Source organism: Neovison vison, chromosome 12 (genome assembly GCF_020171115.1).
Source record: "Neovison vison isolate M4711 chromosome 12, ASM_NN_V1, whole genome shotgun sequence".
Classification (NCBI taxonomy): Eukaryota; Metazoa; Chordata; class Mammalia; order Carnivora; family Mustelidae; genus Neogale; species Neogale vison.
The window spans coordinates 84,224,705-84,513,062 of record NC_058102.1 but is presented as its reverse complement, the minus strand read 5'-3'; the positions used below and the strand labels follow the sequence as shown (position 1 = coordinate 84,513,062).

Here is a 288,358-nt window from a genome sequence, read left to right as displayed (position 1 = left end):
CTTGGCTTTGGGGACGAGCAAAAGATCCTGCGCCCCCAGGGTCTTTAACTTGGAACCTGCACTGCCAGCATCCAAGGGGGAATTTATTCAGCTTCTGCACCCAGACTGAGGCTTCTGAGACGGAGATCAGGAAGTGTTCCAGGGTGCACCTTGACTGCACCAGAGTTGATACATCCAGCTACATCTGTTCAGTCTTCTCCCACCAAAATGACTAGGAGGAGGAATGCCCAACAGAAGAAAAATACAGAGGATGGACCTTCCGCAACAGAGCTAACGGCTATCAACATAGACAATATGTCGGAAAGAGAATTCAGGCTAACAATTATCCAGGCAATAGCTAGGTTGGAGAAAGCCATGGATGACCAAACAGAATTGATTAGAGCCGAACTGAAAGCGACCAGACAGGATGTTCACAATGTTAGGGCGGAGCTTAAAGCTACCAGGGAGGAGGTCCACAATGCTCTCAATGAGTTCCAATCCAATCTAAACTCTCTCAAAGCTAGGGTAACTGAGACAGAAGATAGAATTAGTGATCTGGAAGACAAACAGATAGAGAGAAAGGATCAGGAGGAAGCCTGGAACAAACAGCTTAGATCCCACGAAAGCAGAATTAGGGAAATAAGTGATGCCATGAAGCGTTCCAACGTCAGAATTATTGGAATTCCTGAAGGGGAGGAGAAAGAAAGAAGTCTAGAAGATGTCGTGGAACAAGTCCTTCATGAAAACTTTCCGAATCTCGCGAATGAAACCAGCGTTCATGTACTAGAGGCTGAACGGTCTCCACCCAAGATTATACACTCCAAAAAAACATCACGACACCTGATAGTCAAATTGAGAAATTATAATTGTAGGTATAATCTCTTGAAAGCTGCCAGGGCAAAGAGGCTCCTTACTTACAGAGGGAAGCCCATCAGAATAACGTCAGACCTGTCCACAGAGACCTGGCAAGCCAGAAGAGGCTGGCAAGATATATTCAGGGCACTAAATGAGAAGAACATGCAGCCAAGAATACTTTATCCAGCAAGACTGACATTCAAAATGGATGGAGAGATAAAGAGTTTCCAAGACCGGCAAGACTTAAAAGACTATGCAACCACCAAGCCGATACTGCAGGAAATATTAAGGGGGGTTCTATAAAAGAGGAAAAATCCCAAGAATAGCATTGAACAGAAATATAGAGACAGTCTACAGAAAGAAAGACTTCAAAGGTAACTCGATGTCAATAAAAACGTATCTATCAATAATCACTCTCAATGTGAATGGCCTCAATGCACCCATAAAACGGCACAGGGTTGCAGATTGGATAAAACGACAGGACCCATCCATATGCTGTCTACAAGAGACCCATTTTGAACCTAAAGATACACGCAGACTGAAAGTGAAGGGATGGAGAAGCATCTTTCATGCCAATGGGACTCAAAAGAAGGCTGGGGTAGCGATTCTCATATCAGATAAATTAGACTTCAAACTAAAGACTGTAGTCAGAGATACAGAAGGACACTACATAATCCTTAAAGGGACTATCCACCAAGATGATCTAACAATTGTAAATATCTATGCTCCCAATATGGGAGCAGCCAATTACTTAAGAAAACTGTTAATCAAGATAAAGAGTCATATTGATATGAATACACTAATCGTAGGTGATCTTAACACGCCTCTTTCAGAATTAGACAGATCATCGAAGCAGAAAATCAATAAAGAAACAAGAGCATTGAACGACACATTGGACCAGATGGACCTCATAGATATATACAGAACATTCCACCCTAAAACAGCAGAATACTCATTCTTCTCAAGTGCACACGGAACCTTCTCCAGAATAGACCACATACTGGGTCACAAATCAGGACTCAGCCGATACCAAAAGTCTGAGATTATTCCCTGCATATTCTCAGATCACAATGCTTTGAAACTGGAGCTCAATCACAAGGAAAAGTTCCGAAGGAACTCAAACACCTGGAAGCTAAAGACCACCTTGCTTAAGAATGCTTGGATCAACCAGGAGATCAAAGAAGAACTGAAACAATTCATGGAAACCAATGAGAATGAAGACACTTCGGTCCAAAACCTATGGGATACAGCAAAGGCGGTCCTAAGGGGAAAATATATAGCCATCCAAGCCTTGCTCAAAAAAATTGAAAAATCCAGAACACACCAGCTGTCTCTACACCTTAAAGAACTGGAGGATCAACAACAAATCAAACCAACTCCACACATAAGAAGGGAAATCATCAAGATTAGAGCTGAGATCAATGACGGAGAAACCAGAGATACAGTAGAACGTATCAATGAAACTAGAAGCTGGTTTTTTGAAAGAATCAATAAGATCGATAAGCCACTGGCTACACTAATCCAAAAGAAAAGAGAGAAATCCCAAATTCATAAAATTATGAATGAAAGGGGAGAGATCACAACTAACACCAAGGAAGTAGAAACAATCATCAGAAGTTACTACGAACAGTTATATGCCAATAAGCTTAGCAACCTAGATGAAATGGATGCATTCCTGGAAAAATATAAACTACCAAAATTGAACCAGGAAGAAATCGACAACCTGAATAGACCGATATCTAATAACGAGATTGAAGCAGTGATCAAAAATCTCCCAAAAAACAAGAGCCCAGGACCTGACGGATTCCCTGGGGAATTCTACCAAACCTTCCAAGAAGAAATAACACCTATTCTCCTGAAGCTGTTTCAAAAAATTGAAGCAGAAGGAAAACTTCCAGACTCTTTCTATGAAGCCAGCATTACCCTGATCCCCAAACCAGGCAAGGACCATACCAAAAAGGAGAATTTCAGACCAATATCACTGATGAATATGGATGCTAAGATTCTCAACAAGATCCTAGCCAACAGGATCCAACAACACATTAAAAAGATTATCCACCATGATCAGGTGGGATTCATCCCTGGGCTACAAGGATGGTTCAACATTCGTAAATCAATCAATGTGATACAACAAATTAATATGAGAAGAGAGAAGAACCACATGGTCCTCTCAATTGATGCAGAAAAAGCATTTGACAAAATCCAACATCCGTTCCTGATTAAAACGCTTCAAAGTATAGGGATAGAGGGAACATTCCTGAACCTCATCAAATCTATCTATGAAAGACCCACAGCAAATATCATCCTCAATGGGAAAAAGCTTGCAGCCTTCCCGTTGAGATCAGGAACAAGACAAGGATGCCCACTTTCACCACTCTTGTTCAACATAGTATTAGAAGTCCTAGCAACAGCAATCAGACAACAGAGAGAAATAAAAGGTATCCAAATTGGTAATGAAGAAGTCAAACTCTCTCTCTTCGCAGATGACATGATTCTTTATATGGAAAACCCAAAAGACTCCACCCCCAAACTACTAGAACTCATACAGCAATTCAGCAGCGTGGCAGGATACAAAGTCAATGTGCAGAAATCAGTGGCTTTCTTATACACTAACAAGGAAAATACAGAAAGGGAAATTAGAGAATCGATTCCATTTACTATAGCACCAAGAACCATAAGATACCTGGGAATAAACCTAACTAAAGAGGTAAAGGATCTATACTTGAGGAACTATAGAACACTCATGAAAGAAATTGAAGAAGACACAAAAAGATGGAAGACCATTCCATGCTCTTGGATCGGAAGAATAAACATCGTTAAAATGTCTATACTGCCTAGAGCAATCTATACTTTTAATGCCATTCCGATCAAAATTCCACCGGCATTCTTCAAAGAGCTGGAGCAAATAATCCAAAAATTTGTATGGAATCAGAAGAGACCCCGAATCGCTAAGGAAACGTTGAAAAACAAAAATAAAGCTGGCGGCATCACCTTACCTGATTTCAAGCTTTATTACAAAGCTGTGATCACCAAGACAGCATGGTACTGGCATAAAAACAGACACATAGACCAGTGGAACAGAGTAGAGAGCCCTGATATGGACCCTCAACTCTATGGTCAATTAATCTTCGACAAAACAGGAAAAAATATACAGTGGAAAAAAGACAGTCTCTTCAATAAATGGTGCTGGGAAAGCTGGACAGCTATATGTAGAAGAATGAAACTCGACCATTCTCTTACACCGTACACAAAGATCAACTCAAAATGGATAAAAGACCTCAACGTGAGACAGGAATCTATCAGAATCTTAGAGGAGAACATAGGCAGTAATCTCTTCGATATCAGCCACAGCAACTTCTTTCAAGATACGTCTCCAAAGGCAAAGGAAACAAAAGCGAAAATAGACTTCTGGGACTTCATCAAAATCAAAAGCTTCTGCACAGCAAAGGAAACAGTCAAAAAAACAAAGAGGCAACCCACGGAATGGGAGAAGATATTTGCAAGTGACAGTACAGACAAAAGGTTGATATCCAGGATCTATAATGAACTCCTCAAACTCAACCCACACGAAACAGACAAACACATCAAAAAATGGGCAGAAGATATGAACAGACACTTCTCCAATCAAGAAATACAAATGGCTATCAGACACATGAAAAAATGCTCATCATCATTAGCCCTCAGGGAGATTCAAATTAAAACCACATTGAGATATCACCTTACACCAGTTAGAATGGCCAAAATTAACAAAACAGGAAACAACATGTGTTGGAGAGGATGTGGAGAAAGGGGAACCCTCTTACACTGTTGGTGGGAATGCAAGTTGGTGCAGCCTCTTTGGAGAACAGTGTGGAGATTCCTCAAGAAATTAAAAATAGAGCTTCCCTACGACCCTGCAATTGCACTCCTGGGTATTTACCCCAAAGATACAGATGTCGTGAAAAGAAGGGCCATCTGTACCCCAATGTTTATAGCAGCAATGGCCACAGTCGCCAAACTATGGAAAGAACCAAGATGCCCTTCAACGGATGAATGGATAAGGAAGATGTGGTCCATATACACTATGGAGTATTATGCCTCCATCAGAAAGGACGAATATCCAACTTTTGTAGCAACATGGACGGGACTGGAAGAGATTATGCTGAGTGAAATCAGTCAAGCAGAGAGAGTCAATTATCATATGGTTTCACTCATTTGTGGAGCATAACCAATAGCATGGAGGACAAGGGGCGTTAGAGAGTAGTAGGGAATTTGGGTAAATTGGAAGGGGAGGTGAACCATGAGAGACTATGGACTCTGAAAAACAGTCTGAGGGGTTTGAAGTGGCGGGGGGGTGGGAGGTTGGGGTACCAGGTGGTGGGTATTATAGAGGGCACAGCTTGCATGGAGCACTGGGTGTGGTGAAAAAATAATGAATACTGTTTTTCTGAAAATAAATAAATGGGGAAAAAAAAATAAAGAGTCATATTGATATGAATACACTAATCGTAGGTGATCTTAACACGCCTCTTTCAGAATTAGACAGATCATCGAAGCAGAAAATCAAGAAAGAAACAAGAGCATTGAACGACACATTGGACCAGATGGACCTCATAGATATATACAGAACATTCCACCCTAAAACAGCAGAATACTCATTCTTCTCAAGTGCACACGGAACCTTCTCCAGAATAGACCACATACTGGGTCACAAATCAGGACTCAGCCGATACCAAAAGACTGAGATTATTCCCTGCATATTCTCAGATCACAATGCTTTGAAACTGGAGCTCAATCACAAGGAAAAGTTCCGAAGGAACTCAAACACCTGGAAGCTAAAGACCACCTTGCTTAAGAATGCTTGGATCAACCAGGAGATCAAAGAAGAACTGAAACAATTCATGGAAACCAATGAGAATGAAGACACTTCGGTCCAAAACCTATGGGATACAGCAAAGGCGGTCCTAAGGGGAAAATATATAGCCATCCAAGCCTTGCTCAAAAAAATTGAAAAATCCAGAACACACCAGCTGTCTCTACACCTTAAAGAACTGGAGGATCAACAACAAATCAAACCAACTCCACACATAAGAAGGGAAATCATCAAGATTAGAGCTGAGATCAATGATGGAGAAACCAGAGATACAGTAGAACGTATCAATGAAACTAGAAGCTGGTTTTTTGAAAGGATCAATAAGATCGATAAGCCACTGGCTACACTAATCCAAAGAAAAGAGAGAAATCCCAAATTCATAAAATTATGAATGAAAGGGGAGAGATCACAACTAACACCAAGGAAGTAGAAACAATCATCAGAAGTTACTACGAACAGTTATATGCCAATAAGCTTAGCAACCTAGATGAAATGGATGCATTCCTGGAAAAATATAAACTACCAAAATTGAACCAGGAAGAAATCGACAACCTGAATAGACCGATATCTAATAACGAGATTGAAGCAGTGATCAAAAATCTCCCAAAAAACAAGAGCCCAGGACCTGACGGATTCCCTGGGGAATTCTACCAAACCTTCCAAGAAGAAATAACACCTATTCTCCTGAAGCTGTTTCAAAAAATTGAAGCAGAAGGAAAACTTCCAGACTCTTTCTATGAAGCCAGCATTACCCTGATCCCCAAACCAGGCAAGGACCATACCAAAAAGGAGAATTTCAGACCAATATCACTGATGAATATGGATGCTAAGATTCTCAACAAGATCCTAGCCAACAGGATCCAACAACACATTAAAAAGATTATCCACCATGATCAGGTGGGATTCATCCCTGGGCTACAAGGATGGTTCAACATTCGTAAATCAATCAATGTGATACAACAAATTAATATGAGAAGAGAGAAGAACCACATGGTCCTCTCAATTGATGCAGAAAAAGCATTTGACAAAATCCAACATCCGTTCCTGATTAAAACGCTTCAAAGTATAGGGATAGAGGGAACATTCCTGAACCTCATCAAATCTATCTATGAAAGACCCACAGCAAATATCATCCTCAATGGGAAAAAGCTTGCAGCCTTCCCGTTGAGATCAGGAACAAGACAAGGATGCCCACTTTCACCACTCTTGTTCAACATAGTATTAGAAGTCCTAGCAACAGCAATCAGACAACAGAGAGAAATAAAAGGCATCCAAATTGGTAATGAAGAAGTCAAACTCTCTCTCTTCGCAGATGACATGATTCTTTATATGGAAAACCCAAAAGACTCCACCCCCAAACTACTAGAACTCATACAGCAATTCAGCAGCGTGGCAGGATACAAAGTCAATGTGCAGAAATCAGTGGCTTTCTTATACACTAACAAGGAAAATACAGAAAGGGAAATTAGAGAATCGATTCCATTTACTATAGCACCAAGAACCATAAGATACCTGGGAATAAACCTAACTAAAGAGGTAAAGGATCTATACTTGAGGAACTATAGAACACTCATGAAAGAAATTGAAGAAGACACAAAAAGATGGAAGACCATTCCATGCTCTTGGATCGGAAGAATAAACATCGTTAAAATGTCTATACTGCCTAGAGCAATCTATACTTTTAATGCCATTCCGATCAAAATTCCACCGGCATTCTTCAAAGAGCTGGAGCAAATAATCCAAAAATTTGTATGGAATCAGAAGAGACCCCGAATCGCTAAGGAAACGTTGAAAAACAAAAATAAAGCTGGCGGCATCACCTTACCTGATTTCAAGCTTTATTACAAAGCTGTGATCACCAAGACAGCATGGTACTGGCATAAAAACAGACACATAGACCAGTGGAACAGAGTAGAGAGCCCTGATATGGACCCTCAACTCTATGGTCAATTAATCTTCGACAAAACAGGAAAAAATATACAGTGGAAAAAAGACAGTCTCTTCAATAAATGGTGCTGGGAAAACTGGACAGCTATATGTAGAAGAATGAAACTCGACCATTCTCTTACACCGTACACAAAGATCAACTCAAAATGGATAAAAGACCTCAACGTGAGACAGGAATCTATCAGAATCTTAGAGGAGAACATAGGCAGTAATCTCTTCGATATCAGCCACAGCAACTTCTTTCAAGATACGTCTCCAAAGGCAAAGGAAACAAAAGCGAAAATAGACTTCTGGGACTTCATCAAAATCAAAAGCTTCTGCACAGCAAAGGAAACAGTCAAAAAAACAAAGAGGCAACCCACGGAATGGGAGAAGATATTTGCAAGTGACAGTACAGACAAAAGGTTGATATCCAGGATCTATAATGAACTCCTCAAACTCAACCCACACGAAACAGACAAACACATCAAAAAATGGGCAGAAGATATGAACAGACACTTCTCCAATCAAGAAATACAAATGGCTATCAGACACATGAAAAAATGCTCATCATCATTAGCCCTCAGGGAGATTCAAATTAAAACCACATTGAGATATCACCTTACACCAGTTAGAATGGCCAAAATTAACAAAACAGGAAACAACATGTGTTGGAGAGGATGTGGAGAAAGGGGAACCCTCTTACACTGTTGGTGGGAATGCAAGTTGGTGCAGCCTCTTTGGAGAACAGTGTGGAGATTCCTCAAGAAATTAAAAATAGAGCTTCCCTACGACCCTGCAATTGCACTCCTGGGTATTTACCCCAAAGATACAGATGTCGTGAAAAGAAGGGCCATCTGTACCCCAATGTTTATAGCAGCAATGGCCACAGTCGCCAAACTATGGAAAGAACCAAGATGCCCTTCAACGGATGAATGGATAAGGAAGATGTGGTCCATATACACTATGGAGTATTATGCCTCCATCAGAAAGGACGAATATCCAACTTTTGTAGCAACATGGACGGGACTGGAAGAGATTATGCTGAGTGAAATCAGTCAAGCAGAGAGAGTCAATTATCATATGGTTTCACTCATTTGTGGAGCATAACCAATAGCATGGAGGACAAGGGGCGTTAGAGAGTAGTAGGGAATTTGGGTAAATTGGAAGGGGAGGTGAACCATGAGAGACTATGGACTCTGAAAAACAGTCTGAGGGGTTTGAAGTGGCGGGGGGGTGGGAGGTTGGGGTACCAGGTGGTGGGTATTATAGAGGGCACAGCTTGCATGGAGCACTGGGTGTGGTGAAAAAATAATGAATACTGTTTTTCTGAAAATAAATAAATTGGGGAAAAAAAAAAAAAACACATTGAGCTACCCCCTGACACCAGTTACAATGGCCGGAATTAACAAGGCAAGAAACAACAAATGTTCGAGAGGGTGTGGAGAAAGGGGAACCGTCCCATAGTGTTGGTGGGAATGCAAGTTGGTGTAACCACTTTGGAAAACAGTGTGGAGGTTCCTCAAAAATTAAAAATAGAGCTACTCTATGACCCAGCAATTGCACTACTGGGTTTTTACTCCAAAGATACAGATGTAGTGAAAGGAAGGGCCATGTGTAACCTAATGTTCATAGCAACAATGTCCACAATAGCTAAACTGGAAAGGGCTGAGATGCCTTCAGCAGATGCATGGATAAAGGTGTGGTCCATATATACAACAGAATATTACTCAGCCATCAGAAAGGATGAATACCCAACTTTTACATCAACATGGACTGGAGGAGATTATGCTGAGTTGCTGAGTGATATAAGTCAAGCAGAGAAAGTCAATTATCATATGGTTTCACTTACTTGTGGAACATAAAGAATAGCATGGGGGACATTAGGAGAAGGAAGGGAAAATAAAGGGGGAAAGAATGGAGGGGGAGATGAACCGTGAGAGACTGTGGACCCTGAGAAACAAACTGAGGGTTTTAGAGGAGTTGGGATGGATTGGCCCAATGATGGGTATTAAGGAGGGCATGTATTGCATGGAACACTGGTTGTTATATGTAAACAATAAATCTTGGAACACTACATCAAAAACTAATGACATACCATATAGTGACTAACATAACGTTAAAAAAAAAGAGCCATGTGAACTAAATTATGACATTGGTCTGCAGAGTTGATATATCTCTGAGTTAAGACAGTGAAGGTGTATTGCTAGCCTTGTCAGTTGAAATCAAACTGCTTCTGATGATATTTACTAGAAGGTATCAAGGGAAAAACATTTGATAGATCAGTAGGTGCATACCAGGTACCAAGGGTTGTGTCAGTTTGGTCAAGCAGTGAAACCATATCTGGTACAGCAGCTGCAGTTGGAATCACCACCTGGTTAAGTTTATGATAATCCATTTTATTCTCTGGATCCGTCTCACAGGCCAGAGTTGAATGGGGATGTGGTTGGAATCACTACCCCTTCATCTTTCAGGTTTGTTTGTTTGTTTGTTTGTTTTCTCACTGTAGCACATACCCTTCCCAAAGTCCATCACCCAGCCACCCTTTCTTTCAGGTTCTTGATGGTGGTACTAATCTTTTCATTCCTTCCAGGAGTGTGGTACTGCCTTTGATTTACTATTTTCCTAGATAGAGACAGTTCTATCTTGTATTTCCTAGCATAGTAGCCCTCACTCCACAGTTCAGGGAACCAATGTGAGGATTCTGCCTGCTGCTTAGTACATATTCTAGAAATGGAAAAATAACCACAGGATAGGTTTGTTGACCCACTATGCCCTCTGTGAGGTGAATCTGAGCTAAAATTCCATTGATCACCTAACCTCAGTAAGTCCCTATTCAGACTAGCAGACCACAGTGACATTTTGAGCCTTCTGTAATGTGTGTCAATTCAGAGTCCATTCACAGTGTCCAGTGGTCTCTGAAAGGCCTAATAATTTCCTTTTCCTCAGTGCACAGTAACTCTGGTAAAAGGCCACAGCTACCTTTGGGGAAGGCTGGGATAAGGATTAGTAGTTTAGTATATAACTCAAGAGATTTATGAGGAATTGGCTCATAGGATTATGGAGGCTGAGAAGTCCCACAATCTGCCCTCTGTAAACTGGAGACCCAAGAAAACTGGTGTGTAGTTGCAGTCTGAGTCTGAAGGCCTGAGAACTAGAACACCAACGAAAAAGGCCACAGTCCAAGGACAGGAGAAAACTGTTCCCACAACTCAAGCAGACAGAGAGTGAATTCCTTCCTCTGCCTTTTTAATCTTTGTTAGCCCCTCAATAGATTAATTAAAGCCCACCCACACTGGGAAGAGTAGTCTGCTTTACTCAGTCAACCTATTCCAAGGCTAATACCTTCTAGAAACACTCTCACAGATACACCTATAACTAATGCTTAACCATAATTCTGGGCATCTTGTGACCCATGCAAACTGACATGTAAAATCAACCAATGCACTTCCATTGCCCCTTACTGCCCCACTGGCTCAGGCTACTCCAGCAAGCCTCATGTCCAGATATTTCAAGTCAAATTGTAGGCACAGCTCTTTAGGAACATATAAACATGACAGACACCCCAAAGCAGCTGTGATTGTAGTAGCATCACCAATTTCACCATTCTTTGAGCATCCAGCTGGGGATTTACATCTTGCCTCCTGTTTCTAAATACACTCCCCAAAACCTACTGGGGATTTTCTTATAAAGTCCCTCCTTTCTTTTCTTGGTGTGGTAGTAGAGGAAACTTCCCTGTCTTCTGTGAGAAAGGAGGAAAAAGCCATAAAGCTTTTCTAAGCTGTCACAACTCTAAGAATTTCTTACTCTCTTCTCCCCAGTCTTTTGAATTCATGAACTGGGAAATGTGGAGTACGTAGTTGAGCATGGCAGAACTGGTCAATCTGAATCTTATTAAACCTGGAGAGAGTATCGGACTTCCAAGTGTGGTCGGTGGTGGTGTCTCTTTGGAACATGAGGATTTCAGTACCCCTCTGCCTCACTACAGGCCCTAGACAACGACTCTGGAGCAACAGAGATAATTCCACTCAACACAAGTTGCATATACAGTGATTTTTTTTTCCCCCTGAAATAATAAATAAGTGGAAACAGTGGTTTCCAAAGTGGCAGTGGCAAAGGAAACCTGGAAGCTGGAGACATAATTACATGTCCATATTACCTATTTATAAAGTAAAGTAACTATTTATAAAGAAAGTAACCTTAAGAAGGGAACATGGGGGACTTGCTTATGAATTTGCTGTGCCTAGATAGTTTCTGGACAATGGTAGGGCTAACAGCCTGTTGGAAGTGGATTGAGCTATGCATTTTCCTTGGGCAGGACATGACTCAGGTGAAGAAGTTAAACTTGGAGTAGTGGATCTAAGGAAGGAATTGTTTACCTGGAGAGGAAAATATTTTGGACATTTCTGGGGGCTCAGGTAAGGCTACAGAGAATTTCAGGAATGAGGTAGAAGAGAATTTCTGATGGCTAGTGATGATGAACATTTTTTCATGTGTCTGATAGCCATTTTTATTTCTTTATTGGAGAAGTGTCTGTCCAGATCTCCTGCCCATTTTTTGATATGATTGTCTGTTTTGTGTGTGTTGAGTTTGAGGAGTTCATTATAGATCCTGGATATCAACCTTTTATCTGTACTGTCATTTGCAAATATTTTCTCCCATTCCGTGGGTTGCCTCTTTGTTTTCTTGACTGTTTCCTTTGCTGTGCAGAAGCTTTTGATCTTGATGAAGTCCCAAAAGTTCATCTTCGCTTTTGTTTCCTTTGCCTTTGGAGACATATCTTGAAAGAAGTTGCTGTGGCTGATATCGAAGAGATTACTGCCTATGTTCTCCTCTAGGATTCTGATGGATTCCTGTCTCACATTGAGGTCTTTTATCCATTTTGAGTTTATCTTTGTGTACGGTGTAAGAGAATGGTCGAGTTTCATTCTTCTACATATAGCTGCCCAGTTTTCTGAGCACCATTTATTGAAGAGACTGTCTTTTTTCCACTGTATATTTTTTCCTGTTTCGTTGAAGATTATTTGACCATAGAGTTGAGGGTCCATATCTGGGCTCTCTACTCTGTTCCACTGGTTTGTGTGTCTGTTTTTATACCAGTACCATGCTGTCTTGGTGATCACAGCTTTGTAGTAAAGCTTGAAATCAGGTAACGTGATGCCCCCAGTTTTATTTTTGTTTTTCAACATTTCCTTAGCGATTCGGGGTCTCTTCTGATTCCATACAAATTTTAGGATTATTTGCTCCAGCTCTTTGAAGAATGCCGGTGGAATTTTGATCGGAATGGCATTAAAAGTATAGATTGCTCTAGGCAGTATAGACATTTTAACAATGTTTATTTTTCTGATCCAAGAGCATGGAATGGTCTTCCATATTTTTGTGTCTTCTTCAATTTCTTTCATGAGTGTTCTGTAGTTCCTTAAGTACAGACCCTTTACCTCTTTGGTTAGGTTTATTCCCAGGTATCTTATGGTTCTTGGTGCTATAGTAAATGGAATCGATTCTCTAATTTCCCTTTCTGTATTTTCATTGTTTGTGTATAAGAAAGCCACTGATTTCTGTACATTAACTTTGTATCCTGCCACGTTGCTGAATTGCTGTATGAGTTCTAGTAGTTTGGGGGTGGAGTCTTTTGGTTTTTCCATATAAAGAATCATGTCATCTGCGAAGAGAGAGAGTTTGACTTCTTCATTACCAATTTGGATACCTTTTATTTCTCTTTGTTGTCTGATTGCTGTTGCTAAGATTCAAATTAAAACTACATTGAGATATCACCTTACACCAGTTAGAATGGCCAAAATTACCAAGACAGGAAACAACATGTGTTGGAGAGGATGTGGAGAAAGGGGAACCCTCTTACACTGTTGGTGGGAGTGCAAGTTGGTGCAGCCTCTTTGGAGAACAGTGTGGAGATTCCTCAAGAAATTAAAAATAGAACTTCCCTATGACCCTGCCATTGCACTCCTGGGTATTTACCCCAAAGATACAGATGTCGTGAAAAGAAGGGCCATCTGTACCCCAATGTTTATAGCAGCAATGGCCATGGTCGCCAAACTGTGGAAAGAACCAAGATGCCCTTCAATGGACGAATGGATAAGGAAGATGTGGTCCATATACACTACGGAGTATTATGCCTCCATCAGAAAGGATGAATACCCAACTTTTGTAGCAACATGGACCGGACTGGAAGAGATTATGCTGAGTGAAATAAGTCAAGCAGAGAGGGTCAATTATCATATGGTTTCACTTATTTGTGGAGCATAACAAAATGGGGAGTTAGAGAGAAGGGGGTTGGGGTAAATTGGAAGGGGAGGTGAATCATGAGAGACTATGGACTCTGAAGAACAATCTGAGGGTTTTGAAGTGGCGGGCGGGTGGGAGGTCGCGGTACCAGGTGGTGGGTATTATAGAGGGCACAGATTGCATGGAGAACTGGGTGTGGTGAAAAAAATAATAATACTGTTATGCTGAAAATAAATAAATGAAAAAAAAACAAACAAAAAAGGAGAATTTCTGAATGTATTAATATTCATGGATGGCATAATGAACCTGTATATTGGCATGTCCTCTATTCAACACCTTGTCAGAGAATACAGTTCTACAGGACAGGGAATTTTGGCTCCTGTTCACTGATGTATCCCTGGTTCTTAGAACATTGACCAGCAAATGATAGACATTCTGTTAATGTTTGTGGATTGAATAAATGAATAGGGATGCATGGAGCACTGGGTGTGGTGAAAAAATAATGAATACTGTTTTTCTGAAAATAAATAAATTGGAAAAAAAAATGAATAGGGATGACACAGATAACACCAACATCCAAAATCACGATGTCATCCATGAATGTTAATTCTAGATAATGCCATGTGGTTCCTGTCATTGGAACAGCTCCCTTCAGTCATTTTACATCACTGCCTTCCAATAAGGTAGAAGAAGATCTGGAGGAAGAAAAGGGGAAAGAAGCTGCTTAAAATGAGAGTAGCTGGAGAAAGGACTAGAGCAAGCAGCCCCAGGTCTGCGATGCGCTGTCATGTGTTCCCCTCTGATTTTTTTGTTTCACACTCTTGCTTTAATCTCAAAGTAGTATTAAAAAAAAAAGTCCTAAATTTTTAAGGATAGGGGTAGGTGCTGGGAGCACATATCTGTTCCTAATTTGCATGTCCAAGTCCAGTTTAGAAAATACACAAAGATCTCTCTCTTCCCCAACTCAGATGCCTTGCTCTAGGGCATGTTAAAAAGTTTCTATTAGGGCACCGGGGTGGCTCAGTGGGTTAAGCTGCTGCCTTCGGTTCAGGTCATGATCTCAGGGTCCTGGGATCAAGTCCCGCATCGGGCTCTCTGCTCAGCAGGGAGCCTGCTTCCCTCTCTCTCTCTGCCTGCCTCTCTGTCTACTGTGATCTCTGTCAAATAAATAAATAAAATCTTTTTTCAAAAAAAGTTTCTATTAATTTCTGATTTTGCTCCTCTGATTATGTAAGGCACAGCTGGATATTAAAAAAAGGCCTTCTTCCACTTTTAGCAATTAATCATACAGAAATCATTGTTCAGCTGTGTGGAAGATATTTGTACAAGATGTTCATTTCATTTACTTGTAACAATTAAAGCTTAGAATCCCAATTATCCAACAACAGGGGAATGGTTCAATAAATTATAACTCATCTGTGGAAATAGTACATAGAATAGTGGTTAAAAACATTGCCTCTGTAGCTCAAATGTCTGGCTTCAAATCCTGGCTCTCCATAGAACTTCCCTATGACCCTGCAATTGCACTCCTGGGTATTTACCCCAAAGATACAGATGTAGTGAAAAGAAGGACCATCTGTACCCCAATGTTTATAGCAGCAATGGCCATGGTCGCCAAACTGTGGAAAGAACCAAGATGCCCTTCAATGGACGAATGGATAAGGAAGATGTGGTCCATATACACTATGGAGTATTATGCCTCCATCAGAAAGGATGAATACCCAACTTTTGTAGCAACATGGACGGGACTGGAAGAGATTATGCTGAGTGAAATCAGTCAAGCAGAGAGAGTCAATTATCATATGGTTTCACTTATTTGTGGAGCATAACAAATAGCATGGAGGACATGGGGAGTTAGAGAGGAGAAGGGAGTTGGGGGAAATTGGAAGGGGAGGTGAACCATGAGAGACTATGGACTCTGAAAAACAATCTGAGGGCTTTGAAGTGGCGGGGGGGGTGGGAGCTTGGGGTACCAGGTGGTAGGTATTATAGAGGGCACGGATTGCATAGAGCACTGGGTGTGGTGCAAAAATAATGAATACTGTTAGGCTGAAAATAAATAAATAAATGTTTTAAATGGGGGGGAAAAAAGATTAGTTGACCTAGAGTTGAGGGTCAATTTTTGGAATCTCTATTCTGTTCCATTGGTCTATGGGTCTGTTTTTGTGTCAAATATTTACTAGTTATATGACCAAACCTAAATTTCCATTCCTATAAAATGGAGATATATCAGTCTCTATTTAATATCGTCATTCTGTGACTTTGAATAAATTATTTCATCCACTTGACCTCATATTTTCACCAGTAAAATAAAAATGATAATGTTTGCCTCCCTGGAAAGAAAATAATCACTGTGTAAGTTGCCTAGTTTAATGTCTGACATAAATAATAATAATACTGCATATTTATTACACCATTGTAATGTGTCAGGCATTGTTTACTTTATGTACATTAGTGTATTTAATCTTCACAAGAGATATATGATGTAGGTACTGAACTGAAGTAAAGAGAGATTAAATAACTTGCTGAAGGTCCCAGACTTTAATAAGAGTTACTGTGTGTGTGAGAGATGCTATTTAAGAAATAAGGCACGCTGTTATCTGTTGCAATACTTTCAGTGGCATGTAATATAAATCCAACCAAAAGTGACAAAGCAATGACTACATTATTAAATCACATGAGGACTACAGAGTTGGATGATCCAGAGCTGAGTAATTCAGCAACTCAGTAACTTCTTCAGAAGCCCAAGTGTTTTCTGAATCTTTCTGCTCTGCTGTCCTCACTTGGTGTTGGTTTACCTTCTTAATCTGGATGCTCCTTACTTCTGAGATGGCTGACAAAGTTCTGGACCTCCCACATTCAGAGGAGCAGGAAGTGTCCCTGTGTTTATGTCCTTTTAGAGAGTGATGGCAGTCTTCCTAGAAGCCTACCAGGAGATTAGCCTCACATATTTTTACTGGAATTTTATCATACTCTTATACTTAAAATTCTTGGCAAGGAAAATAAGATCACCGTGATTGGTAGAGGCTAATTAAGATTGACCCCCTAGAGCTGGGAAGAGACCCAACTACCCCTGGGGCATTTGATCATTAGGAAGAGAGGGAACAAAATTAGGAATCTATTGGAAAAAGGGGGGCACTATTCACATTTGTGTTTAATTCCTTCCCTTTGAGTATGGATGGGACCTACCGACTTGCTCCTACTGAAAATAATACAGGAGAAATGATGGGATGTCACTTGCATGATTAGGTTATAAGAGACTTTTATAAGTCTCCTTCCACCTCGCTGGCATTTTCTCCCTTTGTCTTATGTGCTTCAGTGAAGCAAAGTTAGAAGGTTCATGTGGCAAGGAACTGAGGATGGCCTCTTGAACTACTAGGGAGGAACCAAGGTCTCAGTCCAACCAGACAAACACCCATGACACTAAATAAATATCCAGTGTGCTGAATGGCTTCCTTTTTCCTTTATAAATCCATTCTCCACCCTGGTCACTGTTCCTATCAAATAATCTGTATGGTCTCCATCATGGACTTCCTTGCCATCTGGCACCATAACTCTATACTAAATGGCTCCATTACCTTTTGTCTGTACTGTCATTTGCAAATATCTTCTCCCATTCCGTGGGTTGCCTCTTTGTTTTTTTGACTATTTCCTTTGCTGTGCAGAAGCTTTTGATTTTGATGAAGTCCCAGAAGTCTATTTTCGCTTTTGTTTCCTTTGCCTTTGGAGACGTATCTTGAAAGAAGTTGCTGTGGCTGATATCGAAGAGATTACTGCCTATGTTCTCCTCTAAGATTCTGATAGATTTCTGTCTCACGTTGAGGTCTTTTATCCATTTTGAGTTGATCTTTGTGTACGGTGTAAGAGAATGGTCGAGTTTCATTCTTCTACATATAGCTGCCCAGCTTTCCCAGCACCATTTATTGAAGAGACTGTCTTTTTTCCACTGTATATTTTTTCCTGTTTTGTCGAAGGTTGATATCCAGGATCTATAATGAACTCCTCAAACTCAACCCACACGAAACAGACAAACACATCAAAAAATGGGCAGAAGATATGAACAGACACTTCTCCAATCAAGAAATACAAATGGCTATCAGACACATGAAAAAATGCTCATCATCATTAGCCCTCAGGGAGATTCAAATTAAAACCACATTGAGATATCACCTTACACCAGTTAGAATGGCCAAAATTAACAAAACAGGAAACAACATGTGTTGGAGAGGATGTGGAGAAAGGGGAACCCTCTTCCACTGTTGGTGGGAATGCAAGTTGGTGCAGCCTCTTTGGAGAACAGTGTGGAGATTCCTCAAGAAATTAAAAATAGAGCTTCCCTACGACCCTGCAATTGCACTCCTGGGTATTTACCCCAAAGATACAGATGTCGTGAAAAGAAGGGCCATCTGTACCCCAATGTTTATAGCAGCAATGGCCACAGTCGCCAAACTATGGAAAGAACCAAGATGCCCTTCAACGGATGAATGGATAAGGAAGATGTGGTCCATATACACTATGGAGTATTATGCCTCCATCAGAAAGGACGAATATCCAACTTTTGTAGCAACATGGACGGGACTGGAAGAGATTATGCTGAGTGAAATCAGTCAAGCAGAGAGAGTCAATTATCATATGGTTTCACTCATTTGTGGAGCATAACCAATAGCATGGAGGACAAGGGGCGTTAGAGAGTAGTAGGGAATTTGGGTAAATTGGAAGGGGAGGTGAACCATGAGAGACTATGGACTCTGAAAAACAGTCTGAGGGGTTTGAAGTGGCGGGGGGGTGGGAGGTTGGGGTACCAGGTGGTGGGTATTATAGAGGGCACAGCTTGCATGGAGCACTGGGTGTGGTGAAAAAATAATGAATACTGTTTTTCTGAAAATAAATAAATTGGGAAAAAAAAAATGGCTCCATTACCATTGTAATGTGTTTTTTTTCTGATTATGATAGTAATACATGCTGTTAAAACAATAGAAAAAATTAAAAATAACAATTAGGAAATAGTATCCATAATACTTTCATGATTATCATTTTGGTATTTTCCATTTATCCCTTGCCTAAATGTGGTTTTACAGAGCTTTTTATATGATATATAGAATTCTTGATCCTGATTTTTCACTTAAAATTATAGGTAAGTAGCTATTCTTGGAGTAAGGAACTCATCATAAATATTTTAATGACTGCATGAAATGCCATTATATAAATGTTTCCATATTTCACAGTTTGTCTTTTTTTTCAGTGTTTTAAAATTTATTAATTTTTATAATTTCATATATTAAAATTAATTTTGCTTTATTACACTTTGATCAAATAATTTGATCTATTCTATACCAACTCTTATTTTCTTTTTTTAAATTAAATTAATTTATTTATTTTCAGAAAAACAGTATTCATTATTTTTTCACCACACCCAGTGCTCCATGCAATCCGTGCCCTCTATAATACCCACCACCTGGTACCCCAACCTCCCACCCCCCCCCCCCGCCACTTCAAACCCCTCATATTTGTCTTTTGAATAACTGTTTTGTTTGGGTTCTTTTTGTTTTGTTATTGGAAACAATCTGTGACGCAGGTATGATGAGATGAAAGTTTTGTTTCCAGAAGGGGTTTTAATCTGGCTATTGGTGATTTGTGTAGATTAGAGAAGTGCTTGTAAACAAAGATGTCCCAAAGTCAGAGATTAGACTCTCCTGACTAATCCAGAAATGACTGCAAGGTGAAGATTTAGGATAGGAATAGAGAGGGTCTTCCAGGGACATTCCTTAACTTACACAGCAGAGACAACTGGCCCTGGAGTTGCCAGGTTACTCAAGATGTTTGAAATAAGTTCTGTAGGGACACCTCCTGGACATGTGCCCTTTGCTTACTCTTTTAATAAATCCCTGCTGCTTCTGATTCTCTTTGGGCTGTCACTTGGGGAGTTCCTGTAGGCATCTTTCTAACTAACCTCTTGAGACTTATTTAGAATAAAAGCAAATCTGAGGCTGACCTTAATTGTTCTAAAGTAAAGCTGCCTGTGGGGATTTCCACATTGAACTTTGTGAAATCCCTAAGTAGCAAATGCTAATGAGGCCCTAACTGAGACTTCAGTTCAACTCTACCTTCTTCCCTAAGGTCTATTCCCACAGACACCAGAGAAGGAAGGAGGATGAGGGGCTCAGCCTGGGCAGAGACTGGCTGGGATCCAAGTACCTCCTTAGAGTATGCTGAACACTATTACCAGGCTTCACCAGGTAGCAAAGTTTGGAAGTTCAAAGTCATTTCTATTGGCCTAACTGGGATGTGCTGAGAAATGCTCAAATGCTGTGTATTACAATTCACTGGGGGAAGAGTAGGCTTTTTACTTGAGATTATTAAATCTAGAAGATCAGTCCATTATTTATATCTTCCTTTGGTTTACTTCAGAAAGTGAGATTTGGCAAGTTCATGCCCTGGACAAAGAACCTTTGTAATGAGTTTGGAAAACTTCCAAGCAGGATGGGCTTCTCCCCAAGAGGCTGAATCACAGGGAAGCTACTCACGTACCCAATCTGTAGAAACCTCTTCTCCTTACCCTAGAACGGGTAAATTTTCAGATCATTCCCTCATTCTTATATTCAACACATATATTCAGTCTACTATATGCCAATGCTACACATTGTGGGAGACAGATAAATAAAATGTAGTCTTTGTATTCAGATAGTTAAAAATCTGGCAGGAAAGAGAAGTCATTAAAAACAATCACTGTAAGAGTTAGGGCATGTTAAGTGACACAAGTAAGGCACAAACAGAAATTAGAGTATGTTCAGCGATGGGACATTATACTCGATTTCTGACTAGAGAGATAAGGAGAGGCCTCAGAGAGGACTGGACATTTAACCTGTGTCTTAAATTTTTCAAATATTCTTTCCCCTTTTACCCATGGCCACTGTCCTGTATCAGACCTTCATTATCTTATTTATCCATTCACTCACTCATTCAGCATTTTGTTTAAAACCTACAGAGGACCAGGGTCAAGGCCAGGTATGGGGATACAACAGTGAACAACAGAAATGGCCCTTGAGGAGGTAAGTAAACAGACAAAAAAGAGTTATGACAGAAACCAACAAAGAGCTAGGTAGAGAATAGCAAGGGGACCAGCTTTAAAGAGATCAGGGAAGGCTGATTTGAGAAAGTGACATATTAACAAAGATTTAAGAGGTGAGAATGAGCTAGGCATGGCAGAAATTAAGGAAAGAACATTCTAGAATGATATAACAACATAAAAAAAAAAAGATGTAACATATCTAAAAGCAGTAAAATAGGAAAGCTTAGAAAATTCAAGTTTCTGAAATAAGACTCATGCATCCCAAATATAGTAAATGAAGAAGAAACCAGAATTAGATGAGATTAGAGATAAGCAGAGGGAGGATGATGCATAGCCTTTAATGCTATTATTAGGAATTCAAATTTTATTCTAAATGCAATATAATTTTTTTTTAAAGAAAGAGCCCACATGAATTGGGGGGAGGAGCAGAGAGAGAGAGAGAAAATCTTCAGCAGGCTCCATCACATGACCCTCAGATCATGACTTGAGCTAAAATCAAGAGTGGGACACTTAACCGACTAAGCCATCAGGGTACCCCATAAAGTCATTTTTCAAGTGAATGAACAAAAAAGACTGATTGGTATTTTAAGATCACTTTTTTTAAAATTAATTAATTTATTTATTTTCAGAAAAACAGTATTCATTATTTTTGCACCACATCCAGTGCTCCATGCAATCCGTGCCCTCTATAATACCCACCACCTGGTACCCCAACCTCCCACCCCACCACCACTTCAAACCCCTCAGATTGTTTTTCAGAGTCCATAGTCTCTCATGATTCACCTCCCCTTCCAATTTCGAAACAGTGAGGGAAAGTAGTGGTAGTATCTTGGATTAGGGTGGCAGAGAGAAAAATGTATGAATTCTGTATGTACTTTAACAACAGATTCAACAGGACTTCCTGATGGATTAGATGTGGAGAGTGAGGAAAGTGGAGGGATCAAAGATGACTCCTAGGTTTATGGAATGAGCAATTGTATAGACTGGTTTTATAGACTAGCTTCTCTCTCCTTGAAATATGATAATAATTCCTACCCATTGTCACATGAATCTGGACTTGATCATGTCTTTGACCAATACAATGTGAGCAGAAGTAATAGTGTGCTCACATCCTCAGGGTCTTCTCACAGTTGCAAAAGAGCTTCTGAATCCCAGTGACCATATCTTCATTCAACACCAAGAAAAGGGGAGACCGGAGAAGGGAAGAATAAGCAAGGGGCAAAAACCATCAGAGTCAGCTCCTACCTCTCTTAAAGGCAGTCCCACCCAGAAACTTCTGCTTGTATCTCACTGGTAAGGACTTAGTCTTATGACCATCTCTATATGCAAGGAATCCTTAAAAAAATGTTTTTTCATCTGAGCACATTGCTACACTAAGCAAGACCATGAATTTGCCAAAAAATAAGGGTGAGAATGAATATGGGCTAGGTGTCTGGCTCTGTCATAAAAAGTTGTTTCAAAGAAATGGAGAAGACTAAACAAATGTAAAAATATTCCATGCTAATGGATTAGAAGAATAAATATTGTTAAAATGTTTATGCTGCCCAGAGCCATCTACACATTCAGTGTAATCCTTATCCAAATACCATTGACATTTCTCAAAGAGCTGGAACAAATAATCCAAAAATCTGTATGGAACCACAAAAGACCCTGAATAGCCAAAGGAATGTTGAAAAAGAAAACCAAGTCCGGTGGCATCATAATGCCAGGCTTCAAGCTATATTACAAAGCTGTAATCATGAAGACAGTATGGTATTGGCACAAAAAACACACACATACATCAATGGCACAGAATAGAGACCCCAGAAATGGACCTTTGACTCTATGGTTAATTAATCTTTGACAAAGCAGGAAAGAACATCCAATGGAAAAAGGAGAGCTCTTCAACAAAAGGTGCTGGGAGATTGGACAACCACCTGTAGAAGAATGAAACTGGACCATTTTCTTACACCAAACACAAAGATAAACTCAAAATGGATTAAAGACCTCAATGTGTGACAGGAACCCATCCAAATCCTAGAGGAGAACACAGCAGCAACCTCTTCAACCTCAGCTATAGCAACTTCTTGCTAGATACATCTGCAAAGACAATGGAAACAAAACAAAACTGAACTATTGGGACTTCATCAAGATCAAAACTTCTGCATAGCCAAGGAAACAGTCAACAAAACTAGAAAACAATCTACAGAATGGGAGAAGATATTTGCAAATGACATTATGGATAAAAGGTTAGTATTCAAGATCTATAAAGAACTTATCAAACTCTTGGGTTTTCCATATAAAGAATCATGTCATCTGCGAAGAGAGAGAGAGTTTGACTTCTTCATTACCAATTTGGATACCTTTTATTTCTCTCTGTTGTCTGATTGCTGTTGCTAGGACTTCTAATACTATGTTGAACAAGAGTGGTGAAAGTGGGCATCCTTGTCTTGTTCCTGATCTCAATGGGAAGGCTGCAAGCTTTTTCCCATTGAGGATGATATTTGCTGTGGGTCTTTCATAGATAGATTTGATGAGGTTCAGGAATGTTCCCTCTATCCCTATACTTTGAAGCGTTTTAATCAGGAACGGATGTTGGATTTTGTCAAATGCTTTTTCTGCATCAATTGAGAGGACCATGTGGTTCTTCTCTCTTCTCCTATTAATTTGTTGTATCACATTGATTGATTTACGAATGTTGAACCATCCTTGTAGCCCAGGGATGAATCGCACCTGATCATGGTGGATAATCTTTTTAATGTGCTGTTAGATCCTGTTGGCTAGGATCTTGTTGAGAATCTTAGCATCCATATTCATCAGTGATATTGGTCTGAAATTCTCCTTTTTGGTAGGGTCCTTGCCTGGTTTGGGGATCAGGGTAATGCTGGCTTCATAGAAAGAGTCTGGAAGTTTTCCTTCTGCTTCAATTTTTTGAAACAGCTTCAGGAGAATAGGTGTTATTTCTTCTTGGAAGGTTTGGTAGAATTCCCCAGGGAATCCGTCAGGTCCTGGGCTCTTGTTTTTTGGGAGGTTTTTGATCACTGATTCAATCTCGTTATTAGATATCGGTCTATTCAGGTTGTTGATTTCTTCCTGGTTCAATTTTGGTAGTTTATATTTTTCCAGGAATGCATCCATTTCATCTAGGTTGCTAAGCTTATTGGCATATAACTGTTCGTAATAACTTCTGATGATTGTTTCTACTTCCTTGGCGTTAGTTGTGATCTCTCCCTTTTCATTCATAATTTTATGAATTTGGGATTTCTCTCTTTTCTTTCGGATTAGTGTAACCAGTGGCTTATCGATCTTATTGATTCTTTCAAAAAACCAGCTTCTAGTTTCATTGATACGTTCTACTGTATCTCTGGTTTCTCCCTCATTGATCTCAGCTCTAATCTTGATGATTTCCCATCTTATGTGTGGAGTTGGTTTGATTTGTTGTTGATCCTCCAGTTCTTTAAGGTGTAGAGACAGCTGGTGTGTTCTGGATTTTTCAATTTTTTTGAGCAAGGCTTGGATGGCTATATATTTTCACCTTAGGACCGCCTTTGCTGTATCCCATAGGTTTGGGACCGAAATGTCTTCATTCTCATTGGTTTCCATGCATTGTTTCAGTTCTTCCTTGATCTCCTGGTTGATCCAAGCATTCTTAAGCAAGGTGGTCTTTAGCTTCCAGGTGTTTGAGTTCCTTCGGAACTTTTCCTTGTGATTGAGCTCCAGTTTCAAAGCATTGTGATCTGAGAATATGCAGGGAATAATCTCAGTCTTTTGGTATCGGCTGAGTCCTTATTTGTGACCCAGTATGTGGTCTATTCTGGAGAAGGTTCCATGTGCACTTGAGAAGAATGAGTATTCTGCTGTTTTAGGGTGGAATGTTCTGTATATATCTATGAGGTCCATCTGGTCCAATGTGTCATTCAATGCTCTTGTTTCTTTATTGATTTTCTGCTTCGATGATCTGTCTAATTCTGAAAGAGGCGTGTTAAGATCTCCTACGATTAGTGTATTCATATCAATATGACTCTTTATCTTGATTAACAGTTTTCTTAAGTAATTGGCTGCTCCCATATTGGGAGCATAGATATTTACAATTGTTAGATCATCTTGGTGGATAGTCCCTTTAAGGATTATGTAGTGTCCTTCTGTACCTCTGACTACAGTCTTTAGTTTGAAGTCTAATTTATCTGATATGAGAATCGCTACCCCAGCCTTCTTTTGAGTCCCATTGGCATGAAAGATGCTTCTCCACCCCTTCACTTTCAAACTCAACACCCAAAAAAAACCAAATAATCCAGTCGAGAAATGGGCAGAAGACATGAACAGACATTTCTCCAAAGAAGACATCCAAATGGCCAACAGATACATGAAAAAATGCTCCACATCACTTGGCATCAGGGAAATACAAAGCAAAATCTCAATGAGATACCACCTCTCACCAGTAATATTGGTTACAATTAACAAGACAGGAAACAACAAATGTTGGCAAGGATGCAGAGAAAGGGGAATCCTCTTACACTGTTGGTGGGAATGCAAGCTGGTACAGCCATTCTGGAAATAGTATGGACATTCCTCAAGAAGTTTAAAACAGAACTATTCCATGACCCAGCAATTGCACTACTAGGTAATTACCCCAAAGATACAAATATATTGCTTCCAAGGGGCACCTGCACCTGCATTGCTGTTTGTAACAGCAATGTCCACAATAGCCAAACTGGAAAGAGCCAGATGTATATTGACAGATGAACGGATAAAGAAGATGTGGTGTATATATATATATATTATAATATTACTCAGTCATCAGAAAGGATGAATAGTGGGTGGGACTGGCGGTTATTATGCTGAACAAAATAAGTCAGAGAAAGACAATTATTTGGTTTCACTCATGTGTGAAATATAAGAAACAGTGCAGTGGATCATAGGGGAAGGGAGGGAAAACTGAATGGGAAGTCATCAGACAGGGAGAAAACCCATGAGAGACTAACTATAGGAAACAAACTGAGGGATGCTGAGTAGGGGGATGTGATAATTGGGTGATGGGCATTAAGGAGGGCACATGATGTAATGAGCACTGGGTGTTATATGCAACTGATAAATGATTAAACTACATCTGAAACTAATGATGTAATGTATGTTGGCTAATTTAAATTAAAAATGTTTTTAAAAGTTGGTCTTCTAAATTTCTTTTAAAAACTTTATTAAATAACTGACCCATTATAAAAAAGAATAATGAAATTCAAAACAAAAACAATAAAATCAATGAAACAAAAACGTGGTTCTTTCAAAATTCAACAAAATTAATAAATGTCTAGTCAGACAAAGAAAACTGAAGACACACATTTTTAATATCAGAAATGAAATAGGAAATTTCATTACAGATGCTACAATACTTTCTACAAAATATGTCACAAATATTAAGATAATAGAGGGTTGGTTTCTAGGGTATTTAAGATGATTTAATAGTTATCTAGTTGTGCTCCTGGGACCAGGTGAGCCCAGGCTCCTCCTACTCTGCCATCATCATTTTCCTCTCTCACAATACCTACAGCAGTCTACACATTTAATATAATCCCGATCAAAATGCCAACAGCATTTTTCATCGAGCTACAAGAAATAATCCTTAAATTTGTATGGAACCACAAAAGAGCCCAAATAGCTGAAGCAACCTTGAAAAAGAAAAGCAAAGCTGGAGACATCACAATTACAGACTTCAAGTTACATTACAAAGCTGTAGTAATCAAGAGTGTGGTACTTGGGGCACCTGGGTGGCTCAGTGGGTTAAAGCCTCTGCCTTCGGCTCAGTTCATGATCCCAGGATCCTGGGATCGAGCCCCGCATTGGGCTCTCTGCTCACCAGGGAGGCTGCTTCTCTCTCTCTCTCTCTCTCTCTCTCTGCCTGCCTCACTGCCTACTTGTGATCTGTCTCTCTGTCAAATAAATAAATAAAATCTTTAAAAAAAAAAAAAGAGTGTGGTACTAGCACAAATATAGACACATAGATCAAAGGAATGGAATAGAAGACCCAGAAATGTCAATTAATCTTTGACCAAATAAGAAAGAATAATGAATGAAAGAAAAACAATCTCTTTAAAAAATCGGTGTTAGGAAAACTGGACAGCACATGCGAAAGAATTAAGCTATTCCACTTTCTTACATCATACCAAAAAAAAAAATTAAAAATGGATGAAAGACCTAAATGTGAGACCTAAAAACATAAAAATCCTAGAAGAGATCATAAGCAGTTACTTCTTTGACATTGGCCATAGGAACTCTTTCTAGATATGTCTCCTGAAGCAAGGGAAACAAAAACAAAAATAAACTATTGGGAATGCATCAGGATAAAAAGCTTCTGCACAACAAAGGAAGCAATCAACAAAAGTAAAAGGCAGCCTTTGGAATGGGAGAAAATGTTTCAAATGACGTATCTGATAAAAGGTTAGTATCCAAAAAAAATGTAAAGAACTTACCAACTTAATACCCAAATAACAAATAAGCTAATTAAAAAATGGCCAGAAGACCTGAATAGATATTTTTCTAAAGAAGACTTACAGATGGCCAATGGACACATGAAAAGATGCTCAACATTACTGATCATCAGAGAAATGCAAATCAAAACCACAATGAAATATCATCTCACACTTGTCAGAATGCCTAAAATATAAAAAACACAAGAAACCACAGACGTTGATGAGAATGTAGAGAAAAGGGAACACTTTTGCACTGTTGATGGGAATGTAAGCTGGTACAGACACTCTGGAAAACAGTATGGACTTTCCTCACAAAATTAAAGATAGGATCCACCAATTGAGTAATAGGTATTTACCCAAAGAAAATAAATACTAATCCAAAGGGATACAAGCACCCCAATATTTATAGCAGCATTATCTACAATAGCCAAAATATGGAAAGAGCCAAATGTTCATTGACTGATGAATGGAAAGAAGAGGTGGTAGTGGTGGTGTGTGTTCATGTGTATGTAATAGACTGTTACTCAGCCATAAAAAATAATGAAATTTTAGCCTTTGCAATCACATGCACAGAGCTAGAGGGTATAATGCTAAGTGAAATAAGTGTGTCAAAGAAAGACACATACCGTATGATTTCACTTATGTGTAGAATTTAAGAAACAAAACAAATGAGAAAGGGCAAAAGAGAGAGAAGCAAAACAAGAAACAGACTCTTAGCTATAGAGAACAAACTGATGGTTACCAGAACAGAGGCTGGTTGGAGGGGATGGGTTAAATAGGTGATGGGGATTAAGGAGTATACATGTGATGAACACTGGGTGTTGTATGGAAGTGTTGAATCACTATATTTACACCTGAAACTAATATTACATTGTATGTTAACTAACTGTACTTTAAATAAAAACTAATCAAAATTTTAAAAGAGGATAATAAGAAAGCCACTGATTTCTGCACATTGACTTTGTATCCTGCCACGTTGCTGAATTGCTGTATGAGGTCTAGTAGTTTGGGGGTGGAGTCTTTTGGGTTTTCCATATAAAGAATCATGTCATCTGCGAAGAGAGAGAGTTTGACTTCATCATTACCAATTTGGATACCTTTTATTTCCCTTTGTTGTCTGATTGCTGTTGCTAGGACTTCTAATACTATGTTGAACAAGAGTGGTGAGAGTGGGCATCCTTGTCGTGTTCCTGATCTCAATGGGAAGGATGCAAGCTTTTTCCCATTGAGGATGATACTTGCTGTGGCTCTTTCATAGATAGATTTGATGAAGTTCAGGAATGTTCCCTCTATCCCTATACTTTGAAGCGTTTTAATCAGGAATGGATGCTGGATTTTGTCAAATGCTTTTTCTGCATCAATTGAGAGGACCATGTGGTTCTTCTCTCTTCTCTTATTAATTTGTTCTATCACATTGATTGATTTCCGAATGCTGAACCATCCTTGTAACCCAGGGATGAATCCCACCTGGTCATGGTGGATCATCTTTTTAATGTGCTGTTGAATCCTATTTGCTAGTATCTTGTTGAGAATCTTAGCATCCATATTCATCAGTGATATTGGTCAGAAATTCTCCTTTTTGGTAGGGTCTTTGCCTGGTTTGGGGATCAGGGTAATGCTGACTTCATAGAAAGAGTCTGGAAGTTTTCCTTCTGCTTCAGTTTTTTGAAACAGCTTCAGTAGAGTAGGTGTTATTTCTTCTTTGAAAGTTTGGTAGAATTCCCCAGGGAATCTGTCAGGACCACGGCTCTTGTTTTTTGGGAGGTTTTTGACCACTGCTTTCAATCTCGTTACTAGGTATCAGTCTATTCAGGTTGTCAATTTCTTCCTGGTTCACTTTTGGGAGTTTATAGTTTTCCAGGAATGCATCCATTTCATCTAGGTTGCTTAGCTTATTGGCATATAACTGTTGATAATAATTCTGATGATTATTTCTACTTCCTTGGTGTTAGTTGTGATCTCTCCCTTTTCATTCTAATTTTATGTATTTGGGCTTTCTCTCTTTTCTTATGGATTAGTGTCGCCAGTGGTTTATCAATCTTATTGATTCTTTCAAAAAACAAGCTTCTAGTTTCATTGATACGTTCTACTGTATCTCTGGTTTCTACCTCATTGATCTCTGCTCTAATCTTGATTATTTCCCTTCTTATGTGTGGAGTTGGTTTGATTTGTTGTTGATTCTCCAGTTCTTTAAGGTGTAGAGACAGCTGGTGTGTTCTGGATTTTTCAATTTTTTTGAGGGAGGCTTGGATGGCTATGTATTTCCCCCTTAGGACCGCCTTTGCTGTATCTCATAGGTTTTGGACTGAAGTGTCTTCATTCTCATTGGTTTCCATGAATTGTTTAAGTTTTTCTTTAATCTCCTGGTTGATCCAAGCATTCTTAAGCAAGGTGGTCTTTAGCTTCCAGGTGTTTGAGTTCCCTCTGAACTTTTCCTTGTGATTGAGCTCCAGTTTCAAAACATTGTGATCTGAGAATATGCAGGTAATAATCTCGGTCTTTTTGGTATCGGCTGAGTCCTGTACTGATTTGTGACCCAGTATGTGGTCTACTCTTGATAATGGAATTACAGAAAAAGAAATTAGAGAATCAATTCCATTTACTATAGCACCAAGAACCATAAGATACCTGGGAATAAACCTAACCAAAGAGGTAAAGGATCTGTACCTGAGGAACTACAGAACACTCATGAAAGAAATTGAGGAAGACACAAAAAGATGGAAGACCATTCCATGCTCTTGGATCGGAAGAATAAACATTGTTAAAATGTCTATACTGCCAAAAGCAATCTATGATTTTTTTTCATTTATTTATTTTCAGCATAACAGTATCATTATTTTTTCACCACACCAGTGCCCTCTATAATACCCACCACCTGGTACCGCGACCTCCCACCGCCCCCCGCCACTTCAAACCCCTCAGATTGTTTTTCAGAGTCCATAGTCTCTCATGGTTCACCTCCCCTTCCAATTTCCCCCAACTCCCTTCTCCTCTCTAACTCCCCATGTCCTCCATGCTATTTGTTATGCTCCACAAATAAGTGAAACCATATGATAAGTGACTCTCTCTGCTTGACTTATTTCACTCAGCATAATCTCTTCCAGTCCCGTCCATGTGGCTACAAAAGTTGGATATTCGTCCTTTCTGATGGAGGCATAATACTCCATAGTGTATATGGACCACATCTTCCTTATCCATTTGTCCATTGAAGGACATCTTGGTTCTTTCCACAGTTTGGCGACCGTGGCTATTGCTGCTATAAACATTGGGGTACAGATGGCCCTTCTTTTCACTACATCTTTATCTTTGGGGTAAATACCCAAGAGTGCAATGGCAGGGTCATAGGAAAGTTCTATTTTTAATTTCTTGAGGAATCTCCACACTGTTCTCCAAAGAGGCTGCACCAACTTGCATTCCCACCAACAGTGGAAGAGGGTTCCCCTTTCTCCACATCCCCTCCAACACATGTTGTTTCCTGTCTTGGTAATTTTGGCCATTCTAACTGGTGTAAGGTGATATCTCAATGTAGTTTTAATTTGAATCTCCCTGATGGCTAGTGATGATGAACATTTTTTCATGCAATCTATACTTTTAATGCCATTCTGATCAAAATTCCACCGGTATTCTTCAAAGAGCTGGAGCAAATAATCCTAAAATTTGTATGGAATTGAAGAGACCCCAAATCGTTAAGGAAATGTTGAAAAACAAAACAAAACTGGGGGCATCACGTTACCTGATTTCAAGCTTTACTACAATGCTTTGATCACCAAAACAGCATGGTACTGGCATAAAAACAGACACATAGACCAGTGGAACAGAGTAGAGAGCCCTGATATGGACCCTCAACTCTATCGTCAATTAATCTTCAACAAAACAGGAAAAAATATACAGTGGAAAAAAGACAGTCTCTTCAATAAATGGTGCTCAGAAAACTGAACAGCTATGTCTAGAAGAATGAAACTCGACCATTCTCTTACACCGTACACAAAGATAAACTCGAAATGGATAAAACACCTCAATGTGAGATAGGAATCTATCAGAATCCTAGAGGAAAACTTAGACAGTAACCTCTTTGATATCAACCACAGCAACTTCTTTCAAGATATGTCTCCAAAGGCAAAGGAAACAAAAGCAAAAATGAACTTTTGGGACTTCATCAAGATCAAAAGTTTCTGCACAGCAAAGGAAACAGTCAAGAAAACAAAGAGGCAACCCACGGAATGGGAGAAGATATTTGTAAATGACAGTACAAACAAAAGGTTGATATCCAGGATCTATAAAGAACTTCTCAAACTCAACACACACAAAACAATCATATCAAAAAATGGTCAGAAGACATGGACAGACACTTCTCCAATAAAGACAGACACATGAAAAATGTTCATCATCACTAGCCATCAGGGAGATTCAAATTAAAACCACATTGAGATACCACCTTACAGTTAGACTGGCCAAAATTAGCAAGACAGGAAACAATATGTGTTGGAGAGGATGTGGAGCAAGGGGAACCCTCTTCCACTGTTGGTGGGAATGCAAGTAGGTGCAGCCACTTTGGAGAACAGCGTGGAGATTCCTCAAGAAATTAAAAATAGATACCAACCCAAAGATGGCGGGGAAGTAGGAGGTGGCACCCGCTCAACCTGTACCCTAAAATGAGCTGATTACCTTCCAAAGATCTCCAATCACCCACTAAATCAGCCTGAGATCAGAATTATACACGTCTTGATCTCTACTGGAGAAGAAGTCGCCAGTGGGCAGGTAAAGCATAGTGGGAAAGTCGGACTGATATCGGAAAATAAACAAAAGGGGGAGGGAGCCACCAGAGGCGACCCCTTGGAAAGTAATATCCCAATACGAGAGTGCCCTGTGCCTGGGGACCAGCATTAACTCGGGAGTCTGGTAGAAAGCACTCAGAAAGAGCAAAGGATCACGGCGGGGGGGGGGGGGATTGCGGGAATCGGGGTGTTAGGGTCGGAGCTTAAGTCCCCAGACCCAGGACAGCCACCCCTGGTGCAGAGTCAGAGAGAGTGCGGCAGAGAAACCAGGTCTTGGTCCCTGAACCACCAGCGCGCCTGAGAGTGCGTGGTGCCCTTGAGGGGCTGGGAGCCTCGCCAGCCAACAGAAGCACAGCCTTTTTGCAGTCCCCACACAAGTGCCCTGCTGTGCCATCAGAGTCCGAGTCGTGCCCCGTGCCCTCCCCTGAGAAAGGTGCACACAAACGCGAGCCGGGTGCTCTCAGACCAGAAAGACCAGGCACTACCAGCCCGGTCCAGCGGGAAAATCTCAGTGCATGATCGCTGCTTGGAACTTCTCTGTCAGTCTGGAGCTGCCCAGACAGCCGCTGCTCCAATGGTTTTGGGTACAAGCAAAAAATCCTGAGTCCCCAGGGACCGTGACTGGGAACCTGCTCTGCCAGCGGCCAAGGGGGGATTTATTTGGGCTCTGCAGCCAGACTGAGGCTTCTCTCAGAGAGGGAGGTCAGGGTGCAGTTTGCTTTCCTCTAAACCTACAAAAACCATCAAAAGCGGTCAAGGCAAGAGAGAAAAACAAAAGTGAACAAATATAAAAACCTCCAGAGAACAAAAGCCTGAAAAAACCAGTTTCCTCAGAGCCCACCCCCTTGAGGGGGGCGGGAGGACTTAGCTGAGAGAACTTCAGGGACTGAAAACCCACTTGGCAGGCCCCTCCCCCAGAAAACCAACCGGGAAAGGAAAAAAAAAAAAAAAAAGAAAGACGACAAGAGAATAACCACCACTACTTCATAGGACAAATTTTATTATTAATTCGATCCCACTATTCTGGCTCATTTTTTTATATAGTTAATTTTTTATTATTATATAGATAATTTTTTAACCTATTACCGTCAGTGAGATGTCCAGTACATCAAATTCCATAATAACCTTCTAACCTGAACCTTTTGATACATACACCTGTGTTTTCCTTTTGCATTTCTATTTTTTAAATTTCTTTTTTTTTTAATTTTAGTTTAGTTTAGTTTATTCCTTTTTTTAATTTTTATTTTCTAATATTCATATAGAGTTAAACTTCAAGGTAAACCCCTTTCCCAATCAATGCCACCCCTATAGGTAAGCCAATTCCTAATCCCCCTTTATCTTGGGAAAGTTGAGTCCTTAAACAAAGATATCAAGAAACATCCAGGAAGAATCAAAACAACCTTCATCACCCACACTGAGAATTTACAACCACTCTCCCATCTTATTCTTCCACCAGTATTTCTGTGTTTTTGTGTTTGTCCTGATATTTTATCAGTCTTTTTGTTTGTCTGTGTCTGTTTGTATACTTCATAAATCTTACCTTGGGGCCCATTTGGGCTAAACCTTCTCTTTTATCTCACCTTTCTTTCCTGTCTCTCTCCCTCTCTCTTTTTTTTCTTTTCCTTTTCTTTTTCCTCTCATTTGGGTGGGGAACCCTGATTGCTCAGAAGCATTCCAGGGTGCACCTTGTCTGCACCACAGTTGATACACCCAGCTACACCTGTTCAGCCATCTCTCACCAAAATGACTAGGAGGAGGAATGCACAACAGAAGAAAAATACAGAGGATGGACCTTCTGCAACAGAGCTAATGGCTATCAACATAGACAATATGTCGGAAAGAGAATTCAGGCTAATAATTATCCAAGCAATAGCTAGGTTGGAGAAAGCCATGGGTGACCAAATGGAATTGATTAGGGCCAAACTGAAAACGACCAGAGATCATGTTTTCAATATTAGGGAAGAGCTGAAAGCTACCAGGGATGAGCTTCACAATGCTTTCAATGAGTTCCAATCTAATCTAAATTCTCTCAACGCTAGAGTAACTGAGACAGAAGATAGAATTAGTGATCTGGAGGACAAACAGTTAGAGAGAAAGGATCAGGAGGAAGCCTGGAACAAACAGCTTAGAAGCCACGAAAACAGAATCAGGGAAATAAATGATACCATGAAACGTTCAAACATCAGAATTGTTGGAATCCCTGAAGGGGAGGAGAAAGAAAGAAGTCTAGAAGATATAGTGGAACAAGTTCTTCATGAAAATTTACCAAATCTCATGAATGGAACCAGTGCTTATGTATTAGAGGCCGAAAGGTTTCCCCCCAAGATTACAGATTCTCGAAAGCCCTCGAGACACCTAATAGTAAGAATGAAGAATTATAATTGTAGGCAGAACGTCTTGAAAGCAGCTAGGACAAAGAAGATCCTTACATACAGAGGAAAGCCCATCAGAATAACGTCAGATCTGTCCACAGAGACCTGGCAAGCCAGAAAGGGCTGGCAAGATATATTCAGGACACTGAATGAGAAGAGCATGCAGCCAAGAATACTTTATCCAGCAAGACTGACATTCAAAATGGATGGAGAGATAAAGAGTTTCCAGGACTGGCAAGGCTTAAAAGACTAAGCAACCACCAAGCCGATACTGCAGGAAGTATTAAAGGGGCTTCTTTAAAGGACGAAAAAGCCCAAGAATAGCATTGAACAGAAATATAGAGACAATCTACAGAAAGAAAGACTTCAAAGGTAACACAATGTCAATAAAAACGTATCTATCAATAATCACCCTCAATGTGAATGGCCTAAATACGCCCATAAAACGGCACAGGGTTGCAGACTGGATAAAATGACAGGACCCATCCATATGCTGTCTACAAGAGACCCATTTTGAACCTAAAGATACACGCAGACTGAAAGTGAAGGGGTGGAGAAGCATCTTTCATGTCAATGGGCCTCAAAAAAAGACTGGGGTAGCGATTCTCTTAACAGACAAACTAAAGACTGTAGTCAGAGATCCAGAAGGACACTATGTCATTCTTAAAGGGACTATCCACCAAGATGATCTAATAATTGTAAATATCTATGCCCCCAATATGGGAGCAGCCAATTACATAAGAAAACTGTTAATCAAGATAGTCATATTGATATGAATACACTAATCGTTGCAGATCTTAACACGCCTCTGTCAGAAATAGATCATCGAAGCAGAAAATCAATAAAGAAACAAGAGCATTGAATGACACATTGGACCAGATGGATCTCATAGATATATACAGAACATTCCACCCTAAAACAACAGAATACTCATTCTTCTCAAGTGCACATGGAACCTTCTCCAGAATAGACCATATACTGGGTCACAAATCAGGACTCAACTGATACCAAAAGACTGAGATGATTCCCTGCACATTCTCAGATCACAATGCTTTGAAACTGGAGCTCAATCACAAGGAAAAGTTCAGAGGGAACTCAAACACCTGGAAGCTAAAGACCACCTTGCTTAAGAATGCTTGGATCAACCAGGAGATCAAGGAAGAACTGAAACAATGCATGGAAACCAATGAGAATGAAGACACTTCGGTCCCAAACCTATGGGATACAGCAAAGGAGGTCCTAAGGGGGAAATACATATCCATCCAAGCCTCCCTCAAAAAAAAAAAAAAAAAAGGAAAAATCCAGAACACATCAGCTGTCTCTACACCTTAAAGAACTGGAGAATCAACGATAAATCAAACCAACTCCACACATAAGAAGGGAAATAATCAAGATTAGAGCTGAGATCGATGAGGTAGAAACCAGAGACACAGTAGAACATATCAATGAAACTAGAAGCTGGTTTTTTGAAAGAATCAATAAGATCGATAAACCATTGGCGACACTAATCCAAAATAAAAGAGAGAAAGCTCAAATACATAAAATTATGAATGAAAAGGGAGAGATCACAACGAAAACAAAGGAAGTAGAAATAATCATCAGAAGTTATTACGAACAGTTATATGCCAATAAGCTAAGCAAACTAGATGAAATGGATACATTCCTGGAAAACTATAAACTCCCAAAATTGAATCAGGAAGAAATTGACAACCTGAATAAACCAATATCTAGTAAAGAGATTGAAGCGGTGATCAAAAAACTCCCAAAAAACAAGAGCCCAGGACCTGACGGATTCCCTGGGGAATTCTACCAAACTTTCAAAGAAGAAATAACACCTATTCTCCTGAAGCTGTTTCAAAAAATTGAAGCAGAAGGAAAACTTCCAGACTCTTTCTATGAAGCCAGCATTACCCTGATCCCCAAACCAGGCAAGGACCCTACCAAAAAGGAGAATTTCAGACCAATATCACTGATGAATATGGATGCTAAGATTCTCAACAAGATCCTAGCCAACAGGATCCAACAGCACATTAAAAAGATGATCCACCATGACCAGGTGGGATTCATCCCTGGGTTACAAGGATGGTTCAGCATTCGGAAATCAATCAATGTGATAGAACAAATTAATAAGAGAAGAGAGAAGAACCACATGGTCCTCTCAATTGATGCAGAAAAAGCATTTGGAAAATCCAGCATCCGTTCCTGATTAAAACGCTTCAAAATATAGGGATAGAGGGAACATTCCTGAACTTCATCAAATCTATCTATGAAAGACCTACAGCAAATATCATCCTCAATGGGAAAAAGCTTGCATCCTTCCCATTGACATCAGGAACACAAGGATGCCCACTCTCACCACTCTTGTTCAACATAGTATTAGAAGTCCTAGCAACAGCAATCAGACAACAAAGGGAAATAAAAGGTATCCAAATTGGTAATGATGAAGTCAAACTCTCTCTCTTCGCAGATGACATGATTCTTTATATGGAAAACCCCAAAGACTCCACCCCCAAACTACTAGACCTCATACAGCAATTCAGCAACGTGGCAGGATACAAAGTCAATGTGTAGAAATCAGTGGCTTTCTTATACACTAACAATGAAAATACAGAAAGGGAAATTAGTGAATTGATTCCATTTACTATAGCACCAAGAACCATAAGATACCTGGGAATAAACCTAACCAAAGAGGTAAAGGGTCTGTACTCAAGGAACTACAGAACACTCATGAAAGAAATTGAAGAAAGCACAAAAAGACGGAAGACCATTCCATGCTCTTGGATCGGAAGAATAAACATTGTTAAAATGTCTATACTGCCTAGAGCAATCTATACTTTTAATGCCATTCCAATCAAAATTCCACCGGTATTCTTCAAAGAGCTGGAGCAAATAATCCTCAACTTTATATGGAATCAGAAGAGACCCCGAATCGCTAAGAAAATGTTGAAAAACAAAAACAAACCGGGGGCATCACGTTACCTGATTTCAAGCTTTACTACAATGCTGTGATCACCAAGACAGCATGGTACTGGCATAAAAACAGACACATAGACCAGTGGAACAGAGTAGAGAGCCCAGATATGGACCCTCAACTCTATGGTCAATTAATCTTCGACAAAACAGGAAAAAATATGCAGTGGAAAAAAGACAGTCTCTTCAATAAATGGTGCTCAGAAAACTGGGCAGCTATATGTAGAAGAATGAAACTCGACCATTCTCTTACACCGTACACAAAGATAAACTCAAAATGGATAAAAGACCTCAATGTGAGACAGGAATCCATCAGAATCCTAGAGGAGAACATAGGCAGTAATCTCTTTGATATCAGCCACAGCAACTTCTTTCAAGATACGTCTCCAAAGGCAAAGGAAACAAAACCGAAGATGAACTTTTGGGACTTCATCAAAATCAAAATCTTCTGCACAGCCAAGGAAACAGTCAAGAAAACAAAGAGGCAACCCACGGAATGGGAGAAGATATTTACAAATGACAGTACAGACAAAAGGTTGATATCCAGGATCTATAATGAACTCCTCAAACTCAACACACACAAAACAGACAATCATATCAAAAAATGGGCAGAAGACATGGACAGACACTTCTCCAATAAAGACATATGAAAATGTCTTTATAAATGGCTATCAGACACATGAAAAAATGTTCATCATCACTAGGCATCAGGGAGATTCAAATTAAAATTACATTGAGATATCACCTTACACCAGTTAGAATGGCCAAAATTACCAAGACAGGAAACAACATGTGTTGGAGAGGATGTGGAGAAAGGGGAACCCTCTTACACTGTTGGTGGGAATGCAAGTTGGTGCAGCCTCTTTGGAGAACAGTGTGGAGATTCCTCAAGAAATGAAAAGTGGAACTTCCCTATGACCCTACCATTGCACCCCTGGGTATTTACCCCAAAGATACAGATGTAGTGAAAAGAAGGGCCATCTGTACCCCAGTGTTTATAGCAGCAATGGCCACGGTCGCCAAACTGTGGAAAGAACCAAGATGCCCTTCAATGGACAAATGGATAAGGAATATGTGGTCCATATACATTATGGAGTATTATGCCTCCATCAGAAAGGACAAATACCTAACTTTTGTAGCAACATGGACGGGACTGGAAGAGATTATGCTGAGTGAAATAAGTCAAGCAGAGAGAGTCAATTATCATATGGTTTCACTTATTTGTGGAGCATAACAAATAGCATGGAGGACATGGGGAGTTAGATAGAAGGGGGTTGGGGTAAATTGGAAGGGGAGGTGAATCATGAGAGACTATGGAGTCTGAAAAACAATCTGAGGGGTTTGAAGTAGCGGGGTGGTGGGAGGTTGGGGTACCAGGTGGTGGGTATTATAGAGGGCACGGATTGCATGGAGCACTGGGTGTGGTGATAAAATAATGATATTGTTATGCTGAAAAAAAATAAATGAAAAAAAAGAAATTAAAAATAGAGCTTCCCTATGACCCTGCAATTGTACTACTGGGTATTTACCCCAAAGATCCCGATGTAGTGAAAAGAAGGGCCATCTGTACCCCAATGTTTATAGCAGCAATGGCCATGGTCGCCAAACTGTGGAAAGAACCAGTCTGTTGCCCTTCAACAGACAAATGGATAAGGAAGATGTGGTCCATATACACAATGGAGTATTATGCCGCCATCAGAAAGAATGAATACCCAACTTTTGTAGCAACATGGACGGGACTGGAAGAGATTATGCTGAGTGAAATCGGTCAAGCAGAGAGAGTCAATATCATATGGTTTCACTTATTTGTGGAGCATAACAAATAACATGGAGGATAAGGGGAGATGGAGAGGAGAAGGGAGTTGAGGGAAATTGGAAGGGGAGGTGAACCATGAGAGACTATGGACTCTGAAAAAGAATCTGAGGGTTTTGATGGCATGGGGGGTGGGAGGTTGGGGGAACAGGTGGTGGGTATTAGAGACGGGATGGATTGCATGGAACACTGGGTGTGGTGCAAAAACAATGAATACAGTTATGCTGAAAAGAAATAAAACATTTTTTAAAAAGATGATAATAAATAATACAGTTTTGTGCTTACAAAATTCAACTTAGGGCGCCTGGGTGGCTCAGTGGGTTAAGCCACTTCCTTCGGCTCAGGTCATGATCTCAGGGTCCTGGGATCAAGTCCCGCATTGGGCTCTCTGCTCAGCAGGGAGCCTGCTTCCTCCTCTCTCTCTGCCTGCCTCTCTGACTACTTGTGATCTCTCTCTGTCAAATAAATAAAATCTTTAAAAAAAATTTCAACTTAAATGAAATAGGAAAATCCCTTGGGAAACACAAACTACCAAATATTACTGAAAAAAATCAATAACAGGAAAAGTTATATATATTACATAAATTCATAGTTGAAAACATTCCACCAAAGAAAACAGGCCATAGGTGTTTACTGATGAACTCTACCAAATATTTAAGGAAAAAATAATGCCAATTCTTTATAAACTCTTCCAGAAATTTGGAAAATGAAGGAATACTTTTCAACTCTTTTAAGGCCAGGATATAAAAAATGAGACAAGGACTACAAAAAAGAAAACTACAGACCAATACCCCTTGTGAACATAGATAGAAAAATCTTGAAGAAAAAGTAGTAGCAATTAGAATACAGCATTATATAAAAAAGATAGTACATCACAAACCAAGTGAGATTTATTCCAGGAATACAAGATAAGTTCAACACTAAAAATTTTATGAAATTCACTATATAATGGATTTTAGAAGTAAATCATATTGTTATCTCAATAAACGAAGAAAGGCATTAGACAAAATTCAATAGTCATTATAAAATATCTCAGCAACTTTGGGTAGAAGGGAATTTCTCTAAACTGATAAAGAGCATCTGAAAGCAAATTATTTTTTAAAAAATCTATTTATTTATTTGACAGAAATCACAAGGAGGCAGAGAGAGTGGGGGAAGCAGGATCCCCACTTAGCAGAGAGCTGGATGCAGGGCTTGATCGAAGGACCCTGAGATCATGACCTGAGCTGAAGGCAGGTGCTTAACCAACTGATCCACCCAGGATCCCCTGAAAACTAATTTTTAACCCATGGCTAATCTCATAATGGTGAAAGACTAAATCTTTTCAAACTAAGATTGAGAAAAGGCCAAAATATCTGCCATTACTGCTCTAACTCACCATACAGGAAGTCTCAGAAAGTGAATAATACTTTAAAAAAAAAAAAGGCATTAAAAAAAAAAGAAAACAAAATAGAAGGAGGGAGAGTACAGATATTGGTACCTCTGAAAAAGTACAGATTGGAATGCAATAAATGTAAACTGTCTCTATTCACAAATGACAGGGTTGTTGACAGAAAAATCTCAAAGAATCTACAAAATAAGTGGGTTCAGCAATGTCAATATACAAAACCAGTTGTATCTCTATATACTAGCTATGAATAACTAAGCTTGAAACTTAAATAGTGCCAATTACAATAGCACCAAAAGACATGAAATACCAGGGATGCCTGGGTGGCTCAGCAGTTAAGCTTCTGCATTCCGCTCAGGTCATGATCCCAGGGTCCCTGGGATTGAGTCCTGCATTGGGCTCCTTGCTTAATGGGAAGCCTGCTTCTCCCTCTGTCTGCTGCTCCCCTGCTTGTGTGCTCACGCTCACTCTCTCTTATCACAAATAATTACATAAAATCTTCAAAAAAAAAAAAAGATGAAATACTGAATTATGATTCTAATAGAATGTATGTAGGATCTTTACGATAAAAACTATAAAATCCTGAGGAAAGAAGTAAAAACAAAAATGGAAATCTACATTGTATTCAGGAATTAGAAACTAAACATTGTTAAAATGTCAGTTCTCCCAAGACTGATCTAAATGATGAAGTTTTGGAATATAGGTGAGGTTCAGTGGGGTGGAGCCCAGAGCTGATGACCAAGAAAGAATTCTTGAGACATCTTTGGGGGAAAATGGTGGTTTACTAAAGTATGGGGACAGGACCCATAGGCAGAAAGAATTGCTGCCCTGGGGTTGTGAGGGGTGGTAATAATTATGTTTGATGGTGTTGGGGGAGGTAAGGAAAAGCGAGGTTTCAATAGAACTTTCATATGCTAAAGAGGACTTACAAGATACTGGATGCCTTGAGGCCTTGTCATTATCAAGATTTTTTCCCCTAGCAAGGTATTAACATTAAGATAGTTGGAAGATTCCTAAAGAATGCCACATATGTCCCACCCAGGAGTGGTGGTGGGGGAAGATTGCAGGGTGTCAGCTTTTGCTTTGTCCTCAGCCAGCCTTCTGTTCCCTCATCATTTCCCCTCTGGACAATTTTGACCCTTAAATCTTTAAGGTTATTGAAGGTGAAAGGTCTCATCTTCTATAAATTCTTCCTGCTAAATAGGGGCATAGATTTGTTCCTACCTACTCAGGTCAACACTGGACAGTTGGGGAATGTGTAGGGGAGTTATGAAAGACAGAGGCAGCTGAATCCAGGGGAGACTGCTCAGGTGATCTTCCCAAGTGGAAAGGACCATCTGTCGAAGTTATGGCAGCGAAGGAGTCGACACCAGGTGAGGAGACATGGAAGAAAACAGCAAAACATGATTAGTGTAACAAAAAGAAAATGAAGCTCAAATACGTTTTTTGACAAAAAACCCTTTTCCAGCCCAAGAGTTTAATCTATCATTAAAGGAGAGAGGGACTGTTTCAAGTGCTAACTTGAGTATGTCAAAACCAAAGAAATATTTCGTGATAATCTGGAACACAAATATAGTATTTTGTTTTTCTGGTAACACAACTCCCACCTTGTGGAGCAATTAAAACATCCAATGCCATTCTATTTTGTAAAGCTGCTTCACATTTGTATTACCGTAACATTTTAACAAGAGAGATGCCACTTTGAGGGTCATTTAGGCTGACCATGTACTTAGTAAGAGCTACCATGTGCCAAACATCCTCAATTTCTGAAGGGGGAATAAAAATGGATGTTAGTTGGTCATACCAATGAAACACAGAACAAGTTGACCATTGTTTTAAGTTTTGGAAGGTTGGCCAGGTTGGTAATGGTTTTAATAGTGCATCTGTGATTCCAGGCAAAACCTGGAGTACAGTGGCCTATCCAGTCTGGAGGAAGCCATGAGCACAAGATAAAGCCATATACATTGGGTCCCGTTAGGAGACAGTCCTCCAGTTCTGAGTTTCTGTAACTGCAGTCACGATATGAAGAGCTATTCAGTTTTGGAGGGCCATCTTTTTAATGCATAACAAAGGCAGTCCACTATTACTTTGTAGGGACCAAGGGAGTACAAACCTAGGGACAATTTTCCTTCAAGAAGTTTTTGTCACCTCTGTGGCCTTTTTGCCCAAATCAGTGGCCTGGTGTAAACCCTATATTGCTTTCATTGGTTCCTAAGGTCATATCCTTTGACATCCTTTGAAGTGAATTACACCTATCTCCTTTGGTAAGTGTACAGCCTTAAGAAGAGTAATAATTTTAGGACTGTATTTGATTGTGGAGTTATGGCTTGATAATAATCCCCTTTTCTTCCAAATTGCTCCATGGACATGTAGGACTAGGAAAGCATATTTGGAGTCTGTATTAGTATTAATTCTTAAGGCTTTGGCAATTGCAAAGTCCTAGTGAGCACTATGGCATACCCAGCTTTTTAAATTTTTTTTTGGTGGCGTCTTGCTGAAAATTTCTTCTTTTTTTTTTTAATTTTTTCAATTTATTTATTTTCAGAAAAACAGTATTCACTATTTTCTCACCACACCCAGTGTTCCATGCAATCCATGCCCTCTCTAATACCCACCACCTGGTTCCCCCCAACTTCCCATCCCCCACCACTTCAAACCCCTCAGATTGTTTTTCAGAGTCCATAGTCTCTCATGGTTCACCTCCCCTTCCAATTTACCCCAACTCCCTTCTTCTCTCTAACTCCCATGTCCTCCATGCTATTTGTTATGCTCCACAAATAAGTGAAACCATATGATAATTGACTCTCTCTGCTTGACTTATTTCACTCAGCATAATCTCTTCCAGTCCCGTCCATGTTGCTACAAAAGTTGGGTATTCATCCTTTCTGATGGAGACATGGATGGGACTGGAAGAGATTATGCTGAGTGAAATAAAAAAAATTTTTATGGAAACTATTGTCATCAGTAAACCAACTGTCACTTGAATTTTTAAAAGGGGAATCTTAAGTCTGGTCAACTACAGTAAGCAAGATCAATAACCTCTGAACAGTTATGCTCTATAGAGAAGTACAATGAATGGTCAGGTCCAGGTGTAAAGGTAGATTGGTTTAAAGTCTGACAGGTTAAGTATTATTTCAGGCATATCCATAAGTGTAACCTGGTATTTAGTAAGCTGGCCTCCATCACCCATTGGTGGCCTTTGGTTTCTAAGATACTCTGGGCCTGATGAGAAGATCTTACATTCAGGGACTGTCCCATAGTGGGCTTTGAGGCTCTTTATTTGAGGAGAGCTGTTCTCTGCTTAGCTAAAGCCTTTGTTTGCAATTGTACCTCAATAGAGGTGGCTTCTAGGATAATTATGACTAAGGGTGAAACCATTAAGAAGCTCTTTTTGAGTGGTCCAGCCTTAAAAATATCCTAATTACAAAAGATCACTGGCAAGTTGGAGAAAACTTTTCAAGGGATAAGGGGAGTCCCACATGCATCAGCCAATCCAATCATAAAGAAAATGAGGTCATCTATTATCTCCACAAGTTGATAGTTAATCCTATGGGGTGGGGTATGCTTCTGGCTTTTAGACAATTTCATTCCTGCCACACAGAATTGGTCAAGGTGATTATTAAGTTATACAATTGTTGAGGAATCAATCCCATTTTCCAGTTGTTTAATCATGTGCCATGGGGTCCTGTTATTATCCCCACAGAATAAAAAGCAAGAAGATTGTCTAAACGAGCTATTGTACAACTTCTCTGAAGTTTACCTCAAGTTGTCTAGCTTAGGTAAACAATAAACATTTAAAGACAATCAAATCTAGAACTTAACATCCACAAAGGTGTGTTATTGAAACAACCTTTCTCTCTAAAATAACCCTCATCTCCAGAGATAGCCAAATTAGGACTAATTTATTTGAAAAACAAGTCCAGTTCAAACAGATTTGACCTAATTATTTACATAAGATCAGCAAGAAAAGTGAATGATCATATAGATCTTTTACAATCTGCTTTGCTGGAACTTCTTATAAGGAATCTGTAGGTTGAATTTTTAGCATCCTTTCCAGGCCAGAAGCCAAGCCAAGTACTTGCCATCAGACATGCCTGCAATACCTATAGATTTGGGCAGATTCCTCTTAATGAGGTCCCCAAAGTATCCTGAGGTTCCTGCACCTGCCAGGAAGTGACACTCTTTACTCACCTGGTGAGGCTGCTGGGAACTCTGTAAGCAAGGTATTAGGCCAACAGTTCCAAGGGGCTTTATGGCACTAGGTTTCATAAAGTCAACCTTAGTTCCTTAAAGCTATCTGGTCATATCTGAGTCTATGCATGTCTTTCTCAAATATGACAATCCAGTCAAAGCCTTGGTAAAATGTTTCCCAAAGTGTCCTGTTACAGGGAGAACAGATTCTGATTGAACTTATGCAAATGACTGATTGCCATGGAAGAAGGAATACTTACTGAGACCTTTTGAGTTTCAGAGGGTTTAGATAGAAACGTTGAATGCTTTGATTTGTTTACAAATGAATATTTTTACATTTCTGTAAGTCACAGATACTAAGTAAAATTTTCCTTCATGTAGAAGGGTAAACATTAGAGAACCAGCAATGTTTAAAATAAGACACAACACTAAGAGATACAACACTACAATCTTTTAGTTCATTTAGTCCCATGTTACTAATTCTGGTTTAGTTTGAATGTAGCTTTAGTTAGTTCTGGAAATTCTTACTCATTTCAGTTCTGATCTTAAAGATATTGAATACCTGTGTTGTCCTGAAAGTCCTTTTTATGAATCTCCTTGAAGATAAAACTTATTTTACAAGAGAATTAGAACAAAGAAAACTCAAAAATGGACATTGTTAATGATCTGATTCGAGAGTTCACTATGATACTGTAGACAAGGAAACTCAGTTATCCTGCGACCCACTGACACATAACAATTCAATAATTAAAATATCAAGTGATGACCTTATCAAAACATTAAGACTTTAGGAAATGCATAGAACCTCTAGAATAGTTATAACATTTACCCAAAAATAACCCAAGATTTATCATTTGTTTAGCAGTACTTCCTGAGTAACTTAGCATACCAAGGAAAAACCTAATGAGTTAAAGAGATTTCATTTATAGTTTAAATCTTGTCAACATTTGCCAAAATCTTATAAAATTTTAAAGCACATGACTAAATATAATTAGGGATATTAAAAACCTGATATAGGCAAAATGTGGGAAATGGTTTTTCTGGACAGGAAAAGAGGAAGTAACTGTTAACATTTTCTTCTTAATAGCAGATCAATTAATTTAAGAAAACTTTGTCTTTTTGAACAGAGAGAATTTCAGTCTTATACCAGTGTACTCTAAAACCTGTTTGTTTTAATCTTAGTTTATCCTGACCATGCCTAAAATTCCTTTCCCAAGTTTTTCCATCATAAACCTTCTACAACTTCTTTGCATTTAGGTTTTGTCCCAAGCTATTTCTTTGTAAACAACCATCTCATTTAGAACAAAATTATCTCTCATCTTCAACAATATGCATTCCCATTCCTTATCTTTCTTACATGTCTCCTACTTTTCCACATATAGAGTTGTTTCCCTTATTTCCATCAGTCTTAGTTATAGTTAGCAGAATTTTGTACTTTTAGAAACACCTTAGTCTCTAGTCAGCTATTAACCAATTGTGAATGTTACAACAGGATTTTTTTTTTAATTTTCAGCATAACAGTATTCATTGTTTTTGTACTACACCCAGTGCTCCATGCAATCCGTGCCCTCTCTAATACCCACCACCTGGTTCCCCCAATCTCCCACCCGCCCCCACCACTTCAAACCCCTCAGATTGTTTTTCAGAGTCCACAGTCTCTCATGGTTCACCTCCCCCTTCCAATTTCCCCCCACTCCCTTCTCCTAACTCCCCATGTCCTCCATGCTATTTGTTATGCTCCACAAATAAGTGAAACCATATGATAATTGACTCTCTCTGCTTATTTATTTCACTCAGCATAATCTCTTCCAGTCCCGTCCATGTTGCTACAAAAGTTGGGTATTCGTCCTTTCTGATGGAGGCATAATACTCCATAATGTATATGGACCAAATCTTCCTTATCCATTTGTCCGTTGAAGGACATCTTGGTTCTTTCCACAGTTTGGCGACCGGGGCCATTGCTGCTATAAACATTGGGGTACAGATGGCCCTTCTTTTCACTATATCTGTATCTTTGGGGTAAATACCCAGGAGTACAATTGCAGGGTCATAGGGAAGTTCTATTTTTAATTTCTTGAGGAATTTCCACACTGTAACAGGATTCTTTAGATGACAAATTTATGAACCAGTTAAGCACAAAACATGTTTACCCACAGATTTAAATATTCTTAGCTTCTTTGCAGTAAGTCAAAAGCACAAACCTATATCCAGTAATTAATGACTTAGCATTTTATCCTATTTGAAAGACCTAGATGGCCAATGAATTTAATTTCATTCATCCAAGAAAAACTTTAAACTATCAGGTTACCAAAGACTTTGAAAGCTATCTCAACAATTACCCATGAAAACTTTGAGACAGGCAATGAGCCATAAGTTTAGTCATCATTTTGCTAACAAGTTTCAGCAGAGAGAACATGAGCTTATTTGGCCTTCAGTAAACCTAGATGGAAAAAAAGTTTCACATTTACTGATGTAACTTCAAAGACATGTCTATCTTAATTAAAGCAACAAACTTAACTTAGTTTAAAGACTGATTTATGTTCCACCTGCGCCCACCCCATTTTCAGTGTTTACCTGACACAGGTGGGGAAATCTGGAGTGGGGCGTGTTAGGTCCAGGGGGTGCTCTTCTTGCTCCTTGACAATGAAGAGAGAAGGAGCCATGGTGCAGGAGGTACCAAGGATGGTCTAGAGGCCAGTTACACAGGACAAACCCAAATTGGTGCAGAAACAGGAGAAGGGGGAGACAGAAGAAACAAAGTGCTGCCAGAAGGCAGAGAAAGGATTCCCAGTTTTAGAGCTCTTCAGACCCAACAGGAGAAGATGCCATGTTTTCCTGCCAAAAAGTGGGGAGGGGCTAGGCAGTCCATGTTGGGACAGAGAAGACAGGGAATTTCCCTGAAACAAAGGGAGTTTTGGCAGCTACTTGGGAATATTCCTTAAAGTCTCTGTCTTGAGTTAGACTAACCCCTATTGGCTCCAGTTATAGCCATTAACCTGGGAAATGAGTAAGGGAGAACCCCCCCACATCTGTTAGGAGGACAGAGAGAGATAAAGTCAGAGTCCCCTTTGCTAGGGATGGCTTGCGTATCCTCCAGCAACTTGGGTTTAGTAGGAGGGGGCTTACTTTGATAATTATCATCTAATATGTCAGGAGGGAGTTTACTAGCCAGACATACTTGGGCAAACACATTCTGCAAAAGGCCCTTAGGTCAGGGTCCTCGTGTACAGCAATGAAGGCCTAGGTATGATCGGTAAGTGTCTTGGTCCATTTGCCTGTTTCCTGCAGAGGAGATCTGATAGATCCCACTGAGTCCATGCAGTGTTACAGGAGCTCTGTCATTCCTAAGTTTTGCAATCCAAATTATTTCCAGTGGGTTAAAAGGCACTCTGAGATAGAGTCCTTGGGAACCAAAGAAGGCTACTAAGGCCATGCTCCCAGAAAAGTAAAGAAGGTCCATTACCAAATCCATCCTGACTCCTGGGCATCGTCCCATGCAGGATACATCAGAGGCTCCCGTGTGCAAAAGCAACCAGAGGCATCCCCCAAACAAGACATCTCTATTGATTATGATCCTGCCTTCCCTGGGAAGGTATTCCTGCCATAAAAGGCCCTGGAAGGGTGCTGGTGCCCCTCCCTTATCTCATCGCATCCTAGGCTACTGATGGGTGCCTGATGAATGGATTAAAATACCATGCCACACCATGCCATCATCTGTCCTGAAGGTTGTGTACTGCTTTGCCACTTTAACCCATGGAAAATACTAGAAAAGGTTGGCAAGGGGAAATTACCCAATTTTGTAGCTCTAAGTAGTTAGTAGAGGACACTGACAGGAAACAGTAAAGACTGAAATCCGTCATGGTCTAAGCTACATTCCCACACACATGGTCCTTACAGCCAACTTCCCTAGAAAACCATCCCCAGTTGGGTTTTAATTCAATCAGGTATTGGTTTCTGCCGGCTCCCAGTGGAGGTACCATGGCCAGAAGCAGCTAGACAAGGGATGTGGAGGGAATCACATTAGATCAAACAGGAGTCAAGATTGGCAGCCATTCTGGTGACTTAGGTGGCTGTTCCATGCCCAAGACAGGCAACTTTATATAAGAACAAGAATAGAGAGAGGGCATGATGTTTCTGGGTCTTATTACCATTCTGGCCAGGGTACTACCTTCCAGCCAAAATGTAGACTTTCTCCTTCCTGTAGAGGAGCCATGGGCTAGAGGATTGCAGCCTGAGCAATCAAGGTGAAAGTGTTCCAATAAAACCATTCTCCTTGAAAAGCCCCTGAAATGAGACTAAAGGAAGAGGAGAGAAAGTACTCACCAATTTTGCACTGAAGCTCAGAGTCTAAATGTAAAGATTCAAAGCCCCACGTTGGGCACCAAATGATGAAGTTTTAGAATATAGGCGAGGTTTTGTGGGGTGGAGTCCAGAGCCAATGACCAAGAAAGAGTTCTTGAGATATCTTTGGTGCAAAATGGTGGCTTATTAAAGCGTGGGGACAGGACCCATGAGCAGAAAGAACTGCTGCCCTGGGGTTGTGAGGGGTGGTAATTTATGCATGATGGTGTTGGGGGAGGTAAAATAAAGGATGGTTTCAATAGAACTTTCATATCCTGGGTGGCTCAGTGGGTTAAAGCCTCCGCCTTCAGCTCAAGTCAAGATCTCAGGGTCCTGGGATCAAGCCCTGCATTGGGGGGGTCTGCTCAGTGGGGAGCCTGCTTCCTCCTCTCTCTCTCTCTGCTTGCCTCTCTGCCTACTTCTGATCTCTGCCTTTCAAATAAATAAATAAATAATCTTAAAAAAAAAAAACTTTCATATGCTAAAGAGGACTTATAAGATACCGGATGCCTTGAGGCCTTGTCATTGTCAAGGCTTCCGGATGCCTTGAGGCCTTGTCATTGTCAAGGCTTTTTCCCCTAGCAAGGTATTAACATTAAGATAGTTGGAAGATTCCTAAAGAATGTCACATATGTCCCACCCAGGAGTGGGGGTGGGGGAAGGTTGTAGGGTGTCAGCTTTTGCTTTGTCCTCAGCTAGCCTTCTGTTCCCTTATCATATAGATTCAATAGAATCTCAAGAAATTGAAAGGATTTTTGTAGAAATCATAAATCTGATTCTAAAATATACATGGGAATGCAAAGGAACTAAAGTATCTAAAACAAATTTGAAAAGAACCCAGCAAGTTATTTAAATTGCATGAAAAAGCAAAAGGCACAGAACAGCCAACACAATGTTGGAGGAGAAAAACAAAGTTGGAGGACTGACAATACTCAACTTTAAGACTTAAAATAAATCTGCATTAATCCAGACAGTATAACATTGGCCAAAAGAAAAAAAACAAAAAACAAAAACAAAAACAAAATGAAACGAAAAAACTCAGACAAATTGGTCAATGGAACATAAGACAGAACCCAGCTATAGACCCAGAGAAATATAGTCAAGTAATAGTCAAAGGGGCAAAAACAACTCAATGGAGAAAGTATTGTCTTTTCAACAAGTGGTGTTTTAAAAACTGGACATACACATGCTAAAAAAAATAATAAACATATCTTACATCTTTCACAAAAAAAATTTTTTTAAGAATTTATTTGACAGAGCACAGCAGGGGGAACAGAAGGAGAGGGAGAAGCAGGCTTGCTCTGAGCAGGGAGCCTGATGCAGTCTCCATCCAGGTTCCTAGGGTCATGACTTGAGCCAAAGGCAGATGCTTAACAACTGAGTCCGCCAGATGCCCCATCTTTCACAAAAATTAATTCAAAAATAGATCATAGGAGGGGGGACAAGATGGCAGGGTACTAGGAAGAGGCGTCTTTTCAGCTGGTACCCCAAAGTGAGCTGATTACCTACCAAAGAACTCCGATCACCCATGAAATCAGCCTGAGATCAGAATTATACATGTCTGGATCTCTACAGGGGCAGAAGACGCCAGTGAGCAAGTAAAGCGGAATGGGAACGGCGGACTGATATCAGAAGATAAACAAAAGGGGGAGGGAGCCACCAGAGGCGACCAGTGGGAAAGTAATACCCCAATCCGAGCGAGAGTGCCCTGAGTCTGGGGACCAGCAATAACTTGAAGACTGGTTTAAAGCACTCCAAAAGAGCAAAGGATCGCGGGGGGGAAATTGTGGGAATCGGGGCGGCTAGGGACAGGGGCTTAAGTCCCCGGTCCCAGACGGCCTCCCCGGCGCGGAGGCAGAGAGAGTGCGGCGGTGAAACCAGCTCCTGGTCCCTAAGCCGCCAGCGCACCCCAGAGCGTGGGGGTTCCGGCTCCTGTGAGGGGATGGGAGCCGCGAAGGTCTGCAGAACGCGCACTAGTCCTACCACAAAGCTTGAGATGCGTGCGCACGTCCATCGAGCTCTCCTGGGTTACTAAGGCCCGGGGGCGCTTCTTGACCTGCGCCATTGTTTCAAAGTCTAAGCCGCGCACGCGCGAAACTCTTCCCCGGACAGAGGCGCACAAAAGCCCAGCCTGCGGCTTACGGACCAGCGCCCCCTTCTCAGTGCCCCAGACGCGTACCCGAACCACAGCCGCCTCTGAAAAGAGATGCGCGCAAGCCGGGCACTCCCAGCCCGGGCTGGCGGCAAAATCTCAGTGTGCGATCGCTGCTTGGAACCTCTCTGGCGGTCAGGAGCTCCCAGACAGCCGCCACGGCCTTGGCTTTGGGGACGAGCAAAAGATCCTGTGCCCCCAGGGTCTGCAACTTGGAACCTGCACTGCCAGCGTCCAAGGGGGAATTTATTCAGCTTCTGCACCCAGACTGAGGCTTCTCTCTGAGATGGAGATCAGGAAGTGTTCCAGGGTGCACCTTGACTGCACCAGAGTTGATACATCCAGCTACATCTGTTCAGTCTTCTCCCACCAAAATGACTAGGAGGAGGAATGCCCAACAGAAGAAAAATACAGAGGATGGACCTTCTGCAACAGAGCTAACGGCTATCAACATAGACAATATGTCGGAAAGAGAATTCAGGCTAACAATTATCCAGGCAATAGCTAGGTTGGAGAAAGCCATGGATGACCAAACAGAATTGATTAGGGCCGAACTGAAAGCGACCAGACAGGATGTTCACAATGTTAAGGCGGAGCTTAAAGCTACCAGGGAGGAGGTCCACAATGCTCTCAATGAGTTCCAATCTAATCTAAACTCTCTCAAAGCTAGGGTAACTGAGACAGAAGATAGAATTAGTGATCTGGAAGACAAACAGATAGAGAGAAGGATCAGGAGGAAGCCTGGAACAAACAGCTTAGATCACACGAAAGCAGAATCAGGGAAATAAATGATGCCATGAAGTGTTCCAACGTCAGAATTATTGGAATTCCTGAAGGGGACGAGAAAGAAAGAAATCTAGAAGATATCGTGGAACAAGTCCTTCATGAAAATTTTCCGAATCTCGCGAATGAAACCAGCGTTCATGTACTAGAGGCTGAATGGTCTCCACCCAAGATTGTACACTCCAAAAAAACATCACGACACCTGATAGTCAAATTGAGAAATTATAATTGTAGGTATAATCTCTTGAAAGCTGCCAGGGCAAAGAGGCTCCTTACTTACAGAGGGAAGCCCATTAGAATAACGTCAGACCTGTCCACAGAGACCTGGCAAGCCAGAAGAGGCTGGCAAGATATATTCAGGGCACTAAATGAGAAGAACATGTAGCCAAGAATACTTTATCCAGCAAGACTGACATTCAAAATGGATGGAGAGATAAAGAGTTTCCAAGACCGGCAAGGCTTAAAAGACTATGCAACCACCAAGCCGATACTGCAGGAAATATTAAGGGGGGTTCTATAAAAGAGGAAAAATCCCAAGAATAGCATTGAACAGAAATATAGAGACAGTCTACAGAAAGAAAGACTTCAAAGGTAACTCAATGTCAATAAAAACGTATCTATCAATAATCACTCTCAATGTGAATGGCCTAAATGCACCCATAAAACGGCACAGGGTTGCAGATTGGATAAAACGACAGGACCCATCCATATGCTGTCTACAAGAGACCCATTTTGAACCTAAAGATACACGCAGACTGAAAGTGAAGGGATGGAGAAGCATCTTTCATGCCAATGGGCCTCAAAAAAAAGACTGGGGTAGCGATTCTCATATCAGACAAACTAAAGACTGTAGTCAGAGATCCAGAAGGACACTATGTCATTCTTAAAGGGACTATCCACCAAGATGATCTAATAATTGTAAATATCTATGCCCCCAATATGGGAGCAGCCAATTATTTAAGAAAACTGTTAATCAAGATAAAGAGTCATATTGATATGAATACACTAATCGTAGGAGATCTTAACACGCCTCTTTCAGAATTAGACAGATCATCGAAGCAGAAAATCAATAAAGAAACAAGAGCATTGAATGACACATTGGACCAGATGGACCTCATAGATATATACAGAACATTCCACCCTAAAACAGCAGAATACTCATTCTTCTCAAGTGCACACGGAACCTTCTCCAGAATAGACCACATACTGGGTCACAAATCAGGACTCAAACGATACCAAAAGACTGAGATTATTCCCTGCATATTCTCAGATCACAATGCTTTGAAACTGGAGCTCAATCACAAGGAAAAGTTCAGAGGGAACTCAAACACCTGGAAGCTAAAGACCACCTTGCTTAAGAATGCTTGGATCAACCAGGAGATCAAGGAAGAACTGAAACAATGCATGGAAACCAATGAGAATGAAGACATTTCGGTCCCAAACCTATGGGATACAGCAAAGGCGGTCCTAAGGTGAAAATATATAGCCATCCAAGCCTTGCTCAAAAAAATTGAAAAATCCAGAACACACCAGCTGTCTCTACACCTTAAAGAACTGGAGAATCAACAACAAATCAAACCAACTCCACACATAAGAAGGGAATCATCAAGATTAGAGCTGAGATCAATGACGGAGAAACCAGAGATACAGTAGAACGTATCAATGAAACTAGAAGCTGGTTTTTTGAAAGAATCAATAAGATCGATAAGCCACTGGTTACACTAATCCGAAAGAAAAGAGAGAAATCCCAAATTCATAAAATTATGAATGAAAAGGGAGAGATCACAACTAACGCCAAGGAAGTAGAAACAATCATCAGAAGTTATTACGAACAGTTATATGCCAATAAGCTTAGCAACCTAGATGAAATGGATGCATTCCTGGAAAAATATAAACTACCAAAATTGAACCAGGAAGAAATCGACAACCTGAATAGACCGATATCTAATAACGAGATTGAATCAGTGATCAAAAACCTCCCAAAAAACAAGAGCCCAGGACCTGACGGATTCCCTCGGGAATTCTACCAAACCTTCAAAGAAGAAATAACACCTATTCTCCTGAAGCTGTTTCAAAAAATTGAAGCAGAAGGAAAACTTCCAGACTCTATGAAGCCAGCATTACCCTGATCCCCAAACCAGGCAAGGACCCTACCAAAAAGGAGAATTTCAGACCAATATCACTGATGAATATGGATGCTAAGATTCTCAACAAGATCCTAGCCAACAGGACCCAACAGCACATTAAAAAGATTATCCACCATGATCAGGTGGGATTCATCCCTGGGCTACAAGGATGGTTCAACATTCGCAAATCAATCAATGTGATACAACAAATTCATATGAGAAGAGAGAAGAACCACATGGTCCTCTCAATTGATGCAGAAAAAGCATTTGACAAAATCCAACATCCGTTCCTGATTAAAACGCTTCAAAGTATAGGGATGGAGGGAACATTCCTGAACCTCATCAAATCTATCTATGAAAGACCCACAGCAAATATCATCCTCAATGGGAAAAAGCTTGCAGCCTTCCCATTGAGATCAGGAACAAGACAAGGATGCCCACTTTCACCACTCTTGTTCAACATAGTATTAGAAGTCCTAGCAACAGCAATCAGACAACAGAGAGAAATAAAAGGTATCCAAATTGGTAATGATGAAGTCAAACTCTCTCTCTTCGCAGATGACATGATTGGAAAACCCAAAAGACTCCACCCCCAAACTACTAGAACTCATACAGCAATTCAGCAACGTGGCAGGATACAAAGTCAATGTGCAGAAAACAGTGGCTTTCTTGTACACTAACAATGAAAATACAGAAAGGGAAATTAGAGAATCGATTCCATTTACTATAGCACCAAGAACCATAAGATACCTGGGAATAAACCTAACTAAAGAGGTAAAGGATCTGTACTTGAGGAACTATAGAACACTCATGAAAGAAATTGAAGAAGACACAAAAAGATGGAAGACCATTCCATGCTCTTGGATCGGAAGAATAAACATTGTTAAAATGTCTATACTGCCTAGAGCAATCTATACTTTTAATGCCATTCCGATCAAAATTCCACCGGCATTCTTCAAAGAGCTGGAGCAAATAATCCTAAAATTTGTATGGAATCAGAAGAGACCCCGAATCGCTAAGGAAATGTTGAAAAACAAAAATAAAGCTGGCGGCATCACCTTACCTGATTTCAAGCTTTATTACAAAGCTGTGATCACCAAGACAGCATGGTACTGGCATAAAAACAGACACATAGACCAGTGGAACAGAGTTGAGAGCCCTGATATGGACCCTCAACTCTATGGTCAATTAATCTTTGACAAAACAGGAAAAAATATACAGAGGAAAAAAGACAGTCTCTTCAATAAATGGTGCTGGGAAAACTGGACAGCTATATGTAGAAGAATGAAACTCGACCATTCTCTTACACCGTACACAAAGATCAACTCAAAATGGATAAAAGACTTCAACGTGAGACAGGAATCCATCAGAATCCTAGAGAACATAGGCAGTAATCTCTTTGATATCAGCCACAGCAACTTCTTTCAAGATACGTCTCCAAAGGCAAAGGAAACAAAAGCGAAAATAAACTTCTGGGACTTCATCAAAATCAAAAGCTTCTGCACAGCAAAGGAAACAGTCAAAAAAACAAAGAGGCAACCCACGGAATGGGAGAAGATATTTGCAAATGAAAGTACAGGCAAAAGGTTGATATCCAGGATCTATAATGAACTCCTCAAACTCAACCCACACGAAATGACAAACACATCAAAAAATGGGCAGAAGATATGAACAGACACTTCTCCAATCAAGACATACAAATGGCTATCAGACACATGAAAAATGCTCATCATCATTAGCCCTCAGGGAGATTCAAATTAAAACCACATTGAGATATCACCTTACACCAGTTAGAATGGCCAAAATTAACAAAACAGGAAACAGCATGTGTTGGAGAGAATGTGGAGAAAGGGGAACCCTCTTCCACTGTTGGTCGGAATGCAAGTTGGTGCAGCCTCTTTGGAGAACAGTGTGGAGATTCCTCAAGAAATTAAAAATAGAGCTTCCCTACGACCCTGCAATTGCACTCCTGGGTATTTACCCCAAAGATACAGATGTCGTGAAAAGAAGGGCCATCTATACCCCAATGTTTATAGCAGCAATGGCCACAGTCACCAAACTATGGAAAGAACCAAGATGCCCTTCAACGGATGAATGGATAAGGAAGATGTGGTCCATATACACTACGGAGTATTATGCCTCCATCAGAAAGGACGAATATCCAACTTTTGTAGCAACATGGACGGGACTGGAAGAGATTATGCTGAGTGAAATCAGTCAAGCAGAGAGAGTCAATTATCATATGGTTTCACTCATTTGTGGAGCATAACCAATAGCATGGAGGACAAGGGGCGTTAGAGAGGAGTAGGGAATTTGGGTAAATTGGAAGGGGAGGTGAACCATGAGAGACTATGGACTCTGAAAAACAGTCTGAGGGGTTTGAAGTGGTGGGGGGGTGGGAGGTTGGGGTACCAGGTGGTGGGTATTATAGAGGGCACGGCTTGCATGGAGCACTGGGTGTGGTGAAAAAATAATGAATACTGTTTTTCTGAAAATAAATAAATTGGAAAAAAAATAAAATGAGACTATGGATTAGGTTTCATTTAAAAAAAAAAAAAACTCCTAGAAAATGATACTGGAGAAAATCTATGCAAATTTGGGCTTGGCAATGACTTTTTAGATACAACATCAAAATCATCATGCATTGTCACGTTCACGAGGTGGGGATCCTGGTGACTGGAGCCAAAATGATGGGGGGACTACCGACTGATGATCAGTAGATGTCTTTATTACAGTCACTTCTTTTATACCTTCCACAAGATCCAATTACAAACAGGATATAGATTTCTGGGCAGGCCGTGGGCTCCGCGTAAGATGTGATTTACCTGCAGGTAATCAAGTGAGACAAGTGAACGATTATGTCTTAGCGTTAAATGACAATATCTCCTAGCTTTAAATGACAAGAGTGAGTTAAGGATTCTCCACACTTACCAGATCTATCTAAAGGAGGACAGGAAAACACTCCAGGGATCCTCCCATGTTTATTCCCGGCCTTGGCTCAGGAAGTCTCTTGCCCTCCAACTGCTGGAGTTTTCTCACCAGATTCAACAGGACCCCAATCACATTGGCGAGGATCTGGGGTGTGTTCCAACAGTGCATAAAATTAAAAATTGATAAATTGATTTCATTAAAATTAAAAATTTCTGCTATGCAAAATGCAATGGCCAGAGAATGAAACAAGCCAAAAACTAGGAGAAAATGTTTGCAAAACATATGTCTGATAAAGGACTGGTATCTAAATTAGACAAAGAACCCTAAAACTCAACAATATTAAAACAAACAGCCTGATTTTTAAAATAGGCAAAAGATCTGAACAGAGGGCACCTGGGTGGCTCAGTGGGTTAAGCCGCTGCCTTCAGCTCAGGTCATGATCTCAGGGTCCTGGGATCGAGTCCCGCATCAGGCTCTCTGCTCAGCTGGGGGCCTGCTTCCCTTCCTCTCTCTCTGCCTGCCTCTCTGTCTACTGTGATCTCTCTCTGTCAAATAAATAAAATCTTTAAAAAAAAAAATCTGAACAGAAACCTTATCAAAGAAGATATACAGATGGCAAGTAAGCATATGAAAGATGCTCAATACCACATGTCATTAGGGCACTCTAAATTAAAACAACAGTGAGATACTACTACACATCCATTAAAATGGCTAAAATCCAAAACACTGACAACATCAAATATTAGCAAGCATATGGAACAAAAGGAATTCTAATTCACTACTGGTGGGAATGCAAAATGATACAGCCAGTATGAAAGACAGTTTAGCAATTTCTCACAAAACTAAACATACTCTTTCCTTATGATCTGGCAATTATACTCCTTGGTATTTACCCAAATGAGATATGAACTGTAGACAAATGTTTATAGCAGCTTTATTCATAATTGCTGAGTCCTTCAGTGGGTGAATGGATAAAAAAAAACTGTGGTATATCCATACGGTAATATTACTCAGTGATAAAAAGAAATGAGCTACCAAGCCACAAAAAGTCATGGCGGTTCTTACATGCATGTGAAATAAGCCAATCTAGAAAGGGTACATATTATATGATTCCAACTATATGGTACATATGTATTAATTGTGGAGACAATTTTTTAAAAAATCAGTTGTCAGGAGTTCAGGGGAGAGAGGGAGGCAAGAACAGGTGGGACACAGGTGTTTTACAGGACAGGGAAGCTATGCTGTATGATGCTTGAAGGTAGGTATATGCCATTATGCATTTTTCAAAACCTATAGGATGTGCACAAACAGAGCAAATCCTAATGTAAACAATAGATTTTAGTTAATATAATGATATTGGCTTATCAGTTAGAACAAATGCACCACACCAATGCAAAATGTTCATAATAGAGGAAGCTGGGTAGGTGAGGTTAAGAGTTAGAGGATATGTGGGAATTATTTGTATTTTATGTTCATTTTTCTGTAAACCTAAAACTGCTCTTAAATATAGAGTCAGTTAATTAAAAAGAACAACAACAAAATTGGAGGACTCACATTACCTGATTTCAAGATTCACTATAGAACTACAGTAACAAAGATTATGTGGTATTGACAAAAAGACCTATAAATATGTGGAATGGAATAGATTTTTGAAATAGATCCTCATATATATGCCCAGTTTATTTTCAACAAGGTGCAAAGTTAATTCAGTAAGTAAAAGATCTTCTCAAGAAATGATACAGAAAATTGAACATATATATGCAAAACAAACTTGAACCCTCATCATGTGCCCTATAAAAAATTTAACTCAAAATGAGTCATAGACCTAAATGTATCATGTTAAATGATCAAACTCAGAAGAAAACATGGGCAAAAATTCTTTTGATCTTGGTTTTGGCAAAGTTTTCCTAACTGTGACACTAAAAGCATAATCCATAAAAGGAAAAAATTAATAAAGTGAACTTCATCAAAATTTAAAATTTTGCTCTTTGAATGTCACTATTAAGAGAATGAAAAAATACCACACAGACTGGGAGAAAACATTTGCAAAGCACATATGTGAGAAATTACTGGTATCCAAAATATATCAATAATGCTCGAAACTAAATAAGAAGAAAACAAATGAATTTCAGTCAAGCAGAGAGAGTCAATTATCATATGGTTTCACTCATTTGTGGAGCATAACCAATAGCATGGAGGACAAGGGGCGTTAGAGAGGAGTAGGGAATTTGGGTAAATTGGAAGGGGAGGTGAACCATGAGAGACTATGGACTCTGAAAAACAGTCTGAGGGGTTTGAAGTGGCGGTGGGGTGGGAGGTTGGGGTACCAGGTGGTGGGTATTATAGAGGGCACAGCTTGCATGGAGAACTGGGTGTGGTGAAAAAATAATGAATACTGTTTTTCTGAAAATAAATAAATTGGGGAAAAAATGTGCAAAATAGTTGATAGATGTTTTTCCAAAGAAAATATATAGGTGGCAAATAAGTACAAAAAAAAGTTTGTCATCATTAGTCATTACAGAAATGCAAATAAAATCACAATTTGAACATACCATTTATTTATTAGAATTATAAAAAAAGTTAAAATCTAAAATACCTAGTGCTGAGAAAGAAATAATACAAGTGGAACTCTCATGTTTCTTATATACTGCTAGTGAGAATATAAAAGGTACAACTTCTTGTAAAATAATTTTTCAGTGTCTCATAAATTTCAGCACTTAACATACCACCTAGAAATCTTTCTCCTAGGTTTCCACTCAGGGGCATTGAAAACTTAATACTCACACAAAAATTTGTATGCAGATATTTATGGCAGCTTTATTCATAATCACCCAAAACTGACATTTTGAATAGTAGTGAATACCTCCAAATGATGAATGGATAAACAAACTGTGGTACATCCATACAGTGAAATACTACTCAGAAACAAAAAGGAAAAAAGTATTGATACACACAACATGGGTGAATCTCAAATACATTATGCTGAATAAAAGAAGGCAGACTCAAAAGGCTATGTGTTATATAATTCTATTTACATGACATTCTCGAGATGGCAAAAGTATTGGTACAGAAAATAGTTCACTGACTGTCATGGTTTGGGGTAGATGGAAGAGTTGACTAAATAAACTACATAGAGCCATGAGAGAGTTTTTTGAGATGACAGATGATGGAATTTGGGGATATGTGTCTTGAGTGCAGTGATGATTGCATGACTATATATATTTGTCAAATAGAACTGCACTAGAAAGAATAAATTCCACTGAATATAAACTATATCCCAATATATTAAAAGATTTGGGGAAGGATTTCCATTTCTGTACCACCTTTCCATCACTCCCCACATCCACAACTATAAAGCCTAACAATGCTATATAAAATGTGTTTTAAATTCTATCAAATGCTTACAGAGCTTTCAAGAAAATAAAGAAAACACTCAGTGGAGAAAAAAAAAAAACCTGAAAAACAAGATGACAATCCATTACTAACACTGTGTTTTTTAGGGAGTGTTTGCAGATCTCAGTAAATTAGAGACTTCAGAAGACTATACAAGAACAGGAAGCAAACCCTTGATGTATACAATGTACGAAGCTGAAAATGAAATCCTGACCGAAGCTTGTATCCTCAAAGGCCTACACACTCAGTAAAATAAAGGACAGGAAAATAATCTTCCCACTGGCAGCGGAAAACAACATGGATATCTCTTTATGTTAGTTGAGTTATGGGGAAAATATCTCCCTTGAAAATTTATGACCACAAGCCTTCACTCATGAATTTATACTTTATACATGGTTTCACAATAATAATTCTAAACCAAATAATTATAAGATGGTTCTAGGTTGGTACCTTTCTGGAGCACTTGATAGAATCAAAGATAAATAAAGCCTCTCATAAAATAGACTGCACAGGATTTCCATATGTGAAGTCCAGCTGAACATGATATAATAATCCAAAATTACAAAGCAACCACTTTGAGCAACAGTTACCAGAAACAAGAAATATCACATTAGACACCTCAGTATTTTCAGATAATAGAATTTTTGGCTTAATAATGCAATGCAAATATGTTTAAGAAGTTCAAAGAAATAAAATCTAGAGTTGAAAACATGAGAAAGGAACAAGATACTATCAGTGAAGGCAGATAAAGTGGCAGAAACAAATAAGATATATAACTATAAAATATTTTTTCCTAGCAACAGCAATCAGACAACAGAGAGAAATAAAAGGTATCCAAATTGGTAATGAAGAAGTCAAACTCTCTCTCTTCGCAGATGACATGATTCTTTATATGGAAAACCCAAAAGACTCCACCCCCAAACTACTAGAACTCATACAGCAATTCAGCAGCGTGGCAGGATACAAAGTCAATGTGCAGAAATCAGTGGCTTTCTTATACACTAACAATGAAAATACAGAAAGGGAAATTAGAGAATCGATTCCATTTACTATAGCACCAAGAACCATAAGATACCTGGGAATAAACCTAACTAAAGAGGTAAAGGATCTATACTTGAGGAACTATAGAACACTCATGAAAGAAATTGAAGAAGACACAAAAAGATGGAAGACCATTCCATGCTCTTGGATCGGAAGAATAAACATTGTTAAAATGTCTATACTGCCTAGAGCAATCTATACTTTTAATGCCATTCCGATCAAAATTCCACCGGCATTCTTCAAAGAGCTGGAGCAAATAATCCTAAAATTTGTATGGAATCAGAAGAGACCCCGAATCGCTAAGGAAATGTTGAAAAACAAAAATAAAGCTGGCGGCATCACCTTACCTGATTTCAAGCTTTATTACAAAGCTGTGATCACCAAGACAGCATGGTACTGGCATAAAAACAGACACATAGACCAGTGGAACAGAGTAGAGAGCCCTGATATGGACCCTCAACTCTATGGTCAATTAATCTTCGACAAAACAGGAAAAAATATACAGTGGAAAAAAGACAGTCTCTTCAATAAATGGTGCTGGGAAAACTGGACAGCTATATGTAGAAGAATGAAACTCGACCATTCTCTTACACCGTACACAAAGATCAACTCAAAATGGATAAAAGACCTCAACGTGAGACAGGAATCTATCAGAATCTTAGAGGAGAACATAGGCAGTAATCTCTTCGATATCAGCCACAGCAACTTCTTTCAAGATACGTCTCCAAAGGCAAAGGAAACAAAAGCGAAAATAAACTTCTGGGACTTCATCAAAATTAAAAGCTTCTGCACAGCAAAGGAAACAGTCAAAAAAACAAAGAGGAAACCCACGGAATGGGAGAAGATATTTGCAAATGACAGTACAGACAAAAGGTTGATATCCAGGATCTATAATGAACTCCTCAAACTCAACCCACACGAAACAGACAAACACATCAAAAAATGGGCAGAAGATATGAACAGACACTTCTCCAATCAAGAAATACAAATGGCTATCAGACACATGAAAAAATGCTCATCATCATTAGCCCTCAGGGAGATTCAAATTAAAACCACATTGAGATATCACCTTACACCAGTTAGAATGGCCAAAATTAACAAAACAGGAAACAACATGTGTTGGAGAGGATGTGGAGAAAGGGGAACCCTCTTACACTGTTGGTGGGAATGCAAGTTGGTGCAGCCTCTTTGGAGAACAGTGTGGAGATTCCTCAAGAAATTAAAAATAGAGCTTCCCTACGACCCTGCAATTGCACTCCTGGGTATTTACCCCAAAGATACAGATGTCGTGAAAAGAAGGGCCATCTATACCCCAATGTTTATAGCAGCAATGGCCACAGTCGCCAAACTATGGAAAGAACCAAGATGCCCTTCAACGGATGAATGGATAAGGAAGATGTGGTCCATATACACTATGGAGTATTATGCCTCCATCAGAAAGGACGAATATCTAACTTTTGTAGCAACATGGACGGGACTGGAAGAGATTATGCTGAGTGAAATCAGTCAAGCAGAGAGAGTCAATTATCATATGGTTTCACTCATTTGTGGAGCATAACCAATAGCATGGAAGACAAGGGGCGTTAGAGAGTAGTAGGGAATTTGGGTAAATTGGAAGGGGAGGTGAACCATGAGAGACTATGGACTCTGAAAAACAGTCTGAGGGGTTTGAAGTGGCAGGGGGGTGGGAGGTTGGGGTACCAGGTGGTGGGTGTTATAGAGGGCACGGCTTGCATGGAGCACTGGGTGTGGTGAAAAAATAATGAATACTGTTTTTCTGAAAATAAATAAATTGGGGGAAAAAAAAGAAATTAAAAAATAAATAAATAAATAAATAAATAAAATATTTTTTTAAAACAAAAAACTTAGATGATCCAACAGTACCTTACATATCACAGAAGTAACAATTAGAAAACTAATGAGATGTGGAGCTAAAGAATTACCCAGAACACAGCTCAAAGAGACAGTGAGATAAACCAAAATAAAAAGGTTAAGAGATGTGGCAGAACATTTTTTCATGTGTCTGTTAGCCATTTGTATGTCTTCATTGGAGAAGTGTCTGTTCATGTCTTCTGCCCATTTTTTGACATGATTATCTGTTTTGTGTGTGTTGAGTTTGAGGAGTTCTTTATAGAGCCTATATATCAGTCCTTTGTCTGTAGTGTCAGTTGTGAATATCTTCTCCCATTCTGTGGGTTGTCTCTTTGTTTTGTTGACTGTTTCCTTTGCTGTGCAGAAGCATCATCACTAGCCATCAGGGAGATTCAAATCCAAGCCACATTGAGATACCACCTTACACCAGTTAAAATGGCCAAAATTAACAAGACAGTAAACAACAGGTGTTGGAGAGGATGTGGAGAAAGGGGAACCCTCTTACACTGTTGGTGGGAATACAAGTTGGTGTAGTCACTTTAGAAAACAGTGGGGAGATTCCTTAAGAAATTAAAAATAGAGCTTCCCTATGTCCCTGCAATGGCACTACTGGGTATTTACCTCAAAGATAAAGATGTAGTGAAAAGAAGAGCCATCTGTACCCCAGTTTTCCTAGCAGCAATGGTCACAGTTGCCAAACTGTGGAAAGAACCAAGATGCCCTTAAATGGACAAAGGGAGGGGAGGAGTCAAGATGGTGGAGAAGTAGCAGGCTGAGACTACTTCAGCTAGCAGGAGATCAGTTGGATAGTTTATCTAAAGATTGCAAACACCTACAAATCCAATGGCAGATCGAAGAGAAGAACAGCAAGTATAGAACAGAAAATCAACCACTTTCTGAAAGGTAGGACTGGCGGAGAAGTGAATCCAAAGTGACAGGAAGATAGACCCTGGGGGGAGGGGCCGGCTCCCGGCAAGCGGCGGAGCAATGGAGCACAAAATCAGGACTTTTAAAAGTCTGTTCCACTGAGGGACATCACTCCAGAGGCTAAACCGGGGTGAAGCCCATGCGGGGTCAGCATGGCCTCAGATCGCGCAGGGTCACAGAAGGATTGGGGGTGTCTGAGTGTCACAGAGCTTACAGGTATTAGAACAGGGAAGCCGGCTACAGAGACAGAGCTGAGGAGTGAGCTCCCAGCTCGGGGTTACCTTGAACCGGTCACAGGCTCAGTGAGCTTGGAGCGCGGCCGGAAGCCACGGAAACGGGAGTAATTGGGCGTGGTTCTCTGAGGGCACATTGAGGAGTGGGGCCCCGGGCTCTCAGCTCCTCCAGGCCAGAGACCAGGAGGCTGCCATTTTCATTACCGTCCTCCGGAACTCTACAGAAAGTGCTCAGGGTACAAAAGCTCCTGAAAGCAAACCCTAGTGGATTACTCAGCCCAGCCCCTGGTAAGGGCAGAGCAATTCCACCTGGGGCAAAGACACTTGAGAATCACTACAACAGGCGCCTCCCCCAGAAGATCAACAAGAAATCCAGCCAGGACCAAGTTCACCTACAAAGGAGTTCAGGTTCAATACCAAGGAGAGCTGGGGAATTCCAGAGGAGGAGAAAGCAAAGCACAGAACGCATGGCTTTCTCCCCATGATTCTTTAGTCTTGCAGTTAATTTATTATTTTTTTCTTTTTCAATTTTTTTCTCTTCTTCTGCTAATTTTTTTAACTTACATTTTTCTTTTTTAATGTTTTTTAAACTAGTTTTTCTACTATATATATTTTTTTCTTTTTCTTTTTTATACTTTTTCTTTATTTGTTTTCTTTTTTTTTCCCAATTTATTTATTTTCAGAAAAACAGTATTCATTATTTTTTCACCACACCCAGTGCTCCATGCAAGCCGTGCCCTCTATAACACCCACCACCTGGTACCCCAACCTCCCACCCCCCGCCACTTCAAACCCCTCAGACTGATTTTCAGAGTCCATAGTCTCTCATGGTTCACCTCCCCTTCCAATTTACCCAAATTCCCTACTCCTCTCTAACGCCCCTTGTCCTCCATGCTATTGGTTATGCTCCACAAATGAGTGAAACCATATGATAATTGACTCCTCTGCTTGACTTATTTCACTCAGCATAATCTCTTCCAGTCCCGTCCATGTTGCTACAAAAGTTGGATATTCATCCTTTCTGATGGAGGCATAATACTCCATAGTGTATATGGACCACATCTTCTTTATCCATTCATCCATTGAAGGACATCTTGGTTCTTTCCATAGTTTGGCGACTGTGGCCATTGCTGCTATAAACATTGGGGTATAGATGGCCCTTCTTTTCACGACATCTGTATCTTTGGGGTAAATACCCAGGAGTGCAATTGCAGGGTCGTAGGAAAGCTCTATTTTTAATTTCTTGAGGAATCTCCACACTGTTCTCCAAAGAGGCTGCACCAACTTGCATTCCCACCAACAGTGTAAGAGGGTTCCCCTTTCTCCACATCCTCTCCAACACATGTCGTTTTCTTTTTTTAATTGTTTCTTTTCTTTGCTTTTTTTTTTCCTTCTGAACCTCTTTTTATCCCCTTTCTCCCCCCTCATTATTTGGGATCTCTTCTGATTTGGTTAAAGCATATTTTCCTGGGGTTGTTGCCACCCATTGAGTATTTTACTTTACTTGCTCCTTCATATACTCTTATCTGGACAAAATGACAAGGCGGAAAAATTCACCACAAAAAAAAAAAAAAAAAAAAAAAAAAAAGAACAAGAGGCAGTACCGAAGACTAGGGACCTAATCAATACAGACATCGGTAATATGTCAGATCTAGAGTTCAGAATGACAATTCTCAAGGTTCTAACCAGGCTCGAAAAAGGCATGGAAGATAGAGAAACCCTCTCAGGAGATATAAAAGCCCTTTCGGGAGAAATAAAAGAACTAAAATCTAACAAAGTTGAAATATTAAAAAAGCTATTAATGAGGTGCAATCAAAAATGGAGGCTCTCACTGCTAGGATAAATGAGGCAGAAGAAAGAATTAGTGATATAGAAGACCAAATGACAGAGAATAAAAAAGCTGAGCCAAAGAGGGACAAACAGCTACTGGATCACGAGGGGAGAATTCGGGAGATAAGTGACACCATAAGACGAAACAACATTAGAATAATTGGGATTCCAGAAGAAGAAGAAAGAGAGAGGAGAGCAGAATATATACTGGAGAGAATTATTGGAGAGAATTTCCCCAATATGGCAAAGGGGAAAAGCATCAAAAGCCAGGAGGTGCAGAGAACCCCCCTCAAAATCAATAAGAATAGGTCCACACCCCATCACCTAATAGTAAAATTTACAAGTCTTAGTGACAAAGAGAAAATCCTGAAAGCAGCCCGGGAAAAGAAGTCTGTAACATACAATGGTAAAAATATTAGATTGGCAGCAGACTTATCCACAGAGACCTGGCAGGCCAGAAAGAGCTGGCATGATATATTCAGAGCACTAAAGGAGAAGAACATGCAGCCAAGAATACTATATCCAGCTAGGCTATCATTGAAAATAGAAGGAGAGATAAAAAGCTTCCAGGACAAACAAAAACTGAAAGAATTTGCAAACACCAAACCAACTCTACAGGAAATATTGAAAGGGGTCCTCTAAGCAAAGAGAGAGCCTACAAGTGGTAGATCAGAAAGGAACAGAGACAATATACAGTAACAGTCACCTTAGAGGCAATACAATGGCACTAAATTCAAATCTCTCAATAGTTACCCTGAATGTTAATGGGCTAAATGCCCCAATCAAAAGACACAGGGTATCAGAATGAATAAAAAAACAAAACCCATCTATATGTTGCCTACAAGAAACTCATTTTAAACCCGAAGACACCACCAGATTTAAAGTGAGGGGGTGGAAAACAATTTACCATGCTAATGGACATCTGAAGAAAGCAGGAGTGGCAATCCCTATATCAGATCAATTAGATTTTAAGCCAAAGACTATAATAAGAGATGAGGAAGGACACTATATCATACTCAAAGAGACTGTCCAACAAGAAGATCTAACAATTTTAAATATCTATGCCCCAACGTGGGAGCAGCCAACTACATAAACCAATTAACAAAATCAAAGAAACACGTCAACAATAATACAATAATAGTAGGGGACTTTAACACTCCCCTCACTGAAATGGACAGATCATCCAAGCAAAAGATCAACAAGGAAATAAAGGCCTTAAATGACACACTGGACCAGATGGACATCACAGATATATTCAGAACATTTCATCCCAAAGCAATAGAATACACATTCTTCTCTAGTGCACATGGAACATTCTCCAGAATAGATCACATCCTGGGTCCTAAATCAGGTCTCAAGTGGTATCAAAAGATTGGGATCATTCCCTGCATATTTTTGGACCACACTGCTCTGAAGCTAGAACTTAATCACAAGAGGAAATTTGGAAAGAACCCAAATACATGTTGACTAAACAGCATCCTTCTAAAGAATGAATGGGTCAACCAGGAAATTAAAGAAGAATTGAAAAAATTCATGGAAACAAATAATGAAAACAAAGTAATGAAAACACAATGGTTCAAAAATCTGTGGGACACAACAAAGGCAGCCTGAGAGGAAAATATATAGCAGTACAAGCCTTTTTAAAGAAACAAAAAAGGTCTCAGGTACACAACCTAAACCTACACTTAAAGGAGCTGGAGAAAGAACAAGAAAGAAACCCTAAACCCAGCAGAAGAGAAATCATAAAGATCAGAGCAGAAATCAATGAAATAGAAACCAAAAAAACAATAGAACAAATCAACGAAACTAGGAGCTGGTTCTTTAAAAGAATTAATGAGGTTGATAAACCCCTGGCCAGACTTATTAAAAAGAAAAGAGAAAGGACCCAAATAAATAAAATCATGAATGGAAGAGGAGAGATCACAACTAACACCAAAGAAATACAGACCATTATAAGAACATTCTATGAGCAACTCTACGGCAACAAATTTGACAATCTGGAAGAAATGGATGCATTCCTAGAGACATATAAACTACCACAACTGAACCAGGAAGAAATAGAAAGCCTGAACAGGCCCATAACCAGTAAGGAGATTGAAAAAGTCATCAAAAATCTCCAAACAAACATAAGCCCAGGGCCAGACGGTTTCCCGGGGGAATTCTACCAAACATTTAAAGAACTAATTCCTAGTCTCCTGAAACTGATCCAAAAAATAGACATGGAAGGAAAACTTACAAATTCATTTTACGAGGCCAGCATCACCTTGATCCCAAAACCAGACAAGGATCCCAACAAAAAAGAGAACTACAGACCAATATCCTTGATGAACGCAGATGCAAAAATTCTCTCCAAAATACTAGCCAATAGGATTCAACAGTACATTAAAAGGATTATTCACCACGACCAAGTGGGATTTATTCCAGGGCTGCAAGGTTGGTTCAACATCCACAAATCAATGTGATACAACACATCAGTAAAAGAAAGAACAAGAACCATATGATACTCTCAATAGATGCTGAAAAAGCATTTGACAAAGTACAGCATCCCTTCCTGATCAAAACTCTTCAAAGTGTAGGGATAGAGGGCACATACCTCAATATTCTCAAAGCCATCTATGAAAAACCCACCACAAATATAATTCTCAATAGAGAAAAACAAAAACTTTTCTGCTAAGGTCAGGAACACGGCAGGGATGTCCATTATCACCACTGCTATTCAACATAGTACTAGAAGTCCTAGCCTCAGCAATCAGACAACAAAAGGAAATTAAAGGCATCCAAATCGGCAAAGAAGAAGTCAAACTATCACTCTTTGCAGATGATATGATACTCTATGTGGAAAACCCAAAAGACTCCACTCCAAAACTACTAGAACTTGTACAGGAATTCAGTAAAGTGTCAGGATATAAGATCAATGCACAGAAATCAGTTGCATTTCTCTACACCAACAACAAGACAGAAGAAAGAGAAATTAAGGAGTCAATCCCATTTACAATTGCACCCAAAACCATAAGATACCTAGGAATAAACCTAACCAACAAGGCAAAGAATCTATACTCAGAAAACTATAAAGTACTCATGAAAGAAATTGAGGAAGACACAGAGAAATGGAAAAATATTCCATGCTCCTGGATTGGAAGAATAAATATTGTGAAAATGTCTATGCTACCTAAAGCAATCTACACATTAAATGCAATTCCTATCAAAGTACCATCCATCTTTTTCAAAGAAATAGAACAAATAATCCTAAAATTTATATGTAACCAGAAAAGACCTCGAATAGCCAAAGGAATATTGAAAAAGAAAGCTAAAGTTGGTGGCATCACAATTCCAGACTTCAAGCTCTATTACAAAGCTGTCATCATTAAAACAGCATGGTACTGGCACAAAAACAGACACATAGACCAATGGAACAGAATAGAGAGCCCAGAAATAGACCCTCAACTCTATGGTCAACTAATCTTTGACAAAGCAGGAAGGAATGTCCAAAGGAAAAAAGACAGTCTCTTCAATAAATGGTGTTGGGAAAACTGGACAGTCACATGCAGAAAAATGAAATTGGACTATTTCCTTATACCACACATGAAAATAGACTCAAAATGGATGAAGGACCTCAATGTGAGAAAGGACTCCATCAAAATCCTTGAGGAGAACACAGGCAGCAACCTCTTCTACCTCAGCCGCAGCAACATCTTCCTAGGAACATCACCAAAGGCAAGGGAAGCAAGGGCAAAAATGAACTATTGGGATTTTATCAAGATCAAAAGCTTTTGCACAGCAAAGGCAACAGTTAACAAAACCAAAAGACAACTGACAGAATGGAAGAAGATATTTGCAAATGACATATCAGATAAAGGGCTAGTGTCCAAAATTTATGAAGAGCTTAGCAAACTCAACACCCAAAGAACAAATAATCCAATCAAGAAATGGGCAGAGGACATGAACAGACATTTCTGCAAAGAAGACATCCAGATGGCCAACAGACACATGAAAAAGTGCTCCATATCACTCAGCATAAGGGAAATACAAATTAAGACCACAACGAGATATCACCTCACACCAGTCAGAATGGCTAAAATTAACAAGTCAAGAAATGACAGATGCTGGCGAGGAGAAAGGGGAACCTTCCTACACTGTTGGTGGGAATGCAAGCTGGTCCAACCACTCTGGAAAACAGCATGGAGGTTCCTCAAAATGTTGAAAATAGAACTACCCTATGACCCAGCAATTGCACTACTGGGTATTTACCCTAAGGATACAAACGTAGTGATCCGAAGGGGCACATGCACCCGAATATTTATAGCAGCAATGTCCACAATAGCCAAACTATGGAAAGAACCTAGATGTCCATCAACAGATGAATGGATCAAGAAGATGTGGTATATATACACAATGGAATACTATGCAGCCATCAAAAGAAATGAAATCTTGCCATTTGCGACAATGTGGATGGAACGAGAGGGTATCATGCTTAGTGAAATAAGTCAAGCGGAGAAAGACAACTATCATATGATCTCCCTGATATGAGGAAGTGGAGATGCAACAGGGGGGTTAAGGGGGTAGGAGAAGAATAAATGAAACAAGATGGAATTGGGAGGGAGACAAACCATAAGTGACTTTTAATCTCACAAAACAAACTGAGGGCTGCTGGGGGGAGGGGGGTTGGGGGAAGGGGGGTGGTTTTATGGACATTGGGGAGGGTATGAGCCATGGTGAGTGCTGTGAAGTGTGTAAACCTGCTGATTCACATACCTGTACTCCAGGGATAAAAAATATATTATATGTTTATAAAAATTTTTAAAAAATAAAATAAAATAAAAATTTTAAAAATGGACAAATGGATAAGGAAGATGTGGTCCATATATACTATGGAGTATTAAGCCTCCATCAGAAAAGATGAATACCCAACTTTTGTATCAACCTGGATGGGACTGGAAGAGATTATGCTGAGTGAAATAAGTCAAGCAAAGAGAATCAATTATCATATGGTTTCACTTATTTGTGGAGCATAAGGAATAACAGGGAGAACATGGGAAGATGGAGAGGAGAAGGGAGTTGGGGTAAATTGGAGGTGGAGACGAACCATGAGAGACTGTGGACTCTGAAAAACAATCTGAGGGTTTTGGAGGGGTTGGGGGGTGGGAGGTTGGGTGAACCTTGTGGTGGGTATTAAGAAGGCCATGTACTGCATGGAGCACTGGGTGTGGTGCATAAACAATGAATTCTGGAACATTGAAAAGAAATTCAAAAAATAAATAAATAATTTTTAAAAGGGAGATGTGGCAGATAGAATGAAAAAAACTAATAGGGGGCCTGGGTGGCTCAGTCAGTTAAGGACCTGCTCTTGGCTTCGGTTCAGGTTGTGGTCTTAGGTCATGGTATCAAGTCCCAGGTCAGACTTTGCCCTCAGTGTGGAGTCTTCTTGGAACTCTCCCTCTCTCTGTGTCCCTCCCCAAATAAACAAATCTTTTTAGAAAAGAAATTTTTTTTTTTTAATTTTTTTTTCCCCCAATTTATTTATTTTCAGAAAAACAGTATTCAAGAAATAAAAACTAATATACCAGAAAGAATAAAGAAGTCATATTCAAAAAGATAATGGCTGAGTGATTTTTCCCAATTAAATGAAAAGGTTTTATTCTTAAATTTAAGAGGGACATCAAGTCTCCAACAGGAGAAATAAAAATTAAAAAGGTAGTAAAATTTCAAAATACTTAATGCAAAAAGAAGGTCTTAAGAATAGCCAGGGAGAAAAGACATTGACAAAGAAGAGATAGCAGACCAAAATAAGGATTTTTAGTAGCAAAAATAGAAACCAAAATGGCTGGATTCTGGCTCGTCAAGGATAAGGATACTATCTAAAACCAAATCTCTCCACAAATACTTTAGAAGCAGTTATGCCAAAAAGGAGAAATAAAACTCACAAAACACATTCCTCAGCATAATTAGGAGACAAAGAGTGCTACAAACTTCAAACCCCTTTAAGTATTAAAAAAACCCCAAATCCAAACTGATCATTCTCCCTTGGCAAGCTTTGGAGGGTAAGGGCCATTCAGGAAAAAAGTATGGAAGAAAGAAGAGGGGAATGAGTAAAGTTCCTAAGATTTATCTAAAATCACTTCCACAAAAAGAGTCTACCCAACGTTAGAAAAGACTAAAAAGGAGTTCTGGAATTCTAGGAAATGTAGTTGGGAGTCGACTCCACCTTCCTTGCAATTCCTGTAATGGCTGCTTCCTGGAAGGTGGTGTCATGCTGAACCTCTTAGCTTCAGTATCTGGAACTCCAGGAAGGGAGTATTTCAAGCCCAAAAGAATTACGCACTTAATCATTCATTATTAGCCCTGTAGTCTCTGGTCAAGCTCACAGCAGAGCATTAAAAGCTCTTCTTACAGCCTGTGCAATTGCTAAGCCCATCTGAACAAGGCAGGGGAGGAAATTATAACCTCTCCTCTGCCAGCAGAGATTTGCAGAATTAGTCTTGTTGACATGGGCCCACTCTTCCTATGCTGCTTTTAAGTTCTGGATCTTGTTTGAATTCTCGTTCTAAGAAACCAGCTATAAGAAAAAGAAAAGCTGATGAGGCAAGGAGGAAATTTTGAACATGATTGGATAGCTAATTCAGTTCAGGAATTGTTCTGAATAAACATTTTTCCAAAGAAAACTTACTATCCATCGCATTTCCTGGGGTCCCATATTGGATTAGTTCTCCCTGAACCCCCTTGCACTGAGGGTCAGGATGGCCAGTTCTAGAAAGGTTCTACCTTGGGGGATGAGGGTTTTTTGTCTGACATAAGGGAGCAGGAAACATGAAAACACCTTGACCCTTAGTTTTTCCAAATAGCAATCTTGGGTTGGGGTAAAGATTCTACTTAGAAAATCAGAAACTAATTCAGAAATTCCAGGGCGCTTTGCCAATGGACAGGTCTCCCTGAGGACTCTAGGACTGGTCTGATCTGCTTAAGCTCCTGAGACCTGGTCAGACTAAAGCAGACTGAAAGAATAGATTGTTCATCTGTTATAGTTAGTCTCCTATTAGTGACCAGTGAGAAGTAGTCTCTACTTCCCTAATGTTGAGAGTCTCCTGGATATCCTATTATATCCGTGTGTGTGTGTGTGTGTGTGTGTGTGTGTGTGTGGTGTGTGGTGTGTGTGGTGTATGGTGTGGTGCAGTGAGAGAGATAGCATGGAGAATACAATAGACTCAGAGGGAGCCAAGAATCAGCAGGTCACACTATAAATGAGCAGCTGCTTTACAGCAGAACTTACTGCATCCTCACTGTGGGCCTGATATCAACATAGCCAGTGTCCTCACCTGCCGATGCTGAAGCCCATGGAGAAGGTCAGTGAATAGGTTCACTTCTCCAGTGCTGAAATTTGGCATCTCTCAGAGATGAACGCTCACTGCCTCCCTCAGCAATCATCTGTGTTCCAATTGCACCAGGGATCTGCACACAGTGGCCATTGATAAGACGTCACAGATATTGACTCACTTTACTACTCTGCATTACAGTCTTTCTTTTCTCTAGATGTCAAGCTGTGTCTCTGCTTGCCTAACTAACTCTCTTCAGTTTGTTGCTTCTTTCTTTGTGTCTCCCCTCTGTATGTCCATCAGGCTCTGAGTCTGCCTACCAGCCCTTTTGGCTCTGGCTGAGGGGTAGGTTGACTTGGATGAGAAGGCTGGTCTGATTTTGAGGTGACCTGTCTACAAGGCAGAAAGAACCCAGAAACCAGACCAGTTATTCTCAGAGTCACCTGGTTGAAGGGAGAAGGTTCTAAACCCCTAGACTGGGGAATTGGTCCCATTTCATTCAAAGACATGTGCCATTATGCTTATGTGATCCTCTCAGTCTATTTCCTATTTGGCTTTTCATCTTTCTGGGGACTTTTTCTGTCTTTTTTTCTAGCTTACTTTCTGCCTTCACCGTGTCCTTCAGCTCCCTCTCTCCCCCCTTTCATCATTTTTCCATCCTCTTTTAGCATGAGTAGGAGAAAGAGAACTGTGCCAGGAGCTAGAAAACTCCTTTTCATTTTAATACTTTATGTTTAAGTGGCCTTGATCCACAGAGGTTTAAGGACACCAAAAGACCATAATTAGAGCCTTGCTTCTATTCCTGTCTAGCTAGATACTTGACAATCAGCTTGCTTATTCTTTCCTGAGAATCCATTTCCCCATCTGTTTCTTTTTTAAGATTTTATTTATTTATTTGAGAGAGAGAGAGAGCGCGGCAGAGGGAGAGGGAGAAGCAGGCTCTCTGCTGGGAGCCTCATGCAGGCTCGATGCTGGGCTTGATGCCGGGCTCCATCCCAGGACCCCAGGATCATGACCTGAGCAAAAGCAGATGCTTAACCAGCTGAGCCACCCAAATGCCCCTCCATTTCCCCATCTCAAAGTCCTGTTAGTGACACCTTTTTAGAGCACAAAGTTCCTCTCCAATTGTTGTAGCATATGAGAGTCACAGAAATGGAAGGGATTGTTATAATTATGTCTCTCTCAATTTATTCTTGTCTCCTCTTATTTCTAACTTTCCCTTTCCCTATTTGACTTTATCCTCTGTTTTCTTCTCATCTGCTTTTTCTTTTATCTGTCTCGCAATTTATTTTTCTTTCTCCTTCACCATTTCTGTTTTTCTCTCAATACATTTGCCTGCATAGTTTTCCTGTGTATCTGCATTTTTCTTTCCTGCTCCTTTGAGAAAAGATTGGTTAGTGTTCTCAAAGAGGTTTATAAATGTATTACAAAATAAGGTAAATAACATGAAGATTCAGTTTTTCTCATTTCCTCTAAGATCTGAAGAATAAATAAAATTAAAAGGAAGTAGGTCAAGGAGTCAGAGATAGGACTGGAGTTTAATCAGCTATACAAAAGAATTTCCTGATCTAGAAAAGTTATTTTTTTTAAAACCATAGTTTCTACCTAAGAATTTTCTGTGGCAATGGAATATTGGTTCAAGACCTTAAAAGAGCTCTTCCAACATATGAAGTGCAAAGAAGAAAAGATGGGAGAAAAGAAGTAAAAGAGAAGGTAATAAACATGTACTAAGCAATTACTGTCTTTCAGTCACTTTAAGTGTACTACTTCCATTATCGTTTTATCTTTATACCATTCAACAAGTCAGAGAGGATATCCCAAATACTATTAGTAAGTGGTAAAACTGAGATGTAAGTATTGCTTTATCTTAATTCCAAACCCTAAGCTTTTTCTATACATCTACCATATATATGCGAGTTTCAGATGTGGATGTTGGATCTCAAAAAATGACTATTTTGCTTCTTTTTTTTCCCTAAATATTTATTTATTTTTGAGAGAGAGAGAGAGAGAGAGAAAGAGAGCAGGGGATAGGGGAGAGGGAGAGAGAGAATCTCAAACGGACTCTCCACTGAATGTGAAGCCCAACACAGGGCTATATCAAGATCCTGAGATCATGACCAGAGAGGAAATCAAGAGTTCAGCTTAACCAACTGAACCATCCAAACACCCCTCTTTCACTTCTTAATACTATCTATATCATTCACCAACTAACTCTCTAGTTCAGGACTTTCATATGTGACTATCTCATGTCCCTATCTTTGTGTTTCTGATTATTTTTACAATCAGTGGAATTTTTCAAGACAACATAAATAACATGTGGTTTACATTAACCATGGCTGCTACTACTTCTTGAAAAGAGCCAGTTTAATGCTCAATTTTGCCCTCATGATTCACAAAGTCTGTATAATTTCCTACAAATAGTCAAACCCTTAATATTTAAGGATTAATCATTCTATGTGTGGCTCAATTGGTCACCATTTCATCTTGTTTTCCTTCTACATTTTGGGAATTTGGGGTCATGAAGCAGTTTTGAGGGTTTATTTAGGAACTTTTTTCAGAAATTGCTTAAATCCCCTTCTAAGAGTAGCCATTGTCAGGAGGAGGAATGTATTCTTGGCTTTATTTGATTTTTGCTTTATATATAGCTTTAATTGTTACTCTGGAGGGGAAACTGTGAACAACTAAGTATTTTAGCAGAATGGATAAGTGGATATGACATCCATCTAGAATTAAGAAAATAGATTGAAATAAAGATCTAAAATAAGATTATCTGTACTGTCTCTCACTCCTGTGGATGCCAAAGAAACTTCTTTGTAAATAGAGCTTGTGCTTTTGTCTTGTCCATAGTAGTAAAGATCTTACATGCCAAGCAAGGGCCCCCACACTGTCAGTCAGACCATCATTAGATAAGAAGTGTAGTTCAGGATCTTTCACTTATAGAAATATGGAGACATTGCAGTGGATCCATCTATAAGAGGGCAGCATCTATAATAGAGAAAAGGGACAGAAACCATATTTACCTTGAAAAATGTCTAGATAACATAGTAGAAAATATTATTATAATTTAACAAATTTGTTAAGTTTTTCTTTCACATAGTGAAGAAAAGATTAAACATAAATTTCAATTTTTGCTAAGGCAAGAACAATGTATATTGTTCCAAAATAGATGTAGGTCAGATCTAGCCAGGCATTTAATATTAGTATTTCTTTTAATTCCCATAAAAAGTTCCAAAAGCTATTTAGTTATTAATTCTGCCATGGCCCAAAGACAGCAAACTAAGTATCCTAAGACCTATTCTCCTATGAGCCTAATGGTTAATTTCCACGAAGACAAGTTGACATTTATTAAATTTGTAACATCATATATGTAATTAAATGACTAGACATTTTCTATTTTTGCATTTGTTTATGGGTCTGTCTTTATTTTTTTTTAATATTAACATCTAAGAAAATCATCTCAGAATATGGTTGTCTGAAGTTGGTATGTCTAAGAATTTTTAAATTTGTTAAATTTTGGTCAATTACACCATAAGTCTCACCCTTCTAAATTCTTCTTAATTATTTGAAAGATATTTTTAGACATCTCGAGATTCTTTTAGCCCAAGCTATTTCCAATTTCTTTTCTCAATTCCAGTAGAATGGAAGCATCATAAGGACAAAAGTCTTGATCTCTTGCTATTTCCCAAGTGTCTAAAACAGGGCCTGGCCTATAACAGGGTCTTAATAAGTATTTGTTGAGTGAATGAATAAGTTAGATATTTATTAAGTTGGTTTATCCCTTTTTAATATTATCAATATATTTTAATTACATACATATGTTACTATATATTAATTAAACAAACTAGTACTACACAGTGTTCAGTTTAAGAGGAGTATCTATACTCTAAGAGTAAGAAGGTATAATAGGTAAATGAGAAGTGTGTTTTCTTTGGTGCACTTTATGACAGCTTAAATCATAGAATAATAATATTACACATAATATCACTTTCTACCTTGAAAACGTATATAAAGAAATATGTAAAAGTAAAGTATGCTGAGTTTTAAATAAATGGAAAGTAGAAAAAAGCATTAAAAATAAATATTTTATATTGCTATCATCTATAAGCAGACATTCAACATTTTCATGAACTTCCTTCTAATGTTTTCCCAATGCAAAGGACATTCCTTTTTTATTAATGTAGTGAGAGTACCAAATATACTGGCTTGTATTTTGCTTTTTGTTTCACTTAAAATTATAAGTATTTCAACGTTATTACACAGAGATCATAAATATAATTTTAATGACTACATATTATTTCATTAAATTTTCAATAATATAACCATTCCCATACTATAGCTTATTTTTTGCTATTATAATTTATAATTTTGTTTACAAAGCTTTTTCTCTATTGGTAGTTAATTTCTTGGAGTAAAATTTTTCAAATAGTTTAATCTATTCACATTTAGCAAACTTATATAGCACTATGTGCCAGGCACTATTCCAAAAACTTCACAAGTATTGATTCATTTAATCCTCATAATCCAATAAAGTACTATCACTATTATTCTCATCTTAGAAAAGAAGAAACTGAGGCATGTTAATTTAAGCCAACTCAGTTTACACAGTTGCTAAGTGGCAAAGCCAGGATTTAAATCCTGATCATTGGACTCCAAGGTTTGTATTTTTTTTTAATTTTTTTTAATTTTTTATTTCTTTTCAGCATAACAGTATTCATTGTTTTTTGCACCACACCCGATGCTCCATGTAATCCGTGCCCTCTCTCATACCCACCACCTGGTTCCCCCAACCTCCCACCCCCCCACCACTTCAAACCCCTCAGATTGTTTTTCAGAGTCCATAGTCTCTCATGATTCACCTCCCTTTCCAATTTACCCCAACCCCCTTCTCTCTAACTCCCCATGTCCTTCATGCTTTTTGTCATGGTTTGTATTTTTAAAGGGACTTTACATTAAAGGGAATTAGCATTCTTAAACTGCCAAACTTCTTTCCAACCAAGAATGGAATACCATTTCACCAGCACTGATATTATAATTTCAGTTTTTTTGATTTAATGGATCAGAATGGTATCTGATTGTTTTGAAACCATTGTTTGATTACTAATGAGTTTCCATTTCTGTGAGCTAAGAGTTCATATCCTTTTATTTCTCTCTCTTTTTCCTCTTTCTTTAGATGCATCATGGTGTTTTAATCCTTTTATCTCTTAACATTCTGGTGTTTTTGATGAGCTTTTTACATAATAAGTTTAATATGTTGTTGCCTCTTGTAATTTCATGTTTTTTGAAGCAGTTATATGTTAAAAATAAATACGGTAGCTTTTTTTGTTGTACCAAAGGTTCCCATTTGATGTAAAAATCTAAGATCTATCTTCCTCTTCATGATTTCTTTTATGACTTAGACAATCTTCAAGTTCAAATTCCTTTAGTGGTCAGAGAGTGCAATGGCATGGCAGTGGGGAGTCTTGGGACTGGAGGGACTTGAGGCTTGTGCAAACAGAGACCTGCACTAAACTCCAATTAGTTGTTGATAAGATTAGGCACAGTGCAGCAACACCTTCTGATTGTTTTTCCTGAAGAAGCTAAAATCTAGATTTCTATGTGAGATATCTTTCAGAGAAGAATGTAGGCTTAATAAAAAAAATATCTGCGTGGGCCAAAGGGCTGATGGTTTATCACATTTGGTTCAGAAGTTCCTCTTCATTCAAAATTCAATTCTATTTTCTTCCAGTTTTTCTGTGAGTTTTTGAAATATATTCAAAATTTGTATGGAACTATAATAAGGTTGTGGTGTGAAGCATCTAGTTGCTTTCTTAAACTAAAGGAAAGAGATTAATTTATATTTCTTTTCTCTTTTCCTCAAGTTCCTCTTTCATTTTTGGAAAGCAGAAGGACCAATGAAATATTAAATGTTATGATGGTGTTATCTCTAATTATAAAAGAATAATTGTCACTTTTTTCCTATATGATGGACTTATATCAAATGTTCCTGATTAATACAATATAATATGTTTCCTGATTAATACAATATAATATGCTTGTTGGAAATTAAGGCAGAAGGGTCTGTATATAAATTAGAATTTAAAACTCCTTGAAATGCTCCAAAGAAAACTAATTTGAAGGGGACAAGCACACAAAGTAATGCAAAATTTTCAGAGGATTAAAATAATCTAACTGTATATTAAATATTGCAAATTGGGAAAAAATATGAATTTCAAGCAGATTTCAGTTTGTGGATTACATAATTAGAAAATGATCACAAAAATTATAGCTTAAATATTCATTTCCTTGTTCAAAAATCATTAATCAAAAGTTTACTCTGTGTTGGAGAACCAGTAGATATTTTTGTCCCACATTTGAAGTCTCTATAGTTATTTTTCCCTCACTATTTTGATCCTGAGATTGATTCTTTGTTAATGAATACAAAAATTAAAATCAGAATTATACCAGCACCAAATTCATATAAACTATTGATATGAAATAACACTTAATAATTAATTCCATTAATCCCTTAATCAGTTTTCTAATATAGTACTTAAGATATCTCCAATTTTGTTATGAGGGAAGGTTGGGGGATGAGGTAAATGGGTGATGGGCATTAAGGAGGGCACTTGATATAATGTGCACTGGGTGTTGTATGCAACTGATGAATCACTGAATTCTACCTCTGAAACTAATAATATGCTATATGTTAATAACTGATTTTAAATAAAATAAAAATAATAAATAAAAATTAAAACTATAAAAAATACTAAATTATTTTTATCCAGACTAATTCGTTTATGTTTAATTTATCAAACAGTTCTGTTATCAGCTTTTGCCTAAATCAAATTTTATATAATAGCTTCTGCTACTAGGCATTTCCTTTTGTGGGAATTATTTTTATCCAGTCCCATTTTCCCAGGTCAAAATTTATAGATCTACATCTTACCACATCCAGTTTTGCCTATTTTCAGTTTTATTTTTATATTGATTATTTCTGTCAGTTTTATTTGGTACTTATTTCTTAGCTAGTCCGTTATAAAATTGTTAAATATCTCAGTATTGGTCTATTCCCAAGAACTGTTATAAAGCCAATTTAATTCTTCTAATTATTTTGAGGGCCTTGTATAAATTGTACACAGCACTTGTGGCTCAAAGAGAAGATAGTGTTGGATGGTGACAGATGGGAGATATACCTGTGGTGAACATAGCATGACATGAAGAAGTGTTTAATCATTATGTTGTATACCTGAAACTAACATAACAATCATGTGTCAAAAAAAAGAAAAAGAAAGCAAAAGGAAAAAGAGAGCAAATAATAGAATAAAAGAGGTTACTTCTAAAAAAAATAAGCTATTTTCACGGCAGCTGGATGGCTCAGTATGTTACATCTGCCTTTGGCTCAGGTCATGATCCCAGAGTCTTGGGATAGAGCCCCACATTGTCAGGTTCTCTGCTCAGGGGGGAGCCTGCTTGTGCTTGCTTGCTCGACCTCTAAAATAAATAAATAAAATCTTTTTTTAAAAAATTAAGCTACTTTCAGTAAAAGAAATTGGGGAAGGAGTGATAGGTTATTGGGGAAAGCTTTGTTGAGGAGGTGGCATATGATCAGCATCACAGAAAATAAGAAATAATTTACCAGATGCCAATAAGGGTGAAGGGCATTACATAGAAAACAACCAGGGTGTATGAAAGCATGAAGGTCAGAAGGAGTGGAGTGTGTGTATAGGAGGCACCAACTAACAGCAATGAACAGATGGATGGGTTTGTGTACAGTAAATAGTAACTGCAGAATAGGGTGCATACAGGTGGTGGAGGAGGTTGAAATGAGAGAATTAAAGGCTAATTGGATATGGAGGTGAGTGAGTAAAAAGCAGAAGAGGTCACCCAGTCTCCTACTTAAGTGAGTGGATGTGTCTTGATGCTATTGATCAAGAAAGCAAACAACATATCTCTTCCAGTCTGTCCATGTTGCTACAAAAGTTGGGTATTTGTCCTTTCTGATGGAAGAGATTATGCTGAATGAAGTAAGTCAAGCAGAGAGAGTCAATTATCATATGGTTTCACTTATTTGTGGAGCATAACAAAAAGCATGGAGGACATGGGGAGTTAGAGAGAAGGGGGTTGGGGTAAATTGGAAGGGGAGGTGAATCATGAGAGACTATGGACTCTGAAAAACAATCTGAGGGGTATGAAGTGGTGGGGGGGGTGGGAGGTCGGGGTACCAGGTGGTGGGTATTATAGAGGGCACAGATTGCATGGAGCACTGGGTGTGGTGAAAAAATAATGATACTGTTATGCTGAAAATAAATAAATGAAAAAAAAAAAGAAAGAAAGCAAACAGAAGGACATGTAGACTCCAGTCCACTTTTTGCTTTTGGACCATTTTGAGCTGAAACAAGACCTGATATTCTGGTATCTGTCCTAATTCCAAAGATCACAGAAAAGGTTTTTCATTACTCCTTGGTCACTTTGATGCTTGCAAATCTCTCATTAAAAAATCAATAAAGTCAATCAGAGAAAGGAACTTGAGAGGCAGAGTGCAGGAGTAGGGGTGTAGGGAAGGAAAAAATGAAACAAGATGGGATTGGGAGACTTTTTTTTTTAAGATTGTTTAAATTTGCTTGAGAAAGAGAGAGAGAGCACAAGAGGGGAGAGGGTCAGAGGGAGAAGCAGACTCCCTGCTGAGCAGGGAGCGGGATGCAGGACTTGATCCTGGGACTCTAGGATCATGACCTGAGCTGAAAGCAGTTGCTTAACCAATTGAGCCACCCAGGCACCCACCATAAGAGGCTCTTAATCTTACAAAACAAACTGAGGGTTGCTGGAGGGAGGGTATGGAGAGGGTGGTTGGGTTATAGACATTGGGGAGGGTATGTGCTATGGTGAGTGCTGTGAAGTGTGTAAGCCTGACGATTCACAGACCTGTACCCCTGGGGCAAATAATACATTATATATTAATAAAAATAATTTAAAAATCAATAAGGTATGCCTTGTCTTAATTTTACTACTCTGGCTGCACTTACCTCCATTCCTATCAGTCAGCTTGCAGGAGTTGGAGAATAGCTGGTTGCTGTGTTTGAATAAGGATATTTTCAGGTTGTTCTTAACCTTTTAAATCGCTCTTTTCAGTGTTATGATTCAACTGCTTCCTTAGTATATAACTCTTTTGTTTCAGGAAGGATCTGATGAGCCTGTCAGCCAAGGGTATATACACATTCAATTTTTTAAAAATGCAAAATGTGCTTATTTAGTTCTTATCACACTTTCCTTCATGTCTCCAATCAATTTCTTTTTTAGTTTTTACTTTTCTTATTTCTGGAAACTTTAAAGGTAATGAAGAAATAAGGATAGCAAGGCATGGTAAAAGGTCTCATGAATATTCAGCTTGAAGGAAAAGACTAAAATGGCTAATAAATGTATTCAAATTGCAAAGAGCTTTCCTCCTCTACATGTACAATAATTGTTCTCTACCATGATTAAATTCAAGGAATGAAAAATATAACCATAAGGAAATGTGGGTTGTAATATATGTGTGTGTGCATGTGTATTCCTGACTAAATGGGATGTTAATTAATGGTATAACCTGCAAGAGGTAGTAACATCTCTGCCCTAGGCACCTTGGTATTGTGGAAAAGGTATTCTAAGAACTTTAAAGGCCTGGTCTGAGTTTCATTGCTTTCCTTTAATAGCTACAGGATCTTAAGCAAGTTACTTTAGCTCTCTGAGCCTCAATTTCCAGATCTGTAAAATGGAGGTTGTATCTACCTCACGGGATTTTTAAAAAGAGTTAAATGGGATAGTATATGTGAATATGCTTTGTATACTATAAATTGCTATAAATTTACCCATATCTGAGTAGATATTCATTTGGAATGATTTAAGAGGTTGTATGTGAGGGATTATGTAAACTTACAAGGGCACCCTCTTTTCCAGAGAGGACCCCACCATCAGATGCTCTCCCTGAGCTGGCCCATCCTCAGGCTCCATGAGACTGTCTTTCTTACCTGTTGCAGTGATTTGGTGACGGAAAGTCCATTTAGAGCCATAGCAACAGAATGAGGTAAGACAGTTTCCAAAGATTGTCCCATTTCGTGTATGTACAATAATATATGTAACCAGGATATTTCTTTCTAGAATGAAGATGAAGAGTAGGGTCAGAGTGCTTCTGGTAACATTACTCCCTCCTAAAGGGAGAAATTTATGTAGAAATTCTGGCCTCCCTATGGGTTGAGGCAGAAACATAAAAAGAGGAGAAATTCACCCTATTCCCAGAAATATCTTCTGCAAATAATGATAATTCTGCCCTTTCCATTTCATTTCAGTGATATATTAGAGCCAGTTGGTACCCGCTCTCGAGAGCCAATTGTTAAATTTTCAGGAGTTTTAAGAACAAATTATATAAACTTACTACTAAATAAATTATATTCAAAACAAAGGTAATGCTAAAAATTCATCATTTCCTAAGGTTTTCTTTTTTACTACATTTTACTATTATCTATGCTTTCAAAGCTATTTACATCTATTATATCTGTATGGTTGTAAAAATTATATAATAGGAATCTAATGAGCATCCATTGCTAAAACATATTTAGTAGTGTCACATTTCTAGCTTGACATAGATCATGGTGGAAGCATTTACTCTATGGAAACTGGCAAATGCTACATATTAGAGCCCCTCCCAGAGCCATCTGTTAAACACTTACCAATACACCACTCCTTTAATTCATTTGTCATATGCTTTGGCTAGTACTTGTAAGGCATTCAAAACTCTGAAGGTGTGTGTGTAGTTGACAATGAAGCTTCTGGAATCAAACTCCTTAGACCAGGATTCAGGCTTCACTGTTTATTTACTGTGTGATATTGGGCAAATTACTAACTCTTTCTGTGAGAGTAAAAGAAAGATTATCTACCCTATGTATTATTTTGAAGTTTAGAACACTTTAAATACTTAAAGCACATGTAAAACAAACAATACCTAATACATAGTATGCATTATAATCATTATAATTTAGATAAATTTTGAAATCATAACGTGAAAGCTTCTTTTTAGTCCTATTTTCATAAAGATTTTTAAAAATCAGGTATCACTGTTGAATTTTATCAAATGTCTTAACATCTCTTGATTAGAAGTTTTTCATCTCTGACATATTAATACCATGAGTTGTATTAGTAGAATTCCTTATATAAGGAAAATCTTAAATCCCTGGAATAAATTTCACTTGGTCATAGTGTACTATTCTTTGAATGCACTGATTTGCTAATAATTTGTTTTGCCTATTTCATTATTAATAAATTATCTTGGTCACAATTTTCTTTTGTGTACTTTTTTTAGGTTTGTTACTGGTGGTTTAATGACTTTGTAAAAATAATCAGGAAGCTTTTATTTTTGGTAACCTTCAAAAATGTCTCATCCCTATAAGATTAGAAAGAATTTACCTAAGGAACTATCACAACCTGGCACTATTTGGTCATAACTCTTTGTCAATTTTCTCTATTTTAATAATTATCAAATTTGGCTTCACATTGGACTTACCTGGGTAACTTTAAAAAATATCGATGACTAAGCCCTTTCAATACATTCTGCTTTAATTCGTCTGATGTGCAGCCTGGGCATGGGGATTAATTTTAATTCCATCATCATTAATGCACAGTGTTATATTAGTTTCAGGTGTACAATATTGTGATTCAACAATTCTATACATTAGTCAGTGCTCATCATGTTAATTGTACTCTTTTTTTAAAGATATTTATTTATTTATTTAATAGACAGAGAGAGATCACAAGTAGGCAGAAGGCAGGCAGAGAGAGAGGGGGAAGCAGGCTCCCCGCTGAGCAGTGAGCAGAGAGCCGGATGTGGGGCTCGATCCCAGGACCCTGAGATCATGACCTGAGCTGAAGGCAGAGGCTTAAACCACTGAGCCACCCGCACGTTTTTCACCCATTCACCCATCTACCTCCCCTCTGATACCCAGCAGTTTTTCTATAGATAAGAGTCTGTTTTTTGGTTTACCTCTTTTTTCTTTGTTTTGTTTCTTCAGTTCCACTTATAAGTGAAATTATATAGTATTTGTCTTTCTCTGACTTAACTTAGCATTATACCTTCTAGTTCCATCCATGTTGTTACAAATGACAAAATTTCATTCCTTTTTATGGCAGAATAATATTCCATTGTGTATATAGACCACATGTTCTTTATCCATTCATCTATTGATGGCCATTTGGTATGCTTCTATAGTTTAGCTATTGTAAATAATGCTTCAATAAACATAGGGTATCTATAACTTTTCAAACTAGTGTTTTTGTATTCTTTGTGTAAATCCCCAGTAAGTGGAATTACTATGTTCCAGTAAATAATGGATAATATAGTAATACTATTTTTAATTTTTGAGAAACCAGTTTGCATTCCCACCTATGGTGCAAGGGAGTTTCTTTTTCTCCATGTCCTTGCCAACACTTGTTGTTTCTTGTGTTTTTTTATTTTAGCCATTCTGAAACATGTGAGGTGATACCTCAGTGTGATTTTCATTTGTATTTCCCTGATGGTGAGTGATGTTGAGCATCTTTTCATGTGTCTGTTGCCCATCTGGATATGTTCTTTGGAGAAATGTCTGTTCATGTCTTCTGCCAAGGGGACATTTAAACACTCTTCAAATGACTATAATGTGAAGCCGAGGTTTAGAACAACCATTTAATTCCTTTCACTCAGAATAGTAACTTATCTTGATTTCTCTTGTTCCTATAATGAATTTCTTTAATGAATTTAAAGAACACTATTTAGTGATTTATATTTACCTAGAAACTTCTCTCTTCCTCCAGTACATATTTTCCCTCTCTGGTCTTCCTTAGGTTCACTTTGTTTATCTGCTTCTGACCCCTTTAGCAATTTTATTTTATTTTATTTTATTTATCATTAATCCTTTTTGTTAAGTGATAAAATTATTTCAGGCTATTAATTTTTATTCTAACAAATATATATGTATGGTATTTATTGATATATGCTACTTTTTATTATCAGTAGTTTTTTAGATAGTCTGTAATTACTGTTTTGACTGCCTGTTTTATCTAAGTATTGTTTTCAGAGGGCCATTTTCTCCCAATTTTCAAGTAAGTGGGGTTATTTTCATAATCCTGTCTAGTTTTATTGTTGTCACAGAACTTCTTATGAGTTACCTGGACAATGCTTCTAAAATAGCCGCTTGATCTTTTCAAAAAATTGTATTATCGAAGTACATCTGCTTTATCATAATTGAAATGTGTAGCACCAGGCACTTAAAAAAGGGAAAGCAACTGATATCAGTGAGTTTAATAAACAAAAAAGAAGTGGCACCAGCTGCCCTTCCATCCAGGCAAATTGGCTTCCTAGTTTTATTCTTCCTCTTGAGAAGGAAGTACTTGAGACTGGATGCACCAGAATCCCAGGTGTGTACTCAGAATTAAGGTTTTTTCATTGCTTCCCTTACACACCCTTGTTTATCAGAAGTAAGTCCACTCTAAAGTCAGTACATTAAGCAGGAGTTAGCAAATGTCTTCCATAAAGGGGCAGATAGTAAGTATTTTAGGCTTTGTGTGTTGGGTTACTAATATTACATGGAATGTATTTAGAATTTTAAAAATCCATTATTTATCCGAAAAACACAATTAATGAAGCATTCTATATTTTTAGTTGCTAAATATGACAACCTAATTTATAGGCTCTCTGGTGTCTGCCATTCTAGTGGGGAAACAATTACAGAATTACATAAGTAAATGGGTGAGGCTGTGTGCCAATTAAACTTTATAAAAATAGGCAGTGGACTGTATTTGGCTCAGGGACCATAATTTGTCTACCCCTGTATTAAACCAGTATTTTTCAATGTTTAATGTGCATCAGAATCACATGGAGAGCTTGTTAAAACACTGGTTTCTGAGCTCCATCCCCAAAGTTTATGATTCAGTAGTTGGGATGAAGCCCAACAATTTGCATTTTTATCAAGTTCTCTGGTAATGCTGCTGGTGGTGGTGGCCTGCGGGCCACGCTTTGAGTACCACTGCATTATAAGAAATGCCTGTTGTGTTTTTATTCCTAAAATCCACTCAGAGGAACACATTTTATTCATTCAAAAATCTTATAAGACAGACAAAAAATGTAAGTGCTGAAATTTAAATATTCTCATGGCCAGATCTTCTACATCAGCCCTGCCTCCCTAGCACTTATGGTACTTTTGGTTAATTATAAAGAGTCACTCTCTCTAAGGGAAGAATTAGAAAAAAAGGCATTGCACTTCCTTTGAACTCACACCTCACCAGGGTACACAGCTTGATAAATTGAGCACCGGCGAGATTCCACAACCTGATTTTTAGCATTCACTCTTCCCTTCAGGGGCCTTTGTGCCTTACACAAATGGCACAGCACTCCGGTGACCCCGCCGATCAGAAGAATGTCATCTACAATTTATTTATAAATTAAAAAAAAGATAATTTCTACAGAAAACAAACAAACAACACATTCTAAATTTAAAATATTCAGTAAGAATTTACTTCTTTCCTTGAAGTAAAACAAAAACAAAAAGAAAACCAACAAACAATATTCTCTTTTATTCATTTGGATTTGACAGACTTTTTTCAGTTTTAATGAGGTATAACTGACAAAATCATAAGATATTTAAAGTGCACAATGATGATAGACAGTATTGCTAAGCAGAATCCTATATATAAGCTGACCAGCACCTGTGCTCTTTTTCTCCCTCAAGGGAAGAAAATAAACACAATTTTTCTCCTTTATACAAAAATTTTTCATTGCTGAACATGATTTATCATCTTCATCACATGGACAGACCTCAGACTTAACAGCTCCAGTGTGTTATCATAGTGAATATAGTCTGAACTGTTCTGGCTCTTTGGAATTCATTTAAGGTTTCTTTATACCCTAATAGATCAACAGTATTTTACAAGTGTTCCATGACCCTTCAAAAGAGTACATTCCCTATATGGAAGCATAGAGTTGAAATATATTTGCTTATAAATGTATGTTTTTTCATTAATATTACCCATCTATTATATGGATTATCTATATTCCTACTTAGTGCCTTGATCTAATGACTTGATATATAGTATAATTCCCATGAAGTCAGAGAGAATTTCTCATGCATGATTCTATATCCCTGGCACCTTGCACAACATATGGAACACAGTAGGCACTCACTTATTAAATGAATAAAATTTTTGGCTATAAAATGGAATGAAATGCAATTGTTCCCAGTTGCCCATTCAAACAAAAAGTGAATTTTTATCTTTTATATACTTTTTCCCTATTGGACTTTTAGTAGATCTTCCAATCAGGATTCAATGCTGTGTTTCATCCTGAAGATACACTTCTCCCCAGCACTTCAGGTTTGAAGGTTCTAATCAGGCCTTATGTTGATCTTAAAAGCTTTTAAAATATAAACATAGAAAACAAAATAATAGAAAAGACATGAACTAAAATATTGACGTTGCACTCTGAATGATTCTTTTTTATTAGTATTATTATTTTAAATTCAATAAATTAACATCTAATGTATCATTAGTGTCAACTGTAGAGTTCATTTATTCATCCCTTACACATTACACCCAGTGCTCATTACATCATGTGCCCTCCTTAATGCTCATCACCTACCCATTACTCCATTCTCCCACCCACCTCCCCTCCAACAACCTTCAGTTTGTTTCCTATAATTAAGAATCTACTTGGGTTTGTCTCCCTCTCTGACTTCATCTTATTTTATTTTTCCCTCCATTCCCCTGTGATCTTTTGTTTTGTTTCTTAAATTCCACATATGAGTGAAACCAGGATAATTGTCTTTCTCTGACTGACTTATTTCACTTAGCATAATACCCTTCAGTTCCATCCACATTGTTGCAAATGGTAAGATTTCATCCTTTTTGATGGCTGAGCAATATTTCACTGTATACATATGTATAATATCTTTATCCATTCATCTGTCAGTGGACATCTGGGCTCTTTCCAGTTTGGCTAATGTGGTCTTTGCTGCTATAAACATTGGGATGCAGGTGTTCCTTTTGATCACAGTGTTTCTAACCTTTGGATAAATACATAGAAGTACAGTTGCTGGATTATAGGGTACTATTACTTTTAACTTTTTGAGGAATCTCCATACTGTTTTCCAGAGTGGCTGTGCAAGACTGCATTCTCACCAACAGTGTAAGAGGGTTTCCCTTTCCCTGTATCCTCACCAACACTTGTTGTTTCCTGACTGGTTAGTTTTAGTCATTCCGACTGGTGTGAGGTGGTATCTCATTATGGTTTTGATTTGTGTTTCCCTGATGCTAAGTGATATTGAGCATTTGTTCATGTGTCTTTTGGACATTTGGATGTCTTCTTTGGAGGAATGTCTGTTCATGTCTTCTGCCCATTTCTTTCTTTTTTTAATTAATTTATTTATTTTCAGCATTACAGTATTCATTATTTTTGCACCACACCCAGTGCTCCATGCCCTCTATAATACCCACCACCTGGTACCCCAACCTCCCACCCCCCCGCCACTTCATACCCCTCAGATTGTTCTTCTGCCCATTTCTTGATTGGATTATTCTTTGGGTGTTGAGTTGGGTAAGTTCTTATAGATCTTGGATACCAGCCCTTTATTTGATATGTCATTTGCAGATATTTTCTCCCATTCTGTCAGTTGCTTTTTGGTTTTGTCGACTGTTTCCTTTGCTGTGCAAAAGCTTTTTATGTTGATGAAGTTCCAAAAGTTCTTCTTTTGCCTTTATTTCCCTTGCCTTTGTAGACGTGTCTAGAAAGAAGTTACTGCAGCAGATATTGAAGAGGGTGATGCCTGTGTTCTCCTCTGATACTCACATGGAATGTGTTCTCCTCTAGGATTTTGATGAATTCCTGTCTCACATTAGGGCTTTCATCCATTTTTGAGTCTACTTTTGTGTATGGTGTAAGGGAATGGTCCAGTCTTATTCTTCTGCATGTAGCTATCCAATTTTCCCAACACCATTTACTGAAGAGGCTGTCCTTTTTCCACTGGATGTTCTTTCCTGCCTTTTTGAAGATTAGTTGACTATAGAGTTGAGGGTCCATTTCTGGATTTTCTGTCCTGTTTCATTGATCTGTGTGTCAGTTTTTTGTGCCAGTACCATATTGTCTTGATTATTCTTTTAGTTTACTTAATTTTGCTTTTGTTTTTTAGTATTTTCTAGATGTTCTATAATGAACAGGCATTACTTTTATAGTAAAGAGAGGGAGAAATGTACGGTTAGAAATATCAGTCATTTTTTTCTCAGACATATCTGCTCTCTAGTTTAAGTTCTATTCATTGAGATTACATAGAAAAAGAAAATTCACTCTTCTAGATGCAGAACCCATTAAGATTTATTTATAAACTTACTTTTTATTTATTTGTGTTTCAAGTTTTTAATTTAAATTCTAGTTAGTTAACATAAAGGGTTATATTGGTATCAGAAGAAGAATTTAATGATTCAACACTTACATATAACATGTAGTGCTCATCACAAGTGCTTTCTTGATATTTAAATGGACCTCTCAGATTCTCCTTGAGTCTTTTTTTTTATTACATTATGTTAGTCACCATATAGTACATCATTTGTTTTCGATGTAGTGTTCCATGGTTCATTGTTTGTGTTTAACACCCAGTGCTTCATATGTGCTGTCCTTAATACCCATCACCGAGTCTTCTTTAAAGTTTCCCTCTAAATGTTGTCACCTGGTTCCCAGATCTTTCACCACTGGCATTTTCAGTGCCCATGACTCTTCTGAGACTCACATGGAATGTACTAAAATTCCTTTCTTTTTCATTCATTTGTCCTAAACTGTTTTTATACAACTAGGTAGTGTCTATACACAATGATCTCTTACGTACTTTTCCTGTCCTCCCTCTTCAAGCAAATCACAGATGGTGGACCTAAGGAACGGAACCACAGTGGCAGAGTTTATCCTTGTGGGCTTTGAACAGAGCTCCTCTTCCACTCGGGCATTGCTCTTTGCACTCTTCCTAGCCCTCTACAGCCTTGCCATGGCCATGAATGGCCTCATCATCTTCATCACCTGGACAGACCCCAGGCTCAACAGCCCCATGTACTTCTTCCTTGGCCACCTGTCCTTCCTGGATGTCTGCTTCATCACCACCACCATCCCACAGATGCTGATCCACCTGGTGGTCAAGAACCATATTGTCTCCTTTGCCTCCTGTTTGACCCAGATGTATCTGGTTTTTGGAGTAGGTGTGGCTGAGTGCATCCTTTTAGCTTTTATGGCCTATGACCGTTATGTTGCCATCTGCCACCCACTCAGCTATGCCCAGATCATGAGTCGGCAGGTTTGTGTGAAGCTGGTGAGTACTGCCTGGTTCTTCGGGCTGATCAATGGCATTCTGCTTGATTATATGACATTTCGTGGTCCATTCTGTAGAGACAACCACATAGAAAACTTCTTCTGTGAGGCCCCCATAGTGATTGCTCTCTCTTGTGGAGACCCTCAGTTTAGTCTGAAGACAATCTTTGCTGATGCTGTCGTGGTGCTGCTCAGCCCCATGGTGCTCATTGTCATCTCCTATGCACGTATCCTGGCCTCCATCCTTGGCAGAGCCTCCTCCTCAGGTCGTGGAAAGACCTTCTCTACTTGTGCCTCCCACCTGACTGTGGTCATCTTTTTCTACACCTCAGCCATGTTCTCTTATATGAACCCTCGCAGCACACATGGCCCTGACAAAGACAAGCCTTTCTCCCTCCTCTACACCATCATCACCCCGATGTGCAACCCCATCATCTATAGTTTTCGAAACAAGGAAATGAAGGGGGCCATGGTGAGGGCCCTTGGGAGGACAAGCCTGGCCTAAGCAGAGTCTGTCCAGTGGGAAGCCTCCTGGAAGAGAAGCTCCCTCCCTGAGTCCTGACAACTGGGTAACATTCAGGCTCTAAGAAAGAACATTCATAGATTTCTTCCTACAGGCATCTGACCCAGAAGATCCTGATGATGTCTAATGTTCATCTGTCTGATTTACACCCAGTGTAGATTGATCCTTCCAAATTCCTCTTACTGAAACATGTTCATAACTGGAGGGACAAGCATAATGAAAAGGAAAAGTTTATTCCAAAACTGGGGGATAGGTAGTAGACTCCTCAAGAGAAGAAAGTAATACAATGACCAGTCCATTCTTTGGAGCATTTCTTTCCAGGGTAAAGGCAAATAGCAGGAGATCCATCTTAAGGAAAAGATCGTATTGAAAGCTATAAGGAAAACAAAGGGATGTATAGAAGTTAGGGGAAAGGCAGTAGGTGGGAGAAATATGCTAAGAGGTGTGTGATATTATCCCTATATGATGCCATCAAAATTATCCAAGAAGTTCCCAGAAAAAAATAAGAATGGCTGAAGAGGACTGTATTACTCCTCAAAGGAAACAAGAGGAGGAGGTATATGCCAAATGCATGTGAATTATTAATGGAGAAGTGGGAAGGCAGAAGCAAGATCAGGAAATCTGAGGAGAGCACCCACTTCCTCAGACTGTGAACTGGGAGTGGTAGCTATAGAACAAAATCTCCTGGAGTCAGGGAAGCTTCCCATGACATCTGCATTTTATAAGAATATTAAAAAGAGCACTTTAACTTATTTGTGTATTTGTCTGCTTCCACTAGAAGATTTTGTCACTGGCCTGGATGCAGGTTTTACAATTTAAATGTTTCCCTTTCTTCATGAAGATTCCTCCCTATGTCTTGTTTTATTTATAATACACTACATTTCCTGAGACGCTGTTCCCATACTTCTTTCTCCCCTACCCCAGTCAGTTACTTAACGTCTTAGCTCAGGGATTCTCAGCAGAGATGATTCTCTCCCCCAGGAGATATTTGGCAATATCTGAAGACATTTTCTAATTGTCACGAAAGAAGGAGGGTATGTGCTACTGACACCTAATAGGTAGAGGCTAGGGGTGCCGCAAACATCCTACAATTCACAGAATAGCACACACAGTAAAGAATTATGCAGCTGAAGGAATCATTAGTGCTGAGCATAAATAACCCTGGTCAGGAGATAAAGTATTAAAAGAGCAGAATGAGGCAGATGATGAGAGGTATTGATATGGGAAAAGAAGAGGCAGTAGGGAAACCAAGAATTTATGATTCAGAATTCTATCTACAAAGACATTTCTGGTTTACTGTGAGCAAGCTTTCTGCTGGCACTGCCATGGCAACAATCTATGTAAGTACTTGTGATAAAACCTGCTCTAAAACCTGGGTGTTTGTCTCTATCTAAGCCTACTTCTACTCCAGGTTTCCCAAGCTATACCCAAACATGCCTTCCTGACTGCCCACAAGCATGGACACCTACTTAAGTTCTGCCCCTTTCCTCTCTTACTTCAACCCAAACTTCACTCACCCAGCAGTCATCTTTCCCTTGTTCCCATCAGTCTCAAATTCCTTCTCAGCTCATTTGCAGTAGGACTCTTGCACATGCCATTTAGTGCAACCTATGAAAACCATATGGGAATAATTCTGGGAATACTTCCTACAATGTCAACATTTTTCTCATTGACTTTATCCATCTCCTCCTTTCTCCAGTGCTTATATTTCCCCACCCATGTGTTCCATTTGTTTGAAAGTCCCACTCTACCTTCTATATGTGCTAGATACTTTTTTTGCCTCTTTAGAATAAAATAACACATTTTCCCTCTGGTCTCTGTCCTCATAGACAGACCTTTGTTGGCTGCCTCAGTGGGTTTTGTTGCCTCTACATACTGGTCAGGTTTAGCTAGTAAGAGTTACTTAGTAAGATAGAGGAAGGCAGGAGAAGAAGGAATAGGGATATTTATTCTCCTGCTCCATCTCTGATATCCCAGAGTTACTGTCAGGTGGCCTTCTACAGCTCCCTTTCCTGTCCCCATAAGATGGTACTTGCTCCCTGCTCTTGAGATCCCAGAATGATTCACCATCCCTTTTTGATTTCCCTTAATCCTTCCACATCCTGGTAAGCACCCTCATTAGTCCTATTTGGTGTGCCAACCATTTCCTTCCAGCACACTGACTGACCTAGTAACAGGTACCAGGTATGTATTATTTTCAACACAAATTGAAAATGTCTCAAAATAGACCATATACTAGTTCATAAAGTAAATCTCAAAACATTTCAAAGATATGAAGTCACACAGACCAAGTTCTCTGACCATAATGAGGTTAAATGAGAAAGCAGTAACAAAACAATAACTAGAAGGAAACTCTTATGGTTAATTTATGGAAATTAAGAAACATAATTGTAATTAATATACCTCCAAGGAATGAATATAAGACTACTCCAACATGGAAAGAGTAAAGAGCTTGGAAGTAAAAGGCTCGCACTCCCATCCTCACCAAGGAATAAGGGTAAACAAAGGGAAAATCAGCAACACTTCTTAGATTTATCAGAGAACTGAAGTCGCAGGGGAAACCACCAACCCCAAAACTGGGAGACAGGTGAACACAGAAAATCATAGCTCTCTGGGAGTAGAATATGCAACTGGAGCCTGGTCAGATTACTTAAAGGGAAATTGACCAGTTATTAGAAACTGAGAATGGACTAACTTCAGAGATAAAAACTCAGGGCTTACCCTCAGAGGAGCTCTCATAGTTTCATGAGTTTTACTTCCAGCAGCCCAACTCTGGTCATGATAACAATGAGGGAAAAAAAATCCCTCTGTGCTTTAGCAGGGGGAAGGGACAAGCTAGCATTTGGAAATAAGCCCAGAGAACACTGTTTACCATCAAGGAAAATTATTTTGATGAGAATCTAACAAATCAGGGGAAGGGTCCATGAAAGAACAACAACAACAAAAGACAAAAACAAAACAAACAGAAGTGCTGAGAGGGACCAGTGAAGGTTGTTACAGCCCAAGGACACAGGCTCACTGTAAGACTGAGACCTTATCATAGAACTGTGGAATGCTTCCACTCGCCTCTACCTTACCACCACATCGATAAGGCTGTAGAATTTCAGGATCGCAGCTGAAAGAGCTGTAACACTCAGACCGTATTTAAGAAGGAGTTTATAGAGAAACAAAAAAGACAAGAAAGGAGACAAAAGCAAGGACAGGTGAGGAAATTTTAGCCTCTGACACCACAACTATAGAAAACATTAAACACAGCCTAAAGCCTAACATAAAACCCCCACTGAAGGCCTATTTACCTCAGTTCCTTCTACCTGATACTTCACGTCAGGCCTTCAACACAAAAATTGATTATGGTAATAATTACAAAAATTTGCAAGCCCCAAATTAGTAATGAAACTACTTACAATTTTGTGGGATGTACCTGGAGCAATACTTTCTTTTATTAGGAAAAAAAAAGAAGTGTTAAAAAGTAATAAACTAAGCTACCAACTCAATTCCAGAATAATAGATTATGCAAGGAACATAGAAGGAATAAAAATGCATATAATAGATTGATTCAAACAAATCCAGAGACTGATGAAATTGATAGAAGAAATTAATAATTTCACAGGTCTGTGGCATGACTGATCAAAAATAAATGGACTTAAACAATACTAAGACTGAAAGGGGCCCATAACTACAGATGTTACAGAATGAATTATAAGAGGCTTCTTGTTTCTGATATTGATGGACCGTGTAATTTGGATCAGCTATGTCACTCAGAACAACAAAAGCTGGACAAAATATTTTAAACCATCCACTTGAAAGAACTAAAGCATTAAAAAGGCAGTGAAGAATTTGGGAGCTAAGACACAGGAACAGTCAGTCAACATTTAAGTAGATCTAGGGAGGGCTGATAAGAGGATTAGTAAAGTGGGAGATACGTCACAAAGAAGATGAAACAAAGAATAGATAGAGCAAATATACTATCTGAAGAGAAAATAGCCAAGATTTTTCCAAAACTTAAGAAGACATCAGCGCACAGATTATAGAGGCCCTAAGTATACCATAATATGTTACTTGTAAAAAGAAATATACATATAGGCACACCATTAGGACATCTGAAAATGAGGGACTCAGAGAAAAAAAAACAGCTGCCTGAAGAAAAGGACCGATTCCGTTCCAAAGAAGCACAATTAGATTGACAGCTGTCTTCTCAACAATAGAAGTCAAAATATAAAATTTATCTTGTGTAAAATTCCAGTGTAGCAGACTAGAGAGGAGCTGCAAATCAAAGAAAGATAATGCTCCAGCTGGCCTGGAAGAGATCATACATCCATATTTTAAACTGCCTGGGCATCCATGTGGCAAGCAATTACAGGCAGCCTCCAGGAGCTGACAGCAATGGCTGACTGACAGGCACCAAGAACATGAGTACCTCATTGGTACAACTGCAAAGAATATAGATCTTGCCAATAACCAGTGAGCTTGGGAGAGGACCCTGAGCCTCAGAAGAAAATCACACCCTGGTTGACACCTTGCTTTCAGCCTGGTGAGACCCTGAGCAGAATACCCAGCTAACCATACCCAGACTCCTGACCCAAGGAAATTGTAAGATAGTAAATTTGTATTACTTTGAGTCCCTGAATTTGTGGTAATTTGTTATATAGCAATAGACTACTAATATAAGCTTTTTAATTTCTAACATAATACCATGGAAAATTTATGACATCTGCTTAGATAAATAGGAAAAAAGTACTAGAATAATATTATTTTCCACAACGACAAAAGAAGGGAAAAATGAACACACTTGTAATCATAAAGATAAATCATTAGCTTAAGAATATTTCCATAAAATTGAAGATGACACAAAGAAATTGAAAGATGTTCCATGTTCCTGGGTTGGAAGAAAACACGTTAAAATGTCCATACTACCCAAAGCAATCTATACATTTAGTGCAATTCCTATCAAAATACCAACAGCATTTTTCACAGAATTAGAACAAAAAATCCTAAAAATTATATGTAACCACCAAGACCCCAAATAGCTAAAGCAATCTTGAAAAAGAAAAGTAAATCTGAAGGTATCACAATTTCAGATTTAAAGTTATATTACAAAGCTCTAGTAATCAAAACATGCTGGTACCAGCCACAAAAATAGACACACAGATCAATGGCACAGAATAGAAAACCTAGAAATGCTTTTCTCATAATCATATGGAAAACTAATCTTAGACTAAAGCATGAAAGAATATCCAGTAGGAAAAAGACAGTATCTTCAACAGATGGTGTTGGGAAAACTGGAGAACTACATGCAAAAGAATGATCCTGGACCATTTTTTACACCATATGCAAAACTCAAAGTAGAATGAAGAGAGCACAGACAGCAATTTCTCTGACATCAGCTATAGCAACATTTTTTCCAGATATATCTCCTGAGGCCAGGAAATAAAAGCAAAAATAAAATATCCATCAAAATAAAATTTCTGCACAGTGAAGGAAACAACTGACAAAACAAAATAAGAGGTGACCAACTGAACAAGAGATGAGATTTGCAAATGACATATCTGATAACAGGTTTACAAACTGGTGCAGCAACTGTGGAAAACAGTATAGAGTTTCCTCAAAAAGTTAAAAGTAGAACTACCCTACAATCCAGTAATACCACCACTGGGTATTTACCCCAGAAATACAAAAACACTAATTCATACAGATAATGCATTATAGGGAGGATATAGGCAGGGATAATACATGTTTCTATCAGCATTATTTACAATAGCCAAATTATGGAAACATCCCAAGTGTCTATGGAGAGATGAATGGACAAAGAAGTTGTGGTATATATGCATATATGCAATGGAATATTATTCTGCCATAGAAAAGAATGAAATCCTCTCACTTGCAACAACATGATTGGAGCTAGAGAGTATAGTGCTTAGTGAAATACATCAGACAGAGAAAGACAAATGTCATGCTTTCATTAAGGGTAGAATATAAGAAACACAAAAAGAGCAAAGATAAAAGAAATAAAAAAGGAGGCAGGCAAACCAAAAAACAGACTCTTAGCTATAGAAAACAAACTGATGCTTAACAGAGGGGAGGTGGATGGAGTGATGGGTAAAATGGGTGATGGGGATTAAGGAGTGCACTTGTCATGATGAGCACTGTGTGATGTGTCACCATGTGGTACTAAATGGTGACTCACTATATGGTACACCTGAAACTAAAATAAAACTGTACATTAGCTATACTGAAATTTTAATTATTTTATTTTATTTTATTTTTCCAATGTTCCAAGATTTATTGTTTATGCACCACACCCACTGCTCCATTCAATACGTGCCCTCCTTAATACCCACCACCAGGCTCATCCATGCCCCCCACCTCCTCTCCAAAACTCTCAGTTTGTTTTAAAGTCCACAGTCTCTCCATGGTTCCTCTTCCCCTCCGATTTCCCCAATTCACTTTTCCTTTCCTTTTCCTAATGTCCTCCCTGTTACTCCTTATGCTCCACAAGTAAGTGAAACCATATGATAATTGCCTCTCTCTGCTTGACTTATTTCACTCAGCATAATCTCCTCCAGTCCCGTCCATGTTGATACAAAAGTTGAATTTAAATTTTAAAAAAAAATTCTAGATTTTGGATACTAATCCTTTATCAGATACATCATTTGCAAATATCTTCTCCCATTACATAAGTTGTCTTTTAGTTTTGTTGATTGTTTCCTTCACTGTGCTGAGCTTTGTATCTTGATGAGGTCCCAATAGTTGATTTTTGCTGTTATAGTATAGAGGTTCCTCAAAAAGGTAAAAATAGAACTAACCTAAGACCCACCAATTTCACTACTAGGTATTTACCCAAAGATAGAAAAATACTGATTTGAAGGAGCACATGCACCTCGATGTTTAAAGCAGCATTATCAACAGTAGCTGAACTATGAAAAGAGTCCAAAGGTCCAATGAATGATGAATAGATAAAGAAGATGTGGTATATATATACATGTATGTATACATCTATGATGGAATAGTACTCAGCCATCAAAAAGAATGAAATCTTGCCATTTGCAATGACATGGATGGAGGTAAAGAGTATTATGCTATGTGAAACAGTCATATAAAGACAAATATTATATGATTTCAATTATATGTGGAATTTAAGAAAGAAAGCAGATGAACATAGGGAAAGAGGGAAAAAAGAGAGAGGGAAGTGGACCAAAATGACTTAGCTAGCGAGAACAGAGGGTTGATGGAGGGAGATGGGTGGGGCATGGGTTAAAAAAGTGATGAATATGAAGGAGGGCACTTGTGATGAGCACTGGGTGTTATATGTAGGTGAGGAATTACTAAATTCCACACCTGAAACCAAATTTACCATTTATGTTAACTAGAATTGAAATAAAAACTTGAAAAAAAATTCTATAATATTTCTATAAAGAACCAGACATAGGACACCTCAACTTTTTAAATGATAACTTCAATACCAAAACTTGATAAAGACAAAATCAACTAATCTCACTCACTCTCAAACATAGTTGCAAAATTCTTAAAGAAAACTGTGCCCACAATGTATTAAAAATGTAATATCTTATGTCCTGAACAAAACTGAGTTTATTCCAGTAATTCAGAGTTGATAGCACATCAGAAAATGAGGGGCGCCTTGGTGGCTCAGCAGGTTAAGCTTCTGCCTTCAGCTCAGGTCATGATCTCAGGGTCCTGGGATAGAGCCCTGCTTTGGGCTCTCTGCTCAGCAGGGAGCCTGCTTCCCCTCCCTTCTGCCTGCCTCTCTGCCTACTTGAGATCTCTCTCTTTCTCTCTGTGAAATAAATAAATAAAATCTTTTTTAAAAAATGAATTACGTCATTGGCGACCCTAACAGACAAATGAAGAAAAACCATATGATCATCTCAGTAGATCAGGAAAGGCATCTGTTTTATTCAACATTTATACCTGTTTGTAATTTTTTAAAAAGCAACACTTCTCAGCAGACCAGGAATAAAAGTGAACTTCCTTAAGCTATTAAAGTGATTATACTCCAAAACTCAATAGCAAATACCCTCCAAAACTGAAACATTAAAATTGCCTTCAGATCATAATTAAACCTAAGAACCATTATGCCTACTTTTATTCAAGGAAGTATTTTATTTCATTTAAATTTTAGTTGGTTAATGTACAGTGCAATATTGGTTACTGATTTCTGGAGCAGAATTCAGTGATTTGTCAATTACATACAACCCCAGTGCTCATCACAAGTGCCCCCCTTAATACCCATCACCCATCTAGCCCATCCCCACCCCCCTCCTCCCTCCATCAACACTTAGCTTGTTCTCTATCATTAAGAGTCCCTTATGGTTTGTTACCCTCTCTCCTTTTTTCTTTCCCCCTTTCCATATGTTTATCTGTTTTCTTTCCTAAATTCCACATATGACTGAGATCACATGATATTGTCTTTCTCTGACTTATTTCATGTAGCATGATACCACATCATTACTGATGGCAAGATTTCATTTTTGATGGCTGAGTAATATTCCATTGTGTATACATACTTAAGATTGTACTGAAGATCCTAGAAAATACAATAAACCGAGGGAAGTAGGTAATTGTTATAAGAACTGGAAATGAAAAAGCAAAACTGTCTTCATTTACAGATGACATGTGGTGGTCTTCATAGAAAAACTGAAAGAATGTACAGATAATTTATTAAAATTCATAGGTTTTAAGAAGGTTACTGGACAAAACCGACATGCAAAAGTGAATTGCAATCTATATACCTGCAAACATATTAGAAAATTGAAATTTTAAGATACCACTTTAAATAGTATCCAAGATATAAAGTACATAGGGATAACCCTACTGAAAACAGTTAATCCTTCATGGAAAGATGCATATAAATTTATGGAATGTCACTAGAGAAAATAAATAAAAGGAAATATATAGAGACTTGCCTCATGTAGCATCAATAGAGCCAACAACTCTGCCCTAATGGCTCTAGAAATTATATGACTTTGGACATCACTTGTTTTGATTTAGAAGTGACCCTTGAACAACACAGGTCTGAACTGTGCAACGCCACTTACATGTGGACTTTTTACAGTACAGTACTCTAAATGTATTTCCTCTTCCTAATGATTTTTTTAAATTTTATTTGTTTATTTGACAGATAGTGATCACAAGTAGGCAGAGAGGCAGGCAGAGAGAGAGGAGGAAGCAGGCTCCCTGCTGAGCAGAGAGCCCAATTCGAGGCTTGATCCCAGAACCCTGGGATCATGACCCGAGCTGAAGGCAGAGGCTTTAACCCACTGGGCCACCCAGGCGTCCCCCTAATGATTTTCTTAATAACATTTTCTTTCCTCTAACTTGCTTTATTGTGCAAATACAATATATAACACATATAAAATACAAAATATGTATTAATTGATTGTTTATGTGATCAGTAAGGCTTCTAGTCAACACTAGGCTATTAGTTTTGGGGGAGCTAAAGTTTTATGCAGATTTCTGACTGCACATGGGAGTGGTGACTCTAACCCCTCATTTGTCCCAGGGTCAACTATAATTACTTTTTCACCCAGATTTGGGGCTTGGATGAAAAACCCCATATTTGGATTGGAATTCTGCCATAAAATGTGGACGAGAGGTTATAGGGAAGTGAGGAGAGCAAGAACATTCCTTTTTAGCATATCAATTGAAGGTACTGAAATAGCTGTTTTTAAAGAACTGGACAAGTTGGTCCTTTTTTTTTTTAAGGAGGTTTTGGATGGATATCTGAAGGAATGTCAGACACCTTGTACTGCAAAGGTCAGTATCCTGAAGCTTAGTTTTTGTGCCTTAGGTTTTAAAATTGTGTCTTCCTCCAAACTGAGTTATGATCAAAAAAATGCCCCAATTAGGGGCACCTGGGTGGCTTAGTGGGTGGGGCCTCTGCCTTCGGCTTGGGTCGTGATCTCAGGGTCCTGGGATCGAGCCCTGCATCGGCCTCTCTGCACGGTGGAGAACCTGCTTCCCCTTCTCTCTGCTTGCCTCTCTGCCTGCTTGTGATCTCTCTCTCTCTCTGTGTCAAATAAATAAATAAAATATTTTCAAATGCCCCAATTAAATTAGATTTTGTAAGACCCAGTGTATGGTAGCATGCAGAGAAAAAGCCATCCTGAACATATAGAATGAGTCAGGACACAAGCATCATAAATTTCAATTTTATGGGAGTCCAGGCTCTCCAGGAGTAGAAAGAAGAGCTTTAGAGGATATATGAGGACAACTGTGGTTCTTTGGGTTATGCAGAATCAAATTCAGTATGAGGCAGGGAGGATTTTGGAAGAACAGTGGGTGCATCAGAGAAGGAAGATTCTTCCAGATTTCAAGAAATGAAGTGTAAAGAGGAAAAGGTAGAGGATGGCGGTTAGGAGGGGAGCATGTTACCAAGGAGAGCTTGTGACACTGTGTTTATCACCCTATTGACAGCATTTAATAAGACGACTGGAGTAAAGTGGTACTTAGCCAATGTTAATTATTGTGTTGAATGTACCATAATGGTATGAAATTGTATTTAACTGGGCACACAAGGAATGTTACCTATGACATAGAACCCGTAACTAGAAAATCAATTCAAAATAAAATTAGTAGATCATAGTTAAAGGGCTCCCAGTTTTGAAGTTGGGGACACAGGGATAATGATATTTGCCAGGCCACCTTGTCTATCAGGTTATCTGGTAAATGGAGTAGAACTTTCCTGGGAAAACCTGAGACTATTCTAGACCTTCCAGGATGCCTGCCATGGACAGAGCCTCACAAGGGAGCCTTGGAATGAACTGGTATAAGACTCTCCCCAGGGATCCAGTTAGAATGGTAACACTTCACAAGAGATTGTGAGTGTTGTCTTCCAACAGAAACCAGTTAGAAGCTCACACCTGCCTGTGTGCATGTCCTCCTTGCCCTATAAACAAGCTGCTGGTTTGCAGCAGAATTCACTACACCCTCACTCTATGACTGTGGATCCCTCCTCTGGGCCTGAGATCAGCACAGCCAATGTCATCACCTTCATGTACCAAAGCCCATGGAGAAGGTTAGTGAATGTGCTCACTTCTGCATGAAAGCTGACCCTGAATCAGTTGAATCCATCAAAGATGAATAGCTCCTGGCTCTCTCAATGACCACCTGTGTTCAGATCACATCAAGCTCTGCACACAGAGGTCATGAAGGAGACTCCATTAACCCCCACCTTGTCCACTTCTCCCTCTCTAGATGCCTAGCTCTGTCTCTACTTTTCCAGTTCTCTCCCAGCTACTCCATTCTCTTGATCACCCCTCTGAGGTTCCATCAGGTTCTCAGAGTCTGCCCACCAGCCCTCATGGCTCTGGCTTGCATGCATCTGGTGGGGCCTGTCTGATTTATGAAGACCTGTCTCTAATTGTTGCAAAGAGGGAGACAATCCAGAAGGTCGATCTTTCATTTCTAGAACTTGAGGGAGCAGAACTGTAGTACCTGGCTATTTAGTTCTGATTCCTCATGACCAGGGAGCCATGCCAATCCTGCCTGGCCAGCAGTCTTTCCACATTTGGCTTTTCTTCTCATTTTTTTCTATGCCAAAATTTGGGTCCTTAATTCTCTGTCTCTTGATGTGCTTCTCTCTGTTCCCTCCCGCAAAGATCCACCTGGTCATCACTTTTCTACATATACTCCATCTTGTCACATAATGCACCCTCTTTTCCTATTTCCTTCTCTTTGTTTCAGTCTAATTCTCTCTTTGGCTTTAACATTTTTCCTTCTTTTTTGTTTTGTGTGGTTGGGATCTTTCCACTATCTCTAGGATTACTTTATCTCATTTCTTTTTCTTTTCAACCCTTCCTCCTCTTTATGTTTGTGCATGGCAGTATTTTCTATTTATCTGGCATTTTTCTTTCTTGTTCCCTGGAGAAAGAGAGACTGAGAAGTGACTCAAGGATGATCCTCTCTTAGAGATTGTGCTACAGATCTTGAGGCTGCTGTGGGTTTTTTTTTTTTTTTTGCAATGTTTCTGGAAGTCAAATTAAGAGAAAATGGTATTCACATACATTGGGGGGGTGCGAGTACTGAGTTAGATAGAAAGACTCTCCTGATAGAGAGAGGCAGGAACCATTAGGATGGAGGTGATCCTCCTCTTTCTTTGGATATCTGCATGTGAGAAGCTGGCCAGATCTTTACAATGTTCCTTCCACTTGTGAAGTGAAACCACAGGGAGACAGAGAGGAAACAGAGATCAAAACTAATGTTTATTTATTGTCTAATCTGTGGCAACCTCTAATTACATGTTATTTTAGTTCATCCTTGTTTTATATGAGAAAAAAACTTGTGTCTCAGCTAGCCAACTCCACATTATAGTAAGTGACAATGCCAAGGTTGAATTTCAGGTATGCTTGCCTCCAAAGTCCCTGTACTTCACGCTGTTAGCCTTGTTGCTTCCCTATAAGGTAATAGATCGGGTTCCAGATGGTTTTTGAGTCTCTAAATACATAAGGATGTGCCTTAAAAATCATTGGTAGTTCAATGTGGTTTTGATTTGAATCTCCCTGATGGCTAGTGATGATGAACATTTTTTCATGTGTCTGTTAGCCATTTGTATGTCTTCTTTGGAGAAGTGTCTGTCCATGTCTTCTTTCCATTTTTTAACGTGATCATCTGTTTTGTATGTGTTGAGTTTGAGTTCTTTAAAGATCTTGGATATCAGCCCTTTGTCTGTACTGTGATTTGCAAATATCTTCTCCCATTCTGTGGGTTGCCTCTTTGTTTTGTTGACTGTTTCTTTTGCTGTGCAGAACCACATGGTCCTCTCAATTGATGCAGAAAATGCATTAGACAAAATACAGGATCTCTTCCTGATTAAAAGTTTTCAAAGTATAGGGATAGAAGGAAAATTCCTCAATTTCATAAAATCTATGAAAAACCCACAATAAATATCATTCTCAATGGGGAAAATCTGACAGCCTTCCCTTTGATATCAGGAACACAACAAGGATGCCCACTTTCACCAGTCTTGTTCAACATAGTATTAGAAGTCCTAGCAACAGTAATCAGACAACAAAGAGAAATAAAAGTTATTCAAATTGGCAATGAAGAAGTCAAACTCTCTCTCTTCACAGATGACATGATACTTTATATGGAAAACTCAAAAGATTCCACCCCCAAACTACTAGAACTCATACAGCAGTTCAGTAATGTGTCAGGATACAAAATCAATGCACAGAAATATATATAAAAAATATAAATTCCATTTACTATAGTACCAAGAACCATAAGATACCTGGGAATAAAACGAATCAAAGAGGTAAAGGATCTGTACTTGGGTAACTGCAGAACACTCATGAAAGAAATTGAAGAAGACACAAAAAGATGGAAGACCATTCCATGTTCATGGATTGGAAGAATAAGCATTGTTAAAATGTCTATACTGCCTAGAGCAATGTATACTTTCAATGCCATTCCAATCAAAATTCCACCAGCATTTTTCAAAGAGCTGGAACAAACAATCCTAGAACTTGTATGAAACCAGAAGAGACCCCAAATTGCTAAGGAAATGTTGAAAAAGGAAAACAAAACTGGGGGCATCACATTGCCTGATTTCAAGCTTTACTACAAAGCTGTGATCACCAAGACAGCATGGTACTGGCACAAAAACAGACAGATAGACCAGTGGAACAGAGTAGAGACTCCAGATATGGACCCACAACTCTATGTCAAATAATCTTTGACAAAGCCCAAAAAAAATCCAGTGGAAAAAAGACAGTCTCTTCAATAAATGGTGCTGGGAAAATTGGACAGCTATGTATAGAAAAATGAAACTTGACCATTCTCTTACACCATACACAAAGATTAACTCGAAATAGATAAAAGACCTCAACATGAGGCAGGAATCTATCAAAATCCTAGAGGAGAACATAGGCAGTAACCTCTTCAACATCAGCCACAGCAACTTCTTTCAAGATATGGCTCCAAAGGCAAAGGAAACAAAAGCAAAAAATGAACTTTTAGGACTTCATCAAGATCAAAACCTTCTGCACAGCAAAGGAAATAGAGAAACACAGCTAAAGTGAGTTCCTAAGACGTTGAGAAATGTTGCTAAGTTGTAACAGAGTTGCCAGCAGAACTCTCCAGGGGTTCACACTGATGATTAGCTGTCCTTCCTTAAAAGTCATTTACATGAGTCTTCCAAATATCTTCTCAGCCATGGATCCATATGCTTTTGTCTATACAACTTTGTTAGGTTCTACATGGCAAAATTTCTTTTCCATTGCCTTCCAATTTTATTCCTAAATTCCTCAAATTTCATACAGCTCTGTTCGTGAAAATCATGGGATTCCAAAGTTACTTCTCAAATTGTAAATCTTTAGGGGCATCTGGGTGGCTCAGTCGCTTAAGTATCTGTCTTTGACCAGGATCCCAGGGTCCTGGCGTCAAGCCCCAAGTTGGGCTCCCCGCTGACAGGGATCCTGCTTCTCCCTCTCCCTCTGCCACCCCCCACACACACCCACTTGTGCTCTTGCTCTCACACTGTCTCAAATAAATAAACAAAATGTTTTTTTAAAAAAATCTTTAGAAATGCCACAATTGGGGCGCCTGGGTGGCTCAGTGGGTTAAGCCACTGCCTTCGGCTCAGGTCATGATCTCAGGATCCTGGGATCGAGCCCCGCATCGGGCTCTCTGCTCAGCAGGGAGCCTGCTTCCCTCTCTCTCTCTCTCTGTCTGCCTCTCCGTCTACTTGTGATTTCTCTCTGTCAAATTAATAAATAAAATCTTAAAAAAAAAAAAAGAAATGCCACAATTACAGGGCATTCTGAATAATGTACAAAATCAGAAGGAAAAACAATTATATTTTTCTGGCAAGGAGCCCAATGCCCGACTCCATCCTGGGACTCCAAGGTCATGACCTGAGCCGAAGGCATTTGCTTAACCAACTAGCCATCCAAGTGCCCAAAAATGCACTTTTCTGAGAACAACCTCTGAATCTGTCAGTCATTAGCAGCTATTTTTTCTCGAGCTGATGTTTTTTCTTCTTACACACTTTTTCCTTGAGTATGTCATTATTTTATTACTCTGCAATACTGTAGCATTTTACTGAAGCCCTACAGGAGCTCTTAACCATATCACCGTGCAGTTAAATCACATATCGTAACATATCCCTACCCCCAGCTGTACTGCATGCTCCCCCAGAATGTAACAATGCTTGGAAATACATTTTTTTTTTTAGATTTTTTATTTTATTTATTTGAGAGAGAGAGACAGTGAGAGAGAGAATGAGCGAGGAGAAGGTCAGAGAGCGAAGCAGACTCCCCATGGAGCTGGGAGCCCGATGTGGGACTCGATCCCGGGACTCCAGGATCACGCCCTGAGCCGGAGGCAGTCGTCCAACCAACTGCGCCACCCAAGCGTCCCTGGAAATACATTTTTAATTTGCAGATTCAGTTTTCAAAAGGCTTCAGGCATTTTGAAGATTACTGACATTTAAAAATGTAAATGTCTTAAGTAATGTTTTTTATTTATCCAGTGACCTAGAAAAGGAAACTTTAGATTTGTTGAGCATTTTCCCTACTACAAATATGTTTCTGTGTAATTCACACACACACACACACATTTTTGATTGAATGAATAAATTTCTTCTTAATCTTCACAACTACCATACCCACAAATATGTTTTTCTTCATTTTACTCTCAAGAAAAGTGCTCTCACACACACATTTTCATACAACATTTCAGAGAAGCATGGACACACTGAATCTTCTGATTCCCTAGAGCTCAATGAACCCCAGGATAAATATAACCACCTTAAAGTTTTTCTGTTCAGGAAAATAGTGCTTTTGGCTTTCAGGTCATGAAATTATGTGTTTAATCCAAAAAAAGGGAAGGGATTAGAGCATGCAGAAGAGAAACTAGATTTCAAGCTGTGTTAGATGTGAAATTACTAGAGGCACATTTTATTTACACCAGACCTGCAAGAAGATGGCCAACCCTTACAGAAGCTGAAGCTTTCTAAGAACACGCATGATTTTAAACAAGGCTGATAAGTTAATTTACAAATTAAGTGAACCATTTTCATTCCTAAAACAAACATACTCTCCAGAATAAATGATACTGTGCTGTGTGATATTTTCTTTCCTGTGGTCATAGCATGCTAGGAAAGCTACAGAAACGTTGTGGCTAACTGTTGAATGTATTTCAACAGTATCCTGCTTCTCTTTGGTGAGTAGGACAGGAATCAAAACCTTAACATTACAATGAGACATTTTCCCACCCATGTAGGCTACAATAGCACACTTTGTTCATTGTCCTCCTGGGTTCAAGGAATGTAGACTTCTCTCCCTGAACTCACCAGCACTATACCTTGAGCATTCAGCATGCATGTATCAGAGAAATCCTCCCTCTCAGGATCTTCCCAGACATCTCTGTAACTCATGGTTTCTTGTTGTTGTAATCAAAGCTCTAACACATTTTTGTTTAAATTTTATTTCCATATATGTGATTATATCACTAACAATTGTTAGGGATTTTAAGGGGTGCAGTAAGTAACACTGCTCTTTATTCCACGGGGTATTTTTTCCTGACTTGTCAAAGATTATTTGACCATAAAGTTGAGGGTCCATATCTGGACTCTCTACTCTGTTCCACTGGTCTATCTGTCTGTTTTTGTGCCAGTACCATGCTGTCTTGGTGATCACAGCTTTGTAGTAAAGCTTGAAATCAGGCAATGTGATGCCCCCAGTTTTGTTTTCCTTTTTCAACATTTCCTTAGCAATTTGGGGTCTCTTCTGGTTTCATACAAGTTCTAGGATTGTTTGTTCCAGCTCTTTGAAAAATGCTGGTGGAATTTTGATTGGAATGGCATTGAAAGTATACATTGCTCTAGGCAGTATAGACATTTTAACAATGCTTATTCTTCCAATCCATGAACATGGAATGGTCTTCCATCTTTTTGTGTCTTCTTCAATTTCTTTCATGAGTGTTCTGTAGTTCCTTGAATGCAGGAACTTTACCTGTTCCTGTACTCTGTATGCTTTACCTCTTTGATTCGTTTTATTCCCAGGTATCTTATGGTTCTTGGTGCTATAGTAAATGAAATCAATTCTCTAATTTCCCTTTTAGTATTTTCATTTTTATTGTATAAGAAAGCAACTTATTTCTGTGCATTGATTTTGTATCCTGCTACATTACTGAACTGCTGTATGAGTTCTAGTAGTTTGGGGGTGGAATCTTTTGGGTTTTCCATATAAAGTATCATGTCATCTGTGAAGAGAGAGAGTTTGACTTCTTCATTGCCAATTCGAATACCTTTTATTTCTCTTTGTTGTCTGATTGCTGTTGCTAGGACTTCTAATACTATGTTGAAGGGAAAATTGGACAGCTATGTGTAGAAGAATGAAATTCGACCATTCTCTTACACCATACACAAAGATAAACTCGAAATGGATAAAAGACCTCAACATGAGGCAGGAACCCATCAGAATCCTACAGCAGAACATAGGCAGTAACCTCGGTCATCAGCCGAGCATCAACATTGGCCACAGCAACTTCTTTCAAGACATGTCTCCAAAAGCAAAGGAAACAAAAGTGAAAATGAACTTTGGGGACTTCAACAAGATCAAAAGCTTCTGTACAGCAAAGGAAACAGTCAACAAAACAAAGAGGCAACCCACAGAATGGGAGAAGGTATTTGCAAATGACAGTACAGACAAAGGGCTGATATCCAAGATCTATAAAGAACTCCTCAAATTCAACACACACAAAACAGTTAATCACTTCAAAAAATGGACAGAAGACATGGACAGACACTTCTCCAAAGAAGACATACAAATGGCTATCAGACATATGAAAAAATGTTCATCATCACTAGCCATCAGGGAGATTCAAATCAAAACCACACTGAGCTACCACTTTACATCAGTTAGAATGGCCAAAATTAACAAGACAGTAAACAACATGTGTTGGAGAGGATGTGGAGAAAGGGGAACCCTCTTAATGCAAGTTGGTGCAGCCAGTTTGGAACAGTGTGGAGATTCCTTAAGAAATTAAAAATAGAGCTTCCCTATGACCCTGCAATTGCACTATTGGGTATTTACCCTAAAGATAAAGGTGTAGTGAAAAGAAGGGCTATCTGTACCCCAATGTTCCTAGCAGCAATGGTCACAGTCGCCAAACTGTGGAAAGAACCAAGATGCCCTTCAACAGATGGATGAAGAAGATACGGTCCATATATACAATGGAGTATTATGCCTCCATCAGAAAGGATGAATACCCAACTTTTGTATCAACGTGGACAGGACTGGGGGAGATTACGCTGAGTGAAATAAGTCAAGCAGAGAGAGTCAATTATCATATGGTTTTGCTTATTTGTGGAGCATAAGGAATAACATGGAGGACATGGGGAGGAGAGGAGAAGTGAATTTGGGAAAATTAGAGGGAGAGATGAACCATGAGAGACTGTGGACTCTGCGAAATGAACTGAGGGTTTTGGGGGGGGTGAGGGGTTGGTTGAGCCTGGTGGTGAGTATTATGGAGGGTAGGTATTGCGGGAAGCACTAGGTGTGGTGCATAAACAATGAATTCTGGAACACTGAAAAGAAATTTTAAAAAAAATATTTTTTTTAAAAAAAATGGCTCTTCCCACCTGGTTCTGAATCTGAGAAATAAGACAGAGTCTGCAGGTGGAGGTTAAAACATTACCTTTACTAATAACAAAGCAGACATTGAAGTCATTGGACTTCCTAATTCAGAAGCAGAGAATTGGACAGAAAACCTATTCCCTGGTAACTAGCAGGAACATACAGCCACAAAGCCTCCTCAAACAGGAGTAGAGCCTGCCCTGAAGAAAGCAACTCACTCCCAAGAGGAAGGTGAAAGGAAAGGGATAGAAAACACATGCTTGGTTTCTCCTTCTAAAATCACCAATCTGGTAAGCCACTCCATTCCCCACCGATCAGTGTGAATAAGGAAGAGAAAGGTCAAGAGTGCTATCACAATTTCATCCAGGTGAAAGGAAACACCAGGAATATGGAAGAACTTCTTCCCTATCTACCCTACCCCAATAGTATCTAGCGTTCTGTTCTCTAATCCCATTAAGTCTACAGTTAACCATACGGTATAAGATATTAAAACAGTCCTACTTCCACTTTCGTGTTGGCTGGTCCTCTAACACAAATCCCTGCTCTGTTGTGAGGCTCTTGGAACTTTGGAACAGTTCTATTTTGCTTATAAGTGGTTCTAGAAGGAATCAGCATAATCTCTTCCAGTCCGGTCCATGTTGCTACAAAAGTTGGGTATTCATCCTTTCTGATGGAGGCATAATACTCCATAGTGTATATGGACCACATCTTCCTTATCCATTCGTCCGTTGAAGGGCATCTTGGTTCTTTCCATAGTTTGGCGACTGTGGCCATTGCTGCTATAAACATTGGGGTACAGATGGCCCTTCTTTTCACGACATCTGTATCTTTGGGGTAAATACCCAGGAGTGCAATGGCAGGGTCACAGGGAAGTTCTATTTTTAATTTCTTGAGGAATCTCCACACTGTTCTCCAAAGAGGCTGCACCAACTTGCATTCCCACCAACAGTGGAAGAGGGTTCCCCTTTCTCCACATCCTCTCCAATACATGTTGTTTCCTGTTTTGTTAATTTTGGCCATTCTAACTGGTGTAAGGTGATATCTCAATGTGGTTTTAATTTGAATCTCCCTGAGGGCTAGTGATGATGAACATTTTTTCATGTGTCTGATAGCCATTTGTATGTCTTGATTAGAAAAGTGTCTGTTCATATCTTCTGCCCATTTTTTGATATGTTTGCCTGTTTCGTGTGTGTTGAGTTTGAATAACCAACTTTTGTAGCAACATGGACCGGACTGGAAGAGGTTATGCTGAGTGAAGTAAGTCAAGCAGAGAGAGTCAATTATCATATGGTTTCACTTATTTGTGGAGCATAACAAATATCATGGAGGACAAGGGGTCTTAGAGAGGAGAAGGGAGTTGGGGTAAATTGGAAGGCGAGGTGAATCATGAGAGACTATGGACTCTGAAAAACAATCTGAGGGGTTTGAAGTGGCGGGGGGTGTGGGAGGTTGGGGTACCAGGTGGCGGGTATTATAGAGGGCACAGATTGCATGGAGCACTGGGTGTGGTGAAAAAATAATGAATAATGTTTTTCTGAAAATAAATAAATTGGAATAAATAAATAAAATAAAAAATAAAAGGAATCAAAACAGTAAATTAGTCAGCTCTGAAGCCAGTCTAGACCCACAGCTGAAAACCTATACCTTAGAACGCTATTGCCAAACTGTGCTCAACTACATTGTCCAACATAACAAAGGTTCTTCAATGAGATTAAATTATATACTTAAATTACAATAAAAAGTCATGGCATGTGTGAACTACTTTATAAACTATTATTAATTTAAATGAGATTACAGACCCTTGACTCTTTAAACAAGAAGTTCAAGGGGTCATGGGTGGTTATTTATTTTCTATCTATACCCTTGGCATGAGAAAATCCTATAATCCTCTGCTGGTTTAACAGAGAAATCTCATAATCTACACCTTTCTGGAAACAGATCAATTTAAATATTACAATGGCCATCATTAAGGCCACCAATAAAAATGATATTTTAGAGGTTCACAATTAGGTTTAAAGCACATAGCAACAATTTCTGATGTCCAGTCTCAGAAAATTCTTTGTCAGAAACAACCACAAGGACATGTTTTGTGTTACAGAGTAATATGAGATTGTCTACAGCTAAAGGAGAATGAATGCTTTATTTTCTTGCTTGTGTTTCTTCAAATAACGGTTAAGAGAGCATGTGATTTTCGAGTCAAGGTGCTAAAATTCAGTTAGCACTGGGACAAAATTAAAAGTCCTGAGAAGGTCAAAACATATACTATGAAAAAGTAAGAGCAAGTAAGCTTATTAACAAGTGGAATATGTGACAGTTAACGTGCAATACATATGTAACTTAGTATTATTATTTAAGTAAACATTCATCATCTATGGTATGGATGTTGAAGAACTAATGAGGTCATCACCACAATTCTCTTCCAGAGTGGCCCACCTGGTCAGACCATCCTCCCTGGACCAGTTCTTCTTCAAACACCATGGGATTTTCTCTATTATTTGCTGCAGTGATTCAGTGATAAACATCATCACTAGCCAAGAAACAGAATGAGGTAGGATGTGATTTTCAAGTCATTATCCTATTTATTTATACAAATGCTTGACTGGTTAACCCTAGTAGTTAACAGGGCACTAGATGCTGGTTATCATGGAATATTTTTCTGGGACAGTGAACCACAATAAGCATTTATATACTGCTATAGACCCTAGTGTTTTCTTCAGTTGAACTTCAGTTTTTTCTTGGGCAAGTCCCAGGTTTATCTGGAGCATAGCTCACTGCCTTCCCTTGCCCAGGTTCTGACCTCAAACCCAGCATGTCCATTGGGCCCATGATTCCAGGCCGCTTCTTGGGTTAAACATTGGTCTCTGACCCTCCCTGCCCTTTCTGGGCCCCAAAGAGGAGAAGTTCTAGGTACAGTTCAAGGGGAATGTTCCAAAGTACAGACGATGGGAATGGCCTACTGCCTTAACCTATCAGGAAATCATCTATTAGGAATCCAATATGGAAAAGAGTAGCAGTTAATGGGGTAGGTCTCTTCTAAAATTAAGATAGGCAACATGAGATGTTTAAATCATGGAGAAGAGAGGGCAGTCCAATCAGAGGTAGCTGAGTGGCAGATAGCCACACCAAATATGAGAAAGGGAGAGGGAGAAGAAAAGAGTGAGAAGTGGAAGTGGAGAAAGGAGGGGGAAAGACTATCAGAGGGGGTAGAGTAAGAATGTGTAGAAAAAGGAGCGAGAGAAAAGGAAATGAAGAAGAGTGGTTGGCAGAACTGAAGGTTAAGAAGGAATATGCTAACCATCTATAAGCATCTGAAAGTAGAAGGGATCTATCTGACATCCTAACTCCAAGACAAGATGAAGAGTACAAGAGAGATTTAACATGAACATAATGACTTCCTAAAAGTCACAATAATGAGAAAAGAACATAAGAATTCTGAATGTTCATTCTCCAATGACGGGAAAAGAATAAGACTAATCCTGGAAGCAAAGGGACAGATCAAAGTTTTCATTCCAGAAAGGCTAAATTTATGCCCTGTTCACAGCTTCCCTGGTCTCACAGCAATGGATGCATCCTTTCCACCCAAAAGTGCTTATCCCTAAGTTCCAACCCCTGTAGGAAAATTGTATCCTATTGGGAAAGCATGTGAGAGCTTAGAGCCAGGCCCCATCTCCAGCATGCACTGCATGGGTGGTGGACACAGCAGCACAAACTACTGGGAGAGGGAGTCTGGGAAGAGGGTAAGCGTGGCGGTTCCCAGAGTTTTGCAAATTATTCTCCCTTAAGGGGCAATGCTGAAGGCTAGAATGTGACTGTTTCCTCTGAAACTTCAAACCATTCATCATTTTAAATATATACACTAGACTGAGCATTTTTTCTTCTAGAAAAATATGTCTTTAAACATCTCCCAAGTACTTCCTAAATATGATCTTCTATCAGCTAACAACCGTCATGCCCTCCCCTCAAATACTTCATTCCTTAAATTCTTCATTTCTTAAACCTGTCCTCATTTGGCATGGGTTCCTGGCCCAACCACCCTAGTTTTGCATCTCTGAACACATTTTGGTTACTGGCCAACCCTTCAATATTTATGGCCCTGGAGCAGATGCAGTACTTCATTTGAGGCCTGGCCAAACCAGAAGAAAGTATATCCTTTGTGTCCTCAATTTTTGATATTACAATTCTATGTATGCAGCCTATAGTGACACTGGCATTTTCACTGCTCCACATTGCCAATTACATAGTTTACTAAAGTTCCAACATGTCTGCCACTACTCATTTTTCTTCTATAGCTGCATCTCTTGGCCCAGGTGAGTACCTTATATTCCCCTACAACTGTCTCACCTTTGCCTTTCCTGTTCTACCTCATCAAGCAGGTCCAAGACAGTGGACCTAAGGAATAGCAGCACAGTGACAGAGTTTATCCTCGTGGGCTTTGAACAGAGCTCCTCTTCCACTCGGGCATTGCTCTTTGCACTCTTCCTAGCCCTCTACAGCCTTGCCATGGCCATGAATGGCCTCATCATCTTCATCACCTGGACAGACCCCAGGCTCAACAGCCCCATGTACTTCTTCCTTGGCCACCTGTCCTTCCTGGATGTCTGCTTCATCACCACCACCATCCCACAGATGCTGATCCACCTGGTGGTCAAGAACCATATTGTCTCCTTTGTCTCTTGCTCGACCCAGATGTACTTGGTCTTCTGTGCAGGTGTGGCCGAGTGCATCCTCTTGGCTTTTATGGCCTATGACCGTTATGTTGCCATCTGCCACCCACTCAGCTATGCCCAGATCATGAGCCGGCAGGTTTGTGTGAAGCTGGTGAGTACTGCCTGGTTCTTCGGGCTGATCAATGGCATCTTTCTTGAGTATCTGTCATTCCGGAATCCCTTCTGTAGAGACAACCACATAGAAAACTTCTTCTGTGAGGCCCCCATAGTAATCGCTCTCTCTTGTGGAGACCCTCAGTTTAGTCTGAAGATGATCTTTGCCGATGCCATCGTGGTGCTGCTCAGCCCCATGGTGCTCATTGTCATCTCCTATGCACGCATCCTGGCCTCCATCCTTGGCAGAGCCTCCTCCTCAGGTCGTGGAAAGACCTTCTCTACTTGTGCCTCCCACCTGACTGTGGTCATCCTTCTCTACACCTCAGCCATGTTCTCTTATATGAACCCTCGCAGCACACATGGCCCTGACAAAGACAAGCCTTTCTCCCTCCTCTACACCATCATCACCCCGATGTGCAACCCCATCATCTATAGTTTTCGAAACAAGGAAATGAAGGGAGCCATGATGAGGGCTCTTAGGAGGACCAGCCTGCTTTAAGCAGAGTCTGTCTAGTGGGAAGCCTCCTGGAAGAGAAGCTCCCTCCCTGAGCCCTGACAACTGGGTAACTTTCCCATGCTGAAAAGCTCTAGGGAAGAGCATTCATAGTTTTCTTCCCACTGGCATCAGACCTGGAAGATTATGTTGATGTCTAATGCTCATCTATCTGATTTACTTCCAGTATTGTTTTCTCTTGGTCCTTTCTCAGGATAATTTGAGATTTTCCTGTTTTTCTTCTTCGTCTTTATAACCAGATCTTATAAGGACATAAATGTACTTAACTCCATTTCATTTTATTTGTACAGTACTTTCACATGCTATTCCCAGCCTGAGTTTTGCATTTATATCTGGAAGTAAAGTTTTCCTCTCTTTCAACTTGTCATTTTAGTCTTTTCTTTCTCATGTTCCACTCTCGTGTCCTGAATCCACCTTCAGCCACCCCATCTCTACATAAGAAAAAGTAGAGGGGAAAATTAAGGAAAAGGAGATTAGGGAGCAGTGTTGACATTAAGAAAAGTCAGAGAAAAACAGAAAATTAAAAAGATCATCAGCCTCAACTCCATATCTTAGGCTCCACTAGCCCGTCAGGGAGAACTTAGAGTGGCATTAAATTGCCACCATAATAATGCATTCAACTTAAGTTTATCCTTGTGTGTAGAGGAAAGGAAGGTGAGAGAGGCTAGTGTGTCAAACCCCTTCTCCTACCTTTCCTAGTTTCCTTGGTAATATGATTGCTTGATATTTCTCTTTTGATCGAAGTGGTCAAAGTCTCTGCAAGCTTCTCAGACTACTAATCAGTCTCCTTCCCTGGTATAGATTCCCAGTTAACTCCCTTCTCCCTACTATTTGCCTTTTTCCCCAACCATCTTTCATTTCATTCCAACTCAATCCTACTGCACCTTAACTTCCCATCTCAAATGGATACATTTCATTTCCTGTGCTTTAAGGAGTACCTCTCCACATTACCTCTACCACTGCAAAAGCCTTTCCAATACCAACCCTGACCTCACTTCCTCTAGCTTCTCTCCTTAACCACATTTAGCATTTCTTGAGAGGTGATTATATTTTTAGCCATTCCCTTTCTTTTAAAATTGCATTTTTTTTCTCTTTCATAATAATAGAAAAGGGGGGGTGGCGCCTGGGTGGCTCAGTGGGTTAAGCCGCTGCCTTCGGCTCAGGTCATGATCCCAGGGTCCTGGGATCGAGTCCCGCATTGGGCTCTCTGCTCAGCAGGGAGCCTGCTTCCCTCTCTCTCTCTGCCTGCCTCTGTCTACTTGTGATCTCTCTCTGTCAAATAAATAAATAAAATCTTTAAAAAATAATAATAATAATAATAGAAAAGGGGACAGGGCAGGGACACTGGGTAGCTCAGTTGGTTAAGCGTCTGCCTTTGGCTCAGGTCATGATCAGAGTCTTGGGATCAAGTCCGTGTTAGGCTCCCTGCTAAGGGAGCCTGCTTCTCCCTCTCCTGCCCACTCATGCTTTCTCACTATCTCTGTCTCTCTCAAATAAATAATTTTTTTAAATCTTAGAGAAAAAAAAATAAAGACAAGGGGACAGGTCTGTTCTTTATTTCCTGGTGCCACTTCCTTAAGATAAATGCACCTCAGTTAGGATTCCCTCAAATAGATATACTACCCTTTCCACATCATACTTCTCACACTACTTTCTGCAATGACTTTAAAGTGGTAGCTTCACTCCACAAGTTTCTAATCTTTTGAATCCAAATTGATTAATCTCTAGATATCCAAGGACATGTGAGAAGGCCTTCTCAGTCAGCAGGGAGGAAGAAATGAAACACCTGTGTAATTGAGAAGAAACAATAAACATAGAACATAAAATTTTCATTATCAAAGAGAAGTTACACTAGGCAAATTAAATAGACAAAATTAAGCATGAAAGAAAGACTTTTTATTTAAGACTACTGCAGGATGCCTGAGTGGCTCAGTTGTTTAGGCGCCTGCCTTGGGCTCAGGTCATGATCCCAAGGTCCTGCATCAGGCTCCCTGCTCAGTGAAGAGCCTGCCTTTCCCTCTCCCTCTGCCTGCTGCTCCCTCTACTTGTGCGCGCGCTCTCTCTGTGTGTGTGTGTTAAATAAATAAAATCTTAATGGCTAAAATCAACAAGTCAGGAAATGACAGATGCTGGCGAGGATGCGGAGAAAGGGGAACCCTCCTACACTGTTGGTGGGAATGCAAGCTGGTGCAACCACTCTGGAAAACAGCATGGAGGTTCCTCAAAATGTTGAAAATAGAACTGCCCTATGACCCAGCAATTGCACTACTGGGAATTTACCCTAAAGATACAAACGTAGTGATCCAAAGGGGCACGTGCACCCGAATGTTTATAGCAGCAATGTCCACAATAGCCAAACTATGGAAAGAACCTAGATGTCCATCAACAGATGAATGGATCAAGAAGATGTGGTATATATACACAATGGAATACTATGCAGCCATCAAAAGAAACGAAATCTTGCCATTTGCGACAACATGGATGGAACTAGAGCGTATCATGCTTAGCGAAATAAGTCAAGCGGAGAAAGACAAATATCATATGATCTCCCTGATATGAGGGAGTGGTAATGCAACATGGGGGCTTAAGGGGGTAGGAGAAGAATCCATGAAACAAGATGGGATAGGGAGGGAGACAAACCATAAGTGACTCTTAATCTCACGAAACAAACTGTGGGTTGCTGGGGGTAGGGGGTTGGGAGAAGGGGGTAGGGTTATGGACATTGGGGAGGGTATGTGCTTTTGGGTGAATTGGAAGGGGAGATGAACCATGAGAGACTATGGACTCTGAAAAACAATCTGAGGGGTTTGAAGTGGCGGGGGGGTGGGAGGTTGGGGTACCAGGTGGTGGGTATTATAGAGGGCACAGCTTGCATGGAGCACTGGGTGTGGTGAAAAAATAATGAATACTGTTTTTCTGAAAATAAATAAATTGAAGAAAAAAAAATAAATAAATAAAATCTTAAAAAAGAGAGAGAGATTATTGCAATAGGAAGTTGAACTCAACTCTACTGAAACAAGTAGCTGGAGTTACTAAGAGCTGCAGTAGGGCCACCTTTGTGTGGTGGCTGGTCTTACTCAAAGGAAAAGTAAGCTTACAGGTTGTAATTTTGCAATTGGAGCAAGATGCCCTTTGATTTGGGGCCCCTACCGGTCAATAGAGACTAGGAAATAGGAATGCTACCTAGGAGCTACCTGGTTCACCGTTGAAATGCTTTCAACAGTTATGGCGGATGGTGAGCGTGACCAGGAATGTTGTAAAATCAAGCTGAGCGATCTAAAACCGTTTTCTCAAGGGCAAGCACTTTCTCATCCAATGCCCTGGGGCCGGGAGGACGGGGCATCTGGCACAAACCGACCCTGGACGAGCGGGGTCGGGAACAGGAATAGGAACAGGGGTTGGCGGGCGGGCGGAGCTCTAAGGCGCGGGATGCGCTCTCGCGCGAGAAGCCTCCGCCCTGCGGATCTCCCCTGCCGCAGCCTCAGCCATGGACCCTGGATCCCGGAGGCACATAAAAAGTCCCCTGGGACCGCGAAAACGTATGTGAATGCAACAACCAGATACAACGATCTCCCTGAAATGCGCGTTCTGTCCCAGCCCTCTCGTATATCCAGATGCAAATCCACTTGTGGGAGGCCGCACGTCCTCGACCTGAAAATGTGGGCAAGCAACCCAGGAATTCTAGCTGTGGTCCCACCTCAACCCGCCCTCAGGCTGTGACCTCACCTGGCGCTCCCTCCCAGCTAAAGCCCACACCAAGGCTCCCGAAACAGTTCCCTGCTACACGCCCAAACTACCCATGAGGCCTCGGGCCCTCAGCCGATTGGAGGAGGGGAGGAGATGGGCGTGGCCCGCGCTAGGAAAAAAAAAAAAACTTGCCAATCAGCCTTCCCCAGCCTCTCGGATCACCGTTACGGCAACCAATGAGCGCTTTCTCCTTGGCCGCTCGGGGGAGGGACAGCGCTAGGGCCAACACCTCCGGGAAACACAAGCTATTTTGGGGGTCTGGGCAGCAACCTGTCATGCTGGAGACGCGGGTTTTAGGCCTAGGATTTCCTCGCAGCTGAGTGGAATTGTTGATAGGTAGAGCCCCTTTTGTTGAGGTTGGGCTGGGATGACGGCGGAACCAGGCTGGAGGCAGGGCTGAGCGGAGACCTTTGCCAATCACAGCGAGTCCTCGTACCTCCTAGACTTGTGCACGGGTCCGTAGCCTAGTTCTTTCCTGGTGGTAACTCCTCTTTTAGCGAACTGAACACTTGTTGAGCTGCTTTTCCTTCCGGGACAGCGCCATTGTCTTCGGAACATCCTTACCTACCCTTTGCAGTTACGCCAGGAAGTCTTCCTTGACCGCTTCCCCTTTCTGGGTTCACTGGACTTAATATTTGTAGTTCCTGCATAACCTGTGCATTTTCCTAATCCTGTACTCTCATTTACTTTTCTGTCGTCGCCACTAGTTTGTGATTCATTTGTGAGGTTTTATTTTAGCACAGTATCTGGAGGTGTTGTAGCGCTATTTTCTCAATGAAATCTTAAGCAGAATGCTGATGTATTAACCAAATGACAAAGCTCTTCTAGTAGGTGTAGAGTATGAGTGTCCAGAGCCTTGAACACCCCCCCAACCCTTGAAGCACTCATTTTTAGTGACCTAAGCTAAATATCCACCTTAATACATAGAAACATGGTTTACCCAGGACGTGAAAATTAAACAAGTCCAGATCCTCTAGGAGCACTCTTAAAATCTCATCTTTTTGAACTTCCAATCTGATTGCACATTTGTTTTTATTTTCCAGTCTACAGACTACAGTCTACAGACCAAGATATTTCTTTGCCTCCTCAGATCAGTTTATCCTGGCCCTCTTTATCCACGCAGCTCTGGGCCTTGGAAGCTGACCTACATGGAAACATGTCATTAGATCCCCTTACCACTAGCTTTCTATTGGGATCAGCCAATGAGTAGTCTGGGCCAAAGACTGGAGGGAAGTAGGAATGTGAGATTAGGCTGATTAATCCTCTAGCTCCCTGTGAGGTGGTGACAAGCTCACCTGAGTCCCTTTCTAAGATCTCAGCCCCTGTAATGTAGCCCTTTCTACCTAGTTCTCTGTTTCTCAGTTTTAGAACTGCTACCTCCATTACCTCTTCAGGCTTAGCCCTTCTAATATCATATTTGGGGTACTGTGGCCCCTTAGCAATTTCCCTGCACCCTGCTCACATTGTTGTAAATAATTCTTTATGAAACTTCCAAAATGTCTTGATTTGAGAATGCCATTATTTCCTAATACAAGACTGTTCTCTTACTGAGGCAATGAAAACAGTTATTTCAAACATTTGGAAGGCTGTATGATGTAGTAGAGAAAACATGGGCTTTGAAGTTAGAGAAAACAGAGTTTTCATGTCACTTATTATTCATATTCATTTGGCACCTGTTCTGCAGTCCTATTAGTTGTGGTAGATATTTTAGAGTGCGCTAGAGCACACAGCCCATTCTCCAAGAACCCTTTTTTTCTCCCACTGTGGTGAGCCCTGGCAACCAAGTTAGTATCATGGAACACCCCCCACCACCACCACTACCACCAATATCACCACAAGCAATGCAGTAAAGCTAGATTAAGTCCTCCTTCCTGGGAATTTAGAATTGGTATGCTGTGGGTTTAGTCATTTCTGGGCTGGAACAGGCAAACACTTGAGCTATGGAGCAGTTGTCTTCTTCCATGTATGTGAAGAAGCAAAGAAAGTTGGCAGGCAGGGAGAATAGGTTGAAGTCAGAGGACAGAGAGAAGCAAAGATAGAAGACCATATTTTCAGAAAAAGAACCTGAGATAATTGCTGCCCTGGTTTCAGTCAGCTTTGGAGGACCATCTGCATTCTTGCTCTTGGGTTTTGCGAGATAAACTTGCATCCTTACAATAAAGTTTTCTTCCTCAAAATTACTACAGATGGATTTATATTTCTTGCAACCAAAAAAGTTATTACAAAAAAAGATATTACTAAGGTAACACCTACCTCAATGTAGTTATGGGGATTAAAAGAAATATTTCAAATGTGTAAGTCAGTGTCTCCAAAAATGTTACTTTCTTTAAATGTAAATAGCAAAAAAATATTTAAAAAAAATAAATGTAAATAGCATCCCATGTGTTCAGAGCATCAGAGATATCTCTTCTTTGTTATTTCTTTTTTCAAATAATGAGCCCATTTTGCTGTCAGTATTTTTACAAGTTTTTCTTCATTTCAACTTTTCTAAGTGTTGTTCTGTTCATGGTCTAGGTGCTGATAAATTTGTGTTTTTCTATGTTTTATTTTGAAGTTTTTGTCCCTTGAAGGATCAAATTAATCATACTCTTCAGTTCATGATACACCATCATTGTTGCTGCAAGGAAAAGCCCTTTTGTTTAAATCCTTATTTCTTTATTCCGTCATTACACTCTATCTCCACTCCCATCCACAGCCCCAACAATAGGCAATTTTCTAATGTGTTTAAATGTGTTCATAGAAAATAGTTATTTGGTAGGCATGTATTTTTAAATGTACTACAAAACTAGTGAGTTAAATGTCTATTTCTGTGTTTTATGTTTTTTGCTAAGCACTGTTTTTTATCTCTATCCATCTTGCCAGATGCTGACATTTAATGTTACTTCACCTGATGCCTAGTGTTTCATGGTGTGCATTCGCCACATTGTACTCATCGACTCCTCCAGTGATGAGCACACTCATTGCCCATGTCACTACAAATAACCCTGCAATGAACATCCTCATTGTAGTCCCTTTCTGAACTTGTAAAGAATTCGTTTTATGTTACTTAAGAAAAGGACTGCTGGGCTGTAGGGTATGAGTCTATTTAATATGTCAAGTAATGCCAGCTTGCTTTTAGAAGTGGTAGAAAGTAGTCTTGCAGCAGATTTCCACATTGCTGACATCTGTAATCTAGATTTCTAGTTTTTGTTGGTTTGATAGGTATAAACTAATTTCTTATTGTTGGTTCAATTCATATTTGATTACTAATGGTTTTGATTAAATTTCCATATGCATATTAGCTTTTATCTATTCTTTAAATTGCCTGTTGATATTTTTTGCATCTTTTTTTTTTAATTGGGTTGCTGTCTTTCTCCTGTTTTTGCAGGAGTTCAAAATGTAGTCCTAGGATATTACATCCTTGTCAGTTTTAGACAAAGCAAATTATTTTCTTCATTCTGCCATCTACCTCTTAGCTTTGTCCAAGGTGCCCTTTGTAGAACATAAATCTTTGTTTTGTTATTAAATCCCCCAGTTTTTGCCTTATGTTTGTACTTTTGAAGGTACCGAAATATATGGACTACTCTCTTAGTTATGCCTATTCTCTGCCTCGCATCTCTAAATCTGAGTTTAATTGCAAGGTCCCTGTGGTCATTCCATCCAGTCCTCATCACTGGACTCTAGAGTAATTACACTGACTAAATTTCATTCTTAGGCGAACACCATCTTCCTTGAGCCTTTTACCCCTTTAGAGCTGCAGGCTATGAAAATCTTATCTTTTAGTTAGGTGAAGTCAGACTTCAGTAGCTCTGGACTGCATCTCACCTGACCTCCCTGACTATCAGGAAGAACCAAAATGGCATAGTTAACTTTCTTGCAAGATCTTCTTCACCCTCATTTCGCTAATCAGTTCCATCCTTGTGGATCAGAATTAGATCTAGAATCATCTTAGCTCTGCCGTCTTCTTCCTTCTGAAGGATTATGTTACATTAAATCAACTTCTGGAACTTCGTTGTGCCAATTTCATGATTTATTCCGGGGGTCTGTAATCCAGTTTATCTGTTTGGGCAGACTAGCACATTTTTACTATGATGTCACTTCTTTTCCTCTCCTTTTATCTTCACCTAAATAATTCCTTTCCTGTGTCCATTCTCAAAGATATAAAATCCCATCTAAGAGTATCTTCATGATGTAAAGTGCTACTCTGACTTTCCTTTTATCATTTTCGTTCATTTTTATTTTATTCTTCCTGCTTACTGTCTTTTGTCTCCTTCCTTCTTTCCTTTGGTCTTTACACTTTTTCTTCCTCCTTTCCTTTCTGAATTTTAGAAATGCTGAGAGTAGGGACTTATACATACTGACTTTCCATAGATCACAGCAAAGAAGCCATTTTTGTCCCCACAAACATGCAGTTTGTATCATATGACTGCCATTTCCTCTCCAAGAGCTCATCAGAACCCAGTTCTTTTTATCTGGAACAATGTTACTCACCTTTTCTCACTGCCATGTTCTAGTCATGAGTCCCATCCTAACAAGTTTCTTTATATCTGTGAGAAATTATTTTCCCCATTGTATAAAATCTTGTGTTCTATTTGTATATTACCTGTACTTTTTGCATTGGTGTAGAGGCCATAAATATTTTTTTCCCAACCCCTTTCAACTTACTTTTTCCAGAGAATTATGAGATGCCAGCTCAGCTACTGCTTTTCTTCCAATGTCATACTTGATGTCCTCTGTAGTATAAAATTTTGTGGGTCTTCTGAGCATTTCTTTTCTTTTACCTTGTCTTTCCCACCACTTGGCCCCCAGCACACACACGCACACACACACGGACATACACACACCCCATTCCCATTTTAAAATTAAACTGCTCTTCATTCAGTTGACGATGCTTACATAAAACAGATTTTCCTTTCAATCTTCAGAGAAGCACTCTGTCCCAATTCAAGAACACATCATTCCCTTATCATTAAACTGTGAGCAACTTAAGGGCAGAGGCCATGACTTCTTCAAGTCTGCCCCAGTGCCTACCACCTTCAATGATACACAGTAGGCAGATGGGAAATACTTGCTGGCAGATTGACTCAGCCGTGGTTCCCTTCTTGGATGTCTTCTTTCCATCATGCTTATAAGAATTATTCGCCTGCTATAAAAGGAATGTTGACTTGTCCTTTTTACTCTTGAAGCTGAGCCACCATAAGCTTCCCTTAGTATATTATAACCACTTACAACAAAGCAAGGCACAGTATCATTTAAAGGGAGGATTTATATAATTTAGACAAACGGGATTCTTCTTCTAATACTGTCATTAATTGTACAACTTTGGGCATGTCATCTCTTCTATTTCTTAATTATATGCAATGAGATCACATATATTCACTATAGAAGACTATACCTTTTAATAAGGTACTTAGGGTAGATATGAGGTAAATTTCTCCCCACTGAGGGGACTAAATGGAGAGAAACTATTCTCAGAATAAAAGAAAGAATTTGCTTGTTACTCGGGAGCAGGCCAGAGGAGGATGAGAGTAAAGGTGGGATAGGGTGGAGGAGCCTGTAAAGGCAGAAATTCCTCAGTGGGACTTTTCCTTGTGATCACTCCTCCCTCTATTTTTTTTTAATTCAAATTATAGTAAATTTTTTAAATGCCTAGTAATGTTATATTTGTTATTGAAACCAGTGAATGGGCTGGTCTGTTTTATGTGTCCCAGAGCTGATAAAAAAAATCAAACTAAGGTGGCTTGCATGGACTCAGGTGTGTGGATGCAGAAAAAAGCAGAAGCACAATAAATCATAAGATATAACAGAAATTTTATGGAATGCTGTGGAGTTCTCAGAATTTAGCATTGGAATTTGAGCCAAATTTAATCAGATACCTTGAGATAAAACTGTCTCTTCAGATATCTGAGTTATATATAAAAAGCCTATATGATCATCACTAAGATTTCTTTCAGCAGTAACATTTTTCTTCAAAAATATGTTTTTGAAGAAAACACATTTTTTTATTCCCAGCTCTAAAAATCCTATAATTTTTCATTTATGTATTTAAGGTTCAAACATTCATTTCCTGCCTATTATGAGAAAGTTTCCACTCTACCAATTTCATCATTTGCAAACATTCTCCCTCTCCCCCGTCCCCATTTTAGCATTTCTGAAATAGGATGTGTCTTATAATCAGTAATCAATGTCATCTTACAATTACTGTTGGCCAAACAGCAGTTATGACATAGTTGCCACTGCCTACACATGCCTGAGCCTAGTTGTTATTCTAGGTAGTATGACTGGAAATCCACAATCCCTTGATGTTTCCGTTAATTAACAATTCGAGGACCATTCAAAGGAATATTAGTCCTGGTTGTTGTCTGAACATATTCCTTGAACACTTCTGGCAAGATCAAAAAAGTCCCAGCTTTAAAAACTTGCTGAATAGGTTTGTGGCCTGGAAGAAATTGCCAAAGACAATAGTGAAGCTCTTTTTTTTTTTTTTTAAGAAATGCTGCTTCAATAATACTCAAAATGACCCAGAAAATATAAATGTTTGGAAAAATACAGACATCAGCAACCCTGAGTCAAAAGTGATTCATAAGTGTTAGACTCAATATGAAGAAATTATAAGAATTCCATAATGACTTTGAATTTGTGTGCATCGTAGTGATACAAAAAAGTTCTATTTCTAAATAAGTCTAAATGAGCTCTTTAAACAGATTGAAAATTTAAAATAAAAGTGATAAAGTTTAGTTGACAGTATTTTTTTATAATACCTAAAATGATGTGCTACACAATTGGTGGTGCTTTAAAGTCAATAAAATACGGTAAATACTTGAGACTATAAAAATGAGAAAGAAGTTCCAGCCTTCAAGATATTCATAACCTAGAAGAGAGAATAACAAGCACATTAAATAACATAAGTAAGAAAAAATATAATAATTGTCCCCAAAAGAAGTAAGATCTGGATATTTTTTTAAAGTTTTTATTTATTTATTTAACACAGAGAGAGAGATCATAAGTAGGCAGAGAGGCAGGCAGATTTTTTTTTAATATTTTATTTATTTATTTATTTAACAGATCATGAGTAGGCAGAGAGGCAGGCAGGGGGAAGCAATCTCCCCACTGAGCAGAGAGCCAGATGCAGACTCGATCTCAGGACCCTGAAATGATGACCTGAGCCAAAGGAAGAGGCTTAACCACTCAGGTGCCCCCAAGATTTGGGTACTTAAAGGAGGAAGAGATATTAGGAAAGGCTCCATGAAAGTAGTAGCATTGAGAAGGGCCACAAAGAATTGGTAGGATTCCAACAGGCAGAAACAGAATAGAGTGGGAAAAGAATCAAGGACCAGGAGGGACTCATCCTGTCTACTGGTCCTACAACCACTGGATTTTTTTAATGATTTTTTATTTATTTATTTGATAGAGAGAGATCACAAGTAGGCAGAGAGGCAGGCAGAGAGAGAGAAGGGGGAAGCAGGCTCCCTGCTGAGCAGAGAGCCTGACGTGGGGCTCGATCCCAAGACCCTGAGATCATGACCTGAGCCGAAGGCAGAGGCTTTAACCCACTGAGCCACCCAGGCGCCCCTACAACCACTGGATTTTATGCTTAATTCGGGAAGTAATGGGGACATGATGCAGATTTCTGAGGAGAATGAGTGCTCAGAGCTGTGGTTTAGGAAGACTAATCTTCAGGATTACAGGTGTGTGAGAGGCCAGGGGAGACCAGTCAAGCGTTTATTGCAGTTGGTTTTTATATTGTTCGAATACATTCTATTTATTCTGTTTCCTCGGCCACCCACTATTTGGCAAAGAGCCAGGCCTTTAGTAAGCTGTTGGTAGCGCTTGTGGAGTTGAAAGCAATGAATTCACTGAGTGTCCCCTTGTAATGTCCCTATCTTTCACTAGGTGGCGCCAAGACAGCACCATTTACAGAGCAGACTGCCTTTTAGAAGCTCGGTGCTTCCAAGGAGAAAGGCTGTGTTTCTGTGAGGGAATCCACCTTCTGGGGACAATGTGGAAGTTAGGGGAAATGGTAGTTGGGATAACAGACTGGTGATTATTCCTTTAATACTTCTATTTCCTTTCTTACTGTCGAGAGTATATGGCTGAATTTCTATCCCTAGTCATGTACATGTGGAAAGATGCCTAGAAAACCTGCCTTTTCAAAGATGCGAGCTGTTGTCCCTCTTGCCAGAAGTATAGAACTACATGTATTGTACTGTTCCTTAGTTCTGGGAAAACTTCTCCGGGAGCCATTTCATTACACATAATCAAGCAGAGACCATAAGTTGACTCTGAGGCCACATAAAAGTGCATAGTTATGTTAGAGGCCATTTTGCATCTCTTCTAAAAATAATTATTTCTCTAGAACAGATTTTACTTGTACCAGGTGATAGTTGTAGCTTATCTCTATGAAGCTGTATGTCTTTTCATTTTGAGATTAAGAGCTAACCCTGAGAGATTTCCCTTAGACTGGTGAGAGATAGAAGTGCCAGAAATGGAAAGAGTTATGACGAGTTACACACAGCGTGGTGTTAGGTGCAGACATAAAGTGCAGTGCTGAACTTTTGGAGGGGTGAGGTGCACCTCTTCTCCCATATTCATCAGCAGTGCTCGGGCAAATTCCCAAGTACAAAAAGACTTGGAAATAATGGGAGACAGGATTCTTAGCACAGGTGTTGATATAATTTGAATTTGTTGAATAGGTGGTGAATAGTCAGATTTATACGAAGATTTCAATTCACTGTGGCAAATGCTCTGGAAGCCCCAGGAGGCAGGGGTGCCATACAGTACTGGCTCAGCAGGGTCATCTCTGGCTTGGTATTCTTTAAGCTAAAAAGTTTCATTCCTCTTCAGCTCTGCGATCCTTTTTTCTTAATTCTCACCTTTAAGAATTAAGTTGAAACAAAAGAAGTCTCTAGAGAATGTTCATACTTACACACTTTTGCATTCGATTTCAAGAGGCTGTGGCCTCTGGAAGTTCAATAATGCCCCCGTCCATGAGTCCCAGGATAGGTGTCTCATCTGAGACTCACTCATCAGGAGCATCCCAAAGGGGAAATGCAAGGGAAGGATAGGGAGGAGGGAGAAATAAGGTGGTGGGAGGCCAATCTGTGCTGGACCCCAAGGAGATCCTGGGGGAGGTAACTTTAAAGAGCTGAAGAATTGTTTTTTCTGCAGAGATTTGTATCTGGGCTTGGGAGGAGTAGCTAGAGAACTTCTGGGAGGTCTTGGGCTAAGGGACTTATGACACATTTAGGACAGTGGGCATAGGAAGGGGAACTGAAATGGAGCCAAAGGGTAAAGAACTCAATCCAGACCTTTCTATAGAGGCTAAAGAGCTCAGCTGCCTTGGGATTCCTGTCAGACTCTGCAGAAACTGAACTGTAGGGAACAGGAAAGAGGCACAAGAATGGAGCAGTGTCAGAGAATATCCAGGAGCACTGGCTTCTTCCTTTCAAGGAGCAGGTCCAAAAGGCCATCTTCTCAGTGCCATTATTATATTATCATCCACTAGACTCTGATGAGGGCCACAAACCAAAATTTGAACTGCAATTTCTTATTCTCATCAAGAAGATGAAAAAAGACTAAAACTAATGTTATTTCCTTTTCAGGACTCTTAGATTGACTGAGGAAATAAGTGACCTGAATATCTAAATAATAGAGCAATTAGCACAGTAGTTCCAATTTAGGGTTCTTTAAGTCAGAAAACCTGGGTTTAAGTCCTGGTTCTGCCAAGTACTAGCTGTGTGACCTTGAGAAAGTCTTGGCGTCTGTTTCTAGAACTGTTAAGTGAAAATAGAAATAGTGTTTACTTCTCACTGGAGATGAAATTGGGCAGTGTCCAGCACATGATACGTGCTCAGTAAATAATAGCTATCATTGTTATTGGTGCTGAATGCTGGAACAATAATAGGAAACTATCTCCCAGCCTTTGGGGATACTTCAACACAAATATACTTTAATTGCCCTCTCTAGGACCCCACTACCCATTCCCCAACAACGGCAACCAAAGCTTCCTTTGGTCATTCTATACAGGGCTGGCCCCCAAGACCTTTTTGGCCCATAACTGCATGGCATTTATGATGAAAAGGCCCATGTCACCTTGGGAATTTCATCATCCCTCTTTATTTGACTATCCTAAAAGTTAAGAGTTCTTTAGATGGGGAAGGATTAATATAAAAAGAGAGCTTCTAGGACCTTCTCTAGGTTGTTTTGTTTTCCCAGAGGACCCAGTCACTACCATCACCACCCCCATCCCAAGAGAACTATTAAAAAAAACAAGTGTTCCTACAGGTCTTAGATATTTTTATCCCCAGCAACTTCTTGTCCCCATTTTACACAGGCAGAAATTAAGTATCAAGCAGCAAACCAAGTTTCAAACAGTCATTCAGTGTTGGAACTGAGATTCAAACCCAGATCGGTGGTTCCAGAGCTCTTTCAACCTCTCCACAGCAACCAGCAGCAAAAACACAGGTACATATAAATACACATATACTCATATGCACAGCACACACACACACACGTGGACACACACACACACACGCATGCGCACACACACACAGCCCTCCAACTCATTTATCTTCCCTAGGGCAGTCCTGGGAAATTCCATTGCCCAAGGGAGCAGACTAGAGCTGATGTCAGTCTAAGTCCACAGGGAATACCTTACCGGCATTCTCCACTAGAGGCCCAAGGCAGTTACTGTGGTTTCTTTTGTGATGTGTCACTCTATTCCAGAGATCCCAGGCAATCCCTCCAGAACAATACCCACAATACCCAATCCCTAACCCTCCCATGGAACAGGTGTCATGCCTGCCCTTCCACAGTTCAGATTTGGAAGTCATCTCTCAGGGAGCAGGCTTCACTGAAGCCACTTGCACATCTGGAGTTCTGCTACTAAAAACCGGAAGATTCAACACAGACGCTCTCCTTCCCCCCCCCCCCCCATCCAGCTTGAGTTCAAGATCTGGGATGCAAGGGAAAGTAGATAGAGCTGGCAATGCACGTCCGGACCAGGGCAGGGTCAGTCAACTCCTTGGAACAGAAGGCAAGGAGAGAGGAGGGAAGGCAGGGTCCCTGCAGTTCCCCCCTAAGCCCTGGTCCATATAGAGGGCCCAGAAGCCCCACCCTGACATCCCCCTAGTACCAGTCAGCAAGGAGGGGAGATGACGCCTCTTTATTAAGGTTAACACCAAGGAAAGCATTGAGAAGGAATACACAGCGGAGGAGAAAGGGCACACAAAGTCACTACTTAAGGAGGTGGGAGGGAGGCACATCAGTTAAGAACCTCAGGACAGCCACATGCTCCATGCCCTGGTTGTGGGGGAAAAGAGGAAAAAAGAGGGGAAAGCGCCATGATAGCCGGGGACTCACAGAAGGGTTTGAAGCCCCCTGAACCTAACACCAGAGCCACAAGCCCTGCCCCTCAGGGCTCACACACTACTACACAAGTCAACACACATAACACACACAGGACATTATGGAGGCAACACCGAGAGGCAGCGGGCAGGGACAAATTGACAGGAAAAGGAACTGAAGTTAAGCGGGTATAGCCAGGAGAGAGACAGTTTTTGGCTGCGGCCCCCAAGAGTCCCTCAAATGTCCCCTAAATCTGGGCTGCTGCTGAGCACCCCCAAGTCTCTGCCTGTGTACTGGGCTCTTTGTTCTCTAAGCCCCAGTGGGTGGATAAAGCAATCCCAGATGAAGTCAGTGACAAGGCAGGATCCGCTCTGCATGCAAGAATCCTAGAGGTTGAGCTATTATGTCTTCATGCACATTCATAGCCAGCTCCTCCCAGCCCAGGGGCCCTTGGAACCCCATTCACCCAGATTCCTAGGGCTGCAGTTCCCTCCTTAAGCTTCCTTTACCAATCAGCAGCCGCAGAGATCTGTGAGGGGGAGAGGCTTCTGCCGAGCGCTGAATATCTTGGATTTCAGCAGAAGGGTAAATTTTCTGTTGCCAGAACAGAATACCCCCAATTCCTTAATTTTTAGGTAAATCGTTAGAGATTATTTGCCATAGTCCTAGATAAGTCCTTTTTCAGAATAGAAAAAGCAGAATTTTATTTACACAATTCAGGGGTTCTCCTGTTGGCTGGGGAGGGGGAATGGGCGGGGTAGGGGATGGATGGGAGTCCAGAGATGGGCGCTTCCTCTCCCGGAACCTCACCTTTCCGCAGTTTGCTATTGTCTCCCTTGGTTAGGCAGAAAGAATTCTTGATGCTCCCAAAGTCCTTCACCCTATAAATCCTTCCTCGAGGGAGTCACTCTGCCTGACCCACAAGAACAGCAGTCGGAGTGAAGCATGCTGCACCGCACCGTTCAGTCCCCTCGCGTCATGCACTCGGAAACCCAAAGCCAGCCCAGGAAAGTAGTGCCCCTCGGAGTCCCCTCACAGAGAGGCCTCGCCCTCCAGCTGCAGCAGGGTAATGTCGGGCAGATCGAGGGGCTCCACAAGTGGCCCGTCCCCCCCAAGGAGACCAGCACAGGGGCTCTCGGGGCGCTCACAGTGACTAGTGGGTGTGGCGGAGCTGGGCATCTCCTTCTCTTCATCGTCGTCCTCGTCCTCAGGATCGCGACCCAGCATACCGCTGTCCCCGATCCCAGGCGAAGGGGTCTCCGGCTCTTGGGGGGCACCCCGGAAGCTCCCCTTGCCGCCGACCACGCCCAGACCGCCTTGGCGGGGCGCCGTGGTCATAATCTGGCACATGGAGACGATGGCCCGCTGGTTGGCGCACACGTCGTCCGAGAGCACCTGGATGTGCGAGGCCTGCTCGTCCAGGGCCCCCCGCATGGCCCTCACGTCCTCAAACAGGGCCTGCAGCTGGGCCTTCAGGTGCTCCATCAGTTCCTTCATGCCGCCGTTGTACTCTCCGGAGATCACGTCCCCCACGGCCGGCACGGTGGACACCTCCAAAGGTGCCGGCATGTCGCCGCCGTCCTTGGTCATGATCTCCAGCGGACCGTCCTCCATTGAATGGCAGAAGCGGGCGGTGGCGGCTCTGGGTCCGGTCCAGCCCGGCCTCCGGGGTGGGGGGAGGGACAGGGATGGGGGAGAGGTCCCCGGAGGGGCGGGGAGGAGCCGAGGGAAAAGGAGGCTCCCGAGAGGGGCGGAGAGCCGACGTGAGAAGATGAGTCCCGGGCGGAGGGCGCGGGCAGGATCGGGGGAGGCCGGGAAGAGCCGGCGGGACGAGGACCCGGCGAAGAGTCCCAAGTCGGCGACTCTCCGGCTTGCCCCGGGGCGAAAGCGCCCAGACCTGCCTCGCCTCCTGAATTGAGCCCGTGTCAGCGCCTCCCTCCGGGCGCTACGAGCTGCAAGTGCCCGCGGGTTCTCTGGGTCACAGAAGCTCTCGCGGAGGGGTCCGGGTGAAGGCCAGCAGTGGGTACCGCTCGGGACTACCCCCGGCCATTAACGGGCAGCGCCCGCGAGTGTGGTTGGAGTGGCAGGGGCGGGTCTCGCAGCGGCGCCGCGGATGCTCCTCTGTTTCCAAGGCGACGCACGGCACGTAAATGACGTGTATCTCCATGGCAACCAGGAAGTGGAGAAGAAAAGGAAGGATGGTTGCGAAGCTGCAGTGGGGCTCTAGAGTCTGAACTAGCGGGTGGGGCAGGAGGGGAGGAGACGCTGCAGTGGCCTCAGCTGAGTGGAAAGAGCGTGCACCTGCGATGCTTAATAGGGAAGCATGAGAGAGCAGTTTGCTGCATAAACCTCCAGGTCAGGGAGAACTCGTCCCTCCCCCAGTCTGGGTACTAGACCCTGAGCGCAACCGCCTTGCAAGGATTTTTCACCCACCCGCAGTCCTTTCTCGGAGGATGGCTCTAGAGCCGGGTCTTGTTACTCTGTCCTCCAGCCGTCCGCAGGAAAGCGGAGGGTAGAGAGGCCAGCGCTAACAATCCCAGACCTGAGCTGGGCGCGGTTGCGCGCTGGGGCCCAGTAGGCCCCGCCCGGCCTGCGCGGTGCAGAGGGCGGGGAGGGCACTGAGGAGGTGCCCGCCTTTCTCTTTGGCTACTGCAGTAAATCAGCCCTCTCCCTGCAGATAGCACAGAAGCTAAGGAAAGATGGGATTCCCTTACATATGAGATGAGACACAACCGTTCCTACCCTGGGCACAGGGAATTTTTCCATGATGATGAAGCAAAGTACTTAAGTTTTGATAACGAAAGCCTCTTAAGGGCAGAGGTTTGTCTCTACGCGCTCAATCACGGAATTCCCAACGGCTAAAATAGTGCCTGGCACGTAGTAAATAAATGCTCTATATATTTATTGAATGAATACTTTAACAGGAACCACTATGCTCCTATTCCCTCATCCAGAACTCTCCAGCCCATCACAGAGCTGATGCTTGGGGACCTGAATTCAATTTTGTTTCTGCCTTTTAATTCAGAGAACTTGGATAAATAATTTTCCTGATCTGATAGGGGATTGGACTGGATAATCTATAACATTATTTCTAACTGAATAGCACTCTGCATTAGCTCACAGGTGAAAGGGTAAACTGTTGGCCGTGTGTGGAAGGGATGGGTAGGGACAGTGTGCAGTACTGCAGTTCCCCCTCCACAGGCCCAATGTCCATGTACAGACACACTTGAGTGCCTCAGCCTTTGTGACAACTCCTTTCCCTGCTGGAGAAGTGGAGTGGGAAAGGAGAAGAGGAAGAAAACTTTAGTATGTTTACAGATGACTTGAGACTGAGAAGCAAAAGCACCTGGGCAGCAGCATACTAATTAGTAATGACCCTAGTAAACTGGGAGAAGCCAATACAATACAATAGTATTACTAAGTATTACTCAGAAACTAAAAATGAATTTCATACGAAGAAATGAATCTTGTGGAGAAACAAACTGTATCACTTCAAGCTGGGGGAAAGCTAGGTATGGGTGAATGTTTTGTACATCCTGAGCATGTTACCTTGAGATTTCTCTGGTGGCCTGCTCTTGTAAGAGTGGGGCTAGCCCAAAGAAACCTTTGTAGCACTAAAGAACTGTTTGGTTTATGTCTATTTTACTATTATTAAAATAGAACTAAATGGGAGAAATAACCTAAACAGCAGGAAGTTTAACCTAAGGCACTGCTGATATATTACACAGCCATTAGAAATTTGATTTCCCAAAATAAATACGTGAACAAATTAAAAACCCTACAGTATGATATTTTCTAAAAACAAATGATTTGGTCCTATTTGCTTGCTCATTCCTTCTTCTTTATTACACCAGCTTGTGGTGCTCTCACCTTGGTTGTCATTTCTACCTTCACCCTGTTCTCCAAGGGTTATTCCCAAAGCTTAGGAGAAGACAGAAATGCTTTTCCTTGGTTTTCCTAAGCACAGCTGAAGTGGGCTGGTATTTACAAAAAGTCTTTACCAGAAAACCATAGGAAAACTAGAAACAAAGACACACACACACACACACACACACACACACACGGCTGAGCTTACACAGCACAAGTTTCTGATCTCATATTATAGCAAGCATGTTCTCAGGGCATGTGGATTCAACCATGCTGTTCATCCTTCTCTGGAGAGCTCTGCCATAGCCAGAAAAGACAGGACTTCCGGGGTTTTTTGCCTAGGTCTGTTACTTCACACTCTTGACCAGCACTTCACATGAACGATTTCAGCTTGTCAGTGTTCTCAACCTTCAGGTGGGTCCCTGCCTTCTACCTGTAAAGATGACCCTGCCCCTTGTATAGGAACTCCCATCTTAGTATTACTCTTACATTAAACATAGTCCCCATACAGTAGGAGCTGACTTATGTCCTCATAAAGGGCTTTTTGCCACTATTGTTGAGGATACCATGTATGTCAAGTCTTTCAGCATAAGATTACATCATGCTGCCCAGAGATGCTGGCATGAAGTCTGCTGAGAGTACAGGGGGTCTGAGCCTAGAGGGAAGGGAAATTATTGGAGAAGCACGAAAGAACATGGGAAACAGGTGCAGAGATCAAGGGGTGTGGCTGATCCAGTCAAGTTCCAGGTCAGACATTGAGAGCCAAGGGTAGGTGGGAACTGGGGGAGTCGACTAGTAACAGGACTTGAAAATGTGAGAAGGAGACAATTGGTGCATCAGATTCAGATCCAGATCATTTTAGGAATTCTGTGTGAAATGGAACTAGGAAAAATAAAAGTGTCTAGCTACTGAAAAATAAGGGGGACAGATACAGAGAGCACAGAAGCCTCAGTTTCCTGGTGGGGTTTCAGGCCTGGGACCTCTGGATGCCAGTGCCCCAGGGTTTGTTGAATGGATCCAATCCCAAGCAGAAGGAGGCTCAGTGGGTACTCTGACCATGTCATTAGAGTATTCACACATAGCATGTATGCCCTATAGCAAGAAAAAAGAATAACCCCTTCTGCTTCATGCTTTTCTTTTATCCTCAGGGAACCACCCTAGCTGTTCTATTCCTTCATCATGAGCCAATGGGGGGAAGAGATTCCATGGTACATAGATACAGGTCAGGTACACTTAGTTCCGCATATCACATTCTAACTAGAATTGTGATTCTTAGTAGTTTCTGACATTTTCCTCTATCCAGCATCCAGTTTATCTCCAATCTATCTTTTATATAGCTGGTGTACTTTTTGAACTATAGATTCAACAGCTGTGATGAAGATGCTGTCTTGACCCAGATCAAGAGTGATGATCAAAATCAAGGCAGAGCTGACTGCTACACTTAAGGTCCATGATCCCAGATGGTGCTCTCCAGATGTAACTTTTATGGCATTGAGTTGCGTTAGGGCCCATATCAGCATGATATCACATTCAAAAGAAACACCTCCAACAGCCAAAAAACTAAAAAGCACTTTATTTTTATTATAGTCTCTGGGAAAACTCTAAAGAAATTTGCATTCTCAGCACAAAGCAAAACGCCTTAAACTTTTCTTCCCTCCTTCTCTACTCATCTCACACATCCTAACATAGCTGTAGCTCCCATTCCCTCTCCTTTCTCTGCAGACACCTCCAAACTTTCAAGTCTGTCCCTTGCTTTCTCACTTGCCTGACTACTTCACCTCTTAGATATATTCTTTTTCTCTTCCATGAGAAGGAATTCCTTGTCCTTGTTTCATCTCCTTTGATTTTGCCCTCCATTCTGAGCAGGTACTCGGAGCACCAGCTGTCAATGACAGAGTCTCTTCCTAGAGGGCAAGAAAGACTGAAAATACTTATGCTTGTAGGGTTTGGTCTGTCGCATAGACTAAATATTCTCATTATGGAAGAGTGGTTTGTCTGATATTACAAACTGTTTTGCTCATTTCCTCTACTCTTTTTTTTTAAGGTTTTATATATTTGAGAGAGAGTGAGTGAGTGAAAGTGCAGGGGCAGAGGGAAAGGGAGACACAGATTCCTCTGCTGAGCAGAGGGAGCCCCATGTGCTAGATCCTAGGACCCCAGGACCCTGGGATCATGATCTGACCTGAAGGCAGACACTTAACCAACTGAGCCACCCAGGCCACCCCTCATTTCCTCTACTCTTATACAGAGAAATGGACATGGGAGTTTGCAAGGATCCAGAATTGTTATGAGCCCCTGGCTGGAAAGGGGGTCCAAATGTCCACAGTCTAAAAGCTCTATTGTCATAGACATGGCCATGAGGGGAGCCCCAAACACACATCCTCACCAGAGGATGACAACCAGAGCAAGACTTTCAGTTGCTTGCTCTGTGCCCCCAAACTGTTTTTAGGAATCTTAAAAAGGCCATCTCCTGCCCACACATTCCTTTATCTTCCATAAAAACTTTATTCAAAGCAAGAATTCCTTCTTGTGGAGTCTGAAATTCCACTGAAAATCACCTGTCATTCCAATTAAACCTGTTGTGCTGGTGTTTGCCCTGTCTCCCCTTCCTGCATTTCCCGCTGCAACCGCTGCTTTTGTGTTAACACTTGCAGAGGCCTTTTCCCCCTCACTGGATAGTCATTTATCCTGTGCCCTCTGACAGGTCTAGTTCCAGTCCAAGTGTTGTGGGGTAGTTGGCCACAAACTGCCATTTGGAGTTCTGGAGCCAACCGTGATGTCTGGTACAGGGTCTCATGTACCTTCCATCCTTACTATATATTTTCTGCCCCCAGAAAGTTGCCAACAGCCCAGGGACTTACAATCTTCATCAGGCACTGACATGCTTTACCACCGGAGAACACTCTCAATTTTTGGTGCCATGGGACAATTTTGCTTGACAAATTGCCTCTCCGGGAGTATCCTTCCAACTCAGAGGAAATTATGTCCCGGCATCTGGACAGGGTATGGACTCTGGTATGTCTGCCCTTCCATTTAGAGGAATTTTCAGAAATTCAGTGTTCCTTTATGCTGACCTATGCAAACTTCCAGGCCTCTTCTCACCTGTCACATCTTGAGGAAGTCTGAGGTATTCTATCATAGACAATTCACACACAATTTTGTAGGTCTTACTAATACATCTAGTTATGCTATCTCTATACCTCTTAGACATCCTAAAAATACTATCAAAAGTAGTTTTTACTTCCCTTTTACCATGAGGTGGTATCCCAAGGATAAGCAAGGCACTGCCAGCTACAGTTGAGCAGCAACTGTGCAGGCGCGTTATGCTTCTAGTCAACACACATAGACAGAGACTATGTATTCATAGTCTAGTTCATGACGTTATTCATGACGGTGAATACTATGAAATGTGGATCAACTTTTGGGGTCACACTTGGTCCCCAAAAGTTGATCCACATTTCAAAGTACTGAAGCAGTGCTGGATCTTATGCAGAAGTGAGGAGAAGGATTTTCGCCCCAACTTTTCCACACAGACCCTGAAGCCCCTGTTTTAAGAAGTCTTACATGAAAACAGTCCCATCTTCTATAGTCAACCATAAGTCCACAATTTACAGGCACAATACCTGCTTTGTTTTTAAGGCACAGGATCCCCTTCACTCCAGAACTCTCTAGTCCCTTTATTTTGCTTTACTCTACTCCACAGCAGTTAACATCTGTTATTCTATATTTTATTTGTTTGTTGTCTTTCACTTTCAAATAGGGTATAAGATCCATTAGGGAAGAGGTTTGGTTTTGTCCACTGTGACATCTCCAGCACCTAGATTAATGCCTGGCACATGGGAGTTGCTCAATAAATAATTGTTTAACAGATGAATGAATGACGCCTGAATCCATAACTAGGAAAAGAAACATCACCCTTAAGGATATGTAGCCTGCAGAGCTCCAACTCCTCCTTATCCTAGAGAGAAGCATAGCTTCTTTGGTTTCACCCATCTACTTTAGTGATTTCTAGCTTATGTTCATATAAATAATCCTTTGAGTGGCCTTTAAAAAAAGGAATACTTACTATAAGACACACAGAGGTATCTACCTCTTGCAAAAGAGAAAAGTGCTTATGGCTTTGAAATGATTTCACATGCTTAGAATATTGAAATTCCTGGTGTTTAATTGTCCTGAGATCTGTGAGACCTAAGTCCCCTCTGCTTCACACTTGTGGATTTTTATTAGTGTTTGAGGGGAAATTCTCTTTACTGGAAACAGTGGTTATGGAGAAAGGTTCTTTAGAGATGGAGCATGGAGGTGATGTTGGGATATCATTATAATCTAAGGTCTAATGGAAGAAAGGAAATAATCTACAGAGATGTGAGAGAGAAAGAAAGCCTAGAGAGAAGGATAGCACAGAGGATAGACAACAGTATCATTCCCTGAGCCACTGTGAGGGCAAAAGGCAGGATGATGCATTTATGTCAGATTTTTAAGGGGCTTCTTTTTTTTCATATTTCAAGGTTTTTTTCAAGATTTTATTTATTTATTTGACAGACAGAGATCACAAGTAGGCAGAGAGGCAGACAGAGAGAGAGGAGGAAGCAGGCTTCGCTTGATCCCAGGACCCCTGGGATCATGACTGAGGCGAAGGCAGAGGCTTTAACCCACTGAGCCACCCAGGTGACCCTCATATTTCAAGTTTTTACTTAAATTTTAGTTAGTAAAAATATAGGGTATTATTGGTTTTAGGAGTATAATTTAGTGATTCATCACTTAATGTAACACCCAGTGCTCATCACAAGTGTCCTCCTTAAACGCCATCACTTATTTAGCCCACCCCCAACCACCCCTCCAGCAACCCTCAGTTTGTTCTCTATAGTTAAGAGTCTCTTATGGCTTGCCTCCCTCTCTTTTTTTTCCTTCCTCTATATTCATCTTGTTTTGTTTCTTAAATTCCACAAAGGAGTGAAATCATGTTGTATTTGTCTTTCCCTGACTTATTTTTCTTAACATAATACACTCTAGCTCCATTCCTTTTGTCGAAAATGGCAAGATTACATCTTTTCGATGGCTAACATTCCGTTGTGTACATAGACCATATCATCTTTATCCTTCCGTCCGTTGACGAATGTTTGGGTTCTTTCCACAAGTTGGATATTGTTGATAGTGCTGCTCTAAACATCAGGGTGCATGTGCCCCTTCAAATTAGTATTTTGTATCCTTTGAGTAAATACCTAGTACTGCAATTGCTGAGTCCTAGGATAGTTCTATTTTTAACTTTTTGAGAAACCCCCATACTGTTTTCCAGAGTGGTTGCACCAGCTTGCATTCCAGCGATAGTGTAGAAGGTTTCCCCCTTCTCCGCATCCTCACCAACATCTGTTGTTTCCTGTGTTGTTAATTTCAGCCATTTTGATAGGTGTGGTATAGTATCTCATTGTGGTTTTGATCTGTATTTCCCTGATGAGTGATGTTGAGGATTTTTCATGTGTCTGGTAGTTATCTATATGTCTTCTTTGGAAAAATGTCTTTTTGTGTCTTTTGCCCATTTCTTAACTGGATTACTTATTTTTGGGGTCTTGAGTTGGAAAAGTTCTTTATAGATTTTGGATAATAACACTATCAGATATGTCATTTTCAGATATCTTCTCCCATTCTGTAGGTTGCCTTTTAGTTTTGTAGATTGTTTTCTTTGATGTGCAGAAGGTTTTTATCTTGAGGAGCCCCAATAGTTCATTTTCGCTTTTGTTTCCTTTGTCTCCTGTCTAGTGGGAAGTTGTTACAGCCAAGATCAAAGAGGTTGCTACCTGTGTTTTCCTCTAGGATTTTGATGGTGTCCTGTCTCACATTTAGGTCTTTCTCCATTTTTAATTATTTTTTGTGAATGGTGTAAAAAAAAGTGGCCCAGTTTCATTCTTCTGCATGTTGCTGCCCAGTTTTCTCAACACCATTTGTTCAAGAGACTGTCTTTCCCCCCAGATATTCTTTCCTGCTTTGTTGAAGATTAGTTGGCCATATAGCTGTGGGCCCATTTCTGGGTTTTTTATTCTGTTCCATTATCTATGTGTCTGTTTTTGTGCCAGTACCATACTGTCTTAATGACTACAACTTTGTAATATACCTTGAAGTCCAGAATTGTGATGTCTTCCGCTTTGCTTTTCTTTTTCAAGAATGCTCTAGCTATTCAGGGTCTTTTGTGGTTCCATACAAATTTTAGGATTGTTTGTTCTAGGTCTATGAAAAATGATGGTGATATTTTAATAAGTATTGTAGATTCTATGAGGCTAGCATTACCTTGATTCCAAAACCAGAAAAAGATCCTACTAAAAGGGGAATTATAGGCTAATATCCCTCTTGAACATGGATGCAAAAATTCTCAACAAGATTCTAGTAAATTGAAACCAACAGTAGTACATTAAAAGAATTATTCACCATGAACAAGTCTGATTTATTCCTGGGCTACAAGGGTTTTTCAGTATTTGAAAATCAATTAACATAATACAGTGCATTAATAAAAGGATAAGAACCATATGATCCTCTCAATAGATGCAAGAAAAAGTCTTTGACAAAGTACAGCATCCATTTTTTATAAAAACCCTCAACAAAGTAGGGATAGAGGGAACATGCCTCAACATCACAAAGGCCATGTATGAAAGACCCACAGCTAATATCATCCTCATTGGAGAAAAACTGGGAGCTTTTCCTCCATGGTCAGGAACAAAACGGGAATGTCCACTGTCATGATTATTATTTAACATACTAATGGAAGTCCTAGCTTCAGCAATCAGACAACAAAAAGAAATAAAAGGCATCCAAATTGGCAAGGCAGAAGTCAAACTTCCACTATTTATAGACAACATGATACTCTGCGTAGAAAACCCAAAAGACTCCACCAAAAATTTACTAGAACTGACACACAAATTCAGTAAAGTTACAGGATACAAAATCAATGTACAGAAATCAGTTGCATTTCTATACACCAAGAATGAAGCAGCAGAAAGAGAAATTAAGGAATCAATCCCATTTACAATTGCACCAGAAACTGGGAATAAAGATATCTGGGAATAAACCCAACAAAATAGGTGAAAGAGCCGTACTCTGAAAACTATGAAACACTGATGAAAGGAATTGAAGATGACACAAAGAAACAGAAAAACATTCCGTGCTCATGGATTGGAAGAATGAACATTAAAGGGCTTCTTGAAAGTGATGGATATCTGAGATGAAGGAGCCTTGATTGCTTGGAGGACTTGAAAACTAGCAGAGTCTTGCTTGTCTGAGCTTAGCTTGCAAAGAAATAGATTTATATATGCTTGAGACTAGCTCTGTGGTATTTCGGCACCATACTACCCATGTTTTAATCACAAACCCAAAGTTGAAAGAGCCCTGGAGTGACTGTGTTTTTCAAAATAGGAAGATTACTGAAATGCACACAGACACTTCTCTAATTCATTTCCTCCTCCCCATTTCTATAAACAACACCATACCTTGGGCTCTTGCAATCTAGTGCCCAGAGGACTGTAATAGCTCCTTTCTCTCAGTCTTTCCTCTGCCCCTTCCTTTCTCTCTCCTCCCTGTGCCTCATTCTCCCCTGCAGCAGGAGAGGAGTCTACCTGAAATTCAGAGTTGAGCCTTTTCACAGCCCAGCTGAAATGTTCCAAAGGCTTCCATAGCTTCCAACTTCATTTTTTTCCCACCACTTTCTGCTCCACTGCTTACCTTCCAGATGCAAAATCTGCTTGTAGTTCTCATGCACCCAGCACACTTTCATGTCACCCTGCCTTTAGTCACACGTCTTCTAGGTTTAATGCCTTTCCTGCTTTTGTTTCCCTTTATGTTTAGACCTTTATCAGTTGTGGAAATATAACACAAATACATACACGTAAATAGACATACATTACAATTTAATGAACAAAGGCAATAGATTACTGTCTAGGTAAGAGAGACAGCAGTCATCTTCCCACCCCTCCCCAAAGACCCCCACTGCCGTACTGGAGTCAAACTCTCTCTTTCCTGTGCGTACCTATTATCTTGATTGTCATGCTAATAATTTTTCACTTTTCTATATAGTTTATCACATATTTACACATTCCTAAACAATATAGTCTGATTTTGCCTGTTTTTAACGTTATATGGATGGAATCACAAGGACTTTATTCTCTTGAACTTTGTGTGAATGGAATCACACTTCATATGAATGGAATCACACAATTTATCTTTAGTGTTTCATGTGCTGCTGCTTTTTTGCAACATTAAATTTGTAAATATCAATGTTTTTGGGGTAGCTGTGCTTCATTCATTTTCATGGTTCTACTGTGTTCCATTTTATGAACATACTGCAATGCATAAATATCTGCATTTACAGTTGCATTCTACTGTTGATGGACACTTCAGTTGTTTTCAAATTTGGGGCTCTTACTAGTAATACTGCTATGAATATTCTAGTACATGGCTCATGGTACGCATAACAAATTTTTCTAAAGTAGAATTTTTCTGAAGTTTATACGTATGGATGGATTTGTTTATCGTAGGGTATCCTTATCTCCAGCTCTACTAGAAAATATCAAATTGCTTTCAAAAGTGAATGTAATAATTTATACTCTACCAGCAAGGCAAAAGTTCTCATCATTCCATATTCTCACCAACACTTGGTATGCCAGACTTCTAATTATTACCTTCTCTCTAATATAATCCAAACTGTCTAGAACAGTGCCTGGCTCATAGTAAGCATGCATTAAATATTGTTGAATAAATTCATATTTCTTAATTTCCAAACATGAGAATTTTCTGATTGTCTTTTTGTTATTGATTAATAGCTTAAATTCATTGTAGTTGAAAAATACCTTCTGTTGAATATCAGCTTTTCAAACGTTATTGAAATTTGCCTAATAGACAAGTATATATATATATATATATATATATATATAATGAAAGAATATGTGTTTTGCATTTGTTGGATGAAAGTTTTAGATATATCCATTAGTACAAATTTTAAAACAAATGTATAAGCTCTTTATAAAACTTTTTTATATCAGTGATTTTTGTATTTATATTACAAATTACAACAAGGGATTATTATAATCAACTATATTTGTGAATTTATCTTTCTGATAATTTTTTTCTTTATATATTCTGGTGCTAGAAGTGTAATCTAAATTTTTTAATAGTCATAACTTCTAGTGAGTTGATTCATCTTCATCATTAAGTGGTTTTCTTCTTTACTAATTATGCTTTTGTCTTAAATTTTGACTGACATTAATATAGCTGCACCTGCTTTCTTTTGAATGGGGTGCACGATGTTTCCCTTTCCATTCATCTGCTTTCAGCCTGTTTCCTTAAGTTTTAATATATTTCTGGTAGACAGCATATAGGCAGATTTTTGTATTGTTTTGTTTTGTTTTTTATCCATTTTGGCAGCCTTTGTATTTTATCTGGAGCATTTAGTCTAATTATGTTTAATATTGATAAAATTAATATTTGGATTTAAACAATTTTGTAGATTTTTCTATTTCTCATTCTATTGTATTTTGCTTCCTATATTTTGAAACTCTTTATTAGGTGTTTGACAATTTAAGATTATTATATCCTGAATTGACCACTTTATCATTATGAAATATCTTTTCTTTATTCCTGGTATTATTCATTGTTCTAATATTTATTTAGTCTGATGTTAAAGAAAGCATTTCAGCTTTTTTTTATTAGTGTTGGCCTGGCATATCTTTTCCATTTTTTTCATTTTGTTGTATTTATGCCTTTATATTTAGAATATGCTTGGGTCTTATTTTTTATCTAACTTGACCATCTCTATTGTTTAAATGTGATATTTAGACCACTTATATTTATTATAATTATTGATAAGATTGGTATCAATCTATCATCTTGCTATTTGTTTTCTGTTTGTCCCATCTGTTCTGTTTCCTTTTCCTTATTTCCATTCCAGTGTTTACATTAATTGAATTTTTAAATGATTCCTTTTTACCTCCAGTATTGATTTATTAGCTCTTCCTCTTTTCTTTTTCTTTTCTTTCTTTTGCCCTGTTGTTGTTATTATTACTTTAGAAAAGTTCTTTCGAAAGAATTTTCTGTGATGATGGAATTGTTCTAATGTGTACTGCTCAGTACGGTAACCACTATCCACATATGGATACTGAATACTTTAAGTGTGACTAGTATGATTAAGGAACTAAATTTTTAATTTTCTCAAATTTTAATTTTAATTTAAACAGCTATGGGTAACAAGTATCTACTACATTGGACAGTGGAGCTAGAGAGTTTGTAATATATGCTTCAGTTTATCACAGCTCATCTTTAAATAGTGTAACATTTTTCATTTCCTCCCTTACATTCTTTGTGTTTTTGTTGTCATATATATGCTATGTTATATATATGCTTCTACATACGCTAAAATCTCAAGAGCATTTTTATTATTTTTACTTTAGTCATTTATCTTTTCAAGAGATAAATATGTAGGTAAAATATTTTTATATTTTACCTACACTTTATCACTTCTCACACTCTCTATTCCTTTGTGTTGATCCAAATTTTCACATTTTTTTTCTTCTGCCTGAAGAGCTTCCTTTTAACATTTCATTTTTTGTTTGTTTGAAATAGTCTTTATTTTCCCTTTCGTTTTTGAAAGACATTTTTGCTAAGCAAAAACTTCTGGGTAACCTTGTCTTCTGCCTCACATAGCTTTTATAAGAAATCTGCTGGCGTTATTTGTTCCTCATTTCTTTGTTCATCTAGAGCAGAATGGCAAAGTTTTCTGGAAAGGGCCAGATAATAAATCTTCTAGCCTTTGCAAACCATAAAAGGCTTTTAGGCTGTTGCAACTACTCAACTCTGCCAATGGAGCACAAAGCAGCCCTAGCAAATACATAAATGAGTGTGTGGGGCTGTGTTCCAACTAAACTTTATTTACAGAGACAAGTGGTGGGCCAGATTTGTCCCATGGGCCATAGTTTGCCAATCCTTGCTCTATGTGTAATACATCTTTTTTATCTAACTACTTTTAGAAATTTTTGCTTTACCCTTGGTTTTTAGCAGTTTGATTAGAACATACCTTGGCATGTTTCCTCTAAGTTTATTCTGCCTAGATTTTGTGAGTTTCAAATTTGGAAATTTTTAGCAATTATTTCTTTTTTGTTTGTTTGTTTTTAAGACTTCATTTATTTATTTATTCATCAGAGAGAGAGAGAGTGCGCTCAAGCAGGCAGAGACAGAGAGGGAAGCAGGTTCCCTGCCAAGCAAGGAGCTTGATGTGGGATTCAATCCTAGGACCCTGGGATCAAGACCTGAGCAGAAGGCATCAGCTTAACCAATTGAGCCACCCAGGCGTCCCTAGCCATTGCTTCTTATTTGAATATATTTTTGGTCCCCAACTCCTGAAACTTTGGTTGCATATGTGTTAAGCTGCTTGATATATTTCACAGACCTCTTTTGTCCCGATCCTTTCTTTTTCAGTCTTTTTTCTCTCGGTACTTCATTTTAAATAGTTCTTATTTCCAGATCTTCAGGGTCTCTACTCTTTTCTCCTATAGTCTATAATTTGCTATATTTCCTCCTGTGAAAATTAAAAATGTTTTAAATTTGATAATCATGATTTTGTTTAATATTAAACTTTAAGATTTGTGCCTTTGACTCACAATAGTATTTTACATATTTAAATTCAGTAAGTCACAGAATAAAATTCTTCACTTAAACAATATAATTCTCCTTTAATAGCAGTGACTTTATATAAGAGGTTTGACTTCAAACTGTCTTACTATTCCTTTCTTTAGACTCTATTGTCCAGAGACAGGCACATTTCAACTCATGTCTTTTTTTTTTTTTAAGATTTTGTTTATTTATTTGAGAGAAAGAGAGAGAGAGAAAAGGACAGAGTACAAGGGGTGGGGAGGGGCGAGGGAGAGAGAAAAGCAGAATTCCCACTGAGCAGGAAGACTGATGCAGGCTCAGGCTGGATCCCAGGTCGTGGAGATCATGACCTGAGCTGAGGGCAGATGCTTAAGGCACTGAGCCACCCAGGCTCCCCTCAACTTTTTTCCTTAATGAATATTTTGCATCAAGTTCCTGAAATTTTCCATTTCTTTCACACTAGTAGAAACTCTTCCAGTTGCAATAAACAATGATACTATTTCTTGTCTGGTTAGATGGAATTCATAAGTGGGCCCGCTTTCTGCTATGTTTGCTAGCAATGTCCCTTGGGTGGGGGGAGGCCTTCAAAGCAGTGCCAAACCCTTTATTGTGGGAAAACCAGTATTTTTCCACAGTTGACATTTAAACCAACAAATACAACCCATAATATTTGAAACATTTCTATAATGCAGTCTAAAGTCTGCCTTTAGTTAGCTTGCTCCTTTTTCTATACCAAGCAAAAAGTAATAATAATTCTTACAAAAATGCAAGAGAAATTATTTAACTTTATGAGGTATTTCCAAGAGTAACTTTGTCTTTTGAATCTTAAACTTCATTTCCACAAAACACTTGAAAGTTTGGGTGCTCAAAGAATGATAGCAATTTAGATAAAGGGCTTCATTCTTTTAAGTAGAGAAAATACAAGTTCTTTTTTAAAATATTTTATTGATTTATTTGACAGACAGAGATCACAGGTGGGCAGAGAGGCAGGCAGAGAGAGACGGGGAAGCAGGTTCCCTGCTGAGCAGAGAGCCCAATGCCATGCGGTACTCCATCCCAGGATCCCAGGATCATGACCTGAGACTAAGGCAGAGGCTTTAACCCACTGAGCCACCCAGGTGCCCTGAGAAAATGCAAGTTCTTGAAAATCCCATCAAACACACTAGTGAAATTCTGTAACGAGCGTCCTCATTTCTTTTCCCAACAGGTATATTGTGAAGGCGGTCTTGCTCTCAGAGGCACATAATGCCTGCAGGCAGTCCAGAGGTGGTTTGTTAAGTGCCCCCCTCCCCTTTTTGGTACATGGAGGCCATCTGTGAAAAACGCTCTCTTCACATTTCCCTTGAACAGAAGCTAAAATACTGAAAGGTTTTTAATTGTGACTTTAAAAAGTTTTTTTCATAATCCCCTATCTTCCAAGCATCTGGTCCCTTGTAACTGTGTAAAAACAATTTACATATTCAGTATCAGGGTATTATATATCATCAGCTTCACAGACGTTTTCTGGGGATCATCAGCCTCAGGCACTGAAGAACAGTCTTCTGTGATTCCTCATTCAAAGATTCATGCACAGCTCCGCGTCATTCAACTTGCTCACATTCTGCAGTGAGATTAGTGCCTTCTCCAGAATACTTAGAGCTTGCAGATTTTATTTACACACTTGATTCTTAACTTACTTGATTTTACATTTTTATCACTTCTTACACTGAACTTAATTGCTTTATCCAATAATAAACATAAAATGTTTCATGATACCAGTATTGATATTAACAACAAAACTACAGAATGAAGTTTAAGATTCTTTGCAGATTGTTTTGTTATTAGGGCATATCCCACAAAGAAAAGACAAAGTCCTGCATTCAAAAGTCATGTAAAATAAATCTTTTTTGTTGAGGGGGTTTTGTGTTACCACTCACATGCTTAGGCTTATTTACTTTGTTTTTAATTTTAGGGATTGCTCTTTTTTCTCTTTTTGATTTAATTTACTTTTTGACTATGTAAAATAATTACATTATTCTAAAGTCAAAACTACAAAAGAAAAGGTATACTCAGAGGAGTCTCTTCCAATCCTACCCACTAATCCTTATTCCCCATCCCCACCTCCTATAAATAGCCATTTTAATTAGTTTCTAAATTATTCTTTAATGTCTAATTTTGTACAAGAACTAGGTACCCATATACTGCTCTGCACCTTACCTCACATAATATTATGACAATCATTCTATAGCAATGCAAAGAAATACTCCTATGTGTGTATGACTATGTCCACTATGTACTATAATTAATTTAACTATTCTGGTCCTCTCTCTTAATGGCATTCAGGATATTTATAGTCTTTTGTCATTAAAAATAATGCCACAGGAATAACCCTGTGCATATATCATTCTGAATTTGTGCAGATGTACTTCTAAGATAGTTTCCTAGAAAATGGGCTGGCTGGGTTAAAGGCTGACTGCCTCTATTTGTAATTTTGCTAGATAGTTACAAATTCCCCTCCTTGAGGGCTGTATCATTCTACACTTCCACTGGTCCATATCGTATGTCTCTTTCACCAGAACTGTGGTAAGAGTGTGCTCTCAAACTTTTGGGTTTTTGCCAGCACAGTAAGAAATGCTATCTCAATGTAATGCAATTTGCTTCTTTTTTGTTGTTGTTGTTTTTAATGAGTATATTTTACTACTTTAAGGGCCACTTGCATGAATTTTTAACTATGTTTATGTCTTGTGCTATTTTTCCACTGCATTTATCTTTTTATTTCTAGGCTCTCTTTTTATATTAAGGAGATTAACCTTTTCCTGTGGTTTAAGTTGCAGATATTTTGTCCAGTGAATCATTTGTCTTTGGTCTTACTTGTGGTATCTGGGTCATGCCATTTTTAAACATTTTCATGTAATGGAAGTTGTCTTCTATTGATTCTAGATTTCAAGTCATAGAGATGTGTTCCTCACTACCCCCATGGGTAATGATTATACAGAAACTGACCCATGTTTTCTTCTGTTGTTTTTAGGGTTTCCATTTTTGTTATGTTTAGTTAACTAATCCATGCAGAGTTTATCTTGGTGTACAGTCTAAACAAAGAATTCAGTTTTACAGGTGTCCAAATGTTACCCAGTTCTCTCAGCAACATTTATTACAAAGTCCATTTCTTCCTTGTTTTGCAATTTCTTTATCATATATGAAAATTACTTTATATACTGGATTTATATGATGTTCCATTGTGTAACTGTCTATTCATGTGCCAGTTCTACACTTTAGACTGTGAAGGCTTTCTAGTATTTTAAATGTCTGGTAAGACTGGCCCCTCCCCATTGCTCTTCTTTTCAGCGTTTTTCCTAGAAAGTCTTATTTAGTTTTTTCCATATGAACTTAAGAATCGATTTATCTAGGGGTGCCTGGGTGGTTCAGTCAGTTAATCATATGCGTTTGGCTCAGGTCGTCATCCCCGGGTCCTGGGTCCTAGGTCCTAGGTCCTGGGTCCTCGGGTTGAGCCCAGTGGAGTTTGCTTTGGGCTCCTTGCTCAGTGGGGAGTCTGCCTCAGCCCCTCCCCCCAGCTGGTGCACACTGTCTCTCTCTCAAATAAAACAATAAAATCTTTTTTAAAAAAAAGAATCCATTTATCTAACTAAAAAAACAAACAAAATCTTGTTAGACTTTTTACTGAAATTATATTAAATTTACAAATTAACTGAAGGTATGTCTTTTATTCATTCAAGTTTTTTACTTTTGTGTTTTGGGGAGTATCATAAAGTTTCCCTGTATGTATGAATCCTACTGACTTCTGCAAATTGCTTTTATATCCTGCACCTTGCTGAGTTATCTTTTTATTTTCAGCAGTTTTCCTATTGCCTTGCTTTCATTTTCTAGACACGTGACTATATTTTCTACAATTCTCATATATCTAATTGCTTTCTCTATATCAGTGCTGTGGCAAATACCTCAAACTCCGTGTTAGATGTTATAGTAATAGTGTAGACATCCTTGTTGTGCCTCAGACATTAGTAAGGATGCCTCCAGTGTTTTCCCATAAAAAGAGTAAGCTACTGGTAAGCAAGATGCTTTATAATGTTAGGAAAATACTCTTCTATTCCTCTTTTAACAATTATTTTTATTAGGAATACATCTTGAATCTTCTTAGATATTTTTTTCACAATCTATGGAAATATTCACAAGTCTTTTCTTCTGATATATAATATTAATAAATATATTAATGTATTTTCTAACATTGAACCATCTTTTCTTTCCTAAAGCAATATCAACTTGGTCATGACATATCGTGTTGTTTGATTCTATTTGCTAATATTTTATTTGGTATTTTTGCATTGATACTCATGAATGAGATTCATCTGTACCTTTCTCTTTGTACAATCTATCAGATTTTTGTCCCAATGTTACATTTATTTCATTAAAGACTTTTCAAAGTCATCCTTTTTCTGTTCTTTAGAGTGGAGTTGAGATTATCAGTCTTTAAAGGTTTCTTTTGAAACATCTTGAATAATTTTAAGGGAAATTTAAAAATATATACAGTGGTAAAAAGATAGTCTCTTCAATAAATGGTGCTGGGCAAATTGGACAGCTATGTATAGAAAAATGAAACTCCACCATTCTCTTATACCATACACAAAGAAAAACTTGATATGGTTAAAAGGCCTCAATGTGAGACAGGAATCTATCAAAATCCCAAAGAAGAACATAGGCAGTAACCTCTTCAACATCAGCCACAGCAACTTCTTTCAAGACATGTCCCCAAAGGCAAAGGAAACAAAAGCAAAAATGAACTTTTGGCACTTCATTAAGATTAAAAGTTTCTGCACAGCAAAGGAAACAGTCAATAAAACAAAGAGGCAATCCACAGAATGGGAGAAGATATTCACAAATGACACGACAGACAAAGGGCTGATATCCAAGATCTATAAAGAACTCCTCAAACTCAACACACACAAAACAGATAATCACATCCAAAAATGGGCAGAAGACATGAACAGACACTTCTCCAAAGAAGACATACAAATGGTTAACAGACACATGAAAAAATGTTCATCATCATTAGACATCAGGGAGATCAAATCAAAACCACATTGAGATGCCACCTTGCACCAGTTAGAATAGCCAAAATCAACAAGACAGTAAACAAGTGTTGGAGAGGATGTGGAGAAAGGGGAACCCTCTTCACTGTCGGTGGGAATGCAAGTTGGTGCAGCCACTTTGGAAAACAGTGTGGAGATTCCTTAAGAAATTAAAAATAGAGCTTCCCTATGACCCTGCAATTGCACTACTGGGTATTTACCCCAAAGATACAGATGTCATGAAAAGAAGGGCCATCTGTACCCCAATATTCCTAGCAACAATGGTCACAGTCACCAAACTGTGGAAAGAACTAAGATGCCCTTCAACAGATGAATGGATAAAGAAGATATGGTCCATATATACAGTGGAGTATTATGCCTTCATCAGAAAGGATGAATACCCAACTTTTTTTTTCAATTTATTTATTTTCAGAAAAACATTATTCACTATTTTTTCACCACACCCAGTGCTCCATACAAGCCGTGCCCTCTATAATACCCACCACCTGGTACCCCAACCTCCCAACCCCCCGCCACTTCAAACCCCTCAGATGGTTTTTCAGAGTCCTTAGTCTCTCATGGTTCACTTCCCCTTCCAATTTACCCAAATTCCCTACTCCTCTCTAACGCCCCTTGTCCTCCATGCTATTTGTTATGCTCCACAAATAAGTGAAACCATATGATAATTGACTCTCTCTGCTTGACTTATTTCACTCAGCATAATCTCCTCCAGTCCCGTCCATGTTGATACAAAAGTTGGGTATTCATCTGTACCTTTCCACACACACACACACACACACACACACACACTACCTGTTTGCTCTCAAGTTCTTACCTTTGTGAATGCCTATTCAATTCATCTAGGAGAATACAGTAAAAATCTAAAAGTCATTGTTGGCAGACTATACCCCCTCATCTTCAATTTGTAGTCAATCACCAAGCTCTATCTATTCTGACCTAAAATATTTCAAATTCACTCACTTCTCTCCCTTTATATGGCCACCACCTTAGTCCAAGTCCCTACCACTTCTTGCCTAGATCACTTACTTGCTATTCTTCCTATTTTAATCATTGTTCCTTCTATAATACATTCATCAGAAAGTCAAAGTAACCCTTTAAAAAGACAGATGTGATTATGTCACTTGTATAAAACCTATCAATAGTTCCTTCTTCTTTTGGGATAAAGTTTAGAATTTTTAGTATGTCCACAAAGACCCTGGCTAATCTGGAGCATCTATCCTTTCCAGCTTTAACTTGTGCCCTTTGCTTCCTTATCATTCTGGCCTCATACTCTTCTTCCAACTTCATAAACTTTTTCCCACTCATAATCTTTGAATACTCTTGACCATTTTCTAGAGGGCCCACTCCCTGCAGCTTTGATCTGGTTATATCCATTTATTTTCCAAATCCATGATCAAAGCAGTTTTCTTTTACCTCCCAGATTTACTGAGACTCTACTGAATGGTTATATTATCCTTCATACTTTTCCCTTATAGAACTTACCACTACTGTGATTATTTTTTTGGTTTTTTTTAAGATTTTTTTTTATTTGACAGACAGAGATCACAAATAGGCAGAGAGGCAGGCAGGGGCAGAGGGGTGGTACACAGGCTCCCTGCTGAGCAGGGACCCTGGCATCATGACCTGAGCTAAAGGCAGAGGCTTTAACCCCCCAGGCACCCAGGTGCCCCTATTTTTGTGTTTCTGTGCCTAATGTTTATTTCTGACACTAACTATAATTTTCCTGGAGGCAGGGACCATGTTGATATTATTTTCAGCCATATCTTCAGCATCTGTCATAAGGAATAGCACAGTAATAGAATTTAATAAGTATTTATTGAATGAATGGTTGATGAGTGAATGAACAAAACTAGTTAACTCAATTCTGAGCAAAAGTCTGAGAAATAAATTCTCTATTTCCCCCTCTAGGGGGAGACCTACTCCTACTAGAAATAGCAAGGGGCTCAAAAGAGCACAAAATTCTCAAATTAACAGTTTCTAAAGCTTCTTAAGTCCCTGAAATTGTTTCAGAGAATCCAATCATTCCTTGCTAGTAGAACTCTCCAGGTCAGTCTAGACCACCCAGTGGTACCAGACAAGAGAGCATTTCCTCTGTTAATTTCCCTTCCTTGAACAATCTTGAAATCCCTCCTGCTTGTGTTTCTCTATTCCAGTCTTGGTTTGCTAGGTGATCTAGCTATAACTGCCCACATTCTTGGAAAAAATAATATCTATGTATATGTAATTTAAATATTATCATTAACATTGTTATTTCTATTTTTATTGCACCCCCCCAATCCTTTAGGCATTCTTTCTCTACAAAGTCTCAAAATGTTTTAAAATTATTCTAATTGTGGAAAATATTGGTAACCTATGAGGCCAAAGATATAATAAATATTGATGAAAAGCTAATTTTCAAAAAGTAGCAATTCATAGATTTCCTTAAGCCTTGGGGAAGGTTAAAAGGAAAAAGAAAAAGAATAGAGTTTGAATATTGGGAGCATGTCTGCCTCTAAGCAGTTTCTGAAAGAAGTCCTTGTTTAATCCTGATGACACGTCTTGGGAGACTACCCCTGCTGCACACTAATACTGTTCTTTTCTCTGATGAACTACTTTCTCTAGGACAAAGTTTAAATGTAAAAAAAAAGTTTCACAAGGCTTATATTTATCTGTACTTTTTTTTCCTTTTCCTTTGTTTCTATTTCCAAAGCTCCTTTTCAAATGTCCTTTTAATTGTTAACTTCTGACTTCTTTCTTAGGGTCAAGGACCAGTACATAGAGGCATTCCACTATTCCTGTCTTTGGGAGGTCAGTTAGTTCACTTTAGTTCAATGCATGTATCCAATACCTACTGTGTGTCTGGGACTGTGCTATGGGGGAGGGAGGAGTGAGTGCAGGAAATCCGAATCTCTGCCTTCGAGGTGCTTACAGTGTAACTGGGAACACCAGACAAATACAAAATATATAAGAACCACCATCTGCACATCAGGTAGTACAGATCAGTAAATTGATACTTAGATAATATAACTTGCATAGACTGTCAAAGTAACTAGAACTAATATCAGAACTGGAAACTTGGTCCCTGTGGTATTTACATATTATTTTGTTTCTCAAATAAGGGATAAGCAATAAACAGTAACCCTAAAAACTGAAGAAATTCAAAGTAGAGAGAAAATAGACCATTGTATTAATGAACCAAAGCTAATTTTCCCAACTAGTCTGACACTTAGATCTTATTTTTTTTTCACCCTACTTTGCTAATTTTGACTGATCCCCTCTCTCTCCTTCACTCTTAGAGTATCACAAACTTCCTTTTCATTCTTTCCCCCCGCTCTTTGGGGACAAGAGAATAGCTCATTTGGAAGGAAACACATCTTAAGTCACCTTTCTCTAGGACAGGTGTCAGGAAAACATTGTACCAACATTACCTAAGTGGCCCCCAAAGAAAGATGAGTCCTTTTTTAGACAGAAGAATAATTGATAAGTTCTGCCAGAATCCAGGAAACTGTAGGGAAAGGCTGCATGTTACCACTTACAGAGGTTGTAAGACAGAATTCCTCTCCTCTAGTACATGGTCACTCTAGAGGGTTGCATGCAAAATCGGGAAAGGGTTTGGAGCCAGCTGGTGAAAAAAGGAGTATTTCACTCCAAAAAGGGAGTTACACAAAAGCCTGCCACTGTGAGGTAGCCACAAAGCTCAAAAAGCAAGACACCCAGGTCTACAACCTGGGACAGCTTAATGGCATCTGCCCAGATCTCGGACACTAATACATGTTGAACAGTGATGGCAGCAATCATTACAAGCAAAACAGCATTATCAAATTTCTAGTTCTGGTCTGTGCCAAGGTCTGAAAATAGAAACACTAGTTGTGCTGTTAGCCAGCACCATCTAATGAACACTTCTTAAGAGCAGAACTGGAATTAGCAGAGGAGAGAAGAAAAAATAATGACCTAAAAGTTTTATGAGAGACGCAACGTATCTAAAACAAGCAAAAAACAACTCACTTATATCAAAGCATGAAGATCACAAATAACAAACTAAAATGTATAGACATGGAACTGGAATGTTAAATGCAAAATTCATAGGATGTGATAAAAAACCATTTTGTTTTTTGGCTTTTATCATCTTTTAAAATTTGGGGGAGAGGGGGAACCTGGTGGCCATTGATTAAGTGTCCTACTCTTGATTACAGCTCAGGTCCCCTGCTCAGGGTCACGAGTTAAGCTCTGCATTAGGCTCCATGTTGGGTATGGCGCCTACTTTAAAAAAAAATACACACACACACATACATACATACATACACATATATGCAAACATACACACATTTATGTTTGTATATGTATAATACACACACACACACACATATATGTGTGTGTGTGTGTATTATACATATACAAACATAAATGTGTGTATGTTTGCATATATGTGTATGTATATATATATATATATATATAATGGAGAGAGAGAGAGAAAGGATGATCTTCCCCTGCAATTTTCCCTGAGTGGAAAATTGGGCAGATTCCCTGACTTTGGTTCATTCTTTGATAACTGACAATCCTTTAAGTACATCACTTTAAGCGAAGAAAGAGAGTCTTGATTTGGAAATTAGAATGTTTCCAGTCCAAGATGGTAATCATATACTTCAGTCTTCATTCTAAGGCACCAGTCTAAGACTTCTCCTCCCCGTTCCCATGTAAGGCCTCTTGTGGCTGGTGGCTGCCTGCCTTCAACTTTCCCCTTAACTTACCTCCTCCCCCCACTACCTAACTGCTGTTTGACCTGCTGTGTGAAAGCGGAAAGCAGAGCACCTAGGAGATATGATATATGTGTACTATCTAGGTCTGGCAGATGATTTAAGTTGACCTTTTCTTGTAGGGTGCTTTTAAATGTTCTTTAGAAATCCTATCATCAGAGACCTCTCACCTCAGTCCTTTTGGCCTAAACAGATACAGGTGGTTGCCTATGACAACCTCTGTGTATGCTAAGATTCCTATGTTTGTCCATGAATCTCTAGCTTATGGTCACTGGGTTCCTCCACACCTCTAGACAGCCCTTTTGAATAAACCAAAGGCAACACTATGCTGACTGTCTTCTATATGGCCCATATCTGGTCCTAAGAAACATTTTTCCATTTATCATCCCTATCAAATATGAGAGTGCTGGCAGATCCCAAAGCATCCACCTCTGCTTTGTGGCTCCTGCCTTTAAATTATAGGCAAGTGCTGGTGCAGTTCTCTGTGTTTTACAACTATGGGAAAAAACTGCCAACTGTTCTGGTCCCATAGAATCCCCTCTCTGGGCTCAAGGATAAGGAATTAGCATGAGCACTAACTCTCCCTCTGGGTGGGAAGGGAGTGGGAACTGAAAAGCATAAGCAAATTGTTCCTCAAGAAACCTCCACACAGACCCTTTCTCTCTATATTCTGTGTTCTCTAACTGTGAAGTAGAACTGTTCTTCAACATTGACTTTGTACATCAAAGCTTTGTTGAAATAATTATCCTGAATGGCAATTGACTGTTTGCAAATCCACCTCTAACCTTGATAATAAGAGAATGTGTTTCACCATCACTGTCTTCCCTGCACCATGAGCACAGAACCTGAAACAAAGAAGGTGCCACTAAATGTTTGATAAATGTATGAATGAATGGATCTGAAACTTCATTTGGTTGTGCAGTATATTTCTCAGACACTATGAAATAATCTGTATAGTTGGCCTATGGGAGTCTCACTGGGAGAATCATCATTCTATATTTATAAGATGTTGGGAGTCTCCCAGAATTTATACACCCCAACATTTACCAATCAAGAACTTTTGAGAAAGTAGACAACCCAGGGAAAAAGTCATAGTTTCTCAAGGAAGAAATGGATAAACATGAGATAACTCAAGTTTTTATATGACCATGTAGGGTGTTAAATCAAAACTTCTCAGAAAAAAATTCCACTCAAACCGTGGATGTTGTCTGAATAGTTCATTTGAAAAGACTAAAGCTGTACAAAACAACAAATAAAAAAATAGATTTAAGACATTTGGCAAAATGTTAATATGTTAAATACGGATGACGGATAAAGGAGTTCGTGGTACTATTCTCTCTAGTTTTTTTCAGTATGTTTGAACATTTATGTAACACAAATAACATGTAAAAACTGAAGCTTGGAATTGGCACTCTCTTTACGCTGCTTTAGAAAGGAGGCACCAGAAGAAGCAAAAATGGAAGGGACGCTATGTAGACTTTGGCATCTTATAATTAAGCCATAAATACTACTATTAATATGTAGTATTTTTATAGCCATAAAGCTATTCTTATCTTATGAGGAGTCAAAATTTTGGAAGCAGGAATTTTTGCTTAAAATTAAAAAGATTCAGAATCGTAGAAATAGAAGGATGTTCAGAGATTATTTCAGCCAATTCTCTCACTTTACAAATGAGAAAACTGATGCCCCAAAATTTGGGATGAAGTAACTATCAATCTCAGAGTCAGGACAAAAGCTAGGTCTGTACTTCTGTACTCTGGTTTCTCTTTCCACCTAGGTGGCATATGACATTGAACTAAAACCGTTAAGGAAAGGAAACTCAAGTGTTCTATTTTCATTTGCTGCATCCTTTGACTCTATCATTTCTGGTGTGTACATGTGGAGGACCTCCTTCTTTTGTGTAGTGGATTTTCCAAGATTTTCCAAGACACAGTGGTTGACTCACTAGAACTAGACTTAGTAAAATGAAGCCCAGAAAGGCAGTCACCAACCCTTCCATAGATCAGTTGTCTGAAGCTTGTGCTCCACTTAGAGAAAGCTATGGGTGGTGTCAAGTATAGCACCATCTTACTGGGTCCAGAGAGAGGGAGACCTAGCACACCTTGGCCCACTGCATCATGCAGTGGACTTTTTACACATCTGCCTCTTGCCTCATTAATTCCCCAGCCAAGTAGAATTCAAGCGGATTCCAGGGAGAATATATACTGGGGTATTAATTGTAGACAGTACTAGGCACAGAGGTGAGAGTTTGAGAGGTACTGACTGAAACAAGGTTAGGTCTGACAATACATGTAGTGGTTTGATTTATCTATGATCTTCCCTTTCGATGGCCAGGAAGGACTAACGTTCACAGGATGAACTTCCCATTTTGGATCAGCACAAACACAGGTATCTCTTGCCCTTGTATCTGAAGGTTTAACATTCTCTAGGGCCCTAGAGAATAATATAGATTTCTGGTTTAGAAGAAAGGGGCACAGAATCAAACTGCTTCCATTCACTGTTTTGATCAAATGCCTTATGGTAGTTGGGGCATGGGGATAGTGTTCTGGCCTCCACATATCATTCAAATTCCTTCCTCCTTTCCTAAGTAAATCTATGAATTAAAAGCAATGTAATTAATATGTAGCTACAGCTTCAAGTCAACTCCCCAGACTCCATCCCAATCAGCAGGCTGTCTCTAAGCCCTTCTTCCATAGAGCTGCCAATGACCAGAGCAGCCTTTAAACCAGAATATGGAATTGGTGGCTTACAGGCTGACTGTTGCCTGCTTGCAAAATGATTCTTCTTTAAAAATGTTGCCAATATTTGCAACTGGATAGGATTCACTTTTATAAAGATCTGGATTTTAGCTTCTTTTGAAAAATTGGACAACCTCACCATAGCAGAGTGGCGGGAGGTGGGGGACACATTTCTGCATGGCAAAAATCTTTTCAGTTTGGAACTCAGAAGAGGCTCACTCTTCAGACAAGACATGAGCTTTTCCAGTTCATCATCCTCTTGGTGATGTTCACGAACTCTCTGGGCTGTGCTTTACTCTAAAACTCATTCGATTATGTAGCTTAAAACGCGCTTCGGGAAGTAGGTGTCGGGGCGTTTTTGGTTAAACAGGCTGCTGGGTAGATTTCAGTCAACACTGACAGTCGTCCTGGGTAGACTGCTTCAGTCTTTACCTGCACCACTGCGTGCTGCTGGCTTCAAATGTTTGCGCTTTGCACGGAAAGTACATCACTGAGAGATGTCAGCATCTCTCAAGGTGGGAACGGTTCTGTCAGCATGTACGTCTTTTTCAGTCTTCAACATTTGGGCTACTACACCTCTTGGGTGGTCATCTTCTGTATGGTTCCCTTTGAGGGTGCGTGGACAGTATCCAGGAGGGTTCAGAAGAGCATACATGCGTTCCGATATTATGAATGATGGAAATCGCTTCCCAAAACGCTTCTTAATAACAGTTTAGTCTCCTGAGCAACTGAACCAGTGCAGCGAGTTTAGAAATTTCGAAATGCGGTGCTCAAGCCACCTCAGTTGGAGACAGAGGGAGGCAGCGGAGGGCACAGAAGGACCCACTGCAGGCCTGGTCCACGCAGGCGCTGCCGCAAAGCGTCGGGAAGAGCCGGGGCGGGAGCGCTTTTTGCCTACCGCTGCGGACCCGAGTTCCCGGACTGCGACCGAGAGCGCTACACTGCGCCTGCGCGCAAGCCTTCGGCTGGCAAAGAACGTAACCTGTTAACTATACCTGGGTAGGAAGGAGGCTGCCTCACGAGTCTGCGCAGGCGCACACCGCCTCCAACCATTGGCCGGTGCGCAGGCACCCATCCCAGTCACCCTTCACATCCTGTAAACAGAGGGGGCCAGCTGGAGACGACAACTTCTGCTTCCGGGTCACGCCTTGACAGCGGCTTTCACCACCCAGCTCAGCCCCGCGGTTTGGTGAGTGCGTACCTCGCTGCGGGAATGCCTGCAGCCAGGTTCCTTAACCCGTGGCACTACGCGCGGTAGCTCTTTCTCCATTCCCAACTCGGGTTTCGTTAGCCCTGGAGACAGAGACATGGTTCCTGGCCTTGGGAGAATCAGGGCGGGGGTTGGTTAGCCTCCGGAGCTCCACAGGCGTAGATCGCTCGACCTTCTTAAACCCATCGCCCCCGCCCCCCGCCGCAGGGAGACCTGCCGGCATTGCTGCGATCTTTGCGGATCCCGTGAGGAAAATGACACCACACGTCCTCGCATTTAGTGCCCTTGCCCTTCAGCTCTGCCTCCGCAGGACGCAGCTGCCGCGAGCCGCCCCCCACCCCCGCCACTTCACCCCAGCAGGTGTGGTGGGGTTGGGGGCGCCTCTGGCTGGGCTGGGGGTCTCCCGGCCTGGGCGGAAGCTGAGGCCTCACTGGCACAAGGGGGTTGAATGTCGCCTCTCTCCCCCTTTGCTTCTACCATCGCAAGAGAAAACCCCTTGGTGTTTTTTCTGGGTCCGCAGTGAAAGAAAATCGGGGGAAAGACGCTTTTCAGTTCCAGCAGAGGAAAGGGGCTGCTGTCTGGAAATGGGTCAAGCTTACATTTCCTTGACCCTTCCCCACAGTGCATGTTGTTAATACGCCCCGAAGTTTCACTCTTCCTCAGGAGCTTCCATGCAACCGCTGAGAACTACTGGTTATGTCCTGAGTTAGGAGTCTTAGCCTGGAGTCCCAGGAGTGCCCCGAAAATGATTGCAGGGTTTACTTTCTTCAGATTATCATGGCCCAGAAACGGATAACAGAACCAGTTCAGTCTAAGCTTTTCACTTTAGATGTTCTGTCTTCTGCCCCCACCCACCCACCCCCGCTTCTTGGAATCTCTGGTTCAAATGCACCTCTGGTTTTTTCTCCCTTTCCCTTGCAACAAAAAAGTATAAGATACAGACCATTGTCTCTGCATGTAGTGGCTGTTAGGTTAAAACATATGCCAACTCTATTCTATCTGGAAAGTTTCGTAGAGACATATAAACAAGTGTGTGAGTTTATTCATTCATAATAACGTAGAGGAGAAGAATGCCCAATATGAATCATTGATACCTATGAATTGAACATCGTTAACCTGCATTCTGTTAATTAATACTGTATTAGTTTAAATAGATAAATGGCTACTGATTAGCAAAATAGAAACTATTCAAATTTATATTACATAATGCATAAGGGAATACTCCATTATGAAAAGCAAAAATTATGTAGTGTGAATGAAAATAATTTAGGTTTTTTACCTTAGTAGTGATCATTTGCATAACATTTAATTATGCAAGGTGTGAATTTTTTAGGATTTAAAGTAATAATCTTTACATTAATTCAACAAATATTTATTGAGAACCTGCCATGTGCCAGGAACTTTTGAAAAATAACACTATCTTTACTCTCAAAGAACTTAGAGTTTAATGAGAACACATATTTCTAGAGAGCTGATATTGCATACTATATATTCTCTACAGTTTTTTGATATATACTTTTTCATAGAAATGCTCCACCTTGTTTGCTATAATTTTAAATGTTCCCCAACTAGTATATGGGTCTTATACAGCCAGAACTCTTATCAGTTAAATTTAAGTATATTGCATTTTTTTCTTCCATGCTAAAACTCTTTGTCATATTGTGGTTTGAACATATATTATCCCAAATCTATTTCTTAGGCCAATTATTAAAATTTTTAATTCGTTTTGCCTCGTAAGTCTGCTTGTTTTCCTACAACCATAAGCATATGTCATTGGTATGAACTTCACAGTTTTTTTCTGATTTTTTTATACATGACTAATTGTCCTTTTGAGATTTTTATTTTAGAATGTCACCCAAATATTTCCCGTGTTTTCTTTGGTGAAGACATTTTAACCTGTTTCACAGATGTCTCGTCATTGTTAACATAGATGTATTTCTTCCATAGCCTTTTCCCTCTCTTCACACAGGTATTGATCACTTCTATAACCTTTAGTCAACCAGTATTTATTAAATACCTACTTTTTGTGAGATTCTGTGGCTGGTCTTACATGAACAAAAAATAGAAGACAGGGACCTTGCCTTCTAATTGATTACAATTTAGAGGAGAAACAATATGAACATAACTATACTTGCAGGGCCAAATATAACAAGTAAGATAAAGGTGATGGTGATAGTAAAGACCACAGAATCCAGAGGAGGGAAAGTTAGTTTTGGGCATCTTCAGCCTTTAAAAAAAATCCCCTTGCTTACCTAGTGTTGTTTGTAAACTCCACAGAGCTCCATGAGGGTCTTGGGGCCTCTTGGGGAAATCTTGTTCCAGACTAGTTCAGAGAGTAGAATTGAGGTGCTGAAGGCCAGAGAATTTTCATCCAGGTATACCCAGCTCCCAAGCAACTATTACATTCTATTTCTTTATGATTCCAAAAAATTATTACTTAGTCATTGATCGCTTTGAAATCTACTTGTACTGTTGGGAAGGCCTCAGAGAATTCCTAATCCTAGGGACAGGTATGCTCAGTGATGTTGTGTATGCCTAAAACTTCTTTGTTTCAGGCAGTTTGGAGCATGTGAACATACTCTGAGCCTTGATGAGTTCCAGTATGTGGTATATTATGCAGAGCATTCAGAGCAAATACTCTCTCTCAGAGCGCTTAATCCGAACAATCGCTGCCATTCGTTCCTTCCCACATGATAATGTAGAGGACCTCATCAGAGGGGTGAGTGTGCTGGACTGACGGAGAGGCCTGTGGGAGGTGAAGGGGGAAAGTTCCTGGGGAATCGTAATAGATTACAGATTGGAAGCATTGACTCAGCACAATATCACAAGGATTTTTTAAAGATTTTATTTATTTATTTGTCAGAGAGAGGGAGAGGGAGACCAGAAGCAGGCAGAGCGGCAGGCAGAGGCAGAGAGAGAAGCAGGCTCCCCGCTGAACAAGGAGCTGGATGTGGGACTGGATCCCAGGACCCTGGGATCATGACCTGAGCCCAAGGCAGCGGCTTAACCAACTGAGCCACCCAGGCGTCCCAAGGAGTTTTTACAGTCCTCTTAGATGTATTAACTTGACCATGAAAATACATTTTCCTTGTGTTTTGCTTCTCTTTTCTTCTCCCTCTCATTTTGTGCATCTGACATTTTCTTCAGGAAGTATGTTCTAGGTAACCCTAGTCTCACATTCTTTGTGAAATCTCTGTCTGGATATGGTACATGTGGGATCCAGTAAGCTCAAAGTCTTCTATATATGTTTTACTAAGGGAGGAAGGAGATGAGCAAAGCAGAAGCGGTTTTTAAATCCTTGTGGTTTATAATAATTACACAGAGAGATATCACTTGCCATCTATCTTGACAACAGCTACCACTTGTAGTTCTGTAAGGAATGTCAATCCCTAAAGTGCATGGTAATTTTTGACTTAAGAAAACATCTTAACATGTCTAACCACTGCTATCCAGCAATTGTTATTTGACTAGTGTCCTTGACGGTCTTTGGTCTTTGGTATCTTTTTCTGAATATTATTCCTGTTGAAGAGAAGTTACAGGGTCATTTTTTGATCACTAGAAAATGCATCAAGATGCTTACTTTTGTAAGTTCTTTTCAACAACTGTGGAATCCTTATTTACTGCCTGGAGCTCTCTAGCTGCTTCAAAGTTGGGTGGTGCAGCTTTGAGAAGAAAGTCATACAAACTTGTTCTCAGCAGGAGCGGTACCAGAGGATTCAGCAGTAGGAAGTTTGTCACATTCTAATTCTAGCTCTGCTGCTGAGTCATTCAGCGACTTTGGTCTGTCTTTAGGATCCCCATCCCCTTTCATCAGATGTGAAACAGAAGTACCAGCAGGGACTAGGCAGCAGAGAATGCCGATGCTAAGAGACTACTTTGAAGATGTTTATAAACAGAAAGAGAACATTAATGTGACCTTATTGTTAATGATGGTCATCTGTTGAATGCAGAAAGAGCATGCCAGTTCTCTTGGTTTCAGTCTGACAGACTCAGTTTCCTGACTTTTTCAGAGCATTATGGCCATAGAAAGTGGATTGCTTTTCCAGCTCTCCTGTTTGATTGATCCCCAGTTTTCCACCGCTTTTGCACATGAGGTTATGTCCTCAGTGAGGTCTAGATGACTGTCTGGCAAGTTACCTTATGGAAAACCTTAATAATTTGATCTAAGGAATCAATTGTTCCTTTCCTTCATCTTCAGTGTATTCTCTTGGTGTGAATATTACTTAGTAAATAGGACTGGAAACTGGGACCAATGATGTGTTTATAATGCAGTCAGAGCTAGAGGCCTTTTCTGCCCTGGACTCAGTTGAGTCTCATCCTGCTCAGTGAGCCAGAGCTGAGCACACTGACCGGAGTTTCCTTCTGCCCATAGGGAGCAGATGTGAACTGTACCCATGGCACACTGAAACCCCTGCACTGTGCCTGCATGGTGTCAGATGCTGACTGTGTGGAGTTACTCCTGGAAAAAGGAGCGGAGGTAAAGTCTTTAACACTGTCACATTAATGATCCACTAAAGCTTGGGCTTCACATTTCCTTAACATTTCTGTCTCTTTTCCCATCTCTTCCCACCTTCTAGCCCATCATAACATTGGCATAGAGAATATTAAAGCAAAATGTAATGGTAACTATATACAATGATCCAAAGGATTTCATTCCTTTGCCTTTCTTTCTTGTCTGTGGCTCCAGGAAGAGGGAGTTTTATTTCCCCTTTGTCCCAGCCTTCCTTCTGGGGTCGTTTACCTTTCCATTCAGTCCTCTCCTTGCCTGTTGACTGTCCAGGATCTCTAAGTACAGAGGACCCTCCAGTGATGAGTGGAAACCATTGACACCCCCTGCCAGACACGTACTTTTAATATCACCATTACTGGGAAATAGATCTCATTAGGTAGTCCATTGCTCAGGTCACTGGTGCTATTTCTGCCCACTCATTATTTTACATTTGTTATGTCTTGTTCATATCTTCTTTTTAATGTGTCTTACGGTAAGAAACATAGATTAATTTATATTGACATTAGCAGGAAGTGGCATAGGGTAGTGAATGGTTAAAAGAATGGACTCTGGAACCAGACTTCATGGATTTGAATCCCAACTCTGTAACTTCCAGGTCTGTGACTTTGAACAAGTTACTTAGTTTTTCTTTGCCTTGGTTTCCCTATCTATAAAATGGAGATGATAGTGGTGTCTTCTTCATAAGGTTGTCGAGTGTTTAGTACACTGTCATGTAGTAATTGCTAAGTAAGTGCTTGTTAAATAAATAAATAAGTAGTTTTGACTGTTTGTAAGCAGTTTGGAAGTCGCATAGGCTGAGGCGCTGTTTGGAATCAGACGTGCCAGGAAGCTTACGCGGGCCCCAAACACATTGGTCAGTAAGTCTAAGGGGCCAGTCCAGAGCACCATCATCTTCATACAGCCATGCTGTTCTGTACTTACCATTATGTAGTCATTCTTGTGAGATACCCTGAAATGAAGGTCAGTGATCAATGTCAATGGTGAAAATACCCTGGGGGGAAGTTTTTAGCTAAATAGAAGGTTGAACTCAGTTAAATATTACAGCATATTTTTATTGTATTTTGAGGGGAAGATAATATTGAAGTCTTTGTAGCCTTCAGAAATTATTGGTAATATTGATTTTTAGCAAGTCAGCTGCTATTCCAGTATTGAAAGTTCTGTGCTCTTCCTTTTACGTGCTTTTATCCAGGTTCTCTTGTGACTGCACAGTGTATATTTGCAAGGGGGCTGATTGGATTCACAATTTGAGCTTCTCTGTATGGCTAAAGAACACAGCAAAACTACATGGGCAGAGTCCGGCCTCATATCTCAGTCTAGTTGCCATTAGCCACCGAATAGAGTGAGCTGGGATAAGCAAAATAATCCAGAAACTTTGCTCTGGCTTATATATTCAAGCTCCTTTCCAATAAATATCTTCCAGAGTAGTTACAAGGATTTAGACTTCATCATCTCTTTCTTTACCCCTCCCCCCATGGTAGAGACCCTAGTGAATAATAAACAAGAACGTAGCAAAAATCTAAATGAAGCAGGCCAGCTAATCAGTGCACGGAAGAGAGTGCTGGTTGTTCTGAGACCATTCTCTTCCTATTTGCTCCTGAGATCCTGTCATATCTCCTCTTGATCACCAGGACTCGTTGGGAATTGCTTGTTGACTCTCATATTCAAAACATGACATAGCAAATGTGGATAAACACATGCAGACTGCTTTTGCCCGCCCATCTTCCTCTTGGTGGTCTAGCTACTGTAATGTAGTTCCTCCCTCTTTACAGGTAAATGCCCTGGATGGTTACAACCGAACAGCCCTCCACTATGCAGCTGAGAAAGATGAGGCTTGTGTGGAGGTCCTTTTGGAGTATGGTGCAAACCCCAATGCACTGGATGGCAACCGAGACACCCCACTTCACTGGGCAGCCTTTAAGAACAATGCCGAGTGTGTGCGGGCCCTCCTAGAGAGTGGGGCCTCTGTCAATGCCCTGGATTATAACAATGATACCCCACTCAGCTGGGCCGCCATGAAGGGAAATCTTGAGAGCGTCAGCATCCTTCTTGATTATGGTGCAGAGGTCAGAGTCATCAACCTGAAAGGCCAGACACCCATCTCCCGCCTGGTGGCTCTGCTAGTCAGAGGACTTGGAACAGAGAAAGAAGACTCTTGCTTTGAGCTCCTGCACAGAGCCGTGGGACACTTTGAGTTAAGGAAGAATGGCACCATGCCACGAGAAGTGGCCAGAGACCAGCAACTGTGTGAAAAACTGACTGTCCTGTGCTCAGCCCCAGGAACTCTAAAAACACTCTCTCGCTATGCTGTGCGCAGGAGTTTGGGACTCCAGTATCTGCCAGATGCAGTGAAGGGCCTTCCACTGCCAGCTTCTCTGAAGGAATACCTGTTACTCATGGAATAGGCTGGAGGAGACATTTGCCCCGTCACACAGGCTACTCTGGGGGAGGCTTTTCCCTGCAGTGCTCTCTTTGTCTTGGAAAACAGGAAAAGCAGTTCCTGTCGTGTGGTTTGTATTTAGAGGCAACGTGTCACAACGGTAACCTCCACATCATCTCCCCTCCCCAAACCGAGCAACCAAACAAAAAAAGATCCCTCACTTTTGTTTTCTGTTTATTGCTTACGTGGCTTTTTATATTGCACCCTGCAAAAGAAGAGCTCTCCCCCTACCCTCCCCTTTAGGGAAAAAGTCAACAGCGCAACCAAATTCTCTAGAAGATGAAGAGTATTTAAAGAATATGTTTAGTTTTCCTTTGGGAACGCAATTAAAATTTCAGAAGAATCCCTCTAGAAGCACTGTAACTGGTCAGTGAAGTTTAAGAAAATCCCCGCTAACAGATGTGGCCCAAAGATGAAGAAACGATGACCTCAGATGGTGTGCAGAAACACAGTTGGGCTGGATGATAAGGATGATACCCGAGAGTGCCACGTCGTGGAGTGTGTGGAAGGGACTAGCCCCCTCTCCCAACAGCAAAGGAAACAGCAGTCTTTGCTTCTTTTCCATGGGTGTACCTGAGGGTTATAGTAGTGCAGCAGTGTTACTTCAGAAAGAACACTGTCTTGCTGCTTTCCACATAGTAGAGGAGATAGCAGGTTCTGAGCAGTCCTAAGAACTCAGTGTCCTAAGGACTTTTCTACTAATGCAATTCATTCTCTTTGTGAAAGCCAATTTGCTCCAGCGGGCTTAGCAGGTGTTTGTACACCTTGGCTGAAGGTGTTTACTCCATCAGGGGACGAGAAGGGCTGGGCTTTTCCCACTGGTCTTCATTTCCCTATAGATAGCTCACTCTGCTAAGAGTTGGGAGTTATTTTCCTTTCAGCTGTTTTGGAAACTTTGCTTTTTACTGATCTGTACAAGACATCGGGGGAGCCGAGGGTGTGGGGGAAGAGCAGTATAAGAGCTTCTTTTGAGATGGCCCACCTACTCAAAAAAGAACTGCTTTAGTGAACCATCCTTGGTCAACAATACTCTTTCTTTTCATGTTCTTAAACTAGAGCAAGTTGTTATTGATCTTGGATGACCCAGATGCAAATTTGAAAAACATTTTTTTTTCTTTTCACTGATTGGGAACCACAAATAAAGATAACTGGAATCTGCTGACGTAGCTAATTTGAAAAACAATGTCTGCTTTTGCCCTTTCGCTGTTGGTGGGGTTTTTTTGCTCACTTGAAAAAAAAAAAAAAGAAAGAAATAAACACTTCTAAAAGCAAGTTTGGCAATTTCTACTATTCCTACTTTTCTCCACATTATTTAATCACTGGGAGTCCTGTTGGCTGGAACTCTGAAGCGGGGCTGTCACTACCCTCCTTATAAGCTAGTTTGAGGATACAGTGGTAATAGTGCTTGATATTTATTGTTAATTTCTCTTCCCCTTAAAGAACTGCGTCACAAGCATTTGGCTTCTTTAATTCTGGACTCCCGACAAGACTTCTCAGTTACTGTTTAGAACTGTTTTCAGGGTATAGAGGTAATATTTTGGACAGCCAGCAAAAGCCATGTCGTAGAGCTAATCCGTCCTCCACTCCTGGTAAAACCTGGAACCTCTTCCTGCTTCATCAAGCAAGTGAAAAACTGGGTTGGGAGGAATATGTAGGCTTGTGCCAAGAGCAACAACAGGACGCCATCCTGTCAATTTGGAGGCTCCTGAAGACCCAACTGTATGACACGGTCACTTGGCTGATGAGGAGGAAGAAGCTGTTGTTATGACACAGAACACAAATTGAACCAAATAAGAACTGACAACTTTGCAAAGCCATATTTCAGCCAGCCCACCAAACCAGGCCCCGGTCTAGGTGTCTCTTTCCCAGGCTTTCAAAATGTGCATGTGACCCCACAGATGGATTCTACCTTTCATCTAGGAAGGAGTACAGGGGAAGGGTTGAGAAGCAAGAACGCTGAGTTGTCAAAAGAAGAGTAAAGATTGTGGGGTGGCTGGAAAAAAAGCACCCCTGGGTAATAGGTATAGGATCAAAAGGTGAAACACAACGTCATACTTAGGAGAGATTGGTGCACCCGACGGCTGCAAAGGATGCAGGAGGGACTGGTGTGAAACAAGGGTAAGGACCAGCATAGGATGTTCTAGGATCTTTTGTACAGAGCCAAGAGATGCTGCGGGAAATGTACCAGGAGGTGGAGAGAAGTATGCGGGGTGATCGCATGGGCTGCATTTTCCCAGGTGTCTGAGCAGTGTCTGGTCCTTAGGGTTGGCAGTATGACATCTACTTGTGCAAGAAGAACCAAAAGGACAGTGACCAGTTGGCATTTATTAGTGTAGCTATTGTCTGTCACTGCAGTAAAAGTAGTAGAGGAACCAAGACTTTGTTATCACAAAGAAATAAATAAAGCTTATTTTTAGGAAAATTCTAACCGAGTGGCTGAAATCTAGCAGTAGCACGAGAGGAGCCCAGTCTTGTGTGACAGGTGAAGCTAGGGTAGAAGTCATGATAAATTCTACCTAAAAGGAGTTTCTACTCACTGTCTACCACCCCAGCTCCCTGGCCAGAGCTGGTCATGGCTACAGTTGCAGAATAAAAGGAAACCTAAAAAAAATGCGCTAAAACACTTGGGAATACATGGACTTGGATCTATCAGGGTGAGCTGACCATGATCAGACAATCCATGACCCTCACTCCAAAGAGGGTTAGATAGAAGTTTCTCCAGATCGCTTCCGACTGATGTGCTCCAGGTGGGCGTGCTCTGAGGTGTCCAAGTCAATCTCGTACTTGGCTAGGATTTTGAGGATGGGCCTCAGCTTCAGCCACCACTGTTCCTTGGGGATGCGGTGCCTACAGAGAAATGAGATAGATGATGATTTCACCTTTTAGCACCCCAAGTGACTCTATCAAACGCTGATGGGAAGAAGGTGAATAGAAGAGGCTGGACTTTAGGGCAAGGGCTAAGATCTGAAAGAGGTATGACTACCCGTGTTAGTCCTAAGATAAAAGGCAAACAGGCTGGGAAGAGGAGATCCTGAAACTACTAGGGAAGTAGATGTACTCACTCAAAATCCGTCTGGTCCTTCAGCTCAGTCACTGGTTGAAAGACCAGAGCCCTCTTACGCATCCCCAGAACACAGCCCGAGTCTGGCGTGTTGGCAAAGATCCTCCCTGCAATAAAGGATGGCTTCAGTAATGGGGAGCCAACCTCTGTGGAGGGGGCTTACCCTCTTACCCCACCTACCATTACGGTAACTCTCTTTGATTTTCCCAGACATCCAGTTCATAGCCTTGGCGCCCATCTTAGTGGCAAAATTCCTGTCAAACGGAGTTGGGCTCCCACCCTGAAAAAAGAGTCTTAAAGTTAGAGAGGGAAAGACTCTAATGAAGTGGCAGAGACACCCAAACATACAGAGAAAAAGGAAAGAAAAGTTCCCAGGTTTATAGCCAGAAACGGGAATCCGGAAGTCTTAACTCTGAAAGGAAATCCTGGGACAGTGCTGAGAACCAGGGTGAGTTGGCGTGGCAGATTTGGCCGTTTATCAGGTGTAAGAGCTAACTAATTAGATAAAGGAGTAATTGATCTCACAACTGCCTCTTCTCGCTCCACAGCTGCCAGATCCCATTGTTTACTTCTAGTCTGACTGGCCACTCAGTCACTTCTCTGCCCGTCTTCAGCCTAGCAGCTTTTGTCAGTTGCCATAGTCATGGACATAGAAGTGTTCCTTGTGAATCAATATGGATGGCCTTAGTAGCACCTCTGAATAGTATAAAACATCATGTACATTTTCTCCAAGCTAAGCGAAAGTAGGTGGGAAATGGGGAACAGATTGTCATACTTTATCCACTTGGATATCCACTACCCATTCCTGCAGGGGCTAATAGCAAGCTCATTCAGACTTGAGATACTGGGAATTCTTATGTGGGTAGACAAAGGTCAAATGTCCATACGTAAGCAGGATCAGCTGGAGACACTGAGGATTGGGAGGCCCAAGACCGCTAGTATCATCTGTGAGCGAGCCCCACCAGAGGTGGGGACTGAATGTGGATGGTAGAAAGGAATTCATTTCCCCTGGAAGCCCCAGTTCTTGGGGATGGAGCCCAATACCAGCAAGATGCCCAGACTCATTTTCCAGGTTCCTTACTCATTTCCCCGGCATGGTGTGGTGGGAAGAGCACTGGCTCTCACCCAGCTTGATGAGTGGCCCTGAAAAAATTGTTTCTCCTCTCTGGGCCTCGCTTTCCTCAACTGAACTGGTGGTCCTCAACTAGAGATGATTTTGCCTCCCTGGGGACATTTGGCAATGTCTAAAGACATCTTTTTAGTTGTTACAACTCAGGAGGGAGGTGCTACTGGCCTGTAGTGGGTAGAGTCCAGGGATATTGCTAAAGCACCCCACCATGCATACAACGGCTCCCCACAACAAAGACTTATCCAGCCCCGAACAGCAATGGTGCCTAGGCTAAGAAACCCGCCTTCATGAAGAGGATGGACTCATAATCTCTAAGGCCATTTCCAGAGTAAAGATGCTTAGATTCTATGCCAGTACAAGACTGCAGGTTCGTGCTCTGTGGTGGCACTGATGGCCCCTAGCAGATTGGAGGCCAGCAGGAGGCCCAGTGGCTACTGGGGGTAAGGCCATCTGGTGAAGGGTGTGACAGGGTGTCTTCCCTACCTGCTGCATGTGGCCAAGCACATTCTTCCTGCTGTCAAAGATGCCCTTTCCCTCCTCAGAGTACAGGTTGAAAATGAAGTCAGTGGTATAGTTCTCGTTGCACTTCTCATTCCTGCCAAGTAGAAATCAAAAGCCTGTGACTTTGGTTATCTCCCTTCCTTCCAGACCCTTTTCTGCTTTTAAGCTTTCTTCTTCCCTTTTCTATCTCCTCCCATGGCGCAGGTTTTCTGCATTTGTATCCAAATTCCTCAGGGTGTCCCAAACAGATTCAATCTGTGGGCTAGAGCCAGAACCTAACTAATTCTTCTCTTCACTCAGGAACAAGCCGTGGATGAGATACCTTAATACCAAGCCCCTCTTCACAGTGGTTTTCATCTTTTGCACCAGATGTTCAACATTTGCCTGAAAACAAGAGAGTAAATCCTAAGCTTGGCTGGGAGCGGACAGCTGGGCAGGTGCACAGCTCTCTTGTTCCCCACCAGACCTCCCAGAAGGGGAGAGGGACATGGAAGACAGTTTACAATCCTGTGTCTAATTCCTATAAGAAGTTCAGTGTAGACTGAAATTTAAACAAAGATAGCAAAGGAGACAGAACTGGAAGAGGGCACATCAGAGACAGCTGTGGCAACTGCCAGTTCGCCCTTCCCCTGCTCCCAATGTCCCTTTCCAGGGGTTTCTGGTTCCTGTCCCTCAGAGGGCTGACTCTTGCTCTCAGCATTGGTCCTTAATTGGTTTGCTTGGGTGTGTGGTAGTGATTCACCTGGGAGGAACCAGTTCCTTCATCAGGGCTTTGAGCTGGGGGTAAAGGAGGAAGACTCTCACCTCCATTCCTGGCAGGGGTCGGCTAGGTTCTTGGATTAAGGAGTTCCCTCAGCTGCTGCCCCTCCACTTTGTGGCCTTTCTTTCCTCTAGTGGACTGAGATCTTGGAAAATTAGGATCATACAGTTCCTCTGTGAACAGGAGTCCAAGTTCCCCACCCCTCCAGCCCTGGAAGTGACAGGGAATGGAAGAGTCTGGAAGCAAGGGAAGTCTGAAGGGGTGACAGGATGCAGTGGAAAGGCTGATTTTCTCTGTTGGTTAAATCCTCTACTCACTCATTTAAGTTTAGAAAAGGCTTTTAACCTGTCTAAATCTTTCTCATCTGTATCATGGAGATAATGTCTCCTTGCATGTCTGTTTTGAAGCTAAAACGCAAAAACACATGGGAAGGGCTTAGCAACATGCCATCCTTCAAAACCAACACTCCGGACAACAGGAGCCGCGGGCACATGTGAGCTTACACCAGACAATACCTGCGTGCTGCCCTCTCCCGCCTCCTCACAGGGCCCCACACACCAGGCAGCTGTCCTCATCTTGAGCTTGTACAGTTCAGGTTGCTGCAGGCACAGTGAGGACAGACCGGGGCAAGGGAGGGCTACAGTACAGGCTCGGGGTAGCCGTCTACCTGCAGGTCCCGAATGGTGAAGGGCTCCTCAAAAATATAGGCGGCATCAGCCCCAGCTGCCAGGCCGGCCATGGTGGCCAGGTAGCCGCAGTAGCCGCCCATCGTCTCGATGATGAACACACGCCGCTTGGTGCCTGCTGCTGACTGCTTGATGCGGTCACAGGTCTGGCGAGACAGTGGGTCACAGTTAGAGAGATGGGGCCCGGGCTCTGCTACCTGTCACTTCTCTGGCCCTTGCCATGACCCCGCTCTGGAATGCTCTCCTCTCCAGGTAGGCCGGGCCGCTAGGTCTCATCAACTGCTTGCCTTCAGGGGCAGCAGGCACATAGGTCCACCAGGCTGTGGAACCCTTCTCCTCAGAAAGAAGCTGTACTCCTCCTTTCTGTTGCTCAGGGTAGGGAGATTAGGCCCTAGACCTTCAGGAGGGAGAAAGCATGGCATGCAGAGTACTGGTGCCTTTCCAGGTTGGAGACGCCCAGGCGAGAATGAGCCCCACACATGTGGTCGAATAAGGCCTGCATAAAGGCCTGTGCTTCCAGAAGCACTCTTCAAGCACTCACTTGGTTGGTACCAAAAAAGTGGCTCACTTTCTAGGAGCACATGCAGTCCAGGGGCTGCAGTCCTCGCCAGAGGCCTGGGAGGTAGCAGCAGGGTCTCACCGTGCAGATAGTGTTCAGGGCTGTGTCAGCCCCCACACTGAAGTCGGAGCCAGGGACATTGTTGGAGACCGTAGCAGGGATGACCACAAACGGGATGCACAGCTCATCAAACTGCTTCCTGCCCTCCATCAGTTCCAGGCCCCCGGTGTAAGCCTGAGAAGAGTGGCGAGGGCAGCGATGAGGGGAGAGGGAGAAGTGGGGGGTGGAGGGGAGGAAACGGGAGGGCACTCACCTCAAAGCCCCCAATGATGACAAGGCCCTGAATGTTAAATTTCGTGATGTTGGCACTGATCTGCTCAAAGCTCTTCTTGGGGAGAGTCCTAGTTGAATAGAGTGGGGCAGGGGTGGGCAATGAGGTGATGGGATTTGGAGAAGGGACAGCAAAATCGAGGGAGAGAAAAGCCAGAATTAGAAGAGTGCTTTATGTATAATTTCTTGACTTGTGCCCCCTTCCTCATGCCACCTCTCACCACTGTCCACGGGTCCACCTTGGGGCTTTACGTGCCCAAAGCTGCTAAAAGAGGTCTGCACGAGCATGCCTGCCCCCACTGAGGCCACTGTGGGCTTGGGGACCAAAGTCCCAGACGATAGCAGTGTAGATGCTGACCTAATGAACTGACACTCATATCTGAGGGACATCTTTAGGGGTAACTAGAAGGAGTGCTCCTATGATGCCCCTTACCTTTTTGTCCCAAGTTTGGAACCACCTTGGCCAGTCCAGCCCCCTACATAGCTCCAGCCAGCTTCCTCGATCTGCAAGAAAGGTCACACAGGTGTGCACTGTGAACTGACACCACTTCCTGTGTTCTGAGCCTACCCCAACAGCCCCTGGTGGGAGAAGGAAGGCCAGGCATCAGCCTTTCCCCACCTTGATGAACTTCCTCCACTATTACTGCTCATCCACAAATATTAAGTGCCTACTTACGCCAGACACCGCACTAAGCTTTGGGATAGAGAAATAAGGTATGTGATCTGCAAATGGTTCATTTCAGTGGCTCCTGCCTCTTTGTACTGCCCTAAAATTAAGTATTTACTTCTGTTCAAAACCTTAGAGGAAAACAAGGTAGAGAATGGAAGGGGAGGTTGGGGGCTCGGGGGCAAGAGAAAGGAGAATGGACAGGTCCCCCCTGCTACACTTATCATCCTTGTGATGGCTCCTTGGCCCCAGAGTATGTGCCCTCTGTCCTTTTAGTCCCCATACCTGACCCTTGGCCAGGCCCTCGAAGCCATCGTGCACAACCAGCACCCGGTTGCCTTGGATGAGGCCAATTCTCACAGTGGAGCGCACGGCAGCGTTCATGCCTGCAGCCGGGGCCCCCACATTCATCACGGCCACTGTGTGTGTGCTACCCTGGGGAGAAAGAAGCGGAAAGGGAGTGGGGCAGAGACAGGGACCAAAACCCCAGCAGAGAGAAGGGGGCAGGTCGGTAAGGGGAGCTTGACCCTGAGTCCCTGGTGGTCCCACAATCAGGACACGTGCCTCTGGATAACAGCCCCCTTACCCTAGGAATGCTGGCATAGCCTGTTCCCTCATGCTAGGGAAGCAAAACTCGATCACCGATCAATATGCAAAGCTCTGTCCCTAAGCCCACACATCACTCGTTATGTAACAAATGAGAGCTTCCAAAGCATGATCCTCGGGCCACGTGATCTTTATGCTATTAAACCTGCCGCAGATCTAAATCCTCTCTGAGGGAAGGACCCAGCAATCCGCATGTTTAATAAGCAACCCACATAATTCTTATATACCCCAAATACCGAAAACCACTACCACAATAGAAGTGGCTAAAGTACACTCAGACGTGGTTATTCCCAGATTTGCCCAGGGGGGAAAAATTCCCATTCCTTGCAAGCTACCTTGTCAGTCCTAAACTGGGTGTGGGTCTTGGGTTCGAGACGCCTGGGGCACACTAAGAACATGGGGCCAGAATCTGGGGTGGCTGAGCGATTTCTTAATAGGGTCAGGGGCTTGGTACCAAAGATGACAAGGGGCAAGGAAGCTGGCCAGGCTGTAGGCTGTGTGGAATAAAAGTAGCACTTCGTAGAGGGAGACTGGGAGAAGGAAAGAGTCAAGGGCGGAGAACTCACCGGTGCCTTCGTGACTGGGGGTCTGACATGAGCCAGAAGTTTGTATACCTCCCAATTGTTCATGAAGCTCCTGTAAAAAGTAGAGAGAGAGAGGAGTGTCTCCAGGCCACTCCCCATGCCAGCAGCCAAGGGGGTCTGAAGTTTTGCTCGCGGTGTGAAGTTCCACAGGGCAAACCTCGAAAGATATAACTGGGACACAGCAGGGACTAGGTTGGGGCTTAAAAGGGGCCACTGATTAATCCAACCCTCCCTGAGTGCTCTCCTCCCAGCCCCGCATGCAGCATGAGATGCTGCGCTTTCCCTAGAGAAACAGAAAACCTAGCTGGGATCAACACACAGAGACACCACATTACAGAAGATACATCCCAGGGGTCTCTCCCTGGGATGTACTGTGCCTCCCGGTCACCTCCCCACCCATTCTCCTGGAGAAGAAACTGTTTCAGCGACAATAAAACGCCCCTATTTTGGGTCTGAAGCTATGTCTTTTTTTTATTTTTTATTTTTATTTTTTTTGCTTCATTCCAGTATCTGATTTCTGTAGCTAGGGAGCTTCTGGTCATTCCCTCACCGGCCTCTCAGCTTCATGGCTTCGTCAAATTTCCTGTCGTTCATGGCCTTGGTCACATCCTTGGTCTGAGGAAGGAGCACAGCTAGAGTCACAACTACAGGGCAGGGCTTTCCGCGGCTGGATTTCTATCCCATGGGAACACCCGGCCCGTCTCCATGGTTATGACTGGTTCCTGCCCACCAGGCACCCCACCTGCTCCATGCCCCCCGACCTTGCGCAGAAAGAAGTATCTGTTTGTCCTCAGTTTGGGGAGGAATGAGCAGCCAGAGGAAGGAGCCAATTCAATGCTCTACTTACTAGAACACGGGCAGAATAAAGGAGTGCTCACAGAATAGCATCTCCCTCTATGCCACGCCCATGCCACAACCTCAAAGCAGCCTCTAAACTGAGTAAAGGAAGACAACCACCCAGAGAGCGCAGTTGGGAAGAATGGCCGGTCCCTGCCATGTGTTTCCCAGCTACTGATTTCTTCTCCATGAGCCAGAGCTTTCGCTCTTGGGCTTCCAGAGACACAGTTCCAAGCAAGGTTGGAGTATATCTGTGCGGCAGGTGGCTGGGACTCCCCAAGTCTCCGAGAGAAGCAGGGCAGGAGATGGGGGGCCCTCAGCACTGTGCATACAGACCAGCCCCAAGGATGGGCCGGACCCCTGAGCTCCCAGCTGCGATGTCTGCTCTGTGGTAGCAGAGGAGCAAGTCCTTCATGTAAGAGCCACCTCTCCCTGAGCACTGAGCATTTTCCAGGTACTGCAGCAGACCCTTTACAAAGCGTCCCGCCACTCCCTCTACTAGCCTTCAGGGTGAGCGTCAGAAACCTGGTTTTGGTTCAGAGAAACATGGTCAAGGTGGATACTATAGAAACATATAAGCCAGCCAGCCAGACCTTACTACTATCCCTGCTTTTCATAGTGTTTGGAGAGCTACTGCATTCCTCTTCCCACGAAGATGTGGCGAAAGCAATTGAGGTTGGATATTATGCGATGTTGGGTCTCATTACTTGGTGGGATATAGCATCTGTCACATTCTTTAGGAACAGTTACAGAAGGGGACCCTGAGACTCAGAAAGGAGACCGCTCCCATACTGAGCCTATTATGTTCTTTCCCCATCTGACTCCCCTGCTGTCTTTCCATCTGTTCCTTGCTCCACTGGCCTTGGAAGTGGGTCTCTTTCCCTCTCAGCTCAAAGACAGGCTCGGGGCTGTTAAGAAGTGGGGTTGAGGTCAGTACTTACCACCTGGACACACTCCATGAGGGGCAGGCGCACAGCCTGGTTACCAGAGAGGCTCACCACACAGGCTGGGGTGTCTGGGGTCCCCTCCAGAAGTGCCATCACGGCTTCCACACCCATCCTGCTGCCCTGCAGGAGCCCAGGGAGCAAAGGCAGAGTCTGGGTCAGGCCTCCCGATCTGGACTCAGCCTGGAGAGCCAGGACACTCAAGGCCTGTCCAGATCACAGGGCTGAGCCATGTATCTGAGGACTACAGTCAAGAACTTACTGGACTTTCCCTCCCTACTCAGATTTCATCTAAGCTTGATGATTCCTCATCCCCTTGCCATTAGAATTCTATCTGATTCCAGAGAAATGTGTCCACTGTAGTAATCGAGGTTACTGAGGCTTAATAATTGATAAAATAAAGAAGAGTACGGTGTCTCTCTTCCAATGAAAGTAGGATAAGAGGGTTCAATTTGAGAGTCTGAAATTAGATCTTAATAATGGTATTAATGCTCAAAGCAGAGATCTGGGAGCTCATCGTTTGGGGAGCATAGAGTTTCCCACCAGTTTTTGCAACAGAAGGGAACTGATACATGTACAGGAATGGGTCAAGGGCCGGTGCCATCAGAGGCTGGGGCCAGGCAGCATGGTCAGTGGGGTGCGCCCCTGTCACGGCGAAGTGCAGTTCTGTAGGCTATGAATTCTAACATGTGAGGGCCTCATAACCCCATGACTTACCAGGATTCGGTCAAAGGCTGACGGGGTCCCACCCCGCTGCACATGCCCCAAGACAGTGACCCGAGTGTCATATCCCAGACGCTTTACCACCAGCTAAAGAGACCAAAAGAGAGACAGAGACAGGGATAAAGAGTCAGAGGCTGAAAACAAGTAGAGACTAAGACCCAAATGTCTCAGCCTCTTATCTTATCACAATTCCTTGGACACCAGGAGGCAAGAAACATCGGGAGAGATGTACAGAAGGCCTAAGGGAAGACTCAGATCACTAGGGAAGGGGGCAGGGGATGGTGTCCAAGCCCTTTCTGGGTTCTTCCTACTTACATTCTTGATGTCCTCAGAGGTGATTGGTTTCCCATTCTTGTCGATTGCACCTTCAGCCACAATGATGATGTTCAGACGAGAACCACGGGTCCTTGTCTGGTCAAGAGCAAAGAGAAGAGAGCTCAGTGGAGGGAACTGATGTGAAGGCAGCATCAATGGAACAGGCGGGGTTATTTTAAGGGCAAAATAAAGTGCCAGTACCTCACTGAGCCGGCGACAAAGATGTTCCTCCCAGTCATCATCAGGCGGACACTCAGGAATAAAAACCCAGTCAGCCCCGCAGGAGAGGGAGGTGACAAGGGCCAGGTATCTGAGATGAGAGGCAGAAGCATCACACTAGGAGCCACAATCCATGAACAGCCTCACCCATACCCAGCAGGTCTGCCTGTCCCCATAGTAAGTGGAAGGTCTGAAGGTCTGTGGTTTCCTTCTTGGGGTGAGGTGTCTTCTTGAGACAGCTTCTCAGTGGGCCTCTGTCCCTGAGGAGCACCTTCTAGTCATGCTCACCTACCAAAGCAGCTTCTAATCTCAGAGGACTGTGTGTCCCTTCACACTGGAGTATGCCCGGGCCCATACACACAGGCACAACCCCGCACGTGTGGGTAGGTGGGGGGTTAGGGCTGGAAGCAGGGAAGCAGAGGAGCATGTACACCTCCAAATCTGCTACCCCTGGGAGACCTCCTTGGACTCTCCGGGGAAGAGAAAGCCATTGCTGGCACTGCAGAATCAGTGACTCCAGATGGGGATCTTACCCACAGTGCCGGCCCATCACTTCTAACACAAACGTCCTCTGGTGGCTGCAAGAGAGAGACAAAAGGCTTACACAGTCCTCGTGTCCCTGTGGCCAGGATCAAGCTGCCACCCACATCCAAGCCATGAAAGCTCCCTGGGAGATGCATTTATGCTTCCAACAGGCTTCCAACAAGCTTCCTGAGAGACCAGGGAGACCCGGGGACACACGTCAGCTACAGGGTAGCTGAAATACAGCAGTGCATTGTGTCAGTCCTGTGGCTCTGTTCCAGGGAGCGAGGGGGCCCGGGAAGGGAGGGAAAGAAGTGAAGTCTCGACTGGCCCGGAATCTCCAAGGATTACCCTGGGAAACTGTGACCTTCTGTCCTTCCTTCTCACACTCTCAGAGTGGTGGTGGTGGCCACCACAGTCACTATGACTTGGCTAAAAGGGTGGCTGAGGTTTGGGGCTCCCTGGATTCATCTCATATTGGCCCCTAATCATTTGGGAGACCCCCTGGGTATTAAAGCCCTCAGAGCTACAGTGTGGACAGTGCACTAGACAGCGACAAGAGGCAAACGCACAGCATGTAGACGGCAGCACAATTTCGGGGCTCCAGGGATAACTCTTCATTAAAAACAGGATTCTGGCCCCAGGAAACTGGTTGTTAGAGTCTACAGCTCCAAAGCATTCATCTTCCCTAGACCCCAGCCCTTCAGCCAGTCCCAGCTGCCACCCTCCCACACTGCCGCTTACCTCTGAGCAGTAGTGGTGATGGCATCCACGATCTCTATGATACGATGCAGGGCAGAATCGGTGCCGATGGTCATATCAGTGCCGCAGAAGTCATTGTCAATCGAGCCCACCAAGCCCACGATGTTCAGGTAGCTGGACTTTGTAGCCTCCTCTGCTGTGATCTTACCTGACAAAGACAAGTGAACCGGAAGCCACTGGGTGAGGTGCCTTGCATGCCAAAAGAGCAGGTGACTGGAGAGGGAAGGATCTGCAGCCAATGGGAACCATAACCAATGGCAGAACAATGACAGAACAAGAACGGCAGAAACTGTCCGTTTGCATCTAGGCAATGACTTCCTCCAGTGGGAGGACAGGGGTGTGTGCAGGCGCATAAATCATACTTATGACAACAACGTCTCACCCGCTTTCTGGAGGTCACTCAATAAGTCACTCCACTCAGAACGGAAGGTGTCAGCCCCAGTGAGGCTGCCATCACCCCCAATGACACACAGATTGGTAATCCCACGCTTCACCAGGTTGTAGGCAGCTCGCAGTCGTCCCTCTCGTTCCCGGAAGTCCTTGCACCGGGCACTTCCAATGACTGTGCCTCCCTGTGGGGAAGAGGTAGAAGTCAGCTCCCCAGAGGACACAGCCAAATCTGGGCTCAACATGCTAAGATTTCCTCCATTCCAACACTGTGATGGGCTGTCCTAACCACATGCCTTTCTAGAAAGCACCCTGACATCCTGAAGGGCCATCTATCCTTTCTAGAAGAGAGAGAAATGATACTGGCTGAGCTATCATAGGGTTACTCCTTATATTCTGCTATACCTCTTTGAAGACTAAGATCAACCCATTTCATTGAAGACTTTGTCATCAAAGTGATTATCCACAAGGAGAGCAAAGGAATACATACATGCAGTTGGCTTTTGGAATAATCTCCATCTTTCACAAGAAATAGCATGAATTTTCAGTCCTGGAAATTCTCCCTAGTGACCTGACTTCATCAGACTGCATCCAAACTATTCTTAGGAGCTCATCCCAATGTGCTTGGTAGTACCTTTTCCCTCTTGAACTCACTGATTTCTAATTGCAACCAGGCACTGCCAATTTCCTCTCTGCTCCTCAGACTATGGTGCTAGTGAGAGGAAGCACAATACTTAGGTATTCACGGGAAAAATAGCTCTGAGTATTCCCAGGGGCTTATAGATACCCCGAGAGAGCTAAGTAATTGGCTCCATGCCTTTGGGAGTATTGATGGAGAATTCTGGCTCATTCTCAGACCATTTTACTGCAGGCATTATTGCTTATAGAGAACCTTCACAAAGTACTGCACATTAAAATTTTTCCTATGGATTCTTAGAGAGTTGAAGTAAAGAATGGGGATACAAATATAATTTGCAGATTTTTCAATAAATCAGAAAATAGGTGTATGTCTTAGAGAAAGTGGCACAAAGGGTTCTGGATATAGTCAGCATCATCTTGGGGTGTTTTTTGGAAACTCTGAAATGCTATATTGGTTCCTTCCTCCCTTAAACACTTTGGTTTCAGGTGACATTATCTCCATCACATGAGGACTGGCAGATTTCAGCTCTACTTCTGGCTCTGGCTCCAGTCCTCTGGTAAAGTTATTTTCATGGCCAGGCCTTCCCCGTGATCCCAAAGCAGGTCCTGCTTACATAGTTGCTCCTCAAGTCTTGCCTATGACCTTTCTATAAAGAGCAAACTGTCCTGTGACCGCATTCCCGTCCCCATGCCACCCTAGGAAAACAGGGACATATTTTCAGACTCAAAGAGTAAAGGGCAGTCATGGCACCTCTCTTGTCATAGAACCCTTCACATCGAGCCACATGGGGGGGACTTGAGCAACCGTGAGGCCAAACCAGAGTGGGGTGCAGCAAGGACAAACATGGGACAGAAGTCTTCAGGAACATACCAGCTGCAGCATCATTGAAACACTCTCCCAGGTGGCCTCCCTGATGTGATCTCCGCCATCCACCAGGCCTTGGTAACCCTGTGGGGCACATTACACCCATTCAGCCTCTGCTAGGCCAGTTCTCCTAAACCCCCACAATTAAGACAGGATCCTGGGAAGAAGTTCTCAGAATCAAACCACCTCCTCCCATTACTGTTCCTGGATGCCCATGACACTCTTAAATTTAACACAGTCCAAGGAAGAAGACATCAACTTTCAATACCCTCTTCTAGTTTCTTACAATCTCAAAAGGGCAGGATGTCCTTCCTGATATTTCATCCTAATTCCCCCTTCTTCTGGCTCATCCCATGTCCTCCAATCTGTTTCCCAGGGAACTAAATAACAGATGGCTTTTATAATAGCAGAGGGAAAAGAGAAGGGTGTTGGAGGGAAGGAGGGAGAGAAGTGGGACTTAAAAAGAGGAAACTAGGAAGAAAGCAAATAAATCTCCTAGAGCGAAGAGCGGACAAAGAACGAGAGGGAAGGGAGAGAATGGTAGAGGAGTTAGACCCTCAGAAGGTTCAGGAAACTACAGAAACCTGATGAGACTCTTCCTTCCAAAGGTTCTATCTCTGGATATACTAAACTTTCTGTGAAATACTCTGAAATGAGGTACTTCTTTCCTAAATTGGACAGGCACCATGAGGACCCAGTCTGCAGACCCCTAGATCCCACCATCATTATCGGAGACTGGAGTGGCAGGGGATACTCATGGAGATGGGGAGCCAAGACAGGTGAGGCATAGCATGTAACTGGGAGGAGGAAGGAGAAAGGAGGGAGGGAGGAGCAGAAAACAGAGAAAGAATGACGAAGAACAAAGTGAAGAACCAACCTCATGGACAAAGAAGACACGGGCACCAGTGAAGATACCAACTCGAACCACAGCCCTGACAGCAGCATTCATACCTGCAAGGAGGGAGGAAAGACAAGAGGGAGAAGTTAGTCCTCAGAAAAGCAGCCTGGACTACAAGATATGACCCAGTCCTTTTCTTAGACTTTTCTCTGAATCTAGAATACTTCTCTCCTCCAAGTCTCCCAGCCTCCCCACCAGCACTGAATTACCATGTTTAGTGTATATGTAGCTCCAGATATCTCTCCCTTTCCCCCAAATCCCATCTTTCCTAAGACCTTTCCTCACCAGGGCAATCCAGGGAATCATCATCTTGAATGCTTACTGTAGTGTTAGACACTGCTAAATGCTTATCAAACCTCATCTCATTGACTCCTATCCACAACTCTGAAGCTGCCTCCATTTTATAGATTTGGAAACTGAGGTCCAAAGAAGTCACAGCCACAGAGCCACTATCTCCACTGGGAGAAACAATTAGGACTAACACTAATTGGGACTAAAACAGAGAGGAGAGCCTTTCCCCTTTCTCCCACTTAAGCATCATTCTTTTCCAGTATCTACTGGAAAAGTAGCTACTCAGTGGCAAGAACAGTCTCTACCACCCCCCACAACACACGACACACGGTGGAAGCTATAAAGGCCGGAATATTAGAACCAGTGCTACTGATAACTGTACGAAGTAAGCAGGGCTTCCCTGGTGAGAGATGGAAGACACTCCTGAGACTTGATCCCAGTAAGCCCCTCCTACCTTGTAATGGGAGGAGGGGCTCACCGTGATGCTCAAGGAATCTCAAAGCCAAGATAGATCAATTTCTTGTGAACCATTTGAACCACCTTCCCTCAGATACCCCAGTTCATTTTTTTGTTTCAATCTAAAGTCTATTCCTAGCATCCTTAATCCTGGCTAGAGAAACGCCAAATTCCAGTGAGCACTAGGGAAACCCGTAGTTAGAAGAATCCACAGCAGCAAACTAAAATCAATCAAGAACTACTACAAAATCCCAAACTACCTGGAATGGAACAGAATAAAAAAGACCAAAACGTCTGGGTTTTGGGGGGGGGGGGCGGGGCAGTTTGCAGGCTGACAAGATTTGGTATTAGATGGCTATAAGGGCCAAATCAGATTGAAGGGCCATTCACTCGTTGAGCAAATATTTATTGAATACATGCTCCAGGCACTATATAGGCACAAGGGAAATGGTAGTGAATGATATAGTCTAGGGATACAAAATTAAGGTAATGGTCCTCAAGACTTGCAAAGAATATAATATGGTTACAACATGGATCCCTACAAAGGGGATATGTACAAAGCACAGTGGGAACAAGGAAAAGGAGCATCTCAACTGCCAGGAGGAAGTCAAGACAGGTTATACAGAAATGACAGCATTTGACCTAAGACCCAAAGGATAATATCCTTATAAATCTTTTTTGTCAGATGGACACTTTGGGTGAGTGTTCCAGGCAGGAGAATAGCACAAATGAAGGCAAGAGTCAAGAAACCACCTTAGGTGGATGCGTGGGTGGCTCAGTCAGTTAAGTGTCTGCCTTTGGCTCAGGTCATGATCCCAGGGTCCTGGGATCGAGCCCCACATTGGGCTCCCTGTTTGGTGGGGAGTCTGCTCCTCCCTCTCCCTCTGCCCCTCCCCTGACTTGTGCTCTGTCTCTCTGCATGAGAAGAAGCCACACACAGCTGGGCAGGCACCCGAATGCCACATGAGGAACTGTGACTCTTATTCTGTAGGCCAGGGTTCGACTGGAGATCCATGGGTGGTGGTTTCGGGGACTTCATGAACCCCATGAAACTACAAAAAGTGTTCTGGGCACAAGAATTTCATTTGGGAGAAGGTCCGCAGCTTTCATATGATACTTAAAGGGGTATGTGACCTAGAAAAAAAAAGTTGCAAATGATGGGGAATCTTTGCAGACTTTCAAGGGCAGAGAGGCATGATGCTCTGTGCGTATCAGAAAGATCACCATGGCAGCAACACAGAGGATGCAGGGGAGAGTGGCAGTGGGGACAAAAAGGAGACAGTGGACGGGAGACACCTCGGAAGCAGCACAGCTATGCAGTTAGATTTCAAGGTGTTGGAGAGGGGGATGGAAACGCGCCAGGAATGATTCAGGCGCAGGGTCCAATGGTGGTGCGATTAACCGAGCAGAGGCAGGCTTTGAGTCAGACAGGTGGGGGTGCGGATGACACATTCATACTGGGAGACACTGAGCTTGAAGTTCTTGTGGGACATCCACGTGGACTTGGAAGAGGCTGTCTCAAGAGAATACGTAGAATCCAAATGGGAAAGGCAAGGAATGGAACCCAGAGGAAAACCAATACTGAAAGAAAGGGCAGGGGAAAATGGGATCCAGGAGGGAGACTGAGGAGGAGCCGCAATAAAGACAGATGGAAAATCAGCTTAGCGATGTCTTGGAAGCCAGAGGGGACAGTTTCAAGAAGCTGGAACAATGCCGAAGGCACCCAAAAGTGATCTCAGGTAAGAACTGAAAGATTTGCCTTGCCTACAAGAGGTCCCGGTGAGCAGCACTGTCAGAGTCTAGAAGTTTAGGTTCACATTCTCAACTTGAAGGGATCAAAATGGAAAAATCTGTGATGGAAGCAGGCTTCTCAGGAATTTTTTTAAAAGCCTGTGTTTATGAAAAGAGAAAAGTCAGAGTCAATGCATAGCCATCTGTGCTTTAGGAAGGTGGAATAAAGTCTGTAAGATCAGAATAGAAATGACCGTTGTTTATTCATTTTCTAGACTTTGACAAGGCCTTTGGGATTCTCTTTGGGATACCTGGAGTTCCAGAGCATGAGCTGTAATTTTAAAAAATAAGGAAAAAACATTCTTCTGAAATTTGTAAGTTAGAATGCTGTTTCCCACTCCTTAGCTGAGTAAGGGTAGGGGAAAAAAGACTTAAGAAAAACAAATGACTTAAAAGGTTTTAAGTGTAAACAATGGCTGTCAGGTAGGAAATATCCAAATTCATTGGGCAGAAGAAAATTCTTTCTCTTCTCTCCTCCCTTTACCTTCTCACCCCATCTTATCAACCTCCAGGGGTCATCCTTCCTGCCTCTAAGTTTGACAGCTATTTTCCTAGAAATCAAGTTTTAAGACTCCCTTCGTCCCCTATACCGCATCTCAAACCCCCAGTTCCCTAGAAATCTCAGACTGGGATGTATACTAACTTTTACTAAGGAGTCCCAGTAATTCTTTGGGCTCTCCTACTTCACATTACTGGCCTATTCTGGCCCCAGACCAGTCCTGGCCAGGCTCTCCTTAGCTGTTCCACGTTGCCCTAAATAACCCTGTGTTCGCAGCTGTCTCACTTATTAGAAGCAAGACGAAGGATAAGATTACAGGCACCACCCAGGGGGTATTCTGGGTACAGCGAAGAGGGGCTCTGGAGAACATCAGAGGCACGTACTCTGGAGTTTCTAATTACAGCCTGTAGGGAAGAGGCGTTGGGGAGAACTACGGTTCTATGGGTGATGGGTCCCTATCACATGAGACAGAAACAAACTAATAAATGACTTGGTCACTACCTTTTTGAAAGCAAATGTTAAAAAGTTTCTTTCTACCTTAACTGAACTCTGAATAGGGGGAAAAAAAAAAGATCCTTTAAATTCCAACATGAGAAATAAATGTTAGACCTAAATTACACTTCTGAATATGTAATTCAAGTTATGAATCCTAGAACAGCAATCCAGAGAGGTCATCGAATCCCTGTTCCTGTAAACCTCTAAAACCTTTGCAAACAGGATAGACAGGCATTCGGAATGGACTGCCCCTCTGAGGACATAGGGCCAGAGCAGACGACTGAGATCCTTTCCAGCAGAATAAGCCAATGTCAGAATGCCCAATGTGGTATGACTGAGCAGAGCTGGGGCCATTCCTGGGCTGAAGCAGGAATTAGGATTTGTATCTACTCAGACCAGCTTCTGAACTCAGGCTGCTTTCTGGCCTCTCTTCTACTTTAAGAAGTTATGAGGGTGCCTGGGTGGCTCAGTGGGTTAAGCCGCTGCCTTCGGCTCAGGTCATGATCTCAGGGTCCTGGGATCGAGTCCCGCATCGGGCTCTCTGCTCAGCAGGGAGCCTGCTTCCCTCTCTCTCTCTCTCTGCCTGCCTCTCCATCTACTTGTGATTTCTCTCTGTCAAATAAATAAATAAAATCTTTAAAAAAAAAAAAAGAAGTTATGAGCTTTGCTGAACTCAGGGAATGACAGAGCTGTGGCCTGTCTGGATTTTACAGAGCTTGGTCTCATTCTCCCATGTGGTCCGCAGCCTCTGGGGAAAAATTATTTCTATGCTCTGCTCTCCCTGGGAAAACTAAAGATCATGAAACTGATTTCTGGGCAGGCCACTGCTGTATTTGAGCTGCTCCTTCAGCTGGGATCTCTCAGCTCTGCTTTGAGTTTTCTGCTTTGCTTCCTGCCTCTCTCAGTTTCATCCTGTCCCAACTGCTCCCGTGCACCTGTGATGTTATGTGGCCTCCCAATGGGATGTTTCCTTGGAGACACCGTGCCTGTCACAGGACCCCACAGGCCTGGGTCCAGCTGGCCCACCGCAAATCAGCTAATGCTAGCCTCTGCCTCCAGGAAGGATGATCTTCCTGTGAAGCAGGTGACAGTCCCTCTAAAATGAAGGTTTCTCTGCTCAGGATCCGAAGTTGGAAGGGCTCTGCTGCTCTTAGACCCAAGTTAAATCCTAGGGGTGTGCATGTGTGTGTGTGTGTGTGTGTGTGTCTCTCTCTCTCTCTCTCCTTTTTTTTTTTTTTTAACCACTTCCCCCTCTCCAGAGAGCCCTTCTTTTTCATAATTTCCTAACTTCATATACCTCCCTTGGATCTTCCGCAAGCTCCTGCTTCGCTTCATCCAATTTCACAACCCATCCTACCAAGGTTTTAGGGTCAACACTCAAGAGTTTACGTGGCATGGGAGTCTTTCCAGGAGAGAACAGAGAAGCAAGAGAAGCCAGGCCAGCCTCAAGCAGGGCTCTGCATTCCCAATCCAGTCACCATTCCTGAACTCAGACTTCTCAGCCCTCCTCCCTAAGTGTCTTCGTTCTAGCATTCTCATGTTCATAATATATATCACAGGTGTAACTCAATAAGCATTAGTTTAAAACATATTTAAAATCTAGATTTACTAATAACACTCATGAGAAGGACTGTAAGAGGGAAGACAACCTGTGACCTTTTCATCAATGTATCCTTAGTGCCCACCATCCTGCTTGCTACACAGGTGCTCAATAATTCCCTTTGCACTTAATTAGGAATATGTTTATTTAGCACTTACTATGTACTAAGCACTGTTGAAGCAAGAATCCATTCAATGAAGAGTTCAGCTTCTTGAAATCTACCTTGCCTGGGAACTTTACCCTGGTTAGTCCTACTAAATCCTAACATTTCATGATATAAGTGGGTTCTGCTTGCTTAAGGCACACTTGATTATTGTTATTTATGAACCTCACATAAGAAATGTAGAAAGACTCTAGAAATGTATGTTACCTCTCCTCCTAGAACTATAAGTTCCCCAAGGAAATCAACTGTTTCAAAACACACAGGACAAGGCCCCAAACAAAATGGGTGCTTAACACAAAGTCTAGGAAGCCTAGAGAGACAGAGGAGTGGAGTGAAGGGGAGACCAGCTAAAATCTCTTTCCTTCTCTCTTTTTCTAGCACAGTGTCCATGTCCTGGTGTCCCTCTCAAAGACAGTCTGCCTCTCTTCAAGGTATTATAAACTAGAATACATGAGACCATCAAACGAGAAAAAAAAAAATCACATTCTCTACCTCCCACTTCATTTTGCCATATACCTGATTCTCCTGACTTGCAGGTTTCTGGGACTCAACCCAGAAAGTGGTTCTCTCCAGCTTTGCTGTCTGCCCATCCCACCCCCAGACCCCACCCTATGGGTCTGTACCAATTAACTGCTGCTGTTCTGTTTGTTGGAGGGCTGAAGGAATGGAAGAGGAGGAAAAGGCCAGAGAAAACAGAAAACAGAGCAGAACTGTGCCTACTAGAAGGGAATGTGCAGTCGGAATGAGATGCCGGACCCTGGTCAGTGCAGCAGCCCCACAGACATCAGAGGCAATAACTGAGGCTCTACGTAGAGTCCACCAAATCCCAATTCTGGTCCCTCCCTTTCCCCACTACTTTGGTATCCTAGAAATAAATCTACCTACTGCTTTCTCAACAACTTTATCTCTTTAGTCTCTTTCTAATGCGGCTTGAGGAAACACCTGTCTTTCAGGTACCACAAGACCCAAATGGTCCCAAATCTTCAGAGAAACCTGGAAAGAAGTTATATGAAGATTTGAGTAAATTAGAGCAAACAATATCCAGAAGCACTTGGGGACTTAGACCTGACAGAGAATTTTGGGAAGACCCAGGATTCCAGCGTGAATCTACAGCAGGAGGACATTAAGGAGGACAGTTCTTGTTCTACAGGTGAAAGGAGTCAAGAAATTCAAGGGGGCCCACCAGCCATGTTTTCTGTCCGTCCCCAAGCAGCGCCTTCCTCCTTACCTTGGGCATCTCCACCAGAGGTTAACACGGCGATGGCTTTGCCGATCCCCAGGGTTTTGGCTGCATGGTGCTCTTCATGGGTCATGATCCACTCTGAAATTCAAGGGAATGACCCGTTAAGACACAAGTAGATCGAGGTGCTTGGGGAAATGGCTGTTTGACTGATGAGAGCCGCCTCAGTCAGACTCTCACTATACTAAGTCTGGGCTTTACAGCCTGGGTGCTTTGGACTTCTTCCAGAAGAAGGCCACACCCCCGCAGAGTGACAGGCTGAAATGTCACAGTAATCAAATCCAGCACCGCAAAGGTCCTAGCTAATCCCTCCCACCTCAATTGGAGCCTATTTGGAGAACAAGCTAAGGTCAAGGGGAAGGGCAGTTCACTGAACAGAAATGAGAAAGCAGGGAGGAAAGTCAAGTTTGCTTCAAGGGGAAGAGAGGAGCTTTCATGAAGCGAAAGGCTGTTGCAGACAGCAGGACTCCGATGAGGTTTGGGGCACTGACTGAGAACCTGCTAGATGGAAGCAGGAAAGCAAGGGTGGGCTGGGTTACGGTGAAGATCAGGGTTCAGTTGTATGGAATCGAGCTAAGCTGGAACTAGAGTTTGAGGTTTTACATGCACATTTGAGCTTGCACAAATCAATGCTTCAGGCTCAGGGACGGTTGAAGACATTCCAGCGCTTCTCTCATGCTCTCAGGCTCCCTGCCTCCTGGGCATCTCCTGACTCCCCTTCAGGCCTCGCACCTCACACACGTTATCCATCGGGAAGAGTAACAGAATCATCGCCACATTTGCAGGGATAAGGACACATGACATGTGACCACCTTCCTATTTTTGTCTGCAAGTCTTATTTATCTCTCTCACAAGAACATGCAAGACACGCTTTCATATCCTTAAAATGTCAACAGAATCATCACTCTCCCGGTTACCCAGGCTAAAACCTAAATTTTTAAATTTATCTCCTCCTTACTCTCAGAGTCAGAATGGTTGCCAAATCCTTTTCTTCTCCCTTCTATCTGCCCTTACCCTTCCCTTCTGTGCGATCCTGGCTGCCTCTCTCCACCGGAACTGCCTACAATAGCTGCTCTCCCTCTGTTTGTTTCCCTTGTCCACTCTATCAGAGACACAAAACAAACCTCCACAGAAGGTCGGCGGACCCTGGAGCCTCAGTGGAGAGAGGATGCATTCACCTGAACAGGGCCTAATGACCTTTAAGCACAGCTCCTATTTCTGCTCTGAATCTGGGGAAATCAGGGGAGGGGAACTGCTGATAAAGACACACATAAACACACAAATCCACACACGTGTCCATAAAATACATGCAACAGGACACTCATGAAGACACACCTACACAAACACACATAGTATTATTAAGGAACACAGAGCCTCACAAACTACATGTAATCCGTGCTTGCTTCTTGGGTCAGCGGTCCAAGCTTCCATGATCTGGCCCTTGCCTACCGCTTCAACCTTTGCTCCCATGAATTTCCTGCTCCATCATCACCTGAACATTACTTTGCTCCTCCCCACGTGTGTACTTGGGCACACTGATCCCGCATTCAGAAGGCCACCCAGGCCCTTTTCCCCAGATCGATAGCCCAGTCCATCATTCAAGACCAGTCCTAGTCACAACCTTATTAATACTAAGTCTATTAAGCCTTCACTGATGACCTCACAGGTCAAGGAGTTTCTTTTGGGACTTCCTCTCATCACATATTGTCTGGTCCTGGATCATTAATTTAGCATTTAATCACTACTTTATGTGATTTTTAAAAATTTATTATTTATTTGAGAGAGAGAGAGAAAGAACACAATGGGGAAGGACAGAGGGAAAGAGAGAATCCCAAGCAGACTCCCTGCTGAGGGCAGGGCCCATCTTGGGGCTAGATCCCAGGACCCAGAGATCATGACTGGAGCAGAAATTAAGAGTCAGCTGCTTAACCGGGTGAGCCACCCAGGCACCCCTATGTGGTATTTAAATTGCTTCTCATATATTGAAAAGAAGGTCGGACTAGATCAGGAGTCAGCAAGCTATATAGCACATAGACCAAATCTAGCCCCTTTTATGATTTCATATGGCAGCAAACTAAGAAACGTTTTCATGTTTTTAAATGGTTGAAAAAACAATTTCATGACATGTTGAAATTGCATGAAATTAAAATTTCATTATCCATACCACTCTCATTCTTTCACACATCATCTTATGGCTGCTTCTACCTACCATAACCGAGTAGATTATGGTGACAGAGACCAGATAGCCTGCAAAGACTAAAATATTTACTATCTGGCCTTTTACAGAAAGTGTTTGCAGACCCCGGGATAGAGGATTGCTATAAGCCATTTTCCCTAACTAGACTGAACAATCCTCCAGGGAGGGATCATGTTCATTTTTAAAAAACTCTCCCACAGCTTTCCAAAGCCTGGTGAAGTCTGTGCACATCACAGTTCAATAAATCGTTGCTGAAAGCATTAGGGAACTGACAAACAATACAAAATGCACACAGGCATATGAAAACTTTTATTTAATATGCTTAGATACATAGCTCCATACTCTATTTCTAACACATACAGATACAAATAGGACTTTAAAAAGCATATAATGACAGTGAAAGAAATACAATAAACAGACATGGATGGAGACACTCTCCTAATAACTAGAGTGTTCATGTTCAATTTTCTGCCATTCTCAAAAAAAGAAAGACTAACTAGCTAGTGCAAATAGGAAGGCAAAAATTGGGGAAGAGAAGAACAAAACGTGAGTATGCTGATCCCATTTCCCTTGAGTTTATTCCTCTCATACACCCTGGGAGCTCCTCACTTACAAACCCACACTCTGATCTTTCACCCCTGGAGGCTTCCCTGAGGGAGAGAATTCACCATAACAAGGGGGAAGGTTAGGAGTGCTGACCTGCAAACACAGCTCGGATTCTTCTGCATCTCTAAACCAGTTATAAAGGCACGGAATACCAAATGTACGCAGATTCATCTATAAGCATCCTTACAGATTCACAGTGACACACACGTAGAAACACAGGCATAAAATCTAAATATAAAATCACATGTGTGTAGATAAGCACGCGGGAGGGAGAAATACAGGGAGACAGCATCACAGGTGCACTGATTTGAATTGGACACGTGCCAGGATAGGAGTCAGGCAGCCAAGGGCAACGAGGTCCAGCGCTACTGGTTCCCAGGGATGGGGGCTGTGCGTGCAAGCAGAAGGAGCTGAGCCCAAGAGCTAGGATTCCTCAGGACGGCCCTACCCATCCCCCCTCTTCCCTCCAGCTTCACGTGCCATACCACCTCTTCTTTTCCCATCCGCTCCTTCCAGTTCTCCCCACCGCCTCCTCCCAGCACAGTGATCCCCACCTCGCTCTCTGCTTTCCCCCTGGGTCTTTACCCAAGGGCCCCTCTTGCCTTTTAGTCTCAGCTCTCCTCCGCCACGGCTTCCTTGCAGACTGTCCTTGGGGAAGGGGGAGGGGAGCTTGGCGACCGCGGGGAGGAGCCAGGTGGAGGCAGCAAGGGAGGGGAAAGCGAGGCTGCCCAAACTCCACTGGCTGATGCTGGTCCCGAGGCTCCACCTCCTCCCTCTCCTCTTTCTCCTCCCTTCCCTCCTTCTCCCAAGAACGGCTCAGATATGGCATCAGCTTAGTCACTCCACAGAAGGTTCTCGGGTCCCCATCTCTGTCTTGGGAACCCTCAGCTCCTGTACACAGCGGGAGTCAGAAATTATTTAGTTACCTCCCGGGTTGTTCTCGGAAACAACTTTTTCCTAGCGGGGACTGACTGAGACACCCTGCATTCAAACACCCTCCACAACGAGTAAACTTTCCCATCCGGCCGGATGCATTTTCTCTCACCTTTCCCCCTTTCTAAACATTTACGGAAAGTCTTTCTGCCGGGGTCCGTGTTAGGTGCTTAGGGATAAAAAGGTAAAGGAAATAGAATCCCTGCCTTGGAGGAACGTTGAACACCGGTATTTTCTTTAGAAGGACCTCAAAAACTCCTTTTACATGTATATACCTTTCTCAGAGAAAATCCGGGGGGGCTACAAAGCAAACGGCATCCACGGCGGGAACTTGGGCCAGAACTAAAGATGTCTCTTTTCTTCCATCCTCTTTATTCCTTCCTCTCTCCACCCAGGGCTTTGTGTGGCAATGCCTCTCTGAAGGCGTCTCTCCTCTCCTGGCTCTTCCCACTGCTCTTCCTCTTACTTATTTTTGTTTCTGCCCCTGTATATTCTGGCTGCAATTAGTAAGAGTTAAGATGAAGGCACTGGAATACAGAAAACTTTTGTGGTGCAAATGTTACCATCAAAAGACAACCTATAGACTAGGATAGAAAATTTGCAAATCATATATGTGATAAGGGACTGGTTTCCAGAATATGTAAATAACTCTTCCCATTCGATAATAAAAGGACAATAACCCTGTTCAAAAATGGGCAAAAAGTCTGAACAGATACCTCACCAGTGAAGATATACAAATGGCAAATAATCATACAAAATGATGGTCCACATCATTCTCATTCGAGAGCCACAAATTAGAACAGTGAGATACACTACATATCAGAATGGCTGGCATCTAAAAAGCAAAAAACAAACAAACAAACAAAAACCTTGACAATACCAAGTGCTGACAAGAATGTAGAGCAACAGGAACCCTAATCTTTTGTTGGGAATGCAAAATGGTACAATCATTTTAAAAGGCAGTTTGGCAGTTTCTTACAAAACTGAATATAACCTTATTATATTCCAGCAATCGTACTCCGCTAAGTATTTACCCAAATGGACCAAAAACTAGACCCACAAAGAAACCTGCACACATATGTTCATAATAGCTTATTCATAATTGCCCAAAACTGGAAGCAACCAAAACGTCCCTCAAAAGGTGAATGGATAAATTGTGGTATATCAATTCAATGGAATATTATTTAGCAATAAAAAGAAATGACCTATCAAGCCAAGAAAAGGCAGAGAGGAAACTTAAAATATATATTGCTTAGTCAAAGAAGCCAGTCTGGAAATGCTACATATTGTATGATTTCAAGGAAATGACATTCTGGAAAAGGTAAAACTATAGAGATGGCAAAAAGATCAATGATTGTCTAGTGCTGAGAGTAGAGAAGGAGTGATAAATGAAGCACAAGGCATTGTTAGGTCAGTAAAACTACTCTCCATGATGCTATAATGTTGGATACATGACATTATGTATTTGTCAAGACATAGAACTTACAACACAAAGAGTGAAATTTAATATCAACTATGGACTTTAGCTAATAATAATGTATCAATATTGGCTTATCTTTGTGACAAATGGACCATACTGATTCAAGTAGTAATAAATGGAAACTGACCATGGGAGAGGAAACTGTACAATGTGCTCAATTTTCTGTAAGCCTAGAACTTCTCTAACAAAGTCTACTCATTTAAAAAGCATACTTTGTTCAATGAAATATCTAATAAGATTATAATATTAAAAAACAAAAAAGTAGGCAAGGGTTTACAGAGACATTTTTCTAAGTAAAATATGCAAATAACCAATAAGCACATAAAATGATGCTCAACATTACCAATCACTAGGAAAATGCAAATTGAAACCACAATGAGATTCAACTTCACACCTATTAGAAGGACTATTAAAAAAAACAAAAACAAAAACAAAAAAGGTGGGGGGACAAGTATTGGAAAGGACCTGGAGAAACTGGAGCCCTGTGTATTGCTGGTATAAATGTAAAATTATATAGTCACTATGGAAAACAGTTTGGCAATCCCTTGTGTCAAACAGAGTTACCATATGGCTTAGCAATTCCACTCCTAGGTATACAGCCAAGGAAAATGAAAACATATGTACACACACACACAGACACACACATATAAATGTGTACACCAATGGTCATAGCAGCTTTATCATAGGCAAAAAGTGCAAATAGGCCAAACGTCTACCAATTGATGAAAATGTGGCATGTCCATACAATAGAATATTATTTGGCAATAAAAGAAAATGAAGTACTGATACATGCTATAAAATGGATAAACCTTAAAAACATTATGCTAGGTGAAAGAAGCTATTCACAAAAGACAGCTACCGTATGATACCATTTATATGAAAAGTCCAGAACAGGCAGATCTATAGAGACAGAAAGTAGATTAGCAGTTACCTAGGGCTATGGGGAAATGAGGGGTGACTGCTAATGAGGACAGGATTTCTTCTGTGGGTGATGGAAATGCCCTAAACTTAAAATGACTGCAAAGCCCTATGAACATACTATATTCCACTGAATGACAGGCTTTCACTGTAATGAAGTTGAGTTTATCAATTGTAGTTGGCACTTGAATAATAAGAGGGTTGGGGCATTGACCCCCAAGCAATCTAAAAAGCTAAGTATAAATTTTGGCTTCCCAAAAACTTAATTATAGTTCACACTCAAACGACATGGGTTTGAACTGCATGGGTTTCCTTGTGCATAGTTAATAGTTACCACTAACAGTAGTTAAATTTGTGGGAAGTCAGAAGTTAATAGGCTGATTTTCAACTGCACAAGGGGTTGGTGCTCTGAAGCCCCATGTTGTCCAAGGGCCAACTGTACTAACAGCATACTGTTGACTGGCAGACAGCTTTACCAACAACATAAACAGTTGATTGACATGTATGTTGTATGTTGCATGTATTATATACTTTATTCTTATAAAAAGTGAGCTAGAGAAAAGAAAATGTTTTTAAGAAAGCCATAAGGAAGAGAAAATATGTTTACAGTACCATAGAAAGTCTGTGTATATGTGGACCTCCATAGTTCAAACCTGTGTTGTTCAAGCGTCCACTGTATTTCTTCCATGAATAATATCTTCAGAATTGCATCTAAAAAGGCATCACCATACCCCAAGGTCAACTAGGTTTTGTCCTATATTATCTTCCAGGAATTGTATAGTTTTGTATTTTATATTTAAGAGATAGAAAAGAAATTTTCACTTACGTCATAAGAGATATTGATCTGTAGTAATCTTTTCTTTTAAAGTCTTTTTCTGGTTTTGGTATTACGGTAATGCTGGCTCACAGATTGATTTAGAAGTTTTTTCTCTGCTTCTGTCTTCTGAAAGAGATTGTAGAAAACTGGCAAAATCTCTTCCTTAAATGTTTGACAGAATTCACCAGGAATATACCTGGGACTGCTGCTTTCTTTTTAACAAGTTATTAATTTTTTTGAAAAGTTATTATTAGTTCAATTTCTTTAATAGATTTAGGCCTATTCAAGTCACCTATTTCTTCTTGTATGAGTTTTGAAACACTGTGTCTTTCAAGGAATTGGTCCACTTCATTTAGGTTATTAAATTTGTGGGCACAGATTTGTTCAGAGTATTCTTTTATTATCCTTTTAATTTCCCTGGAATCTGTAGTGACATCCCCTCTTTTATTTCTGATAGTAATAATTTGTGTCCTCTCTCTTTTTTCCTTACTTAGCCTCATTAAAGACTTATAGGTTTTATTGATCTTTTTGAAGAATCAGCTTGTGGTTTCATTGATTTTTTTTTCTTTTCAAAAGTTTTGTTGATTTCTGCTCTCTTTTCTTTTTTTTTTCTTTCCCTTGGGGGAGGAAAGGTCAGAGGAAGACATAGAGAGAGAGAATCTTATGCAGGTTCCACACCCAGCAAAGAGGGGGATGCAGGGCTGAACCTCGTGACCTTGAGATCATGACATAGGCTGAAATTACACCAATTTCTGGTCTAATTCTTATTTTCTCTCTCTCCCTCTCTCTCTCTCTCTCTCTTTCCCCTTTGGATTTAATGTGCTCTTCTCTAATGGTTTCCCAAGTTGGAAACTTCAATTATTGATTTTAGACCTTCTTCCTTTCTCTTACATGCATTCAATATTATAAATTTCCCTTTAAGCACTGCTCCCACTGCATCCAGTAAATTTTGCTAAGTTGTGTTTTCATTTTCATTTAGTTCAAAATATTCTTAAATTTCTTTTGAAAATTTAAATTTCTTTGACCTATGTGTGATTTATGTGTTGTTTAAATCTCATATATCCTCACAGTTATCTGTTACTGATTTCTAGTTTAATTCCATCATGGTCTGAGAGCAGACATTGTAGGATTTCTTTTTATCTAGTTGTTTATTTTTTAAGATTTTATTTATTTGACAGAGAGAGACACAGCGAGAGAGGGAACACAAGCAGGGGGAGTGGCAGAGGGAGAAGCAGACTTCCCGCTGAGCGAGGAGCCCCATGTGGGGCTTGATTCCAGGACCCTGGGATCATGACCTGATCTGAAGGCAGACGCTTAACAACTGAGTCACCCAGGTGCCCCATGGATTTCTATTCCTTTAGTTAAGGTGTATTTTGTGGCCCAGAATGTAGGCTATCCTGGTGAATGTTCCACGTGAGCTTGAGAAAAAAGTGTGTTCTGCTATTGTTGGATGAACTGTTGACGTCATTTATTTAATTTGGTTGATGATGATGTTGAGTTCAACTATGCCTTTGCCTATTCTCTGCCTCCTGAATCTGTTGCTTCCAGAAAGAAGAGTGTTGAAATCTCCAGTTCTAATGGTGAATCTCTTTCTCTCTTCCCCCTTTCACTGCTACCAGTTTTTGCCTCAGATAGTTTGATGCTCTATTGTTAGACACATACACATTAAGGACAGTTATATCTTTTTAGAGATGACCCCTTTATCATTATGCAATGCCTTTCTTTATCTTTGATAACTTTCCTTACTTCGAAGTCTGTTCTGTCTGAAATTATAGAATTACTACTGCTTTCTAAAAATTAGCTTTAGCATGATATATTTTTCTCCCTCTACTTTTAATCTATATGTATCTTTACATTTATAGTGGGTTTCTTATGGAAAACATATAGTTGGGTCATGGTTTTTATTCACTCTGACAATCTAGTTATTAATTGATACATTTAGACCATTGACATTCCAAAGTGATTATTGATACAGTTGGATTAATATCTACCATATTCATTAATTGTTTTCTATTTTTGCCCTTGTTCTTTGTTCCTATTTTTGTCTTCCACTCTTTTTTCTGCCTTTTGTGGTTTCTTTTTTTTAAAGATTTTATTTATTTATTTGACAGACAGAGATCACAAGTAGGCAGAGAGGCAGGCAAAGAGAGAAGGGGAAGCAGGCTCCCTGCTGAGCAGAGAGCCCGATGCGGGGCTCGATCCCAGGACCCTGGGATCATGACCTGAGACTAAGACAGAGGCTTTAACCCACTGAGCCACCCAGGCACCCATGCCTTTTGTGGTTTTACTTGAACATTTTATACGATTGCATTCTCCTTTCCCAGCATATCAGTAATACTCTTACCTTTTTAGTGGTTGCCCTAGAGTTTGCAATATTTCACTTACAACTAATACAAGTCCACTTTCAAATAGCACTATAACACTTCACATGTGGTGTGAATACCTATAATAAGAAAACAATCCAAATCCTTCTTCCCATTCCTTGTATCATTGCTGTCATTCATTTTACTTATATATAAACATAACATAGGTGTATACAACCCACCCTTGAACAACACTGGCATGAATTATGCTGATCCACTTATGTGCAATTTTTTTTTACTGTCCTGTAAATGTATTTTCTGTTACTTATGGCTTTCTTAATAACATTATCTTTTCTGTAGCCTACTTTAATGTGAGAATACAGTATATAATACATAAAACATACAAAAGATGTCAATTGTTATTGATAAGGCTTTCAGTCAACAGTAGGCTATTCAGTCAACAGTTAAGTTTTGGGGAAATCAAAAGTTACACATAGATTTTCACCTGTGCCCTTCAACCCCAAATTGTTCAAGAGTAAACTGCATAGATATATGTGAGTTTATGTAATTGACTACATTGTTGCTATTATTATTTTGAACAGTTATTATCTGTGAGATCAACTAGGAATAAGAAAAATAATTCTTTTTGCTTTATCTTCATGTATTCATTTAAAAAAATTTTTTTAAGATCCTATTTATTTGACATAGAGAGACACAGCAAGAGAGGGAACACACTCCATGGGAGAGGGAGAAGAAGGCTTCCCGCTGAGCAGGGAGCAGGATGTGGGGCTTGACCCCAGGACCCCAGGACCCCAGGATCATGACCCAAGCTGAAAGCAGATGCTCAACCGACTAAGCCACCCAGGCATCCCGTGTATTCATTTTTTGATGCTCTTCCTTTCTTTGTGTAGATCCAAGTTTCAGACCCATGTTATGTTTCTTCTCTCTAAAGAACTTCTTTAACATTTCTTACAAGGCAGGTCTACTGGCAACAGATTCCCTCAATTTGTCTGAGAAAGTCCACATCTTCACTTTTAAAGGATAATTTTTCAGGGTACAGAATTTTAGGTTGATTTTTTTCTCTCAACATTTCAAATGTTTCCCTCCATGCTCTTCTTGGTTGCATGGTTTCTGAGGAGAGGTCAGATGCAATTCTTATCTTTGTTCTCCTATAGGTAAGGTGTTTTTTCTTTTGGCTTCTTTTGGTACTTTATCTTTGATTTTCTGTAGTTTGAAAATGATATGCCTACATGTAAGGGTTTTTGTCTTTATTTTTGGCATATATTTCTGAGCTTCCTGGATCTATGGTTTGATGTCTGACATTAATTTGGAGAAGTTCTCAGTCATTATTGTTTCAAATATTTCCTCTGTTCCTTTACCTTTCTTTCCTCCCTTTGGTATTCCCATTTTGTGTATGTTACATTTGCTGTATTTGTCCCACAGTCCTTGGGTACTCTGTTCTTTCTTCGATATTTCTTTTCTTTTCTTTTCTTTTCTTTTTAAGATTTTATTTATTTATTTGACAGACAGAGATCACAAGTAGGCAGAGAGGCAGGCAGAGAGAGAGAGAGAGAAGCAGGCTCTGCACTGAGCAGAGAGCCCGATGCGGGGCTCGATCCCAGGACCCTGGGATCATGACCTGAGCCAAAGGCAGAGGCTTTAAACTGCTGAGCCACCCAGGCGCCCCTCTTATCTTTTCTTTTTGGTTTTTGAGAATTGTATTAATACAATCTTTAGTTCTTAGTCTCTTCTCAGCCATGTCCAGTGTACTAACACCAAAGGCAGTCTTCATTTCTATTATCATGGTTTTTTATCTCTGGCATTTCTTTTTGGCTCTTCTTAGAATTTCCATCTGTCTGCTTACATTGCTCTTCTGTTTTGCATGCTGTCTATTTTCTTCACTAGAATCCTAAGCACATTATTCATAGGTGTTTAAAATGGCTAGATGTCCTGCTATGTTGGATTCTGATGTTTGCTCTGCCTCTTCAATTTGTGTTTTTTGCCTTTTTATATGTCTTGTAATTTTTCTTGACAGCCAGACATGATGTAATGGGCAAAAGGAAGCGCCGTCAATAGGCCTTTAGTAATGTGGTGGTAAGATGTGGTGGGGAGAGGAAGCATCTACAGTCCTATGATTAGATTCCAGCTTCTGCCCCTAGACTATGAACTTCACAGACATTTCTCAGGTTTTTTATCCAGGGCCAGAATGGCTAGAGTGGGCTGGAGTTGGGTATTTCTCTCCCTCTGGTAGGTTAGACTCTGATAACAACCCAGTAAATTAAGCCCTGGTTAGTTTCCTCTGAAGGTAGGGCTTGTTAACCAGGAAAGAATGCTCTGGTTTATTTCAGATTGTTCCTTTTCTCCTCACCTTGTTGGAAGTCTCAGGGGGCTTTCTCTGATATTTACTATGAGAATCTGGTTGAGCTCCTGAAAGTAAATCTCACAATATTGTGGAAACTCCCTTTGACTGGGTCCCCCTGCAGTTTTTAACTCTCAGAATTGTCTCCAGAAATTAGTTAATTACAATTCAGTCTTCCTATCCCATCACTAATTCCAAGAAGGTTTCCACTCATGGGTTTCTGCTCTAGTAAGCCATGATGAATTGTACTTGCCTGTCTGTCTCTCCAGATTTGTGGCTAGCAGTCTGCCCTGTGTCCTCCCTGTTTCTTATGGATCCAAGAAGAATTGTTAATTTTTCAGTCTTTTTACTTTTACTTATTGCTAGGATGGAGTGGTAACTTGTAAGCTACTTATGAGGAATCGGTTTGGAATGCCAATGTTCAAATTATACACTTTAAATGGGTGAATTTTATGATCTGTGAATTATATCTCAATAAAGATGTTAAAAAGTTTTAGAAAAGGAAAAGTTAGAAAAGCTTCCTACATCATTCTAACTCCAACATAAAGGTTGAAATCTGAGAGATGATCAATTCTCTACCCTTTCTACCCAATACCAAATTTTTTTTTTAGATTTTATTTTTAAGTAACCTCGATACCTGATGTGGGGCTCAAACTTACAACCCCAAGATCAAGAGTCATATGCTCTACCAACTGAGCTAGTCAGGGGCCCCTACCCCAAACCAACTTTTAAGTCTTCATTGAAAGTGTTCTTAATGAATTATTGCATTAATTAGGTGAAAGCAAGGAAATGTCACTGTTACTCTTAGTCTTATCCAAAGACACTTGATCCTTTAGATTCCTTTTTCTGTTCAGGCACCAATCATCCCCAGGAGTTCCTGGAAAATTATATAAGCACGAATCAAGGAACTATCATCTCAAAAGGCACCTTCAGGTCAGTTGGGGGTGGAAGCCATAGAAAAGAAGAATTTTCTCAGAAGTACTTAGGCCTTGCTTTTGGTCATCTTAATGCAATCTTCAAACTTGAAGATGTTATTTTCTGAGAATTTAATTAGTAAAAACCAACACAAAATAGAGATAGCTGATGGAAGAAACACATTGCATTAAGAAGAGCTGTAAACATCTTCCTAATAAGAATTCTTGAGAAATCCCTATTCATTATTAATTCATACATTCAATAATTATTTATTGAGGACTCATTATGTGCCAGCCACTATACCAAGTGCTGAGTTATAATAAACTCTCATGGAGTTTAAAATCTAGAGGGACTAACAAAGGTTCACAGGGAGTTTACGTTTCACTGGGCCTGGGATATAATTGAAGAAATCAATACCCCAATTAACAAATATAATGCACCAATTTCTTATGACACATTCATATTACTTGAGGGTAAATGAAGTAAAAAAAAAAAGGAACCTGAATAGTAAGAATTTGGTGGTGTTTATTTGGACCATTCCAGAGTAAGACACAAATGGATACAAATATTTCAGTATTAGAGAGATGGATGATACAATGAAACAGTGATTAGCTCTTTAAAAATGAGTTTTCTTTAATTTAAATCATAGACTCCAAGACCATATATTTTACTCTTTCCAATTTTCTGTTTATTAACTAACTTTTAAATTTCAAATACAGTTTCTAAGGAAACTGAACAACTTAGAAAGGTCATCTTAGCTAGGTATGGTTGACTTATCTTACATTTCAAAATTTGGATACATAATTTATTGGTAAATTGATGATGGGAGAGAATATTTGAGATATGGGCAGTTCTAGGAGATATGACATACGTTCAACCCTCCTCCCTCTAATCAGGGAGGATGAGAAGCATTCTGTGGGGCAGGCTGTTGTTGGTGCATGAAGCCTACATGTAAACACAGAATGGTGACTACAGAAGAGGGATTGCGGAAGGGATCTAAATATGGCCATACAAGGTAGGGTGCCTAAGGAAAGTGTCAGGAGTAAATTGCACAGCTTAGCAGAATTAAGGACCAATAATCACAGAAGCAAAACAGCAAGTTAGACAGCAAACAAACAAGAAATGATGCCAACACATTCTCCAGGTAACCAAACTTAAGCCAGCAGCTGAATTTGATTCTAAGATTATTTTTATTGCTGGTAAGCATTATCGGGTCTGTAAAAGAATACTCTGGACCTTTCCTCCAAAGAAGCAAGCTGAAATGTCCTGAGTTTGTACCAGAAAAAAAAGTTGGAGTACTCTGATAGGCTCCACAAGGGGACTTATGCCTATTCTAATGCTATATTCAAGTATGGGAATTAGCTAGGGTGCTGATGGAAATCTAGAACTTTATCCCAAACCATAACCAGCTTTATTCAATTCTTGAGGTCAGTAGCTAAAATTCAGGATTTAGGGGATAGGCAGAGAGTGAGGGGGGAAAAAGCACTGAACCTAAAAGAAGAAGTTCATCTGGACCAAGAAGGTCATGTGGTCAAATCCGCTATTTCTTCTATCTTGTACTATCTTGCGATGGTGGTCTTCCTGTTTTCAGCATGTCAGGAAACCCATATGATATCTCACCTTATAGGTCATGCCCTGGTACCAAATGATGAAAAGCATATTCTTTATATTAATCTCAGACTACAGGAAGGTATTTAGAAAGTTCTCCTGTACTTCCCAGAACTCTCCATATATCAGTTAGCTATGAGGATGTTGACATGAAGTCCAGGCAAAGATTAAGTGCAAAAGTTATAGTTATTATAAAAGAAGGTATTCTGGGGGCACCTGCGTGGCTCAGTGGTTTAAAGCCTCTGCCTTCAGCTCAGGTCATGATCCCAGGATCCTAGGATCGAGCTCCACATCGGGCTCTCTGCTCCGCGGGGAGCCTGCTTCCTCCTCTCTCTTTCTCTGCCTGCCTCTCTGCCTACTTATGATCTCTGTCTGTCAAATAAATAAGTAAAATCTTTAAAAAAAAAAAAGAAGGTATTCTGGAGGAGAGAAGTGTCAGAAGATGTTTAAAGATAATTCTGTAGCAGCTAGATAGGAAGAGCACTTCGGTAACCCAGTTGAGGTATTCTAACGTGCCTGGTTCATGATGCTGTGGCCATTAGTCCTCTTAAGGAGTGGATAGTCAAATGAAGTTACAGAAAGTTTGGAACAGTACCTTCCAAACCAGGATAAAGCTAGATACTATAGCCAGGAAGCTGAGTAGTTCATGAAGACAGATGATTTCTTTAACAAGGATTACCTAAGGCCAGCACAGATGGGGGACAATTAAGAGGATGGCGTATGCCATACCCACGAGCCCATTCACTACTCCAGTGTTGGTGTCATGACTAGGGAGTGGGCACGGATCTACAGTTAGACCACTGCGGCGAGATGATGAAGAGGATAAAGATCATGTTAATGATGCTAGTAATGGTGTGCTAGGACATTTAGGAACGAGAAATAGGCATGGTAGTCACTGTGACTCTCACCCAAGAGAATAGGAAACAGCATACTATAGGTTTCCAATATTCAGCCAACAAATACAGAGCACCTATTATATGTTACGCACTGTCCTAGACTCAAGGGGATCCAGGATTGGAAAAACAAAAACAAAAACAAAAAACTTGTCAGTCTTCATGGAGCTTACATTCTAGTGAGGAAAGCAGATAATAAACAAATTAGTCAAGGGAGGCCTGGGTGGCTCAGTCAGTTAAGTGTCTGCCTTGGGCTCAGGTCCTGATCCCAGCATCCTGGGATTGAGTTCCACATAGGGCTCCCTGCTGAGCCTGCTTCTGCCCTCCCCCTGCTCATGCTCTCCTGCTCATGCTCTCTCTTGCACACTCTCTCAAATAAATAAAATCTCTAAGAAAATAAATAGTGTTAAGTGCTTTGAAGAAAAATAAAGCAGGGCAAAGAAGCTGAGTGACAATTGTGCTATCTTAAATAGGGTGGCCTGGAAAAACCCTGCTGAGATGACATTCTAGGAGGATGTTTGAATGAATGGGAAAGAAAGCCATGCTACCCTTTAGAGGAAGAGCTTTCAGATAGGGAGAATAGCAAATGCAAAGGTCCTGAGGCAGAACAAGGTAGGTGTCACAAAGGAGGACCAAGATTTCCTTTGGACTAGAACCAGAGTTGTAAATGGGCAACAGAGACTTGGTGGGTTGAAATGAAACACATACAGCAACTAGGTGTGAACTTCTGAGTTGAAACAAATATCTATCTGGTCCTCTCACTTCTACACAATTCCTGGATCTCATCTAGTCATCCTCTGACTGTAATCTGTTTTCCTCCACCAGAATGGAAGCTCTATATGGGCAGACCCTAGACATGGGCACAAAACTACTGTCTGCCCTGAAGAGTCATCTTTAGCTCTGTCTGGGACAAGATGACCCTGGAAACAGAGCACCCTCCGCTATCCACTAATATTAATGTTTCTGACATAGGGCCCTGGCTTAAGACAATGGTTCTCGGTTCCAGTCTAGCAGATTTAGCATCACCTGGATGCTTGTCAGAAGTGCAAATTCTTGGGTCCTAGCTGGAACCTCCTAAATCAGAAACTCTGGGGGCAGGGGCTCAACTATGTGGTTTAACAAGCCCTCCAGGTAATTCTGATGCACAAAAAAGTTTGAGAATGATTGTTGCAAGTTGTAGAGGTCCAAGACAACCATCACTTAAAAAGTAAATTTGCATGGCCAGAAAGTATGGATGACTCCTATCTTCACCCATTAGGATCAAGTTCCTGGGGAAACTGGCTCAAGAAAGAGGTCACAGGTAACAAGATAACCCCCATTATAGGTTGAAGATGCCACCTTCAAGTCTTGAGTGGGGCAAAGGAAAATAAACCCTTCATCTGGTATGTAGTCTCAAATTCGGACCAGATAAACATTTTCTTTCCTTAAAGAAGTAAGCTTTGTGGGCTATCAGAACAGAGAAGACAAATAACCTTATGGTTATTTTCTTACTCAATGATCTTCCCAATTCAGTTGACAGTTGAAGAGACCTGAGCATTTCAGTTTCATGAAAACTCGAGTTCTCTGGAGCTGGTCCTAGTAGGTTGGGACCAGGAGATCAATGCTGAGTGGCAACTAGGCTGAGATTAAGACAGTCTTTACAGAGGCAAAACTCTCACTGATTTTCCTTTAACAAGAGTACAGATGCTCAGGTTACTTATAACATAGCATCTATAGATGGAAAACCTTGTCTCTAATGCAGGAAACAAGTACACCCGCTTGGAAGAAACTTGGGCTGTAGCAATCACCTCCATGTATCAGTTGCATCCATAGTGTTGAAGAAACTTTGCATCCTGGTCTGCATAAACCAGGATGTGGGTGGTTTTGACAGTCTTACTGTCAAAGGAACCGAACAGTGCTGGGAACTGGGCAATGCTGGTGACAGATCGTCTAAATGAAGGAAGGAATATGGTAGTAAGGTCTTAGCTTCTAGGGATAAGTGGTAACACAGCGGGCAGAAGCGGAAACACTACTGTCCTGGTACACTTGCTCATTTGCAGCCCAATAAGAAGTCATCTCAGCAGTCCCAGATTGCCAAGGCTTGTTGTCCATCAGTGGCCAGGAGAGGTATATGCAGAGGAGAGGCTCTGGGTCTAGTGGGTGGTTGGATCTGCTGGATCAGAGCCTGGCACACAAAGCTACTGTTACCCCCTGAGCCTTTGTTTTGGAGGTCCTCGTCTCGTGCTCTCAGCTCTCTGGGAATTCTAACCACCTTTCTTTGCAAAGGTTGAGGGCGTAGGTGACTCATCCCCTTGCTGTGTCCCAGTGCAGGCAGGACCAAGTGGCTTCCTTCTGGTGGGAACTGATCCTCCATTGCTGAGAAACATATACATACACACACACACACAACACACACACATGCAGATGGCCTCGTCACAGTACAGGCAGAGCTGGTCTATTCTAAGCTGCAAGGAGTCAGAGAAGATAGTAACAGCAACTGCTTCCCTGCCAAGTGTGCTATTAGAAACAAAATGTGTTCCATTTTCCATCAGGATTAGAGCTCACCTTGTCCACACACAGCCTCGTGGGGAGTCCCTATGCAATCTTCAGGCTGACAGCAGCAGGGGGACATCAGGCAAGGGTTTTGGCGTGCTGTGGCATCACTCATCTCTGCCAACCAGATTTGATGGCATTTCCTCGCTTATGCCCTAGGTGGAGAGGAGCCAGGAGGTGGCATTTCCCATCCTGCCAGAGCACATAACCACTCCTGCCCCCTCCAAGTCATTCTCAACCCAGGAGCCACATCCTGTCACTCTTCAGTGAGTTCCCATAGCGGGGGAGTGGTAAGACCTAGAAGGCACAATGTAATTTGGCTCTTATCTTTATAGTTCAATCTCCAACTACTCTTCTCTAATCCAAGCTGTGCTGGCCTTTTCTGCTCCTCCAATAAGCCAAACTCCTCAATTCAGATCCTACTGACCCTTTTTCCAAAAAGCTCTTCTTTGCCCTTTTCCTGGGTAATGCATATGCATCTTTCAGGTATTCCTTAGAAAGGGTTTTTTCAATTCTCCGGCCAGATTAGGTACCCTGTTTTTACCCACTGATTATGTGGCATTATTTTCACCGTAGTAGCATCATTCTAATGATCTGTGTGTGATGATGTGATTGCTGTCTTACTCCTACAGGACTATAAACTTGAAGAGAGTAGGCAATGTACCTGTTTTGTTTGCTACTATCTATTCCCAGTGCCAACTACAGTGCCTGACATAGTATATGCTCAATTTTCTTGGAAGGAATAAAAAGGAGGAAGGAAAGAAGAAAGGAAGCAGGCAGGGAGAGAGGCAGAGGTCCCAATGGGACTAATTGGGAAAACATTTGATTCTCCATCTCTAGGGGGAAAGCTGGAAGGGTTCACTGTAGCTCTCACCAGAAGCCTCAGTGTTTTGTTTTGTTTTTTAAATATTTTATTTATTTATTTATTTGTCAGAGAGAGAGAGAGAGAGCGCGCGCACACACAAGCAGGCAGAGTGGCAGGCAGAGGCAGAGAGAGAAGCGGGCTCCCTGCAGAGCAAGGAGCCCGATGTGGGACTGGATCCCAGGACCCTGGGATCATGACCTGAGCTGAAGACTGCAGCTTAACTGACTGAGCCATCCAGGTGTCCCAAGCCTCAGTGTTTAAAGGCAGAAGTTAACATCAGAATTTTGTTTGTGGAATAATGCTGAGTTCAAACCACAGAACCGACTCCAAGTGGATCATCAGAGCTAAGGGTTCTGAGGTGAGTTTTAGGTATAGAGTAAAATGAAAATGGGAAAAGCAGGGAAAACAAGGGCATATAAAAAATAATCTATACAAATTCAAGTAAGTGTAAGCCACCAGGTGGGCTTACTTCTTATACCTAGCAGCTATTTATGGATGGGCAAAGCAAGTCTGATTAAAGAGACACAGACCACACAAAATTGTCATATATAGACATCTATTGTTCCAACATCTTAATAAGTTAATATTCTTGTGTATAAATCATTTTCTTGTAAGTATGGTTAACTCTAGGTTCACTAAAATGAGACCGAATTAAGCTACAGTTTATGCATTTCAAAGCTTAAGACTTTGCCATGTGATACCCTGCCAAAGTAAAACTCTGCCTAAGAGGTCCACTTCTCCCTCCCTTCCCAACTTCTCAATGACATTCTCCTTGGAAATTCAGCATTTTGGACCAAAGCTATTAAGCTCTTCGCTTACATGCTCTCTCATTCTATCTCCTTTCTTGATCATAGGCTCCTTGGGGAAAGGGAAAGTGACTAGCTCATTTTCTCATTTATTGAGCCTAGTACAATGATTTTGAATAGTAACTGTTTGAAAAAATTATTGAGGGGTGCCTGGGTCGCTCAGTCTGTTAAGAGTCTGCCTTCAGCTCCGGTCACCATCCCAGGACCCACTTGGGGCTCCCTGCTCAGGGGGGTGTCTACTTCTCTCTCTGTCCTTCCCCCTTGCTTGTACACAGACACACACTCTCTCTCTCTCCAATAAATAAAAATAAAATCTTTTCTAAAAAATAAAATAAAAAATAGAATAAATACTGCTGTGTATTTCACAGGTGCTGAGACTGATTACTCCAATGAACTTGTTAATGTCTTGAGGAAGACCATTTTAGACTTGAAGTTCTTCCTCAAATATGGGGAGTTGGACTTCAATAAGTCATTTTCAAACTGTAAACTATTAGAAAAGTGACAAGGTTATGTCTTTATATATAATTTTTACATTGTCCCTATTATTTCTAGTGTATTAGGCACATAGTGGGAACTCAATAAATGTTTGCTTTAAACTGACTCCAATATAGATGTATTTCACTTGAGAGAAAATGTTGATGTTTCTGATATTTTGTATAAATTGTTTATGAGTTAAACACTACTCAAAATATACAAGAGAAATTTGTTACTAAATGGATTCCTAAGATGAATATTTTTTACAATATTTAGAATCACTTTGTAAGATAATAACTTCTTTATGTAATCTATTTTTTGGATTTCAGGTTGTTGATTCAGGTTGCTGATAATAGGATACCCTAGCTTAGTCCGGACAGGCATGAGGAAGCCAACTGAATCACTAGTGATTAAATCAAGATGTTTTTCATAGAGCTCTACTCTCTTCTTCTAGAGTTTCTAGCTTCTCAGATGATCGCCTCCTCTCTCTCTCTCTCAATGTCTCCCCCACTACACACACACACATTTTCTCCCTGTGTCTTAATTCAAATTTGGTAGTTGTATCCTAATTTATAATGTATGCATAAACTTCATTTCCCAATACTCCTTTCCGCCTCTCCCCACCCCCTTGTTTAACCAGATGCCTCACCATTTTTCAAAACAGGTATGCCTTCCATGGTGCCTGGATCATCCATAGCATGTAGAGACTTCAAGTTGTCTGTCTCAGGTGGTGGCTTTTGTATGAGCATGCTGGAAGTTGAAGCTTCCCCAGCTGAGAAGCAATATCGCTAGGTTACCCTCAAGGTGGGATTCAGGGAAGGAAATGCTACTTATTCTCATTCATTTCCTCTATAACTCTTGGCTGTCCAGGGCCTTTTCCCCCATGATCCAGTGAAAAATTAGAGAAGTCATGACTTTTCTCAACAACTGTCTTACTGTTAAAAAGGTTCTGTTCTTTTGACATAAAAGAGAGAAAAGCAGAACATGTAATTAGCTACCTTGAGACTATGGTAGAATAGAAAACCATTTCTCTTTAGGACTCTATCTTATAGATTTTATTGTCAATTACAGTCATAACAAGGACTTTGAGAGATGAGCCCAGAAAGGGATTCGCAAAGCACAGAGAAATCAAATACCAGCTCATGTGCTATAAGTCTTGTTCTTCCTCAACTCCCAGGTCTGTGTTTTTTATCTGCCTGGGCCTATTCCCACATATGAGCCCTAAATCTCACCTGATATATTGTATTAAAAAAGAGCTCAGAGACAGATATTTTACTATATTAGGGATGGAATAAAGTCAGTTGGCCCCTAACACCTACATTAGACTAGTACGTTTCACATCCTATATTCAAACTCCCTGCAAGAGAAGCCATCCCTCACTGGAGTATGATCGGGAGACAATGGTACCTGTGCGCTGAGGAGGCCTGACTAACCCACGAGACTGAATCACACACATGAAAAATTTCAGATGAAATTCCTCTTTACGCATGGCTGTCTCCTAGAAATAGAGATGGAGTTAAGCCATATGAACAGAACTGTGGAATGGTTAAGTTGGACAAAACAGACATAGATCGGGTATGCCCACTACTGAAGGCCTTAGGACATGACAAAATAAAGTATCAGTATATGAAGAGATACAAAGAATCTCCTTTTATATATTTGACAGGGCAAGATTGCCTGAATTCAACAAGCATCTCCTTTTTCCCAGAGCAGGTAAAAGGCTAGGGCATCCAGAGGTTCCCCTTATTTAAGTCTGAGCTCAGACTTCTGAGGTCTGGAGGGCCTACTCAGAAGCATTTCTCCAAGACTTCTGGAAAGGGCCTGGGCCCAGAGGTCACGTTGAAGGATGTGGCAAGAAGCCTGAATGAAAAAACCTATTTCTTCCCATTATTTTCTTTTTGAAAGTGGGGCACCGATTACATGTTAATCCATTCAGTCACAGGAACACCACCACGGCCATTTAGTTCTTCAGAGGGCCGACACCTGGGTCCTTTTCTATTTTTACTGGGAAAAGTAGATCTCTGGTGGACCCCCAATAGCTTTCCTCCCACCTCTGCCCATGTCTCAAACGCCTCCATAGTTCTGCAAGGTTCTACATGTTTCCGGAGTCTGACCTCAGCTAATCCTAAAACGCTTCCACTCCCGCCCCCAATGGCAATCAAGCATGATGTGATGTAAAGAACACAGGACTGCAAGTTATGAAACTTTTTCTCTATTCCCAGATCTGCCAAGCACTTTATAACTCATGTCCTTGACTTCACGTCCCTGAAACATAGTGTAAAGTATTTCCCACAACCACTACATGCATCAGCGTTCCGTGATTCTCAATAAAACACGATACAGAGCTCGATTCAGTTCTCAGGACTGCATCTGTCAAGCCGGCCACAAGTTCCCGCCGGTGGAGGGAGGGCCACAGCGAAAAGCTGCCATGGAAACCAGAGCGAAAGCAAAAATCGCCGAGCGGAACCAGAAGACCGCGCGCAAAGGAATCGAGGGAACAGAAAAAAGCGAAGGACGACGGGTACACTAACAGTAATCCGAGAACGGGAACGAGAAAAACCCCACGCTGAAAAGAGAAGAGGGAAATTATGAGTTCAGCCTTAGATGGTCCTTGAGCTTCTCAGGCCTGGCCACACTGCGCAGGCGTTCTCCGGTTCCTCAACTCTGCTCTTTGACCTTCCGCCCCACCCCCTCGCTCCTCCGCAGCCACCGGGAGGCTCTTCCGGTGTTGTGGAGGCTGTTCCGGTTCGCGGCGGTTCCCGGGTTTTGCGTTCCGCGCCCGGCCGGAAACCCCTTCGCATAGCAGCCGGTTCCGGTTCGGTGAGTGGCGGCGGGAAGCTGGGGGAGGGGTGAGGATGGAGGGAGCCTGGGCCGGGAGGCAGTGCCGGTCCGGGCCCAGCAGCCTGGGCTGGGCTGGGCGGAAGCGGGGAGGGCGGTGGGGACGGCGCTTTTTCCTCTGCCCCGCCCCCTGGGACCACCTCCCCTCCCCCCTGCTCTCCACCGGCCGCGCTCTGGCCGGCAGCCGTTAGTTAGGCTTCCCGAGGCCGTTCCTTCTGTCCCCTTTCTCCTGGGTCGAGGAGGGGCCGTCTCCCTGCCGGTACCGCGGGCCGGGTCTCAGCGCCCGGCGCTGCTTGTGGGAAGAGGCCGGTGGGGATTTCGGGGCTTTCCCGCCCGGGCAGGGTCTCTCCTGTCAAGGGAAAGCTGATTTCACCGGGAAGCTCAGCTTTCTGTTAACACCTGCTTCTCCCGCCTTTCTTGAGACTCGAATGGTGTTTCTCGACTACTTCTGCGTCTCACGTAAACATTTCTCCAACTCTTTCACTCTGTGGTATCTCCCTGAGGTGTGATATCGCTAGTGCCACCACCAGAGAGACACGGCTGGACCCTCCTGCCCAGGTTATGAAAATCCCCTTCACCGCCACGGTTTGCTTACCTGGCTCATGGCCTCCTGGTCATTCCCTTGAACCGTCTCTTTCTCGGTTGTACCCTAACGTGGTCTCTCTGGATATATGCCCGGCTTCTCTTGAGCTTGGTGATTTCTGTTTATCGGTGCCTCTGCAGTGTTTTCACTATCTTGTTGGCAATAACTTACTCCTTTATCACTTTCGAGTCAGCCTTATTAAGGTCATTTCACTTCACATTTGGTACACTTGTTTGGGGGTGGTGGTGATGCTTGTGAGGTTTATGTAAAGCCTTATGTAGGCTACCACCTTTTTTATTTAGGTTCTTTGTTCTAATTGGATTTTCTGAATGGAGTAGGTCACATTATCTCCTAAATCTTTATCCTTTGTAGAGACAATTTGTGTGAAGCCCTCGTGTTGAAAGATAGATGGCACTGAATTTGAAATTACAGTGGCAATGAAGCCTTACGCATCTCTTAAGCATGATCCCACAACCTTCTTCCAATTTAGAGATCCCCTGTTTTCCCTTTCGTGCCAATTTTGGAAGACTCATTTCGTGTTTATTTTGTTAATTATCCCTGCTGCAAACATGGTCTTCATGTCCCCCGTCTGATGAGTTAAATCTGGAGGGAGCACATGGATTAAAAAACAGGTTCTGCCACTTCAGGCTAAGGTGATGTAACTCTTGACTACCGATTTGAAAGTCTTTCCTTTTCTTTACCTGGCTCCCACGCCTCTTGCCAATGCACCAGCTTTATTTTCTTGCTATAAGTATCTGTTGATGGATCTGGTTTCTCCCAGTAGACAGTGTTTCAGCAGCAGGGACCAGTTGTTACTCATCTTTGTATCCCTAGTACCACGTTCGTAACTGGTGCACAGTAAATGTTTGTGTACTAAAGCAATTGAATGCTTAGTGTTTTAAGGTGTTCAAGTGTTAAGGTGTTGAGAGTCTGATTGGGAGAGGTTACATGTAAAAGTTTGAGAAACAAAAACAAATACATGATAATATACTGCAAACTTACATATATCCACAGTTCAGAGTAGGATGATTCACAAGATCACTTCCACACCCTTCTCATATCAAATTATCCTAACCACATTTGGTCCTGGATAAAGCTAATTGCGCTCCTCAATACATACTTTCTAGTAACTTCATGGTAACTGTAAACATTCTCTTTTATAACCACCTCTTTGTAAGCTTATACATGTTTTGTTCTACTTGTTACATTCTGTTACCATCAAGACTTTGCCATCTTTTTTTTTCTTTCAGATCTCCTGTTACTTTAGTGTTCAGCTGTTAAGTTGATTTCACCTGAATGCCTGTAACAGCTTGTATTCTTTTAGTAAATTGATGACCAGTTTGAACTAGGAAATGTTATTAGAATACTTTTCTTGAAAGGGAAAAGTTCTTAGGCTTGTGAGAATTTGGTGGCATCAAAGTTTCTAGATCCAGAATTTCATGGTGAATCTTGGAGTAAAATATCTCTTCTAATGTAAATGCAAAAGGCAAAAAGAAAGTAACATAAGCACACTGAAGAAGGTGGATGTATTTGTATTAAAATGTAAACGTGGGGCTTTAAATATTAAAATTATGAAACAGTGTCGATCCCCCCAGGACCACCCCCAAGAGGTGAATTTTATCTTGACAAAGTATATGAATCCTTGAATGAAGATATGTTAAAGGATACCACGTTTTGTGGTGTTTGCTAAAGGCACATTTTCTTGGGAGTTAGGATATCCTGGATTTTTATCTTCCCTTTTCCCCATCTGTGTGATTTCAGGCAAGTCATTTAACCTCTCTGGACATAGTCTCCAAAATTCTTTAATTTCTTGCTTCCTTCCCTCTTTACCTCTATCTTAGCAATGCAAAAGAAGTAACATGGGATTGTTGAACCGGGCACCAAACTTTTAAATTGGCATTTTCCTTAAATCAACAAAAAAGACTAGTGATGACACTTATGAAATAGCCAAAAGAGTGAAATGTGAAAAAGCCACTCCTAGTTTGTTGGTTGATAGGATTTTTTCCCTTAAGGGGGAACCCAGGGAATTAATTATTTAAAAAGGAGGAAGGGGATAGAATAACCTGGAGAATTTCCAAATAGAAGCCTTTTGTTAGGTTGAACATTTGGGAAACATACTTGAAGCCTAAATATAAGGCTTAAGTTATTTGGGAATCCTCCCCAGCAAGACTGGGTATCAAATGATTACTCTGCTTAGTCTGTAGCTGTGCCAGGAAAAGCTCAAGCAGGCTTCCTTTATGTGTGCACTTCCTTGCGACCATATGGACTACCTAATAGCATCATCCAGTCTCCTTAGTAGATTGAAGCCTTGATATTGCTAAAGTGGATTGATAAAGTTGGTAACAAACTGAAGTTGATGAGGGCTCAATCTTTTTAAAAATATAGTAAGGGTGCCTGGATGGCTCAGTGGGTTAAGCTTCTGCCTTTGGCTCAGGTCATGGTCTCAGAGTCCTGGGATCGAGGCCTGCATCGGGCTCTCTGCTTAGGGGGGAGCCTGCTCTCCCCCACCCCCCCTACCCCCTGCCTGCCTCTCTGCCTACTTCTGATCTCTCTCTCTGTGAAATAAAATCTTTAAATAGTTTATGGTAATGATATTATGAATATAGTAAGTGTGACTCTTACCATTCCTAATCTCCTCTTCCAAGAAGCATGTGTGCCAAGGGTATGTTTATTAACCTAGTTCCAAGCAGGCTTTTAAATTCCTTTTTCTGGGAAAATTAGATACATCAGAGGAGAAAATAATTTCATGTAGGCAAAGGGACTTTGGTTTGTAACAGTTTGATTAATGATGGGAGAGAAAGTACTTTAGTACAACTGGGAAGTATACCTTGATTGTTCTGAGAATATCAGTAGCTATATTGGCTGCTGACTAAAACATATGGAAGAAAAGTCTAATAGGACCACCGTAAGATCTGTCTTGTTTATAAAACAGTTTAGCGTGGAGTATTAGAGCCATGGATTGCAAAGAATTTCTTGGTTGTAATTTCAGTGCAGTCACTGACTAACTTTATGATCATATGCAAATTAATCTCCAAAGGATTGGTGCTCTCAACTTCTTGCTATAATAGTCTGTGATTCTGTGGGTAGTCCATAATTGCTTTTTAATATAGCTCAAGTTTCAGAAATGTTTGGAATTGCCTTGGCTCGTTTTAGTTCCCATTCTCTTCCCATCAAGTCATCTCTCCTCACCACCTTATATTTTTCTCTACTGAGAACAAAAATGTGAGTGGCTGAGCCACACTGTGTGTGGCTTCCTGTTCTATAATTATATGAAGGGGGTGTTTCAGTATGTAACATTTCTGTTTTCTGTCTTTTATAGGACTTTGTATCTTGCTAAAGTCAGTGATGTGAAAAGATCTGACATGGGTAAGTCTGACTATGAAATAATAATTCAGTCCTTTTAGCTACCCTGATTAGTTAAGCTGAATCGAAAGACAGGTTTGTTTTGTTTTGTTTTAACATTTTTGGTGTTTGCATCTTTGTGCTTAATAATCTTCAAGGAGGTCTCAACCTAATTATGTAATGCATGTAACACCAGGCATTTTTCTTTTGGTTGAGACATTGTTTATAGCATCTTTTGGAAGCATTTTCTCGTTCATTGTATTGAAAAAGCCAGAAACACACTAACAAACATTTACTATGTGCCAGGCCCTGTTCTGAGTATTTAGAATATATTAATTCATTTAATTTTTTACAACTGCCTTACAGCGGTGCCTAATATTAACAAGGAAATGGGGGCACAGAGGTTAAGAAACAACCAGAACTGGTAGAGCCAGAATTTAAACTCAGGCAGCCTGGTTCCAGAGTCCTTATTCTTTCATACTATGTTATACCAACTTCCGTATGATAAATAACTTGATTAAGGTGGATTTTAAATTTCATTTAGCTAGTAGCATGGAAAATTAATTGTGATTACAGTAATCTGTTTATAGTTTTTACTATTTATATTTATAGTTTATACTATACACTGTTTATAGTTCATTATGTCTGTAAAGGGATCAATACAGGGTCAGGACTAGTAGCCAATATGGAATAGGTTGAACAATTTTTACAGTTAGATCTTATAACATTCCATGTGCTCCTTTTAAAGTCACATTAGTCCTTTCTCTTCTGTTTTTTGCTTTTGCGTAGTCTACCTTCTCTCTCCCCTGGTCATTTGTTTCACTTTTCTCTAATCGTTAATCTCATTGTAAGTCACCTGAGTTCTGTCACTCTTATCTGTTACTATTCTAGCTCCTTTATATTAACAAAGGTCTCAAAAGTGGTTATAAAATAAGGTTCTGCCATAGCATTACAGTAATGGAGCTGATATCTGTTTAGAGCCATATGAATAAATGATACTTTTTACAGAAAAAAGTTCAGGTGGATTCATTTTTAAAGCACCTTTTTGAGTTAGATAAAGGAAATAAACTGTTAACAGTGTTTGTTTCTGAATGGTGAAATTTTTTTCCCTTTTCTTTAATAGTGAAAGTTTTTTCTACAGTTAAAACATTCAGTGTTTTTTTAGGGAAAATTTCATTTTTTAAAAAAACTTTGAGTTAAGGGTTTTTTTTTTAAATACTTGCACAAGTTTTGAACTATTTGGTAGATAGATGATCTCCGTTAATTCCGAATGAGCCAATTTCTGCACATGGACCTCTTTTTGACAGTGACATTTTGAGATTTCTGGCCAATAGTTCTGAAAGAGGGGTTTTATTTGATTATAGAGGTGTTCTTTGGGAGTCATTTTTATTAGGTGAAATGATTTATTCATAGAAAAGTAGTTATTGAAGAATTATGTGACTTGAATTAATTTGGATTCTTTCCCCCAGATGATATTGCTGATAGGATGAGGATGGATGCTGGAGAAGTAACTTTAGTGAACCACAACTCCATATTCAAAACCCATCTCCTGGCCCAAACAGGTTTTCCAGAGGACCAGCTTTCATTTTCTGACCATCAGGTGAGGAATAATTTTCTTCCTTTAGTTGATGAATTACTTTGGCTTAAGTTTTCATCTGATGTAATTTAAATGGCACACTCAAAAGAACAAACATTATAAACTTTTTAGAATCAGTATTTCTGGTGTTTTGAATTCTTTTTGATATATTAAATTTAAGACAAGAACTAGGCTATGTATGAGTTTTTTGAGAAGAGTATCTTTTAGAAAACTTTTTATTATTTCTGTGCATATTAGAATTACCAAAGCACAGGTCAGTGTCCTTTTCAACTAGAGTCTTAAAATTGTTGAGCATTAAGTGGGGGGAAATATGTCAATATACAGAAGCTCTGAGATTTCCCTATGTTATAAAATGTAATTTCTCAAAGGACCAGCATCAACAGCATCCCTTGGGAGCTTGTTAGAAATGCAGAATCCCAGGCTTCACCCCAGATCTACTGAATTAGAATGTACGGTTTTAAAAATTTCCAGCTGATGAATAGAAGTACCACATGATTCAATCATTTTTCTACTGGGTACTTACCCAAAGAAAATGAAAACACTAAATCAAAAAGATATATGCACCCATAGTTTATTGCAGCAATATTTACAATAGCCAAAACATGGAAGCAACCCAAACATCCACTGACAGATGAATGGGTAAGGAAGATGTGGTATACGTATACACATATCATGCAGCCATAGAAGGGATGAGATCTTGCCATTTGTGACAGTATTCATAGACCTAGAGAGTATTGTGCTAAGTGAAATAAGACTATGAAAGACAGATATCATATGATTTCACTAATACGTGGAATCTAAAGAACAAAACAAATAAATAACAGAATTTGATCTGTAAATACAGAGAACAAAACTGATGGTTGTGGGGAGAGGGTGGAGAAAAGTAGGAAAGGTGAGTGGGAGGTACAGGCTTCCAGTTATGGAATGAATAAGTCACAGAAATAAAAGGCACAGCATAGGGAATCTGGTGTGACAGACGGTAGCTACATTTGTGGTGAGGATTGCATAACATATAAAAAGGTTGGATCACTATGTTGTACACCTGAAACTGTAGCATTGTGTGTCAGCTATGCTGAAATGAAAACATTTTTTAAAAAAAGAAAGAAAAGTCCCCAGCTAGTTTATTTGCACTTTAAAGTTTGAGGAGCATTAATAAAGCAGCTTTTCTCAGTAGGAAAGCCGTGACTAATATAGATGAGACAGTTCTTTACTGTGTGAATCTCTCCCAAGCAAAGCAGAATGTTTAGCATTGTTGGCCCTTGGGCACTAAATTACCTGTAATATCTGCCTCCAATAATCATTTTTGGTAACTGAATATATAGTCACACATTTCCAGATTGGTACTTGGGGTGCAGCCTCACCCCTGATTAAGAACTTCTGTATGAAGTTATCAGAAGGTTAAAACTAGGTTCATTTGTCACCCTCTTTGATAAATGATACAGCTGGCTTTCAGAAAAGGATATACCATGTGCATGTCTACCTTTTAATGAGCATTCTTTGAATTAAGTTGTATAACAGATACTTTGCCTGTTTTTCCCCTTGAAGCCTCAGTCATTTCATTAGATTGTCTATGCGTTTTCCTTTCTTATTAGTATGTAGGGTTTTTTATAATATATAAAAATATAATTATATAGAATTCTGAAATACATCATAATCTTGTTTAATGATATTTTCCAAGCGTAAGTTTTTATTCCATTTTATTGTGAAAAATGTGATTTAAAAAAAATCTTTTGCTTTGTTTAGATTTTACCTTCCAGAGAAGGAAATTTGGACCGATCTTATACATGTTCTACAAGAAGTACGGCTTATAATCCAAATTATTATTCAGGTATGACATATTACTTGGAGTCACAGCATTTGTACCATTCAGATTTCTTCCTAGCAAATTGTCTGTGTTTACCATCTCTAGAGTGAAAACATTGTCAAAAGCAAAATGGCATTTTCTCCACTAAAACATCACTGTGTGTGTTGAGGGGGGAGGAGGTTACTATAGTACTTTACTGACCTAGTCTCAACCACTTATATTTAATGGAAAAGTTTATTTTTGGGGGGGGGGTCCATTTTTTTTATTTGTTCATTATGTCATTGTGAAAAGCAGTACAGCTTTGGTTTGGCTTTTTTTGTTTTGTTTTATTTTTAAGATATGTGTCTATGATGTACAGGATATGTGTTTTATATTGATATAAAGCACAGAGTAAGCCATTTCTGTTCTGCTTGAAATTATGAATCCTGACAAATTATTTCTACCCAAGCTTGTCCCTCCATCAGGGCAGGAAATGTTAATTACATGTTTCTATCTAGCACCTGCCACAGCCATGCTTGCATATTCAGGGGCTTGCCTGTTCAGCTTGTGATCCATGGCAGAAGTCAGCATTCTCTAAGCTATTCCTTGTCCCTGGCCTGCCCGACTTTCCATCTGCCCCTTTCCTAAGGTTAGGACCTCCAATGATCTTCTGGCTCCGTCTTGGGGAAACTAAGAGGTTTTTATTGGTTAGCTTCCTGGCAGTACGACCCAGGAAGATTATAGTGCCTTCCTATGTCTTATCACTCCTCATGCTTCAGTCTCCTCACCTTCCCACATATATGGAAATATTAGTAATACCGTTGAACCTGCCCTAATGGGATTTTTATAAGGATAAACTGAGGTGATAAATATGAAATGCAAATAATAATTATTGTTATTTGGCTTCCTCAGGATTCTTTGTCAGCAAGATGAGATCTCCTCCCCTAAAAAGACGTTAGTATGATGATCTTTTAGATTTATATTATATTTAAATGTCATTTAGGTGGGCGGTACTTTACCCTGGGCTCTGAATTTCCTCTCTTGGTATGGGAAATGGTCTTTGCAAAGTATGTGCATAGTTTGTATAGGAAAATCAGTTAACTGGCTCTGAAAATAACTCTGCCATCATTAACTATTGGAAAGGCCTTTTTGATGAGCAGAGAGTCTGACATCTGATTAGATCATTATTAATCTTAGGGAAAGGACATTTGAGTGGATAATGAAACAAGATCATTAATATTTCCACTTGAACTCAGGCTGTTTATTTATAATTTCATATGTTGATTTACCATTGGATAGAATATTTGCTTTTAGTTTAAAATAATTGCTGAATAATAATTATGTAGAGAAAATTATACTCAGATTCTGCTAACCATAACCCTCAATTCTGTGGCCTTATCCATGTGTACATACATGATACACATTGTATGATTCAATGCATTTCATCTTTTTTGTCCAATATTTTAATTTTTAGTTTTCCATTTATATGTTATTCTTCGTGTCTACCTTTTTCTGTTGATTTCTAATAATCCATGGAATTGATATGCACATTTACAGTGCTTTATGTGCAAATTGAAAATCCAAAAAGCTCTGAAAACCAGAAATTCTTTTCATAATTCATTTGACATCCAAACTGACCTGACCTGAATTCATTCCTTGGCAAAACCCACATGAACTGACATGAAGCTATTTATATTTTTGTCTTCTATTTGTTTCTGTAAATATGAGTATTTATATATTTCACCGCAGATGTATCAATGTGTTTGATTACAGGATGCAGCTTCAAATTATACCTTGAAGTGTTACATAGTATATAGCAGGTTATCTTTCTAAAATTCCAAAAATTTTAAATTCAGAAGTGCAGTGGGATCTAGGGGACTACGATTTAGGATAATGGTCCCATGCCTTTATTTGCTTCATTATTTTCTCTGTAGTTTAGGTCCTCTTCATGCTCACTATTTTTAGCTATTGTAAGTAATAAGAACATTTGTATGTATAGCCTTTTTTCTTTAAAATTTCATTACAAAAAAAAGTAAAATTTCATTACACCCTTGATATTCATAAAGGATATATCCGAGATCATTTCAGAACTTCATGTTCTTGACTGGTATATTTGACCAGATTCTTGGCTTTCTACTGAATTACATGACTCTTGAGAGTTACATTTTTCCTATGTTTGTCCTCATCCTGTAAGTTGATCCCTGTACCAAAATCTTACCCTGAAGTTTTGCCTCTCATTTGAAAGCCATTTTTTAGGAAAAGGAAAAAAATTACTTCATAACAGTTAGTGTATATGTGATGATGAATAGCGAATAGCAACAGTGAATAACAAAGCCATATTGAAATGCGGATGCTGAGTTATTAGAGTCATTTTCTAAGTCACAGCCTGAAGCAGAGGATTTAGATTTGTGCCTCCACCAAATTTCATCTCATCCCTGACCAAACAAATGTACGGATGTGTCACAGAGTTCCAGGATTGCTCTCTGACAATCAGATTTTAAATCTCTGAAGGCGAATGGTTTAAATACTTTTTTCTTAAAGTCTTTAATTTAAATCTACTTTTTAGAGTATATTTTTCTTAACTTCATTCCTTTGCCACATCCATTCTAATTGATTGTAAATCCTGCAGAATTGTGTCTCCTTTGTATGTCTTCTTTTCCAATAATCCCCACATTGATTTTCTGTGGTCAGTCCCCTTGAGCTTCACTGCTTGATTGGGCAAGATGGGGTCTCCAGTTTACCTGCCTTAGTCTTCTCATTCTGTCTTGGTATTTGTCTCCTTTCTTGCTATTCTCTTTTCTCCAAGGTGAAAACAATCATGGGAAAGCCCCAAACTTTAGAATCTAGGATCTGGAGCTTACTTACGATTTCCTGTTTTACTGCATCTGCTGCCTCTCTGTATCAAGTTTTTCAAAAATCTGCTTCTTAATCCACTTAAAATTAGACTAATTTAAAAAATATTTTTAGAGAAAATACAGCTCTTTTACTTTAATAATTTACTGCTGGTTAGCCTTTAAGACATCTTGATTTTATTTTCAATTTATTAACAATTGAAAATTGAAACATTTTAAACACTAAACAGAAAAGTAGATTAAGATGAAAAACAATTTTGCTTATGCTTAGAATCATTATCATCATCTTATCTTTGGAAAATATGTTAAATTAGGTTGCCAGACAGGCATTTAGTAGATGATTTAAAGCATCCTGCTATTTATAATAACTAAACCTGAAAGTTAACAGGAGCAACTGATGATGCTTACTTTCATTATAAGTAATTGCCTGACATACTTTTTTTTTTAAATTTAAAGCTTATTTCATTATGTCCATAAAACTATTGCCTGTCCTTGTAGAAGATTTGTAGAGAACGGTAGAAAAATACCCATCATTCTATTTTTGGAGCACAGCAAAAATTAAACTTTTGGTGTCTTTCCTTATAGTTTTGTGTGTGCATATGTGCACATAATAAGTAATCTTATTTGTGGCGTTTGTAATCTGATTTCTTAATGTTAACAGAATAGGAAGTTAAATCATCACTTAAAAAATAGTGTCTACAACCCCATTTGGGTCCCTCTCCAGCTCTGCTTGATTACATCAGTAGTAGAAGACCATTGATTGCTTTCATTGAGTGGGGGTGGAACCACCTTGTTCTGGTTAAACAGACAGGCTGCCTGATCCTGTGCTTTTCCCTTACATTTAAAAGCTGAAGCCTTTGTGAAATGCCATTGAGATAGCTACTCTGACTTATCCTTGGTCTCAAATTTCACACTTATTAGGGTAATTTTGCCTTTTTGGCGACATTCCTCAAGCAGACATTTCTAGTTAGATCATTCCCTAATCCTATTTTAGCAAGAAAGTGTAAGAGACATATTTCTACTATTATTACTTTGCATTTAAAGATTAAAATGTTCTGGTCCTTTAATGATACTCATTTTTTTTTTATTAGTCTTGTGTTCTTTCCTTAAAGTAATAGTAATAGATGCTAAGCATAGATACTGATTGCAAATGTACAAGGTTATAATTCATTTTAAAAGTATATTTAATTGTTAGGTTAGATTCATCCAGTGGTTAATCAACTGGTACTAATACCACCCCTGAATGCTCTTTTTTTCCTGTCTTATTTATCCTAAATCCCGATAATCCTGATTCAAAAAACCCACAAAAAACAAACAAAACAAACCCAAGTACTAAGCTTCTTTTTATCAGCTACTGTTTTTTTGGATACCAAATCAAAAGCTACATTAAATATTTTAAATAATATTGCGAAGAGTTCTGTAGTCATATGGTTTGAAAATGTTAGCATTAGGCAAAAATTCAGGAAGTAAAGAATTATCATTCTCATTTTTTTACTGGTGCTCCTCAGAGTTCCATAACCTGACATCCAAAGTTATTTTGAAGGTGCTGTTTTAAATTGTCTGATCCTGCTGATAGGGAGAGGTGGATTTAGAAAGTATTCTATTCCTGGGGCACCTGGGTGGCTCAGTTGGTTGAGCATCCAACTCTTGATCTCAGTTCAGGTCTTGATCTCAGGCTCGTAAGTGTGGCTCCTTGCTGGGCATGGAGCCTACTTAAAGAGAAAGAAAAAAAAGAAATTATTCTATTCCTAGCTGAAATTTCAAGAGACTTTTTCTTACCCCAGTTGGTAAGCCACAAGTCAGAAGATTCAAATAATAAATAATCCTCACTTAGCCTGATTGCAGTAATAAGCATCGGAGGGAGTATTGATATTTTTGATGATTATGACATTAAGTGACCTGAAGGTTACCATACCAGATGCATATGATGGGTCATTCCTGCCATAAGCCAGCCAGAATAAGCAGCAGTCAGGTTATCTCTGTTCTGAGAGAGAGCCCCCCTGCCCTCCGCCGAGTCCTGAACATGGTAATTAAAAGCAAGAAAATGACAGGAGCTGCTTTTTAAGCGATAACTGTTGTTCATTTGAATTACAATTCTTCTTGGCCCTCCACCTGCTTTCTTACTGGTCTGGCCTACCTTCTTTCAGGCCCAGGCCTGGGAGTGCTTGCAAGATATAGTTGGGGTAAAATGTTGACTTTTGGTGGACACCACGGAGTCACATTGATGCAGATAAGGCACATGGCTGTGGCAGGATTCAGCTCCTTCATCAATTTTCAGGTTAGTATGGCTGAATCAATTATAGTTTGTAGAAGTTCCCTTACTGCAGACTTTACTGGCAGTTGAGACTGGGATCTTTCTTCCATGAGAGACATGGTGCTTTACCACATTACTTTGGAATACAATGTTGGACATGGTTGCAGTCATATGGAAAACTACTACTGTAGATATTTGTCTAATTATTCAAACTTTTATTCTTTTAGACAACCCTTCCTCAGACAATTTTCTTGGCTCAGGAGACTTAAGAACCTTTGGCCAGAGTGCAAATGGCCAGTGGAGAAATTCCACTCCAGCATCAGGTTCAACTTCACAAAAATCAAGAAACAGCCGAAGTCTTTACCTCGAAACCCGAAAGACCTCAAGGTAGGTATTCTGGCCTCCTAGTTAACAAGGCTTTCCTCTAATATGAGAGAAAATGGCCATAACGTAGTTGTTTACATTGGTATTTTTTATTTTATTTTATGCAATACGGTGGTTTTATTAAAGCACAGGGACAGAACCTGTGGGCAGAAAGAACTGCTGCCCCAGGATTGTGGGGAGCAACTCAACATTGGCATTTTATTGTTTGTTTGATTTTTTTTTTAGGATTTTATTTATTTATTTGACAGAGAGGTAGAAAACACAAGTAGGCAGAGCTGCAGGCAGAGACCTGCAGGCAGATACAAGCAGGCTCTCCACTGAGCGGGGAGCCCAGCATGGGGCTCGATCCCAGGACCCTGGGATCATGACCTGACCTGAAGGCAGATGCTTAACCAGCTGAGCCACCTAGGAGCCCCAGTGTTGGCATTTTAAAGGAGTAACACTGTTTCTAAACTTTAAACTGTGAAAATATGGACAAATCCATTTTAAACCTTCAACTTTTAGTTTACTTGGTGCTGAGTTTTGGTGACAGCCAAAGTTTCTCATTAGAGGAGAGTTTTGAGGGAAATCTTGGTGCATGTGAGTATTTTGGAATCAGTATGGCTATTTTGAATCTTAAAGTGGAAATAGTTCAATTTTTACAACTTCAGTAGCAAAGAATCAGTACATTTTATAGGCTCTCCCATGAGCAGAGACCTGGCTTAAACCAAAGAAGTTCTGTATCTTATGGCCTTAGTCAATTGGACCTAAACTTCTTTTCTCAGAAAACAGAGTTACAAAAAGCTTCTTCCTTTTTAGCCCAATTTCTTAAGGGCTGCCTGTTCCCTCACCAAGCTTATACTGCTCATTAAAGACAGATGAAGTTTGGCTTAGAAACTTCTCCCTCAGGAACTTTATTAGTAAAATATTTCTTTTTTATTTTTATTTTTTTAATTTTTTTTTAAAGATTTTATTTATTTATTTGACAGAGAGAGATCACAAGTAGGCAGAGAGGCAGGCAGAGAAAGAGGAGGAAGCAGGCTCCCTGCTGAGCAGAGAGCCCCGATGCGGGACTCGATCCCAGGACCCTGAGATCATGACCTGAGCCAAAGGCAGCGGCTTAACCCACTGAGCCACCCAGGCGCCCCAAATATTTCTTTTTTAAAATATTAATTATGACTTCTTAAATTTTACTGTGATGGTGGATTTTAGGAATGTGGGGTCATTTAATTTCCTGCTTAGGCAAGGCTAAGCTTTCTGGTGTTGATAGAAACCAATGAGATGACTTTTATTTTGTGATTATTAGCACATGGACTTTGGAAATGTGTCAGTACTCCCAGGGCTGGTCTTCCCCACTTAATATATTTTTAAATTACACAAGAATTCATTAATGCATTCATATTGTAAAAGTTAAAAGGTTGCCATTAAAACTAAAGATGCTTGACCATTCCTCACAATCTTATTCCCCTCCCCTTGGTGTGTTTCCTTCCAAACCTTTCCCTATGGGTTTTTTTTTTCTTTTTTCTTTTTTTTCCTCCTATATAGTAGGCCATGTATACTATGAAATGTATAGTGCTATTTTGTTTTCATTAAGATTTCCTATATGTATCATTTGGCAAGTTGCTTTTTTTTTTAAACTAGGTAAGGCCATACTGTTATTTTTTAAATAACAGTATTATAGAAACAAATACATGTGCTTTGTAAAAAATCAGAAAATACAGATAGGTAAAAATAAAATGTAAAAACGTCATTTTTCCACCAGTGAGAGATCACCTCTGTAATATCCTAGTACATATCTTTTCAGATATTTTTCTCTGCATTTACATGCATTTTTTTCAATGTGGTGGTTATTGCTCTTAAGTCTAGAACAGCCCCTTTTTCTTATGACATGACTTTTTTTGCGTGTTTCACCTTTTGGATTTGATAGGTTTCTTCCTCATAGTATTATTTTGTCATCTCTCCTCTGTATTTTTTTTTTTTTTTTGTAAACTAGGTCTTTGTCTTGAATAAAAGCTAGTGCTTTGTTATATCACATTAGAAAATCTACAAATCTGTTTCTCCTCATCAGTGATACTGGATTGACCTCTGGATTAGGGAGATAACAATGTGGTCCTCTTGTACACTTAGTTTTTTTTTTCCCCCTTGTGATGACTAGAATGTAATCTAAATGATGTTACTTGGGCAATTTTATTCATGACCAATTTCACATCAGCCTTATAGTTACTCATATCAATTGATAATCCTTACCTGATAATTTTTTAAAATTGAGGTGAGATTGACATACATTATATTAGCTTTAGGTATATAACATAATGATTCAATATTTGTATATATTGCAAAATGACCTCAGTAAGTCTAGTTAACATCTGTTGTCATATGTAGTTATAGTTTTTTCTTCTGATGAGAACTTTTAAGACCTACTCTCTTAACAACTTGTAAATAAGCAATACAGTATTTTTTTTTAAAGATTTTAGTTATTTATTTGATAGAGGGAGATCATAAGTAGGTAGAGAGGCAGGCGGGGGTTGGGGGGAGCAGGTTCCCTGCTGAGCAGAGAGCCCAGTGCGGGGCTTGATCCCAGGACCCTGACTGAGATCATGACCTGAGCTGAAGGCAGAGACTTAACTCACTGAGCCACCCAGGCACCCCAGTATTATTAATTGTAGTCATCATTTTATACATTACATTTCCAGGACTTACTTATATTTTGAAGTTGGTGCCTTTTAACCTTCTTTGACCTATTAATAGTTTTATTAGAGTTACTGAAATAGTACTTTTCCAGTGTTAACCATTTCTTCTGCATTTATTTTCATTCTGCTTTGAAGGGGAGGGGTTTTTTCCATATTAGGTAGAGTTGTTTGGTTACCCTGATGGGATACCCTTCCCATCTACTGGGAAGGCAAGCGATAGGATTAGCTCTTTCTTTTTCATAACCAGTTTTTCAAAGTAGGTGTCTTTTTTGGTCTTTTTTTCTTTTAATAGCCACTTCATGTGCTTCAGATGAGGTTTTCTGTTCTTCTTTAGTGTCATTCCAGATTCAGTGTGTTCCTGTCCACTAGAATCATTACTCTTTTAATGTTCACATTCTCACAGCTTTGGCCACTTTTTGAGCTCCTTCAGGCTCACTACTGTCTGGCCCAATCCCTTTAATTGTAGGAAGCATACTTGCTTTCTGGCATTGCAAGATACCCTCCCACTGGTTTTTGTTTAGAAGAAAGACTTTTGCATTAAACACACATGCACTGTAGAAAGCAGGAATTCATTATATCTTCACCAGACAAATTATAGTGCCCTTGCCTTCTTTTGGTAGCAGCATCCACCCATCCTAAGGAAGTAAGCCTGGAATTCTGACTCCTTGATTTCTTCTCCACTCTAACATACATAGAAACCATTGTAATTTGTAGAGATATAGAGCATGTAAGTGATTTTAAGTTTATTTTAATTCCAGTTAACATACAGCGTTATATTAGTTTCAGGTGTACAATATAGTGATTCAGTACTTACACATAACTTGCCCCCTGCTTATTAAAACGGTACACTCCTTAATCCCCATCACCTGTTTCACCTGTCTCTCCTATCCACCTCCTCTCTGGTAGGCAGTAGTTTGTTCTGTATAATTAAGAGTGTTTCTTGATTTGTCTCTCTCTTTTTTTTTTTCCCTTTTGAGAGAGCATATATGTACTTTTTGATTTTTTTTACACCTAGTCTCAGACCAAAAGTACTGACTTAAAGAGTTGCTTCCATTGAATTCGGCTTAGTTGGCTGTGTATCTCTGTTTTGCATCCTCAACCAGAAAGAAAAGAAAAAGAAAAATCAGTATGCTGAGAGCAAGTAGCTCATCCTTGCAGGGCAATAACAGATGAAAAAGACCACATAGAAAGAACTTTAAATTATTAATCTAGCCTTAGAGATAAGACAGGGTTTTAAGTTCACAAAAGTATTTTTCCTGCCAGTTTTTTTCCCATTCTTTGGGGGGCACAAACAGTTTAAAGAAGCAAAAACAAAATTCTCCTTCAGAGGAGGTAAATGGGCCAGAAGAATTGAGAGAGTGATGTAGCCTAGGAGAAAGCCTTCTGGTTGTTTTTAATGAAGGAAGGGAGCCATCTGTTGGTTTTTTAAGGAAATTTAAAAATTCAGTTTAAAAGCTTCATTGAAAGGCTCAGCTTTATCCATCTTTGCATATTTAATCTTAAAGTAAGTCCCTCCAAAGGACTTGGGGGAGGATGCTATAGCAAGTAAATAGAAAGTGTAGGTTAGATCCTTCAGACCCAGATTTTCTAAAGAAGTCTAATGTGATAAACTTGTTGTCATACTGCACAGGTCTTTGGTTCCTGACCAAAGGAACTGTAAAGCCAAGAAATACAATTTTAGGTGTTTAATAATTACAGTATGGCAGAATCTGATGGAGCAATCCATAGGTCATTTCTTGTATATTTCCCTCAAATGGTACATCCCTCATTCTATTGATGTTGGTTTTGTTGACACTTTGGTTGTTTTTGTTATTTCTTGGAAATAAAAATCACTAGGTTTGATTTCTTGTTGTTCTTTTCTTACAAACTCTGGTTTTTGTGTGTGTGTGTGCGTGTTGTTGTTTTTTTTTTTAGTGGATTATCGAACACTTTTACGGGAAAGTCAAACCATCACTGCCATGTGTCTGCATATGAAAAATCTTTTCCTATTAAGTCTGTTCCAAGTCCATCTTGGAGTGGTTCATGTCGTCGAAACCTTTTGAGCCCCAAGAAAATGCAGAGGCGACATGTTAGTACAGCAGAAGAGGTAAGGAAAACCTGCAACAAAGGCTGCTAAAGGTTAGAATCTTTCCCTGTCCCTAGCCATTCATTCCCTCTGATTTAGATGTTTATTAACCATTCCATTTAGTTAATCCTTTCTGTGCTTTTTCTTTCTTAATTTTTTGAGTGCTGTCATCTGTGCTAAAGAAATTAGAGATTTTAGCAGGACTTCATCATTTCTCTTACTGCTTTCAATTCTTGTTAAAGAGCAGACTTAATTTTCAGTATTTTCTAAATTACTTCTCATACATCAAACTATCTCTGTTCTTTTGGACCCTTCCTCAACTTGTGTTTCTTGTGACAAAACTGTTAACTTTGCTGGATTTGATAAAATACTGGCCCTTATTTCTTATTAGGACAATTTTCCCTCACTATAAAAGGAAAATCAAGAAGCCAGCTAAATAATTTATGTCCCTTCATTATGAGTAAGAAGATCTTTGAGATCATAGATATTCCCTCAAAGAAAGATATTTTGTTGACACTTTGGTTGTTATATGCATAAACCTAAAGGAAAAGAACCTAAAGGAAAAAAAGATCAATTCTGTAAATATAATATGGCATATAATTTATGTAGCAGAGAATGTGCTCATATCTGTTAAATATTTATTACGCATCTAGTCAGCTTTGGACTGCTTGCTATGAGGATACAAATAAATAACAATACCTTACAGTTATGTAGCCTATAGAGTTTCCAGTATGCTTTTCACATGTATTATTATGTTGAATCATTTTAATCCTGTGAAATAGGTAGAGATGAGGTAATACCCACATTTTAAACACATTAGGAGAGTAAAGGTCAGAGGTCACACAGCTAGTAAAAGACCTGGCCATCCTACAGCCCAGGTCTTCAGGAGTCTAGTCTGGTATGCTTCCTGTTATACAACACAGTGGTGTGTTTCCAGCCCGTTGGAGCTTACAGATTAGAGAGTCAAGAATACAGCATTTCGTGCTAAATAATTAATTTCATAATGAAGATCTTTTAAGTGGCAAAACGTGATTATTTGTGACATGGTTAGTGAAAATCCTATACATTCTGTTTGGTTTTATGTTTGTATTGAATCTGAAAAATTAAGCAGAGGGTGACAGAACTAGTAAGTCATACTTAGTAGAGAAAGGGTAGAGAAGAAACTGGCAGCAGTTGCCTTTGGTGATGAGAGCTGAGCAACAGTTATAAAAGATTTATTTTTCACTTTTGTACTACTAAATTTAGTACCATGTATGTGTTAGTTATTACATAAATATTTTTAGATTACTGGGGTTGTGCTTCTGCTGGAGCCTAGGCAGCCTGCAGGCTACAGAGAGACTTGGGGGAAGAAGATGGCAGCAGTGTGGTGGCTGGATATTGTCCCCCAAGCCTCCCCTACCTCCCATGGCTGCCACTGAGATCACAGCATCCTTAAGATTATCTGTGTTTGTTGTAAGCCCACCATTCACTCACTAGCCAAGCAGTCCTTTGAACCACTCCGCCCCTCCTCTTTTCACTTCTACCTCCACCTGAGGACTTGGGCCAGCTGGATTATATTCAGCCCTCCCAGCCCCAGGCTGGCCCACTAAAGGACATGAAACTGGAGTTCCCCTTCCTTCTACAGTGCCAAGAAAATGGCAGGGACTGAACCTATCCCACGCAATAAGAGATGCAGAAAATTTGGAGTCAACCAGTTGTTTGTAGGTCTATATTCTGCTATGAAAAGCGACTCGCTTTTAGTACAGAAATACCACATTACCCATATAATACTAGTAAGACAAAATATAGGACCAAACTTTATTAAATCAGAGTATCAACAGATTATTTAGATATTTAGTCTCAGATAGTATGGACAATCTAGATTAAAACATAATACTTTTTCCCCCCCGGGAATAAAGAATTTACTGGTGGGGAGCTCACAAAGTGGAAGAAAAGGTACTTTCCATGGAAATACTGAGATCTCCAAGGGAGAAGCAGTTGCTTATGTTAAAGAAGGAAAGTTAAGTATTGATTTTACTGCTGGATTTATCACTTTCAGGAATCTAAATCTATAAAAATAACATGATGTTGTTACCACTTTACTGTTCAGGCTTACAACAGGAGTTTAAAGAGAATATGTAAAGAAGAATTTGGAAATATGTAAGTGGTGACTGGACCACCACTTGGCTAATGGCTGATTTAAGGACATCATTAAAGAACTGTACTATCAAATAGGGTAACCACTAGTCCTGTGCACTACTTATATTAGTTCAGTTAAAATAAGATAAAGATTTTGTTTTTCAGTCACACTAGCCATATTTCAAGTACACATATTGCTAGTGGCTACCATATCAGACATATTGCTAGTGGCTACCGTATTGGACAGTACAGATATAGAATATCTCCAATATAACTAGCACTGTTTAGAGGATATGGATTTCTGTTTGGGAAAGAGAAAATACTAGGGATTTTTAAAATGTAAAACAGTAAAAACTCAAAGTTTCTTTTCATATATATGTTGTTTCCAGGCATGCCTCTCTGCAACATATTGAGCAACATTTTAAGATGTTGGACTTCCTTAATAGATGACACTGGTGGTTTTAGTCTTTAAAAACAAAACAAAACAAACTTTACAATTTTGTTATAACCAAGAATTTTGGGCTTAAAAACAGAAAGTTGTTGAACTATGCACTTTTGATAATTGAAATTTATGTTAATTGTATAATTGTATAAAGCTATTAATTAAAACAGAATCAAAGTTAGGAGATTTATGAAGTTATTTGAGTAATTTATATTGAAAGGTTTTATTGTTCTCTGTTAGATTTTTATAATTTTACAGACAGTTTTATGGAGACTCTTAACAAGCATCTAAGTAAGAATCTGCCACATTTTTTAAAAAATAGAATTCAGCACCTTATTTACCTTTATATTGTTTTAAACTTTCCTTTGTCCTTTATTATGTTTAAAACATAATATTAGCCAATTTCTTTTACTTTAACATATTATCCTTCCTTTCCTCTTATTTTCCTAATTTGCTTATTCAGTAGAAATAGCTTAATAAGTAATGTATAGAGAAAGATGTTTTCTTTTACTTTATAGTACCAGATGCTCCAAAAAAGAATTGTGTTTCAAGTTTGAAGAGACTTACCTTTTTGCATGTTCTTTTGGTAAAGCCAAATGTTATATATGTTCTTGAGAGAGTTGTGGGACTATCTTTTCTTTGCCTGAAATAGCAGTTAAGTTCTTGTGATCTTTAAATTGTCATGTAGAACAGTGAAAAATTCTTAACCTTTTTTCTGTAATTTCTTTTTTAGACTATAGTTGAAACTGAAAGTATGAGGCTTCAAGAGACCTCAGATAATTATTCGGAATACAGAACATCTCTTCCTGTTTATTTTATGGTGTCTAATGACTATGAGGCTGTTCCGGTTTAGACAGAGGCTTTTCTTTGAAAAGATGGAGAAAATGATCTGTGGGTGACTTATGTATGTTTAATTGATTTAAAAAAATCAGTTCATTACCTTGAATCAATCTAGATTTATCATAATGTACTTTAGCTGAGTCATTGGCACGTTGGTTCTTCGTGTTTTATTTAGAAGTATAAACATTTATTCTTTCTTTCTTTCTTTCTTTCTTTCTTTCTTTCTTTCTTTCTTTCTTTCTTCAACAGACAGAGATCACAAGTAGGCAGAGAGGCAGGCAGAGAGGGAAGGGGAAGCAGGCTCCCCACTGACCAGAGAGCCTGATGAGGGGCTCTATCCCAGAACCCTGGGATCATGACCTGAGCTGAAGGCAGAGGCTTTAACCCACTGAGCCACCCAGGCGCCCCTAAAAATTTATTCTAAGAAACTATTTTGCTATGTGATGTGAGGGAGGAGAGAAGTGTTTTTAACTTTTTACAGTTGAAGTCTGTAGGGTACCACAGGCAAAGATCCTTTCTATGTCACTGTTCTCAGTGTGTTTGTGAAGTCTTCATGTGTTGGGGGCATTTCTTTACATTCCCTTGGTAGTCAAAGGAACCTCTTACACCAATTTCTCTGCTTTATTTTCCTCCCTATGATGTGATAATGTAGTCAAGCCTTTTTAAAATTTAGTTTGGTAGGACAGTGGAAATGAACTACAATGATTGGTTAATTTAGAGTTAATTTCCATGACCCAGATGGTATTACTCTTCTGATTTTCCTTCACTGCCTCCTGAAAACAACATACTGTTAAGCCCATTGTATTGTGGATTATGAATTAGGTTATTTGGTGTAGTGGGAATGTGGGATCAACTTTGGTGGTTGTTCAAAAATTTCAGTCATTAAAGTGCCAGGTAACACAGCTTTCCTGTATGTAGATCACTATGGAGTTGGCTGGCAGTCTCTTACAATCTAATAATCTGTAATGATGCTTCATTCTTCAGACTGTCTACTTAAAGAACCTTTATAACAGCAAATTTAGTTTTTAATAAAAAGGCATTTATTTTAATTACAGCTTTAAAAAATTTTTAGATTTTTTTTTTTTTTATTATCCATTTGAGACAGATACAGAGACAGACAGCACATGCACACACGAAGGGAAAGAGGGACAGGGAGAAGCAGACTCCCCATTGAGCAGAGAGCCCGACATGGGGCTCGATCCCAAGACCTGAAGATCATGACCTGAGCCGAAGGCAGAGGCTTAACCATCTGAGCCACCCAGACACCCCTTAATTACAGCTTTTAAATTTATCTCCCAGATACTCATGGCCTCCCCAGTACAACAGCCAAAACCTACAGATTTGGTGATTGATAATAATGTATACCTGCTAACCATTATCACTTTTGTGCTCTTAATGAAGTGCCTGTCCAATACTGTAGACCGTTTCTTCACAAACACTAGGAAAAAGGACTGCTGTCATTTTAAATACAGTATTAATGTATAAGGGATAAAATAAAGGATTTTTTTTTCTTCATATAGAAAATTGCAATTTGTTTTTTCTCTTGGGTCTGTTTTTCCCCCAAATGCTTAACTAATTCTACCTTATTACTCATCTATTCAAATTTAAGGATAGCTCTTTTTCATAAGGAGTTGTTATACTTCACAGTTCAAGGTGAATCTTGTTAGATCAGTAACATTATAGTGACAATGTGATTGACAGTTACTATGTAGCAAACAGTGACCAAGAAGAAAAAACTTAATGTTTGTTTGCCTTTGCATAGATAGTTGCTTAATTTCATTCTGCTTTGAACATTTATAACTGAATAAAATGCTATGCACATTGAAATATCATAGTGCAGGATGTAGCTAGCCCTGGCACAAAATATTAAAATTATTTCATGAAGATTAGTGGTTGTGTTAAACTGTATATAAGATTTTTTTTTAAAGTATCAGGGCATACTTTGTAGTGAATGCAGCCCACTGCTTCTGGGGATCAGTATAGAATAGACGTTTTCCTATGGTTACAAGTCCACGTGTAATCTGGTTCCCTGCCAAGTAACCTCTCTTACTGCTCTGCTGATTCACACTGATGTCACTTTTCCTTTTTTTTTTTTAAAGATTTTATTTATTTGACAGAGACAGTGAGAGTCAGAACACAAGCAGGGGGAGTGGGAGAGGGAGAAGCAGGCTTCCCGCTGAGCAGGGAGCCCGATGCAGGACCAGATCCCAGGAGCCTGGGATCACAACCCAAGCTGAAGGCGTTCGGTTAACGACTGAACCTCCCAGGCGCCCCATTACTTCACTTTTCCTTGAACACATTAAGCACATACCTGTCTCAGGGCCTTTGCGTTTGCTATCCTTCAACCTGGAATAGTATTTTATAAATTTCTCTGACATACCTCTTACCTTGATACAGATTTTTGTTGCAATAACCACCTTTTTAAAGGGGTCTTACCTGTTCTTGCTTTCCTCTCCATCACTTTCTATTCCCTTTAATTTTTCATACTATCTGACTAATCTTGTTTACTCTTCCTTTTAAGTATAATGTAAATTCCACAAGGACAGGAATTTTATTTTATTTTATTCAGTGCAGTATCTCTAATGAGTGGTGCTTAGTAGGTATTCAAAGTCAATAAATGAATTCAGTACTGAGGCTTAGGAAGAAGAGTAAATATTGGAGATGGAAACCATCTCTGGAAAATACTTATACTCTTAAAAATTAGATAAAGTAGAAAACAGCAAGGTATCCCACTCTGATTTTGACTCTTCTGGTTACTGCCTTATAGTTTTTCTAGTAGATGTCAGGAATTGTAGGGTTTGTTGGAATCCTAATTGAGAGATCCTCAAATATTTTGTTTCTGTCATTCTATCATTTGACTCAAAAGTGATTGCCTACTGGCCTTCTGGTTTCTTATCCTACAGCCTGTCTGCATTGTTATTTACATATATGTCCCATAATTTTCCAAAATATAGTATCTGGTATTTATTTCATTTAACTCTTCTTATAATTTTCTAGAATATCCCTAAGGATAATTCTTAAATATCTTGAGGGATTCTATCTGAACTTAGGCAGAACTTCTGGGTATCTAGATGCTGCTTTGAAAAAAAATCTTCTTCACTGGTTGTGTCTAAGATTTCTTTCTTTCTTTCTTTCTTTTTTTTTTTTTAATATAGACAGTCCAAGAAGAAGAAAGAGAGATTTACAGACAGCTGCTACAGATGGTCACAGGGAAACAGTTTTCTGTAGCAAAACCCACTTCACACTTTCCTTTACACCTGTGAGTCACAGAAACATATTTCAAATGAATTTAATTCTCATTTTGTCATTTGATATTGAAACTATATTCTTCTCTTACTAGGTCTCGATGTCTTAGTTCCAATAAGAATACTTTGAAAGACTCACTGTTTAAAAATGGAAACTCTTGTGCAGCTCAGATCATTGGCTCTGATACTTCATCATCTGGATCTGCCAGCATTTTAACTGCCCAGGAACAGCTGTCCCACAGTGTGTATTCCTTATCATCTTGTGCCCCAGATGTTGTGGCATTTGGATCCAAAGATTCTGATCCTGTCCATCAACCCCAACATCACCACTCTCTTCTACATCAGCCAGATCACTTACCAGCTTCAAATACACAATCAGAAGGTGAAATTGGTCTCGTTTAACTATATTTTCAATCCTAATAGCTAGTTAACTGTTGATGGGATCCATGTGAATCATAGGCAAGGTTGTAATCTGAATGTAACGTAACTAACATGTAAGAAACTTCAAATACATTTAATTCAGTTAGCCTTACCACAGATAAGCTAAACCTGCAAGTAACTTACTTTTTTCTTACATGGAGATGCAGATGATTTCATATATTTTACTTAAAAGATTAACTTCCTGAGCAGAGTCTAGGGTCAGCACAGTCAGCCCAATTACTTAAGTACTTTCTCTGTCTCTAGTACTTTACAATGACCATTAAGTACTCTGAAGTTCTAAGAGTTTTGGAACATCAATTAAGTATTGAAGTAAAAGTTCTTAACCAGGTAATGTTTTCAAAAGCTGTGTAGTAAGTTTATGCATGTTAGAATGGTTATCAGCAAATTTCAGAAACAAAATGAGTTTTCTACCTAAGTTTCAGTTAACTAAAATATCTAGATTCTGCACTCCAGTTAATGAAGGTTTTCTGTGATAATTTCGTTTGCTTAGTTTTCCTCTTCTGTAGGTATGTGTTGTGTATGTTTATGATAGTATGTATTTAGGTATAGAACTTAAAACAAGTTTTAGGTTAAATGGTTAGACATTATGGATCTTTTGATAGATCATTCTCTAAGGCTCTTACCTCCTTCCTCAGATTGTTTGAGATATATATATATATATATATATATATATATATATATATTTTTTTTTTTTTTAGATATTCTTCACTTTCTTAAAATTTCACTTGGGGATTAAAATTATTGGTGGCATCATTATATAGCTACATGTATTCATGAAAACCTTTATAAAATTTTGTGAGATGATTTACTGGGAACTACCATTAAAAAAGCCTTTAACCTAAGACACATAAGTTGTATGACAAAGGGTTAGATGCAACTAAACTGAAACAAATATACTGTAGTACATTGAAGTGTTTCCTTACTTTTCTTGTACTATTTAATAAATATTCTAAATGAGATTCTAATCATTTCGATTAGGACATGATCCTCTAGAAGGACACAATTCCTGCCTTTATCAACACTGAAAATAAATGATGGAATTTGTACGTTTTAGGCTCTGCTACTTCTGTAGCTGTTTCTATCTTTCTACCTTCTGTTTCTTCTTCCCTTCTTTCACCTTATTCAATCTCATGGTAGTTCATGAACTAAAAACTTTTGAGAAATATTGGTTTGTTCTTGTTCCCCAGGAACAGAAAGAAGCAGCACAGGAATCAAGCAGAGCCTGGGAGTAGGAGATGAAGGGACTATGTGCTTGTATTTTAGAACGACTGCTTTCTTTGTGAGGCAGGCTCTTCTCTAAGCCCTCTTTCTGGCTTAGTGAAAATGGGCCTGCCTCTCTCTCTGTCTCTTCCATCCTATCTTTGTCCTTATGCTGCATTATTTTTATGAAAATAGAATATAACAAAGTATGGGAACTTAGACTACAGGCATCTAGAGTATATAACTATGTAGGATTTTATTAATAATGATATGCTCTTGTGTTTCTTTTTTAGGATCAGACTCTGTGATCTTACTCAAAGTGAAAGATTCCCAGACTCCAGTTCCCAGGTAAGCTTTGGAAAAAGGGTGTTCTTGACATATTTTCTTTTTCTTCCCCTTACTCTCAATTTCTTCACTGAGAGTTACAGAATATAAGGTCAAACTGCCTCAATTCAGACCTCTTGCCTGTGTTATTTGAATTATTTCAGTGACTTTCTGATTGGTCATCTTCCTCTGGCCTCATTCTTGAGCTTCATTTCGTCTTCCATCATGGTTTCAAATCCATTCTTTGCCTTTTCTTTTCTATCTTCCATTCTGCAACCCGAGTGGTCTGTTTAAAATGCATATCTGATTATTCATTAAATTCCAATAGGAGTGGCTGGCTCTCAGACTAGAGTCAAGCCCAAACTCCCGTGATATGGTATACAAAGCATTTCCTCTGCACACCGCACTTCCTGTCACATGTTCTTTCCTTTAACAAGTATTTATTGATCATTTACTATGTGCCAAGTCCTAATACAGACATTAGGGCTAACAGTAGTGAACAAAATGAAAGCCCTGCACTCAAGGAAACTACATTCTGGTTATAAGAAGTATAAGGAAAGAGATGGGGGACAAAAAATGAATGAGTAGATAAACATTTATGTCTGGTAGTGATAAATGTGAAGAAAAATAAAGCAGGGTAACTTATAGGCTGGGGCACTGTTATCTGGGTGGTCATGGCAAGTCTGATAAGGGACATTTGAGGGGAGACGTGATGGAGGTGAGAGGAGGAGACGTGGGAAGATGGGACTCTTTCCTGTGTTTATTACGTGCTGAACTATATGTGATACATACTTACTTACTTTCATAGTCAGTGTTCCTTCTGCCTGGTATGTAGCCCCTACCTCAACTTGTCTATCTAAAGAAGCAGGAATCTCTTTATTGTCTTTTAAATCTCAATTCAAATATGATCTTCTATGATACTTGACTTCTATATGAAACTTTTTGCTTTGTAATTCAGTGGGTTACTACTTAAGATCGCAATTTCTTTGCCATTGCTCTTTCTGTGGCTTTAGCAATTCAATTGCTGGAATGATAATAGTGTCAGATTTCCATTGAGGAAGTTAGCAGTAGTGAAACATTCTTTCTTATCTCAGTTTCTATACTTTGCAGCTCTCCTATATGTCCTGAATTTTAGATAGTTAAAGAAAAATTCTCTGTTATAGTTTCTCAAGGAGATTTTAGAGTTTGGAGTTCTTTTTTTTTTTTTTTTTTTTTTTTAAAGATTTTATTTATTTATTTGACAGAGAGAAATCACAAGTAGATGGAGAGGCAGGCAGAGAGAGAGGGGGAAGCAGGCTCCCCGCTGAGCAGAGAGCCCGATGCGGGACTCAATCCCAGGACCCCGAGATCATGACCTGAGCCGAAGGCAGCGGCTTAACCACTGAGCCACCCAGGCGCCCCTAGAGTTTGGAGTTCTTATTCTTTATACATTTTTTTTTCCTTGAGTCCCAGACCTGGGTTCTGATTTTGTCCAGGCATCTTGTAACTTTGGACAAGTTACCCTTCTGAACCTTAGTTTCCTTTTCAGTGAAAATGCCAGTATTAACACCTTACTATTTTTTGAATTGCTGTGAAGGTTAATATACTCAAAAAGCACTTATAAAAGTGTTTTCACACATAGTACACAAAGTAGGTATTTTTTCCTGGGGAAAAAGTCAATCTCATATAAAGAGTGCTTTTAGTTCTTAATGTTTCTTTACTGGGTATACCTTTCCTTTATGGAAGATTTCTCTTGGTGATGCCTGAAGAATGAGATGGCAGGAGAAATGGTCTGCTGGGGAGGGCTGATTGACTAATGCTGTTTATCGCAGTTGGAGCCTGCTCTCTCAAGACTTGGTTGATTGGCTCTTTATTCTTAATCTCCCACCACTGCCTCTTGGTTAAGGTCTCACAGTGAAGATCTGCCCTTATTTCCCAGAATATGCCATTCCATTTCCTATTTTTGTGCCATTGTACATGCTGATCCTAATCCCTATAATTTCCTTTCTCTCCTTGTCCACTTGTTCTTGTTTTGCTTTGCAGAATCTGACTCAGGTGTTATTTTTTCCTCAAGACATTTCTCTGACTTCTCCAGGCAGCATAAGCCTTTTCTTCTAGTACTTCTATCCCTATGTCTGTTCATTACTAATACTTTTGCACTAACCTAATGGTGATAATGCCTGGCATACGATAGGTACTTAGTAAATAAATCTTTGTTAAACATGCATTTCCTAGAAAGCCTTAAATGCACTCTTGAGCAGCTCAAGTATTCATCATCTCCCTATTGGTTTAAGGCTTTGGTTTATTGAAAGGCACATTGCAAGAGAAGAAATCACAGCCTTCAGAATTAGACAGACATAGTTTCTAATCCTGACTTCCAAAACAGATTATCCTCTGAACCTCAGTTTCCTTTTCTGTACACTACGAGGAATAATTCCTTATTACATATTATATTAAGGTTTAACTATTATGAGAATTATCATGAGGCTTAACTACTATAAAACATCTAAAGCAGAATTTCACACAGAGCACTAAGTAGGTGCTCATAAGTTGTTTTAGTTATTACTGTGTGCTTCAATCATATGAAAAATAATGTATAATCTTATTTTACTTTTTTAAGCCACCAAATACCTTGATCCATTGAAGAGCAGTACTTTTCCCTTACATTATTCATTTCAATTACTTATTTCAATAAGTACTGAGTACCTGCTGTGTGCCAAGCACACTCTTAGTGCAGAGGATATGGTAGTAAATACAAAACACAAAAATTCCTATCCTCATTAAGTTTATGGTCTAATAAGGAAGCAGACAAGCTTTAATAGCGTGATACAATACCATGAAATTCTGGGCAATTCTTGTCACTTCCTTATATTGTGCAGTAAATGTGTTTTCATGTTCATTTGTTTTTAATGTCACACACTAGGCCTCTCACAGTGCTACCACTGATCTCTCTGACTTTCTATCTTGGTTGTTACATCAGTATGCACTGTGCCAAGGATATAGGCCACTATGTGTATGTTTTCCATTGATTAACCTCAGTGACAGTGGGGAGGCAATAGAACAGCATTGTCATTGCCAAACCCTAGCCCAAGGATGGTTGGGAATACTGATTCTCAAAAGGTAGGCTAAGGAGCAAGGGATAAACTCTTGAATCCTTGTTCTTGCCTTCACTAAGACAGACTGTACCAATTGAAGAACTGACAGGGACTCTGATTTCCATATTTTACAAATCTGAAACTAAGACCCATGGAAATGAAGTGACTTTGTCAAAGTCACAAAGTGAATCGGACTGCTCCAGGAAATCTAGATCTCTTAACTCCCAATTTGATGCTTTCCTCTGTTTACTTGTTCTATGTATCTAAAAGTTTTCTTTGGAAAAGTGTTCACTCCTCTGTTTGTTTCTTTGAGAAATCCTTCAGTTAGGGATTGGCAAGGGGATGATGACATTTGAGAAGAGCAAGAGGCTCTATAGGAGAGAGAACATGCCTGTGACTCTTCTGCGAAGCATTATTCATTTGGATTGTCACAAGAGCTGCATGGACTAGAACTGGTCACTCTTCTTTGGAGTAGAGTTGTATTGCTGATTTTCCACTATGATTCATTGACTCACTAGCCATTTGATACGAATTCTTGTGTGGGTGGGGATTTTCAGTGTGTGGTATGATTTAGTTGAAAATATTTTGATTCAAGTAGACTGACAAGAAGTCTAAGATTTGACTAAATCATTGATAAATCTGTTAATCTGAAGCATTTGGAGGGAGGAATGATCTAGCCTAGTATATTACCTTGACATGTGATGTGCTCTTTCACATCGTTTTGGTCTCTCACACAAGAGCTATGCTACAGTTAACTTCTCTGCCGAACTTTGGGTCATCTTTTTAACTAGTATGTGTGCAAATGACTCGTACCTGTATTCCTTTAGTTCCTAGTTGCAATTATTTTATGTAATTTAGGACTTTTTACTTATTGCATACATATAAAGCATTCTTATAAATTATTTAAATGATTGGTTTTCTTGGTGATAATATTTGAATTTTCTTATAAGCCTCCTGCTCATTTGTCATATTTTTTTCCCCACCCATAGTCCTACTTTTTTTCAGGCAGAGCTGTGGATCAAAGAATTGTAAGTTGTTAATTTTGGTTGGTTAATTTCCTTCTCCATCACTTCCTTTCCAGTTAGAAGTAGTCAATTAGCCAATCACCCCACCTATATTTAATCAGTAAAGATTCCCTATTTAATATTTATTTATAAAACAACTTTTAAGTTGTTGGGTTCTTAGAACCTATTGGGGCTGGGACATGTCTTTGCTTAGGTTTGTTAAATATGTAACAATTACTGAAATTAAATTGGATTGGAGAACTTTCAGTTAGGTATTACCTAGAAAGGAAAGTAAATGCCCTTATTTTCACATTGATAAAACTAATTTATTGAATAATTCACATTTCTGGAATTTGCAAAATTATTGAGTTTTTAGTCTCCATTTTCAGTAACTTTGAGTTATCCAAATTCCTGGCCTTACTAATTTTTTTAGGGGAAAAAAACTCATATTTTTTCTTTTGGATCATAAATATTTGAATTGAAACCTCAGTTATATCTTATATTATTTGCTCCTTTGGGATTCAGTCTCATTTTTGAGTTTCTAGAATGAAGCTTCATTTTCTCCATAATCTTATAAGTATACTTAAAGGAAAAAAGAGACTACACATTTGCAAATATCCACAAAAGTCACTTTGTTCCCATTTAGCAAAAAAAATTCATCCTTTCAATAAAAATAGGATAATTTTAATAACACTACCTGGTTTCACTTGTCTTAAAATATAAGTGTAGTGTAACGATAAGTTTAGTGTACAGATTTTAGACTTTCTGTATGAGGGTTTTATATTTAATGTTCATCGTTCATTAACAATGTGCCTGATGCTAAGACAGTGGTCTGCACTTTTGTCCCATTCCTTTTCATTTCCTAGAACTAGTGTTTATGATTCTCGAGCACGGGAGAGATTGCGCCAGATTGAAGAGCAGAAAGCACTAGCATTACAGCTTCAAAACCAGGTAAACGAACAATTAGAGATAAGGTTGTAAATAAATAGCATATCCAAGTTGAAACTAATTTGGAAGATTACCTGGCTTGGGATCAAAGGTATTGTAATTGCAAGCTGTTATGGTTGTGTAACACTATATATGATTGGTGTATGTCCTTGGTCTCTCCAGCTGGTCCTGCTCAGTGTATGTAGAAAAGTAGTAGTTTTCCTTATCCTACTTAACTCTAAAGTTCTTTTTTGCAGAGATTGCAGGAACAGGAACATTCAGTACATGATTCGGTAGAACTGCATCTTCGTGTACCACTTGAAAAGGAGATCCCTGTCACGATCACCCAAGAAACAGAAAAGAAAGGTCATAAATTAATTGAGAGTGAAGATGAATTTCCTGAAATCACAGAGGTAAATTACATACTACAGATTCTTGTGCTAGCAAGTGTGTTTAGAAGAAATACTTTGAATGAATTTCAAATGTAGAAGTAATAGAACACCTGGCATTTAAATTGTGTTGCATACCCCTGCTTTCATTTATTTGTATTACGATACCAATCTTGACTTTCATTTTAAAGGATTATTGAAAATTGAGGGAAGAATTGTGGGTGGCTTTTCATGACTTCAGTGAAAAAAACATTGAATAAAATTGTGTTTTATTTTATGTACGTTATCACTTGTATGTGTACAATAGTTTGACATCAAATAGTAGTAAGCTGAGGCTTATGGTTTTTTTAAGTAGTAAAAAGTCAGTATAAAAATTTAGAAAATACATAAAAGTCTTTGTACATTTAAGATAATCTGTTCCTTAATCCATTCTTCTGTTGGAAAAACTATCCTATAGCTGGTAAGTATAACACATTTATTATAGTTGTCTTGAATTCCATAATTTACATTTAAGAAGTCTAATTTTTTTCTACGAAAATGTGTCTGAAGATACTACCTTTATCCCCTTACTACCCTTTGGGAAAGATTCTATTTACTAGGAAATTGTATGGACCAAATATACGAAATATAATTAGGTCTTCTTGTGGACTTAGAAAATCTGATAGCAGAAGGTTATTTCAGACTTAGGAATAAAAGAAAGAAGGGTCTGAAATTTTGTGCTGCAAATGAGAAGGGAGGACAAGATGGGATGAAAGGAAGTAACCCAGGAAATTACTGGAAGGAATAGAAATCAAACCAAAATGTTAGAAGTGAACAGTTGATTACTGATAAATATAGCCTAGGGATTATATGAGCTTTGGTGAGAAATCTAGTCTGTAGCCATGTAGGCGTCATCTCTGGTACCTCTTGGTTCCCTAGGAAATGGAGAAGGAAATAAAGAATGTATTTCGTAATGGGAACCAGGATGAAGTTCTGAGTGAAGCATTCCGCTTAACCATTACACGCAAAGATATTCAAACTCTAAACCATCTGAACTGGCTCAATGATGAGGTAATCTCGCACCTATTTTTATATTCAAATAGTGAGCGTTAAGTAGAAACTAAATCAAGGCATTATCTTTTCTCCAAGTGTGGTCCTCAGATGACCTACATAGAATTGGCTCTCCCATGTTTGTCCGTTCTCCTGAGTAAGTATGAGACACTGTGGTGGAGAAATGCATTTTAAACAAGTACCGCAGCTGATTTTTTTATATATACCTGTGAGCCTGAGAACGGCTGATTTACCTTGTTGTGTGTGGAAGATCTAGACACTGAGGGAGAGGACATTTGGCTCTCATTCTTTTTAAGGCACCTACCCTGCAGTTCACATCTTCTGAGTAGATTTTTAACAGCTCTGACTGTGTTGCCATCATTTCCATCATGGCTTCCATTTCTACTTCCTTTTTCATCTTTCTGTACTTGTTCTAGGTTACCTAGGTTATGAGACTTAAGCTTTCTAAAATAGCCTGCATTTACATATGATATTGAAAAAGGTACGTTATTAAATATACTGACATTGAAAAAGTTATATTATTAAATATTTGATGTACTGGGTTGAAAGAAAGGTATGGCCCTCAGCTCCTGCTAATAATTTTAAGTAGATTAATTACAGTCTTTAAACTATTCTGTCCCCATTCTTAAACCTGGAGGAGACTGTTTTATTTCAGAAGGGTATTTTTCACAGCAAGGGAAGAGATGGGGTTGCAGTTTTTTTCTCTAAGTACTTGCTTCTTTTCTTAGGCCCAGTAGAAACATCCCTGCCTCATATTTTGGGTTACTCAAAACTTTACAGCTGTGAAAGATTTTTAGATACTCAGTATAATAAGCACTAGATATTCTAGATATCTATAATCTGTTCTTGTATGCTTAGGATCTTCCAAATAATAATATTTGCTAACATCTATTGAGCATTTACATCATGTTGGGCACTATTATGTTTTATATGTTCTATTCGTTATAATAGTCGCCACAGACCTTGGAGGTATATACTGTAGTTTAACCATTTCTATTTTATAGATGAAGAAACAAAGCATGGAAAGATTAAGAAACTTTCAAGGTTACATGGCCAGTAAGTAGCAGAGCCAGGATTTAGACCCAAGCATTGGGTCTTATCTGTTATATATTGTACTGCCTCAGAATCCTAAATTGGATCCTGTCTTAGGGTTAGATGTGTAGAATTTGAGAGCCATATGCCATGCCCAGCATGTTGATTTTCTCTGGGGGCAGCTAGACTAGCCCCATTCTCTTTGCCCCTGATCAGTTTCTAAAATACAGTTTTCAGGGGCTCCTGGGTGCCTCAGCCAGTTAAATGGCTATCTTCAGCTCAGGTCATGATCTCATGGTTCTCTGATCAAGCCCTGCATTGGGGTGGGGGGGGGGTCCCTGCTCAGCGGGGAGCCAGCTTCTTCCTCTTGCTCTGCCGCTCCCCCTGCTTGTCCTCTCTCACTCTCTGTCAAAAAAAGAAAATAAATAAATAAATAAAATCTTTTAAAAATAAAATAAAATAAAGATTTCAGAAGTTCATTATTCCCTGAATAATATCTTTGACCAAGAATGGTAAGGAAGGTATGGTTTGATACTGTCTTGCTTTAGGGGAAAGCCTCTTGCTTCTTTTGGCTCAAAATAATGATATTAGAATATTGGGTCACATAACAGGAACAAAAAAAGAGTTCACCAGATAAAAGGGCAAAATGGAAATCAAGGACTGTCAAAAGTATCCATCAATTAAATTTTTTTATTTGAAGACATTAATGTGTGGTTTCTTGCCAGTTTCTGCCTGTCGTTGCCAAATGGAAAGGGATCAGTTGTTGTATTGGGATTGTAGCTCATTGTTGTAAATTATGCAAAGCCTCCTAGAGGGCAGCAATGAGTAGGATATGAGCTGAGTCCCTGCTGTTTACTGTGGCAGTTACCTCGGTGAGATCCCTTACAGAGGCAGCATTCATCAGAACATGTTTTCTATTCTCCCGGCCCATCAAAAATTGGATTTTTTGCAAGCAAAGTTCATGGAAATTACATTATTTAGAAAAGTAGAGGAGAAGGAAAGATTCCTTTTCTACTTTATCTCTATGACATCTACCCATAACTTTTGTAGAGAATGCTTGTATTCTGAGTTCAGAATGTTAACTTTGAAAGCAGGTACCAATTCACACATCTGTGATGATGGTAACTATTTTGGAAAGCACTATTTTCAAAGTACAGTACTTCTCAGGCTTTCAAAGTTACTGTCCGTGAGAAGCTAACATTCTGATGAGGAATTAGTAGACATCCCTAAGTATTCATAGTCATTTAAAAATACATAATTCTTTTTCTCAGTTGTGAATTCTGAGTCATCTTTTGCAAGTAATTTGTGCTCTCTTCAATCCTGTCCTTCCCTCAAATAGATATTTTCATTAATAGCCATTTCTTTTCTTTCTGTATATCCTATCAGTTTTATAGGCTGCTTTTAAATCTTTCTCCAAAATAAGGTGACTGGCATATTATTCCTACCATTCTATGGACAAGAAATACAAGATCCTTGGGACGCCTGGGTGGCTCAGTCTGTTAAGCTGCTGCCTTCGGCTTGGGTCATGATCTCAGGGTCCTGGGATTGAGTCCTGCCTCCAGCTCCTTGCTCAGCGGGGAGCCTGCTTCTCTCTCTGCCCCTGCCTGCCACTCTGCCTGCTTGTGCTCTCTCTCTGACAATAAATAAATAAAATCTTAAAAAAAAAAAAAAAAGATAAGAAAGAAAGAAATATAAGATCCTGGAAATGAAAAGGATCAGATTTAGTTTATAAGGAAAATAAAATTCAGAAGTCCTATATTTAGAATACATGCAGAAAGCCATTAGACTACCCTTTCTCCGGTCGCTTTTCTAAAAGAGTGGGCTACATTGCCTTTTTATAAAATAGGCTTTCAAACATAGGTTTTCGTGAATGGATTTATGTACAGATGAATAAATTCTGTGTAGCTTTAAAGGACTAATAATTGGTTGATAGGGCTGACATTTTTAACTCAATGTAAGAAAATGAAACTTCTCAGAAATGGAATGTGGAAATTGGCTGTCTTTGTAAAGAATACAGAAGGTGGCTGGAAGGCTGAGAAGACCAGGGACGTTATAGATGGCAGTTTCTGTACTAGGTCTGGAGATTAATAGTTAATAGAAATAGCTAATTAAGGGAAGGAGGTCAAGGTTAAAGAGAGGAGGAATTAGTTGCAAAAGCAGATTGAAAATCATAATCAAGAAGCAAAAAAGAAATATTTTAAAATGGATGTCAGCACTAAAAATTATTTATTAATTCCAGGTGATTACATTAGATGACTTCTGTGATCCAGTGGCTTGATGATTCTGCTTTATGGCATGACAGTTCTACTTCGTAGAGGGCCTAAGTATTGCTTTATAAGGCATCAGATAAATTTAAGGATATATGGAAATTACTTAGGCATACAAGTGAATGGATATGACTTCTATTTCTGGTCATAATAGAATAAGATGGATCAGGTTTACTCTTCAGCTTAACCAGAAAACTGTGCTCACTTCGGCAGCACATATACAGCTTAACCAGAAAACTAATCAAAACATGAAACAAAAATTTTCAGACAGTGAATAACAGAGATCCCTGAGAGGAGGAAAATGAAAGGGATGAGCTGATGATTTCCCCACCTCACTAGGGTGGTATGTTGAGGGTAGAGAGCTGATAGAACCTAGCAGTGCCTGACAGTCTTGCTTAGTGGAGGAGACATGGTTCAGAGTTCAGGGAGGTGAAAAGGGCTAAGATTTGTGAGGTTAAAATACTGAAGGGGAGGTTGCTGCACAAAGAGAAAGCTTCAGAGATATGCAGATCCCCCCATCCCACACCAAATCTTTGAGCACCAGTCTGTACATAGATTGGAAGAAACTACCAGAGGCTGGGGAAAGAACCACCAGGAAGAAGGAATCAGAACAAAGCTCAGAGCTAACATAAGTGCTTAGAATAGTTCATATTCCAACCAGTTAAGAATGGAAAAATCATGTGGCAATGAATAAAGGCCTCAAAAGGACATTACCTCAGGAGTGGGGCCAAACTGGCCCTAGAATAAAGGCCACTCTGGACTGGTGGTAGCAAAGTTAAATACAAATCTTGAAAGCTTGAAACTGATTCAAGTGACTTAACTGTATCACAGAACAAAAGGCCAACGATATTTAAAGGAATACAAACATATTCTAGTAACAACAAAACCCAAAAAACATGAAACCAGTGTCCAGCTTCCATTCAAATAATACCAGGCATGCAAGGTGGAAGGAAAATGCAACTTATTACCAGGGAAAAAACCAGAAATACTCAGAAATGACAAAAATGACAGAACTAGCATACATTGGCAGTATATTACAAACACATTCTATATGTTCAGGAATTTAGAGGAAAATTGACATTTTGATGAGAAAAATGGAAAATGTAAAAGAAGACCCAAATTGAACTTCTAAGGGGTGAAAACACAGTTTTTGAAAGAAAAAATATACGAGGTAGGATTAACAGTATATTGAACACTACAGAGGAAAAAACTAGTGAACTAGAAGATAGAGCAGTAGGAACCATCCAAATGAAACAGAAAAAAAGGCTGAAGAAAGATGAATATATGTGAGCTGTGGGACAATATCAAGCATTCTAAGCTGTAATTAGAGTCTCAGAAGGAAAAGTTAAGTGTAAGTGGTATCAGAAAAAAAGTTTAAAGAAAATAATGGTAGATTTTCCAAATTTGGAAACTTAGACTGGCAGATCCAAGAAATTCAGCATACCCTAAGTAGAAGAGACTCCATACTAAAAAGTATAATAACTTGCTGAAAATAGTGATAAAAGCAACCAGAGAAAAATAGACATGTGATGTACTAGAGGAATACAAGACAGAAGTACATGTAGGCATGAAGACAGTGTAGCTACATTTTTAAGGTACTGAAAGGAAAAAAAACAAAAAAACCCTTGTCAATTTATATTCTATATGCAACAAATATATCTTTCAAAAAATACTTTCTTTCAGACAAACAAATGCTGAGAGAATGCACCACCAGCAGACCTGTATTATAAGAAATACTAAAAAAAAAAAAAAAAAAAAAAATATATATATATATATATATATATATATACACTAAAGGATATTCTTCAGGCAGAAGGAAACTATGAGGTGGAAATTTCAGTCTATATAAAGGAATGAAAAGCAGTGGAAATGCTCTGATTTTTTTTAATATCTCTGTAAGACAATTGGCTAGTTAAAGCAGAAATGTATTATGGGATTTTTATATAACATTTTGTGTTTTGTCATAAAAGAAAAGTGGGGAAGAGGAAGTACATACTATTAAATTTTTACACAGTACATGAAGTGATATAATGTTGTATGAAGATAGACTGTCATCAGGTAAAGACCTATATTATAAATCCTGGAGCAACCACTGAAAATAAAAATAAAAAGAGTTAATAAACATATAAGATAAAATGGAAAAAAAATAACCCAAAGGAAGGCAGGGAGAAAAGAAAAAAGGGAGAACAGATAGGACAAATAGAAAAAAAGAGCAGGATGGTAGATTTAAACTCATCGATATCAGTAATCACATTAAAGGTAAACGATCTGGGACGCCTGGGTGGCTCAGTTGGTTAAACAGCTGCCTTCAGCTCAGGTCATGATCCCAGCGTCCTGGGACCGAGTCTCACATCAGGCTCCTTGCTTGGCAGGGAGCCTGCTTCTCCCTCTGCCTCTGTCTGCCACTCTGTCTGCCTGTGCTCGCTCTCGCTCCTCTCTCTCTGACAAATAAATAAATAAAATCTTTTTTTAAATAAATAAATAAATAAATGTGAACGATCTAACCCAGCATGCCCAATAGAAATATAATGTGAACCACATAGGTAATTTTTTTAAAAGATTTTATTTATTTATTTGACAGACAGAGATCACAAGCAGGCAGAGAGGCAGGGAGAGAGAGAGAGAGGAGGAAGCAGGCTCCCTGTTGAGCAGAGAGCCCAATGTGGGACCCTGGGATCATGACCTGAGCTGAAGGCAGAGGCTTTAACCCACTGAGCCACCCAGGCGCCCCCACATAGGTAATTTTAAATTTTCTAGTAGTCATATTGAGAAAAATAAAAAGAAACGGGTAAAATTAATTTTTTTTAAGAAATTTATCTTTTTGAGAAAGAAGGCATGAGCCAGGGGTGGGGGAATAGCAGAGGGAGAAGGAGAAGCAGATTCCCCACTGAGCAGGGAGCCTGACATAGGGCTCAATTCTAGGACCCCGGGATCACGACCTGAGCCAAAGGCAGACACTTAACTAACTGAGCCACCCAGGCACCCCAGTAAAATTAATTCTAATAATATATTTTACTGAACACCATATATGTAAAATATGTCATTTTGGCATGTAATAAATACTGAAATTTTATTAAAGAGGTATCTTTCCTTTAAAGTGTAGTGCACATATTTTACTTACAGCATATTTATGTTTATAGCACAGTTTGGGTTAGTCATTTTTCTTTTTTTTAAAGATTTTATTTATTTATTTGACAGAGAGAGATTACAAGTAGGCAGAGAGGCAGGCAGAGAGAGAGAGAGGAGGAAGAAAGCAGGCTCCCTGCTGAGCAGAAAGCCCCATGCGGGACTCGATCCCAGGACCCTAAGATCATGACCTGAGCCGAAGGCAGCGGCTTAACCCACTGAGCCATCCAGGTGCCCATGGGTTAGTCATTTTTCATGTGCTCAGTAGTCACATTCAACTTGTGGCTGCCATACTGGAAAGTATAGATTAAACATGCGGTTAAAAGGCAGAGCTTGTCATATTGGGTAAGAAAAGATCTGTTTATAAGAAAACCATTTTATTTTATTTATTTGTTTATTAGAAATTTCCTGGGGTTTTTGGTTTTTTTGTTTTGTTTGTAATCTCTACACCCAACATGGGGCTCAAACTCATGACCCTGAGATCAAGAGTTGCATGTTCTTCCGACTGAGCCAGCTGGCTCCCCAAGAAACCCATTTTAAATGTGAAGACACAGATAGGTTAAAAGTAAATGGATAGAAAAAAATACGCTATGCAAAAACTAATCAAGAGAAAGATGAAGTAACTATATTAATATCCTACCAAGTATATTTCAGAGCAAAGAATATTACAAGTGACAAACATTTTGAAAGGGGTAAGTTCTTCAAGAGGACTTAACCTAGAGATGAACACACCTAGTAAGAGAAATTCAAAATATATGAAGCAAAACTTATGAAACTGAAAGGAGAAATAGACAAACTGTAATTATCATTGGAGATTTCAACACCTTTCTCAATAATCAGTGGGAGAAACAGAAAAGTTGTTAAGGATGTAGAAAGCCAGATTAGGTAGATGGATCCCATGTACCCGAATGCTTGTAGGCAGGAAACACTTCCTCTTCTAGACAGCACTAAATGTGCTCCGTCCCATGTGGAGAAACAGGATAATACTGCACTTCCAGTCTCTTCATTTTCCCTCCAGGACTCTGTCCTTCCTCTCATCCCTTACTAGTAATTTACTTGGATGAATTGGGAAAATAACAAGCAGACATGTCTTTTTTTTTTTTTTTCTGGTTTTATTTTGCACACCCTTGTTAATTATTGTAGTTGCTTCCAAAATGCAAAAGTATTAGACTGTTGGAACACTGTATTTCTGACTTTTTCCTAGCTAGGGGGAACACCGTAAGGAAAAGACTAATACTATGTGGGGAGTGAAGGAATGCAGGAGGAAATAAGGTGGATTTTATATAGCAGACTGACTACACTGATGACCAAGCTAACAAGGCAGACCAATTACCTATTTTGTAAGTCTCATCTCTGAAAAGAAAGAGGTATCTTTCAGCTATTTTACATCACAGTAGCCTTGTGTATAGAGAAAGTATTCTTACTTGATTGATAGTGGGAAAGTAAGAAGTAAGACTTAATAAGGGATATACTGGGATCATCTGATCTTTATTGTGGAATCAGCATCTGAAATCAGAGCACATAACTCTGTCTAGCATTCTTTCATAACAAAAGTGGAAATGGGGCATTGGTAGTTGTCATAGCTTTCTGGTTATTTCCAAGGAGCCGTTAAATTTAAGTATTGCACAGTGAAGAGAGGAAACAGCTTACAGAATGTTAATCCCAACTAGACAAGCCTAGCACAGGGAGTAAGTTTGCCTTAGGAAGTAAAAACTGATTCCATAAGGGGAGGGGGGAGACCCTAGGCAAAATGAGATAAATTAGTTAAGTGAATATGATGTGTCTATCATATGCAATGTACTCTTACATGTAGAATAAAATGATCAGAATGGAAATTTGAGTGTTTCTAACGTGACTCACTGGTAGATTCCACATCATTATAGTTACTTCTTAAAGTGTTTTTTTAATAGAACTAGTCCTTTGGATAAACCAGGGATTTATGCAGGGTCATGGAGAATTATAATTACAGTTGTCACAACTCCATAAAAATAGGTGTTGCCTGTCTGTCTTTTTCTAAAACTTTAGCAGTGATTCTAATAATTCATTACTTGAATTTCCATGGGAGAAGAATCCTGGGTATGTGTTCACAGTGAGAAATGCAATACACAGAGCTTACCTGAAGTCTACAGTCTATATTAATTAGGTTAACAAACTATAGAAATGATCCCTGTAAGTATAGTCTAGATCTTAGGAGTGAATGATCTTCTGACTCATACTATTTAAATGCTGCTGCTTGGCTGGTCTTTTGGGCTTTGTGGTCAAAAGGGGTAGATTTAATTTAAAAATCAGTACAGGGAGGTCAAGGTGAGAACATAGAGAAGTAAAATAGGAAAAATGGCTTTTTCCCCACCAAAGCTTGTCTTGGTTTCTACGTAGGAGCACTGTTATACCCACAACTTTCAGAACATTTTTTCCCTAGAGCCAGTTAGAAAGGTTCAGGGGCACCTGGGTGGCTCAGTTGGTTACGCGTGTGATTCTTGGTTACAGCTCAGTTCTGTGATCTCAGGGCTCTGAGATAGAGTAGCAGCATCAGACTGCATGCTCAGCAAGGAGTCTGTTGAAGATTATCTCTCTCTGCTCTTCCCCCCATTTGTGTGCATGGTCTTCTCTTTCTCTCTCTCTCTCTCTCTCAAATAAAAATAAATTTAAAAAAAAAAAGGTTCAGACTGTAAAATTGGGAAGGGTTAAAAGTTAAAATTTTACTGTTAGTGGGGTATTTTACTTCTAAAAGGATGAGAAAACAATAGTTTGGCTGGTTTATTGGGTGAGAAAGAAGATATAGATAGCAGTGGTCATTTATGCCTTTGCGGTAACATACAGGAAAAGGATTGAGTCCTTAGTTTAAAAACATTGTAGGCTTTTCCTTTAAAGAGAAAGGTTTCCAGCTTCAGCCTGGCAGCTCTTCAGATAAAATCACAAAGGAACAAGACATTATAAACAACAGTCCCACCCCGCGCCCCCCCACCAAAAAAAAGCCCTGCATAGACAAGCAGGCGCTCATGGCCAAGGCTGTGAAGGCAGCGGAAAGGGCAGCTCCTGAGGCACTGGAGCTGCAGCAAGCAGACAGACAAGTGTGGGCCCCAGAAAGAGGGACAGGTGGACCAACACTGGCAATTGTCCCCAGATGCTGGTGTATTGGCAAGACAAACAGTAGCACAGTGCTGATTGACTACTTTTAGCCCCCTATTTGAAGGGGTATTCAAGATTTTTTGGAGCTAATAGAGTCTTGTGTGCAGAAGGGCTCTCCCCTTGGGAGGAGAGGGACCCTTGTCTTCACAAAATATAAGCAAATTTCTATCCCTGCTTCTCTTTCATCTTAAGCACTGTGATCCCTTCTCTCATTTCTTTTTCCTTCATCTTCAGCCGTCCTCTATGAGATGACATGTAGGATTCTTTTTGTTCTCTAACTCCTAGCTTGTTTTTTTGGTAGAACTGTGTCTTGGCTGCACTATGGCAATTTTCCTCATTTGGACAGAGTAATAGCTGCAAAACTGAGGAAACTGGGATTTCAGTTCTGCCTCAGATGTCAGATTATACATCCTCAGCTAATGGGGAGGACACTGAGGCCACCAAGCTCCCTCCTACTGGGATATAGGGGACATGAAAAAGAGCCCAGACAATTCCTTAGAGCTAATTAATAAGCTGACTTTGGAGGAGGCCATTTCCCTGGCAGTGGAGAAACTGTGGTGGAAGAGGAGTTCTCAAAGGAAATGGATAATGTGTATCCTGAATCATTAGGTCTCTGTTCTTCTTAAGCTGGGTTGGTCTTTAGTTTTATAGTCCACACTCTCAAAATAAAAACACAAAAATAAGAAACCAAACAACCCAGGCTATGTAAGTCTAACTTCTTGGCTTCTGGAACTCTTTCCTCCTAAAAGATAGGAAAATCATGGGTAGCATGTTACTCATTTATGTCATCCTTTTATACTTCAGGGTAATGACCTCAAAATGATGCCCCTCTGAAGGGCACCTAAAGGAGATTCATCTCCATGGCTTTCATGTGCTTGGCTGTCTTTATTTCTCTGCCTGCTCTCTACTTTCTGCTTGAGTCTGTATTACCTTTCTAGTACATGACTTGTCTGCCCATGGAAGGTTTGGCGTACAGTGACTGATAGGTCATCTGCCTATTCACTTCACCCCTTGGATTAAAGGTTTTAGCCTCATAACATGGCTAATATTGTGGGATGAGCAGAAGACCGGAAGAATCGATCCCTTCTTGCTGGTTTTCTCTCTCTAGAGGATGTAGTTTTATAGCCTAGAAATCTCTACTTATTGGGCAGGTCTTCCTGCATTCCTGGCTGCCTTTCACAAGTCTGAAATTGTCCTTTGGCATCATTATCCTTGGGGTCAGAGTTAGATTAAAAAGCTCAGTTTGAGAAATCTGCAACTTTAATTATGTTTTGATTCATTATTATTATTTAAAATAACTGAGCCCCAGGTGTCTGCCGAGCATCACACTAGGCAGAGGATCAGCCGCAGGGTAAGTCCTCTGGACCTGCTGGGCCTGTTGCTTGGTCTTCAGAGATGCAAGCAGAACAGTGTCTTTCTTCAGTCCCGGTCCCCTCCACCCCCACCCTCAGAGCTTTGCTTCATGGCGAGTGTGGTTTTCCTGCAGCTGCTGAGGCATCCTCATCTATAGGCCCTTTCTCTAGTCTAGACCATGTTTCGGTGTGTTCCTGGCAGTGTTCCCTGCTGCCTACCCAGTATGTAGTTGCCTACTGTTGGGCAGTAGCTCACTGCTCTGGCATCCTAGTGTGTAAATATTTGTCAAAGGACAGGGGCGTTTTCCCATTCCCCAAAAAGCATTCTGAAAAATGTGTCTGTTTTCTTAGTCATATTTCCAAGATGTGCATCAGTTAGCCCATTCATTCCTTGCAGTTGACAGACACTGGCCTGGCCTCAGCTGGCCACATAAAGTAAGTATGCAGTAACTTCCGGCACAGTAACTTTCAGGCTTTAGTACCAAGGAGTTGGACCTAAAGGGACCATAGTCAACAGTCACTGATAGAGAATACATTGTTTTGTTAACAGAAAGAATCCTGTATCTTCCATATCAAGCATTTAAATTTCTTGAACTCATGCTTGATATTGGAGGCCTATATGGAATCAACAAAAATGAGAAAGCTAACCATACAGATTCTGGAGGAAAACTTGACTCTTCTTTTTTGTGTCTGGACTTTTAGGTCTCATGTAATGTAGGCTTTTATATGATATCCATGTCTACCTTTGTAGAGGTGACAGTGCCGAGCAAATAGGCAGTTGAGAAGTGTTTTTTTCTAGTACAGTTGATGGTTTTTCTGTCACTCAGTTCTGCTTGAGACGAGAGCCAGTCATCTCTGAAAGCCGACGTACTAGGCTGAAAAGGCAGTCTTCGGTTGTGGAACAGTTTTCAGTCTGTGCAAATCCAGGTGACCCACATCTAAGGACTCAACTGTTGGTCTTCACTTTATTACACTAGGCTGTGAGCTCAGAATTCATTTAAGTTGCTCACCCAGTCCCAGTAGACTAAAATACCTCTAATGTGTCTTATCAAACTACTTGGTTCCTTCCTTTCCTTTTCTCTGAGTCTCACCTTGTAGCACCCCTTCCTCCTCCTCCTCCTCCTCCTCATTTTTGTACCTAATCCTCAGTCTTCTACAGATCAGACTAGCATGTGCCCATATGGATCCTCAACCCCGTAAGATATCTGCAGATCTGTATAGCTATAGCTCAGCCCTCCGGAATTTGATGTAGGGGCATGAGGCTTTGGGGTGTTGAAGTCTTAACTGATAAGGAAACAGCAACTACTTTTACTTCATACAACACAATTCTTTTGAAAGTACTGAGTATCTATTTTAATATATTTAATTTCTTCCCACAGATAATCAATTTCTACATGAATATGTTGATGGAGCGAAGTAAAGAAAAGGGATTGCCAAGTGTGCATGCATTTAATACCTTTTTTTTCACTAAGTTAAAAACGGCTGGTTATCAGGCAGTGAAACGTTGGACAAAGAAAGTGGATGTATTTTCTGTTGATATTCTTTTGGTGCCCATTCACCTAGGAGTGCACTGGTGTCTTGCTGTGAGTACCTCTCTTACTTTTAATCAAATTTAAAAGAAATCTACAGAATTATAGAACATACAGAGTAGTGAGTATTAATTCTACATTTTTTGTTGCCTAAAAATTGGATAGATTAGTGAACTTCCTGCCAAGAGTGGGAGATACTTAGATTTTGAAGAAAGTTGTGGAGTTTCCTTTTCTGGAAATATTTAAAAGGGAGTTGTAAAGCTAAACATACTCAAGACAAGGCAAGGGGGTGAAAAACTGACTTCTTAATGATACTGCCAACTCAGATTCTGTGACATACTTTCTGCCCAATTATGACTTGCCTTGCATACTTGATAGTTTAATATTTTTTATGACTCTGAGAACATGGATACATTCCTTTAATATATTAATAAAAATACAAAAGTTACCTCACAATCTATTTTGAATTACATTTGAAAATTAAAGCTAAATAGAAATTCTCCACATAAAGAAACAAACGACTGACTATTTTACCATCTTTCTGAAACCGTCTGGAAATGACCTCATTCATCTTACAGTCTCTGAAGAGTATGTGTGTCTTCACTGTTGCCCACATGGCAGATGGAGAACCTAAGTACTAGAAAAAGATTTCAGGGCCATTAATGAGGCCACAACAGTACTACGTAGATAGTCCCCTATTCTTCCCTCTGCAATATAAGCATGGTATAATGCAAAATATCAGTCAAACTTGTCATGATTTCACAGGAAATCTGGCAAAAGGTTCCACGTTCCGGGGAAGTGAAAGCTGAGAGACTATTTTTCTTATTTTATGAACACACAATTTTTTTTATCCCCAGGTTGTGGACTTTCGGAAGAAGAACATTACTTATTATGATTCTATGGGTGGAATAAACAATGAAGCCTGCAGGATCCTCCTGTAAGTAGGGAGTTGAGAATAAAAGAGTTTGGTGTTGGGCATATGTTGAGCTTTTCCTACTGTTGAAGTCAGTTCTTTGATATCTCTATTGGAGCGATTATGATTAATAAAGGAAGTCGTCACATTGAGTAAGAATGGATATTTTATGTCTGAGTAAGTAAAGTTTAATAATAATATAATAATACCAGAAAGATGCCCTCATGGGGACAACTGTTGGCCTAGTGCACTAAAATAATGAAGAGCCAACATTTAAAATACTTAGAAGTCATCTAATCCAACCTGCTAATTTTTCAGATGAAGAAACCAAGACCCACAGAGGTGACTTTGATATGCTCAGGTCCTAGTAGTTAGTGGCTGGGAACCAGAATGCAGATCTCTTTATACCCCATCTGTTTGTCTTTCCAAAATGTCTATTCCTCATTGTACCACTGTGCCACTCTGGTGGCCAGCAGGAGATAGGTTCCAGAATGGTGAACAGTTTGCACTTAAGAAGAGTGCTCTGTATGAGGTATGCACTCATCAAATTATGATTTGGATTGAATTTTCACACAGGAGAGTCAAGAGTATAAATAGTGAATAACTGCCTTAATACTGCTAAAGAAATCTTCTCCCATGAGGTCGAATTCTAAAGGACCATATAAACCAAGGAAAAGAATCAAAACTCATTCCTCAGGAGGAACAATCGGTAGAAGGAACCTGGGTGTAAGAGGCAGAGGTCCTGTTTCCTTTGGGTTGACAGAGTGGGTATGAATTTTGGGAGCTACAGGGGAAGCTTGGCCATCCAAAGATTCCCTGCCCAGCATTATATACTGTTTTCCTCAGAAGTGCAGTTGAAAACCCTTCCTAAGGATTGTGAACCTCATTCTTAGGGTGGCAGCTATCACCAGTGCCCCACAGCTCATCTTCTCTCCCAATACCTTTAGGCAATACCTGAAGCAAGAAAGCATTGACAAGAAAAGGAAAGAGTTTGACACCAATGGCTGGCAGCTCCTCAGCAAGAAAAGCCAGGTACATTTCTATCTCATCAGGTGTAAATCCTGAGATTAGGGTACTTGGGAAGGATAGGATTTTATTGCTTGATTCTCAGGGACCTTCTCTCTTAGTGTCTAGCTGGACTTCAGCTTGGTTGTTTGGTTCCTCAGGGAAGATAGAGTAAGCTGTCTGTGGGAAAACTGGTCATGTGTTTCTTATGTAGAACTAGGTTTTTTGAATGCCCAGCTGTTTTACTGAGCTTTTCACTGCTGTGGGAAATGGTTGCTGATTGGCCCTTATGGGAGGGACTTTTCTTTACATCCTTAGGTGTCATGAAAGCTTAAGATAGTCTCCTGCCCTGTGTCTCCTATGGTTGATACGAAGATGAATATTAATATGAAGATCTGATTGAGATGCTGTATTCTTTTTTTTCTCCAAGCTTGTGTCGTTCTGGGTGAGGGACTTAGAGTCACCTCTTCAGAATTCAGGGAAACCTGTAACATTTATATCCTTTGGTTCTTATTTATAATCTAATATGAAGGAAAGAAGCTTGGAAAGATGTCAGCTTTTTGTTGTTTTTGATCTTTTAGGAAATTCCACAGCAGATGAATGGAAGTGACTGTGGCATGTTTGCTTGCAAATATGCTGACTGCATTACCAAAGACAGACCGATCAACTTCACACAGGTGAGCTGAGCCTTCGGCAAGGAGCCCTGTTACTACCCTGTCTCTAGCTGCCTGATAGATGTTTTTCCCCTCCATCTGCTCTGCCTAGCGGACTCTGCCTATGGTTCATCACACTGGTGGTTACCGCACGGACCACATCACAAGAAAAAGAAGGATAGTGGTAGACTACATGCTGCGTTCCCTTGTATCACATGCTGTAGTCAAGGAATGCTGGTCATTAGCAGAGCCTTCTTCTCTGCCCCTTTCCCTCACCTACCTCAAATCCTGTGAGAAATAGAGAACTGGGACCAGAGCAAGTTTTCTTCGTTTACTCTTCATCTGGTTGGCAGTCAGGTTCTGGAACAGGCCATATCTTGTGTACTCCTAGCACAATTTGCCCTGCTGCCCCCTCCCCTGCCCCTCACTTGATGCAGCTGATCAGTCTTCTCTTAGTTCGTGATTGTTTATTTCTGTCCATGTTGTCCTTCAGAGACCAAAGTGGATTGAAACTGGAGATTATGGTTTGTGTCCTCCACTTTAAATTAATGGGTTTACCAGACTTTTCCACCATAGCCCTTGTGTGGAACTAGCGCTTGCAGTTCCATAACTCTTCCCCTAAAAAGTAAATTTTTTATTTTCAAGCCTTAGATCTCCTATCATCTGAAAAGGTCAACATATAGGACTTGATAGACACCATCCTCAAAATTCTTGGAGACATTTGGGTGTAGCCTGGGGACTCCTGGTGATGCCCAATAAAATTTGTAAGGCCACAATAAGAGAAAATAGCAGTAGAGATAACAATAGAAAACAGTGGGAAAAAATTACATGTAATCAAGAATTGAGCAATTTGAAAGACCAGAAATGCAACTGAAGCTATTTTAATTGAAACCCTGAGAAGGAAAGAAGTATTGGGTCTGGATAAAAGCAACAAAAAAATTAAGGGTATCTCTGTGTCCCTACAGCAACACATGCCATACTTCCGGAAGCGGATGGTCTGGGAGATTCTCCACCGAAAGCTTTTGTGAAGACTGTCTCAGTTAGCCGACATTGACCTTGTGGGGGACCAGCTCTTTGTTGTCTACAGCCAGAGACCTTGGAAACAGCTGCTCCCACCCCTGTGTTCTTGTAAAGCCCTTGATCCCGGACCTGGCCCTGGCGAGATGCATTCACAAGCACATCTGCCTTTCCTTTTGTATCTCAGATACTATTTTTGCAAAGAAACTTTGGTGCTGTGAAAGGGGTGAGGGACATCCCTAAGCTGAAGAGAGAGACTGCTTTTCACTTCTTCAGTTCTGCCATCTTTTTTTCAAAGGGCTCCAGCCTCACTCAGTCCCTAATTTGGGGGCTGAGAGAAGCTTGGACAGATTCTTGGTTTCATATAAACTCTTGTTGTTAGGCCTTACTAAGAGGTAGGAAAGGGCTTGGGCAAAAAGGTAGGGATGAAAACCACCAGCATATACACGCACACATACATACATGCAGGATTTTCAAGATGTATTGTCAGGAAAGTGACTGTAATCTGAACTTTGGGTCCCATGCAAAAGTCCCTCCTCCAGGACTTCCCTATTTATATGCCTCCTTGTGAGATCCATCTGCTTCTATACAAGGCTGTTTTATCATCTGTAGCTTCCTCCCATTGTGAGGCACAACACATGAGCCCTGGGGGGACCCCAAAGTCCCAGGCAGTCCTTTTCCTTAAAGCAGGGGTTTGCATGTGCTCAGAACACATGATACGGAGAAGACCCACCCAGGGAGCAGTTCAGTGGGGCAACCAAGGCACCACTTCTACTGCCACCTACTTCTGACCAAGAAGAAGGACCTCAGTTTTTAGCATAAAATTCCAGCATTGAATGAATGCAGGTCTAGTGTGGTCTGTGGCTAGTTAGTTTAAATATGTTTCTAACCACAGAGAATTTTATATATATATATATATACATATATATATATATATACACACACACATATATATATATATTTCACAGGGATATGTGTTTTTTTTAAAAGGCTGAATGTGTTCACCACTTTAGCCTCTAGGTTTATTTCCATTTTCCAAATTTAGCTCTAGCACGCACAGATCCCAGCCCCTATGTGTAGGGTGTTTGTGGACTTCCTAACAATATTTTGAGGCCTGGATGAACTTTGGCTTAGGGGTAGAGGTTACCAAGGGAGGCAAGATTTTCAACTGGAAAACGGGTGGAATTTGGACTGATCAACTTGAGACTAAAAAACTGCTATTCCTTTTGTTCTTTCTAGCATCTCCCCCACCCTCTGAGCGTTCCTCAGGCTAGATGGTGAAACGATCCAATGCCAGTGTCATTTTGTACTTAAGTTCCAAAATAGGAACGTTTTATACTTTTTTCTGTATTGTAATAGGTAGTTTTGTATGAAATATTTTCTCTTCTTCCCTTGTACCCCATCCTTTCCAACATTGTGCTTTCTCTCTGGGCTTATTTGAAAATTTTACTCTGTTTTATACCAAGCTTGTTTAGTACATTTTTCTATGTTTTACCACAGGTTACAATTTGAAAAGAAAACTATTTTTTTTAAATATTCCATTGTTAACTGAATGTTACTGTTTCCACTCCAACAACCAGATGTCCTACCTTTTTCATAACTGCCTGACTTTTTGGGGAAGGCCACCGTTCATTTGTTCTTTCTTCTTTTCTTTTTTCTTTTCTTTTTTTCTTCCTTTCTCTCTTTCTTTCTTTCATGCTTTTCTATAGGAAATAAATAGCTTTCTATTTATGAGTTGCTGAGCCCTTTAACATTCTCTTTTAGAAAGCTGCAATGTGCAGGCTCATTGTAGGATTCCTGCACATGGATTCTTGGTACTTAATGTATTTCAGTGACAACTTGAAAGGTGGCAGTATGGCATAGATTTGGACTATGAATCAAAAGACCTGAGTTTTTCAGGTGCTTTTGCTATTATCTGGGGCGGACTCAGAACAAGATAGTTGTCTGTATTTATTGTTTGTCCATTTAGATAACAACATCTGTCTTAACCTTCCTCATAGATCTTTTGTACAGACCAAAGCAGCAAATATTTATTGCCATGTATAACAGAAAATGAAACATGCAACAAAAGCACTTTGAAAAATATATAAGGAATTGTTGAGCCTGTCTGAACATGGACCCCTTTCTGACCAGTGCATTTTCATACAAGGCAAAGTTAGTGATCCTGAGACCACCCTACATGGGTGGACAAAGCTGAGACATAGGTTGTAGCCCAGGGCGGCTCATTGGGAACCAAATATAGACTTCTGTAGTGGGCTATTTTTCCAGAGAACTAGCCAACAGATTCAGAACTAGCATCTGGAAACTTAGTTTCTCCTTCATTTAAGGGTGGGCTTAGATGATCAGGGAGGCAAGAAGAGGTTTCTGCATTCCATGGCCAAGGGCATGTTACCAATATCTTAGCTAAACTGCTTTAAACTAAAGCCTCTTGCCTTTTCTCCGGTTTTTCCTTTTTCCATGTGTTCAGTGCTCATAATCACCTACCTCCCGTTAAAAAGTAACACTTGAGGGATGATGAATTCAATCTAGATACAGAGCCTTCAACAGAAACCACAGTCCTACCAAGCACTCTGGACCCTAAAAAGAGAAAATCAGAACATTTGAAAATACATGGTCCACGGCATGTAGGTTAATTCTGACCCATTTGTTGCCAGAGACCCACTGTTGCTCCTGGGAGTCCCATTTGGGGTTGGATATAAGAGTACTTTTCTCTCTCCCTCTCCCTCATGGAGACATTGTAGAAATGCACTCCTCCCTCAATGTGGTGCTTCATACTTCTCTGTGGTATCAGCTCTTCTCTTCTTTAGCTCGTGTAATTGTGAACCAGCATCTTCTACCCACTACCCCTAGCAGTGTTAGCCCCACGTTTTAGTGCCCTGGGGCAGAAACATGTGACCTGAGAATGTACTGCCAGCAACCCTATCCCATAATCTGTCCATCACCACCTGGTTTTACCTGGCTTATAAAAGGCCTAAAGAGAGGGAGAGGATTCACTTATGAACCCCAGTGTTTTTAATATTTCAGCCTCTGGTCCTTCGATGCCATCCCTCCAGCTCTCAAATACGTCTATCCAGAGTAAGAGAGATAGACTACTAGACACTTGGACTTTGCCTTCTCTCTTGCTCCACCTGGATGAGCCAGGGCGAGGTGGAATATAGACCTTCATGGCCTATAGTTGACTCTGACAGGCCACATGCTGAGCTGGAAAAGTTACCATATTTTGCTGCCCAAAAGGAACCTACCCATAGCTTCAAAATCATCCTAAAATATAAGGTTCAGCCCAGCATCTTTCCTTAAAGATGGAAACCTTATTTCACCTGTGCTGAACCCTGACCTCTATCTAGTAAGAGTTCATGACCATCATTCCCAGCTTTGGAGGTAAGGAGTGACATAAGGGTATGTGGGGTCATGCTGGTCATCCACTAAGATACTGGAGAACTTACACATGAATCCCCTATAGGATACAAAAGAGAAACTAGAAGCCAGAGGATAAACCTTGAAATAATATTAGTACATGCTGCCTCTCTGGGCTGTCAGGGATAGGGCAAGAATAATTCTCATTGTAAGTGGTTGGGCCAGATATCTAGCATCTTGTCAGAGTCTAAGATTCTGAAATGTGGAGGGCCGTGATCCTGCTTGGAATAGAATTCAGTCAAGGTAGGGATTCAAAGTTCAAGTTTAAGGCCAGTGTTACTACGGCTTAGTCTTAGAGTTAAGGCCCAGGTCCGAGTCTTACCCTAATGGGACAGATTGTAGCTATTGACTTTGGCATTCTCAGCTGAGAAGTAGCCATCAACTGCCTGACTTCTGGAGATTGCCCTTCCACTCTGCAGAACATCAGTGTCCGGAAGGGAAAGTGTGAGAGAGAGATGTATGACGAGCCCAGAGTTCAGTCAGTGGGACACACCTCATTCAGTTTACTCCTGTGTTTCTTTCACAAATACCTCCAGAGCACACACACCCAAATCCCATCTCCATGAAGCCTTCCCTAATCACATTATCTTAAAATCTCTTATCTGGACAGCTCTAGCCCTTATTTTTGTTTTTTGGGTTTTTTTTTAGATTCTATTTATTTATTTGACACAGAGAGGGAGAGAGCACATGCAGGGGAGTGGCAACAGAGGGAGAGAAAGAAGCAGGCTTCCCTAGGAACAGGGAGCCCGATGCAATGCGGGTCTTGATCCCAGGACCCTGGGATCCTGACCAGAGCTGAAGGCAGACGCTTAAACCACCGAGGCACCCCAGCTGTAGCCCATATAATCAGAAAATCTTATAACTCTGTATTTGTAATCCAACTTTTATATCAGGAATAGACTGAGACCTGTCACCACAGAGGGCAGGTGAATGATCTGGTACTTTTTCTTCAAGCCAGGAGTGCAAGCTGCTTCTCTGGCTGGCCAGTGAGGAGTAGGGTAACTGCATTAAACACCGATTAAGGAGACAGTATTTCGAGGGTTGGGGAAGGAGGACTGCTTATGGCAGCCTGCCGTAGGGCTGCACCTCCTTCGTGGTCCCAAATCTGATGCCCCACTCTACCCTTAAACATCTTCCTTGGCAGTTCAGCATGCCCTTCGGGGCCTCGGTCCCTGTCCCAAGGATCTAATCATAGCATTTTTTTTTTCTAACCACACTTTCTAATCTTCTCTGTCTTTTCTATTTCCAGTGCTGTCGTACATCTCCCATAGACTGAGTCCCGTTCTGCCTTGTGCTTTAAATGGACCATTTTACCTGCTGCCTGTGTCTTGTCTGTTAGCCAGAGCTAAGTTCCTGGAGGGCATTTGCCTCTTCTGATATTCTGGGGAACCCCTTACACTGGGTGTTTAATAAGCAAATGTTTAAGCACTGGACTTGGGGGTCCTGGAGGGTGGAGTGAAAAGATGGTTTGATCAAGGAAATAAAAGCCACCTGTCCTTATGGACCTTAGAGTTTAACTAATTTGGAGGCTAGGCAGACACCAAGCAACGGATCTTATCAAGAAGGCCAAGTCATAGGCACACACTCCAGTTGGAAGCTGGGTGTGGATGATGGAGGGATAGAGGTAGAGATAAGTCAGGGATGATGTTACGTTTATCTACCTGTGTGTAACTCTCTCCCTAGTTCTTAAAAGTTGATTTATTTAAAATAAATTCTGTGGATTTTGCTTTCTTGCTTTGACTGGAAACTCCCTGGTAAAAAAAGGACTTGGTGGTGTTTGTCTCTCTAAGACTGTCTCTCTGTCTCTTTGACTGTTTATTCTGTCTCTGTGTCTTATGTCTCCTGATCCAAGTGGGACCAGTGATTGGATCCTCAGTGTGGTCTGGATTCCTGAGTCCACCCCTTAACCGAGAGTCTGAATACTGTGCATTCATTCATTTCATTCCACATACCTGGAATTGAAGCCTGGAACGCAAATAACATGCAAATCCATGGCTCCCTGGCACTTTTCAAAACCAGACCTGTCTGTGGAGCTGGCCAGAGGGCCCTCCTGAGCCAAACACACCAGTCAGGACTTCCAGCCCACTCTGCTAACAGTGTTCCTTGTCTCCTTGCCCCTCTCCTGCACCCCTTCCTCCTCACAGTCTAACCTCTCTACCTGTAAAGCTTACACTCCAGAGAATAAAACATAAGAAAGCACCAGCTTTTGAAAAATCTTCAGTATGTTGGTGAAATGGTTTTGTCTGTATGAGTTAGAAGAGTCCCTTGTTGTCCCTGGGACATTCTTGAGTTCTAATATTTTTCTAGACATGGTTAAGATTTTTCGGCCGTTTGAAAATGGTTGGAGCGAGGAGGGAAGTCTTCAAGCCATTCTTATTTTCTGATTCCTGAATGTGACTAAAGGTAGCTGACAATTGCCTGGATCTGCATGCCCATCATTGAACAAGAAGACTCCTTCCAAGTGGGACCTGGACTGGATTGTGAGTTAGAGTCAGCCTCTGTCTCCAACTGCTCCTGGGGGGCCTGGTGTGATCCTGCACTGCAGAAAGTTACAAAGGGCCCAAACGTAGAGGGGATGATGGGGAAGGTGGGGAGGCTTGTCCTGTTCCTCAAGGAATTCATGTTCCAGACACTATTCTGAACTCCAGGGAAACAGTTTTGCTTCCTTGTGTACCTGTGCTCCATTCTGCATCAGCCCACCACCAGCCAGTGATCTCCGCCTATGATGGCCTCCAGGGCCCTGCACCTCCAATAGGGTGCCTTCCCACTCAGCCCGGGCTCACCAGTCTCGGCCAAACAGGTGCCCTTGCTGTTTATCTAACAAACCAAACTTGCTTCCATCTCACGGGGGTTCTACTTCCTGTTTCCTGTGTCTGGAGGGCTTTTCCCTGGATCTCCTCCTGACCACTCCCTCACCACCTCTAGGCTCTCGGGGCAGTGTCACCCCTACACCTCAATTGTCACACTCCCTAGCTCCATTACCTTCATTTCTTTGTGGCATTTCATATCTGACTGTATTATTTGTGATGTGGGAAATAAGAAACAATCATTACCTTACTACTTAAAGCTCATCATTGACAAGTCCTTGAAACAGGCAGAGTGACCTTCCTCTGGGAGCTCAGTTGCCTTGATGTTGACAGTTTGCTAAGGGCAAAAAGAAATCAGCCTGCCTCCTCAGGATCCTGTGATCCTTTTTATATTTTTAACATATAAAAATTCTTTTGGAAACTTCCTTTATTTCTAGCCCCCCCCCCCCAAGATATGTGTTAGCAGTCATTCTCCAAGCATATGGCCCATTGATATACATCTGTTAGGTCTCATGACTAAGTTTTTACTAAATAGTAATAAATGACATTGTCTTTACAGTAACTGTAAACAAACCTTGTTTCCAAAATACTGTGGAGGCTTGTGCTGTCCCTAGCCCTCTCCCAGCTTGAAAGTCTATATATCAGGCACCTGTCACAACCCCCCAGTGCAGCTCCTTATGCCCACGGGTCCTGTCCCTGTGCTAATAAAACCACCTTTTTGCATCGAAGACATCTGAAGCTTTCTTGGCCATCACCTCTGAACCCCAACATCTCTGTATCAATTGACTCGTGTTTTGTCTGTCTCTCACTAAAATTCTGTTCATTGTGTGTCCCAGGTGCCTGTGCTTCCCTTTTTGCCAGCTTCCCCTGCTGATTCAGGTCCTCATCTTGTGTCTGTTTCAGACTATGTTTCACCCGGGGTCCCCGGCTTCAGATGTATCATCCACTTAGCAGTTAGAGCTATCTTCTTCTCCTAATATTAACAACAAGAAGAAGCATTTATAGAGGCCCTGGTCCCAGCCTTTTGTGCCAAACATTTATAAACATTACCTCATTTAGTCCTCACTAAGTGTGTGATGTAGTACGATTCCTTATCCCCATTTCTCAGATGAGGAAATGAGTTTAGGGATGGAATAAGCCCAAAGTCTCAGACTGTCAGTGATAGGAACAGGGACTCCAAGCCAAGAACATATGTCTCCAAAGCCCCTAAAAGCCCCATGAGCTACTGCTTCCATACAGCCAGCATGGTTTCATCTCAAAACAGGGCGATCCTGTGACCCACATATCATGGTGGGTTTATCAGTATGAAACCAAAGAAGAGAACCTTCATGAGGTCTGCAAAGGCTAACCCTCCCTCTTTTGTTTCATGAGGAGGATTGAGATCCTTGTCTCATCACCTTAGATTGGAGGGTCAAGGAGAATGGTGGGGACCCTCTGCCTTGGGATTCATTTCCTCTTGGCTTCTCCAGAAAGGGGTACCAAGGAATCCCCTTCACCCCTCCCACAACAACCCTTTCTCCAACTGTCTTTTGCCTCCCATTCTTGTCACCAACCCTGGGCTGCCCACATGAGCAAAACTTCCTTTGAGGCCTCTAGTTCTAACCTAGAAAGGGGGAGGGCTAAGGATGGGAGGGTGGTGAGAAGGGAGATGCTGATACCAAGCAGTTAGAGCTCATCACCACAGGAGCTCAGGAATCAAGTGTGTGTATGTAGGGACATTTGGAGACTTTGCCCTGCTCCACGGTGTTCCTTTTTTTTCTTTTCACTTCTTTCTGTGCCTCCTGCTCTGTCCCCTCAGTATGGAGTTTCCTCTGCCATTCCGACTGGTTTGAGAATCTCAGGAATGCACAGCCCTGTGCCCTCCTGCTCCCCCACCCCCACCACCTTACACAGAGCCCCTGTAGAGGTGGAACTTAGTTCAAGCTAGAGGCCAAGGGGGGAGGGTCCTGCTCTTTTACTGGGAAAGAAAGACAACACACAGTCTCAACCCTTCCTCCCACCCTCTCCGATTTCTTTCCCTAAAATCAGTCTGCCACTTTGAGCTTCCTCTTAAACAGACTGGCCTTTCCCACCCTCACCCCTCACTGGGGGCCTCTCTTGATGGTAATTACTCCTAATTGTTTTCTCTTGGCTCACAAGGCCTTTCCTTGCCTGCCCAGAGCCAACAGTTCTCTGTCTGTTCAGAAGATGGGCTCAACTCAGACTAGAGGCAAGCCTCTTTGGGCCTCAAAACACAGCCTTTCTAGATCTAATTCAGAGGGCAGCTTTGACCATGGATACGCCGTAAGGAAAGACTGCTGCTTGGCCTCTCTCAAGGCAAATTGCTGCAAGAAATAGTGATCAAACTTCAGGAGCATGTTCCAGGAGCAAGGGCCCTGGAGAAGCTCTAAGCATTTCCTTCCATGAAGACCTCAGCAGCAGAGATGATCTGTTGGGCCTGGTCTGGGGAATGGGACTCCTGAATGGGGTCTCTGAGCCCTGCAGCTATGGCCTTCCTGGGGTGGAGTTTCCCATCTTATCATCCAAGCCCTTTCTCCACCAGAGGACCTGCCCCCACCCTCCACCCCTAGGAGCCCCAGCCCCGTACACCATCCTATGGCAGTGGGGTGAGGATGCCTTTTGCCTAAGCTTGAGATGAGACTATCACACACATACACACATGCACAAACGCACGGAGCATGGAGGATTTGTGTTGCTCCCTTCTGGTGCCGCTGGCTTTTGGATCAACACCAAGGTAAATGGTGGTTGGAGGGAGGATGAGGATGGGGGAGGGGGACTGGATGGTGGGGGTGGACATCCACACACGGCCCCTTGTTCCCTCAGTAGTGCTGCTGACCCTGATTCAGTCTACCCTCAGAAGAAGGTGTTTAATGGTCCAGGGCTCTTGAGAATCCTATATGCCCCTTGGAAAAGGATTTGGGAATGTTAGTCAGAACAGGATGTAGAAATGTTTAATTAATTCAAAGATACTAAGTGCCTACTATATGCCAGGTCCCTGTGTTAGGTGCTGGAAATGTCCTCAGTCTCCCAGTCCAAGCACATCACACTTTGCTCTAGGCCCAGCCTGAAACATTTTGTCCCCAGGCCCTGTTCCTGGCACCACCACCATCAGCCTGAGCCTCATTTCTCCCCACCCTCCCCCACCCTCCATTCCTTCCTGACTCATTGCTGCTTTACTCAGCAGCAGAGCACATTTTCTAGTGAGTACAGAAACCTCTGCAAGAAGGGGCCTGAGGAATAGACACAAGCATGGAGAAGAGGCTAGTTTCACTCAACCTCAGACCTCCAGGGGAGTCTCAAAGATGAACTGTAAAGGGTCTGAGCTCAGCGATTTCCTTTAGACTCCGGGGTAAGATGGCTGAATCTTCTACACCTAAGTCTCTCCTTCCTTCCCTCCCGTGACTAAACCAAAGAATCAAATTAGGTTTGAGTTGGGGGTTTTGGGGGGTTTTTTTTTTGTTTGTTTTTTAAATTTCTGTCTTAAATAGGCTTTATGCCCAATATGGGACTTGAACTCACAACCCTAAGTCACATGATTTACTGACTGAGGCAGTCAGGCACCCCCCAAATTAGGTTTCTATCAGAGTATCTACTTGGGTCTAAGAGTCTTCATTTATTTATCTATCCATTCACCCATCTACCCATTTGCTTATCTATCCATCTATCTATTTAACTCTTCACTCAATTTATTCTTTTAGGACCTACTCTGTGCCAGGAACTGGGAAGAGAGGGATGAATACGGTATGGTTGGTGGTCTCTGTGGGCCTGTTCTTTGGTCCCCAGCGTATCTCTCTGTGTCTCAGCTGCTGCTTCAGAAGCCAGATCTCCCTTCTCCCCTCACATGGGGTGCCAGACTCCAGCTAAGAAAGTCTCCCAATAGGTAATGAGGAGTCCTAAATTGGAGGCCACAGGTAATCAGGCCCCATCAGGGAAATGGGGGCCAGGCTAGTGGTTGGAGGGTTGAGGAAGGCACCCAGCCAGGCCACTGAGCCCATCACTGTGGTTTGGCTCTTTTGGTGAAAAATAGCCAGTTTGGACAAGTGTTCCCTGTGTCCTGAGCTCTGGGTTGCTCTCAGACAGGAGTCGCTCCATTAAACAAACCACAGCCAAGGGCAACAGGGACCCAGAGAGGACCAGAAGGGGGAGTGGGAACATGGGGCTCAGGACAGACTTGAGCCAAGCCTGTCCATCCCAGACATAATGGTGCAAGGGAGGCCTGCTTGGCTGGGTTGGAGGTATGAGTGTGTATCACGGGAGCTGCAGGTAAGAACAGAAAGAGAAGCCAAACCCAGAATCAAGACAAAGACAAGTTACACAGAGTATATCACTGAGACAGCCACAGAGGTAAATAGGGTCAGCAATCTAGAATCTGGTTTAGGGCATTAGCTGAAGATTCTTCACCCCAAATCACCCAGAGAAGTAACAGGAAGTTGGCAACAGAGTTGAGAATAGAGGCTGTGATAGCCCCAGAGAGGGTGTGTATGTGTACTCTAGTCATATGTGAGTTTGGGTCTTTATAATCCTTTCTCCTATGTCTTCCACTTCATTCTAAAATCAGAAGGACGCCGAGTGGTTTGGGCTTCTCCGGGCCTCTCCTCCCCTTTCCACATGTGGCTGAGGGCGACTTAATGGGACCTGTACACACAGAGGCTCACACAGCCGTAAAGACAGAGGCCCATTCATACCAGGACACTGCGGCACCTCTCCCAGGCTGGCCTGCGGTCCCGCTGCTGTGGCACCAACACGCACTAGTGAGAGACGTGCGCCTTTGCACATGCAACCTTACTCTCGAGCACACACATACAAAGCCACACTCAAGCTCTGTTAACCCTTCACTGCCACAGGCAGGGCCTGTGGGCTCTTGGTAGGAACTCGGGCTTGGCCTTGCTCAATCCTTTCTACCCAGCTTAGGACCCACCGGAATCAACCCTTGAACAACCTCCTTGGGACCTCAAGGAGACACCTTGGGCTTGCAAAGCCTCCCAATACCCAAGGGGGGGAGTGAACAAAACCCCAATTAAAGAACAAAATGGAGGCATTTCTTTGAAGAGCAAGGACTATTACAATCCTGGTTCAAGTCACAGCTATGCCACCTGCAAGCTGTGGGTCCTCAAATTATTTAATCCCTCTGAACAGTGAGATGAGTAAAGGTAAACTTGAGGTCCACAGATAAACCTACTAAAATTATATGCAAAACATGTAGAATTCTATATTTTGCTGGAAAGAGGTTGCAGAAGTTTAGCCATCTCCTAGATCCTCTCAAAACTTAAAAATCGGTGAACTTATTTATTTTTTATCATTTTATTATTTTTTCATCATGAGAAGTATACTCTTTGATCATCCCCTATTTCACCCCCTCCACCCACCCCCCCTTGAGTAACCATCAAGTTTGTTCTCTATAGGTGAGAGTCTGTTTCTTGGTTTGTGTCCCTCTTCTCTTTTTCCTTTACTTATTTTGGTTTTTTCCCTTAAATTCTGCATATGAGTAAGATCATATGGTATTTGTCTTTCTTGGAGTCATTTCACTTAGCATTATGCTCTTCAGCTCCATTCATGTTGTTGCAAATGACAAGATTTCATTCTTTTTTTACAGTGGAATAGTATTCCATTTTATACATACACCACCTCTTCCTTATCCATTCATCTATGGATGGACACTTGGGCTGCTTCCATAGTTTGACTATTGTAAATAATGCTGTTATAAGCATAGAGGTGCTTTGAATTAGTGTTTTTGTATTTGGGGGTAAATATCTAGTAGTGGGATTAATGAATCAGTTGCAGGGTAGTTCTATTTTTAACTGCTTGAGGAACCTCCATACTGTTTTCCACAGTGGCTGCACCAGTTTGCATTCCCACCAATAGTGCCAGAGGGACCACTGAACTTCTTGAACATTCCAGGAGTCCATATGAGTTGAGTGCCTGTAAGTGACACAAATGTGGCCATTGAAAGTCCGCTCAATCATCTAAGGTCAGTGTCAACCTCACCCTGTACCTAGTGCCTGAAGTTTTTTCACATGACTCCTGCTCCTATACCCCGGGTTTGGGGAAACTTATCATAACCTTGAAGAGCCCAGCTCAGGCCCAGCTGAGGCTTTCTCACCTGATGGACCCACTTGCTGGGATGGGGTCAGACTGGGGTTAGACTTGAGGGTCAAGCCTGGCAGGGGTCAAGAGGAAAGAGAGAATGGGGATAGATATTAGGAATAAAAATCCTGATACTGATATCTACTGAGTGCTTACCATGTGCTAGGCATTGTGTAATCAACCGATGAAGTGAATAATATTATAACATAATTATAATACAATATAATGTAATAAGAATAATAATATTCCCATTTTAAGTTCAATTGAAATTGTCAATTATTCAGGATCACATGACCAGTAAGTGGTAGAAACTAACACTGGAACCAAGTCTGTTTAAATCCAAAGTCTTTTAAAAGAGAAGGAATGAGAGGGCTTCAAGGGAATGTCTCCAACTCAGGTGAATTGAGTACCTCACTGCAACATCTGGGGCACAAAAGCTGCATCAGAAATCCCCTTTGGGGAGAAGGGGCCAGAGCCAGCAGTCTGCCTGAGCCAGTCCTTGGGGGTATGAGGCTGGGCGCAAGGCACTGGCTCTTTAGGGCTTTCGCCAGGACTCAAAGGCTTCTTTGTTCACTGCTCTGACTCCTACAAAGAACTCTCCATCCCAGGGTCCTCAGGGTCCTTGACCTGCTCCGCAAGCATATGAGGGTCTCCAGCCCCTCCCACCATCAGCCAGAAAATAGCTAGTCCCCATGATGCCATGGGGTCTCTAAAAGGGTGGGTGGCTCAGGGATCAGGGCAGGACTGCTAGGGAGAAGGGGTGGTTGGAAGGGACTGGATCAAGGAGAATGAGAGTCAAGGAGCTGCTTGCCAGCTGTTCCCCAAACACATTTTACTTATTTTGAGGCAAAGAATCAAAAAAGTTACTAGCTGTTTATTTTTATGTTACTTAAAAGAGTTTTGCACATTCTTACCAATTGCTGTTAAAAAGCTCAGAATTCCCCCAAACTCTTCTTCCCACAATCTTTCCCATTGCCCCCTCAGCCTCTGCAGTATCAGAGAGAGCACAGAAAGGGGCGCCCTGGCTGGCTCAGTCAGTGGCAGTGGGGTATGCCATTGTTTATCTCAAGGTCATGAGTTCAAGCCCCATGTTGGACATAGAACTTATGGAAAAAACAACAGGGAAAGTGGGAAAATATTCCAGTTGGATTCATAATGGATACCCTTGCACTTAACTGCAGCCCCCTTGTCCCCAGACTGGAGTCTGGAAGGAACTAGAGAACACAGGAAGGAGCCATGGTCCCAAGGAGCTCTGGAGGAGACGGTTGAGCCCCTAGGGAGGGGGACTTGGGGAATCTCCAACTTCTTTCCCTGTTCCCCTGCTGGACATTCCTAACACTCCCCTCTACCATTCTCTTACTCTTTTTGCCTGGAATTGGACTCCTGGAATGGGACTCTGCCTCCTCTCTGAGGGTGAAGATGGCGGTCATTGTTGCATTTCTAGAGCCCAGGGAAGAATGTGACTTAGCGCTCTGCCAGAGCCTCCATTTCTGTAGCCTTATTTCCTTGCCTCCTCTTGCAAGGGACAACATGAGCTATTCCCAGACAGCCGTCCTTCCTCCCCACTCATGGAACACCTCCTTCAGGTGCCCTATTCTCTGCTTGAGTCACTTCTGCTCTAGTACAGGCATCTTCCCAGCCAGATAGCCTGGCCCAATTTCACAGACAATTCCAGAGATTTCCTCTCAGCACAGAGTAGTGTGGCCCTGGGGCCCAAGGACCTGAGATAGGCCAAAGGCAGGCTAGAAATTACTGAGGACAGCAGTAGGGTGGTGACACCAAGTAAAAAAAATCATCATTTAATTTCCAATTTTTGACTTATTTTAAAGCCTAGAAGTAATCATCACAAAGAAAGTCATAAAGAAGTCCCTTGGACTTCTTTTCATTTACTTTACCATTAGAATTGCTTCTATGTCAAATATCAATCTTTTCAAAACTGTCACTTGTAATGGTTTTAATCCAGTTCCAAGGGCTCTGCATTGTCCCTAAGCAAGGGAAAAAGGCATCCTAGAAAAATCAGCCCTCTGTGGCCCCCAAAAAGCGTAGCAGGTGCCACAGGAAAAGAGCAGAGGATTCAGGCCCAGGGCCTTAGGTTCAATCCCAAACCATCATTTGCTACCTGAATGACTTTCCGCTTACCCTCTCAGAAGCTCCATTTTCACATGGGATTGCTGATGGCAAAGCACATTGCAAATAGTCACAATATCAACATTAATCATCATGAAAGCGAAGAGTAGAGGGAACATTCCAGAGAGACTCCCCAGAACTTTATGGTGGCATCTTGTCAACCCTGGGTCTCAAGGCCCACCCAGAGCTGTACAGGGAAGGAGACCCAGGCCTCCTCTCTCTAAGCCTCACAGCTTTGCAAGAGTGGTCTCTGTGTTGCCGAATAAGTGCCTTTCAGTTAAACAACGTTTTTAGTTTAACCAAGGCACATTTCCAAAAGGCCTCCCTTTGCTAATGACAAGCACAGCTCTCCCTGGTCTCTGGGGGAAGTGAACCCACATGAGGGAGCCCCGACCATGTAGGACTTCTAGGTCCCTGGGCTGTTGATGGGGACAGTCATGTCCAGGTTCACTGTCTTCCTTCTGGCTGGGGCAGACTGTGGCCTGGAGTACAGTTTCTATCCTGCGGGCACACCATCACAGCCCACCAGTTGAAAATTGGCTCTCCTCAGACAGCCCTCAAGCCCTGCATTTTTTTCAGTTGCTCTCACCAGCCCCACAAATGAATTTATCTTTGCTTGCGCCATTTGGCTAAAGTTTCTGTTTCAGGGAACCGTGGGTTCAATAAGCTCCACTGTTCTACCCAGCTGGCCTAACAGCTTCCTCTCTGTTTTCCTGGCTAGACCCTGGGGCCTGGAGTCCTGCCTCCGGGAATTCCAGAATTCAAGAATGTTAGAGGTGGAAGAGATGTCAGCCCTCACCCAGCCCTGCCCTAACCACGGTACAGATGGGGAAACTGAGGCTTTGGAAGTACGGAACGTCAGCCGTTCTTTCCAGCCTTGCTCGTGCAGGCAACAGGCCTCTCCACCAGCCCTGGCCTGCTGGCCTGCCCACCACAGAGAGCTCAGACTCTCCCAGGGAGCCCACCCCATTGCTGGAACAATAGGAATGTTCTGGGCTAAAATTGGCCTCCTACCTCCCTTTAACGCTCACCTATCTGTGCAATCACCATGGAGTTATGACCAACGTGGATAAAACAACTAGAAGTCAGTTCACCCTCAAAGGGAATGGAAGAGACTGTCTGGAAACACTATTGGGCAGCCTCTGCCCACAGGACAGGAGAGAAGGCCCAGCACCCTGATCGCAGGTACCTGGATTCAGTTCTGCTCTGTTGTTTCAGAGCTGTGTGACAATGAGCATGTCAGTTAACCTGTTCAAGCCTCAGTTCCCTCATCTGTACAAGCAGGGATAACAGTGGCTGCCATCTCCAAAGGCTGCCATGAGGACGCAGTGAGGTGCCCTGGATGGGGATTTGGCACAGAGCTGCTGTGTGGTCAGAGTGCGGCTGCTGCAGGGTTCCTTGATGCTGTTGGGAGAGCACAGGCTCTAAATTCACCCTGCCTTATTTGAATCCCAGCTCCTTCACTTATCAGGTAGCTTACTTGACTTCGGACAAGTTACTTAACCTCCCTGGGTGACATATTCTGCATCAGTTTGGATACTTTCAGCTGTAAGTTGTAAAAAGAAGGAAAAGAAGGAGGGGAGGGAGGGAGGGAAGGGAGAAAGAGGGAGGGAGGGTGGAAGGAAAGGAGGGAGGGAGGTAGGAAGGAAGGAAAGAATCTAACTCAACTATCTTAATCATGGACTTCATTAATTCACATGAAAATCCTAAAGTCATGAAGGTTTCAGGAATAGTTTGATCAGGGCTTCTGCTTGTTCTCTGTGGTTCTTTTGGCTTTGCCTTCCTGATATATTGGTTCATCCTCAGTATGGCTCACCCATGATCCTAAGATAGCTGCCAGCAGCTCCAGGCCTCACGCCTTTTCTTCCCTCATTTTTAAGTCAAGTCCTAGTCTACACTTTACTTGGATCAACCTGAAGGTGTTCCTCTGGCATGGGTTACGGGATTACCCTGATTGGCTCAGATCTACCAGGGCCTACCCATGGATCTAGGACTGGGGTCAGCCCTGTTCAACATGAGAGTCTGCTACACTGTGGGGGTGTGGTGGATGCTGAGGAAGGACCTTTATAAGGATTAAATGCAATAATGCATGCAAAGCATTTAGAGCAGGGCCTGGCACACAGTAAATGCTAACCATTTGTATTAACTATTAATGTTATTAGTGTCCTGAGCACATTCCTTCAGTTACTTTTCAAATTTGTTGCTGTTGAGGGCCAGTTTGTGGGACAGCTCCAGATGCATCACCAGAGCACCTCCTTTCTTTTTCCCAGTAGCTGCGTTGCTGCAGTCCTACCCCCATTTCTTCCTTTCTTGGGTCCCTGCTCAGCCTCAAGCCACTGGGGATGCTTTAGGCTCTGCTGTACCCACAGCCCGCTTTTGATCATGGCTTCTCTAGCCCCGCAGCACTCTCCTAGCTTCAGTGAACAGCTGTGCTGCCCAGCTCTTTGTCCCCAAAGTAGAGTTTCCTTTGTAGTTTCTCCACATGTTAATTTGTACCTCCAAGAGTTGCTTTATCTTTGTAAAAGGTTTTCTTTCTTTCTTTATTTGAGAGAGAGGGAGAACAAGAGCAAGCAAAAGGGAAGGAGAGGGACAAGCAGACTGTGCACTAAATGTGGAGCCTGACATAGGGCTCAGTCTCACGATCCCAAGATCACCACCTCAGCGGAAATCAAGAGTCAGATGCTCAACCACTGAGCCACCCAGGTGCCCCTCCAAGAGTTGCTTTAAAGCATCCTGGACCCCAGCTCTGTTCTTCCTTTGATCTGTGTCACAAAAAAAGAAAAGAAAAGCCACCACTACCACCAAAACAGCAACTCCAAGCCCTCGGGGAAATAATACATTATCTTCTGCTGGCTCCATACATTATCACAGGAGAGTTCAGCCTCCCCGCTGGATTTAAGTGTAAGAGTGTCTTCAGGGGTATGTGTTCTACCAACCTGATTCTATGTGAATCTACATGAATCTTGGTGATGAAAAGATACAGGAGATTTCTTATAGGAGAAAAACTTTGCTTTCATGGTTAATATTGGAACCTACTCTTCCCCAGATGGCTGAAGCTGTGAGCTTCTCTTTGACATTCTTGCTACACCATGAGTGGCGCTGGTTACCAAGACTGGCAATTTCTACGGTCAACCCCAGCCCCTAGAGAAATGTGTTTGAATGGCTCATCCCTTCTCGTCTCACTGGCACTATTTGGGTACCCTTCCATGGATCTGCCCAACGGTGCTGCGAGTTGGTGTGGGCCCTCTTCTTTATAGTTTACAGGTGAGAACGCCAGGCTGGAAGACTTCACAGAGTCACCAGGCTAACAAGTGGGAGAACCGGGACTTGAATGCAGGCCTCCAAATGCAATGCTAGCATTCTTTCACTGCCGCAGAATCCCTTCTTGCTTTTGGACCTGGCCCTTGGAAAGGCATACCTGAGAGACCCGAGTCAGGCCTGTGTCTTCATTATCACCCCAGCGTGCTCCAGAGCAGGAGCTGGCCAGGGCAAAGGACCAGGGAAGGGCCCTAGAGCCCAGCTCTGACCCTGCCTGGCCTCCTCCCCCAGCAGGGGGACACACTGGGGATCCCAGGAATTGGACCAAAGCCTTAGTTCCCTCTATAAACCTGGCCGCACTCTTTCTGATTCCTTGAGCTCCAGCCACAACTTGCTGGGTGAACATCTCTGTTTTCTTTCTCCTTTGATTTCAGTCTCCTTCCGGTGTCTCTCCTCTCTGTAGGACTTGATTTTCCTCTCTCCTGGCCCGTTTGTCTCTCTCCTGATATCCAGTGCATCTTGGTTGGTTTGTATCTCTTGTCAATGTCTCCTTTCTTTCTTTCCCTCAGTTCCTCTTCCTGAACTTCCAGGGTCACACAGACGGGAGTGCGGGGTGGGGTGTGTGCTTCAGCAGCGCAGTGGCGGCGGGGGGTGGGGGGGGTGGGGGGACACTGAACCCTTCCCACTCCCTGCCCCTCCCCACCAGGGCCGTCCCCTGGCTACCGCCCTGCCCACCTCCCTTGGGCCAAGGCTCCTCATCGCCTCAGCCAGCTCCTCCTTGCTGTGTGGGGCTGAGACGAAGGCACAGGGAGGCCGTTAGAGCCACTTTTCTGGATACAAAAGCCTCTTTCTCCCCCTCGGAGATGAGGTTTCCAGGCAGGTTATTTTTATAGCAGGACTCAGGCAGGATCCTTCAGAGAAAATAAACAAAGTCACACACACCAGTCCTTCACACCCCTCGGCCCCTTCCCTGGAGAGGGGCCTGGACTGGCTGCTCCGACACAGGGACGCCCACCGCCCCAGAGGGGCCACAGGGGCTGCTGCAGGGCTGGGAAGAGGCCGGGAGGTCCAGTTTGGGGGAGGGGCGCCTGGAAGGGAGAGAGGCAAAGATCCTCTGTAGCTGGCCCCAAGGGGTCTGGGAGGAGAGAGCTGGGCCCCCAGGGGACCCCATCTCACAATCTGGTCCAGGGTCTCCATTCCACATCTGCAGGGAAGAATCAAATTCAAAATTCAAATTTAAGCCAGATTTTTCTAAATGCCCACCAGGCTCCTTGCTTGTAGGTTTCAAACACATTCCACTGATTCCTCCTGGTAGAATCCAGTAGAATTCCCTTGGACAAATTGCCGTTTTGTATCTACTGCTCTGTGTCCCACCTGAGATGCTAGAGAGACAAGAACAAATGAGACACATGGGGGCTGTCCTCAGAAAGGTAGGTAGTGTTATACTCATTTTGCAGGTAAGAAAACTGAGGCTCAGTGAGGTGAATGACTCATCCAGTGGAAGCTTGGGCCTCAAAAGTCAAGGGCTTAAGGGGTCAGGGATCAGAGATCTCTTGAGGCAGGTTTCAGCTAAGAGGCTGTAAAGGACAAGAAGCCTGAGCAGGGTTAAGGGAACAAGGCACAGATCCATAGCCAGTCTTCCTGGGGTCCCCGGCCCCCATCATCCCAGACCCAGACTAGGGCACACAAGGTATCTAATCCTTGAAGGCAGGCAGGCAGGCAGTGAGGCCTCCTCTAAATGAGCCCCAGAAAGGAAGGTCTTTCATAACTAGGTTCCCTGGAGTCCCCTCAAAGCTTCTTTATGAGGCAGCCTGAGGTTAAAAGGACTTCATAAATCATGAGCATTCCCCGTTAGGTGACAAAAATACCCACCCCTGCACGTCCCTGCCCAGCAGGGGCAAATAGAACTCACTGAAGCAAAGCAGGAGTCCACACACACAGGCAGCCACTGTCCTCGCCTCCCTCGACAGACTCTGTGCCCAGACTCCAGGCAGCCCCTCTCCCTCTCTGGACAGGGAATTCCAGATACCAGCCGTTCACTCTAATCGCCCTTCAGGAGGAGTGAGCTTTCCTGTGCTTCCTCAGCCCCAGTGCTCCCTCAGCCTTTTTATAACTAGTTGTGGAATGAAGGAAATGTGTCGCTGGTTCAGAAGTTCCAGGTATGGGTAGGGAGAGTTCTAGAGAGTTCTTGAAGGGCCAGAGGAGCCCCAGACAACACATTCTGGTAGCTATCCTTCTTTGTCTTTAAAATCGAGCTGATAATACTTGGGTTGTTGCCGTATCAAGAGTTTATACATAGTTTAGCACTGGGCCTCACACCTAGTGAGCGCTCAAGTAGTCAGAGATATTGCTGGCCCTCCTCGCTGGGAATGGGCTAAACACTCATTCATTCATCCCATGTTTGTTGAGTGCCTGCATGCGCTGGGCACTGGGGGCTCAGAGTCTCCTGAGGTTCTGCCTCCATCCTCTGGGGCTTCACATAGTAGAGGGTGGTCACACCTCACCCCTGGGACTCCCAGGACCAGGCAGGGCCCTCCATTCCCAGCCGAGCATGGGGCATTCCCTTTTCAGTTGCCAGTGTACTTTCCAGCCCTCTCCTGGGTTGCAGTTTGTTGTTTTCATTCTGCGAGGGGCTGACCTCAGCGTGGTTTAATGGCCTTTCCTCCTGCGGCCCCTCTCAACTGACACCTGGAATGCCACCCCACGCCGCCCCGGCCTCGCTGTCTCGGCTAATGAGGTTTTCTAACAAAGCCGAGCCTCGCCCAGAGTCTGCTCAGAGGGACTGCTGGACTGCAGCCTGGGGACCCGGGCTCTGTGGGAGGAAGGGGATGTGGTGAGGGGGAGGGTTGAAGGAACACACATTTCTTTCAGAGAAGGCTGAGGACTGGATGGGGGAGGGAAGGCCCGCTCCTAGTCTAGGCCTGTGGCCACTGGCTGGTCACTGGAAAACTGGAACCATCCAGGTTCTGGAACCATCTCTGTATCAACCAGAGCAAGAAAAGAAGTGGGCCAGGACCAGGGGCAGAGCTTGGGTCTCGAAGGCTGCCCCTCACTCAGTGCCTGGCACAATGGGGCCCTGGGTCAGTGTGTGCTGGTGACCTCTCTCCAGTCGAGAAGATGGCTTTTTTGTGTGTCCAGCCCCTGGCCTCTGTCTCCTCCAGTCTGCTCTGTGGAAGCTTCACATGCCTCCTCTGCTGGCCTTGGCAACTCTGGGGACGATTCTAGATGTTAGGCCAAACTTGAAGGAAGAAGAAGCAGCCTCACAAAGAGCCCTCGAGACCAAAGAAGACTCATCCAGAGAAGAGAAGGTGGTGAGATAACCTAGGAATCAATTTTTTTTTTTTTTTTCAGGGCTGCAGGGACCCTTAGACCCAGGAAAGGGAACATTGCTATCAGGCCCTCTGGAACCTCTGATCAAGAGAAGAATGTAGAAAACGCAGCCCAGAACATCCACAACCAGTCGACAAGTATCTATCAAACACCTCCTCCCTGGGAAAGGAGTGCCAAAATGCTCTTCTGTGCTAGAACTAAACTCCAAGTTCAAGGAAGGTGTGGCCGCAGACGTGTACTTGTTGCTACTGTGTATCTGGTGCTGTACCAGGAACAGCATCTCAGTCAGCTTTCCTAACAGCTCTGGGAGGAGGTAGATGTTGTCAGTGGCCCTCATTACAGATGAGGCAATGCGGTACCAGAGAGGGCAAGTAACTGGCTCAAGGACACACAGCCGGTAAGCAGTAGTGCCAGAGGCAGAACCCACAGGCAGGCCTTGAACGTTCTGCTAGACCATCAGTTCTATCTGTAGGAGGAAGGGATGCAGGGGCCTGGGAGGAGGATGAGGAATCACGGGACAGGTTGGAGATGAGTGGAAAGCTCCCATCCACAGAGCAGCTGGGGCAGAGGGGACACCAAAGGGAGGACACCAGATGTCCAGGCAGTGAGTACATGGGCCTGTGGCAGAAATGGAGAGATGAATGGAGAAGGGCTTTGAGTGCCAGGCTGAGGAGTCAGTCTCTGTCCTGTAGGAAATGGGGAGTTATGGAGGGCTCTTGAACAGTTTGAAATACAAGAGTCATGTTTGAGAACAGCAAGGCAGGCCAGGTGTCCAAGTAGGCGGCAGATAAGACATAGTCGAGGGAGCTGTGACATGTCATTGGAGCTCTTTGGGCATGGAATAGCCCCTCTCTCTGGTCAGCCCAAGGTAGGACCATCCTGTTGTGATCAAAACCAAGTCCATCAGACCAGCGTGTCCAGGAAACTGTAGGTGAGGACTGAGAGCAAGTGTGCAGTGTTCCCAGAATTACTTGTCAGGTCCAAGGACCACCTGGACTATTATGCATTTAATAGCTTCCTTAAATCAACTCTCTCATTCTCTTTTGCTTTACTCAAGTTTACTTGAACTAAAAACTCTATCATGGGATCAATATTCTACCTTTTCAAAATAAATACATTTAACAATAAATATGTATCTATTAAAATGAAAAATGTTTATCCAGGTTCCGCCTAAAGTCACCCCAGGGACCTCTGCACTTAGGAAATGTTGCCTTGGTGACCCTCCCCACACACCCCCCACCCCTCAGTTGAAATGACCTCATTCAAAGATTTCACATTTGGAAAAAGCAAGTCAGAAATCACGTAGAGCCAGAGGAGGGGAGGCGGCCGGGCACCAGGGGGCCCTCTGCACACCAGGCCCAGCCGGCATGCGACAGAGGGGCTGGGGCAGCTAAGAGAGCTGCATGAGGAAGTGAATAAGGCCTTGTTGCCAGCCGTGGTAGCTAGGCAGTGTGCGGAGACCCTGCAAATGTAAAGTTTCCAATAACTGTCATGGATGGTTTCTCAATAAACTCATGTGCCATCTGTCTGGACTGGGAGATGAGCTGTCCCAGGTGGCTGGAGATGGGGCTGGGGGTGGGGGGTGATGCAGTCTGTAGTGTCAGGCCTTGGTACCCCTCCCACCGTGTCCCCTCTTCCCAACCCCGATGTGTCCCCTTACTCTTTCTGTTTGCATGATTGGAATAGCCTCCATTGGCTGGGAGCTGCCCATGAGTTCTTTCCATATTTTGTCTTCTTTCATCTCACCATTACTTTATAAGGCAGGTGTTGGTATTGTGCCACTTTCATAGGTCAGGAAACATATCAGCACGTCGCACTGCATAGCTGTTAGGTGGCAGAGCCCAGGGAGCCCTTCGGACCCAGACCCATGCGACCCCAGAGCCCATGCTCTGAGCCACCTGGGCCCTGACCACCTCTCCTCCATCACTCTTCCTCACCCCCGTCAGCACACCGCCTTCCCTTTCCTGCTCTGCGTCTCTTCTCCGAGCCAGTCTCAGCCGGGCCTCTGCTCTTGGAAGCAGCACTAGGGAAACTCCTCTCAGAACCGGCTCCTCTCGTGGATACAGCACTCTGGGCTACAGTTCGGTTGGCTTTTCTGAGACAGGATTGATTATCCTAATCTGAGAAACCTTCTTAGCCATTGAAAATTATTTAGCTTATTGGCTCTAGCTTCAGATGAACAGAACAAATAAACCTCAGCTGAAAAGGAAATGGTTCCTGTGGTCTTTCTCTGAATGTGGTGCATCAAAGCCAGTTTTAACTCTGGTTGGAAGCGTAATCTCAGAAGCATCTCCCAGTGGTGTCCTTGCTTTGTGTAGTTGACTTATCACAGGGCTCTAGGAACTGATATTACGTCTTTTTTTTTTTTTAAATTTGCAGATGCACAATGGGCTTGTTGGGTCTATCCAAAAAGAGAAATTAAAGGAGAGGAAAATATTTCACCAAGAAAGTTTCTTGGATGTCAAGAGACAGAAATGGCGGCCCTGAAACCTTGCAGCTCTGGCCCTAGCAGACACTCGAGCCACCAAAGCTTATAATGAACCTATAAGCATTTGCTTTAGCTCTGGCATCAGGGGCCAAACTGACTTCCATCCTCTATTTCTTGTCGGGCCCAGTTGATCTGGAAATACAGTTTTTACAAACTCCCAACACGGAAGCAGTCAGCCGGTATTTATAACCCATGAGAAGGAGTTACTCTGATCCTGTATGCAAAAAAAAGTCCATTAAGGTTATACAAACGCTAGGTCAGCCAATGCATATGTGCATTGTCAAAAGTTCAGAAATAGCAGAAGTAAAACCAAGAAATCACCAAAGTAGTAATTAGTAAACACTGACGGTGCACGCACCAAAAAGACAATTAGTGAACCGGAAATTAGAGAACCAAACTGGAATGAGGCTCTGGGGGTATATTACTGTAAAGCAGTATATAGGGTGAGAAAGCAGTGACTGTTATTCTTCATGATGATTGGTTTCAATATTAGAATTTTTTCTTCTTTTTTTCTTACGATATTTGAATTTTCTTAAGATAGGGAATTGGTCGGGGCGCCTGGGTGGCTCAGTGGGTTAAAGCCTCTGCCTTCGGCTCAGGTCATGATTCCAGGGTGCTGGGATCAGGCCCCGCATCGCATCGGGCTCTCTGCTCCTCGGGGAGCCTGCTTCCTCCTTTCTCTCTCTCTCTCTGCCTGCCTCTCTGCCTACTTGTGATCTCTGTCAAATAAATAAATAAAATCTTTAAAAATAAATAAATAAAAAATAAAAAATAAATAAAAATAAATAAAAAAAAAAAAAAGATAGGGAATTGGTCAGTGCTTAACCTCCTGTCAATCTTGGGCAATAGTTCTCTGCCTAGGCTTTCCAGAGGTTCCAGAGGCACAAGTAAGAAATAATCCATGTCGAGTTCGTTCTGCAAAATACACTGCATTCAGCTTTGCTTGTGTGAATTTGCTTAGGGAATTTTCAAGATTGGTCTCTCTGTTTTATTTTTAACAGTGTGCTCTCAAACACTGCCTTACGGCTGCTCTTACTTTGTGTTTGCATGCAGATTATAAGCTCCCTTAGGTCAGAGACTGCAGACCAGGGATGGAATGTCCTTGCAAGACGGAGCCCAACACAGGGAGGACCGGTCAACTGGGGGCCTCGGGCTCCTGGGAAGCCGTTTCCACACTTCACTCTCTGATTCAGCATTGGACTCACTGTGCTGTTGGGCCCCTGGGCTGGGAGCAGCACAGTTTGTTCAACTTGAAAACAAGCAAAGACAGGAGATGAAAAGCTAGGCAGCTAAGGGATCGCCACAGCCGCCCAGCCTGGGCACCTGCCACCCATGGGCTGGGCGAGGACCTGCAGGGAGCTGGGCCTGAGAATTGTTCCTGTGGCTCCCCCGGCCTCAGCCTCAAAGGCTGCTTGGAGGAGAGGTGCGCGCAGGGCTCTGGAGGCTGTCACCAAGGGACAGAGGGCGCCTGTTCCAGCAGTGCCTTTGCCTTCGGGGCTGGCGTCCCACGTCGGGGCTCTGCACCTACGGTCATCTTTCTTCCTTATTTATGTTTCCTGTGGAAAGTCTGAAGAAAAATCGTGGAGCATCTTTTGAGTTTGCATTTGGAAGGGAGAAAATATGCTCCTTCTCTGCGCAAACAGGGCACACATTGGTGCTTTCACAACCCAAACACAAGCCGGTTTTCAAAGCCTCCCGCTTGGCGGCCCGTGGAGCCGTCTCTGTCGGAGGGAGGACACGCTCAGCCACCTGGGCGGGGGGAGGTTTGCTTTGGGAGAGGAGCTTGGAATTTGTGAATTTTCTACTCCAAGCACATCCAAATGGGGCGGCCACAGCCCACTTCTGCACCACCTTGCTCGGGCAACCGGGGCTCTGTCTACCTGGGCTGGGGTGAGGAGCCAAGGGCCTTGGATGACCGGCTCCCTGGCCCTCGAGGCCTGCAGCGGGCATGGGGAGGGGGCCTGAGCTGCTCCCTGGGCCATGCTGAGCATACTCGGTGGAGGTGAGAGTGAAGGGGACACGCTTCTGCATCCACACAGTTTCCAGGCTCCCAAACACTTATCAAGGCAGGAGTGGTTCCTGTAAAGCTGGAATTGGGAGAGGGCAGCTATACATTGTGGGCCGTCTGGTTCTTTCCATCTGTCTGTAACAAGGCTTTCCTTCCTCCCTCCCTCCGTTCTCCCTCCCTCCCTTCCTTTCTTCCTATTTCCTTCCTTCCTTCCTTCCTTCCTTCCCTCCCCCCTTCCCTCCTTCCCTCCCTCTTTCATGAGGCAATAATAAAATAAACTCCCAAGCCCCCATCAATAGGCTTGACAACAATCAGCTCATGGTCAACCTTGTTTCATCTGTAACTACACCTACCCCACCCACTCCCTGCACTCTGACTGGAATGTTTTGAAGCAAATTCCAGATGTAATTTTATCCGTAGATAACTAGACATTTTTTTTAAAGTATTAGACTCTTATGAACACTGAGGACCCTCCTCTCTCACTACACAGAAAAAGCACTCCCCACCAGACTTACCTATGAATTTTGCAAATCACTGCAGGGGTTCAGGGAACCTCTGAGGCACATCTGAAGACCTTTAAGTTGAAAAACCTCTGGTATATGGGATGATTTCTACCTCCAAAGGAGAAGCTTTCCTTCTGATAGTTTGGAACTATTAGCTGTTCCCTCTAAGGAGATTTGTTCGCTTAATGTTATTTGCAGTCATTACTTACTGAGTGCATGGGGACCGTGCTGGGCTAGAAAAGGGGCCCACGGCAGGGCAGCCGCTGGCGAGGCTGTATGGATTCGTCTGGTGGGGGAGCACGATGGGGAGGAGCCGAGAGCTGAGGGAGCAGGAGCCCCAGGGGCACACAGAGGGAAGGAGGATTCTTCTGCATAATCTCTCCTGGGGATTTGTTTATTGGCCAGTATTAGTTTAGTCTTAGTAGCTGTTAATGTGTTTGTCTAGGGTCCATAGTTATGTCTCTAAGATAAAGACCAGCTCAATTTACACTCCACAGGCAAGTGCTGGGTTTGAAGCTCCAGAAGTCTGTGGGAGAAGCCACATGGTGGTCAAAGCCCTGCTTCCAGGCCTCCCCAAGCTCCTAGACTTGGAATGGAAGCCCCCCTCCCCTGAGTACAGCAGAGTGCACAGAAAAAAAGGGATACCCTCCAGGTGGACAAATAGTCAAATTTTTTAAAAGATTATTTATTTATTTATTTGACAGACAGAGATCACAGGCAGGCGGAGAGGCAGGCAGAGAGAGAGGGGGAAGCCGGCTCCCCGCCGAGCAGAGAGCCCGATGCGGGGCTCTATCCCAGGAC

At 41.0% G+C, this 288,358-nt stretch overlaps 6 protein-coding genes and 1 pseudogene across 12 annotated transcripts; 4 read left to right on the top strand and 3 right to left on the bottom strand.

Annotated features, from left to right (window-relative positions):
* Positions 1-91,693: 91,693 nt before the first annotated feature.
* Positions 91,694-92,635, top strand: LOC122890948 (olfactory receptor 10AD1-like). The gene has a single exon (XM_044226374.1). It carries the CDS (start codon positions 91,694-91,696, stop codon positions 92,633-92,635), a length of 942 nt encoding a protein of 313 aa, XP_044082309.1.
* Positions 92,636-103,542: 10,907 nt separating this feature from the next.
* On the top strand, positions 103,543-116,571 carry LOC122890947 (olfactory receptor 10AD1-like). The gene is made up of 2 exons (XM_044226373.1): positions 103,543-103,685; positions 115,623-116,571. Exons 1-2 carry the CDS (start codon positions 103,543-103,545, stop codon positions 116,569-116,571), a joined length of 1,092 nt encoding a protein of 363 aa, XP_044082308.1.
* A 14,895-nt stretch (positions 116,572-131,466) lies between these two features.
* Positions 131,467-133,442, bottom strand: CCDC184 (coiled-coil domain containing 184). The gene has a single exon (XM_044227242.1). It carries the CDS (start codon positions 133,270-133,272, stop codon positions 132,691-132,693), a length of 582 nt encoding a protein of 193 aa, XP_044083177.1. The 5' UTR covers positions 133,273-133,442; the 3' UTR covers positions 131,467-132,690.
* A 14,115-nt stretch (positions 133,443-147,557) lies between these two features.
* On the bottom strand, positions 147,558-161,135 carry LOC122890946 (annotated as a pseudogene).
* On the top strand, positions 160,817-169,131 carry ASB8 (ankyrin repeat and SOCS box containing 8). 3 transcript variants are annotated; one of them, XM_044226793.1, is made up of 4 exons: positions 160,817-160,891; positions 163,468-163,631; positions 165,285-165,389; positions 167,192-169,131. In XM_044226793.1, the coding sequence occupies exons 2-4, from the start codon at positions 163,503-163,505 to the stop codon at positions 167,822-167,824; spliced, it is 867 nt and encodes a 288-aa protein (XP_044082728.1). In that variant the 5' UTR covers positions 160,817-160,891; positions 163,468-163,502; the 3' UTR covers positions 167,825-169,131. The 3 variants fall into 3 exon arrangements, with proteins under 3 accessions (XP_044082728.1, XP_044082729.1, XP_044082727.1); XM_044226792.1 differs by having other exon boundaries at positions 160,833-160,891; positions 163,472-163,631; XM_044226794.1 differs by lacking the exon at positions 163,468-163,631 and having other exon boundaries at positions 160,828-160,891.
* Positions 169,132-170,164: 1,033 nt separating this feature from the next.
* On the bottom strand, positions 170,165-213,585 carry PFKM (phosphofructokinase, muscle). 3 transcript variants are annotated; one of them, XM_044226787.1, is made up of 23 exons: positions 213,528-213,585; positions 190,377-190,469; positions 183,833-183,906; positions 182,962-183,039; positions 181,447-181,636; positions 181,047-181,212; positions 180,314-180,358; positions 179,763-179,871; positions 179,562-179,657; positions 179,241-179,333; positions 178,521-178,646; positions 177,293-177,357; positions 176,725-176,794; positions 175,838-175,987; positions 175,319-175,389; positions 174,869-174,956; positions 174,637-174,789; positions 173,978-174,142; positions 172,873-172,934; positions 172,533-172,644; positions 171,101-171,200; positions 170,922-171,027; positions 170,165-170,706 (listed from the first exon to the last, which is right to left on the bottom strand). In XM_044226787.1, the coding sequence occupies exons 2-23, from the start codon at positions 190,459-190,461 to the stop codon at positions 170,562-170,564; spliced, it is 2,349 nt and encodes a 782-aa protein (XP_044082722.1). In that variant the 5' UTR covers positions 190,462-190,469; positions 213,528-213,585; the 3' UTR covers positions 170,165-170,561. The 3 variants fall into 3 exon arrangements, with proteins under 3 accessions (XP_044082722.1, XP_044082720.1, XP_044082721.1); XM_044226785.1 differs by lacking the exon at positions 213,528-213,585 and adding an exon at positions 193,794-193,859; XM_044226786.1 differs by lacking the exon at positions 213,528-213,585 and adding an exon at positions 193,746-193,847.
* Positions 212,758-263,639, top strand: SENP1 (SUMO specific peptidase 1). 3 transcript variants are annotated; one of them, XM_044226791.1, is made up of 19 exons: positions 212,758-212,914; positions 216,835-216,881; positions 218,327-218,457; positions 220,198-220,282; positions 221,150-221,191; positions 225,571-225,730; positions 230,311-230,482; positions 237,017-237,120; positions 237,202-237,488; positions 239,041-239,095; positions 243,135-243,173; positions 244,016-244,100; positions 244,334-244,489; positions 245,384-245,515; positions 257,801-258,004; positions 258,808-258,887; positions 259,811-259,895; positions 260,450-260,545; positions 261,487-263,639. In XM_044226791.1, the coding sequence occupies exons 2-19, from the start codon at positions 216,878-216,880 to the stop codon at positions 261,547-261,549; spliced, it is 1,980 nt and encodes a 659-aa protein (XP_044082726.1). In that variant the 5' UTR covers positions 212,758-212,914; positions 216,835-216,877; the 3' UTR covers positions 261,550-263,639. The 3 variants fall into 3 exon arrangements, with proteins under 3 accessions (XP_044082726.1, XP_044082723.1, XP_044082725.1); XM_044226788.1 differs by lacking the exon at positions 212,758-212,914 and adding an exon at positions 216,634-216,737; XM_044226790.1 differs by lacking the exons at positions 212,758-212,914; positions 221,150-221,191 and adding an exon at positions 216,634-216,737.
* The last annotated feature ends 24,719 nt before the right edge of the window (positions 263,640-288,358 follow it).

Excerpts from the sequence above, each read along its gene's own strand:
- CCDC184 (XM_044227242.1), bottom strand. The coding sequence starts at position 133,272 with ATGGAGGACGGTCCGCTGGAGATCATGACCAAGGACGGCGGCGACATG.
- SENP1 (XM_044226788.1), top strand. The coding sequence starts at position 216,640 with ATGTTTGGAATTGCCTTGGCTCGTTTTAGTTCCCATTCTCTTCCCATC. Across the intron at positions 244,101-244,333 it reads CATTACAGCTTCAAAACCAG|AGATTGCAGGAACAGGAACA; the intron begins GTAAACGAACAA and ends TCTTTTTTGCAG. Across the intron at positions 259,896-260,449 it reads TCCTCAGCAAGAAAAGCCAG|GAAATTCCACAGCAGATGAA; the intron begins GTACATTTCTAT and ends TTGATCTTTTAG.
- LOC122890947 (XM_044226373.1), top strand. The coding sequence starts at position 103,543 with ATGTCCTCCTTGCCCTATAAACAAGCTGCTGGTTTGCAGCAGAATTCA. Across the intron at positions 103,686-115,622 it reads TACCAAAGCCCATGGAGAAG|GTCCAAGACAGTGGACCTAA; the intron begins GTTAGTGAATGT and ends CTCATCAAGCAG.
- LOC122890948 (XM_044226374.1), top strand. The coding sequence starts at position 91,694 with ATGGTGGACCTAAGGAACGGAACCACAGTGGCAGAGTTTATCCTTGTG.
- PFKM (XM_044226787.1), bottom strand. The coding sequence starts at position 190,461 with ATGACCCATGAAGAGCACCATGCAGCCAAAACCCTGGGGATCGGCAAA. Across the intron at positions 183,040-183,832 it reads GTGTCTTCTTTGTCCATGAG|GGTTACCAAGGCCTGGTGGA; the intron begins GTTGGTTCTTCA and ends TGTGCCCCACAG. Across the intron at positions 174,957-175,318 it reads TCCAAACTTGGGACAAAAAG|GACTCTCCCCAAGAAGAGCT; the intron begins GTAAGGGGCATC and ends CTATTCAACTAG.
- ASB8 (XM_044226793.1), top strand. The coding sequence starts at position 163,503 with ATGAGTTCCAGTATGTGGTATATTATGCAGAGCATTCAGAGCAAATAC. Across the intron at positions 163,632-165,284 it reads TAGAGGACCTCATCAGAGGG|GGAGCAGATGTGAACTGTAC; the intron begins GTGAGTGTGCTG and ends TTCTGCCCATAG. Across the intron at positions 165,390-167,191 it reads TCCTGGAAAAAGGAGCGGAG|GTAAATGCCCTGGATGGTTA; the intron begins GTAAAGTCTTTA and ends CCCTCTTTACAG.